The sequence below is a fragment of the Argopecten irradians genome, chromosome 13 (assembly GCF_041381155.1).
Source record: "Argopecten irradians isolate NY chromosome 13, Ai_NY, whole genome shotgun sequence".
NCBI classification, from domain to species: Eukaryota; Metazoa; Mollusca; class Bivalvia; order Pectinida; family Pectinidae; genus Argopecten; species Argopecten irradians.
The window spans coordinates 23,249,949-23,520,866 of NC_091146.1; the positions used below are offsets into that span (position 1 = coordinate 23,249,949).

General features: G+C 35.7%; 7 protein-coding genes, 1 long non-coding RNA gene and 1 other non-coding gene across 16 annotated transcripts; 4 read left to right on the forward strand and 5 right to left on the reverse strand.

The window, feature by feature from the left end:
- Positions 1-3,164: 3,164 nt before the first annotated feature.
- Positions 3,165-4,289, reverse strand: LOC138305715 (uncharacterized). The gene has a single exon (XM_069245995.1). The coding sequence runs from the start codon at positions 4,287-4,289 to the stop codon at positions 3,165-3,167; it is 1,125 nt and encodes a 374-aa protein (XP_069102096.1).
- Positions 4,290-10,978: 6,689 nt separating this feature from the next.
- Positions 10,979-15,079, reverse strand: LOC138305931 (uncharacterized). Its single transcript, XM_069246229.1, has 2 exons — positions 14,121-15,079; positions 10,979-13,673 (listed from the first exon to the last, which is right to left on the reverse strand). The coding sequence occupies exon 2, from the start codon at positions 13,376-13,378 to the stop codon at positions 12,380-12,382; it is 999 nt and encodes a 332-aa protein (XP_069102330.1). The 5' UTR covers positions 13,379-13,673; positions 14,121-15,079; the 3' UTR covers positions 10,979-12,379.
- A 5,964-nt stretch (positions 15,080-21,043) lies between these two features.
- Positions 21,044-91,643, reverse strand: LOC138306523 (colorectal mutant cancer protein-like). 3 transcript variants are annotated; one of them, XM_069246978.1, is made up of 18 exons: positions 91,214-91,643; positions 87,437-87,563; positions 86,126-86,252; positions 85,126-85,292; positions 43,080-43,193; positions 40,225-40,367; positions 38,419-38,528; positions 37,375-37,553; positions 33,312-33,581; positions 32,872-32,981; positions 31,597-31,717; positions 30,130-30,523; positions 29,147-29,324; positions 28,576-28,813; positions 26,953-27,114; positions 26,123-26,331; positions 25,393-25,495; positions 21,044-24,503 (listed from the first exon to the last, which is right to left on the reverse strand). In XM_069246978.1, the coding sequence occupies exons 1-18, from the start codon at positions 91,363-91,365 to the stop codon at positions 24,414-24,416; spliced, it is 2,994 nt and encodes a 997-aa protein (XP_069103079.1). In that variant the 5' UTR covers positions 91,366-91,643; the 3' UTR covers positions 21,044-24,413. The 3 variants fall into 3 exon arrangements, with proteins under 3 accessions (XP_069103079.1, XP_069103081.1, XP_069103080.1); XM_069246980.1 differs by lacking the exons at positions 85,126-85,292; positions 86,126-86,252; positions 87,437-87,563; positions 91,214-91,643 and adding an exon at positions 61,094-62,256; XM_069246979.1 differs by lacking the exons at positions 85,126-85,292; positions 86,126-86,252; positions 87,437-87,563; positions 91,214-91,643 and adding an exon at positions 46,560-48,470.
- A 3,092-nt stretch (positions 91,644-94,735) lies between these two features.
- LOC138306799 (U1 spliceosomal RNA) lies at positions 94,736-94,899 on the forward strand. The gene has a single exon (XR_011205917.1). It is a non-coding gene; the product is annotated as a U1 spliceosomal RNA (small nuclear RNA).
- A 2,597-nt stretch (positions 94,900-97,496) lies between these two features.
- Positions 97,497-107,377, reverse strand: LOC138305889 (LDLR chaperone boca-like). Its single transcript, XM_069246157.1, has 5 exons — positions 107,181-107,377; positions 102,275-102,431; positions 101,026-101,107; positions 100,439-100,580; positions 97,497-100,017 (listed from the first exon to the last, which is right to left on the reverse strand). Exons 1-5 carry the CDS (start codon positions 107,370-107,372, stop codon positions 99,919-99,921), a joined length of 672 nt encoding a protein of 223 aa, XP_069102258.1. The 5' UTR covers positions 107,373-107,377; the 3' UTR covers positions 97,497-99,918.
- A 219-nt stretch (positions 107,378-107,596) lies between these two features.
- On the forward strand, positions 107,597-139,698 carry LOC138306466 (ubiquitin carboxyl-terminal hydrolase 8-like). Its single transcript, XM_069246930.1, has 26 exons — positions 107,597-107,728; positions 109,552-109,703; positions 110,280-110,424; positions 112,508-112,593; positions 113,228-113,388; positions 113,694-113,877; positions 114,629-114,791; positions 115,977-116,118; positions 116,612-117,338; positions 117,551-117,659; positions 118,509-118,727; positions 119,128-119,299; positions 119,662-119,805; positions 123,846-123,884; positions 124,419-124,590; positions 125,818-125,884; positions 126,722-126,852; positions 127,341-127,449; positions 128,053-128,157; positions 129,123-129,245; positions 129,748-129,861; positions 131,460-131,602; positions 133,067-133,196; positions 135,446-135,476; positions 136,138-136,226; positions 137,190-139,698. Exons 2-26 carry the CDS (start codon positions 109,600-109,602, stop codon positions 137,259-137,261), a joined length of 3,681 nt encoding a protein of 1,226 aa, XP_069103031.1. The 5' UTR covers positions 107,597-107,728; positions 109,552-109,599; the 3' UTR covers positions 137,262-139,698.
- An 11-nt stretch (positions 139,699-139,709) lies between these two features.
- LOC138306467 (uncharacterized) lies at positions 139,710-142,410 on the forward strand. Its single transcript, XR_011205872.1, has 2 exons — positions 139,710-141,074; positions 141,417-142,410. It is a non-coding gene; the product is annotated as an uncharacterized lncRNA (long non-coding RNA).
- Positions 142,411-147,313: 4,903 nt separating this feature from the next.
- LOC138306629 (paired amphipathic helix protein Sin3a-like) lies at positions 147,314-171,326 on the forward strand. 5 transcript variants are annotated; one of them, XM_069247068.1, is made up of 28 exons: positions 147,314-147,445; positions 149,396-149,520; positions 150,071-150,222; positions 151,786-151,906; positions 152,442-152,489; positions 153,160-153,341; positions 155,214-155,406; positions 156,614-156,841; positions 157,702-157,788; positions 158,442-158,594; positions 159,399-159,545; positions 159,866-159,952; positions 160,231-160,349; positions 160,798-160,928; positions 161,183-161,280; positions 161,497-161,613; positions 161,978-162,135; positions 162,572-162,652; positions 162,909-163,092; positions 163,462-163,588; positions 164,330-164,443; positions 164,814-165,016; positions 165,418-165,601; positions 166,323-166,492; positions 166,945-167,127; positions 167,541-167,716; positions 168,147-168,375; positions 169,523-171,326. In XM_069247068.1, the coding sequence occupies exons 2-28, from the start codon at positions 149,494-149,496 to the stop codon at positions 169,769-169,771; spliced, it is 3,948 nt and encodes a 1,315-aa protein (XP_069103169.1). In that variant the 5' UTR covers positions 147,314-147,445; positions 149,396-149,493; the 3' UTR covers positions 169,772-171,326. The 5 variants fall into 5 exon arrangements, with proteins under 5 accessions (XP_069103169.1, XP_069103170.1, XP_069103171.1 ...); XM_069247069.1 differs by having other exon boundaries at positions 158,442-158,585; XM_069247070.1 differs by having other exon boundaries at positions 153,184-153,341.
- Positions 171,327-172,334: 1,008 nt separating this feature from the next.
- On the reverse strand, positions 172,335-229,241 carry LOC138306125 (mothers against decapentaplegic homolog 3-like). 2 transcript variants are annotated; one of them, XM_069246492.1, is made up of 10 exons: positions 228,862-229,241; positions 223,979-224,026; positions 211,679-211,872; positions 210,183-210,314; positions 188,392-188,451; positions 186,483-186,515; positions 184,659-184,871; positions 181,934-182,071; positions 180,799-180,943; positions 172,335-176,658 (listed from the first exon to the last, which is right to left on the reverse strand). In XM_069246492.1, exons 1-10 carry the CDS (start codon positions 229,065-229,067, stop codon positions 176,535-176,537), a joined length of 1,293 nt encoding a protein of 430 aa, XP_069102593.1. In that variant the 5' UTR covers positions 229,068-229,241; the 3' UTR covers positions 172,335-176,534. The 2 variants fall into 2 exon arrangements, with proteins under 2 accessions (XP_069102593.1, XP_069102595.1); XM_069246494.1 differs by lacking the exon at positions 223,979-224,026.
- Positions 229,242-270,918: the final 41,677 nt, after the last annotated feature.

Sequence of the window (270,918 nt, forward strand, 5' to 3'; positions counted from 1 at the left end):
AACTATACATTTTTATAGACTCGTAGGGGTTTAGAGTAAATATACTATAAACTATACATTTATAACTGTAAAAAAAAATATGTGACTGTACATGAACTCAAATGTATACGTACATATTGTAAATATGTTTACGGTATTTTAATTTATAAATTAAAAATATGTGACCAGACTTCCCACGTCAAATTTTCAGTTTCATCTCTTCTTTGGGCTATAACTAATAAATAAGCGAATAAATAATAGTGTTTGTTCTATTATCAATTTTGTGAACCAATACTTTACATTTGTATTAGAATTAAAAAACGATATCCATTTAATTTCATGATTCACTGTAAATTTTTACAGTAAAGTCATTTCGCGTTTTCAATTTACGTTTTGTTTTTAGATTTTTTGGTATTATTTATCTAAATTCAACGATTTCCACTACAAGTGTTGTTGACATCATTGTCTGACACTCTGGGTCTCTACTCGCGCACGAAATATCTATTGTTTGGTCAATATCTACGTTCAGAAACACGATGGATATCTTGGTGATAGACAGGTGCACAGGTGATTCATTTTAGTAAATATCAAGAAAAAGGTTTTACACAGCCAACACAATAACGACTAAATCATCTCAACAAGCAGTCAATAGCCAATGTCATATAATGAATTGTATCCTGGTAGAGTGTGCACGTATTAAAAAATTAATCAAACAATACTTATCCTGTGATTACAATAAAGGAATTAAGTAACAGAAACATGACATGTCAAGAAAATTGTGTAAAGAAAAGAGCATAACAGTACACGAATATATATAATTTTCATTTTACAAACAAAGTAACATACGAATGCGATATCAAATGTAATTATTGAAAATTTATTACATTTTTCGCAGTGAAATATCGGGTTGTATAGTGATAATATAAGTGATATTTTCATTGGCTTTTGACCAATCGGAATGCAGCACTAACAGTGAAAATATCATTGTGATTGTTATGTCTACGTTTGTGTAGAAATATGACGTTAAGCTCACAAAATTACGACGTAATAATCGCAAGGGCAAAATACTCTGTAAAATACAATGACGGAATAACCTATGGAACAAGTACTGACTTTCTTCTGTAAATGAAAGCGAGAAAACAAATGTAATAAATAGGATATTCCTTGTTTCTTGATGAATACCAGTTATATTTTATCGAAGAGTGAGGTGGAAACTTTGATATTTTTCACGAGTGCGAAAAATAGCTGGTATTAAAAAAAACAAGGAATATTCTATATATCATATCATCATCATGCATTCATGGTCACAATTACTTCAAAATGTAATTTATTAATAATCGATTACTTGGGGAAAATGCTGTAATCAAATATTAATCAATTACAGGGACCATTGACCTGTAATCGATTACAATCGATTTCTTTACAAAAAGTCATTGAAATTACATTCGATTACATATTATATTGATTTATTAGTTTTTATCTTCTATCACAATATTTTTTAATTTGTCTTTCCTACGATTTGATAACATTTCAAGACCAGTTATATTTTATATACAATAGTTTTATTGAAATTTGTCAAACTGTTAATTCTGTTTCAAGTTTACACCTGTCCCACATCATTCCTTTTCAAACTGGTGTGTCGTTGAAATTACCATGTGCATTCTTCGTATATGGTTAATTGATAACCTGCATGTTAAATATATAAAAAGTGAATTAAGTATATAATTTAAAGGATCATTTTAAAGAAAAAATGTGACTTATGCTACCGAACTAAACAAATAAATCTGACGGTACAAGTGAAAAGGACAGCTACGGGTATATCAAACTGTATATAAACTGACCTCTCATTTTTTTCCTAAAACACCAAGTACATCGGAAATCTGAGGAGATACTCCCTGAAACAACTAAATTAAACTAAGTCAATACCTGTCGGCTTTTATGAAAACAATGCTTTCCATTGTTTAGTACAATATGCTCTTATGCCCATGAGCACACTGGTGAAACTTAAAATTAGTTATCAAATGTACCTGTATAGACAATTCATTTGAATTCTTTGAGCCTTACAGTTCAGAAAACTAAAAATGAAAGATTATGTATAGACCACTACTAAACAATGTTAAATCTAATCTATCTTACAGCAGTTGAACTACAGCAGTTGAACTTTTCACTTTCTAAACTTAGTATACTGCCTTCCAAATTCAACTCCATTATTGATATAATGTAATTGAAAAGTATATGAAATGTAATTATAATACACAGTAAATTTTCATTGTAATCGATATACGATTACGATTACAAGTAGTCGAAAAAGCCTTCGATTACTGATAACAGTCGATTACTTGAGAAAATGTAATTAATTACAACCGAATACGATTACACGATTATGATTACCCCATGCTGCCTGGTTATATGCCGGGACACTTTTTAAATATTTGTAAAACACAATCGATAGTAAAGGTGGATTGAATTAACCAAAGTTCCCGACTTCCCTCTACCTGTTGTCACGGTAGCAATTCACTCTGTCAGTTCTGCTTTACTGCTGAATTGTACGAGTTGTACTTTAACACACAAAAAAATAATTAAATAGTACCATACCACACGATTATGAACAATGTACACTTTTCAAACATTAAATGTTAGTAGTTTGAAATTAAATTGTGATTGTGGCAAAGTATAGTTTAAACATGTGTCTCCATTGGAACCTGTTGTCACTGTAGAGGTTCACTCGATCAATTTTATGTGTTACTGATGTATTGTAAGAGTTTTACGTTGTCATTAACCAGTCCAAAAAACACTGACCATAAGACATTCTGTCTGTCGATACCTACAGTAATTATACTGTCTGTGTCTTTGTGTAGGATCCTCAGTACTTCGACCCTTCCACTCAGTAGGAGTATCCATCTGGTTGCTACTGTCTCCTATTATGATGTTCCCCTGACTGTCATACACTATACCACATGGGAAAAATTGTTGACGTGATTTTTGTGGTTTTTGTTTGTTTTTACTGGATATGTCACCGTTGTATAAAAACAGTTCCCGCAGGTCAGTATCAACCACAACAACACGACTGTTTCCATCACCGCCATCACTTACATCTATCACTGCGACATTGTTAGTGACAGGACACTCTGTGATCTTCCGTGGTGTATACACTAATGGTTTCCCCGTCCTTGTAGCCTTAGTAGTTAACAAAATCTGCCTTGTGTGGTATATTTCGATATGCGCCTGGACATACCCACAAGGACGTCGTCACTGGATGTAACACATATACATTGAGGTTCCTCCTTGGTTCTGAATCTCTGTATAAGTTTTCCTGATACCAGTTCTAGGATGATGTTGTCTATACCACAGGCCCACAGCCCGTGTGTTGTAGGTGATAAACTGATGTCTTTAATCGCAGCCATGTGTCTTTGCTGCTGTATCACTTTACTCTTCGTGTTAAAGAGAGTTAACAGATCTGAGTGATTACTGATCCAGGCCTGGTTATCAGTGGTAGGACATATAGACCAAATTTCACGTGGAGACCTCCACTCATCCACCATCCTGGCCTCTGTCTGTAGTGTGGTCCTGGTCACCGCTTTGTTACCTTTATCCCCTGTCTGATGCTGTGTACAGGACTGTAGGTGACCGTCTGATGAAGGATCCTTCTCAATTGATGTTTGACCTTGACCTGACGTTACGACTTTCCCTAAGGCTTGCTTCAGGTGGTTTTGGGGATTTGTGTTCGTAGTAACGGTGACTGTACCTAGGACAGGTTTCGATGGGAGGTGTAGTTGGGAATCTATAACACATTTTGTGTCGTGTATTTCTATATGAGATCCTTGTTGTAGAGCTGCCTTACATCTCTGTATTTGTTGTTTTAGCTGTTTGTCGTACATATCCAAGTCATGTTTGTATTTCTGTATGAGATTGGCATTGTCATCTTTCATTTTCTTGAAAAGAATTAGTGTTTCTGTTGTAAGTTTGTCAAGGTCATGTTTTAACTTCTCAGTTTGCATCCTTAACTGATGCGAAAGTTTCTCAAATGACCTGTCGTTGTCTTTCAGAAGAGTATCAGTAGATGCGATGTATTTCCCAATTGCAACAAGGTCATTTTGTTCTGTTCTGTCTATGAAGTTTTCAATGTCTTGTTTTTTCTGAGAGGTGATTTCACTAAGCTCACAAACTGTATGGGATCTGTGAACCGAAGAAAGGCATTTCATGCAAATTAGGTCTTTGCATTTTTCACAAAACATTTCAAGTTCTCTCCCCTTGTGATGAGCACACGTCGTTTGACCTTTCCCGCGGACTGGTATTGCGGCCGACGCCATTTTTACAGTTCTCAAGATGTTTGTTGTTATAAATATACTGTGTTATTCAAATCTGTAAAATTAGAAATATATCATGATGCCGCATTCGTAGATAATAGTTCCATTATAATATAAATATTAAAATACGATACATTTTCTTATGTTTGTGTTTCCTATGTAGCTAATCCTGACTTTGTATTAAAGAGAGAAAAAAAAACTGTTATCAACTGTATATTTATGAAACTCCATAAGAAAAGAATACCAGAAAAATATATTGGTATCGCTAATCCTACCTTTGCCTTATGTCGCATGACCATAGATGGAAATGCTACTTGAAAGGGATTGAACAGTGTTTTGGTTGTTGCGTTAAAGGTGGTATGAACGCGATTGCAAACAGACATATTCAATGAGGCGCGTTGAATGTAAACTCTCACCTTGGTATTTAAATCGAGGTTGCTCTCTTGAATCCAGATTTCCATTTCAGTGTTGGAAGGTGCACTGTTCTGTATTACTATGGTATTTACGTCCAGGCTTCTTTCATTCTTATGGTATCATAAAGTTCCAGAAACAACGACAAATTCAGCAGTTCCCTGATATCAGTCCAATGTCATGATAAAGGCACAGCGTTAACAACTTCCTGGTAAACAAATGCCTTTATACATGCGCACACAGGAATGTGAAGATCTGCCTACAGAGGTGTCATTTAATATACTTCCTGCTTAGGAGGTGGCTACCGATCGCGACAGACATTCAATTTTAAATCTTATGTATAAGGTTAATACGGCGAGTAGTACTAGTGCTATTCAAATACAGTTTGAGATCTCCTGGCCTGATAAGACTGTGTATTGGATGTTAACGTTTTCGTGCATACCAGTCGAGGTTATCGGGACAATGAACCGTAATATTTAAATGTCTACATGTCCTAGTTACCTCGGGTGTGGTGTCTGTTGGGTATGTGTATTGTGTCATGTGTACTGTACTTGGCCTCAGATCAATCTATACAACACAGGCTGTTATAATACATGCTAGTTTAATTGATAAAGGCCAGTATATACCTAGAACGAATATACATACCCGGCCTACTTTACCTTTCTAAAGACGACACAATTTCTTTCTAAAAGTCTTTTGAGCTACAATATTGTAGCTTAAACTGAAACGGCTTTTAATTTTTAAAAGATGCTCCACCGCTGACAAATGGTATTTTTTTCACTATCAAAAACAGGAGCAGACGATTTAGTATTTTTCTTTAGTTATAAAAGTTACTTGTGTTACATCATTACCGCCATTGAAAAGTTTGAGCTTCTAATTTTACTTCAAGTTAAAAATATGAAAAATAATTAATTGCATCCCGAAAAAATTCTGTGGCACTATATCTTATATGGAATGAAGTACTGATTGCGCATGCACCAAAGTCAAAATAAATTATCTGATGTTATTTTTGTGTTAATTAGGCATATTTATACACGATTTAACACCAATTATTGTTCAAATAATGAATATCAGTTATGCTCTGTCGGCGGTGGAGCATCTTTAAATGTGAATGTGAACGAGAATGATAATTTTGAAGTGTCCAAAAAGTGAATAGTTTACCGTAAATGTTACATTTATAACACCTTATGTAACTTATTGATAAATATTAAAAGTTAATTTCCAAAACGCGGGTCGTCTTCTGTTTCCGGCCGTCGTCCTCATTACCTACAGTAGGTTGACTATCACTACGCTACGTGGTATAATAGCGAAATGAACCTTCATTTAAGCATGTCACTATTTTTGAACTTCATCAGGGTGTGTGAAAGAAAATTGACAGCAAACTGTAGCGGAGCGGATTCTCACAAACGTTTGTAAACAATATTTATTTCATAACCCGATGAAGTTAAAAATAGTTACATCAATGCTTGTTATTAATTTGTAAGTTTTGATAACATAAAATGCGTTTGAACATACCATTTCATTGATGTTCCAATGGATTATTTTTTTCTAAATCAATACGCAACGTCGACTACTCTATTATGACGTCATGATTACGTCGGATTTTTTCTTCATAGTATATGAAGAAAAATAATCAGAAAGTCGGATTTAGTATAAAAACCAATACAAATTAATTACTGTTAAAACATATAACAATATACTAATATTTTGAACTTCTTTCTAGTTCACCTCATTAATTCCATTATTACATTATATTTTTCTCATTGGAACAGTCTGAAAACTTAGAAATCTTTTGATGAAAATAAGTGTAAATTTTTAAACTACCCCCTACATTTTGATACATGTACAATGTATATATACGGTATTTTCTCTTAATTTCATAAGTGTGTGTTATATCTCCAGAGTGGATAACTGAATCGGATATCTGTGGAGTGAAAAACTGGAGTGGATAACCGGAGTGAATACCTCTGGAGTGAATAACTTGAGTGCAATCTGAAGTGGTTACCTCTGAGTGGATAACTGAAGTGGATTCCTTTGGAGTGTGAAAACTGGTGAATACCTCTCGAGTTGGATAACTGAGTGGAATACCTCTGTACTGAATAACTGGAGGAATACCTCTGAGTTTGGATAACTGGAGTGGATACCTCTGGATTGGAATAACTGAGCAAATACCTCTCGAGTTAATGACTGGAGTGAATACCTCTCGAGTGAATAACTGGAGTGAATACCTCTGGAGTGGATAACTGAAGTGGATACCTCTGGAGTGGATAACTGAAGTAGAATTCCTTTGGAGTGAAAACTGGAATGAATATCTCTGGAGTGGATAACTGAAGAAGATTCCTTTGGAGTGAAAACTGGAATGAATATCACTGGAGTGGATAACTGAACTGGATACCACTGGAGAGAATAACTGGAGTGAATAGCTCTGGAGTAAATAATTGAAGTGGATACCTCTGGATTGGATGACTGGAGTGAATACCTCTCGAGTTAATAACTTGCGTGAATACCTCTGTACTGAATAACTGGAGGGAACACCTCTGGATTGGATAACTGGAGTGGATGCCTCTGGAGTGAATAACTGGAGCAAATACCTCTCGAGTTCATGACTGGAGTGAATACCTCTGGCTGGAGTGAATAACTGGAGTGAATACCTCTCGAGTTAATAACTGTAGTGAATACCTCTCGAGTTAATAACTGGAGTGAATACCTCTGGAGTGGATAACTGGTGTGAATACCTCTGGAGTGAATAACTGAAATGGAATACCTTTGGAGTGGAGCAAATATCTGAGTGAATAACTGGAGCAAATACCTCTCGAGTCAATAACTGGAGTGAATACCTCTGGAGTGAATAACTGAAGTGGATGCCTCTGGGAGTGAATAACTGGAGCAAATACCTCTCGAGTTCATGACTGGAGTGAATACCTCTGGCTGGAGTGGATTACTGGAGTGAATACCTCTCGAGTTAATAACTGGAGTGAATACCTCTCGAGTTAATAACTGGAGTGAATACCTCTGGAGTGGATAACTGGAGTGAATACCTCTGGAGTAAATAACTGGAATGGAAACATCGGGAGTGGAAACATCTTGAAAGGATATTTTTGTAGTGGATATCCCATGAGTGGAAACATCTTGAGTGGATACCTCTAGTGTATAATTTCTGGAGTGAAACATCTGGAGTGTATATCTCTGGAGATGAAAACTGAAGAAAATACCTCTGAAGTAGAGACATCTGGAGTGGAAAACTGGAGTGGATACCTCTGGAGTGGATACTTATGGAGTGGATATCTCTGAAGTAGATACATCTGGAGTGAATAACTGGAGTGGATACCTCTGGAGTGGATACTTATGGAGTGGATATCTCTGAAGTAGATACCTCAAGAGAGATACATCTGGGGTGGATTACTGGAGTGGAAACCTCAAGAAGTGGATACCTTTGGAATGGAAACCTCATGAGTGTATACCTCTGAACTATATTATAACTATAATTCTTGTTCTACCCCTATTCATTCCATAACATTCAATTTGATTGGTTTAGATATTTCTACATTAGAATTTAATTAGTCTAAATTTCTCAAGAAGTAGAGAAGATTTTTTTCTAAAAAAATCTTCTATTTTGGCTCTCATTGGATGCATTATAGTATTAATTTGAAAACTATTTCTAAAAAAGGTTACTTAAAGGTAAGAAAATGTACTAAAAGGATAAAGGATACTAAAGGGTACTAAAAGGTAAGACGGTACTAAAATGTACTAGAGTGTACTAGACGGTACCAAAATGTACAAAAGGATTTTTATACATATAGCTTAAGTTTGTTATCGCTATTTCTGAGGAAATACTGAAAGGACTTTCCTTAAAAATCTCCTATTTTGGCGTATTAGAAAACTGTTTCTAAAAAGGGTACTAAAAGGCTAAAGGTACTAGAGTGTACTCAAAGGTACTTAACGGTACAAAGGCATGTCTCTGAAATTGTTTTAGAGAGTCACCTTCTGTATAGTAACATCATGATTTGGTATCTGTTAATGTACTATTTACAAATTATATTATATATTTTATTCCGTGTTATATGAATATGCATGCACTTCCCTGCACAATTATGCGATCTCTTGATATCAATATTTTTTGAAAGGTTTATCAAGATATTAGACTGAATGTGGTTCCCATTCGTTGAAAATGATATCGTGATATCGCGCAAACTTTTAACTGCGTATACCATGCCTTCTTTAAGTCAATTAACAGAAACAAATGGCTTCTTACACATATTTGAATATTTTTACAATATACTTATTCTCTGTTTCTGTATCTTGACATTTTGATAACATCGTGATCGTCAGATACTGCCCTGTCCTGCAGGTAGTGTGTTTGAATGGTACCTGCTGTCCTCATTGCCTTATCCTATAAGGCGACTTAATTTGTGATCTTATTAAATTCATCCTAATTCACTTTCTTCTTTCGTTTTTATTGACATCTGTTCCCTTGTGTCCATGAGTTAACGCTCGTTTCTCTGAGAAAGTCTTTCGTTTCTGTCCTCGAGACACAAAGTAACATACCCCCTATATTTACAGTCAGTGGTAAATTGATAGTATAAACCCCGTTGATTTCAACCAAAGGCTACTCAACTTTATTTCTCGATAGATTGAGTATGTCACGCGCAATTTGGAGCCGCGCGGATGAATTTATGATGGTCCAAATCAGAAACTTTTGGTGTTTCCAGTACCGAACGTACGTTCGATGAACATGTACATGTATCAAAATAGGTTTGAACACATATACATGTACGTGTGTAAATACAAATGTAGAAAAGTTACATTGTTTATGTTACTACCGTACCTCTTTGAGCAATGCTTCCGTGCGTATGATAAATAAACAATGTTGTACAATGTACAGTTTTGCACATTCCGATGACGTCGCAATGTTTACATGTTGTGTGTCGGTGAGTCTGTGTTGTTCGCTACAACATGTAGCCTAGATCTACATCCTATTTGTATTTTTAACATCTTTGGTTGTACGCGAATGGATAAGATATGTCAGGACAACATCAGTCTTTGAGTTGCATCAGTTTAACCAAAACGACCTAGCACGACAATGCATTTTTGTTCATCTCGGGGGACAGACAAGTCCTGTACGTTATCTAGCCTACTGTGAATCGGCGAGAGTAGGCCTTACATACACAATGTACGTTTGGGTGTTTCGAAATATCAATGAAACGGAATCCTACAATTGTAGCTTTACAATACTTGTAATAGATATCTCTAATATTTATTGAAGTGTTTGAAACAACAATATAAATATAAGCTAACATTTTGAGAGCGGTAAACGTTTACAGTAGTGGACCTACCTGTGTTTTTACATGTTCCTCGAAACGACGTCCGATACATTTGAAAATCTCCAAAATCCGGAAATAATGACATGGAACTATGTAAACATCCGTGTATTCAAGAAATTTCAAACGTGAACTGATTAAGTAGAACTCAAGTGATCACAAAATTGAAGAAACTCTCTGTTTGTCACACCTCCTTGACACAGGCGGTTTGAATCGGACGCCGCGTCACAACTACGTTAAATATCCTGCCACGTTATGAATTGTGTAAGCGTGTGTGTAATCATACGAAGCAAAAGATTAAAACCAAACTGCTTTGCATCATGGTGTTTTTAACAACAGGTAAATAAAACGATTTATAGTTCCATACCGGGAAAACCCCAGATATGCTTCATCAGATGGAACTCATTTTATTTGTATGTTCATTGATAAATTGGCGGGAATTTCCGCCACTTCGAGTGGCTGTTCCAAATGCCTGTCGGAACCAAACTATATAATTCAATTTTAGTCTTATAAATGCCACAAACACTATTAAGGGTAAATTTTGAGCTATGAAAATAATAGTTAAGACAGTAAATATAAGGATTAAAGTATCTTTCTGGTGGTTCTATCGAAGGATAAAGTTGAGTAGGGTATCGATATTTGTTTCATAGACCGCTTCGCGGTCCATTCCAAATATCGATACCTTACTCAACTTTATCCCTCGATAGAACCACCAGAAAGAGACTTTTAATCCTTAAATAAAAGTGGTAGTTTCTACTCCAGCTTAACATTCAGCATAACGAGAGTGGGACGATTTCTATGTTCATTGTAAGTATGATGTGCCATGTGAGAGGTGCTTGTTTTGTCTCTGGCAGTGTGATTCAGTGAGATAGCACTATAAAAATTGAAAAACTTCCACGACCCATGTGGCACCGATAGTACAGTATGGCTACATAACTAGGTAAATAAAAACAACAATAATGGTGTTGGTTGATGCATTTATGTTCATATGACAGACATGTACTGTGTAATGTACAATAGAATGGAGCAAACGTTATTGGTGAGTCTGTCAAATATAAAATCTTCCATAAAATAATAAAACAAGTCTATGACTACACAGCATTATACAATACAAATAGGTTAGATATTCTTGAAGACGATAACATTTAATCATTTTGTGGTCGAATAAATAATAGTGTTTGTTCGATTATCAATTTTGTGAACCAATACTTGCAACATTTGTGTTAGAATAATAAAAACGTACCGATGCCATTCCATTAATGAATTATTGTAACTTTTTTTCGCTGACGTCATTTAGCGTTTTCATTTCAAGTTTTGATCTTTGCTATTTTGGCATTATTTATTTAAAGTCAATAATATCCACTACAGTTGTTGTTAACATCATTTTACAGACACTGCCACTCGGGGTCTCTACTCGCACGAAATATCTATTGTTTGGCTAGTATCTACGTCCAGGAACACGATCAACGTCTTGGTGATAGACAGGTTTCCTTTTGATTATTGTCCTTGTTGTCTGTAGTTATTGAGAAAAAGGTTTTACACAATCAACACGAAAAAGACTCAATCACTTCAGTAAAAAGTCTATATACAATGTCATATAATGTAGTGCGTTCTGGTGTCCTGAGTAAAGTTTATTGATAGAGTTACAATAAGTATGATTAAAAATTATATTGTTCTTCATCAAGGTTTTACCTCCCGTTATTTTCATAAACCTCACCATGTATATATGTTTTATATAACAGTTTGTTTTTACCGCCAATATCAGGAGAAGACTAAGATAGGCTATGTCTGATGTCTGATCCTATTGACACTTAACATCTTTTGTCAATAAAATATTTGGAAATTGAAATTAAGTAAAACAAATATCACTACATTACATACATATTCTTCACTTCACAAGCATACAAATACAGTTCGATATACCAAATGTGATTTTTGCAGATTATATTATATGCTGGGACACGTTTCAAATATTTATCGATGGTAAAAATGGATTGGATTGAACTAAATTATCGACTTCTCCACAGTGTAAACACGTGTACATTGATATATAATGTTACGGTAGAAATTAACTCCGTCAATTCTATATTGTAATGTTGTATTGCTTAATGTTTACATTTACACCAAAACACTAAATAAAAGAAACATAGCCGATAGTACCACAACACATGTTTACGAATAATATTCACTTTTCAAACATACAAATGTTAGTACATACATGTAGTTCGAAATCAAAATTTGAAAGTGATTTTAACGAAGTATAGCATATGCTGATTATATTATTAACCCCCCCCCCCCCCCCCAGTGTAAAACATGTGGGTTCATGGAAACTTGTTGTCACCATAGATAGTCACTCCGTCACTTCTACGTGTTATCGCTGTATTGTAGGAGTTTTACTTTATGAGGATATTTATTACCAAATTCTGACCATACTATATCATGTCTGTCGATACCTACTAACCATACACTCTCTGTGTATGTGTGTAGGATCCTCAGTACTTCACTCCTTCCACTCAGTAGGAGTAGCATCGGTGTGTTACGATCTGCTATGATAATGTTCCCCTGACTGTCATACACTATACTCCGGGGGTAAAATGGGTTATCTACTGTTCGTAGTGTTTGTTTATAACTACTTGGTATTTCACCTCTGTATACAAATAGTTCCTGGAAGTTAGTATCCATGGCAATAACACGTCTGTTTCCATCACCACCATGATCTTCACTTCTGTCATCTATCACTGCGACATTGTTAGTGACAGGACACTCTGTGATTTTCCGTGGTGTATACACTAATGGTTTCTCCGTCCTTGTAGCCTCAGTAGTTAGCACCACCTGACCTTGTAGGGTATATTTGGAGATGTGTCTGGACATACCTACAAGGACGTGGTCACTGGATGTAACACAGATACATTCAGGTACCTCCTTGGTTCTGAATCTCTGTATAAGTTGTCCTGATACCAGCTCTAGGATGTTGTTGTCTGAATCACAGGCCCACGGTCTGTGTGTTGTATGTGATAGACTGATGTCATTGATCCAAGTCTTGTGGTCAACCTCATGTTTCTCTTGACCCTTCCTGTCCAGGAGAGTTAATGTTTTATGAGAACATGTCCAGGCCCTATCATCAATTGTAGGACATAGAGAATTCATGAAACATGAAGACACCCACTCCTCCACCACTCTGGTCTCCGTCAGGAGTGTGGTCCTGGTCACCGCTTTGTCACCTATATCCCCTGTCTGATGCTGTGTACAGGACTGTATGTGACCGTCTGATGAGGGATCCTTCTCAATCGATGTTTGACCTTGACCTGACGTTACGACTTTCCCTATGGCTTGCTTCGGGTGATTTTGGGGATTTGTGTTCATAGTAACGGTGGCTAGTTTCCTTGGGAGTTTTTAATGTCTTGTTTTTTTCTGAGAAGGGATTTCACTGAGCTCACAAACTGTATGGGATTTGTGAACAGATGAAAGGCATTTCATGCAAATTAGGTCTTTGCATTTTTCACAAAACATTTCAAGTTGTCTCCCCTTGTGATGAGCACACGTCGTTTAACCTTTCCCGCGGACTGGTATTGCCGCCGACGCATTTTTTACAGTTCTCAGGCAATCTGATTGGTTCTCAGGATGAGTGTTGTTATGAATATACTGTGTTATTCAAAATCTGTAAAATCAGAAATATACCATGATGCCACATTCGTAAATACTAGATTCATTACAATATAATTATTAATATAAGACACATTTTCTTCTATTTGTGTTTCTTATGTAACTACTCCTGACTTTGTATTAGAGCACAGGGCCATGTATAGTTTCTATATAAAAAATAGCCAGAAATACCTATATAAAATAACACTATTTCTGGTTATTTTTTATATAGAAACTATACATGGCCCTGTGATTAGAGAGAGAAAAATACCAACTGTTATCAACAATTGTACAAGTGTATAGTTATTGAGACTCCATAAGAAAAGTATACCAGAAAAATCATATCGGTATCGCTAATCCTACCTTTGAACCATAGAGGGAAATGCTATTGTAAAGGGATTGAACAGTGTTTTGGTTGCGTCAAAGGCGGTATGAACGCAATTGAATACAGACATTATCTCACCTTGGTACTTAAATCGAGGTTGCTCTGATGAATACAGATTTCCATTTCAGTGTTGGAAGGTGGACTGTTCTGTATTACTATGGTATTTACGTCCAGGCTTCTTCATTGTCATGATAAAGGCACAGCGTTAACAACTTCCTGGTCGGTAACCAACGTAAACAAATGTCTCTATACATGCGCACACAGGAATGTGAAGATCTGCCTACAGAGGTGTCATTTAATATACTTCCTGCTTAGGAGCTGGCTACCGATCGCGACAGACATTTAATTTGAAATCTTATGTACAAGGTTAATACGGCGAGTAGTACTAGTGCTATTCAAATACAGTTTGAGAGCACGTGGCCTGATAAGACTGTGTATTGGATGTTAACGTTTTCGTGCATACCAGTCGAGGTTATCGGGACAATGAACCGTAATATTTAAATGTCTACATGTGTCATAGTCACCTCGGGTGTGGTGTCTGTTGGGTATGTGTATTGTGTCATGTGTACTGTACTTGGCCTCAGATCAATCTATACAACACAGGCTGTTATAATACATGCTAGTTTAATTGATAAAGGCCAGTATATACCTAGAACGAATAAACATACCCGACCTACTTTTACCTTTCTACAGACGACACAATTTCTGTCTAAAAGTCTTCGGATCTACAATATTGCAGCTAGTATATACATGTACCTTAAAAACTGATAATTTTCTGGTGTTCAAAAAGTGAATAGTTCACCGTAATTACAATTATCACACCTTCTTTCACGATTTCCCAATCACTGTGTGTGCATGTTGACACTCGAAGCGGAGCTTTCGACGCCATATTTGCTTCGCATACCAAATTACACCTTCGCATACCAAGACACGTTCGACCCCCTGTATTGATAGATATTAAATGTTAAATTCCAAAACGCGGGTCGTCTTCTGTTTCCGGCCGTCGTCCTCATTACCTTCATTAGGTTGACTATCACTACGCTACGTGGTATAATAGCGAACCTTCATTGTTAACCATATAGCGATATATAAATATTTTGAACTTCCTTCTAGTTCACCCCTTTACATTATATCAGAAACATATATACATAGAGATTGGCAACTCCGCCATTTTTAAGATCGGCAGATGTACCTCTGTATGTGCGTAGGGGTTTTTAGATAAACTATTAAACAGTTAAATACAACAAAATAGATTTGATATGTTATAAAAGTTCAGTAATTTTCAGATGGTTTGAGTACGATTTTGGATAGAAAAAATAATATTTTAACTTATATTTTAATAAAACAAAATGCACTTCCGGTTTTGAATGTCTGATTTTCGAAAAACCAGGTAAAATTGCTGATTTTCATGCTTTCAAAAATCATATTAAATAACATCAATCGGGAAAACTGGTCACATCAAACCATGATATAATGTTTAAACTTTGAGTTGATGCAAAAAAATCATGTTTAAAAGAATACACTTAAAAGAACTTAGCCAAGGGGAAATGCCTATAAACCGGAGGTCCCTCTGCCTGTCAACATAGACAATGAAGGAGTTTCCAATCTCTATGTATATATGTTTCTGATTACATGTATATTTTCTCGTTGGAACTGTCCAGAAGTTTACAAAACGTAATGATAAAAATAAGTGTAAAATTTAAAACTACCCCCACCTACATGGTATACTGTACATTGTGATAAATGTACAGTACAATGTAAATATATAATTTTATAAGTGTGCGTTATACCTGTAGTGGATTAAAGTGGATAACTCTGGATTGGGTACCTCTGGAGTGAATAACTGGAGAGGATAACTTTGGAGTGGAAACATCTGGAGTGGACTCTCCGGAGTGGATAATTCTGGATTGAAAACATATGGAATGGGTGTCTTTGGAGTGGATACCTCTAGAGTGGAAACATCTGGAGTGTATATCCCTGGAGTTGATAACTGGAGAAAATACCTCTAAAGTAGAGACATCTGGAGTGGATACTTATGGAGTGAATACATCTGAAGTTGATACATGTACATCTGGAATGGATACCTACGGCAAGGATACTTCTGGAGTTGATTTCTCTGGAGTAAATACCTCTGAAGTGGGTACCTCAGAAGTGGATACCTCTGGAGTGGAAACCTCAAGAGTGGATCCCTTTGAACTAGATATCTCTGGAGGAAAAATTGAAATGGGTTCTTTGGAGTGGACACCTCGTCAGAAATAACTTCTTTGAATGTCTCATTTGAGGTGAACGAAAAAGAAGATTGTATTTGTATTTCAAAATGTTCTTGTTATTGATTTGTTACCATGGCAATTTATTTTTGTGATTATCAAACAAACAGTGAAGATGTCGTGGATTAGAAATATCAGTTACTAACTCATCATCACAGTAGGACAAACACGTCATTGTATTTTGGAAATATGAATTTATTGTTTATGAATAAATATAAGCATATTCCCATGACAGGATACAATATTTTGGCAAAATGTATCAAAGATATTATACACAGGTAAACATTAACACAAAAACATGTAAACTTCTTCAATATTCAATGAAAACAATCATTAATGTTCTCATTAAGTACCATTCAACAATTAAACACACTATAATTTTGGCATAGATACACATAAATATGATGACACAATATGCATATGTAAGTTAATGATACACAATGATAGAATGATATACCATATTCGACCCAATAAGCGCTCTATCCCTTTGAGTACCCCTCAATCTTTAAGCATTTATTTCATTAACTTCGAATTAAATACAGACTGAAAATATTAAAACTGTTCATACTAAGCGCCCCCTCATTTGTTTCAATTTTTATTGGGTCAAATACGGTATGTGAAATAAGTAATATAAAATCATAATTATATAAAAAATAATTACAATGCATCACTTATCATTTTTTTAACTCAATCACCCATGAAATCTCATAATGAATTGTTCCAGCATTAGTTTGGGAATATTTCAAATGAGTCTTCAGGGGTGCATGAGTTATAATCATGAAAGTGTTTCAAGGCCAACAAAATTAATTTTTCTAGGCCAATGAAATTAATCATCAATTTTTTTAATCCTCTCTTCCAACTTCCCTACAAAAATAACTGGAGTGAGAACTCAGGATGCTTTTGCAGATTAATTGGAATTAACATTTGCCATGTGTTTCTTATACAATATCCACAATACAAAAATGTACCTTTCTGGATTTGTTTGCAAAATAGTACAACTATTTAAAAAAAAAAAAAAAAAAAAAAAAAAATCCCACAACAGCAAAAATCAATCATTAAGATTTCTGATTTTATTTTTCATAGGAAATTTTTTAAAAAGTTATTATCATTGAAAAAAAATTCTGCCTTCATTTTTCAATTTTATGGCATCTGTGAGTTATTATTTTCTGTGTGAATTCTGATTCCAGGCCATCATTTTCTGGTATCAAATCAGTATACAAGATTAACATGCATTAATTATAAAGTCAGCATATTTTGATTTGTTGTTATGATATTCATTTCATAACATTCCATTTGATTGGTTTAGATATTTCTACACTAGAATTTGATTGGTCTATATTCTTCTATTTTTAATTGCAGGTCTAGATTCTACAACAAAATGATTTGATTGGTCCTAGTTTTGGTTCAATTTCTGAAGTTTACAAGTCTTGAAGTACACATTGTGGTCATTCTACCATATATCTAATAATGAATGTTGATATTTCCGTTTTGATTAATTAATTCAGACTCTTAATTAATACTGGGATATTAAATTGAAGCTTTTGTGGCAATAAAATTGACATTCACAGGCCATAGCACCATTACTAATAAAGTATACATAATACATCATACTTCCCGATATTTCAATATATTTAACAAATCTGGAGAGTACAATTTCAGGAAAATAAGAATGAAGGGAACAAAACTGTGGACATATTTGTGTTGTGTAACCAAGATAATTGTTGCAATAATAGAAGCTACATCAAATTCTAATTTTGACACACTATTAGTCGCCAAAAATTCAAATTCATATCATTTCATGAATATTTTATCACATTTTGAAATAAAAAGTCAGAATTTGATGCCTTAATTATTTAACCCTTTCCCAATAAGTTTTAATACTATTTGTATGCAGATACTTTAACCTTCCTCTCACCACAGTAAAATACATACTACAAATGGTGTTGTCTGTAATGTAAATTGTTGAATTTCTTCCAAAAACTTAGTTCATTAATATATATTGAATGTATATTGTTGAATTTCTTCCAAAAACTTAGTTCATTAATATATATTGAATGTATATTGTTGAATTTCTTCCAAAAACTTTGTTCATTGATATATATCGAATTCATATTGTTGAATTTCTTCCAAAAACTTAGTTCATTGATTTATATTGTATATTATATTTATATTTCTGCCGTTAAAGTTTCAATCAAACTTTAGGTATACATCATGTCATCATCATGGCATGAAATAACACCGGAAATTCATGCATAAATCGTATAGGATTTACAGACTGAAGTATATATGCACCATTCTGAAACAGACTATAAACGTAAACATGATCTATAGTTAGTGTCAGAAAACAAAATAAAATACATAATTCAATGCATATTTGAGTATAGTAACAGAACACTTTTAAAATATGAAAGCAACTATAACAAGTTTGACACAAAATTTTATATAATTATGTACCCTGCATGGCAAGGTAATAATTCACTACTGACAACTTGAAAGATATTTTCTTTCAAATGTTAGCAAAATATGTCATGAAAGCTCAATAATATACACCCTTTAAGTATGATAATTAACATTTAACTTTGAGTGACTTTCCACCATTACATACTTACTGCTATTTTTCAAAGACACAAATTTTCTATACAGGTAGCATACTATACATCCTCAATACTCCAGTGGTTACTATCACTGTAATTATAACCACCCATGGTATATGTATGTCAAAGCAAAACTGAAGGATTTGTGAGTGATTACAGATGAAAAAGTAGATTGGTCCTATGTACCTGTGGTCGCCGGTGTAACTTTGACATTGAGTATTGCTGTCTCTATTCCGAATTTGCTATTACAGGTAGCATACTATACATCCTCAATACTCCAGTGGTTACTATCACTGTAATTATATCCACCCATGGTATATGTATGTCAAAGCAAAACTGAAGGATTTGTGAGTGATTATAGATGAACGAGTAGATTGGTCCTATGTACCCTGTGGTCGCCAGTGTGGCTTTGACATTGAGTATTGCTGTCTCTATAATCTTCAAAGGAAATCTCTGCAGGCCTGTGATTGGTCACCTTTTTCTCAGTTTTGCTACATTCCTTGGGTGGACAGTGATAATAACCCCTTTAAAATTGAGGATGTCCTGAACGCCAAATGGAACTTTTGCAATTCTATGTAAAGAATAGTTTATAGCGAGTCAAAAGAAAAAAAAAGACAATCAACAAGTCCAACCGAGAAACTCAGGCCAAAGACAAATTCTAAATCTAATAACGAAAGCAGATAAATGTAAACATCATTCAGTGACATAGATTCAGTAGAATAGAAAATATTGCACCTTCACAGTTCTAAACTGTTTACATCTATAGCATATATCAGAAATGTCTACAGTTTATTCAAAGATTATTCCTTAAATTAAAGTTGATTTCTTATTTTACCAGTTTGTGGGCAAACAAACATACTGGGTAGCACCAGTGTTTCATCAGATCAAAATTAGAATGGTCCATTTTTCATTTCAACAAATTTTATTGACATGCTGTTGCAGTCAAAAGGATTAAATAACATCAAAGCCTATATAAATTCTTTCCTTGTAGAATGGTCCATATGTAATCCATCTGATTAAAGTCATTTGTTTGTACTCTGTACATTACTAGAATATTCTGTATTTGCATATTACAAGAGTTATCTGCCCTTGCGGGTAGGTATTGATTGTGATGTCATGTGTTTCTGAGAAAATCACATGAATTGCGATCACAAAATAATGACGTAACGATCAATACCTACCTGCAAGGGAGCTAACTCTGTAATATGCAAAGACGGAATATAGCTATACTGCGCCCAAGGTCACAATCAGATTACAAACATTACAAACAGTTACTAAGTATTTGACATTGACCAATGAAAAAATAAAAAAAAAATTTTGGCACCGCCTCGGAAACAAAATAGACAGCAAGATTTAATAGAGAATTAGTAGCCAATTGTATCAATATTTACACATGAATTGATTTAGCTACAAAATGTAGCTACAACTTGTTTGTTTTATGTTTCAGGCAGTTGTAATGACAACATATAATAGCCATAGGAATTGTTCAGGGTTTCTAATGTATCTTGGAATCCAAGAGATGATGTCACATTCAGTCTTGCTCAACCAGACTCTTGTTGACGATGCATGCTATGCCAGACAGAGAATACAGTACCTAAGTATCTGGATGAACGAGACTGATGTCACACCAAAAATTTCATATGCAACCTGCTGATTGGCTAATGACAAAGGTCGTAACATCATGACCCCGATCATGCAGGTGTCATCAGATGTTCAGGTGTGGAAGGAATCAAGCCATGAACAGACGGTTTTAATCAGATTGCTCGACTAAGCTGGCAGCTAGAGGGAGTAGATTTCTAAATGACAAATACACAACAAAGTAGATAAAATTATCTAAAAAAATATAAATCTATAAGAACAAAGCTATCAAACTTATATTCACCCCTGAAAACATATTTAAACTCTTCCAATTCTGAGACAAGAAGAGTTGATTATCTGAGATAAGGGGTGAAGTTGTATGTATCTCTTAAACAAGTGCAACAATTCATATCAACAAGCAATAACCAACAAAACATAGTCTACAAAAATAATATTTGGGATTCTTGAAGCAATGCTTGGCGCCCACTTTATTAATACCCTCTCACATACATAAGTATCCACAAACATTCAAAGCATTGAAGAGTACAAGGTGAAACTACCAAGGAAACACATAGTAAACAAATTTTTGCAGCAACTTAAAATTTGCATTTTCATACTTGAAGACTTTTTAATAATTTAAAGAGATGTAGTTCTACTCTTCCTTTGGACTTAATATTTGGGGGCGAACATATTTTGCGATTTTTAATTGCTTGCTTAATAGAAAATTTTATTACATGGAAATAAGTTGGTGTTTTTAGGCATAAAAGATTTCCAGATTTCTTCACAGCAATCGTATATTAATATATTTGTCAATTATCCCTCGTTCCTAGTGATAACCGTGCATTTGTTCTCATATTTGCATAAATCAAATTCCTGATTAAAAATCTTTGAATGAAACAATAACTTGCATAGAGAGAATAAACACTGCATCAGACTTGTAATGATTGTGTGAGACTTTTAGTAACTATTTCACCCCTGAAGACACATTTAGGCTATTCCAAATCAAAGACTAGACCAGTCCATTATGTAATTTAAGGGGTGAGTGAGTTAAAGATGCTCCACCGCCGACAGAGCATAAATGATATTCATCATTAAAACAATAATTGGTGTTTAATCGTGTTTATATATGTCTAATTAACACAAAAAATAATATGAAATAATTTATTTCGCCTTTGGTGCATGCGCAATCAGTACTTCATTCCATATAGGATATAGTGACACGGAATTTTTTCGGGATGCAATTAATTATTTTTCATAATTTTAACTTGAAGGAAAATTAGAAGCTCAAACTTTTCAATGGTGGTAATGGTGTAAAGTAAGTAACTTTTTTTAACTGAAGAAAAATAATAAATTGTCTGCTCCTGTTTTTGATAGTGAAAAAATACCATTTGTCAGCGGTGGAGCATCTTTAACTACTATCCAGAGCATATCATCATCAGAAAACTTCACTTAAAATGTTGACGGAGATGCAAAATCACTTTAAATAGCCTATCCCATGTACATCAAACTCTAATTATCACGAAAACAAAATAGAAAACCTCTACAAACTGGTATTTAATACCTTACAAGTGAAAATATGGACTCTCTTTCAAATTAAATGCAACACTTTTGTTTCACATTAACCAGAATATTAGTTAACCTGGGAGGAAAGGATAGAAAGAGTTTGATCATGTTGTGAACATTTTGAGTTGTCTCCCCTTTAGGAGTAAATTTTATATGAAGTTTTAAAATACCTATTTCAATGAATAATGCCTAAATACAGAGTTGTCTACCCTTGATCAGCAGAGAAAAAAATATGTAATATAAGTAAATGTTTAGAATTTACATAGCTCCTTTTGTACTTAGGGTTCAGGGTTTGATCTGGGTTTTTTTTTCATCGATGGGGTCCTTCTCAGATAAACTTAGATTCCATCGATGTAATTGGAATGGAGATTCAGAAATTAAATGCTATTGGAACAGAGTAAAAATAAACAGTAATACTGTGCATTAATTGGTATTACGGAAGAATACAATTAAATGCTACACAGCCAGTTATTTTCACGATTAAACATTTTCCCGATTTTAACCTTAATGTTTTGATTAGGAACATTTCGCAATTTTGGTCACAATGGAATTGTAATTGACACATATTTCAATATTTCACATAACAAATTTTCGCAATTTAAGCAATATGTCCCAGGAAATCACAGAAATGTCATCCGCTTAAAAATAAACTGCAACACATTAATATATACCCTGTAACAAGGTGTGTTCAATGCGTTTGGGCGACACTGACAAAATTACTAAAGAAAAATATTTCAATATCTTGAGATCCTTGTAAAAATAAATTGACATTTTTAAGTAAAACTAAAAACTAAAAAAAAAATTGCATATATCATTAAGTATCAGTAAGCATACTGTTTGACATTGATATAATCTGAGGAAACTTTCAGCTAGCTGAATCTTCCCCCGGGAAACTTTCGGCAAGAGGGGGTGGGGAGAGAAAATTGGCTGTTACACCAGTAGATGTTATTTTTTTGCTTAAAATAGGATTAAGTTGTGGACTTGGATTCTGAATCAGTTATAGGTAGGGTAAGAAAATGTAGGAATCAAGTCCTTCAAGTTATTGCTACATAATAGTTATACCCTATCTGAGCATCCCGAGTCTTGTATACATAGAATTTTCTAGATACAAGTCACATTCATAGTTTTAAAAATTTAGATGAAAATTACAACATTTTTCATTCAAAAACTCATAAGAAGCTTTAAACCTAGTAGGATTTTCAGCTTTAAAGATTATATAATCTGAAAATTTCTCAAATACCTTGTTAACTCACATAGTTGCATTTATTTTCACAAAAAAATCTAAATCACTCACAAGTTCAAAATTCAATCATACCCATATAAAATCCTTTCCATAATCCTATCTAACACCCTTCCATTGAACACTTTCATATTTCCTACTTGGAAGCAGTGATGAACAATCAAATCAAATATTCACTATTTTGCACTCTTTTCATCATCTTCACTGAACACTGAAGTATTGTAAACAGCACAAGTCTGATACTCATAAATCACAGCCGTAATACACTTTGTTTTTACAACAATACACACATATATTTACCGATACTTTCGCCTGACCTATGCCAGAACCTTCAACTGAAAGCACTGGAGAATCGTCACAAACTACATAACTGTGTGATAAAACACAAAAGTCCTCCAGCATCATCAATTTTGAAAAGATGACTTTACAAGGCTTGGAGTTTTTCAACAGTATTCCGGTAGCTTTCTAGTTCCTGAACTACATACAAGAACTTTTTTATCAAGACAATATTTCTGCACTTAAAAAAACTTCTTAACTTCAAATTATTCATAGGAAAGCATTACAGAAATTGAGAAAAATTCTTTTAACCTTTTAACGTTTTTTAAACATTTGCTTCCATGGAGAATATTGAATTTAAGAAATTTCCTCAGGTTAAGAAACATATATGAATCTGGGGCCTGGCCCATAACAGCACCTAAGATATGTCCATATAAATCCACTTAACAATGGTAAGTCATTTATTGTTCATTTTGTCAGGCAGGACTTCAGCCTTCCTCTACTACGGTTAAACCAATCTCTCCTGAAGTTGTTAAAACGGTTCTAACTTTGTAATTTGCCTTCCATTGGTACGGCTAAACCAGTCTCTGCTGAAAGTTGTCTATAAACAGCATAGTGTAAAATTGCTACCTAGCTGCTTTCCATTTACACGGTTGGCACTGTTTCTCTTGAAAGTCTTTAAATGGTTCAACACATATGGCATTCCATTTACACAAGAAAAAATTATTTCACCATTTTCAGTCAAATTACAATGGCACATCAGAATTGGTAAGCTTTAATCCAAAAGTATCATCCATCGTGATTGGCTGACACCGTTTCAAAAGGTGTAATTTCATTAGTAGAGCAGTCGTTGCTATAACGATGTCTCATTAGGTGCTGGTCGGGACTGTGACATCACCACTTCTGGTTCCTGTAGGGCTAGTTTTTTACCGATCAGTTGAATCTGACAAAGGAAAGTCATGAGTTTAATGATGTACAGCACAAAGGCTATTAAACATTCATATAATTAAAACTGGAATAAAATTGTAAATCTATGATTACTAATTTTTAAGCTTCTCTTTCAAAACAAATGGGATTAATTCATACACCAAGTGATACTCGATAACGATCGTGCGGGACTAGTATCCCTAGTGGTGATGGAACGTAACTCTTTGTAATCTTCCTGCTGAAATGATGTCAGCACAGGATATCATCTTTTGATGTCATTCCATCACCAATAGGAAAAAAAAACCCTGCAAAAACGTCATCAGGTATCACATGGTACATGAGTAAGTCCCAATAGCAAAACCACCACCAGATATTTATGAAGAGCAAAGCTTGACTCTAGTAGTCTATGTTAATGTTGATTAAAATTCTCGGAATCCTAGTTTTATCACTGAAAGTTTTGTCCATACCCAAAATAACAAATATCTGTGCAGAAATCAATGTCAGTTGTTTAGAAAAACAGCAGTAGAACACATGCTTTTACACCTTCAGCAACACCGACTGATTGGTTCTATAAGCTGCCCTCTCTCTTTAAGAAACAAACTTACAAGCCAAAAACTAATCTATTTGTTTGATACAAAAGTTGTAACACTGTAATTAAGACATTACATGACTAGGTTAGCATTTGCTTCATGTTTGAATTTACCTCTAGACTATTTCATTCTTTCACCCCTCTAACTCAACAATGAACTGCCCCAGTCTTTGGTTTGGAAGAGTTCATTTGTAGGAACAGTGAGGAACTAATTGGTAATTATTTGTGAAAGAGGTAAATATTTTCAAGGTAGAAATAATAGAAAACTAACGATTCAAAGAAATGATGACGTTTAACAACATAAAACACCCAATACCTGTGTATCGTACCGCTCTGTTAACGCCTGCATCTGTAGTTCCATCCTCTTTAGTTTACTCTGGTATTTCTTCTTTGATTTGTCAAAGGCCGATATCAAGGCACTACACAGAACAAAATGGACAAAATTAAACTCCTAAGTAAAGTTATAATAAATATCATACTCTGTTGGTAAATCTACAGAATTCCTGATAGTACATCAAAAAATACCTCTAAACAAGAAGAAACATTACTGGATACTTATAACTTATTCACCCCCGATATTTCATAAAAGACTGGTCTAATCTTTGATTTAGAAAAGTCTAAATTTTTCTTCAGGGGAAATGGATTAATATGTATTTTGAATAAACTCAACTCAAACATGATGCCTATTTTATTGGTTAGTATGGTTATAGATTCTCCAGAGCCTAACTCGATTTACTCTCTTCTGCTTCCAGAATATAACATCCGTTCACTCTATTTATAGCCGTTGTATTTCTTGAAACTCCTCTGTCTACATGCTGGAAGATTTTCTGAAAAGATTTCTCTTCTTAGAAGAGCGCAAATCGAGTTGAGCTCGGTACTTCTATGCAACTCATACAAAAACTACTTTTAACAGTAATTTTCTTATTCAAAAGCAATTAGAGATAATGAATTTGCTCAATACTGAGGTAAACTTTGCACAAAAATCATATATTTCTTTACAATAATATTCAGACCAAGATATGACCTTGATTTGACCTTGAACTAACCTGTTTGCCCGTTTTAGGTCATTAACAAAGTCAGCTGACTGCTGATGTCGGATTTCAGAATTTCTTGATAATTTCTCAAGTGTGACAACCAATTCTTGAACACGAGCCTTTAACTTCTTTTCTCGCTTGGCTGCTTCGGATAGTTCCTTTGCTAAATCAGGATTACTGGACATATAATCCACCAAAGAAAATCCTGCATTTTCTTCATCCTGCAATTGTTTGAAGAAAGAATATTAAATCTTGATTGTCTTAGCTTGAGCCCTTACAATTTGGAAATACTCTAAAGCGATAATTTATGCTGATCAAAATTTTCACATTCTGGCTTTCGGGGTATGCATAACTAATTCACTACTCATAAATTCCATGAATCAAATTTTTACGATCATAGCAATGTCATGCAAATACCCTGCATATTTTTGTAGTTGTATTTCATATCTGCAAAGTTAACTAAGAATCATAAAATTCAATTTAACTGTAAACCTGGCGAATACTAGCCGCAATATACCACTTGGCTAGAGAGATCGGTTGAGTGTCAGACTGGTAATCTTGAGGTCCCAAATTCGACCCCTGGCAAAGGCAGTGATTAAATTTTTTATTAATCCTGCACCCTGTTACATTTCTAAAGTACATGTTACCCCATCATACCACTTGGCTAGAGATAACTTCTCTGTAGCTTGATCAGTTGAGCATCAAGACTAGTAATCCAGAGTCCCAAAGTTTGATCCCCAGGGAAGAGTTCTTAAATTCATATAAAATCCTGCACTCTGTAACACACATATCACTTAACATTATCCATTATTGCTACCATGGGTGTGTAATGGGTTGGTTACCTGAGGTTGTCTCCCTTCCCTCTCCTGTAGCTCACACTTTAGGTGTTCTATCTGTAACAGATGAGCTTGCTCCTCCGACTCTCGACTCGACAACTTCAGTTCTAGGGCACGCTTCTCCTTCTCCAATAAGTAATTACTTGATTTTAGTTCTGTCTTCTCTTCCTGAAATCAATAAAACAGTTCATAACTAGAACTGTCACCAGAGTTGACGACTAATGCCTCCGCTCCATTAATAGGAGACATTGCAGAACACTATATAGTTTACTCAACTGCCTTATATGTCAGGATTCTGGGTACCAAATTTTATCAAAATCTGTCAAGTAATTTAGGAAGAGATTGCTGGACAAAGGTTGTGTCTTTAGGAAGAGATTGCTGGACAAAGTTGTGTCTACAGACAGACAGACGGATGGATGGACTGCTGGACAGACAGGCGGATGGATGGACTGCCGGACAGACAGACAACCGGATTCCAGTATCCCCCCCTCCACTTTAATTTTATTGCTAGGGGTATAATTATACATGTAATTTTTGGATAATAGACAAAGATTATGATGGAAACTACATCGAAATGTACAAATGGGAACTCCAGAATAAATTTTTTACACAGCATGGAAGTTCAAAATTTTGTTTCCGTTTACATTAGCATTTACTTTCTGGTATAAAAATATACCTACCAACAAGGGCAAATAACTCTGTCATATGTCACATATACCTACCAACAAGGGCAAATAACTCTGTCATATGTCACATATACCTACCAACAAGGGCAAATAACTTTGTAATATGTTACATATACCTACCAGCATGGGCAAATAACTCTGTAATATGTCATATATACCTACCAACAAGGGCAAATAACTATGTTATATGTCACATATACCTACCAACAAGGGCAAATAACTCTGTAATATGTTACATATACCTACCAGCATGGGCAAATAACTCTGTAATATGTCATATATACCTACAAACAAGGGCAAATAACAATGTTATATGTCACATATACCTACCAACAAGGGCAAATAACTCTGTAATATGTTACATATACCTACCAGCATGGGCAAATAACTATGTTTATATGTCACATATACTTACCAACAAGGCAAATAACTCTGTCATATGTCACATATACCTACCAACAAGGGCAAATAACTCTGTTATATGTCACATATACCTACCAACAAGGGCAAATAACTATGTTATATGTCACATATACCTACCAACAAGGGCAAATAACTCTGTAATATGTCACATATACCTACCAACAAGGGCAAATAACTCTGTAATATGTCACATATACCTACCAACAAGGGCAAATAACTATGTTATATGTCACATATACCTACCAACAAGGGCAAATAACTCTGTAATATGTCACATATACCTACCAACAAGGGCAAATAACTCTGTAATATGTCACATATACCTACCAACAAGGGCAAATAACTCTGTCATATATCACATTTACCTACCAACAAGGGCAGGTAACTCTGTAATATGCAGGTACAGAATAAAATGTAAATAAAACGTCCGTAATATGCAGGTACAGAATAAAATGTAAATAAAACGTCCGTAATATGCAGGTACAGAATAAAATGTAAATAAAACGTGACCCAACATTACCTTCATCGCCATTAGCTCTTGCATTAAGACAGCATTTTCCAGATCAAGTCGCTGTGTCTCCACACTTCGTTGGTTTTCCTGGATTTGAGGCTCCAGGTGTATACTCTCAATCTCCATGATCGTAGATTTAACCGTAGCTCGACTATTTTTAAGGCACTGTATATACTCCCTGATTCTCTGTTCATCATTCTTATTAAAGTCTCCTTCCATAGCAGCACCAGCCTTAGAACTTGAGCCACTAAACAAAAATCAAAGTAGTGAAGGTACTCATGCAGAGATGGAAGATTCTGTAATAATGCGAGTGGATGAGTAGGTTTAGAAATTGTTATGTTACCAAAATTAGATAGTGTTCTAGAAGTATAAGGGAGAGAACTTACTAGTAAATAGGCTATGCCTGCTGCTCGATACTTTCAAATATTTTTTTTTAAATAGAATTTGTTGAAATTAAAATTGAAGTATGTCCTACATCTCTTGTAAAAAGGTCTTTGAATGAACAGCCAGAAATGATGTATCGGATAATAACTTCTGAGTGAATTGCAAGTCAGAAATGATGTCTCAGTAGATAGTATACCTGGAGCTGGCCATCTCCTCCCACGGATTGTTGGACGCCTGGGCTCCGCTATAGATCCCCATACTTCTATCCAGCTTCAGTAGTAGATGCTTAACCATGTTTTCCGCGGTTCGTCGACTTTGGGAAACTCGCTGGGCCATGGCTTCCATCTGAGCAGGATCTCTTTGTGTTCCTTCAGCTGATATATGGTAAGGTCAGAAAATGATTAGGTTGATTCTTTCAATAATTCAATGTCATTTCTGTCAAAGTGACTTTATTACTAATATTTGTTGCTATGGACAGTACTGAACTCTTTTGAGCTGAAGATTGAGCAGTTTGTTATTTCGTGGAAACAAATTCTACACAAAATGATGCATCCGCACTGATAATTGCACTGATAATTGCATAAAGAATGCATTCAAAATGTGTTGAAAAATGCAATTGACCACCGCTTTTGTAAATGTAGCATTTAACTATATTAATCGAATGGGGAGCCACAAGTCCAATCAGCCTAGTTCATTACAATTGGCACTAGTTCGGCTGTTAAATTATTAGTCATGGGCATCAGACTAGTGCTTGAAGTCGCAGACTGCTTCCATCCTAATATATTGTATTGTTGTTCAATTTTGAACTGATTCGCTTGGGTTTATTATCAAGAATTGGGAAACGTTATTCATACAACCAGCAACAATATGTAAAACCATGATTTTGATTAATTTTGCTAGTAAATTTTGCGAATTGGGTTAAATTCATGAATCTAGCAAAATTAAAGCCACGGAGAATATTAACAACTATACACTATGTAACTGTCAAACCTTGACATTATATCTTTGTTATTAATGATATTAATGCTCACAAATCCTAAAATATATTTGTTTTTATATTCCCTCTTGGACCTTAATCCACAAGCATTTATGTTGCTTCTAGATTCTTGTACAGTAAACTATGCATTATTTTTATATGACCTTGAACTTCATGACATGACCTTGACCTATTTTACTGACCTTGACCTGTCAATCCTGCAGCTTGACAGTTACACAGGACCACAGCTAACTCGCTCTCCACCAGACCAAGTAACACATCGTAAGCTTCCATTGTCTGATCCGAGTACCCAAGGGCTAACTGTAGCGCCGTGTGGTTGGACTCGTATTTACCCATCAGCACCGTTAAACGATCCGTCATTGATTTACTCTCCTCTAACGTAAGCAGCAACAAGTCGTTCTGCGACTTTAAATTGTCTATCTTACTTTGAAGTCTTTCGAATTCTAATTCGAATTCGTTTAGTTTATTGTCGGACATTTCATTTCCACACTTGTACAATGTCTGTAATATTTCCTGCATATTAGAACACTCCTGTAAACTTTGTACTAAATGTTCTGCAACCTTCGTGTTGGGTAACTGAAATAAATATGAAAGAAAATTTTAAAATATGGGTAATGAGCGTGAGTTTATTTTGTTTTACACCGTATTAAAGTGTCATTTCAGAATGTGCTAAGTTTAGTAGGAAAATGCTTAATGAGAGAAAAACAATTGATATGGGGCAAGGAGGTAAACCTAACAATGTAGACAAAATATATCGTTGAATTTTCAACACAGTCTGCTCCTTTATCAACAAACACAGTTACATGATATAGAACGAACAATACAAGAAGACAAAGGAGACATACACTTAATCAAACACTATCAACCCTCTGGTGAGCTGAGACTGAAAGTGGAATCTAGTGAGGTTAGGGCATGATGTTATAAAGAACACACAATAGAAATTGTTAAAATGGGAATTATTAATCAACTATATATTTCGTAACTAACTACACCCCCGCGCAGGTTATGATCTATCCCAGAGGTGGATGGCTAGTGTATGTCAGAACACTTTTACCACATAGCTCTGTCAGTAATAAAAAGCAATCAATGTTTTATGATTGATCACCAGAAAAACGTCAATAGCTGTCAACTCATCTATCACACAAATATATGGTTATACTTATATGTTTATATTGACATTTAGGATTTTATGAAATTTAAACTTTTTTTTTTTAAATATTTTTATAAGGTAAATAAATAATTTACAAATGACATTGAAATTGAAATAATCAGAAACTAGATTCAATAATCAAAGATTAATTTATAATCAATTAATTTAGAATATCACATATAATAATTTTGTCCCTAGTAAAAAGATTATACATATCATCTATTACATATATTAAAACAACCCTTTAAGTATTACTCTTAGAGTAAAAAACATCTAGAGTTGTGTCCCTTGCATAAGCGCTTAAATTTGTAGAGGTTTCATAAAACGAACCTATTGGCATCATTGTAATTAATATTTTCTTTGCAAATGATCTTCAGGATATTTACTAAGTGGTGCTATTTTGGATAAAGTATACAATAAAAAATACCCAGATGTTGGTATGATAAAGTAGTGATTATTTCACAGTGTTTTGAGTTAGTAGATTTCAGTAAAGTCTCACCCCTGCTGAGCTAATTTCTGCCCCTAGGATTTGCCGTTCACTAGCACAGGTTTTCAGCTTCTTCAGCTCCGCCACCTTGGCAACAGGGAATGACTCATTCGTGGAGGAAGCCGGTGTCGACCTGGAAACAAAAAATAAAACATACAAAAGAAACTTTCAAGCATCCTCTTTAAAGTTAGATCATTCAGTAAAGTCTTGATTAACTGTATAATTAAGGTTATTTATGGATGAAACCTGACGGACAGCTTATCCATTTAGGATTGTCTCCCCTATATAATATCTGACTGACAGCTTATCCATTTAGGATTGTCTCCCCTATATAATATCTGACTGACAGCTTATCCATTTAGGATTGTCTCCCCTATATAATATCTGACTGACAGCTTATCCATTTAGGATTGTCTCCCATGTATAACATCTGACTGACAGCTTATCCATTTAGAATTGTCTCCCCTGTATAACATTGTCTGACAGCTTATCCATTTAGGATTGTCTCCCCTGTATAACATCTGTCTGACAGCTTATCCATTTAGGATTGTCTCCCCTGTCTCCCCTCCAACTGCTATTAATGATTGTAAGGTTTGTTTTACACAAAAATGATATAAACAAACATCTATAAGCATGAAATAAATGTACTTGGAAACCTATAGAAAACATATACAATTTGGCAGAGTGATTCACTGCAGCAGTGCTCCAAAAGCATACATAGGGACCATTGTACCTGGTGGAAAGCATATTAGACTGGGTACGTATACACATTCTAACCGACCAGTGTAAATGTATCTGGCCTAATATACTTTCTGCCAGGTACAAAATGGCTACTATGTATGCCAGTGGAAAGTATAGCAGATCAGTTCCGTGTATTCTTTCTAACTGGCCAGAGAGTAAAGTAGCTCGGATATGTCACTTTGTTCTAACCAGTCAAAAAGCAGAGTTACCTGGGTATATATTTTGTTCTAAGCAACAGGAAAGCATAGTAGCTGGGATATGTATATTTGTATTAAGCGGCCGTAATGGATAGTAGCTTGGGTACGTATTGTCGTTCTAACCGACCAGAGATTAAAGTATCCAGGATACATAATTTTTTTCTAACCAGCCGAAAAGCACAGAGGCTTGGGTATGTATATTCATTCTAAGCGTCAGGAAAGCATAGTAGCCTGAGTATTTGTATTCGTTATAACCAGCTGGAAAGTATAGTAGCCTGGGTACGTTTATTCATTTTAACCAATGGGAAATTGAAAGCATAATAGCCCTGGAACTTATATTCCTTCTCACCTATCTCCACTGGGTGTAAGGTGTTGTGGTTTTGTCGGTGTGGCTGTCCGACTGTGCTGGGGACTGGAGGCGAGGTCATAAGGCTGCTGCCGCGACTGAATATCCTTCACCTAAAATTTATAATAGATAATCAGATTCTAAAAAAAATTTCATAGCTTAAATAAATCATGGTCATGTCCATAATAACATTCATATGTCAAGGTTGTGAACATTCAATCAAAATAGAGGCCAGGGTTGTGTTTGTAACCTTTACAATATAAAAATTCATATTAGCATTCTCTGGAATCTGTCCATTGCTGCCTTATACATATTAAGCTCCGCCTTCTTTATTTGCATATTCATTTACCATTCTCTTAAACCTTTCACTCTCATCTCTAATACTGTCAAGGTCAGCCTTATATTTATGAAGCTTCATCTCCATTATTTGCATATTTATTTACCTTCCTCTTAAACCTATCTCTTTCCTCTCTAATACTGTCAAGTGCTGCCTTATACATATTAAGCTCCGCCTCCTGCCTGCCAATCTGCTCCTGCATGGTACTAGTCTCCGCCCTCAGACTGTTTATTTCCTCCTGCAGGTAAGCAGGCTCTGGGAACTCGTTTGGAGGGGGCGGGGGTGGCGGATGAAAGGTTGCTGGGCGGGGATCTCGAGGGGGTGGAGCAGGTGGGGGCGTTGATTCAAAATCAAATGCCTCCATCTGTTTGCAAGCCTACAAAATTATAGAAACATGAGCACCAATACCAGTTAATTGAATGCAGTATATAATGAAACTTGCCTTAGTGACCACCTCTATATAAAGACCACTTTTTAATACAAGAGGCCCAGAGGGCCTGTATCGCTCACCTGGTTTTTTGTTAGTAATTATCACAAGACTCTGACAATTAGAAAAATAAGCAAAATTGACTCCCAAAGTTTTTAATTTTGAATCACAACCATACAATGATGCTATTGGATAACATACAAATATGCTATCCAATACATAGGTTTCAGAGACAAAGTAATTTATATGAAAGTAGTAGCCTAATTGACCTTTTTGACCTCGCATCTATTGCCGTCTAAGGCCCCGGGGGTCAGCCCTATCATTTGTACAATTTCAAATCCCAACCCTATAAGGATGCTACCATTGCATTATAAGTGCTCTTCCATTCTTAGTTGCAGAGAAGAAGTCTTTTATATGGAAATACACTAAAATTAACCCCTTTTGACCCCACCCTTCGAGGCCCCTGGAGGTCAGCCCCATCATTTGCAAAATTTTGAATCCAAATCCTATAAGGATGTAACCATTGCATTATGGGCGTAATCCCATGATAAGTTGCAGAGAAAAAGTCATTTATATGGAAATTGACCACTTTTGACCCCGCCCCTCAGGCCCCCGGGGGTCAGCCCCTATCATTTGCACAATTTGAGAATCCCCACCCTATAAGGATGCTACCATTGCATTATGGGTGCTATACCATGCTTAGTTGCAGAGAAGAAGTCGTTAATATGGAAATATCCAAATTGGCCCCTTTTGACCCCGCCCCTCAGGCCCCCCAGGGGGTCAGCCCCATGATTTGCACAATTTGGAATCCCAACCCTATAGAATGCTACCATTGCATTATGGGTGCTATACCACGCTTAGTTGCAGAGAAGAAGTTCATTTATATGGAAATAGCCAAATTGACCCTTTTGACCCCGCCCCTTCAAGCTCCCAGGGGGGGTCAGCCCTATTCATTTGCACAATTTTGAATCCCCACCTCTATAAGGATGCTACCATTGCATTATGGGTGCTATACCATGCTTAGTTTTAGAAAAGAAGTCGTTTATATGGAAATAGCCAAATTGGCCCCTTTTGAACCCGCCCCTCAGGCCCCCGGGAGGTCAGCCCCATTATTTGTACAATTTTGAATCCCCACCCTATAAGGATGGCTACCATTGCATTATGGGTGCTATCCCACGCATCTAGTGGTTTCAGAGAAGAAGTTGTTTATATGGAAATAGCCAAATTGACCCCTTTTGACCCTGCCCTCAGGCCCCCCCGGGGGTCAGCCCCATACATTTTGTACAATTTTGGAATCCCAACCCTATAACGATACTTACCATTGCATTATGAGTGCTATCTCTTGCTTTAGTTTCAGAGAAGAAGTCGCTTTTACTGAAAAATAGCCAAATGGACCATCCCTTTTGACCCCTGCCCCTCAGGACCCCAGGGGAGGTAAAGACCCATCATTTGCGGACAATGATTTTGAAATCCCACCATTATAAGATGTTGACTACCATTGCATTATGGGTGCTTAACTTCCCGGATGCTTTGGTTTTCAGAGAGAAGCAGTCGTTGTATATGGAAATAGCCAAAAATTGACCACCTTTTGACCCCTGCCATCAGGCCCCACTGGGGGCTGCACCATCATCTGTACCATTTTGGAATCCCCACCCTAGTATATGATTACAACCATTGAATGTATGTGTGGCCTATCTCTTGCGTAGTTCGCAGAGAAGAAGTCGACTTTTATGGAAAATAGCACAAATTGACCCCACATTTGACCCACGCCCCTCAGGCTCCCCGGGGGGTCAGCCCCATCATTTGTACAATTTTGAATCCCAACCATATAAGGATGCTACCATCTGCATTATGGGTGCTATCCCATGCTTGGTTTTTCAGAGAAGAAGTCGTTTATATGGAAATAGCCAAATTGACCCCACTTTTGGCCCCGCCCCACAGCCCCCGGGGGATCAGCCCCATCATTTGTACAATTTTCAGTTTGTAGTTGCCCATAAGGATGCTACCAGTCAATATTTTGTTGAAATCCGACCAGTGTTTATGGAGAAGAAGTCGATTGTTGCGGGTATCGCCCGTTGCGGTATCCCATAAGCTCACCTCGTGTTCCTTCGGACCAGGTGAGCTAAAAACCAGTTTTATTTAGGTCCAAAAGGATCAATTTAAACACTATTCAAGCTATTTAAGGGTATAAGAACCATATTTATTCTTTATGGGAGTATATGGTATATATTTCAGTTAATATTTGCTATAGAATGGGAGTATATGGTATATTTTAGTCATTATTTGCTTCCGACTCTGAATATAAAATCATGAAGTACTAGTGATCAGGTAGTGAGCCAGTGTTTGATATAGACAATTGATGTATTGGATGAACAAATGTTCAGTAAATACAGTCAAACCTGCCTTAGTGACCACCTCTGTATAAAGACCACCTGCTTAATTAGACCGCCTTCTTAAGTTTCTTAATGACAAATTGTATTTAGAAATCAAAATATTAATTCTTATCAAAGAACTTTAAAATTTTCAAAATATTTTCATAAAAAAATCTGAACATGAAATTTTTTTAAACTCAACAGATATGTCCAAAATATGCACCATCTACCCTGGTAATTAGAAACCTAAATAATTTATTCTTGTTAAAGAATTTTAATTTAAATTTCAAAATATTTTGATAAAATAAAATAATTGAAAAATCTGAAGATGGCATTGTTGATTTTCAATCAGGAATTCAGTAAAGAATGCGTAGTTCTGAATTTCTTCCGAGATCTGTTTCCCTCTGGGATTTCACTTCATGGTACGATTTACACAAACTATTGATTTCTGAGTGATGTTATCTTAGAAAGCAGACTACAGTACAGTGGAGAATCAGTTGTCTTGTAATGCAGTTATGGTGCATGCTCGACTGCAAATGGCAGACTTTCAATTTACGATGTCTAAAAAGGGATCCCATGCAACAGTTGTATATTCACTTTGAAAGAAATCAATTTCAAATACAAACGTAAAAAAATTTGTTTGGTTTGATAAGTTTACTTAAGGATGTGCCAGGTTTAGGTAGTGGAGGAAATCCGGAGAACCCGGAGAAAAATCATTGACCAGCAGGCAGTATCTGGAAACTGCCCCACATGGGATTTGAACTTGCAAAGGAGGGCTTGTGGTAATATGTTGTGACATCTTAATCACAAATGTAAAACAAGCAATCTCCTTAGTTATTTTAATGCATTTGAATGGGTTACATAAGATCTCCATTGGTTTGTTTAGCTTTGAGTCCTAGTAACCACCAGGGTCATGTAAGGACTTGCCAGGTTTGATGGTGAAGGAAAACCAGGGTACTGGAGCAAAACTACTGACCAGCAGTAAGTACCTGGAAATTACCCCACACGGAATTCCAGCTTGCCACCCATAGGTAGAGGGCTTGCGGTAATTATATTTCGGGACATCTTAACCATTTGGCAATCAAAGAGCGTCTCATTGAACAAACTTTATTTTTCTCCTGAAGATATATTTGGCATACATATTATTAAAAGTAAATACTAAGTTTTATGGAAAGGTTTAAAAAAGAGATGAATTTGTGGGCCAAAAAGGACAGGAATCATACATAATCCTTTATTTATTTATATTTACACTTTTTTTTCATTCATTTTTTTTTATTATAAAGCTCCTCTTTAAACAGATTTGCTTTGATTGAATCTGGGGTTTACCCATTTCTATTTATAGATTTAAAAATTTCTATTTATAGTACTACCTCCAGAGCTTTTTCTTCAATGCTATCATCCTCTCCAGTTTCATTGGCATCCTCTTCAAGATCCACAACCTCCTGGTCATCGACCACAACTGAAGCTATCCGCTTCCTTTCGTCTATCGCACTTTCTAATTCGTTGACAACTCGTGACAATTCTGAGTTCAGGTCATTTCCTACCTCAACTGAAAACAGATACACTTTTCAATAATTTAATCACATACTTTACACTCATATTTATTTGTTAGAAGTTCAAGAATATTTTTACATAGATTTTTACGACGAGCATAATGACATCATACACGAAAAATGTTTTAAAAGTGGTAGGCTACAGTCATTGGCCAAACTCAACTATGGGCATCATCTTATTTATACCAACGCGCCACATCTGATGCCTAATTAGTACTTCACAGAGTTATTAAAATTAAATCATACCTTTTGGATTTATGATGTCATATACCATTAACCTTTCACCTCTGGACCAGAATGGACAAATGATAGAATGATACCTTGCCTACCCTCTATCGCTTACAGTAAAACTTGTCTTAGTGACCACTTCTGCATAAAGACCACTTACCAGTTTAATGACATTTTAAGAGTCTGAAACAGCTAATTTCCACAAAACATGACCTGTATATAAAAAGGCTGTACATTTTGAAGTTCCAATTACTCTTCAACTCCTGACTCTTTCCAAATGTGATTTACTCTAGTTCTCTAATGACCTCTGACCCTATGACCTTTAACCTACCCATGCATGTAGCCTGTGATTCGCCGGCAATGTTATCCCGAGTACTGCTGCCTTATAAATGTGGGTGACCTCTGACCCTATGACCTATAACCTACCCATGCTAGCCTGTGATTCGCCGGCAATGTTATCACGAGTACTACTGCCGTATAAATGTGATTTATCCTAAGTGACCTCTGACCCTATGACCTTTAACCTACCCATGCTAGCCTGTGATTCGCCGGCAATGTTATCACGAGTACTACTGCCTTGTAAATGTGATTTATCCAAAGTGACCTCTGACCCTTTGACCAGAGTTAGCCTACCCATGCTAGCCTGTGATTCGCCGGCAATGTTATCCCGAGTACTGCCACCATTGTTACTCTTGGTGCTGTGGACGGCAGCGTCGGATTCCTCAACTTCTTCTTCCTCTTCTCTGGAAAATCAACAAGAAATAATACATTATCTAACACCACCACATCTTTGCATATTGCAGAGTTACCTCCCTTGCTTGTAGGTATCTTAATGTGACATCATTATTTTGCAAGCAAAAACTCATGCTGTTTACTCTGAAAAGTATGACATTACGCTCGCAAACATATGAGGTCACAATCAATACCTACCCCCAAGAGCAGATAACTCTGTAATATGCAAATACAGAATAAATGTCATCTATTACTCGACGTGAAACAACGATTTTGGTGTTTTTTTATCATCAAGATAAAAGTTCTTTGATGATCGAACCAAACTGATTTAAATTGTAAATTATTACTTTAAAAAAAAGTCTTGATTATGCAAGAAATTTATACAGTGAAACTTGCCTTAGCGACCACATCTGTATAAAAATCCCTTTCATAGGGCCCTATCGACCATTTATTTGACCTGTGTATAAAGACCACTCAGCTATAGAGACCAATTTCCACTTTTCCATTCCTTATTTTATTTTATTCTATTTACAACTCTTCCTTCTTTTGTTTTTTGAGGTTTTTTTTTATCATTTTATTTGGGGTTTTTTTTCCTATTTTTCTTGCATTTTTAAAATCATTTAAATATTTTCTGATGAGTTGAAACATTTTCTTAAAATGAAACACTTAAAATTATGAAATAACATCAAATCTTAAAACATCTTTTGTTATTCTAACTTAGATTTTATGAATTTTTCTTGAAGCTAACAAATCATTTGACAGAGAAAACATCATAAAGTGTGCATCTCATGCGTTCCGCCGACAATCAATTTTGTAAGACAACGATGCCCAGGTTTTATTTCCAACAGTTACACAGATCAATGTTGTGATTGGTCAGTTAGTGTTTTTATCGCCATAGGAACACAACCAAACTAGTAACAGTCTAATTATTGGTAAGATCAGAAAAAATCGAAATATGTGCAATCAAGTCTAATCTTTGGCAGCAGAAAAGCAGTGTGCAATAAACAGAACTGTCGAAGTCTGATAGCAAAGCTAGCTAGGGGTTTTATTGGCATAGACAAAGCTAGTTATAATAGTCTATCTCTACAAACAAGAGTCACATTGGGCCTGTACAGCCTAATGGTATTTATGTAGAGGAAACTAGTTACAATTATGTATCTCTACAAACAAGAGGCATACAGGGCCTGTACAGCCTAATGGTATTTATGTGGAGGAAACTAGTTACAATTATGTATCTCTACAAACAAGAGGCACACAGGGCCTGTACAGCCTAATGGTATTTATGTGGGGGAAACTAGTTATAATCATTTATCTCTACAAACAAGAGGCACACAGGGCCTGTACAGCCTAATGGTATTTATGTGGAGGAAACTAGTTACAATCATGTATCTCTACAAACAAGAGGCACACAGGGCCTGTACAGCCTAATGGTATTTATGTGGGGGAAACTAGTTACAATTATGTATCTCTACAAACAAGAGGCACAATGGGCCTGTACTGCCTAATGGTATTTATGTGGAGGAAACTAGTTACAGGTAATGTATCTCTACAAACAAGAGGCACAATGGGCCTGTACATTCTAAATGTGATAGTAATATCAGAAATATAGACGTGGAGAAAGCTATGTATCTCAGTTATCTATCTCTACAAATAAGAGGCACATTGGACCTGTACAGTCTTAAATCTAAACCCTTTTTAGTTACTCACTGGATAACGTTAATATGGTGACGTTCAATCTTTTTCCGGAGTTCTGCGATGACAGAGTGTAGTTCGGTGATTCTTTCCTCATATCGACCCGTCGTTTCCTCCAAGCGGTCTTGACAATTTTGCTGGAAACAAATGCGGTCAGCCTGCAAGGAAAATAATCAAGATTTTTATCATAAATGTACATCCTATTAACCCATTCCCCCCTGGCATTTTATAATGGACTGGTCTAGTCTTTGATTTAGGTGATCCTTGATGTGTCTTCAAGGGTGAATGAGTTAAAAGTCAGGGAAGTTTAACTCTTTCCATACTGTTGTTGACTTTAGTCGACAGGATTTTACCTTCTCTCTTCCCCGTTGTCAACTATAGTCGATAGGAGTTTACCTTCTCTCTTCCCCGTTGTCAACTATAGTCGACAGGATTTTACCTTCTCTCTTCCCTGTTGTCAACTATAGTCGATAGGAGTTTACCTTCTCTCTTCCCCGTTGTCAACTATAGTCGATAGGAGTTTACCTTCTCTCTTCCCCGTTGTCAACTATAGTCGATAGGAGTTTACCTTCTCTCTTCCCCGTTGTTGACTATAGTCGATAGGAGTTTACCTTCTCTCTTCCCCATTGTCAACTATAGTCGATAGGAGTTTACCTTCTCTCTTCCCCGTTGTCAACTATAGTCGATAGGAGTTTGCCTTCTCTCTTCCCCGTTGTCAACTATAGTCGATAGGAGTTTACCTTCTCTCTTCCCCGTTGTCAACTATAGTCGATAGGAGTTTACCTTCTCTCTTCCCCGTTGTCAACTATAGTCGATAGGAGTTTACCTTCTCTCTTCCCCGTTGTCAACTATAGTCGACAGGATTTTACCTTCTCTCTTCCCCGTTGTCAACTATAGTCGATAGGAGTTTACCTTCTCTCTTCCCCGTTGTCAACTATAGTCGATAGGAGTTTACCTTCTCTCTTCCCCGTTGTTGACTATAGTCGATAGGAGTTTACCTTCTCTCTTCCCCGTTGTCAACTATAGTCGATAGGAGTTTACCTTCTCTCTTCCCCGTTGTCAACTATAGTCGATAGGAGTTTACCTTCTCTCTTCCCCGTTGTCAACTATAGTCAACAGGAGTTTACCTTCTCTCTTCCCCGTTGTTGACTATAGTCGATAGGAGTTTACCTTCTCTCTTCCCCGTTGTCAACTATAGTCGACAGGATTTTACCTTCTCTCTTCCCCGTTGTCAACTATAGTCGATAGGAGTTTGCCTTCTCTCTTCCCCGTTGTCAACTATAGTCAACAGGAGTTTACCTTCTCTCTTCCCCGTTGTCAACTATAGTCGATAGGAGTTTACCTTCTCTCTTCCCCGTTGTCAACTATAGTCGATAGGAGTTTACCTTCTCTCTTCCCCGTTGTCAACTATAGTCAACAGGAGTTTACCTTCTCTCTTCCCCATTGTCAACTATAGTCGATAGGAGTTTACCTTCTCTCTTCCCCGTTGTCAACTATAGTCGACAGGATTTTACCTTCTCTCTTCCTTGTTGTCAACTATAGTCGATAGGAGTTTACCTTCTCTCTTCCCCATTGTCAACTATAGTCGATAGGAGTTTACCTTCTCTCTTCCCCGTTGTCAACTATAGTCGATAGGAGTTTACCTTCTCTCTTCCCCGTTGTCAACTATAGTCAATAGGAGTTTACCTTCTCTCTTCCCCATTGTCAACTATAGTCGATAGGAGTTTACCCTCTCTCTTCCCTGTTGTCAACTATAGTCGATAGGAGTTTACCCTGCCTCTTCCCCATTGTCGAATATATACTCAATATTGAAGTTTTATCTTCACAATAAATTTCCCATTATATCCAAATTTTCAATACAGTGATTTATGAAAAGTAATTTTAAGTTCAAAATAAACTTTTTGGATGCTAAATTAATATTTATTTTAATGATATATATTGCTTTAAAGGCAGAGGAACAAGATAAATCAAACAGAAGTCATCATCATCAACAAAATGGCGATTTATTGCACCTTCGTTCCAGGTTGCTATGGTAAAATTGTGATGTTGGCTTTAAATAATTCATAAGTTTATTTCTAAGTAAGCTGATATGAATAATAATTGATTGCATTAACCTTAATGTGTATAAATTAAATTTATTTGTACACAACAACTCGACATTTTGTTGGCATTTTCTCAAAAACTTCTGGAGGCGAGAATAATAACTACTCCCGGTATTAAGTCCGGAAAGAATATAAAGTATTGAAAGAGTTAAGCATGTGCCAGAGTTAGAGGTGGAGGAAAGTCGGAGTACCCGACCTACTGTCAGTAAATGACAATAGCTATGTCCCACGTGGGATACAAACTCAAAACCCAGAAGTGGAAGGCTAGCAGTAATATATGTGGCCCTAAATTTTCCATGACAGGGCCCAGTTTTCAAAAGGTGATTATAAGGCTATATAACAGTTTAACAAGAAATTTCCAAATCAAGATAAAATAATTTTTGGTAATCCAAATTTTATGGTTTTTTATAAGAATCTTAAGAAATGCATTCATTACTTACTTGCTGATTTTGGTGAAGATGAAATCACAAATTTTGCATTAATTGTGAAATGAAAATTTCACTAAGCATGTGATTAAGCTTATCATGCTTGGAACAAACTTGGCCCAGATGACAAAAAGAGTACAAGGAAATAATTTCATTGTAATGGGATCTGTTAACTATGACTGATATATTAACAATAGGAAACTACAAATATCTACCCTGACCAACTATACATTATCATTACTGCTTTTGTAGTCTGAAGAGAATTCATAAAATACCGCAACTTTTTATGAATTTTAAATTTATCCCATAGATAATCAGATGGAGTGTGAAATTTCAGACAAACCTGTGACTTGTTGAGTTGTTTTTCTAAACCGTCTCTTTCACTCGTAACGAACTGTAACCGGTTGTTCAACTCGATTAACTCCCCTTTCAATGACGTGATTGCTGCTAGATGAAGCTGTAAAGAAAAAATAAACATTCACAGTTTAACAAATTTAATACTTAATTTATACACAAATTCATTGAAAATTTGTGCAGCATCCTCTGATGTCAAGGTAACATTAGTGTTGTCATGGTGATGTGTTTCGATTTGTAACACATCAATATCAAACAGCCTTACAAAATGGAGGACTGACAGTGTTTCTCCTGTCTCTATAACTGTGGTCAAATATCTACCCCATTCCTTTTGGAAAATACCCCTTTGTTCCCAATTGCTGCATAAAATTCCAAATTACTGAATGATTGGCTCTTTTTTCTTTGTAAGAAGATTGCTTTTTATTCATTCTACCGGGTATGTACACATACACTCCTCTTCAGTACCCCTTAAATGTGAAGAATCACTGTCTTCTAAGTTGAATCAGGATTTTTTCTCAATGATTTGATATTTGTATATTATGTCATTACTATTTGTGTATTATATCATTACTATTTGTGTATTATATCATTACTATTTGTGTATTATATCATTACTATTTGTGTATTATATCATTACTATTTGTGTATTATATCATTACTATTTGTGTATTATATCATTACTATTTGTGTATTATATCATTACTATTTGTGTATTATATCATTACTATTTGTGTATTATATCATTACTATTTGTGTATTATATCATTACTATTTGTGTATTATATCATTACTATTTGTGTATTATATCTTTATAATTATGTGTATAAATGTTTTTTTCCGATTGCTAATACTTTCCATCATACACAGTAAGATGAAGTCAAATATCAAGCAACTGCTATGCTTAATGTAGAAAAGTTACGTATTTATGTGATTTCATGAAGGTGATGATGAAATATTTATGAATTAACCATCATCATACTATGAAAATATCAGGAAAAATCAGGAATTGTTCATGGCATATCTACAAACAATTCAATACAAATAGCTGACAAATAAATGTATACCGCTTCCAAATACTTTCACAGCCATACAATGATGAGGCCAAACAAAAATATGTATCTGTTTAGGGTTACATTGGCGAAAAAAACCAGGGTAGGTAAGTTGGGATGTTTTGTTTTGTTTTCTTTTTTTAAGTGTCTTTCACTCTAAAATAATGGCGGGAACTGGAGTCTGAGATCGAAATCCCGACTTTTAATTTTGTTTTTCTTAGAAAAGTGGGAAAAAAAAATTAGGGTGGGGGGTAAAATATTAGGGTTGGTCCCGTTTCCCTAAACAGACATATTAATTTTTTTGGCCTGATAAATAGTGTATAAATCTTCAGTTACCAAACAGTAACATTACTGAATAAATATATGAACTCTTTTTCATTCTTTTTAATCAAAACATCAACTCTTTTTCATTCTTTTTAATCAAAACATCAATTTCTTAAGATTAATCAAAACATCAATTTCTTAAGATTAATCAAAACATCAATTTCTTAAGATTAATCAAAACATCAATTTCTTAAGATTAATCAAAACATCAATTTCTTAAGATTAATCAAAACATCAATTTCTTAAGATTAATCAAAACATCAATTTCTTAAGATTAATCAAAACATCAATTTCTTAAGATTAATCAAAACATCAATTTCTTAAGATTAATCAAAACATCAATTTCTTAAGATTAATCAAAACATCAATGTCTTAAGATTAATCAAAACATCAATGTCTTAAGATGTTTTGAATTTTAAACAACACCTGCATCTGATGGGTTCCCTGGAATCTTCTCACATCGACTTTGATGATTGCATTATTAGTATATAAAGACTACAACCGATTCAAGCATTCCAGTGACCAAGGCCACTTTGCCAATTTGTTGCCATAGTGATCAACAAATGGAAACTATTTACAGGAAATTTGAAAATGCATATCATAAACAGGTTTGCCCAGCATCCCATTAGTTTGTTCCATTTTGTATCCTGTCAGTGTTTTATCTGATGGAACAGTTCCAACCGGCCCAGGGGAAAGGCATTCCAGCCAAGATTACAGACAACTTCTAAGAATCCCTAATTGTCTATAAATAAACCTAATAGAAACATGGCCAATTTATTTACTGAAATATTGTTAGTCAATCGTTAGAAGTCCTATCATTTGCAGGTAAGACTGGTCTGATCAAAAATAACTTCAAACAGAACAATGTAAGAATGCATGCACACCTACCATTTGCAGGTTAAACTGATCTGATCATTACACCTTCAAACGGACTACACTGTATTACATTGTGCACCTGCCATTGGTAGGCTAGGCTGACACGATCATAGATATTCAAATGTAGATATGACTAATGTGCTATTGGAGTGGTATTAAAATTAAAACTGTTGTTAGCAACCACCTTTACATAAAGACCACCTTTCTATAATGACCATCTTTCTATAAAGACTACCTTTCATAACCGACCACCTTTCTATAATGACCATCTTTCTATAAAGACTACCTTTCTATAACGACCACCTTTCTATAAAGGCGACCTTCTTTAGAAGGCCACTTTCTTTGGTCCACTTTCTTTGGGTTCTAAATGGTGTATTTCAATACTGATTAATCTGGCCACCGTATTCGCTGTAATTAGTGTCCTTCCCCTATATGCATCCGAGGTCCATCTACTGGTGAAGTTTAAGTTATATAAACACCTCCTCACATCATATGAAGTTTTACAAATGTGTGATGCTTATAACAATGATATGGCATCACATATTACATGAACTTATGAGTCTTAAACATGTGAACACAACATAATAATACGTATCAATTAAAGAAAGAAGGCATATGCATGTTTACAGTAAAATATTAATGTGCTGTGAATACGGAAAGGGTTAAAATAAAGCTGACTTATTTTAGATGTTTTTCGTCCACAACTTTTATATTTTTTACCTAACAAGCACCCCCTTTTCTGAAAATTTTTAGGGCGACATATACATTATAATACTGTCAACAATTGTTCCAAATAATGTTAAAATCAGACTGTATAATAGACAGCTAGAATCTGAAGGCTTCAATCATACAGATTTTACAGTAAATATCCTGTAATATGTTATATAATATATGGCTAGTACTACAACATCGTCATGTTTCCCAATTGTTTTTTTCATTCAATATTCCGTTTTCATAATTTTTTACTGATTATAGAAACATATTTTAATGTGCATTTATTGAATATTTTAACTTTGTCACTATAATCATATATCTGGTGTCAATCTTTAAAACTGCAAGGGAATATGGAAGATCAAATTTTTGGGCAGATTCTAATATATTGCCTAAAAGAGGTATGAAAAGTATGCTAAAATACAAGGTAACTTTAAATCCACATGATAGATCAACGTCACATGATATGTCACATGGTATGTCACATGATCAATCACAGAAACACTTACATATCTACCTTCGCTCTGGGAACACCCACATGTTGCTTTTATCAAACTGGGATCCGACCGTCCACGATTCATGTAATCAAATTCATTCATCCATGTCCTTCTACAAGTCATTATAGGTGGTCTCCCTTGAGTGGTCTTCTCCTGAACTTTTTTATTTAGCGATTCATTCAATGAACTGGATCGGCGGAAATCTTGACCATTGGTCAAATTTAATGGAGCTGACCATGATCGTCCACAACTACTTAATAGAGGAGGTCGCTTATCCATGATTATCTCCCCTCAGATGGATTATCTCTCCTGAATCAATAGATTATCTCCCTTGTTGAGTTATCTCCCCTTGTGTGAAATATATATCCATTACATTATGCAACACGACCAATAGCTAGGCCTACTCCTGACAGGATAGATTAGATGAGAATTTCAAGTACAAAATATGATCACAAACTCCTCCATAAAGAAATAATCACCATGTGCAGCAGTTGAATGTCTATTTTCTGTTTGTTCCATTAGAATTGATACATACAGTTATCATTCATAAGAAATTGCCATGAAAATGTATAAATAACACAATCTTCACTGCAACATTTGATGTCTTTTGTTTGACAATCGAGGCCTGAATATACTTCATATGTAACACAATGTTTACTGCAAACTTCAATAATGTTTTCCTGGTATCTAGTACAGATCTATGATTTCCTGGGTAGAACAGATATACACAGGAACATACAGTCAGCGGGATACTGAGTCACACCGTAGAGGTCTGAATCTCAAACATGTAAGTAACAGAGTTATAAAGATTTCAAATGTCATATCAAAACTGGTATCACACTGCTTCAGGGAAGACAAAGATGTCAGCAGTAACTCAAGGCTGTTTGGATGATGCATATGGATTCATAGTTTCTGAATATTAAACAAATCTCTGTCAAAATTCAGAATTTACATCAAGCATATCTCTGTGGATGTGTATGCTATGTGAAAATCTTCAAGTGTGCTAAAAAGACAACCGTTTAAATATTCATCGCAAGATAACAACAACTTGAAGTCATTATCAGAACTGAAATCTGTATTTCCTGTCTAATCGCGTAAGAAAGTCGAAGGTAAAAATTGTCACGAAAATAACAAATGAACTATTGAGATTGGCTATGTGAGCTTACCACGTAACAGTATTACATTAAATGATGAAAACCCAATGTAAATGTAAATTTCAACTCCTCGAAGACTTCTACAGGAATGAGATACACAAATTAACAGATGCAATAAGCACCGGTTTTAACCCTAGAAGAAGCATTCCTATACAACTTTCATCCCTATAGATTTCATTCTTGTTACATACAAAAATTTCACCGAATCCCTGGTGTGTCAAATCCTATATATATACACAGCATAACCACTGACTTGATAAAGCAAGAAAAACAGACGATTATTTGAGAGAATGTACAAGTTTCTTAATGAAATTGGAGAATAATCAGAGATGGAAATCTTGCCTAAAATTTTAAGAGTTTTGTTATTTAAATTTTTTACTTATAAATCAAGACTAATAACTGTTATTGAAATCCCACATAAAAAGTATAGCACAGCACTGAACATCAATGAGAAGGGCTTAGAATAGCAAAACTTTCACAGGAATAGTCTTATCTAAACATCAACTTCAACTATAATAATTTAAAGGAAATCAAACCTTTCAGCTTTACTAAATAATAAATATATTTAAGCTTCTAAGAATTTATAAAATAATATATATTTCATCTACTTTAGTCCTCTATCATACATCATATGATAAGAACTAGTATATTCCGTCTTTGCATATTACAGAGTTAGCTCCCTTGCGGGTAGGTATTGATTGTTCCGTCAGTATTTTGTGAGCGCAATTCACGTCGTTTTCTCCGAAAAGTATGACGTTACGCTCGCAAACACATGACACCACAATTGATACCTACCCGCAAGAGCAGATAACTCTGTACTATGCAAATACAGAATATATAAATAGCCAATTGTCTTATCCAATTGTTTCACATTATCTACCTTCTTGTGTATCAATAAAAAATATTTATGTTTATTGACATTCAATTATTTCGAAATGAAATATCTCATTTCAATTTAACGCATCAGTAAAGATGACGTTTTCCTTAAAAGAATTTTTCAGCGATATCAAAGAGCCGGTACATCTCTTAGAGTCTTTTAAAACTAAAACTATCATAATGTGAACTGCCATAATGCTTTAGTTTCAGTTAGACCTTCCTATCTCTCAGACACATATTACATTTTTTTATATTTAAAAGCTGAGCTGATTCATGTTTTTAACTCATTCACCCCTGAAGACACATTTAGACTCTTCTAAATCAAAGATTAGGCCGGGCCGGTCCACTATGAAATTTCAGGGGTTAAATCCTTTAATAATTTCTGGTGTCCTTTTTTTAATATTCTTAACAATGACATCATTCCTCACTTTTTCGCACTAAACAGATAATCCACATAGATGATGTATACAAAGACACAAGCGTTACAATTAAAGTAAACACATGTATAATCCAGTTGAAGCACTTCTATATAAGATCTGTGTAGAATCCCCTGAAATCTTCCACTATGACGAATATATCTCATAATTCCCTGAGCATTACACTGAAATCCTGACATCCACAAATCTGACATTTCTTCACATAATCTTTGAAGATAAAGATGTTTGTAAAAACAGAATTACTCCACATGAAAACCATTTCCATTGTAAATCCATAAGAGGCAAAATCTCAGTAATCTGAATAAAATTAGTAAATACCAAAAATAGCATTAGTACACTAACTGCACTGAAATCTAATAACTCCTGACTTTAAAACACAATGAATCCCATGATTCCACTTCACAAAAGATAGAAAATGGAATTAAAGCCGATGTCTGTTGTGTAGTGAAACTCCCAAGAAGGAACGGAATAATTAATAGTTACCTAGGCTCCATAGACAAAAACAATAGATTGTTCAATTAAACTTAGTTACCTATACGGTCTACAAATTTTTGAAAACAATTCCTTGTACAATTAAATTTAGTTACCTACGCTTTACAAATAAAAACAATTGCCTGTACAATTAAACTCACTTGACGATGAAGGAAGGAAGGAAGCGTAGTACTTGAGATCTGTAGATAAAATACTGCATGTTCATGTAGGTCCTATCAATACACATGGCAGTGGAAAGTGTACAGTAAGCATGGTAAAGAATGAAATTTATATGTAATATTTGCCTATTATAATCACAGTGAAACACTTAGATGACTACCTACAACCTGTGTATAAAGACCACCTGACCCCCAGTTTCATGAACACTCCTTAACTTTAAGGAATTTCTTAAGATAAAATTCCCCATAGGAAAGTATTACAGAAATTAAGGAAACAATCTTAAGTTAAGGAGCTTTCCTTAAAATCTGTAATGCTTTCCTATGGGGATTTAAAGTTATTAAGACCACTTATCTAGGGCCTCAAACAACCAATTTCAATATAATTCACTGTGTAGATCACTTGGCTATAAAGACCATTTTCCCTATGTCTCTAAGGTGCAGGACTCTATAGACAGGTTTATATCTGTATTTGTGAGAATTGCTGTAAAATCTCAATCAATGATACGTTAAGGACAACCTCCTTTATAATCATCAATTTTATATCTATATGTTAAGCTTTTGCTTCCCTGGAATATTAGCTATCATTGATATTAACAGGGACCTAGGTCCCTAGGGGCCAGATGTGACACTTAAAAACCCTGCAAGACTCCCACACCAGCTATCAGACAGATATCACTAGGGACCTAGGTCCCTAGGGACCAGATTGAACCCTAAAACCCTTCCAGACTCTTGCACTAGCTATCAGGTATATTACTAGGGACCTAAGTCCTTAGGGACCAGATTGAACCCTAAAACCCTTCCAGACTCCTGCACTAGCTATCAGGTATAAGGGACCTAGGTCCCAAGAGGCCACATTGAACCTTTAAAAGCCCTGCTGGCCTTACATCATCCAGACTAGTTTACAGTCATGTACCTGTATCATCTATAAAGGAAACTATTTCTATAAATTAATGCCACATTATACAAGCAGATGCTGTTCCATTTTAGTACAAATAGTGTGACCTTGTGGATGTCATAGAACTGACGTTAGTCTTTGAAGGTCAAAACTTTACACTTGAATTATTTTAAGACAGTAATACTGTGTGTATTCTGTACAGTTGTTAATGCAGATTACTCCAATTCAATCACATTGTTCAATATCTGCTTCAGCCTTGGATAATGTATTATCCAAATTACTTCCAAGAGGTTAATTCACACAATTTTCTCAATAAACAAAGGGATTATCACAACTTTGTGCGCTTTAAGCTTCTTAGTAGATCAAACTTTTAGATATCAATCCATACCATTTTGTAAAGAAAAGTATTACAATATTATTACTGGACAGATAAATACGTTATAGCACTATAAATTCATGGTTTTCTATATGGGACACTACTCTCAACCTGTTACATTTGGTACCATTTACTACTCCAAGTGGAAATAGGGGTGGGCTTCCTTGAAGAGAGAACAGTTCACAATCAGAAAAGTTTACAAATTTATCCAAAAGCCAAAGAGGCCCTGAATTCCTTGAGAAGTTTTCACCCAGAGCTGCCAATTCATAACTCTACTCCATTCAACCATGAAAACAGAGACATGGAGCTGTGATTGTTGTAACCTCCCTTCGGTGGCATGCATTCACCTGGCATTGTCATTTTATCCTGCAACTGTCTCACATACTGACGGATAACTACTCCAGATAAACTTATGCTTTATTCGTCAATACAAAATGCTTTGTTCCACATATGACAGATGTCATTCTTATGATATTGAAAATCACATTTGGCGAAGTGGTCTTTTTCTTAGCTCATGGCAAAGGTATCTCGGCTTTCCTAAGTCTCGCACCAAAATAAACCTTGTATTGTAAGATACTAACTGTGCATTCCCTATGTAGCTAACATTTAGCACAGATTTCTAACACTGATTACACTGCTTTTACATCTAGTCATGAAGTGGAACTGTGTATATTGAAGTCATTGAATGGAAAATATCTTCAAAATATCTAGATTTCAATGTAACCAAAGAGAAAGACAATAGATGTGTGTGAACAGGGATTATATTTAATTTCATATACAGCAATACTTCAATATATAACCAATTTCAAATTAAATGGGTCCCACTGTAATATGTAGATTTTCAGAAATCAAAATGGCGTGGGTGAAGTATAAATACAGCCGATTAGTCCCACGTACCAGAGATTGTGACGTCATATTTTGATGTGACATCACAATCAACAGAAAGTAGAACTAATCGAAGGTAAATCATACCTTACCTACACTGTTTTGGTATCTTGAAATAGACGTTTTGGAGTAAGTTAAAAGTGACCTTCCCCTTTACTAGATCCTTAACACTTTTATAATTATCTTGATTTAACATTCCTAGCAACACAACCTTTAGAATCCACAAAAATAATCAAACTCAAATGATCAACGACATAGATTGCATAATTTTGCGTCAATTTGTTGAAACCACAAAAAAAACAAATACCAAAAATCACCATTGCTGTTTATCAAAACACAATAAATTAGAAAGTGAACACAGCCTCAGACGATGATAATAGCTAATCAATACCGAAAATTGAATATATAGCTCTAATGGCCATTTGGTCGGAATATATCTATCAATTTGTCCAAACTCTGCCACATAAATGCCTAACGTAACATCCCTGAACACGATTCCTCCTCGTATGGCGTCTGTACGGCGCCGTTTGTCCCTGCCAAAATGCCACTAGAGTTTCACAATATATATAAGCATTAATTCATTGTCTAGTATGATGCTTGTGTTTATTCAATAGAGTTCCTGTCCAAACATCAATATGTCTGACAGTTTGATCTCCAGGGAAGGACGTCTCAAAACTAAATAATTGGGGTGTTTCTCAAAAGCAGATGTAATTGTACATCCAATAGTGCTTTGGCTTGTGAAGTAGCAATGATACACTTTAGCTCTATTAATTTGAGAAATCTCAAAATGAATTCAACAATCCAGCTGTGATCAGTGTTTAAAGTGTCTGATAATTTAACCACAAATATGTATAAGCTATAATATCTGTAAGTTCATTATGCATGTACGGTATAACTTGTCAAAACTAATTAACTGGGGGGATATCTCAAAAACAAATCAATAAAACTGGCCCTTGTTTAATCTGGATCCCTGTGTAATCGTATGGAATTTCTCTTCTGAAACTCTTTTTACTCTTTGAGCTAGCCAAACCAAACACTAAAACACTACCACACAAACCGGACACATCCTTAAATGACCACAGCTATCAAAAGATGTGAAACACTAGCACACAAACTGGACACGTCCTTAAATGATCACAGCTATCAAAAGATGTGAAACACTACCACACAAACCGGGCACATCCTTAAATGACCACAGCTATCAAAAGATGTGAAACACTACCACACAAACCTGACACATCCTTAAATGACCACAGCTATCAAAAGATGTGAAACACTACCACACAAACCGGACACATCCTTAAATGACCACAGCTATCAAAAGATGTGAAACACTACCACACAAACCTGGCACATCCTTAAATGACCATAGCTATCAAAAGATGAGAAATACTAGCACACAAACCGGACACATCCTTAAATGACCATAGCTATCAAAAGATGTGAAACACTACCACACAAACCGGACACATCCTTAAATGACCACAGCTATCAAAAGATGTGAAACACTACCACACAAACTGGGCACATCATTAAATGACCATAGCTATCAAAATATGTGAAACACTACCACACAAACCAGACACATCCTTAAATGACCATATATATATAGCTATCAAAAGATGTGAAACACTACCACTCAAACCGTACACATCCTTAAATGACCATAGCTATCAAAAGATGTGAAACACTACCACACAAACCGAAAACATCCTTAAATGACCATAGCTATCAAAAGATGTGAAACACTTAAACAACACAAACCGGACACATCCTTAAATGACCATAGCTATCAAAAGATGTGAAACACTACCACACAAACCGGACACATCCTTAAATGACCATAGCTATCAAAAGATGTGAAACACTACCACACAAACCGGACACATCCTTAAATGACCACAGCTATCAAAAGATGTGAAACACTACCACACAAACCGGACACATCCTTAAATGACCATAGCTATCAAAAGATGTGAAACACTACCACACAAACCGGGCACATCCTTAAATGACCATAGCTATCAAAAGATGTGAAACACTACCACACAAACCAGACACATCCTTAAATGACCATAGCTATCAAAAGATGGGACACTACCACACTAACCAGGGCATCCTTAAATGACCATAGCTATCAAAAGATGGGACACTACCACACTAACCAGGGCATCCTTAAATGACCATAGCTATCATAAGATGTGAAACACTACCACACAAACCAGACACATCCTTAAATGACCACAGCTATCAAAAGATGTGAAACACTACCACACTAACCAGGGCATCCTTAAATGACCACAGCTATCAAAAGATGTGAAACACTACCACACTAACCAGGGCATCCTTAAATGACCACAGCTATCAAAAGATGTGAAACACTACCACACAAACCAGACACATCCTTAAATGACCACAGCCATCAAAAGATGTGAAACACTAGCACACAAACCGGGCACATCCTTAAATGACCATAGCTATCAAAAGATGCGAAACACTACCACACAAACCAGACACATCCTTAAATGACCACAGCCATCAAAAGATGTGAAACACTAGCACACAAACTGGACACGTCCTTAAATGACCATAGCTATCTAAAGATGTGAAACACTACCACACAAACCGGGCACATCCTTAAATGACCATAGCGATCAAAAGATGTGAAACACTACCACAAAAACCGGGCACATCCTTAAATGACCACAGCTATCAGAGGTGTGAAACACTACCACACAAACCGGGCACATCCTTAAATGACCATAGCTATCAAAAGATGTGAAACACTAGCACACAAACCAGACACATCCTTAAATGACCACAGCTATCAAAATATGTGAAACACTACCACACAAACCAGACACATCCTTAAATGACCACAGCCATCAAAAGATGTGAAACACTACAACACAAACTGGACACATCCTTAAATGACCATAGCTATCAAAAGATGTGAAACACTACCACACAATCCTGACACATCCTTAAATGACCATAGCTATCAAAAGATGTGAAACACAAACAAAACCAAATCAATAAAACCATCATACTGAAGTTTTTCTGGCAGACAAGTCTTTTGTAGCAGTAAACCAGGACTGGCGAGATTCCAAATTTCTTCATGAATATTCAACAAGTGACAACAATAAAAGTATAATTCCTTAAATCTAAATGACGGCTATTGAATGGCCATTATAGAGAGGAACGCTAAATGACGGCTATTGAATGGCCATTATAGAGAGGAAAGCTAAATGACGGCTATTGAATGGCCATTATAGAGAGGAAAGCTAAATGACGGCTATTGAATGGCCATTATAGAGAGGAAAGCTAAATGACGGCTATTGAATGGCCATTATAGAGAGGAAAGCTAAATGACGGCTATTGAATGGTCATTATAGAGAGGAAAGCTAAATGGAGGTAAGGTGATGGTGGGGGCTCAGTATAATAGGCATTATTAATATACCTCTACTTTATTTACGCTATAAAAAAATTTCCGATTTCCCTCGAACTTGCCTATTTCCCTTGGCTCTACCTCGGGAAATAGACAAGTCTCGGGAAACCAGAAACTTGCTATATCCCTCAACCCAATACTTTAACTGTATACTATACAGACAGAAGGAGAGGGAAGGTAAGGATGGGGGTGGTTTAGTACAATAGGGCTGAGTCTGTCAATACTGTAAAGGGATTTCTCAGCCCTAGTGTAAAGATTATGATAGGTTCATTTAGCATTCTATTAATCCATGTCTATATAAAAACACTGAATTTATGAAAACTATATAGTTAACTGTTATCCAGAAGTTGAGTTCTATAACACAAGTAAGCATCCCCTTTGATTTATGTCCAGGTGTACTGTTATTATGGTGTCTACTGTACACATAATGATTTACGTCCTGGGCCGTTATTATGTTGTCTACTGTACACATAATGATTTATGTCCTGGGCTGTTATTATGTTGTCTACTGTACACATAATGATTTATGTCCTGGGCTGTTATTATGTTGTCTACTGTACACATAATGATTTACGTCCTGGGCTGTTATTATGGTGTCTACTGTACACATATTGATTTACGTCCTGGACTGTTATTATGTTGTCTACTGTACACATAATGATTTACGTCCTGGAATGTTATTATGTTGTCTACTGTACACATAATGATTTACGTCCTGGGCTGTTATTATGTTGTCTACTGTACACATATTGATTTATGTCCTGGGCTGTTATTATGTTAACTACTGTACACATAATGATTTATGTCCTGGGCCGTTATTATGTTGTCTACTGTACACATAATGATTTATGTCCTGGGCTGTTATTATGTTGTCTACTATACATATAATGATTTATGTCCTGGGCCGTTATTATGTTGTCTACTAAACACATAATGATTTATGTCCTGGGCCGTTATTATGTTGTCTACTGTACACATAATGATTTATGTCCTGGACTGTTATTATGTTGTCTACTGTACACATAATGATTTACGTCATGGGCTGTTATTATGTTGTCTACTGTACACATAATGATTTATGTCCTGGGCTGTTATTATGTTGTCTATTGTACACATAATGATTTATGTCCTGGGCTGTTATTATGTTGTCTACTGTACACATAATGATTTACGTCCTGGACTGTTATTATGTTGTCTACTGTACACATAATGATTTATGTCCTGGACTGTAATTATGTTGTCTACTGTACACATAATGATTTACGTCCTGGACTGTTATTATGTTGTCTACTGTACACATAATGATTTACGTCCTGGGCTGTTATTATGTTGTCTTCTGTACACATAATGATTTACATCCTGGGCTGTTATTATGTTGTCTACTGTACACATAATGATTTACGTCCTGGAATGTTATTATGTTGTCTACTGTACACATAATGATTTATGTCCTGGGCTGTTATTATGTTGTCTACTGTACACATAATCATTTACGTCATGGGCTGTTATTATGTTGTCTACTGTACACATAATGATTTATGTCCTGGGCCGTTATTATGTTGTCTACTGTACACATAATGATTTATGTCCTGGACTGTTATTATGTTGTCTACTGTACACATAATGATTTATGTCCTGGGCTGTTATTATGTTGTCTACTGTACACATAATGATTTATGTCCTGGGCTGTTATTATGTTGTCTACTGTACACATAATGATTTATGTCCTGGGCCATTATTATGTTGTCTACTGTACACATAATGATTTATGTCCTGGGCTGTTATTATGTTGTCTACTGTACACATAATGATTTACGTCCTGGGCTGTTATTATGTTGTCTACTGTACACATAATGATTTACGTCCTGGGCCGTTATTATGTTGTCTACTGTACACATAATGATTTACGTCCTGGGCTGTTATTATGTTGTCTACTGTACACATAATGATTTACGTCCTGGGCTGTTATTATGTTGTCTACTGTACACATAATGATTTACATCCTGGGTCGTTATTATGTTGTCTACTGTACACATAATGATTTATGTCCTGGGCTGTTATTATGTTGTCTACTGTACACATAATGATTTATGTCCTGGGCTGTTATTATGTTGTCTACTGTACACATAATGATTTATGTCCTGGGCTGTTATTATGTTGTCTACTGTACACATAATGATTTATGTCCTGGGCTGTTATTATGTTGTCTACTGTACACATAATGATTTACGTCCTGGGCTGTTATTATGTTGTCTACTGTACACATAATGATTTATGTCCTGGGCTGTTATTATGTTGTCTACTGTACATATAATGATTTATGTCCTGGGCTGTTATTATGTTGTCTACTGTACACATAATGATTTATGTCCTGGGCTGTTATTATGTTGTCTACTGTACACATAATGATTTACATCCTGGGCTGTTATTATGTTGTCTACTGTACACATAATGATTTACATCCTGGGCTGTTATTATGTTGTCTACTGTACACATAATGATTTACATCCTGGGCTGTTATTATGTTGTCTACTGTACACATAATGATTTATGTCCTGGGCTGTTATTATGTTGTCTACTGTACACATAATGATTTATGTCCTGGGCTGTTATTATGTTGTCTACTGTACACATAATGATTTATGTCCTGGGCTGTTATTATGTTGTCTACTGTACACATAATGATTTACATCCTGGGTCGTTATTATGTTGTCTACTGTACACATAATGATTTATGTCCTGGGCTGTTATTATGTTGTCTACTGTACACATAATGATTTACGTCCTGGACTGTTATTATGTTGTCTACTGTACACATAATGATTTACATCCTGGGCTGTTATTATGTTGTCTACTGTACACATAATGATTTATGTCCTGGGCTGTTATTATGTTGTCTACTGTACACATAATGATTTACATCCTGGACTGTTATTATGTTGTCTACTGTACACATAATGATTTACATCCTGGGTCGTTATTATGTTGTCTACTGTACACATAATGATTTATGTCCTGGGCTGTTATTATGTTGTCTACTGTACACATAATGATTTACGTCCTGGACTGTTATTATGTTGTCTACTGTACACATAATGATTTACATCCTGGGCTGTTATTATGTTGTCTACTGTACACATAATGATTTATGTCCTGGGCTGTTATTATGTTGTCTACTGTACACATAATGATTTATGTCCTGGACTGTTATTATGTTGTCTACTGTACACTTAATGATTTATGTCCAGGACTGTTATTATGTTGTCTACTGTACACATAATGATTTATGTCCTGGGCTGTTATTATGTTGTCTACTGTACACATAATGATTTATGTCCTGGGCTGTTATTATGTTGTCTACTGTACACATAATGATTTACGTCCTGGACTGTTATTATGTTGTCTACTGTACACATAATGATTTACGTCCTGGGCTGTTATTATGTTGTCTACTGTACATATAAATTTTTATGTCCTGGGCTGTTATTATGTTGTCTACTGTACATATAATGATTTATGTCCTGGGCTGTTATTATGTTGTCTACTGTACATATAATGATTTATGTCCTGGGCTGTTATTATGTTGTCTACTGTACATATAATGATTTATATCCTGGGCTGTTATTATGTTGTCTACTGTACATATAATGATTTATGTCCTGGGCTGTTATTATGTTGTCTACTGTACATATAATGATTTATGTCCTGGGCTGTTATTATGTTGTCTACTGTACACATAATGATTTATGTCCAGGGCTGTTATTATGTTGTCTACTGTACACATAATGATTTACGTCCTGGGCTGTTATTATGTTGTCTACTGTACACATAATGATTTACGTCCGGGGCCATTATTATGTTGTCTACTGTACACATAATGATTTATGTCCTGGGCTGTTATTATGTTGTCTACTGTACACATAATGATTTATATCCTGGGCTGTTATTATGTTGTCTACTGTACACATAATGATTTATGTCCTGGGCTGTTATTATGTTGTCTACTGTACATATAATGATTTATGTCCTGGGCTGTTATTATGTTGTCTACTGTACACATAATGATTTATGTCCTGGGCTGTTATTATGTTGTCTACTGTACATATAATGATTTATGTCCTGGGCTGTTATTATGTTGTCTACTGTACACATAATGATTTATGTCCTGGGCTGTTATTATGTTGTCTACTGTACACATAATGATTTATGTCCAGGGCTGTTATTATGTTGTCTACTGTACACATAATGATTTATGTCCTGGGCTGTTATTATGTTGTCTACTGTACACATAATGATTTATGTCCTGGGCTGTTATTATGTTGTCTACTGTACACATAATGATTTATGTCCAGGGCTGTTATTATGTTGTCTACTGTACACATAATGATTTACGTCCTGGACTGTTATTATGTTGTCTACTGTACACATAATGATTTATGTCCTGGGCTGTTATTATGTTGTCTACTGTACACATAATGATTTACGTCCTGGGCTGTTATTATGTTGTCTACTGTACACATAATGATTTATGTCCTGGGCTGTTATTATGTTGTCTACTGTACACATAATGATTTATGTCCTGGGCTGTTATTATGTTGTCTACTGTACAAAAAACGTTTTACGTCCTGGGCTGTTATTATGTTGTCTACTATACACATAATGATTTACGTCCTGGGCTGTTATTATGTTGTCTACTGTACACATAATGATTTATGTCCTGGGCTGTTATTATGTTGTCTACTGTACACATAATGATTTATGTCCTGGGCTGTTATTATGTTGTCTACTGTACACATAATGATTTACATCCTGGGCTGTTATTATGTTGTCTACTGTGCACATAATGATTTATGTCCTGGACTGTTATTATGTTGTCTACTGTACACATAATGATTGATGTCCTGGGCTGTTATTATGTTGTCTACGGTACACATAATGATTTATGTCCTGGGCTGTTATTATGTTGTCTACTGTACACATAATGATTTATGTCCTGGGCTGTTATTATGTTGTCTACTGTACACATAATGATTTATGTCCTGGGCTGTTATTATGTTGTCTACTGTACACATAATGATTTATGTCCTGGGCTGTTATTTTGTTGTCTACTGTACACATAATGATTTATGTTGTGGGCAAATTTATCTATCCACCCACGATACTTGTCCTGAACAAACAAATGGACAATCTCCACCAATCAATAAAGTCGCCATGCTACATGAATTCATTATAAAGTGTTCGGCCACTAAAATATACAGTATGGCATCTCATCAGATTTTAGTAGGCACAAAATATGTTTGATTTTGCTTTTCTGGCTAAAAGACACTGGCTACTGCATCCAATGTTGTTGTTAAGAATTTCTCAGCTGAATCGTATTACCAGATTATCTCCCCCTGGTTTGAAATTCTGTATCGCAAAGAACCAAAACCCACACAGAGAGCAGAGCAGACAAAAAAGAAAAAAAACTTCAATATATTGGGACTTCTGTGGAAAAACTTATGGTTGTCACAGACTTTAACAGAGTTACAACAAATAGTGAGATTTTTTACTGTAGTTTGCAAAATACTTTTACTTTGAGTTGCATGATAATGATCTAATATAAGAGGTTCACCTGTATCTTTTCTTTTAAGATCTCAAATGTTAATGAAGGCATATTCAATCTGTTCTTGGTATATTGCCTCCTGAATAATTATGGAGGGGATCAGTTTTAGCCTGGTACTATACAGGCCATTGTTCACCATATACCTAGATAAAACACTGATCTCAAATGCATGGATATGATTTAAAAGAGTTCAATCAAAGGGAGACAAATAAGTTTTATTTACCTCTGGATCCCGTGTATCCATTCCAAATTCCTCCACTAAATCATGTCCATTCTGGTACACAAGGTCAGGTGACATTTCCATTCGTGAAGGGAGGGTTGGGGAGTGCACCACACAAGCAGACCCCGTAGGGCTAAATTGTGGACTGAAGGACATGGTAAATAATGAACACTCCCTTTCTGGTAAATAATGAACACTCCCTTTCTGGTAAATAATGTTGAACACTTCCTTTGAGGTGATTAACAATGAGCACTCCTTTGTGAGAATCAATAATTAACAGCCATTTTCTGATAAATATAATGAACACTTCATTTCCGTCATAAACAATGAACACTCCCTTTGTGGTAACTACTTCCTGTGTACTTTTTTTTCTGAATCACCCTTTTTTAAGGTTCCAGTATCAGACTGTTGCAGTCTTCTGAGAAAATTTGATTATTTAGATTCCACTCTGAATCTCGTAACATCAATAATGCGACATAATGTTGCAAGACATTCAATATCCATAATTCCGTCGGATCCGACATCCCAGAATTCCAAGGTCAAGGAGGGTCTCTATGGTAATCGTTAATCACTATATACATGTTGAATGGTAATGATTACATCCTTAGACATTTGTTCACTGCCTCATATTATATGTACAACAATGAAAGTTAGAAAATCTGACAATTTCCTTAATCCCAGAACTGTACACTATACAAATCCCCTAAGCAACACACTCTTAAATTTGAAACATGCATACTAATTCCTCAGTGCACATTAATAATTCTTGTACATATCAAAATTCCATGTTTTCCTCCTAGAGGTAATAAATTCCACTCGACTTGCAGATGTTAGAGTACATTCCATAGGCTATGATGTTGAAAGGTTTGAGATATCTGTACGTCTGTCCCACATCAGTTCCTAATTCCTTCCCTAACGCAACCAACTAGAATTATATAACTTTGGACTCTAACTTTCCGTTTACATAATTAAGTTCGCAGGATATTTCAATTAAAATCTTAAATGTCTACATTTTAATCCTGATAAAATGCCTTTGATCAAAGGTAATACTTATACATATGATTAAGATATACCATTACACTGAGCGTTTAAGAAGTCAAGGATCTTTTTCTGTTAGAAAATAATCTGAATTCATATAATTTTTTGTAAGGCTTTTTTTTCTTCTATTGTTTAGTTTTCAAAAAGTGGATTTCATAATATTGTAGTGAAGCTTTTGAACATATAAGGACATTTTTTGGATGAAAAAATGAAAATATTCAATCTACACTTTTTCAATATGTAATTATGTAAAGCAAATTCATATAGAAGAAATTTTCTACTGAAACATCTCAAATTCCCATCCTTAGCTTAACATTATATTTTGTGGATGAAGAAAATGAAAATACTCAAATTACCTACTTTTCTCAATAGATAAAACACACTAAAGAGAAGTTAATCCGTCTAGAAGAAATTTTTCAACTAAAACTCCCTCAGTTTAACACCATTAAGCTGTTGTGAATCATGCAGAAGCAGGCAGGCTGTTTACAGATAACAATATCAACAGGATTAGCTCTACTGTACTATAGTTAACTATTCCATATGTAATATCTGTACAGCTCTATACTTCACCATACCCAGAAAACTAATACAAAGTCTGCATGATGATTGCATTCAATATTTCTTGCCTGTTTTAGATTTCATTAATTTTCCATATTTTTTTATTAAGTTCTAGAACACAGGATTACACTGGGAAGATCTCAACCTTTTCACATTCCTTTACAAAGGATTTCTTGAAAACAAACACATTTCCTTCATTTTTTTTTCAAAATTCTAGAACATGATTTAATTTATATAGGAGATCTTTAAAACATTCATTTCCTTCAGTTTTGTTTTTAAAGTTCTACAAGATGATTCATTTCTTATAAGAATTTTTCAAAACATACATAACTCCAAGTAATCCAGCTTCTTGTTAAAAAACTTGTACAGACTTCAGCTTCTGTAGAATGAAAAGGTTTAACACTTATTCCACGGTATAAGGAAATCTCCCCAAACACACCCCACATGGACCAGCACTGGATGTGTTCACACTCCCCTACCAACCCTAGTACACAGTATCTCCCACATCAGATCCAACCGGACAGCATGTGATATGCTTCCCTGGGATAAAAAGTTTTTAAAAGTCTGCCAGCAGGGTTACTATGGCACTGAGTAGGATTACGATGTAGACTTTGATCCTGTTTCCTGGAGAAATATTTTCACACTTTCCTGACACTTTCCCTATATTACTGTGAGATGGGTAGCTATATATCCATAATATAGAGAGTTTAACACTTTCCTGATACTTTCCCTATATTTCTGTGGGACTGATAGCTATATATCCATGGCATAGGGAATAGAGCACTACTTTAGACTTCCATGGTGGGATGGAGGGCTGATCATTATCCTGTACCATAGATATCCACGGTATGAAGACTTTAGACTCAGCCTTCTGGAGAGAGTTTCCAGCACTGAATGGGGAAACTTGTTGGTCCCAGGAATCAATTCCCCTCCCACTTCTACAACTCTCTCCTCAGCCCAGCACTATATATAAAGTCAGTTCCACTGATGGAGTGTGGTCGGTTGTATAGTGTGAACACTGTAACACTCCTATCCACTTAGCACAGCCGCCACTTTACTTGTACCATTCCATATGTGTAGGCTTGCCTATCTTTATGTGGCCAATTTAGTTGTTTCAAGTTATGTGGCCAATTTAGTTCTACCATTCCATATGTGTAGGGCTTGCCTATCTTTATGTGACCAATTTAGTTCTTCCATTCCATATGTGTAGGTTTGCCTATCTTTATGTGGCCAATTTAGTTCTACCATTCCATATGTGTAGGCTACTTTTGCCTAGTTCTTTCTGTGGCCAATTTAGTTGTTTTTCAAGTTATGTGGCCAAAGTTCTTTACTGTAGTTGCCTCATTTACCATTCCATATGTGTAGGGCTTGCCTATCTTTATGTGACCAATTTAGTTCTTCCATTCCATATGTGTAGGGCTTGCCTATCTTTATGTGACCAATTTAGTTTCTACCATATCAATATGTTTAGGCTTGCCTATCTTTATGTGGCCAATTTAGTTCTACCATTCCATATGTGTTAAGGCAATGCATAAATGCACTTTATGTGAGTGGACATAAATGTGGGTAATCTAGTTGTTTAAGATTCTGTTACCATACTATTTGAAATTCTACATGGGGCCAATCTAAATATACCATTTCATATGTAAAGGCATGTCTATGTTATGTGGCCAATTCGGAGGTTTTAAATTATTACCATACTATATGGCTATTTTTATGAGGTTAATTTGGTTGTACCATTCCATATGTAAAGGTTTGCTTGTCTTAATGTGGCCAATTTTGTTGTTTCAAATCATAACTGTTATTTTTTCTGCACTTCAAAATCACACAAAAGGTCATTTCAAATCAACAGGTATTACCATTCAGTGTATATCTAGTTTGCTTGCATTTGTAGAACCATATTAGTTGTATCAGTTGTGATAAATTTTGCTCTTCAGTGCTGTATCGGACAGGATACGCATAACATTAGGTTATAGATTAACAAACAGCTTCGGGATGATCAGGTGATCAATGTGGCCCGATATTCTGGAAGCAGCAGTTTTTCACACAGGTGATACAACACCTGACCACTCAGACACAATTTTCAGAGAAAAATGTCGCTTGCAGAAACTTGGGTCATTAGATCAGTAAATAACCTTAATTATCTCCCTTGAGGGATCTAATTGTCTCCCTTTGTTGTTAAATTACCTCCCTTGGGGGTTTGTAGCCCTGTATCTACATAATGGCCATAGATAGCAGATGAAAACACAATAGTTATCTAAATCAGATGATTCAATTGTAATTTCTGTTAAGCCTATGATCGCTTTCTCACTGAAATTTACGAATGTTTCCTTTTAGAAATGATTTAAAATTCATTAAGCAACAACTCCCCTGCAATGAAGATTTTTCCTAAAAACTAGCTTTGCCGTCACTTCAGGACAAATTGAAACACAAACTGTGTGTGAATCTGCTAGCTGATAATGTCAGCTAATGGAAGGAGAGGTCAAGTTCTCTCTGTAATAAACATTAAATCTAACACATCACATGTCAATAACAGGCATGGGACCAAAAGGGGGAACATATCAAAATCAATAATACAAAGGGGACCATAACGGGATGATCTCAAAACTTTTCTCAGAAAGGAGGTTTAGTAGGCATGGAACCAAAAGGGGGAACATGTCAAAATCAATAATACAAAGGGGACCATACAGGGATGATCTCAAAACTTTTCTCTGAAAGGAGGTTTAGTAGGCATGGGACCAAATAGGGGAATGTGTCAAAAATCAATAATACAAATGGTGATCTCAAATCTTTTCTCAGAAAGGAGGTTTAGTAGGCATGGTACCAAATTGTGGAAGGTGTCAAAAATCAATAATACAAATGGGACCATACAGGGATGATCTCAAAAATTTTCTTAGAAAGGAGGTCCAGTAAACAGAAGACCAAATAGAGGAACATGTCAAAATCAATAATACAAATGGGACCACACAGGGATGATCTCAAAACTTTTCTTAAAAAGGTCTACTACCAAAACTAAAGGGGGTCCAGTAAAGATGGAGCCAAATACGGGAATGTGTCAAAATCGATAATACAAATGGGAACACAGGGATGATCTCAAAACTTTTCTGAGAAAGGAGGTCTAGTAGGCATGGGACCAAATAAGAGAATTTGTCAAAATCTATTATACAAATAGGTCCATACAGGGATGATCTCAAAACTTTTCTTAGAAAGAATGTCCATTACACACATGACTAAATAAGGATACTATAGTAAACCATATTACACAAAGTTAATCAGGCAATAGTAACTGATGTCAAACTGTCATTACATTGTTAAATGTCTCATCATTTACTAATATATGTTTCCTTTTTTCTTTTGGCGGTTTTGTTATTTAGGACATAAAACTTTAATCATATTAATGGTTAAAAACTTATGCATGGTATCAAGTATATTTTATAGACTTCGATCACATCGTTCCTTTTATCGCTCTATATTCTATAGGTGGGAAAGTACAAACTTTTGTAAGGTCTTGAAATGGTATTATGGTAAATTTTCTAATAGAGTGAAAACTCTTTGTTAGTGGCTCTACGTTGGAACGTTTTCGAGAGCGAATTTGATCTTTTTTTATGCAGTTGGAGATCCAATCCTGAGGTTTGCAGATATTCTTAAGTTTGGTGCTAATTAGGCTTTTTGTACAAGGGTTTGTAAGAAACATAGTTATATATGATATTAGAACAAATGTCCTGCATATATTAGACCCAGTATGCGATTTCCCTTTATTTAACTGCTTGAACTTGGGTCGTTGACATGTCCTCAACTTTGAATGATGTTTAGCCAGTTGACAGAGGTTAGTTCTTCGCGTATAGCGTCGTAATGCCCTTTGTGATAATTCCTCCTCTCCTGTTTAGTATGATTATCACTATGTGATACACTCAGTTTAAAAGACAATAAAATATGGTCACTCCTTCCGATACTTGGAAGATAGTTAACATCGTTGACAATCTGTTCATCGTTGCTAAAAAACTAGATCCAGTATAGATGGATTTTGACCTTCCCTATATCTGGTAGGCTTATGGATATGTTGGTATAAAAAAGTGTCTCGAACACCACTCCAAGAAACGAGTAGATATATGGTTTTCTGACGTACATGTTGTCCAGTCAGTCCAATTTATTTCAGGAAAGTTTGAAATCTCCAGTGATCAGAATGTGTTTTGCGTTTCTAGTTGACATTTCTCTCATTAAGTTTGTTAGGTAGCTGAAATTCTCAGCTGTGCTGTTGGGGCTACGGTAGATATTCACAATAAGTAGCTTGTCACCATTACTCAACTTGAGTTCAACAGCTAGGTACTCTTCAAAGGTTGTTGTAAATTTTACTTGCTGGAGACAGTCATTTGTTCCGAGATATAAATGGCTACTCCACGTCCTGCAGCTGTTGTTGGTGAAGCATTCTAAAAATCCAGGTATTTTATTAAAAACTGTTATTGTCCAGAGGTAATATCTTAGTTTTTTTGGTGGATTTCCCCCCCCCCCCAGTTTTGAGTAGGATTATACCTGGGTAAATGATTTTTCTACAAGTTCTGAAGTTCATCCATCTTGCTAGTAGATTAAAATGTCACATTTGAATAAAATATGAGTAGGTCGTTACAAAGAATCACTATGTAACAGTGGTAAAAACTATTCTCCTATTTCTGCTATGCTAGGTTTGCCCTGATTGTAGCGAACAATTTGGCATTGTTTTGGAGCATTCCCAAGGATTAGTTCTGATCAGGGTCGGATGTCATGACAGGTGTCAAGATTATAATAGATGAGAGAGACTCGGAATATAGATTGTTATCCTGAAGATGGTGATTTATCCCGATAGGACTGAAAATCGGGAGACTGTGCCTTGTTGAGGACAAGTCTGTTGTGCTTTCTGTGTCCAATTCTAAGTGGGTGTGATGAAGCACCTTTGGTATTGTTTGACTAGTGTTAGGAAGTGGAGTCTTCTTAGTCTTTTTTTCTTTGAATTCCTCTCGTTGTTGCCTAGTTTGGTCTCGTTTAATAGCAGCTTTTTTAAGGTGTGATGGACAGTTCTTAGAGATGTTCATAACGTTTTCTAGTATCTTTTTCCTCTGTTGCTTGTTCCCTAGAATTACTTTCAGTGGTCTGGTTTTAGTTTCATCATATTTACCGAGTCGAAAGTGTGTAATTAACTCTAAATCTGCTATACCTATTTTCGAAGTCAGAAGTCGGATGTCATCTTCATCTTCTTTTTTTCTTCATACATTGAGAAACAAAATATGCCCCAATGAGAGAATAACAAAGTTAAACTTACACAGTATAACAATCAGATCACATTGAGAAAATAATAAAATTGTGTAAAACAAAATACATTGAGAACAAAATATGCCCCAACGACATTGATTCGTGAAACAGTAATAACCTTCAGTGGAGATCATTACAAACATTGCCTGCTATCAGGCCAATGTACATAGTGAATCCAGCCCATCACTCAGCCTCGAGCCGTCGACTTCCCATTGGGCGGGCGAAACTGTGCAATTGATAAGGGCACTCTTTGGATCAACATCAGGCTAATATGCATAAAGGCACTCAGTTTGTATGAGAGTGCTGTGTAAAGAGCAAGACCTCCCTTTGGTCGGGAGAGACTGTTGAATCGATAAATTGTCTTCCATGATAAAACATCAATGCTAATGCAATCTCTTCCAACAGCTTGCCAACATTTAGAAAGGGAAGACCTGTTGCTTTGAAGTTAAATATCTATTCCTGTTATAAAAGATTGCTTCAATTTAGAAGGGTGAACCTATTCCATCAAAGACTCATGTCAAGTTTTCAATTATTAATTAACAGAGAATATAATTAAGTTTATCCCTTTCTATTAGATGAATAAACAAGATTATTTTTTTTTGTTAATTCTTTAATAGAAATTTAATCTATTATCCGGCACCTGAAACATGATCCTGTGATTTTCTTAGCTACAGTGAAACTTGCCTTAGTGACCACCCCTGTATAAAGACCACCTGCTTATTAAGACTACTTTCTAATGACCATTTCAAACTCAAATTGACATGTGTACAAAGACCACCTGGCTATAACGATCATTTTTCCTCTGTCCCTTAAGTGGTTTTCATGTATAGACAGGTTTAAATGTAAGCATAAACTAAAATAAGGTATGATCTGCTTTTTTTATTCTAGAATCAGATATATCATTGTTAATAAACTTTTAAAGCCTTGTTTTTTGCTAATTTCCAGAGACTAATCTTCACAGATACACTTATATTCAAAATACTTCACAGTGATTGGATGAAGCAAAATAATTAACCAATCATTTGATTGGTTCCACCAGGAGTGAAGACAACATCTTGACCAATCAAACTTAATGATAAAACACATACACACTGCGGCAGTTTTTTTGGTTTTTTTTTTTAAGTGAGAGCTTTCTGTCAAGACTATTTAAATTATGCTCATATACCAAAGATACTGTATTCATCGTAATTACACGGCACATCAACATAGATAACTCATTGATATTTACAATACTACAATATTTATTATCGCAATTTGTTGATATTTACGGTACTACAATATTTATTAACATAACTTGTTGCGGTACTACAATATTTATTAACATAACTTGTTGATATTTACCGTACCCAGTAAGAGGAATCAGTACCATTGAGTCACCAAGCTTCCCCCATTATATCTTATCTCGTATCCTGTTCTTACATTACCATTTAGTACTATCAGACTCCAGAGATAAAACTTCATCAAGAAAGTCTTCACTGGTTTTTAGGAAAGTTGAACCTAGAATAAAACTTAATTAGCTTGTTGGGGGAATCCCTGGGATGATCTATTTTTAGAGCTTGTGTGTCAAAGAGGCATAAATAGATTTGAAGAAGCTATTGTAATTGGACAGGTACATTATTTGTAAGCTATTTCCTGAAGGTAAAAAAATTTGCCAAGAAACTTTTCACTGATTTTAAGAAAATTTAACATATACAGCCTTTTCCGAAGTCTGAAGACTTACGAGTTTTATTAGATTTATGTCCTATTAACAGCCTGCAATGTCATGTAAGGATGTGCCAGGCTTGTTGGAGGAGGAAACCCGGAGTTCCTAAAGGAAAACCACCAGCCAGTGGTCAGTACCTGGCAATTGCCCCACATGGGATTCAAACTCGCTATCCAGAGGAGAAGGGCTTGTGGTAATATGTCGAGACATTTTAACCACTTGGCCAACGCGGCCTCCATAAGACTTACAACGAGGCCAACAACCTGTGAAGCACGAAGTAGGAGACTGTTTTGTCCTAAGAACCAATAGCCTTACCCCTCTAGTGATCAAATCAGACTTCATGCAGTTGCCAGGATCTAATTGCAGGTTGGTGGTTTTTCTCTAGGGATTCTGGCTTTCCTCTACCTAACGAAGTTGGGACATCCTCATATACCTGTTATGATGTTATTCATGCCTGAATGTTAGGACTCTCTTTCATTACATGTAATTATATTGAATTTTACTTTATCCAATATTGTGACACAACTCCATTTTTTTTTTTTATTTACAAAGGCCAACACATCTTTAGATTATCAAAAAAATATATTATAATAGTACTAGGGTAGGATTGTGATATCAGTTTTGTCAGATAATTTCTGTGATGTTAACCTTTGTGATCTTAACTGAACATTTGAAGGTCATTCATTTGAACAAATTAAAGAACCATTTTACCCCAGGATACTACTACAAGTGTTTTAAATCCTTTGGTAACTCAGATAAGTCTGCAGAGATCAATCTAGCTCTGATTTATTACCGTTTATGGGTAAATTTCCCCTCAAGGAATGAATTCCCCTCAGGCCTAAAATTCCCCTGAAGATTAAAAAAATTCCCCATTTGAAGCTAAGAAAAAGACCGCTTTTGTAACACAATATCCCTTGTGACTTATTTTTCATTAATTTTTTTAGACATTTGTTTACAAATTTCTTCATTTATCATGTGGCGGGATTGGACTGGGTCGATCATCGGTGACCAGGTAGCTCAGTCGGTAGAGCACTCGGCTAGTATTTGGAGGGTCTCGGGTTCGAATCCTGGCCTGGCCGCTACATTTTCTCCTCTCCTGTTACAATCATATAGCTATTGCATATTTTATGATAAACTCAAATTTTTCATTTTTGAGCTTAAGATCTTGCTATACTAAATCTAAAAATAAAATTAGTACTTTTTTTCGTCAAAATGAATATAATTTGGAACAAAGTAAGAAGATTCAAATTCCCCTATATTTCGCCAAACTTTTCCCCTGTTTTGAAAAAGGGTATTTTCCCCAAAAACCTAGATTGATCTCTGGTCTGGCACATTACTTAACCAATTATACATAAACACATTTTTCTAATTGTAAGGAAAAAAACATTTCACAGATCCGTACCAACAATTAATTGCTTCCAGTCAATCACTGTTAATGTCACGATATCAAAGCACTGAGGTCATCCAGACCGTTCAGATTTCAAAACATGCAGGTGACCCAGACAGTACATTTTTTGCTTCGGTAATTTAACCCCGATCAATTAAGTCTAACATCTGCTCCCGGATTGCTGATGTCTGTATGTATATACTCTCTAGACTTGTACAAGTTTTACATTGCTAAGTCACTTGTAGATAAAGCTAATGGTACATAACTACATGCAGTTGGAAAAGTTTCAAGTTTTATAGACTCCAACATCATTTAACATATGATAAGACAAAAACATTTGTTGAATATCAATTTTTAGTTGTTTGTGTGGTTGTTTTGTATCTGAGTAAAAGAAATTCCACTGACTTATCTACAGTATTAAACATAAAATCTTGGTAGGTTCTTCTTCTCACAGAGACAACCAAAGATTCTAGATTCTATTTCTTTCATTTACTTTATTCTCCAATTTCTTCTTTGTTTCCATTCAACCAAAATATACAGTATTTGATATGACAGTGAAGAGAAAGAAGCTTTTAAACTGATACTACAAAAATGTATGGATTTTTTTAAAAAGTTTCTTTCATTATTTTGATTTGTAATAGAATTAATGTGATGGATGAAGATGAAAATGTTGAGTTATACATTTCACCTCCTCCCCTTTTAGACCACATCCTCTCCTCATTTGACCAGCCCTCGCACACCATCCAACCCCTACCCTATTTCACCCCTTACACATTTTCTATCTTCTTTCCTTTTGACCATCTCCACACATTTCTACCCTCTCTAATTTTCATCCTTCCAAACTTTTTTTTCACGTTTTGACCCCCTTCAAACCTTTTTCATCCCCTCCACATGTGACTCCTTAAGGAGCTTCTCCACACATTCCTACCCCACCCCTCATTTTGACCCTTTCTGATTAACATGTTTTATCCCCCCCTTTTTACCCCTCCTCTCATTTGACTGAATCACAACTTTTTTCTTCCGTCCTCTCTTAACCAATCCATAGTATATTCTAACCCCCATCCCCATCCACACACCAAATTTCTATTTCCGCTTTAACTCCCTCCACACAGTTCCCCACTCCCCATTTTCATTTCATCGCCCCACCCCCACCCCACTCCCATAGACACATTTAACACTACTCCCCTTTACTCCATCCATACATATCACCCCCTCATCCATTTTACCTCCCCTCAATTTCCACCCCCACACCCCCTATAGACACAATTTTCAACCTACCCCCCACACCACAGACATACATTTCACCCTCTCCCCCATTTACCCCCACTACACACATTTCATCCCCTTCTCCCTTTTTACCTCCACCCACCCCCACGAAGCCCACAGACACACACTTTTCACCCTACTCCCCCTTTAACTCTCTCCACACATATCTAACCTCCACCCCACAGACACACATTTCACCCTCTCCCCCATTTACCCCCCCCCAACCCCACCCAACAGATATACACATTTCACCCTACTCCCCTTTAACTCCCTCCACACCTATCTACCCCCCCCCCCCCACTCCACAGACACACATTTCATCCCACCCAACAGACACACATTTCATCCCACCCAACAGACACACATTTCACCTCCTTCCCATTAATCAGTACATGTTAGGGACATGATTATGTTGCCCATACAACCAAGACAGACCTAGTTTTCTGTGCACTTCAGACAGGACCCCAATAAATTCTTGTCAAACAAAAATAAATCACGATATTGATATTTGTTCCCGATTCTGTTGCTATGGAAACACAGTCATTGAATCCCGTACTTCAGTCATTGAATGATATCAAGTTTCCCTCTTATGAGTAGGCAAGCATCCTAAACTGTATAATTGATGTTTTTGTCAAGTTTTTGTTGCCATGGAAACAAGAGTCCTTGAGTAGTTCTCCTTATCATAAATTTAATTGCTTTGCCCACTATGCAGAATAAGCCTTATGAATCAGTTAATACGTGATCTCTATGAAATAAAAACGTAATTCTAATTTTGTTAGTTAAAGATGCTCCACCGCAGACAAATTGTACATTTTCTCAATAAAAAACAGGAGCAGACGATTTAGTATTTTTCTTCAGTTACAAAAGTTACTTACTTAACACCATTACCACCATTGAAAAGTTGAAGCTTCTAGATTTAATTATTAAAGATAAAATTATTAAAAATTATTAATTGTGTCCCGAAAAAATTCTGTGGCACTATATCTTATATAGAATTAAGTGCTGATTATGCATTACCAAAAGCAAAACAAATTATTTCATTATAGTTTTTGTGTTAATTAGATATATATATATACATCATTAAACACCAATAATTGTTCAAAAGATGGCTATCATTTGGGTTCTGTCTGTGGTGAAGCATCTTTAATACTTGATAGTTTTTTGCATAAAGTATCCTGATACAGCTTATAATGGGGTCTTTGTATAATTAAAATGTATATATATACAATTGTTGGTTTTCATTTTTTATATATGCTGTTAACAATGATATATCTAAATTTTGTAATTTTCGTTAAAATCCAGCCGGGAAATCATCATTATTCACCATGTTTAAAATGCTGCTGTGACAGATCAAGGGAGGGGGGTTAATGATGAATTTTAGATATCATTCGAACTGTGATATTGCAGCTATTTATAGGCACAGTTCAATTGTGAAACTCGGGTTTATTATGATGCTATGTACATCATGACAATAGAGAAAAGTGAGACTCACAGCACAAGTTTCACTGAAATCCCTTCAGTTGTTTAGGAGAAGTAGCCATTTAATCACTTTGTAATAAAGGGCCATAACTCTGTAAAAGATGAAGGTATCTTGTTCATATATATATATATTACACACATATTAACTGTATAAGGATTATATTGAGACCAAGTACATTGTACTTTCATTGAAATCCTTCCAGTACTTAATGAGGAGTAGTTTGTGAATGGTTTTCAGATGACAGACTAACAACCTGAATGCAGTATACAGTTCCTTCCCTTAACTTCGTTGTTGGGGGTAAGGGGTAAAAAAATACTTTTAAATGATTCAAACTGAAGATTCTGATTCAATGCAAATTTAATAAATCAAACCAGCCCAAGCCACCCCTTCTAATATACAGAAGCATACTCTAACTCCAGACTATGATCATTACATTAAATTTAGTTTTGTTGATGTCATTTCCGTATTCTCTGTACCAATCAAGTCTAACATCTTCACTGAAACTCTAAATGTATTTTAAAGTACAATGATCATTACGGACCTTTTAAAGTTCTGTCACTATGGTAACCGGTGTGTCATTCAATCTGCCTATTCTGACTTCCGACATTAACAGTTGCTAATTCCCGAGTCGAAATCGTGAAACACCTTCTGTACTTATACACATAGCGACATGAATCTCAGTTCTTAAAACTTTTCCCTTCTCCTATTTTCCCACTTCAAAAAAAAAAAAAAAATACTTTTCACTTGAAATGTTATATGTTCTAGTAAATATTTCATATTCCTGCTTACTTAACAATCAAATCTAGAAATGTTTTGGTTTTACTTTTATCAGTTTAACATCCTTTTAACAGCCTGGATCTTAAAGGATGTTCGAGGTTTTTTGGTGGAGGAAAGAAAAGTACCCGGAGAAAAACGACCGTCCAGTGGCCAGTACCTGGCAGCTGCCTCACATAGGTGGAGAGCTTGTGGTAATATGTCTGGACATCTTAACTACTCGGTCATTGGTAAGCCAAAAAATACATCAACTAAATCACCCCTGAAATTTAATAATGGACTGGTCTAGTCTTTGATTTAGAAGAATCTAAATGTGTCTATAAGTTACTATAAGAGTGAATATAGATATTTCTATAACGTAAATTAACATAATTTTGTAGCTTCAGATTAAGATTACAGTATAGCAAATATTTGTCACACTGAAAAAAAATCTTTTTAATAAATATAATATTAAAATATAATACCATAGTCAACTGCCATAGCTTTTATGCAATTCTTAATGCTTTTTATCTGTTCTGAAAATATGGATTTTTGAAAATGGATATGAGTAAATATGGATGACATAGTCCTTAAACACATTAATGTAAACAGATTTTCTTTCAAACTAAACTTGTGTAAATCATAACGAGAATTATTTATCATACCATCGCATCTTAATTAGTAATTATGTTCAAAACACTGGAAGCTGAAATCTCTAGTCAGATGATTAATTCTTGCAATGGCAGTAAAATTAGGGAGATATAATTACCCATTTTATGATCAATTTAATTTTGTAGTTGACAACTGACTTGTTACTGGTCCTAGATTAAGGCTCTGAAATGTGTTTTTCTAATCAGTCACAGACACATTAGATTCCCATAAAGATTACTTGTAATAAGCTCATGATGGTTAATTAGTCAATGTCTGCAAATTAGTGATGGCCTTGTAAAAATCTGTTCTAAATGATAACAGCCTTGGTCTGTTGCAATGTCTGTGTATGGAAATCACCCCATACGATAGTAATACATTCAAACTTGGTAATATGTGTATTTGATGTTAAAAATGAAGTCATGTCTGATAGATTACCCATGTCTGGTAATAAGCCCATGCCTGGTCATAAGTGCATGTCTGGTAATAAGCCCATGTCTGATAATAAGCCCATGTCTGGTAATAAGTCCATGTCTTGTAATAAGTCCATGTCTGGTTAATGTCTGGTAATAAGTTTATATCTGACTATATTAGCTAATATCATGGATTTTGTGCACAGGTCATAATATTTTTTTACTTTGAATTTTTCCTTTTTTAAATTTCATTTATTTGTTTGCTTGGATTTTTTTTTTTTTTTTTTTTTGCCTTTTAAACCAAAGAGCCAATCAGCTACACGACAATTACTTGATATTTTACAGTCATGTCAACATATCACGGTAAATTATCTCTAAAACTTAATTAAACACTCGTAAAATTAAAATCAGTGACATTAATGCGACCATAACAACAACAGCACTCCGGAAAACATGGCTTAATTTCCTTCCTTAACACGAAGATAATCAGACAAGACAACTCGCCCAAAACTCCCATATAATTCTAGTCAAGTCTGTTAAATCAATTAATTTACTAAATTAAAATACCAAGTGATACAGAAAATATTCAGAAATCTAATTAGGAGAGAAATTGAAGTGACACCCAGACTAACACATGCTCGGAAATAAAGACATTTTCTTTTTAATAAGCTTCATTATAAACACGGTGACATCAAATATTTGGTTGTGTTCTACACCATATTCACGCATCCACCCATGAAAAGTCATAATGAACTGTTCTATCCTTTAAATCAGAGCAGTTCAAATGTGTCTTCAGGGGAGAATGAGCGTGTTTAAATGCCACACTAGCCAATAGATCACTGTAAAGATACATATTTAAGCCACAATTATATTTAAGAGGTCTTCATACCATAGCGCTTTCAGCGACAGATGTCTTTCAGTTAAAGATTATTGTGTTAATTGTATTTTCTGCATGTTTTTAACTACAGCTATGTACAGTAAAACCTGCCTTTAAGTGACCACCTCTGTACAAAGACCACCTGCTTATACAGACCCCTTTCTCAGGGTACCAAATTTTATCACCATTTGATCTGTGCATAAAGACCACCTTGATATAAAAACCATTTTTCTTTGACCCTTTTTGGACCCTTGGTTGGTCTTTATAAGATAGCTTGGACAGTATTACAATTTCACAAAATCATTACTTTAACAAAGAATTTGGGAAATTCTAAAAAATATAACCAGTTATTCCTCATTAATATTGAGAGAAATGTTCTATATGAGATTTCAAACGACATCAATCACTAAGGATATTTATTGCACCAGTATAACTGCAGACATCATAACAAGAGGACATTTATTTTATTTTCAATCCTGTTTTTATTGTCATACATTGTTGACATGGTGCTTGGACACATTTTGGTCAACTTAGTGATGTTCTATTCTTGTTCATACCAAAAATCAATACAGAATAAAGAACAGTGAATGCAATATATAAAAATCCAAACTTTTTATAAAGGAGAGAAGGAGAAATAGGAAAATACAGAAGAAAAAAGAGTGGAGAGACATTGTCCATCTTGTTTAATATAAGTTCTAGGCAATGAAAATCAAGGTCATACGACTGACTAGCCAAGTAAATCACAAAGAAAAGAAACAGTTGATTCCAGTATACAGTGAAGGCATCCCCTGTCAATATCACATTTAGATGTTCAAACAAATTCATTGATTTCTGTCGGAACTCTCCGGTCCCTGTAGTACAAAGTGAGCAACTTTACGACAATCAGACTGAAACTCTTCCGACTGATTCAACCAAATTTCCCCCACCCTAAACAGAGTCACCGTGCCTAATGAATGACTAATACAACAAATGGTCTTCAGATCCAGCCTCGCAACGCCTGCCCTTAAATGTCATAAATTGAACCAGCGATCAATGCATTGAAGCACTTCCATCCATAATTTGGCGTAGTTTGGGTAACGACAAATATTCCTTATCATCCCAAGTAGAATGTTTGCCCAATTGATTTCAGCAATTAAGTTTTTTTGCCCTGTCTTTCCAGTTTTCAAAAAAAATCAATTTACTTCATTTTTTTCTAATAGTTGTACATAAAACTAAGCAATTATTGCGGCAACTTAATTTCACATGTTCATGCTTTAACGACTTTTCAATACCAATTAATTTTGCGATTTACAGCTTATATAAGCTCTAGTGCATTTCATAGCTGGAGGTTTCCACAACAATTTCCTTTTTTGAATTCTAATTATCCGCCAAATAATTTTTTTTTTAATTTTTTAATAATTCTAATATGAATTTCTGATTACATCAGCATGTTGTAACTTCATCTTTCTCAATGTAAATCATTTGTAAATGTATGCATATTGATTATTTTTCCATGTTTAATCATTTTAGACCTGTACTTATATGTATATTGGTCTAAAATGCTACAGTAAAGGCTATGTACCATGATAACATACTTATTGTCAGTAAATCACCGATGTGGATTCATAAACTCCATAAATCACCAATGTGGATTCTTAACTCCATAAATCACCAATGTGGATTTTTTACTCCATAAATCACCAATGTGGATTTTTAACTCCATAAATCACCAATGTGGATTCTTTACTCCATAAATATCAATGTGGATTTTTAACTCCATAAATCACCAATGTGGATTTTTAACTGAATAAATACCAATGTGGATTCTTAACTCCATAAATCACCAATGTGGATTTTTAACTCCATAAATCACCAATGTGGATTTTTAACTCCATAAATATCAATGTGGATTTTTAACTCCATAAATCACCAATGTGGATTTTTTAACTCCATAAATCACCAATGTGGATTTTTTAACTGAATAAATATCAATGTGGATTTTTAACTCCGTACATACCAATGTGGATTTTTAACTCCATAAATCACCAATGTGGATTTTTAACTCCATAAATCATCAATGTGGATTTTTAACTGAATAAATATCAATGTGGATTTTTAACTCCGTACATACCAATGTGGATTTTTAACTCCATAAATCACCAATGTGGATTCTTAACTCCATAAATCACCAATGTGGATTTTTAACTCCATAAATCACCAATGTGGATTTTTAACTCCATAAATCACCAATGTGGATTTTTAACTCCATAAAATACCAATGTGGATTTTTAACTCCATAAATCACCAATGTGGATTTTTAACTCCAAATGTAATTGGTAGAATAGCAGACACCTTAACCACTTGACCATATTAGGGCATATAGATATAAGATACACATAAATGCAACAAAAAGTGTTGTCATTATATATACTATATAAATGTCTACCCGTATAATTAACATAACACATTAATAGTCAAGTAATTACAGGTATCTCTAATTGTTAAACTATTTTTCTTTATTTTAATTTGGCATGTGCTATCATTATTTCATACATGGTCTTTAGTTATAAGCCACACATGAACCATATACACAAATGTCTTTCATTAACAGATAATTCATTTACGTCAATAGAAATAGTTAGGCATTGCATTTACAGTCAAATATGTCTATAAAGACCACTCAAAGGCCCATAATAAAATGGTCTCTATATCCCAAGCCGTCTCTATACTGAGGTCCTGATAGTGTTGATATTGACCATTCGCCACCCTGAAAATTAGGTCTTATTAAGCAGGTGGTCTTATTAAGCAGGTGGTCTTTTTACAGAGGTAGCTGCAAAGACAGGGTTGACTGTATCTCTGTTTTCTTATTTTTATTGAAATTTGACATGGGTAATTAAACTCAGAGGCCCATAGAATATATTGACAACATGAGTATTAAACCTGAACTTTAGAGTAGAGGATTTTTTTAACAAACTACAGTGCAGGTAGAGTTATTTCCCTTAGTGAACTGTCAAAATTCTATGAATTCAATTATTCCTCAGGAAAAGGTAATTATCCACAGTTTTCAGTGATAAAAGTCGTATTTGTCCCAACTATACTTCAAGCTATAACAATAGATGACATCACAGCCATGTTTAGGTAATTAAGACATAAAATTTCCTTATTTGTAGCAGAAAATGTCAACAAGTCACAACAAATATTACATCTTACCTACATAACTTCAGAGTAAAGGTATTTTTTAAAAACACTTTTGATAACAAACTGTCAGTGTAGGTACCCGTAACGAGTATTTGACCATTCACAGATACGTGTGTAGGATAGGAATTAGCTCCCATATTCCACCTATAAGACTATTCTCTAACTGGTTATCTGCATTTTCTTTTTTAAATATTTATGCAAACAGAGATTTAAATATAATTGGGATAAGTAACTAGGGCTGTTCTCGCGATATCACGTACCCACCTATTGTTATCGTAAACGGATGAACGGTTGCTGCGAGACCAAGCCGTGTGTCTGCGCACTAATAGCTGCAGGCGAGTTATCATAGTGTTAGCCCATGAAGCTGTGTACGGCATATTTGACTATATACAAACCAATAAACATCGAAAAGTATCTCATAGCTTTTCTACTGTTGCATCAGAGACGCTCTTCTCATGCAGGTATATATATTTCTGTGTTGTTGTTTTTTTATGAAAAATTGTAAAATTAAAACCTAGGCATTGAAAATAATGATCAAAATGTTGGTAAATTTTGGTGATTTATGACATATTATAAAAGCTTTTCTTGATTTGTTAGAATGAAAAATACGACAAATATAAATTTAATGAGTTAAACCCTGGAAATTCAATCGGCTTTAGTAAAAAAAAATCTTGGTAAAGCAACATATTTAAATAAATTATATTCAAATCTCTGGTAAAGGGGGAATATTTACATTTCTCTTAGAATTGACTTTTATTTCAATATGGTTCTATGCATTATAAATAAAGCTGTTTGAGAAAATAAAGATAAGAAAAATATTATCTAATTTAGTATAATATAAATTACAAACTTACTGTATAGCTTTCGAGACTCAAAACACAGGTAAATGGACCCCGTTGGTTAAGTGAGGAGATGACCTGGGGCGGTGGCCAGGTGTTCTGTCCGACGGTTCACCTGATGACAGTACAGTACTTGAAAACCGTTTAACGTTCCCAGCCTAACGCAAACGCAACGCAAAAAAATCGTCCGTTAGCTAACACTAACGATTGCTACGCTAACGATTAGGATTAACGATAAACGATTAACGCAATACCGGCTAACCGATTAACGATTAATGCAAAACGCAAAACGATCGGCTGTGATAAACCGGAAAATACCATTGTTATAATCAACGGACACGGCTTGACGGTAAATAAATTACGGATTTTGACGTTCTGAAATACAAACGAAAGTACAAGAAAAACTGGGAGTTATGTTCGGGATTTAAGTTTCTGTATATCATATTAACATTTGCCTATGAAAACTATATTGACACGATGAAGTCAAAAGGACGACAGTACTCAATGCAAAGCTTTCCACTTTACATGTACAAAATGTACGTTTTACTAAATGAATTACTATGGGCAACTGTGTGTATGGAGAAAGAATTGATTTTTATTTAAAAGTGTCATTTTACCCGATATTTTAGAAGAAAATAACAAATTATTATAATCATCTCTTTACTGCATAATAACCCAATGAGAAGTCAAACCTCGATCTGTACTCGACACGCGAAAGGTTTCCCCTTCAAAAACCCCCCCCCAACGTACTGGTTACGTTTTACAAATTACGTTGTACAGCCGTATATGTATTAAGAGAGAATTGTCGTATTCTATGTGTCATATTTGTACGTCATTTTAAGAATAATAACAAATGGTTACAACATCACTGCTAGTGATGAATATTAGCCGTCATCATTACTGGTACTTTAATTGTATCTTGGTATTGACAGGACGAATAAAACATTTTCACACAAACACATTTAAAATGCAGTAAATCAAATTTCCATCTTTATGTTTGATTTCTATTATCGATGTTTCATAACTCAACAATTGTAATGATTAACATCTTATAGTGTTTCCCGCATCAATCACAAGTTTCAGGGTTTTTGTGGATTGTCGAAAGGCTCTTCCGCTTACCATGGAAACTTGTATTCTCGGAATATTTGTTTCATAACGGATTACACGCTGTATATTACTAGGGTGTGCATTCATAAAAGCCCATTGCTTACAATTGACTAGGCATCGATTTTAGGGTCGTACATGTACATTTACAAATGCACGTACATACGCCACAGCAACTGTAATAAAGATTGAACATTTGAATTCGTGTTTCACCATTTGCAGTTCTCTCATTTTATAGTTCATGCATATAAGATATAAAGAATGAAAATATTTCACTTCCAGTTATTTATATTCAAATTAATTCAATTATGCATAATCATTAATAACAACGACCATGAAGATAGTGATGCACATGCATACATGTATGTACATGAAGATTATATACTGTAAAATTGCTTTGCGACAATTTTCTACATATATTTGTAACTGGTGTAAGAAATATAGTTATTTAATCACATTTCACATCAAGCAACTCTTCAATTTACAGTTTAAACAAATTAATTATTCATACAATGTATAAGTGTAAGTTAATTCTTTCCAAAGTAATCTATACTATAGGAAAGCATATTGCACACATCAAAACTTTGAAATACGACAGTACATATATGGACGTGAAAATGTACTGTCACAGTGTACGGGGCACAGGTAAGTTGGGTATAAAGTTAATCTCTCTCCCAAGAAGGTGTTAATTACAGGTGAACTCCGCCCATGGCAAGCTTACAGGGGGTCGACACAAGGTAACACCAGTCGTGACCTATATACCCCTTAACATGAAAAATACCCATGTGACGCTTCACGCTGGGGAATTGAAGAGATTATTCCAGTTACAAATAACTTTGGGTGCCCGGGAACGATTCAGTTTTTATTGATAAGAGGCTGATTTGACACGCTTACTAGTATGGGTGAGAAGGCATACAATGTTAATCGTACCCTGAACAGTTCGAATTATCTACAAGGATTTCTACATTGTAGTATTGTTGGTATTGCAAAACAATATACATACCAGTTTATTATTCATTTTTTCATATAATAAAAGAGTACAAATAAAACAATTGTGTTTAAAAGTTTGATACATGTAAAATGGTCAAATCTCACCTATTCCTCGTGTTCAAGTACTCGACATCTAATAGAATAATTAATTAAATTTCAGCGAAGTTATTGCGTTCATCGCTACAATGCTAATATTAAACATCACAAGAATCAATATTTATGCTGCGTGTCTGTAATGAACAATGTTTAATTTTTTTATTATCTTGTGTTAGCTATTTTCTTGTGTAATCTATCAGTCGTCGTGGATACACGAAGCGGTAAACGTAATATCTTAGTAGATAAAAATGAACATTATATCCGGATCGTCAAAGCATATCACCGGCATTTGGTTTTATTTTTAGTGGTTAACGTTAGCGGAAGTCGGTCCTGCTAACAATTAACGCAAACGATTTCTAACGCAAACGATTGTAAACGCAACTAACGATTAACGATTGCTAACGCAAACGATAATGATTAACGATAAACAATTGCTAACGCTAACGATTGCTAACGGAAATAACGCAAACGCAAACGAAACGCAAATTTGGGAACGTTAAACGGTTCAGGTACTGTATGACACCTGTGCTTATAGCAGTTGCAAATCACTTTCCGTTAATTAGATATCAAATTATGCTATCTATCACAGCTCGATCGGCACTGTATCTCTTCGCCATGATATATTTAGAGATTTAAATCTCTGATATATTGGGTACCTTCGATAATTTGTTAACACTTGTACTTGAGCTTTAAAAGTTTCCATATGTACAAACTCAATCAATAGAAAATTAATATTTGAAAACTAAATGGAAATCAGTCAATTACTGAAATCAGAGTACGTGGTTTAAATTGTGCTATCTTTCACGACCCTATCTGAACAGTATCGTCGCCAATATAAAATTTAGGGTAACTTCGATGATTTGTGTACAGTTTTACCACCAAAAATTCAAAAGGTTCAATATGTTCAAATAAGATCAATTTAATATATTAACATTTAAAATTAACCCAAGCAACAAATATTTGAAAAGTAAATGGAAATCGGTCAATTATTGAAATCAGAGTATGTGGTTTTTATTATATTAATATTTCACGGGGCGATCGATTGTACCGATCGAGGAAGTAATCATGCCGGGATGAGGACATTCACAGTTAACATTACGTTTATTTAGTGTAACACCTCTACAATTATGAAAATGTGATGGATTATTCAAATAAATTACATTTTCAATAAAGAGCAAACTTCATCTCCTGAATTATAGCCTAGATCGCTTCATCGGACGAAGCGTAGTTTCAATATAGCGTCATTAGACTGTACTCGACTGTAACTTAGACACTCGTTGCACTCTGGGATAGCTTCCACTGCGGGCGTTAAGTAGGGCTATGAGCTACCTTCTTATCCCTAGTATTTAAAAATCTCTGATGCAAATAAGCAGCATCCAGTGTAATTTTGTATTGTGTGCTTACAGAAATGTTACATTTATTAATATTCTCTTTATTCCAAATCAAAGAAGTATATAATGCATGCATTATATAAGGTTGACAGAGTTATTTCCCTTAGTTAACTGCCATTATTTCATGTTAAGACACAACAAATATAATATTTATCCTTAAGATAAATGTTTTTGAAATACTGATAATCACATGCAATTCGAACTCGTAAAAATAAATCGCCGCCAAAAAAATAACAGGTACAATTTAGCAATTCATATGTTAATTTTTTTGAAAGAACCGCCACAGTCAACAGCATGTTTCACACTTTCGGAACATATCAGAAAACCGAGTTGCATCACGTGACCGACATCAACAATACCAAAATAGATTGGAACCTTCCCGGTTGTATCAAAAGACCAACATCGCAATACCGGTACAGATCGGAATAAATCGAAACAGTTTGGAGAAAGATGCTTTTTTATGTACATGTATGTAACATAAACACATTCCTGTTGAGTTCCCCGACATGAAATCAAATCTGAGCCCCTTGTGTGAACACCAATCACTCTACTTCCTGAGTCTCACAAGCAAGCTGTATCACCTGACAGACAAGATCTTACACATCAATCACTTTTAAAACAGTATTGTTTTACACAAGATTCTAACTCTCAACCTAAGGCTCTATTTACAACTTCTGAGAACCACATTTTAGAAGAAATGGGAAAGCATCCATTTTCATCCCATACTCTGTTCAGGCCCACACCTAGGAACAGTCGTATTCTAAACCAATGATTCCTACATTCATGGAATTCTGAAAGGACCTAAATTTTCTGGGAATCAATCAGTTTAACACTGTGGACCCAGTATTTTGGCATTATATACATGTGTATAAAGGACCCATTACAAAACCTGTAAACTGATACACCCCTGCCAATACATTCCAAACGGTAAATCGTCAATTTTTACACCCGCAGTTCGTCACTTATCACTAAAACCTTCAGTCTAAGATTGCTTCATGATCTTGGACCCAGGACTCTAACATAAAGGGCTTACCCTGTTGGCGAGGTCCAGCATGCCGTTGGTACCACTGTCCCCTTGGGCCTGCTGTGTGATACTGGGGTCGTGAGTCTCCATCAGGGCCTGGAGGGACGGTGGCTCCGGACTCATGTCTCTGGCTCCACTGTCGTAGTCAACGCTGTCCGGCTTCCCCGAATGAGCCCCTAGTAATGAAAGCATAAATAAAAGTAATTAAAGCATAAAAATAAAACTGTACTCTGGGTATTCATACTAGATCTGTCGTCCAGATCCCCTTCACCCTTCCCCTCCCCCCCCCCCTTAAAAAATCTTCCCATCTTTTGTAACAAAGGCACATCATAACTCTGAAGAAAAGGTAGGCTTTGATATCAATTATGCACATATATAATTTAAAAGAATTATAGCCACCAAGTTTCATTGAAATCCTTCCAGGAGTTTAAGAAAAGAAGTTGTTAAATCATTTTGTAACAAAGGGACTAAAATCTGAAACAGATTGAGGTATCTAGACTATCTAGTATATGCATATCTACAATGTATAAGGATTATTGCAACCACGTATTCTAGTTAAGAAGAAGTTGGTCAAATTTGGTGTCTCCAGTAAAATTTCATTAACTTGAACTGATAATAACTGAAAGAAGATTATTAATTTGAATTCTTTTGCTGGTCTCTAATAAACTCTCTGTCTCTCATAGTCAAGTCACAAAAACAGGTGATGAAAAATTTCAAATATCTATATTATGAAGAAATTGAAGCCTAAATCAATATATAATCAATACTAAAACACACACCAACACATGTCTTTTTACATTTTAACCAATCTTTTTTTACAAACTTTTACAAAATACCGTATCATTGAAAAATTTGTAATCCTCGGGGCATTTATTAGAAAAAATATGGTATATAATTAAGTTTAAAACTTATCTAAATACTCTAATAACTTGAAGAGTTACAATTGCTCTGATGACTTGAGTTAACGAGGTGATACATGTATTTATTTGTAGAAAAGCTGAAAGCTTACCAAAGCTGTCGCTGCTCATTGTCGGCCATGATGTGATGTTGGCCTGAGGCTGCTTGACCAGTCCACTGTGGTCAGACTCTATCCCAGTATCGTCCATGTACTGACCAGGGTCCGAGTCCGCCAGAATCTATTTCAAAGCAACAGCAGTTTCTTTTTTATTATTTGACTATCTAACTTCATCTAGCTTGCGATATACAGTTGTTGACTGGGGTTGAGGGCAACTGATGATTTTTAGACACGAAGACGAACTGTTGCCCAACGCCTAGGGCAACAGTTTGTGTGAGGTTCCAACAAATCATTTGTTGCCCGAAAACACAGTCGATAACTGTTTTGTTATACCCCATTGTGACGTCACTCCGGTCCAACAGCACATTTTAACAGTCAATTTTAACAGTTCTTAATTAATAAGCACATTTTAACAGTCAATTTTAACAGTTCTTAATTAATAAATTTGGACCGATCGACGGAACAGTTCATTTATTGGCATTTTTGTCAATAGAGTTTATATAGAAACTATTTTATAGGGGTATAACAATTACTACTGTTTATGAAAAGTTTACTTAAAATTCCCCTGTAAAATTAATATGTTCCTCTTTGGAAGTAAAAAAAATTCTCTTGTAAATCAACTTTATGACTAGTTAATTCAAGAACAAAAAAGAGAAACAATGGCAAGAAAGACATGAAGAAAATAGACTGTCATCAAGTGGAAATAAAGAAAAACCCTTAATAGTTATCTTTTAATCATGTAGTGGAATGTGCATTAGCCCTCTCTATGTAAACTTCATATATATGGGTTATAATGTGATTAATGCTGATTATCAAAATTTTGAGAACCCACAATGTGTATATATTACCTTTGTACAGGAACTTGTCAAAATTGAAAATTCAGTGTAATGGAATCACCTTAAAAAATCTAACAAGCATATCGTATTCACCATAATCAGCGCCCAGGATGCTTAAAAAATTGGAACAAAAAGTGGGATGATGTGGACGTAAAATCTCAGCCGTCTTTTAACTCCTTCTGCACACATTGATTGGTTACAATAAACATGCATGCATTTTAACATTTGAGACATGTTCTTTTTAGGTCATGTTTCACATGTAAAAGACTCTCCAGTTCTTGTGATATGAGATATCATACAATGCTGATGTCAGAGGCATCACATGTTGTAAAACATCATTAAATCCATGGGATGGGGGTGTTTATACAACTTCAACCCCTTTTTCTACTAAAGGTGAATGGTGCTTATAGGGGAAGTGGTGATAATTACGGTGAATATGGTACTGCTGTTATAACTATAATATTCTTACCTGTGATCGAGACTGTATGAAGTCCTGAAAGGAGATTCGGCTACCGGTGACGAGGCCAATCTGAGCCATAATCTCTGCTGAGGAATCTTCCATGTTGAGTTGTCGACACATGTACTCAAAGTCATGTCTGTAACAAATGCACCATTTAAAGCTTAACAATCATTGTTTACCAACAAAAATGGAAAGAACGCATCAAGGGAATGTAAATTCGTAATTTTTTCCGAATTTTAACTTAACTTTTTATCACCTTTGATTTTCCGGTATGTAATATAAGGAAAAATTTATAAGGATTTTGGTGTATTCGACGGTAAAGGTAACCCTATTATGGCCTAAGGCTATTCTTACAAGCATTATAACCATGGTTATTTCATTTAACAATATGTGATAATATTTACAATTGGCACTGTTTCTGTATCGATAAACTAAGTTGGGGCAGATCTGTTTATTTCCCAATAACTTGAGTGCAGAACGTGACCTGATTCGGTGTGTATGGATACAATTTGTACATGTAAACATTGGTGGACTTCTTTTAACATTCCACAAAATTATATGTCAATGTTTACAAATAACGCATGCACTAAACAATCAGAGACAAACAATAAAACAAATCTAATTTATTAAATGTGTTATTGCTATTAGACCCGAATAAAATAAATGAAATATAGGCACTATTTCTTGTAATGTCATGGAGAAAGGGGCGGGATTAAGCTGCAGTCAACTGTGTGCTTTTTCTGAATGACTGTTATGCACGGATAAACATGATGACAGTACAAATATAATTTTGACGACAAATAACACATGGTAAATGATTGTATCTGTCATTCTGGTTGATTTTATTGTTCTAAGAAAATATTGTAAATATAGAGGTTACATAACGGGTGGTTTTTTAATATTGAATTTATTCCACACAGAGCGTCTTCTGGAATATTCGGCCCCCTTACAGAAATATTGTTTTCTCAGAATTTTCCTATCCCAATTCAGGAAACCGTGTGAACGCGGAATACGGATACATTAAAGTGCATTTGTTTACAAAGAAACTGAAGGTCAAGGCCACCTTTGCTGTTGGCGATTTCCAACTTTTATAATGTGATGCTGTCTGCCGATTTCGGCCCCCTTCTGGAGTTTTCCGCCATCAAGTCTGAAGTTTTCAGCCATCTTCAATATTTGGAAATATTTCAATTCCTAGTGAAATATACATCTCATCAAATAATTTAGACACGCTAACGAAAATATTTTTTCATTTGTAACTAACGTTTTTTTAATATTTTCTGTCTCCTTTTAGACTGATCGGATGTTATAATATACAAAGTCAATTTCATCGGTAATTGGCGCCAATTAATTAATCATTATAAGAGTGTGTATGGTTTTATGAACGTAATACAAATATAAATTGATCAATGTTTAAAAGTTACCATGCTGATTTTTTTTTGATTTTTTTTTATGAAATATATAATTAACTGCAGCTTCCGAATATTCGCCATTAAATTTTTAAAAATGTGGCTAGAAAACAAACATTAATTCAAACTCTGAAGAAATTGTTAAATAATCAAAATATATTGAATCCATATATAAAATATCCCATGACCGGAAAAGAAATCAGACTAACAAAGCTAACACTGTCAATCAATATCATAAGCAATTAAACATAAACACCGATCTCGATCCGCTATAGATAAAATTTAATTTGATTTTATTCCTACATTTGCATATCAGTTGTTATATACATTTATGTAATGATATTTTGCTGGTCATTGTGGTATTCTTCCGTATAAAGCTAGTGACACTGATTTTTAAAAATACCCCTTTTAGGGATCCCAACAGGTGTTATAGGTCACGTCAGGTTATTGGAAATTCCCCAAACTTTCGGAACTCTATCGGAAGTAAATAAAAGTCGGTGATGTCACTGATTTAGGGTTTTACTATCAAAAATACAGGAAACACCTATCAGGAGGCCAAAAACTCCAGACAATTAACAAAATTGTCGGTAAAATTCAGCCCCCATCATCCCATTCGCAGCTGGAGTGTTGCCACCTGGAACCATTTTCATCTAGAGGCCGTCCATCGAGTGTTGTCTAAAAACATCGATCTTTTTGCAATTTTCATTGATACTATAAATATATCACTTTGTTGACAACTTCATCAAATATTGCATATTGCATAAATATTGCTGAATCTGACCAGGTAAAACATTATTTCGTTTTTGTGTGTCGTAAATAAGAGTTTAAATTCAACACCATTGGTCTGAAACAGCGTGCCCCCTGACTTTCTCTCATCAGGGGTTAAGTGTACCCCTCCTCAGAAAATTTGAGGGGTACAAGCATAAATCTTGGGGTACAAGCAAAATTTTAACAAATATTTAAGCATTTCATCAAGCTTTGATCATAAGACAATGACACATTTAAGTATATTCAATTATCGACTCCTTGGGTGACATAAGGGCAATTTTACTTTCATTTCTAATTCCAATTCATCGGATATCGTGCTGCAAAAAATGACATTGAAAGGCTCAAAGCTGTAGATTTTAAAGAACTTAAATAGTGTTCTGTAGATTTTAAAGAACTTAAATAGTGTTAACTGTTTCCAATCAAATCATCATAAACACTGGGGTTGGAACTTTTTTACTCGTTTCTTACATTGATCTACGTTTTCAGACGTTGTTTCATTCAGGGATTTTCTTTTGGTGATAGAAGAAATCAATAATCGTACGCTTTTTAGACGGCTCCATGTTTACAACATCGGACAAGTAAACACCACTGGTGTTACGCCTTACGATCTTTAGTGTGTGATAGCGCCCATAATCAAATAGCGAAACATTATTCAGGTTATGAAATAACCTAGCTCGATGGGTCGTCATGATCAGCCAATCAAAATGCAGGGAAATCGCCAGTAGCAACCAGCTTACAGAAAGATCAGGACGATATTGTCTCTTCATTTCTTCCGACAGTTTTAATATATAAATTATATATAACAACTGTTTTCAGTTTTTACACCCATTTTATTAGCTTTTACTCCCATTTTATCGTACGTGCAGTGTACCCTCTGCTTCCAATTTGTGTACGTGCATATTACTTTCGATGCGTGAATCACGTACACCTGTACGTAATGGGGCACGCTGCTGAAAAAATAATAACATTAGATCTAGATATGTCGGTAAACCTTAACATTTATTATTGACGCCCAATTATTGGGTCAAAAATGTTATTTTTATATTTGGGGCCGAAAATAGCAGACGGGCGAAAATACCCGAAGATGCTCTAGTTAATTTTTTAAAGTTACAAAAAACACAAGCTATTGTTAATCAACAGCTACGGTGTTTCAATGTCCTGAGAGTTAAATAAGATCGCCGATTGTGGTAGAAATAAGGATTAACCTCTTACTTTGCTTAATTTTTGAGATAATAAACCCAATGGAGCAGTCGGTAAATTGTGCGTTTACGGAATTTACCTCATCTGGTTTCTGCTGGCTTGTCACAGCTACACACACAGAGGCACAGTATTGTTTATTTCAAGGTATATTTGGTAACAACATAATCAGATCAGCCTTTTTATATATATGGGGAAGATCAAATGTGTAACCTCGAAGGATATGCTGTTTTGTGATCAAACAAGTTTCAGAAATCACAACAAAAGTTCGAAGTGCCAGAACACCGCTCCAGAAATCTAAATTTCTATAAATAAGTAAAAGTAAAATGCATCTGCTTATTCAGTTGACATAAAAATAAAAATACAGCAAAGTCATAAAAGCGATATGCTACAAAAAACAACACCCGATCCTCACCTATCCAACAAGCCATCTCCATCAGCATCACAACTGTCGAACAACCTTCGCAGTCTTTCTTCCTCTGCCGTGCTACCAGAATCACTGTCGGAACTGTTATCCCGCTTGAGACGGGCGGTCAATGTGTCCACATCATCTGGTGACGATTCCATGACCGGACGTTTACCATTCTGTGCTGTTACGGCGAGTTTTCTAAGTTTGAAAGCTCCAACTTCGAGATGAACATCTCTAACCGGAAATGGGGGTAATTGATGACTTCCGACAGGTACACAATAATTTTCGAAACCAGAAAACTAAGAACCCGGACATACATGTAAACTGTCCTATCTCGAGTTACCAAAAAATAAATTAGCATCAATTTAAATAAAAAAATATTCAAGCGTAAAAAGGTCGATGGGTTAAATAAAATAGATCAACACTAGGTCACATTGTTAGCAAATGCCATTTGTACCAAGGGCTGATATAAATGGAATCTTTTTGATAATCCGATGTAATCAAACACGTCCTTTCAAATAATGCAAATTTGTACTTTAATTTTTAACATCGTTACATTAGTCATTAGGCCACATATTTACTTGTTTGTTTTGTTTTTGTTTGTTTGTTTTTTTTTTTTTTTTTTTTTTTTTTTTTTTTTTTTTTCTGAAACCAGAGACAGAGATAAATACCAAATATATAGTAGGCCTATAAGATGCAGGTAGAAAAAAAAAGAAAAAAAGAAAACAAACAAGAAAAGAAATCAAATTCACAATCTATATGGTGCCGCTTTTTTGACGTGCTCGCTACTCAAGGGGTTCCAATCACACATACGATCTCCACACATATCGTAAGTGATATAGCTCACTGACCCCTGGATTATCGAGGATGCCTTTTTGATAGGCCTACTGCTTTCTGCAAATACACATACAGCATTTTTTTTAAATTGTCTTTCACTGTTGCATATGTTTTTATAACTCAAATCCAAGTATTTATAAGTAAGCCTCACTTATAAATCCTTGCTCCGACCATAAAAAGTGTAAATATTAGAGATCCATATATGGTAAGTCCATACACAGAAAACCCTGCTATAACGTACCTCTATATAAAGGACACCTGTCTACAAACTCGTCAAACTCATTTGGCTCAATTTACTAATATTTGACCTCTGTATAAAGGACATCTGTCTAAATGTTTTGGAGACTGACGTTTGGTATACACGTAGACAGGTTTCGCTGTATTTTGGAAAATCCATACCATTTTTTTTCTAACCATTCATATTTTATTTCATCTTATATTATATGTTTCTTTGTAAGGTGCAGTAACCACCAATAACTAAGTAAAACATTTCTTCAAGTGGTTATGATAATTATGACAGATAGATATCTAATGTTAACGTTATATTTAAAAACCAGACGTCTGTCTGTCATAATGTCTAAGGTTAGTCTGGCGTCAGGGCCAGAGTATCTCGGGCTTATAATATCAGAGATTTAGATATTACATTATCTATGTCTCTGGCTGTAAAGTTTACCAAAAATATTAATATATGAAACACACACTTTTAAAACAACATTTCATCGAACGTTTACATTCAATGATTGCATATATTACGTCAGGAAAAACATTCACTCAGTCGGAGTTATGTCCCCTTACTAACCAGTCCAAGGATATAATTGATTTGTCAAGTTGTTATAATAAGGATTAATTATTTTTAGTATGACTTTTATTACGTATCAAAATTATCCTGACCTCCTATATTTAACTAGGCCCAACAACATCGCATGTCATAACTGACAAAAACTTAAATTGATATATTTTTCGTCAGTAGGGTCCTTGAATTAATTAAGCTTTAAAAGTCATTCAAAGTCAAGCCAGACAAACATGTACTGTATGATGCTTAAAAGACATATTTATTCAATGTAAAAGTTATTGTGTTTATAAGTGCTATGATGTATGTTTACAAAACATATCCGTAGAAGTCACGGTACACATTAGTAGTAACACTGCCATGAAAATATTATATAAACTTGCATGAGTTTATGGTCTGACCATATGCACTCATTTTATTGTACTGTAATCGTTAGTCCGCTAAACCTGCCTATATTACTAGGATTTTTTTGTTAAATCGTTATATATATGTGTGTATATATTAGGCAAAAAAAAAAACATTTTTTTAAAAGATGCTCAACTGCTGACAAATGGTATTTTTTCACTATAAAAAACAGAAGCAGACGATTTAGAATTTTTCTTAAGTTTCAAAAGTTACTTACTTTACACCATTACCACCATTGAACAGTTTGAGCTTCTAATTTTACTTCAAGTTAAAAATATGAAAAATAATTAATTGCATCCCGAAAAAATTCCGCAGCACTGTTTCCTATATGGAATGAAGTACTGATTGCGCATTCACCAAAGGCAAAATAAATGATTTAATATTATTTTCTGTGTTAATTAGACATATTAAACACCAATTATTGTTCAAATGATGAATATCATTCACGCTCTGTCGGCGGTGGAGCATCTTTAAAAGCCTAATAATATAGGCAGGTTTAGCGGACTATGTAAACGTAAATATAACAGTCAGTACTGTCAGATTTTATTGTGAGCTCTTATTTGTCTCTTTAACACTAAAATCTAAATAAATTCAAAACGACTTTGTTTGTTGGAACTTTTGGTGGTGAATAACCGATATGGAAATCTCTTTATTTGTCAGTTTAATATTACGGCAGATATATATGTAACCTACCTTTAAATTAAAAAAAATCTTTCATTTAGAGCATGTTCTCCATTCAAAAGCATTGGATTAGAGAAGTTAAGAAAAAAAACTTAGTTTGCGGATACATGTACATTTGTACCTTTATAACACATAATGTAGGCATTATATCAGAGACATTGACAATTCAATTACTATCTAAATCTCTGGCATTGTTGAGCATAGCCCGTCGCCGAGATACTCTGGCCCTGATACCAAACTTATATATTATGACAGATAGATGCCTACTGGAGTAACGTTAACGTTATAAAAACCAGACGTCTGTCTCACGGTCATAATGTCTAAGTCTGGTGTCAGGGCCAGAGTATCTCGGGCTTATAATATCAGAGATTTAGATATTACATTATCTATGTCTCTGGCTGTAAAGTTTACCAAAAATATTAATGTATGAAACACACACTTTTTAAAACAACATTTCGTCGAACGTTTACATTCAATGATTGCATATATTACGTCAGGAAAAACATTCACTCAGCCGGAGTTATGTCCCCTTACTAACCAGTCAAACGATATATAAATTGATTTGTCTCCCTTGTTAGATTCTTAAATTGATGTAATAAAAATGCAAATTATGCAATACATACAGTTTTTTTATATATGATTTTGTTTTATAAATATTTATAATGTATAAATCAATGTGATTCTAACAAAAATTGATAAAAATGTATTCATAATATGTAAAATTTGACTAAATATTCTACATAATGTTAATATCTATTACCAAATGCAGCAAAAGTTTCCAATATTTTATATAGAAATTTGACATAACTGTAATCATACTTACCTGGTACAGGGGATACCGTGATCAGCAAGGCGGTTCCCCCAGGTCGAGGCCCTTCCATTGCACTCCGGTCGGGCTGAACCCTGCGATAATCCCAAATGCGGATTACTCGGGTACGCTATTTTTTAGTGTGGGGGTCTGCGTTCGCGCTAACCCCTGACCATAAACAATTGAATAATAGATTTCCCTTCCCCTTGAATTATAAGTTGCATTATGAACGAGGAGTTTCTCTTTTTTAAAGCAGGTGATTTTCTCATATCCTAAATATTAGTATTTTTTTTTGAAATGTAGGCCTATGTATAGTTTTAAACAGATCAATAATTAAAAATGCTCCACCGCCCACAGAGCATAAACAACACTCATCATTTGAACTAGAACTGATGTATAATCGTGTTATTTTCCAGTACAGGATTGAGGTCCTCTACACTGGACTCATAATCATACAATAAATACATACATGATACAGTATATAATGTACATGTAGCATTGCAGGTAATAATCTATAAAGTTTCGTTAGTTAAGTTTTTAAGAAATGTTTGATTTCCATGTTGATAATTTCAAGGTGCTCATATTTGTATTGTTAACACAGTTCATAGTGATAACTTTGCTCTATAATTATAGAGTAGGTCTTGTTTTCCCATAATTTGTCTAAATTATTTTTAAAACAGTTTATATTAGGTGATGATATAACAGATTCTGGAAGAGAGTTCCAAATTATGACAGTTCGCACAGTAAAACAGTTTTTCCTCAATGTTGATGTTGAATGTAGGGGGTAGAGTTTTTTTTTAAATTTCCTCTAGCACTATATATGTTTGGGGGCCACATCTGACCATAAGTGTATACAGTTACAGCAGTCTTTATCATATACTCCAGAAATCATTTTGAACACCTCAATCATGTCCCCACGCATACGCCGGTATGATAGACAGGGCAATTTCAGTTTTTTCAGCCTTTCCTCGTATGTCAATTTCTGTAGTCTGGGCAGGCGTCTGGTGGCCCGTCGTTGAACACTTTCTATCAGGTCGATTTCCTTGTTTATTATATGTGTTTAACAAGGACGTCCTTGGTGTTTAATTACCACAAAAATGCACATAACAATTTACTTTGCTTTTGGTGCATGTACAATCAGTACTTCATTCCAAATAGGGCATAGTGCCATGGAATTCGGTCGGGACGCAATTAATTATTATAAATATTTTTATCTTGAATTAAAATGAGAAGTTCATACTTGGTAAATGAAGAAAAATGCTAATTCGTCTGCTCCTGTTTTTGATAGAGAACAATTTTAACTATGAAGTTGATAGGTATTCATTACTTATAACTCCTTCAGGGTTGCCACCTCTCACGTCCATGGAACTCGGTTGTAGCTGTATATATAAGGCTCATTGGCAAAAAAATGGGTCGGTAGGTAGCGATTTTTTATTTTTTTTTATATATATTTATATTTTTTTTTTTGTCAAGTTCAGAATGCAAAAGCGACTGTTTAATAAACATAGCTCCTAATGTTATCAATAAAATGATTAAACATTTAAATTACTAGGCTATCAATATTGGAGATTTTAAGGTATTGATTGGCCTGTCAAACAGTATCCTTTTAGGTACTGTAATTTGCCGTAGGTTTTCATCCGGATGTCTAATTGTTAGTTGTTTGAATTGTAATGTTTAAATATGCTTATGTAGATTTCATTCAAAACCTCGATATAAAAACACTCTTTTCAAGAAAGCAATCGAATATACAATTACACATGTATATTTCTCTTCATGTGATTTCCTTAGTTATTGGTGATGATTTATAAATGATCCACATGGTAATATAAATGCACTGTGTGTCACATGGTATACTATATCATAACACTCTCAGTGTTTGCTTCAAAAAGTAACATTTCCATGTACCCAGCTACTGTATTCGGCATGATTAGCGCCCCTCCCCTCTTCTAGAGGAGCAGTTAAAGTGTAATGATGTAATAAGGAAGTAATGAAGGACCTCCCAACATCCACTTCCTCAATGCTGCAGGGGTTACTATCTCTGACATAATATCCACCCTTGTACTACTTTTAGTAAAACTGAAGGCAACAGAAAACACAGGTAATTTGGTCCTTTGATGGACATCAAAAGAATCAAATTACCTGTGTTTGACTGCACAGCTTTGATGTTGGGCTTCGCTAGATCTCTCTGTAATCTTCAAAGGGAGTCTCGCTGCAGGCCTGTGATTGGTCTTTTTCTCTCCAGACTCCTGTATTACCTCCAGAGAGGTACGTTACTGAAGCTGGTCATCGACCAAAAATCATTCAATTAGCATACATGTAGTTATATCTAGAAATAAAGGCTCCTCAACGTCCAAGAAGTGTTCTTTTTCCTTAGGCCAAAAAAATAATGTTTGTTTAGGGTTACATTGGCAAAAAAATTAGGGTAGGTGGGTTGGGAGGATTTTTTTTTCTTCTGGTTTTTTTTTTAGTGTTTTTCACTCTAAAATAATAGCAAGCCAGAGTCTGAGATCAAAATCCTGACTTTTTAATATTTTTTCGTAGAAATGTGGAAAAAAATAGGGTAGGGGGTAAAAAGTTAGGGTCGGTCGGGTAACCCTAAACAGACATTTTTTTTTTGGCCTTATAGTGGTCAGGATATTGATGCCATGGACATGTTTCGATTGCTAGGCGGACATCATCAGGATTATTGTCACAGGACTATTGTTACAGTTGTAGTCTTTGGCCTCTGTGGCAGTAATCATTAATATTTCACATAAAAAAGTCATCCATGGTATTTCCAATTTTATTTCATATAAAAAGAGATTCTGCTTACATAACTTGTAAAAAATATTATTTACAATTACAATATTTTCTACATGCGCATAACTGTGTGACAAAAAGAAAAATATTTCATTTATACAGTAGATTATAAGTATCCCCTCAATTTTTTAACTTATACACCCCTGGAAATTACGAATGAACTATTCCAGTATCTGAATCTGTGTCTTCAGGGGTGAATAAGGTTATGAACCCTGGTACTTATTGGGCCAAATAGATAAAATAAGTCTATGAACCCTGGTACTTATTGGGCCAAATAGATAAAATAAGTCTATGAACCCTGGTACAAATAGATAAAATAAGAGAAATTTCACCAATATGGAAGACACATGATTTATATAAAATGATAATTAAATGGTTACAGTTATGTTCCAAGACCCTGAATAATTTTGTGTGACTGCATGTAAATGTACAGGTATTACACAGAAATAACTAACATGTTTTAAAATAATGAACCCCGAAAATGCAAATACTACCCTAACATATACTATTCAACTATATTCAAACCTGTATATAAAGACCATCTAAAGTACCAAGATAAAATGGTCTTTAAACCAAGTGGTGATTATACATAGGACAAATTATGTTGAAATTGGCCATTTTGGACCCAGAGTAAGTGATCTTATTAAGCAGGTGGTCTTTGTACAGAGGTGGTATCTAGTAATATAGGTTTTACTGTATATAATATAACCTTTGCAAGATGAAAAAAGTCCTGTTAATTCACCTCTAAAGACATATTTTAATATAATTCAAAGTCTGGGACAATTTATTATGAATTTACAGGGAAGGATGTTTAAAGATCTGTATAAAAAGGCCAACTGAAAAGGAAGAAATCAAAAAGCTTTTTTTTTTTTAGAAAAAGTAATCTTCATACACAAGAGAAATTATGTTGAAATTGGCCACTGAAAAGTCTTCTTAAGGAGATGGTCTTTATGAATAGGTGGTCACTAAGGCAGATTTGCCAAATATTTTTTGGTATAGTATCATGTACAATTCTTTACAACAAAGTACAAAACTCTCTTAATGAATTCCACACTTTTCAATTATGATCAAATATTTCACAAAAAAAACATTGTTCTTTCTCTTCTCACATTAACATGAATTCATTTTCGTACGAAACACATCACAGCAATTTCTTTCTTTCTTATTTTTTAATGGCATACAAGTTATAACATCTCATATATCTGTTGTTCAACAAGGTACCGTACCCACTATCTACCTCAAAGACATACCACATACAAATAAATCTATCAAACAAACAAACATAACTTTTAAACACGCTGCACCAAATAGTTGTTTGTAAAATTAATATGGCATGCTTTAATCCTAAAACAATAGTATTCACTTCTTCTCATAAATGCTCTCATTCTTCCAATCTGATTGAAATACAAATCCTTATAACCACTCTGTTCAATAGAGGATCTGACAATATCCCATAAGGGGTCATGTTCGGATGACCTTTATACCAAGTGTAATTCAGATCAAATGCATTTTCTACACGTTGCTACCCCAGAACATTTTAAAGGGGAATCCAAGTCCACCTCAAGCGATAATATTTACAAGTATAAGTGTGTTCCAAGTCCAAAATCAATAGGAAATAAGTGCATTTTAAGTGGGTCTGTTTTAAAACATCAATTGAAAACGCCATTTCGTTCCTTTTTTCATATTCATTAAGCTATGTTGTGCTTTTTGGACGAGATGTTTACATACACAAAAATGGCAGCCTTTTCAAACTATTTTGTCATCTAAAAATCACATTCAAGATTCTGATGGTAGCAATTTGATTGGCCATTTCCAAAGGTCACCTGAACATGACCTCTAATGAGATGTTGTCTGATCCTCTATCAAACATAGAAATAAGGATCTGTATTTTAATCAGATTGTCATTCTTCCCTCTCTATTTTAAAGGTTAGCTAGAATTTTTACAAGACAAGAGGTGCAGATGGCCTGTATCGCCCACTTGATTAATCTTGTTGTAACCCCTCCCCCCCCCTACACCCCCCTTCGTTGTGTGAGTGATATCCATTCCTCTATTTCAGAGAAAAAATAATTTATATGAATGATGCCTTTTGACAACGCCCTTCGTGACCCATCTTTAGTTACCCACATAATCAGTATACACAACATTGTGTAGTCTGATACCATGAGTAACTTGATATGATCTGTGTCATTTTCGACAACAAAGTCTCTTAAGAAATTCCGACCAATCAGAATGAACAAACAATTTGTAAAATTTTGAATTTGACCAGACAGATGGACACTGAACATCATGGTGTTGCAAAAAAAAAAGGTTCAATGCGAAGAATGTGGTGTGCATGCACTATTAATCTCATTACACAAACAAAGTTACACACATCATATCACAACTAGACCTCATAACTCTGTCTTCTTATGTATTTTATTGTCCTTGGTTAGCTTGGATTTTTTGTTTACAGGCTCAGATTTTTTGGCAGTTCTGTTGTCTTCAGGATTCTGTAATGAAAGAAAAGAAATATTTAAATTGATATGGTATATAAAACAAATTTCACTTTAATGTACTAACTGAAATTGTAAGTTGTCAGCTATACATGTATAATATACATGCTCACTGAAACCAATCTAATCTTACTTGACTTTTACAACATTAGATTATCAATATATTACGGTTGTATGCCTCTCCACTAGATCAATCAATGGTAAATTTAACACATGCAGACATATAACAACAAGTCCTCCACTTCTGGGTCGCCAATTCAAATCCCAAGTGGAACAGTTGCCAGTTACTGACCGCTGGTCGATGATTTTTCTACGGGTACTCCGGTTTTGCTCCACCATCAAGCCTGGTACATCCTCAAATGACCATGACTGTTAATAGGACATGAAAGTAAATAAACTAAAGGCTCAATTCACACACCTGCGTGGCAGCTCCGTTGTAAGTTTTGCCCTCAATGGTCACTTCTTTACACCGTTCCTGTTTGACCAGGAAGTCCTTGACCTCCCATGCTTGTGATCCGTCAGTCAACATGAATATAACACGATCCTCACTCACCACAAACCTGTACAAAATAATATTCACATTGACTCATTCACCCCTGAAAATTCAAAATGAACTATTCCATCATTTGAAATGAAAGAGCTCAAATGTATCTTTAGGGGTGAATGAGTTTTAAAAAATTATGTTGTAAAAATAAACAATTTTAAGTAGAAATGTTAAGAAATTCAGTCAAATTTGACCCGTATCAGCGACAACAATCAGCCGCTGTTGGTCAGTTTAGGCAAGATAATAAACTAACTGTCATCTTATCTTTATTGTCTAAGGCGACTCAAAAATTTGTTCAATTGTTTCTCAACAATAATAAGAAGTCAAAGTCCAGAAAAGAAAATATTAAAAAACTAATATGTTTTGTTTAATTATTATTAGCATTGTTATTTATTGATTATTTTTTATATTTTCCTCGTAAGTATTTATGCAAATTAGTATGACCATGAACAGTAACCTACCTTTGTGTGTCGTAATTAGCATTAAATAAACTAGTGTGCCAGAGCTGTGAGATCTGTTCTGTCTCCCTCTGAGTTGGTGATCCTGAAAAAAAAAGATATTACCGGTAACATAAGGCCACTATTTTTCCAAAAAGTTTCTTGAAAATGTGATAAGGATTGATGTCATAATTTTTTAACTTCATTGGGGTATGAAAGAAATTTTGTTTGTAAACTGTGTGAATCTGCAAGGGATTATCACAAAAATTTGCAAACGGAATTCATTTCATAACCCGATGAAGTTAAAACATAGTTACATAAATGCTTATAATTAATTTTGCAGACTACTTGATAACAGGAAATATGTTTAAACGAACGATTCCATTGATTTTCCAAGGGTGATTTTTTCTAAATCAATACTTTATGTTGACGTCTCTTTTGTGACGCCATGATAACGTCGAGCTTTCGCGCCAGTCTCAGATTTTTTTTCATGGTAGTATGAAGAAAAAGAATCTGCCAATCAGAAAGTGGGATTTAGTATGAAAACAAATCAAAATTAATTATTACCTAATAACATCTTTTTTTGGAAAATTGATATTGATGGCCTAAGGCGAGGTTACAACACCACACAAATGCAAGATTCTCTGCCTAATCTGAGTTAACAGTGAAGGTTCAATGTGTTATAAGATACATGGAATTACATTATTGCATGTTTGAAGGGCTATCTTCAGTGTTAAAGGGCTTATCCCAGGCCTGTTATTTTTTATGTAATTTTTGTATGACAAAATGCCAAGGAGTAATTGAAAGAGAAATCATTCATACAGTATTTCTTAAGATAGTGAACATTTCAAATTGGCATTTTTTATCTGTACATATATATTTACCAAGTTTTGTCACACACTGCATTTTTATCTGACATTCTGTAGAACTGGTCTGTGCTATTTCACATTCACCCCTGAAGACACATTTAGACTCTTCTAATTCAAAGACAAGACCAGTCCATTATGAAATTTCAGGGGTGAATAAATTAACAGGATCAAACCTCATGCAGTAAGACAAAACACTTATACACACATCACTAAAGGATTCAAGCTGCAAACCCTAAGCATTTCACTAATACTACACAATTTTCTATTTTATATAAAATTGACCGTTTCATTTACATAAAATTTTAATCCATCCCCTAACAACTTCATGAAATCATTCTATAAAAACTGAGATAAAACAATATAATGATATTTTCAGGTTCTTGTCATAATGTCTGATCTTTTACCTGAGATTGTTGCAAACATCATAAGGGTTTTGCCCTTTTTCGACAATTTCAGCATGGCCTCTGGGTTAGAAGGGTCCATCTGTGACAAATCAACCTTTGGGGGTTCTCTCTTCCATTCTGGTAGCTCATCCTCCTCTAACTCATCTTCATCGTTATCCTGTGTAAAAATCATCTCATTAAACATCTGTTCACAAAAGAGATGAAAGCCTAACAGATGGAAATCAGTAAGTGCTTGTTTCTTAAAGGGGTAATTCAGTCTAAGAGTGCATTGAAATTTGCATTTAGTTCAGAAACAAATTACAAGTTCTAATGAAAGTAGAGTAGTTTGCAGCAATGCCCATGTCACAGTGTGTAAAATGTTCAAACTCTCTCACTTTCCGCCATCACACATTGTGGTTCGACATCTTGTATGCTGAACCCTGGCCTGCACACCAGTGAAGTAATGCAACTTTTGTCTGGACATATTTACGTCATCCTTTCACTAACAGGTTTATGATATTGTTCAAAGCATCCGGAATACTTATAAAGCAGAGGACATTGAATCAATATTTTCATATCCAAAAACAACATGGTAAAGAATAATTTACTGTCGATTAGTCCCAACTTTCGATGATAATGATGTCACAAAATTTATGTCAAAAGATGATGTCACAATCACTAGAAGGTTAGACAAATCAACAGTAACGTGTATTTTACACGCATCATTTTGGGATCTCGAAACCACTGTATTGAAATAGTACATTGGAGTGCAACAAACTTATACCATAGCTAAAGGATCTACCATACATTGAACGGTTGAAGAGGCGAAAGTACAAGTTTTTAAACATTACTAAAATCAATTCGTTCAAGAAATTTTGAATCTCTGTCTGAAGCAGATCATTTTAATGAAGAGAAATTGATTAAATCTCAGAATCTGAAAAACGATGCTCAAAATCTTCAATGGTAACATAGTTAGTTAGAGTGAATAATAATGAAAAATAGTTAAAGGATTTGTGCAGCCAACATTTTTTTTTGATACATCAGGATATTGCTTTGGATGAATGAAAAATCAAGTCCCGCCCAACGAATCGCCTAGCTTTTAGCGCTATCGATTGATTTTGGTCGTGATTTACGGGTAGTGTCGACTACGGTTCAGAGATAATGAGCTAGGTGGTCACGTGGTCTTGTGATGTCACAGTAGTCCGTGGCTACACAAGGTAAGCCTAGTACTATACATGTATACAGCATATATACGTATACGTTAGATCTACAATATGAGTTTTTCGAGTAAATGGCTATTCTAGCTTTATGATGTAGATATTTTCAGTTTCAAAACATTCCATTTACACTATTTCAAACATATCTAACTTTAGATTAGATAATCAGTCCACTTTGATAACGATATCAAAATGATTTCAGATCAGTCTGGACTGAGATTTAGATAGAATATTAATATTATGTAAATTTCTGTGTAATAAAAAACAGTATAATGTAACACTATCTTTTTATGAGTAAAATCACAAAAATAAGCATGAATATATCTATAATGCGTGTTTTTATTTCAAACTTCTGCTATAACGATGCAAACACGGCACCATAAAACTATTCTCAGACAGATTTTTTACTCAAGTATATGATTTAACATTGACTTGAGTAAAAAATCTGTCTGAGAAAGTTTTATGGTGCCGAGCCCCGATCTTATACCGAAAATAATATGTATATCTATATTGTTGCCTTTGAAACTTTATCCATAACGTTTACTAAAAAGCAGACATACAACAATGATATTTCTGATATATGATTTTAGATACAGTATAAGTGTAGATTTAAAAAAAATCATTATTTAAAAATTATACTAATCCTTAAAATAGCCTATTCATTGTCGATCCTTTTGTATATCATACCGAGATTTTAATAGTGTGATATATGAACATACTTAGTGATATTTAAATAAGTATATTTAGTGTGGTAATGCTGTAACCCTTCTTGTATGACTATACATGTAGATTCGAAACGGTGAAAATACATGCTTAGAATTCTTGCTTATACCTTAGAATTTACGGAAGATTGCTATATGCCACGATTACGTTATTACAGTACTTGACTGGAATAACTTTTTAAGGTTAAACCTTTAGTTGAAATAGTTCTCAGAACCATTTTTGTTTCTGAATAAGTCAACTTCCATTATTATTTTATCTGTGTAAGACATATATATATGCGTGTGTGTGTGTGTGTGTGTAATATATATTCCTAGGTATGATCAGGGATATTTTATTTCCATTTGCTTTTACATCTTCATTTTAAAAATGGAGGTGACAATAAAATACCTAGAGCATTGATGTACGGGGTTTCCATAATTCAAATCACAATCCAATTAACGGATGTCCTAGCCTGATTGACAGTAAGACAATACCAAATACCCGATATAGTCAACCGAATAGCAAATTGCCCATGGCCAGGTAATTACAGATGAGTTCGATGAATGGCGTTGCGTACAGGTAAACAACATCCTGGTCCTGGTATTACATAACCATCAAACCAAAGACATGGCTAATTATATATCTATATCGGTGTATCTATTCGTATATCGATTAAAAATTGAACGCGACCGTACTGTCTTAAAAAAATAGTTTGTTTTGCTTAATATTTCAATATTTTGATCTTTTATAATATCAAAAATAAATTCTTTCTACCACATGTTGAAACGTATTACGGTATTGTAATAAATGTATCTCAATTTATTCGGTTAGAAACACACAACACAATGTTTGTAATGATCAATCATCAGTGTGTACGTACGTCAAGCATCATATCCTCGATGCTTTAATCAAGGATTTCTTTACTTGTTACGTAAAATTTCATTTTACAGTCACAAACTTTGCAATTCACAATGTAGGTACGTCAATCCTCAAAAAAAATCCGAAACTTTTATTTCTGTGCGGATTTTCTTTCATAATTACACGAAGATACCTGCTATTAGAGCATAAATTAGAGTATTTGAAACATCGAATTTCACTCTTTTAGTTATTTACATTCGAGCCAAAGTTATTGTACGATTAACTTCACTCAAAAGTCATCATAAAAAATCGTTGATCGGCTTTTCCTGTGACCGTCGATATAAGTGATAGCACATCAGTTATAGTACAGCTATAAGCCACGGACTATTGTGACGTCACACGCTTTAGAGCTAGAAAATATGCATAATCGGGTGGTCAGAAAATTTGACCCCGATATCGACGGCTTACGGGTTATTCCGGTCGCGCGCGGTACGGAGAGGTTTCTACACGTGCTAATAAAGCCATTTCCAGCATAAACTGAAATTATCATTTTTGACTGCACAAATCCTTTAAGTGGTACAGGCAAATTTGTGACACAATATGTGCTTCCAGAACTTCATTACGAGATGAAAAATGTGGATGTTGCAATAAAAAAACCATAACTTTGTTTCACAATACATATATTTGGATATATTTTGACTTTTGTGACATTTTCTGGATCTCCACATGACCCCTCATTAATGAAATTGTTAGAGTTATCTTCTCCTGACTGCTAAGTTGTATGATACTAATGTAATAGGAGAGGAGAAAAAATGTAGTAGTCAGACCGGGAATCGAACCAAGGACCTCCAAACACTAGCTAAATGCTTTGTAACAGGAGAGGAGAAAATTTAGCGGCAAGCCAGGATTTGAACCCAGGACCCTCCAAACACTAGCTGAGTGCTCTACTGACTGAGCTACCTGGTCACTGATGATCGACCCTGTCAAATCCCGCAACATTCCTCCCTCCTTTCTCGAAGTCTTCGCTCTCAAAGACATACGATACCCTTTCAAATACCACCACGGTGGGTTATTTAGTTGGGCGCCAATTTTGTAACAGGAGAGGAGAAAATGTAGTGGCCAGACCGGGATTCGAACCTGGGACCCTCCGAACACTAGCTGAGTGTTCTACCAACTGAGCTACCTGGTCACCAATGTTCGACCCAGTCCAATCCCGCTACACCTCTACTGACTGAGCTAATTATCTGGTCACCAATGTTCGACCCAGCCAAATTCTGTTACACTCCTCCCTCCTTTTTGAAAGTCTCTACCATTAAAGACATACGAGACCCTTATACTACCACTGGGTATTTCTCTTTGGCGCCAAGTTTGTAACTGTTACCGATAGTGCTACACCAATGACCAACCCTATCTAATCCCGCTACACCAGGGCTCGAATTTCAGGCTGTTTTACTTGCTTTTTGCAAGTAGATATACCAGAATAGCAAGTGAAAAAATATGCACTTGCTTAATCTAGCAAGTGGTTTTTATCAGAGACAACTGTAAAAATGGCATAATGATTGAAAAATTGTTGTATTGGAAAATATGGGGACCCAGTTCTTACTAAAATGTTGTAGATATACATTATGTACCTTTTCACCTCACAACATATATGTAACAAAACTGTAATTTAAATATGGATATTTTACTGTAAGTAAAAATGTATTTTAGCAAGTACAAATTTAAGGCACTTGCCATTTTTAGCAAGTGACAAAAATTGTAAAATTCGAGCCCTGTACACTAACAAAATGTTCGTAAGTGGTAGGAAAGTCACATGATTAATATAAGCCGTGAATAATTTGTATTATTTTATTTTCTCTTAAGAAATCCTTTATAATCCTTAATATGTATAATATAAGGCAACACTGCATCCTAATCCACTTTCAGTTTCGATAAGTCATCTCGTCCCCATTAGTAAACTTTATAAAATCTAAAACATTGAATTAACAAACAAAGCGACAACACACTGATCTATCAAAGATATTAATTCGGGTATACTCAAGGAGATCACATGTTAAAATATGGTTTTTGTTTCACAACTGTAGTTGCCACACTAACTCTCTCGTTAGTGAAATCTTGGGCGAAACGTCGTGAACTCGTTAAGTACATACTTCCCACTGGTCAAATAGGCGTTCCATGTCTGCCTCGGAGTAATCTTGTATCTTCTTCTTTTTCCATTTTTCTCCTGCAACATTGTCTTCTTTCTTATCCTTTTCATCTTTCTTGGCTAGTACAACACAGTTAACGATTAAAAACAGAATAAGAACATAGAGAGAAAGATTCATCTGCTTGCGACACGCCATCTTCCGGTAGGTTGATACAAAAATATAATCTGAAATAAAACGAAACTAATTAATTTGAAAGATATTTTTTATATTCTTTTATTATCAGTTATTGATAAAAGATCCTTTATATATTAAACACGTTAAAATGATATTATGATTGCTAAAAATATAACATGTTCTTGTAAACTGGAAATATTTATCTTTCATTCCGAAATATATTTTGCAATATATATCTTCTGACTGAAACGAACAGGAAGTAGGTCTAGAACTTGTAAACAGAGGTTTTTATTCAACACTTGACAGAACTTAACAGTTTTCAATCGCTATTGACGTCCATGGCATTGAAATGAAAATGCCGCGATGATCTTAATTAGGTTTGTTTAAAAAGAAATAGTTGTTTTGGAATTTATTGCCCAATACATGATTCTGTTAAATGTTGATAATCAGAGGACATGTCCACTCTGACAGTAACTGATCAACAGTGAGTAACTGACTGATGTAGTAATGTAATCACCTAATCTTTGTGGTCCAACTCTGACTCTATTCCTGTTTTATATATCTGTACTTTGGTATGATATAGGTCTATATTATTAAGTTTTATCTGTTTATTAACTTACATGTACATATCAATACCTCAAAATATTCACAAACTATTTCATAATGCAGTACATGATCAGCTCTTTTGACTCGTTATTATGTTTGTTATATGGTGGTAGATGTAACATTCTTATTAAAATTAAATCTTCCATGTCGCTTCCTGTAGACCATGCATCCACTTCTATAGGTGGACATGCTGTGGGGAAGATATATCGAAAAATTAATTTCGGGAATATAACGTTCAGTCAGTTTAGTCATGTGACTTTCATCACCATGTAACTTAATTTAGGGCACATTTGAAACAAAATGACAGCACGTGTAATGATTGTACGCAGGTAGAAAATCACATATTGTGTCCAAAACTTTACATAAATTATCAAAACATATTATATTAAATAAATATAATATCAGTATGCATGAAAAATGAATTTAGACACTTCACTAGGAAATGACATGTAAGTTATTGCATTTAATGGAGCTGTCACCTAACAGTTGGAAATCAACGGTATCTGACGTCTCACTCACAAATATTTCATAACTTTCCTGGGTACCTTTTTCAAAAAACAATGACAAATAAACACAAAACATAACAATTTATCTTAGTTCCATTATTGGGCAAGTATTACCGTCAATGACGTTTACTTGGACATTGATATTCTCTGCCTATAAGTGTCACTGTAATGACGGTAAAATGTGCCCAAAAGTTTTCCAATGTTTTCTATCTCCTTCCCAGAAGAGTTCATTGTATCCCAGAAAAGGTGTATTAGATTGATTTATGTGCAGGATTTATTCATGAATGTTGATGTATTCAATTCCAAGTTAATCGTATTGTTTTGTTTCATTTACAGTAATTTCCTACAAACAGTTATGTGTTTGAAACGTAGTAATTTTCATGTCTCAGACTGACAAAAATTTGAAGAACTAGTAAATATATTTGTCTGTTATCCTGCATGTGGACTATTTATGTAGTTGTGGCTATTATTTCTGCACTTAATATATAACACTGAAGAAATCACTAGAAATTAGTCGTGGCTTATTTTCTGATCAATGCACAGGAGTTTTATTAGAAAATATATTCTGCTGAAATTATAGTTTCTACACTGCTATAAACAGCTATGTGGGTGATAGATGTACATGATGTACAGTATATGCACTTCCCACTATAAGCGCCCTTCCCATTTTCTGGAGAAGGAATTAAGGTTGTACAAATACCCCCAACCCATGGATTTAATGATGTTTTACAACATGTGATCCCTCTTACATCAGCATTGTATCACATATTACATGAATTTGTGAATCACAAGATTCACAACATAATAATGCTTCTTAAAGTTTAAAAGGCAGACATGTTTATTGTAACAGATTACTGTAAAGAGTAAAAATATGGCTGACTGTTTTTGTCCACAACTTACATTTTGGTTCACTAATTAGCGCCCCCTTTGTTACAAGTTTTTAAGCACTATTGGTGGTAATTATGACAAATGCGGTATATGTATTAAATTCTACGTATGTTGTATATTGGTATCCTTATTATAATACAGCTCTGAGTGCAAAGACAAGAGATTGACAATTAATATATATCTTTTCTCTTGCTTTTCAGGTAAAGCTAAGAATTCTATATAAATCTGTGGACCACTAACAAAGCAAGATGCCTGGTCGGACACTGAAGGATACCTATATGGCCAAGTCCATGTCTGACCTCAACAAGTTGGTGGACATTTCAAAACAGAAGCTTGGAAGCAATCCAAAATTGTGAGTGGGTAAAATAAAATGGAAATCCAGATTTGTGCTGGCTGTTCCATAAATGGGATGGAGTCATATTCAGACGAGATGGGGTTTCATTATATAGCCTAATTAAAATGGACTTTCAAAAAAATGGGATCCTTTTTATATTCTATGCTTAAAAAACAGGGACGAGATAGCACAAACACTGGAAAAACTTCACATTGGTACTTATTTAATATGTAATATAAATGTGAAGCACTCATTTCTCAATGTGTTTCCACTTGTTTACCCCTTTGTCCCGGGGGATGGGCAGGTGTAATCCAGTTGTGTGTGAGCGATTGTGTATCCATATGTGTTTGCCTTGTAATTTTGTGCCTTGGAAGAAGTGAAGAATATAACAGCTGTTCAGCTAGTCGAGGAAAGCAAGAAAGAAAAGCAAACAGTTAAGACCAATTGCATTAAAACTTAATAGAATAAATAAAGAAAAAAAAAACAGTTATGGCAATAGCATTAACAGATTTCCATCACTTCATGTAGAGTTAAAATAGGCATCTAAAGGCAAAAAGATGTCCACGAGTAATAACAATATTTTATGTTTTTTAGGCTGATAAAGACATCGGAGACGATGTTGAAGGGTGCGGAGGAGAGCGATATGTTGGGAGATGAGGAGCGAGCCTACGTCCTCTTCATGAGGTTCTTCAACATCATCACAGCTGTAAAGAAAATGCCAGAGTACCGCAAACAGAAGGTTTGGTCTTAAGACTCTCAGGTTATAGGATATGTAGCCTTAAATTCATTCACCCCTGAAAATTTATAATGGAATGTTCTAGTCTTTGTATTAGAAGGGTTTAAGTGTGTTTTTAGGGGTGATTGTTCTAGTCTTTGTATTAGAAGGGTTCAAGTGTGTTTTTAGGGGTGATTGTTCTAGTCTTTGTATTAGAAGGGTTCAAGTGTGTTTTTAGGGGTGATTGTTCTAGTCTTTGTATTAGAAGGGTTCAAGTGTGTTTTTAGGGGTGATTGTTCTAGTCTTTGTATTAGAAGGGTTCAAGTGTGTTTTTAGGGGTGATCATTCTAGTCTTTGTATTAGAAGGGTTCAAGTGTGTTTTTAGGGGTGATTGTTCTAGTCTTTGTATTAGAAGGGTTCAAGTGTGTTTTTAGGGGTGATTGTTCTAGTCTTTGTATTAGAAGGGTTCAAGTGTGTTTTTAGGGGTGATTGTTCTAGTCTTTGTATTAGAAGGGTTCAAGTGTGTTTTTAGGGGTGATCGTTCTAGTCTTTGTATTAGAAGGGTTCAAGTGTGTTTTTAGGGGTTATTGTTCTAGTCTTTGTATTAGAAGGGTTCAAGTGTGTTTTTAGGGGTGATCGTTCTAGTCTTTGTATTAGAAGGGTTCAAGTGTGTTTTTAGGGGTGATCGTTCTAGTCTTTGTATTAGAAGGGTTCAAGTGTGTTTTTAGGGGTGATCGTTCTAGTCTTTGTATTAGAAGGGTTCAAGTGTGTTTTTAGGGGTGATCGTTCTAGTCTTTTGTATTAGAAGGGTTCAAGTGTGTTTTTAGGGGTGATTGTTCTAGTCTTTGTATTAGAAGGGTTCAAGTGTGTTTTTAGGGGTGATCGTTCTAGTCTTTGTATTAGAAGGGTTCAAGTGTGTTTTTAGGGGTGATCGTTCTAGTCTTTGTATTAGAAGGGTTCAAGTGTGTTTTTAGGGGTGATCGTTCTAGTCTTTGTATTAGAAGGGTTCAAGCGTGTTTTTAGGGATGATCGTTCTAGTCTTTGTATTAGAAGGGTTCAAGTGTGTTTTTAGGGGTGATCGTTCTAGTCTTTGTATTAGAAGGGTTCAAGTGTGTTTTTTAGGGGTGATCGTTCTAGTCTTTGTATTAGAAGGGTTCAAGTGTGTTTTTAGGGGTGATCGTTCTAGTCTTTGTATTAGAAGGGTTCAAGTGTGTTTTTAGGGGTGATCGTTCTAGTCTTTGTATTAGAAGGGTTCAAGTGTGTTTTTAGGGGTGATCGTTCTAGTCTTTGTATTAGAAGGGTTCAAGTGTGTTTTTAGGGGTGACCGTTCTAGTCTTTGTATTAGAAGAGTTCAAGTGTGTTTTTAGGGGGGAATGAGTTGATTGGATCAGTCTTTCTTAGGTAAGATTAGACAAGGAGTAGTTCTCCTTAAGTCAATTTTGTCAGCTATACTACATACTTTAGAAGTAAAAGTAAACTAGTGCAACCCTGTTCAATACTAGCCGCAATATATCGCTTGGCTAGAGAGAACTTCTCTTTAGCTCTATCAGTTGAACGTCTGACTAGTAATCCAGAGGTCCCAAGTTCGATCCCTGGCAGAGGCAGGTATTAAATTTATTGTAAATCCTGCACCCTGTTACACTAGTATATATATTATTATCCTGGTTTGTACCTGGACTGTCATCTAAACTGTAATTAGGTAAGGAAAATTTCCTAACCGTGTTGAAATCTATATATTCTCCTTAAAGATTTATAACCCCGTTATCTGTGCATTCAATTTACTTTCTTTAATTTACTGATACATCTCATATTTCATCATGTCTGATTAGACAAAATACATGGCTCAAATGATGGATATCTAAGGTCATTTGTTAGTTATCAGGGTATTTGATGTAAAGAGATCATATCAGGAAATAAAATGTTAGGGGGTCAGTTGATCGATTTTCTGGAGCTGGATATCAGGAGGTCAGGATTCAGATAATTAAATATCAGGTATTAGATATTACAGGTCTGAGAGATATCAGAAAATAAGGGTCTAGAAACCAAGTACATGTATCTCAGAAGTTTTTAAATATGGAACAATTCATTAATTTTGTTTGGTTTTCAGGATTTTTATGATAAGTTGATTGGTCAGAAGAATGTTCTGAAATGTTTGGACAAAGCAGAGGCACTTTCTCAAAGTCTCAAAAACAGGTATATTTACATTCAATTTTCTCTTTTTTGTTTGTTTACATAATATCACAGTAATTCCATTTATACAAGATTCTGGTGTCATTTTACAAATGTTCTAGCAAACTGAGTTGAAGTACTCTTTTTTTCTTGCAGAAATGGTAAATTTCAATAGATATTGATGAAGGAAAATTAAAAAAAAACATTATCAATGTTACATGTACGACTACTTACGACTTTGATATTTATTAATATAACAGGTACAGCTATTATGACTTTTACATTACAATTTGTCTATATAACATGTACGATTATTTATGACATTGACATTTTCTGGTATATACTGTATATTACCAGTATGAGCTTGACATTTATCTAAATTTGACCTTGAAATTATAATGTCTCTATATTACATGTAGATTATAATTACTTATGACCTTGACATTATTGGGTATACATGTATATATTACAGGTACGACTACTTAATATGACCTTGACATTTATCTATATTTGATCTTGACATTATCTATATTACAGGTATGGTTACTAATGAACTTGACATTATTCAGTATGTATATATTACAGGTACAACTACTTAATATGTCCTTGACATTTATCCATATTTGACCTTGACATTTATTTACCTCGTATATTACAGGTACGACTACTCTGAGGCTCAGGAAATCGCCAAAAAACTTGCTTCATTAGAGGACTCTTCACCTGAAGAGAAGAAGTTCGATGAAATTTCAGATTTAGAGACCGACAAAAAATCTGATAGTGGAGAAAAATCCAAATCTCAGTCTAAAGAATCCACCCCAGGTAAAATCTGTATATACCAGTAATGAATAAACTTGAGATGAGAAAATACAAACAATTTCAAGTTTGGACACAGGGTCATATTTATAGCTGAAATATGTTGACTGTCACACTTTTAGGTGTGTTGTTTATTATCAATGGTTGTTGATTTATTAAATGCAAGCAGAGGAAGAAAAAAGTTGTAAATATCCCCCCAAATGTATCTTATTGTTAATTAATTACTGACAAATTCATTAGTTTTATCACATATTTCACAAGAAAATAATGAATGATCTTATGTAGTAAAACTTATTATTACTCTGTCTTAGAACCTGTAGCAGCGCCGCCACCCCAACCTGAAGGGCAGATAACTCCTGTCCAGTTATTTTCCTTGCTGAATGAGAATAACGAACAGATGGCGATCATGGATGTCCGACCAGCGGCTGAGTATGAAGAGTCTCACATTCGTCATCGCACATGTATCAGTGTTCCTTCGGAGATTGTCACCCCAGGGTAAGATAGTAAGGTTCAGGTGCTAGTTATCATGGCGACAAACTAAGTAACCAAGGTATATGATGTGCCTATGTGTAGAGAAGCATGAAGTTATGATATGCATGCCCTGTCGACCATGCACAATATTTCAGAAGTCAGAATAGGGCAACTAGACCATTTGTTATTTTCCACCTGTGAAATCATTTCAATGTCAAACTATACCAATAAAATGACGATATGGTAAAAAGATGTAATTTAATTTCATGTATTACTCTCATGTCTATTGGTTAGTAGTTTAAGGTTGTTTTTTCATAGACCGAAAGAATTTTACGTTGAGTATTATGACGTCATACACGAAGAACATTTTCGCGAAAAAATTTAAAATGGCACAGCCATAGGCCAAACTAAACTAATGGCTAAAATATCAATGTGCTTGAAATCAATTTGTTTTATTGTAAAACTAATTAAAGATACGCATACTAATGCCTAATTAATCGCTTACTAAGTTATTCAAATTAAATTGTAAAGATTATTCTCAATATCTTTTGGGTTTATGAAGTCATTCTTTCCTTTTTTGTCTATGACTTCATAAACCCAAAAAATATTGAGAATAATCCTTAAATATCCATACTCTCAGTTCCTTTTATAGAAGATCTGACAATATCCCGTCTGGGGTTGCCTTCTGGTGATATTTTCTATTGGCCAATCAAATTGCTGCTTCTGAATTTCTAATACCAATGGGGACATACAAGTTTGAAAATATATTTTCCAGAACAACAGTGACGGTGATCGAGAAGCGCCTACCTGAAGACTCAAAGTCGCTATGGCAACAGCGCGGCCATTTGGACCACATTGTGTTGGTTGATTGGTCATCCACACTGGACAAGGTCAATATAGGAACGACCTTGAGGACGCTGAAGGATGCTCTGTTTAAGGTCAGCAAGAAAAATGTTATTAACAGAGTTTTCTCAAATTTAAAGTGAATAGTTGGACAAAGGAAGGCTGAAGTCCTTAAAATGTTTTTGGGATTTTTACCGATTTTTTATGTAGACCCCTTAAATGTCAAAAAATGGTATAGGGGCAATCTAGTGGGTCCATAATTACCGTATTTTCCGGAGTTGAAATTGCGACTTTTTTCCCTGCAAATCTTGAGTGCGACTTATATAGATCCCTGTAGATATGAACAATGGTTGTACCACTATCCTCAATTATAAATGTTGATATTTTTGCGGTACGACTTGACAGTGGTAATTCATAGTGAGCCTGTTGTATTAGATGTGTGATATGAACAATGCTTGTACCACTATCCCCAGCTAATAATATTAGTTATTATATGACTGGTGTTTTTGCTGTATTTTGATTGGCCGATACGTTTCTCAGAAGTATTCATCAACTGCGACATCAACCCCGAAATCGATAGCAAAAAGCACGCGAGGTTACTGGACTCAGTCCAGATACCTCTGGCAAGTCCAGTAACCTGTGTGAAAAATAGATCGAGGGAAACTCCCTTTAGATGTGACGTCATAATCACTTTTGACGTCAAGTCGTACCCAAAAATATAATGTTACGGGAGGTTTCTTATTCAAAGACGTCAGATTAATCTATTGTGACGTCATTATAAATAGTCGGCAACATATTTTTTGCAGAAGGCAGCAAGTTTTGTAAAAGGAACATTTGCAAATATCATCCTGTTTTTTGTAGTTAAGTCTTTTTGAAGAACCGGGTTAATATCCTATAAATGACATATAATAAAACAGTTATCGACCTATTTTTAGGTGGATACGGTGAGTTATCAACCCTCGAAAATGATATAACCCTCGGCTTACGGCCTCGGAATATATCACTTACTCGGGTTGATAACTCACCGTATCCACCTGAAAATAGGTCAATAATTGTATATTACACAGTTTGTAAATGACCTAATACAGAAAAAATATTGGGTCTATTAAAAGAAAGTTAAATCGAGTTACCTGGGATTAGGCGAAGACATGCATAAAACTTGTTTCTTTTACATCCAATATTCCTTATTAGTTCACTATCAAACTGCTGTTATGTAATGAATTTATCCATCAATGGTCCTTTGAAATGAGTAAATAAATAATAACCAAAATCTTTTACAGTACGACTCGACAGTGATAATTCGTAGTGAGCCTGTTGTATTAGAAGGGGGGTATGAACAATGGTTGTACCACTATCCTCAACTGTCTACAAACCCTCATATCAAACACTCGACAATGCCAGCGATATCATCCGCGCCCTCATGTAAGTATGTCTTCACACAAATGTTCATTCAACCATGCCAGTTACTCAAGTTTTAATTAGTGAGGTTCAACGATAGTCTTGTGCCTTAAGACCGTATTCGCTGTAATTAGCACCCAGGGCATGTACCAAAATGTAAGTTGTGGACTAAAAAACTTTTAGTATCTTAACTCCTTCCATATATATATATACTCATGGCACATTAGTCTGTCACAATCAATATGCATGTACCTTCTATCCTTAGAGATGTTTTATTACATTGTGATTCACATGTGAAAGACATGAAAATTCATGGAATACGTGGGATACATGGGATATGATAAGCATCATACAGTTGGATCCTATGGGGTTTATATAACTGCAACTCTTTCTCCAGAAGGAGGGGAAGGGAGGGGGGCTTATAAGGGTAGGGGCGCTAATTACAGCGAATACAATATTTAAAAAAATTCTAGATGGAAGTTCAAATTTCAACAATATTTCTGATTTTACATTGTAGTGGATTTCGACTATCCAGATGATATCAATGTTGAAGACATTCTGAACCCAAAAAAACCACCTACACCAGAAAATTCAACTGACCTATCAGATTCTTTGTTACAATTCTCGCAAGGAATGACTGACCAATCAAGGGCAATGATACAAATGACTCAAGTTAATGGTGATGTTGGTAGGATGATGCCAAGAATTGATAGGACTACAAAACCAAAGCCAGGAACCAATCAGAAAACTCCACAGAACCAGCCAATCACAACATCTGTTACATCCAGGGATAGTTCAGATTTGTATCCTTCAGTTTCTAGTTTGACCTCTCCTTCAAGGTCATTAAATGGAGGCGAAAAGTCAAATACAGCCACTGAAACTAAGACACTAAGTACAGGCAACAGTGTTAACCTAGAAAATCAATCCAGTACAGCTTTGTCAATATATTCAGAGGAATTGGAAAAGGAGAAAGCAGAGTTGGAACGCATTCGACAGCAAAAAGCTGAAGAGCTGGCAAGCTTTCAAAAGGAAAAGGACAGAATCGCCAAAGAAAGAGAAAGCAGAATTGAAAGATTAAAATCAGAGGAGAATCAGCTCTCAAAAATGGAACAAATGAAAGCAACTCAAGCAAAGGATTTAGCAGAACTGCTGAGAAAGAAAAAGAAACTTGAAGAAGACATCAAAAGGGAGACAACTGCTGGACTTCAGGAGGAGGAGCGAAAGTTTCAAGAAGAGGAAGCAAGGTATTGTGTTTGGAGTTTCTCATTTATTTACTGTGAACTTGTTGCATTTAAGAAAGAAACTTTTTTCAATTTTGACATTTGTTTTCAATATATTTAAATGATTTATATGTCTCTTTTTAAAATGAGTTTCATTACTTACTGCAAAAATATGTCAGCCAACGTTTCATTTTGAACCACTGCTGAATATAAGATATATATCTACCTGTACACAGGAAGGTGGAATTGGTTCGTATGAGGCAGGAAGAGGAGAAAAAGCAACAAAGGATGGAAGAAGTGATGAGATTACGACAGGAGAGAAAGAAGAAGGAAGCAGAGGGACAGGTGAGAATGAACATTGTTTTGTAAGATTTTGATTTTAACAACAAGGGGATACAATTTTTATAAAGATTTATAGTTTACAGTGAGAAATTTAGGTAGCTGAGGGAGGAAAGCCATATATAATTAATATTTGGATATATGAAGACATATTGGGTTTAGCTCTGCAAAGCTCTGGCATCTATTTTTCTATATAGACCATAGATGCCATAGGAAGATAGTTTAATGCTTATATTTACATTATCAACTCATTTTGGGGTCTCTGCATTAACATTGTTTAAGCTAGACCTGGAAAACCGTTTATCAACGACGATTTAATCCACAAGATGGAACAGCCATTTTGACAGTGATCAGTTGACGTCACCACGTCAACATTAGTGAAGTCATAGTGGTCACGTTTTTGGTGTTAGTTATACCGCCATATACTTCACTTTGCCTTGGTTAGTTTATATAGTAGTGACGAGTAAATGTAAATATATAACAGAGGAAAGCCAGATATGACTTAAGATATATGAAGACATATTGGGTTTAGGAACAAAGCATATATTTACAGCAGAGGGGTTTGAGTAGGGAATAAGGAAGGATTTGGTGCAGAGTGGGTAGGAGATAGGGAAGGAGAGGTTAGGTACTGAGGGGTGGGAGATAGGGGAGTATGTTGTGCTGGGAGGGTAGGGGATAGAGGAGGGTTTGTGTCGGGGAAGGTAGGGGATAGGGAAGCGTTTGTGAGTGGAATGACAGGGAGGGGGATTGGGAGGAGGGGAGGAATTTGATGTTTGGGTGGGGCGAGTAGGATGGTGTATAAATTGGCCTCCAGGACTACAGTTCAAAGTATTTATTATTTTCTTGTGATGTCAGGATGCTATAAATAGCGCACAACAGCAAGCTAAACAGATAGAAGAAGAAAACCAACAGAAACTTCGCGAGGCCTCAGAGAGGGCTGAGAAACTACGACAGGAGAATGACAGGAAGAAATTAGCGGAACAAAAGGATAAAGAAGCAAGAGAAAGGGCAATAGAGGAGGCTAAACAACGTGACCAAGAACGACGAGACCGTGAAGCAAAGTCCAAAATAGAGGTGAGTTATTTCCCCTTACAGATCCAGCCCTTATATATCTTTGACCTTTATTGGCTAGCTCTTGCATTGTTTAGGGAAGAACATTTAACCTTTAATTTCTCTTGTATCTTTAGAATACTTTTAATTGGCTCAGGTCCCGATTTCTCAAAACAAAATCAAAATCTTTAAAATATCGGTAGATTATATTAGAAATAAGTTTTGTCTTACTATAAGTTATTGGGTTTTTTTCAAGAAATTGGAGCCTGAAAATTTAAATTAATTCCCTCTGTCATACATGTTTCAGTATAAATGATTGAATGGTGTACATAATGCAATTATTTATACTTAAACTGAACTACTCATATTGAAGGTTGACTTGAAGCAAGCAATAAGTAATAAGAGTTTGTCAATTTTCTTATAGGCTCAAAGAAGACAACAGGAAGAGCAGCAAAGACAGAAGGAAGAAAGGGAAAAACAAGAGAGAGTCAGACAGGAGAAGGAGAGAGAAGAGAAGGAAAGAAGAACTCAGGATGATAAATCACGAGCAGACTTGGCCCTCCGACTAGCTCAGGACAAAATGAGGCGTCTCAATGGTAATGGGGAGAGTCTTGTCTTTTGGCTGTTTCAGTGAGAATTTCAAACTTCAGAAAAATGTTTTGTATTTAAACTTTTTCAAGAAGCAATTGTATTCCTTCTCCTTAGATTTTGAGGACAAAAAGATTAAATTGATTACTTATTCTTATACAGCTTTAATGAAACTGAAAATAAAAAGGATCTTTTTTCATTTCAAAGTTTTAACCGAAAAGGCAAAATATGATATGAAATGGAAACTTGCTTATGTTTAATGTTAAAACCTCATCTTAGGCCATCGATATAATTCTATGATGCTATTATTGTTTTAAAGAAACTTTTTGGAAAAATAGTGTGCCTTTAAAGTGAACTTTGTTTACCTTAGATAAACCACAGGTCCGTACGATTCCGTCTCCGAATCTTCCCGATGGCTGGGAAAAACAGCGTGATAACAAGACAGGCCGCTACTTCTACGTGGATCATAAGAATAGTCATACACAGTGGGAACCTCCTGTGATGTACCAGCCAGGTAAGTCATTTACATACACAGTGGGAACCTCCTGTGATGTACCAGCCAGGTAAGTCATTTACATACACAGTGGGAACCTCCTGTGATGTACCAGCCAGGTAAGACATTTACATACACAGTGGGAACCTCCTGTGATGTACCAGTCAGGTAAGACATTAACATACACAGTGGGAACCTCCTGTGATATACCAGCCAGGTAAGTCATTTACATACACAGTGGGAACCTCCTGTGATGTACCAGCCAGGTAAGACATTTACATACACAGTGGGAACCTCCTGTGATGTACCAGCCAGGTAAGACATTTACATACACAGTGGGAACCTCCTGTGATGTACCAGCCAGGTAAGACATTTACATACACAGTGGGAACCTCCTGTGATGTACCAGCCAGGTAATTCATTTACATACACAGTGGGAACCTCCTGTGATGTACCAGCCAGGTAAGTCATTTACATACACAGTGGGAACCTCCTGTGATGTACCAGTCAGGTAAGACATTTACATACACAGTTGGAACCTCCTGTGATGTACCAGCCAGGTAAGTCATTTACATACACAGTGGGAACCTCCTGTGATGTACCAGCCAGGTAAGTCATTTACATACACAGTGGGAACCTCCTGTGATGTACTAGCCAGGTAAGTCATTTACATACACAGTGGGAACCTCTTGTGATGTACCAGTCAGGTAAGACATTTACATACACAGTGGGAACCTCCTGTGATGTACCAGCCAGGTAAGACATTTACATACACAGTGGGAACCTCCTGTAATGTACCAGCCAGGTAAGTCATCTACATACACAGTGGGAACCTCCTGTGATGTACCAGTCAGGTAAGACATTTACATACACAGTGGGAACCTCCTGTGATGTACCAGCCAGGTAAGTCATTTACATACACAGTGGGAACCTCCTGTGATGTACTAGCCAGGTAAGTCATTTACATACACAGTGGGAACCTCCTGTGATGTACTAGCCAGGTAAGTCATTTACATACACAGTGGGAACCTCCTGTGATGTACCAGTCAGGTAAGACATTTACATACACAGTGGGAACCTCCTGTGATGTACCAGCCAGGTAAGTCATTTACATACACAGTGGGAACCTCCTGTGATGTACTAGCCAGGTAAGTCATTTACATACACAGTGGGAACCTCCTGTGATGTACCAGCCAGGTAAGACATTTACATACACAATGGGAACCTCCTGTGATGTACTAGCCAGGTAAGTCATTTACATACACAGTGGGAACCTCCTGTGATGTACCAGCCAGGTAAGTCATTTACATACACAGTGGGAACCTCCTGTGATGTACCAGCCAGGTAAGACATTTACATACTCAGTGGGAACCTCCTGTGATGTACTAGCCAGGTAAGTCATTTACATACACAGTGGGAACCTCCTGTGATGTACCAGCCAGGTAAGTCATTTACATACACAGTGGGAACCTCCTGTGATGTACCAGCCAGGTAAGACATTTACATACTCAGTGGGAACCTCCTGTGATGTACCAGCCAGGTAAGACATTTACATACACAGTGGGAACCTCCAGTGATGTACCAGCCAGGTAAGACATTTACATACTCAGTGGGAACCTCCTGTGATGTACCAGCCAGGTAAGTCATTTACATACACAGTGGGAACCTCCTGTGATGTACCAGCCAGGTAAGACATTTACATACTCAGTGGGAACCTCCTGTGATGTACCAGTCAGGTAAGACATTTACATACACAGTGGGAACCTCCTGTAATGTACCAGCCAGGTAAGTCATTTACATACACAGTGGGAACCTCTTGTGATGTACCAGTCAGGTAAGACATTTACATACACAGTGGGAACCTCCTGTGATGTACCAGCCAGGTAAGACATTTACATACACAGTGGGAACCTCCTGTGATGTACCAGCCAGGTAAGACATTTACATACACAGTGGGAACCTCCTGTGATGTACCAGCCAGGTAAGTTATTTACATACACAGTGGGAACCTCCTGTGATGTACCAGCCAGGTAAGTTATTTACATACACAGTGGGAACCTCCTGTGATGTACCAGCCAGGTAAGTTATTTACGTACACAGTGGGAACCTCCTGTGATGTACCAGCCAGGTAAGTTATTTACGTACACAGTGGGAACCTCCTGTGATGTACCAGCCAGGTAAGTCATTTACATACACAGTGGGAACCTCCTGTGATGTACCAGTCAGGTAAATCATTTACATACACAGTGGGAACCTCCTGTGATGTACCAGCCAGGTAAGTCATTTACATACACAGTGGGAACCTCCTGTGATGTACCAGCCAGGTAAGACATTTACATACACAGTGGGAACCTCCTGTGATGTACCAGTCAGGTAAGTCATTTACATACATAGTGGGAACCTCCTGTGATGTACCAGCCAGGTAAGACATTTACATACACAGTGGGAACCTCCTGTGATGTACCAGCCAGGTAAGTCATTTACATACACAGTGGGAACCTCCTGTGATGTACCAGCCAGGTAAGACATTTACATACACAGTGGGAACCTCCTGTGATGTACCAGTCAGGTAAGACATTTACATACACAGTGGGAACCTCCTGTGATGTACCAGCCAGGTAAGACATTTACATACACAGTGGGAACCTCCTGTGATGTACCAGCCAGGTAAGTCATTTACATACACAGTGGCAACCTCCTGTGATGTACCAGTCTGGTAAGACATTTACATACACAGTGGGAACCTCCTGTGATGTACCAGCCAGGTAAGTTATTTACATACACAGTGGCAACCTCCTGTGATGTACCAGCCAGGTAAGTCATTTACATACACAGTGGGAACCTCCTGTGATGTACCAGCCAGGTAAGTCATTTACATACACAGTGGGAACCTCCTGTGATGTACCAGCCAGGTAAGTTATTTACGTACACAGTGGGAACCTCCTGTGATGTACCAGCCAGGTAAGTCATTTACATACACAGTGGGAACCTCCTGTGATGTACCAGCCAGGTAAGTCATTTACATACACAGTGGGAACCTCCTGTGATGTACCAGTCAGGTAAGTCATTTACATACAAAGTTGGAACCTCCTGTGATGTACCAGCCAGGTAAGTCATTTACATACACAGTGGGAACCTCCTGTGATGTACCAGCCAGGTAAGTCATTTACATACACAGTGGCAACCTCATGTGATGTACCAGCCAGGTAAGTCATTTACATACACAGTGGGAACCTCCTGTGATGTACCAGCCAGGTAAGACATTTACATACACAGTGGGAACCTCCTGTGATGTACCAGCCAGGTAAGACATTTACATACACAGTGGGAACCTCCTGTGATGTACCAGCCAGGCAAGTCATTTACATACACAGTGGGAACCTCCTGTGATGTACCAGCCAGGTAAGACATTTACATACATAGTGGGAACCTTCTGTGATGTACCAGCCAGGTAAGTCATTTACATACACAGTGGGAACCTCCTGTGATGTACCAGCCAGGTAAGTCATTTACATACACAATGGGGTACCAGCCAGGTAAGTCATTTACATACAGTTCACACAGTGATTTAGGGGACATGATTTTCCTGCAGGACTCATCAAAATTTTGAGAACCCTCTATATGTCTATTTACTGGGCTCATATAGATTGAAAATTAATGTTCTGGACTTGTCTTAAAAAATCTGGTAAAACACGGTTATAACAAATCTGTTGGAACAATGACCTCGTTATTACATGTATTATACTTAGTTTTAAACACATTCCAGACACATTAATAGGAACCTTGACAAGGAATGAAAGTTATTATGCTATAAACATACGTTGGCTGTAAATCACGGTTTTGTTATCTGTACCCCAGAACATTGAGATTTTATATTTAATACACTGGTAATTGTAGGGAAGTCAGTTTGAATCTCCCTGTGCAATAAACCTTAAACTTTTTTTTTCGCTTGTAATTTACTTATGCAAATTTTCTCAATCTAAATTCCATGTGTGATTGAAATGATCAAATAAGATTGATTAATTTTGACAAATGTGTTTGACAAAGAATTTTTTTTACAGAAACACGCAAAGATTCTGGCATTCAAGACCCTCTTAGAAGTAAGTACAGATTCTGATGTGTTTGTCACCTGTTAATGATTGATTCATGAAGACGTACCAATCTGATTTAAATGCTGATCTTAATTCTCACTTCGTGTTGTAGAAGATCTAACAACATCCCAGTAGGGGTCACGTTCTGGTGACCTTTATACTCCCTGTACTTCAGATCAAATGCATTTTCTCCACCTTACTACATCAACTGAAAACAGCATTTCATCTCAGCTTATACTGTAGCTCTGCTGTGCTCTTTCATCCAGATGTGTACATATAAAAAAAATTGATTCTTTGGTACACCTCATGTCCCCGTCAACAAATGTGGAAGAAGCAATTTGATTGGTCAATTCTAAAGGCCACCAGAAGGTGACCATTAACAGAATGTTGTCAGATTCTTATGAAATTGTGTAAAAATAAAAAGAATCTGTATTTTAATCAGATTGCTGAAGAAGCTAAACCAATGTAATCATTAATAAGAAAGAGACAGCTTTGTAGGTGGAATTCATTTTCATTCATGTCATAAATAAATTGTTTTCTCAGCTCCTCAGAGGGAGGTGTACAAAACAAAACTAAAGGATGAATCAGAACAGGGCAGATCTGGAGGTCTGAAGCGATCCTTCTCCTCACCCGACATCTCAAAACTGATTGAGGATGAGGGGCCACATAAACCTAGTCTGCCATCTGTTGACAGAACCAAGAAACCATCACAAAGGTAGGGGCACATAACTCTAGATATAAACAGGAATATCCTTTAGACTGGATTACCTGCCTTAGTACCAATTCTCTCTCCGCTAGGCTGTGCTCATAAATACTAAGACAGGTCAGGACCGCCATTTTGGTCAAGATCCTGATCAAAAGGATTCTGATTGGTCAATTCAATCAACAAATCGTTGGGTTCATTTGGACCGGGGATTCCATTCTGTTTACAATGGCAACGAGGTGGAAATGAAATTTCGATATTTTTTAGGAAGCATTCAGCATGGAAGAGGTATTTGAAATAGTTTAAAAATATAACAATTGAAATTCGACGACTAGATATCTACTCACGTACAAAATCTGAAGTTCCATACTATACGCTGACATCATGGTGAGTGTACCGAAAAACCCTCCAGCATCTGCTTTAAGAGACAATTTCTCATTTCAACAGCCATTATACAACTAATGGTATGTAAAGTTGTTTTCCGTCAATAAATAATTAATACTGTTTACAAGTTATCATTGTAAAGTAGACTAGAGGTCAGCAATTCAAAAAATAGATATCCCCTGAATGTTATAAATATTAGCCAATCAAATTTCCAAGATCGATAGCCCTTACCTGTCGTTGTATTTTCGGAGCGAAGCCTAGCTAGTGGAGAGTAGAAAAACTACGACAGGCAATCCAGTCTAGAATATCCTTCAACTGCAATCTGTAACCAAATCAAAAGTAGGGTCAGACAACTCTAGTTATAGACACGGATATCCAAAAATAGGGGCACATAACTTTAGTTATAGACATAGATATCCTTCAACTGCCATTTGTAACCATATCAAAAGTAGGGGTAGATAACTCTAGACAGGAATATTTTTACCTACCATCTGTAATGAAAGGTAGGGGACTTTTGTTAATACTGTTAAGATATCTGTTGTAAGACCCAATCACACTACAACATGGAAATTTGGTGTAACAGACCTGAAAATTATTATCTCTAGACAGAACTAAGAAGTCAGCCAATTTGTAAGGCACATCATTCTTGTAATAAGCTTACTTATCATACCTTTGTGTAAGAAATAGGTACTTATATACAATTGATTGAATCTTCACCACAATCTGTCAGAACAAGGCCATGTAATGTCATTTGTAGAGGCACATCATCCTTGCAATGGGCTAACTTAGCATACCTTTGTTTGATTTTAAGTCACATACATTCAATTGAAAATTTTACCAAACTTGCTTTTCTAGGGTTGAACCCCGACCACAGCCTGCCAGCACAAGGCCACGTAACCTCAACCCTACCTATGGCAATGTGGTAAGTATCTCTGTTTTCGATGATTGAGCAAGATTTACAGGTGGAGATTGAGTGATCTGTGACATTATTAACTCATTCACCCCTGAAGACACATTTAGGCTCATCTAAATCAAAGATTAGACCAGTCCATTATCAAATTTCAGAGGTGAATCAGTTAAACTTTTCTCTTACATTCTTTACTTTTCAATAAGCTTTATTTCTCAAGGTTTACACAAAGTTATTTACTTAAGATTTTTTCCATAACTTCTATAATGCTTTCCTACTGAGAAATAAGTTCTGAAGTTTCCTTACATTAAGGAATGCTGATCAAACTGGGGCCAGGTATATCGACAAGACAGAAAACGTACCTTTTAGGCACTTTTGATCAGCAATTACTGTAGAGTTGGTTTTATTTGCAGGGGATTTAATTTGTTATTTTAATCAAATAAAATTCCGCAAACTTAGAAATCTGCGAATAAAATGGAAAGAATGATATTGAAATTGACAAATGCACACAGATTTCCCCACAAATAATTATCAAATTGAAAACTGCAAAATTTTCTCGACATGAAATTAAACAATTATACATCATCTGTAAAGCATCATCTCATGTTAAAATACTGTTATTTTACCCCAAATGTACACTAATTTCTCCCTGCTGATAACTACGTGTAGCAAAAAGGAAATCGCAAAATTAATAAGCTATACACTAAAACCATCTTCTCTTTTCAAGTTTATCAAAAGGTTTAAAATACTTTTACACCCCTATTATAATCCTAATGAACTGTTCCATGTTTAAAGTCAGAATAGTTCAAAGTGTCTCTAGGGTTAATGAGGTTAAATATGTGTTTATTATAGGGCTCGGCGATGACCGGACTGAGGAACCTTGGTAACACGTGCTACATGAACTCCATCATACAGTGTCTCAATAACTGTGCTCCACTGGTCCAGTATTTCCTTACTGACCGGTACCTCTACGATATCAATAGGTTTGTATGTCTGACCAATTCTTAGTGACCGATTAATACTGACCGATTCTTAGTGAGCGACTATTACTGACCAATTCTTAGTGACCGATTATTACTGATTAGTGACCGATTATTACTGACCAATTCTTAGTGACCGATATTACTGCCGATTCTTAGTGACCGATTATTACTGACCGATTCTTAGTGACCGACTATTACTGCCAATTCTTAGTAACCATTTCTTAGTGACCATTTATTACTGACCGATTATTACTGACCAATTCTTAGTGACCAATTATTACTGACCAATACTTAGTGACCAATTATTATTGACTGATTCTGTATTTTAATCAGATTGCATACACTGGTCAAAATATGTTAAAATTTACCATTTAGGATTCCAATTAAGTTGACCTTCTAAACAGGTGGTAGGTTTTACTGTATTCAAACGACTAGTCGACTGACAACTGATTAGACGACGATAAGTGATGATATGATGTTGATTTCAGGGACAGTGGGCCAAACAGTTCTGGTTATCAGGTGGTAGACGAGTTTGTGGTGATTGTGAAGGCTCTGTGGAGTGGACAGTACAGGAATATCACACCTCGTGACTTCAAGGTAGGATCCTCACTAAAGTTGTGGATATTTTATGATCAATTGAGAAAGAATCTCTCATATTTTAAGAACAAACCTGAACATGTCCTGAGTCATGCTAATAATACCTTCTAAAGTTTTGAACATTTTATTATTCATTCAATGCTTTCATTTAGAAATAATGTTTTATTAGCAAACTTCATCCTGCTCTTAGTCTGGCTAATAATACTTACTGAGAGAAATAAGCACCAAGATTTGTTTAGTTTATTCTGTATACTTTGTACTTTTTTCTGACTATCATATGGCCGGTTATTTTCGCGGGGTTCATACTTTCTGGATGTTGTGGGATATTGAAATGATCGTGAAAATTTAATCCATAAATATTAAGAAATGTTTGATTCATATATACTCTGAAAGTCAGATAGTGAAAATTTAAAATCGCTAAAATTCTATTTTCTCATCTTAAAATACTGGTTGCAAAAATTTGGTATCTTTGACTCATTGTCTTACAGTACATCGTGGGGAAGTATGAAAATTGATTGACTTAATTTAACTTCAAATAGCAAAAATTTTGATCCATATTAATAAAAGTATTTACTACAAAGATCTTTGACCTTTGCCTTACAGTACATCGTGGGGAAGTACCAGCCCATGTTTGCTGGCTATGACCAGCAGGATTCACAGGAGTTCCTCACATTTGTCATGGACGGTCTTAATGAAGGGCTTAACAAGGTAAGGTGTACTTGTAATAATTTTTACGTGATAAAATATTTTCAACACATTCAGGAATAAATAAATTCGCAAATAAGGGCTTTAACTGAAAATTGTTAATTCATACAAAACTTTCATTACTGTTTACAAAACATTTGAATTTGCTTCTGCAAAATTATACAAAAGTTTGTATGATAGAGCGCTTACTGAAAATCATAAAGACTATGTCATACTTATACCTTTCATATGTTTATAACTACTCATGGGTGATCGGGTGGTGTAGTGGTTAAGCCACTTGCCTTTCACCTAGCCAGCTGGGGTTCGATCCCCGGCACTGATGTGAAATGGTTTGGGGTCGCCTGCCTGATCACGTGGGTTTTCTCCGGACACTCCGGTTCCCTCTCACACTAAGATCCGTCGCACTCTTACATCGGGGCCATCGAGAATTATTTGCCTAAGTTGTATAGCCTGTTTCATAATCAATGTAAAATAGATAAAGTTCATATTCATGAAACATTTGAATTTGCTTTCGTGAAATTATGTGAAAATTTGTATAGCGTGGAACTATGTGGTACTATAAACCAACTTATTTTTCGCGGAGACTTAATTTAGCATTTTGTGCCCATCAATATTTCCACAGCAATTACTGTACTGTATTCTAGTTCACACTCTTACATTGTGATTAATTTATGAATCCTGGTGAACTTGACCCTTCCTAAGACTCCATTAACCTCTTCACCTTTAACCTCGAAAATGTCACCAACATCTTCTTATTAATGAGCTCATTATGATACTACCCTCTATTTCTATACTGACTTCTGTTAATTATGACATTGACCTCTTCTTCACCTTTGACCTTTTGTTTGTTGTGACATTGACCTTGTCTTCACCTCTGACCTCTATTGAATAAAACATTGTGCTTTTCATCTTCTCCAGACTATTGAAACTTATCATCAGAGTGCTATAACCTTTGAACTCTGTTATAGGTCAAAGTTCAACCAAAGCTGCCGGACTCAGACACAGATAAACTATCAGATATTCAAGCTGCAGACATCGCCTGGCGCCGCCATTGTTTATTAAATCAGTCAATTATAGTGGACTTGTTCCAGGTAAACTCTTAAAAAATTGTTCCAGGTAACTCTCAAAAAAGGTTTCAGGTTAACTCTCAAAAAAGGTTCCAGGTAACTCTCAAAAAAATGTTCCAGGTAACTCTCAAAAAATGTTCCAGGTAAACTATCAAAAATTGTTCTACATAAACTCTTAAAAAAATGTTCCAGGTAAACTCATAAAAAAATTTCAAGTTTAATTTTAAAATAAAGAGTACTCTGATCTGTTACAGTCAGATTATGGAATTTATAGGGGTATTTTCAACTTTAATGAAATTCAATCTTCTGTTTACCTGGGGAAATATAAAATCTGATCTTGATTCATGAAACTAACAGGTAGTTTAAATAGAATTTTATGATCTGTTGATTACAATATTTGTATTTACAGAGAATGTTATGGTCTGATGATAACAATATTTGTATTTACAGGGAATACTATGGTTTGCTGATTACAATATTTGTACTTGTATGGAATGTTACGGTCTGATGATATTTTTATTTTCAGGGAATGCTAAGATCCACATTGACGTGCCTTACCTGTCGACACAGGTCAGTTACCTTTGAAGTGTTTATGTACCTGTCACTGCCGATTCCTTCAGGATCACGCTGTAGTTTACAGGTAAGATGGCTGACATCTCAGAAATATCTATATGCAGCAAAACATGTTTATAATGAACACGCTTACAGCGAATTCATGTTACAAGGTAATTCCCATGTCCCGTCAAGGTCACCATGATATATCTGCATTACCATGCCTATAACAAAGTGATGTGGTTGGTTCCAAGAGGTTTGTTATAACCTGGTTAATAATTCATCTAAACTTAAGTGCATGAAAGACATTGTTTTGCAATGTGATTAAAAAGACAGATTCTTATTCTCATTTCTTTTCATGGAGGATATGACAACATCCCATTAGGGGTCACATTCCGATGACCTTTATGCTCCCTGTTATCATGTAGCTAAAATTCATTTTCAATTTGGAGTAAAATGGCTACATACACAAAAATGATTCTGAAATACATGCAAACTATTTCATCCCCTGAAATTTACCTTGAACATTTTGGAGCCAAAAATTTCATTGGCCAATCTAAAAGATCGCCAGAACGTGACCCTTGATGATTTTAGGTTCTCTTGGGTTAGAATAATCCAATGATATTAGATCTCGATATTGAGAAACTTCTGATGTGCAATATCGAGATCTAATGCCCGAACCCTATACAAGTCTTCGCAAGTTACGCCCTCGAATTAGAGCGGAACTTTGACGCTTAATTACCAAGTGAAAAACTTACCAGAATGTCAAAAAACATGTATAGCGTGAATCAGTAGTTATCCATGAACACATCCTGGTATAAAAATAGGTATGACATAACATTAATCCACGGAATAATCACATATTTAAGAGCTGACTCAAAGCATCGCTGTATAATCTAGGTTAATTCCTATTCAAATTTTCGTCACTTCCGGTTTATCAAATTATAGTACGGTGTATCAAATGGAAAGATAATATTAATAGTGATAACCAATGTTGTTTATATGCACGGAAACAAGTTTTTTTTATTAACTCTGATTGATTCTGGAAATATTTAAATAAATTAATGCATTTTAGTCGAAATACTGCAAAATATTTTATAGATAATGATACTTTTACTTTCCGTCACATTCCGTAATTTGTAACAACCGAGTAAAAATGGCGACCGGGTTGACTTACAAATAGTGGTGGGGGTAAAGAAATGTCTAAATTCGGTATAACAGTGCAATAGTGACATTTTGAATTTTGGATTTAACATGATTTGGGATAATTCTTTCAGGATATAAAAGGTTAGTGTAAACACAACTTGAAATTTTGAATTTATATCGAGCCCATTTCTGCGCCGTGTGAATCCTGCCTCGATTGTTAGAGGTTAGACACGACGTAATGATCAAAAGTGTCTCGTCATGCTATACCTCTAACATTGTTGGAGTAGGGTTAGAATACTAAAATCTTATAGAATTTTTCCTCACAAGACATTCTATTCATATTTGCTTTTAAACCATTGTTATATGTCCAAAGTACAAGAATCAGATGTAATAAATTCATATTCGTTTTCAATGAATGTTTTAAAAATAAGAAAGGTCCAAATTTATGAATTTCATTTAACAATTTTTGTGAAAATATATTATGTGAAGATATCTAAATACCATCCATGAAAATGCCAATGTTTATTTTGTTTATATTAGGACTGCCTACAAGAGTTCGTAAAAGCTGAGAAAATGACCGGAAGTTCTCGATGGAAGTGTCCGAATTGTCGTATGGAGAGAGATACAGAAAAGAAAATAGACATCTGGAAACTGCCACCTCTTCTTATCATAGCTCTCAACAGGTAGGACCAGAATTCTGTTACTCCATACCTTCACTACTAGATATTTTTAAACATTTTCTTCACAATAGAAAGTATGGGTTATGCAATAATTGTTACACGACTAGTGAATATTTCAATTCTGTATTTGCATATTACAGAGTTATCTGCCCTTGCGGGTAGGTATTGCTTGTGACGTCATTTGTTTTCGAGTGTAACGTCATACTTTTTCGGAGAAAACGGCGTGAATTGTGCTCACAAAATAATGATGTGACAATCGATACCTACCCGTAAGGGAGCTAACTCTGTAATATGCAAAGCTGGAATAACTAGTACAATATTTTCACAATCAACGTCATCAAAGGACTAATGTACAGATTAAGTAAATGAAAATGTATATAAAACAACTTCAAGATACATACTACAGAGTGATGATTGGACCATCCTCGATATTCAAGTGGTTCTGATCACTTACGATCTCTACACCCCAGGACAATCTCATAGTATAACTGAAAGCAGCTCAGGAGAAAACAACTGAACCAATCGCAGGCCTGCAAAAATTTCCTTTGGAGACTACAGAGAGAGCAATGCCCAACTTAAAAGCAACAAAGTCCATTATAATGTACCGTTATATAGCTCTTTGATGTGCATGAAATAATAAAATTACCTGTTCTGGACTGTTGCCTTCAGTTTTACTATGAGAATGTCCAGGGGTGTAGAGATTGTAAGTGATTGGAACCCCTGGGGTATAGAGGATGGTATTGGACTTGATATCCACCATTGAATGTTGTATAGTACCTTTTATTTCAGGGGAAATAAATTTCATTATTTTGCAAACTTAAATTCCCACAGATAAGATAGAGAGAATGACTAAAATAACCTGTATTCTGTGTTTGCATATTGCAGAGTTATCTGCCCTTTGTGGTTGGTATTGATTGTGATGTCATGTGTTCTCAAGCGTAACATCATACAGTTCAGAGAAAAAGACTTGAAATAAGCACACAAAATAATACTGTCACAGTCGATACCTACTCACAAGGGAGGTACCTCTGTAATATGCAAAGATACAATAGCATCCTATTGTTTGAAATTGGACAATGCACAAACTTTTCTCAAAGTGAATTTATAACGAAGAGAAGATGGTAAAATTTTCTCCATACAGCAATTATACAGTAAATACAGCATGACGATAGACAACATGTGCCTATGTTAATATTGTGTGTACCGTGTTATTGTTTCACTACACCTTATAAGTTATAATGAGTTACTGCCCTTGGTGGAACTCTCTAGTTTCGTCTGCTGGAATACAATATGGTGAACATGTCGTCATTCTGGTTACCAGGTATATTTTTTCATGTTCCTCCACTAACTGAATACATCTGGTGATATTTTTAGTGTCAACATTAATCTACATTGTGAATATCAGGCATTGTTTACAACAACTTCTGTCATTGTCTGTATTGTTTACCATGCATTTCCATCTCTTAGGTTTGTATGGGAGGGGATGTGGCGGCAGAAAGTCAACTCCTACGTGGATTTTCCCGTAAACGACCTGAGTCTGGATAAGTTTGTACGGGGACCTCAGAACAACCACCACTACCAGCTGTATGGTGTGTCGGTAAGTAAAGTTACTGTGCCTAATACTAGGTAGTCCAGGGGTGGGTATAACGTCAGTGATAGTAACCCCTGGAGTATCAAGTTTGTACAAGGACCTGTGAATAATCACCACTACCAGCTGTATGGTGTGTCGGTAAGTACAGTTACAGTGCTTAATACTAGGTAGTCCAGGGGTGGGTATAATGTCAGTGATAGTAACCCCTGGAGTATCGAGTTTGTACAAGGACCTGTGAATAATCACCACTACCAGCTGTATGGTGTGTCGGTAATTACAGTTACAGTGCTTAATACTAGGTAGTCCAGGGGTGGGTATAATGTCAGTGATAGCAACCCCTGGAGTATCGAGTTTGTACAGGGACCTGTGAACAATTACCATTACCAGCTGTATGGTGTGTCGGTAAGTAAAGTTACTGTGCCTAATACTAGGTAGGCCAGGGATGGGTATAATGTCAGTGATAGTAACCCCTGGAGTATCGAGTTTGTACAGGGACCTATGAATAATCAACACTACCAGCTGTATGGTGTGTCGGTAAGTACAGTTACAGTGCTTGATATAAACCTGTATTCATCATTTATACTGCAGTGGTTACTATCACTGACATTTATCCACCCCTGAACTATCTCATTTTAAAACTGGGGCAAAAAACACTGACCAATAACCCATTTCCTTTGAAGATTACAGAGAGAGAGCAACATTTAACTTCAAAGAACAAAATTTCCTATGTCTCCTGTTGCCACCAGTTTTACTCTGAAAAAGTCCATCAGTGATATTAACCCCTTGAGTATCAAAGATGATCTGTATCAAAATGTATAGTTACTTCAAAGGTAGGTTTCGCCCAATGAAATATAAAGACTACGAAATTGAAATTTATCCTGTACATAGATGTGATCTTCAGATCATTTTTAATGCATACAGCGAACAGAATGGGAGGTCAGTTGCCTAGCTTGACCAGGAAAATACTCCTCTAAAAATAGAGCGAAGTCAAGCTTTACATAGAACATGACGTATTTTTTTCCAAAACGAGGCCGCATCAACAAATGGAAGCGTGCAACGAAAAGTCAGATAGCAGTGACAGTGCTGCCAAGGCATGTTCAGTAATAAAATACAACATTAAATCAAAGTGCGATGGACTGTTTATACATATCATATCATCTAAAACACTTCATGTTACTTACATACGCTCGCTAGTTTAGTACATCAAACATATATCAAGTTAGTCTGCCGCTGTATGTGCGCTGACATATGTGTTGAAAATTTAACTCACCACATGGTCGCGAGTCCAAACAGAATCCGGGCAAGTTCCGCTTGAGATGTGGCTTCTGTTTCTTCTATTGCTACATGCCATTTCTGAATTTCATTCCCTAGAGATATCATAGGGTGCTACCAATTCCATTCTAATTTCCTCCTCTTTGTTGCCGATTTAGATACATTTTTTTTCTCACACGCTTTCGTCCAGCCATTTTGTTTACTTTTAGTGCGTAACAATGGGCATGCGCGAAACCTCGACAACACAATCTATCGCAGCTTTATTTGCATACTATTCAGTCTGGCTGACAATCGTAATAAATCAAGGATTTCCTTCAATTTTGTATTCAAGACACATTTATCCAATCTCATACGCTTACAGAAATTAAATTGAAGTATTTTTAATATGTTTTTTCACCTTTTCTTCCGTTTATCGGATTTTACAAAAAAATATTTATTTGGTTGGGCGAAACCTACCTTTAAACATACTTATTTTAGCGCAAAATTGGTCTTGTATAGATAAGCACAATCATATTTTGGATCTGCTTTCCTGATAGATAAGGTTACTGCCAAAATATGTACATTTGCAGTATGGTATTGAATGTTGTTGTGTTTGGCCAGGTGAGCTTACGTCATGTCCATCGTCCGTTTACTTTTCATAAAGTTCTCTTCTAAGTTATCAACGGCTTTAATGGATTCTGACCAAATTTGGTCTAAAGCTTCCTTTGGTAAAAGGGAACCAAATTTGTATTTAAACTGGGTCTAGCCCACTAGCGAGCTCAGAAGCAGAGCCCAATAGGGGAGTAAATCCTTTAAAATCCATCTTCTATAGGAATGAATGGATTAAGTTCAAATCAAATCGCCTCGCTGACCTAGTTTTTAGCCTGAGCTATACAGACCCAATGGACCTCTTCTTGTCAAGTTAAATAGATAACATAAATTCTGTGTTAGTATTTAATTGTGGTTGGAAAATGTTAAAATAACTCTAATTTTGTTGTTTTCAGAATCATTATGGAACTATGGATGGAGGTCACTGTAAGTTTTAAGGATAAGTAATATCCAAGAGTTATCTCCCTTATCATATTCATTTACGTTCTAAAGTGTACTACCGGGTATATAATACATCGAAAGTTGTTTCCTCTTTGAATCAAATACTGTACCATATTTGTTATTGTACATCTGCATATGATAGAGTTATCTGTTCTTGTGGGTAGGTATTGATGGTGACATTATATGCTTTGGAGCGTAACGATGTTTTCGAGCGTAACGTCATACTTTTCAGAGAAACAACGTAATTTGTGCTCACAAAGTAATCACGTCACAATTGATACCTGTCCGCAAGGGAGATTCCTAAGATGCAAAGACAGAATAGTTATACAGTCCCTCTCCCTTTTTGTATAGATGTTGAAAAGACAAAATAAATTATTTACGAGTTTTCCTATACCCTTTTTTCACTTTTATTTTCATAGATATCATCACATATATTTTAATTATATTATTATGGGAAAATGTTGAAGATGTCAAAGTGCTGAAGTTGTCATTCTTTTGCCTGTTCTAATCATATACTGATTTAATAATGATCATGGAACATCTCTTTGTCTATAAGTTGTGATGAGAATGTGCTGTACTTATACTTCAGAATAATCATACTCTGAATGTTTTCGTGATGGACTGTAGACTACTATTTCTATTACAGATACTGCTTACTGTAAGAATGCTGTGTCTAAAAGGTGGAACAAGTTTGACGACCATGAAGTGTTTGATATGTCTAGTTCTGATGTAAAGGTAAAGCAGATACTTTATCCAGATTTTTTTTTAATTCAATATGTACAAAAGTCAAGTGACATTAATAAGTAAAATAAGCTTTTTAAATACTTTTATAATAAAAAGATTATATAAATAAGTTTTCAGCTCATTTGAGAAGGCATTCTAGGATGAACGTGTATTTAAGAGTTTTAAATTATCATTATCTGAGAAATAAACATCATTTTCTTGTATAACACTATCAGCCTTATCTCAAGGAGGTGAACTCTGCTTAACAAAAAGATTGAAGTTTATTCTGTTGGTCACAACAGTTAAATAAATAAATTCAAGATTTAAAAAGTTTTAAGAATCTGGATTACACAATCTACCTATCTCAAGCAATAAGACTAATTCATATACTTTTTTTGTGCGGGACTATTGTTTCTATTGGTGATTAAATGACGTCAGAAGATGATATCTCACACTAACGGAAAGACTACAAATAGTAATGTTCCATCACCACTGGAGATACTAGTCTTGCACAAACGTTATCTGGTATTACATGGTACATGAATTATTCCTGTTTTAAAAAAATGCAAATTTGCTTTCTGTTGAATACTGCTGAATTTGCAATCTAATTAAAATCAGACTTGTAATTCAGCTCCAATCCAATACAGGACCTAACAATTCTCCGTTTGGGGTCATCTCAGCATGACCCCTGGCTTAGAATCAGAACATCTCCGGACATACTATATGTAGTCGTTTATACTTCCGAGAGAATCAACCACACTGAAGATTTTGTAGGCAACATGCTGATTGTCTAATCGTAGGGGTCATACTGAGATGACCCTGAACGGGGCATTGTTGGATCTTGTATTGGAGTGTATCGTTAGAGTATCTTAGTGGAGCAAATTACAAGTCTAATTTTAATTAGATTGGCTGATTTGAAACACTTTTGAATATATATATTCTCAATTTTAGATTGAAACTTTTTTTCTGTTTCAGACCTCTGCTGGTTTTGTGTTATTTTACACCACAGTAAACTTCACAGCACCTACCTATCGTCAACCATTTTGACAAGAGTAGATGATGTCATCAGTTTAAAGTGAAAACTGCACATTTATTTTGAAACAACAAAAAGTGAATGAACTGAACTGTAGCCCATTTGAAAGTCAAAACTATAGATTTGAAACATCAAAACATTAAATGAATTCTTTCATTTGAGCAAAAAAAACAAGAAAAAATATCCATTTTTTATCGACCATGTATAATTAAACATTTGGTTACCATCATGTTAGTATGATATACTTGTTGGTTGTATTGTCCTCATAGTAGAGAAATAGAACCTCGTTCAGCCCTGAAGACACATTTGAACTGTTCTAAAACTATAACTGGAACAGTTCATTATAAATGTTCAGGGGTAAATGACTTTATTAACTGTGTGTAATGACCACCCTTGGTAATATTAACTGTGGTAATACCTTAATTTGGGGGTATACTAATTGAAAAAAATAAATAAAAAAAATGATCAACTGATGGAACTTTGAGAACATGGGTGAATTATGTGAGAATTATGTACATCTGTATTACATATATATATTGGGTATGTGCATTAATAATATGTTGTACAAGTAACAGAAATTATGAGAGAAGAATTTACAGAAAGAGGGCAACAAAGTGAGAGACAGAGAGAGAAAAGTGTTACAGAGAGGTAGAAATTAATAGAGAGAAGAAGAAAGGTAAAAATAGAGAGAAAAGAGCTACATAGAGATAGAGAGAAAGGGAAAGCAAAGGAATGAAGAAGATTTCTGTCATCTATATTTATACTATAATGATATTCTTTTCGTGATCTCTCCTATATATCTGATAATGTTGTCCTGTGTGATTTGATGATTAATTAACATTGTGCTATTCTTTATTGGTTTATATATGATGTATTTCTTGTGTAATATCTTCCTTAATATTCCAGGGGCTATTATCTCTATCCTCATATCCACCCCTGTGATTAATTAACATTGTGCTATTCTTTATTGGTTTATATATGATGTATTTCTTGTGTAATATCTTCCTTAATATTCCAGGGGTTATTATCTCTATCCTCATATCCATCCCTGTGATTAATTAACATTGTGCTATTCTTTATTGGTTTATATATGATGCATTTCTTGTGTAATATCTTCCTTAATATTCCAGGGGTTATTATCTCTATCCTCATATCCATCCCTGAACTTTGTCAGGCTCTATATGCAATACAGATGAGACAGATAACTTAGAATAGTCCTTTGATGTACATCAAAAGAATCAATAGTGGTACAATGCAGGGCTTTGAAGTTGGGTGTTGTATCTTCAAAAGAAAACTACATGCCTGGGATTGGTCGTTATTTTTTTTCTAAAATGTCTTCACTTTTACTTTACTTTGACATAGTCCAAGGGTAGATATAATGAGAGTGATAGTAACCCCTGAAATATTGAGGATGGTCCAGGGGTGGATTTTAAACAAAAATGATAGTAACCCCTGATTGAGTCATGTGGGGAATGTAAAAAGTACAAACTGAAGTAAATTACCTGGTACAGTTTCTTTGTTACCTGTTTGACTAATTGCTGGACAATTACTAAGAAGTTAATCAAGGGATATAACTCATCATTATATGTTCTGTTTTTGTATTACCAATATTTCCTGATCACTCATATTGCTCTATGTTGACGGGTTTGGTTAAGTTGCATATTTGTAATACATTGTATAACTAAAATATTTTATTATTTAAATTGTTTTTGATTGTAAATAATTTGTGATATAATCATGTTGACAGGTTGTTGATAGCATAAGTTGTTTGTTTTTAAATCGTAGTTGATTTTAATCAATCATATTTATATCATAATTTATGTATTAATTTCAATGTATGATGTTTCAATTCATTGTATACATATGCTCATTATTTTAACTGTGTATCATAAAATTATTTCCCTTTGTTAGGTATGATTGTGAGATCATTATTTGTTGGCAAAACTTATGCTGTTTCCTGTGAAACTGACATTCTGCTCACAAACACAAGACGTCTTAATCCTACACCCACAAGTGCAAATAACTCTTATATTATCTATTTGTCTGTTTTCTCTTTGTTTTTCCTCTTATCCATGTGTCTATCTATCCATTTGCCTGTCTTTCTGGTTTTCCATCTGTTATCACTCTATGTGTCTGTTTTCTCGTTGTTTTCCCTCTCATGCATGTGTTTATCTATCCATTTGTCTGTCTTTCTGGTCGTCCATCTGTTTGTCTCTGTTATCTCTTTGTTTTTCCTCTCATCTATGTGTTCATCTATCCCTTTGTCCGTCTTTCTGGTCGTCCATCTGTTGTCACTCTTTCTGTTCCGATAGTTTTCCCTAAAGGTGGACTAAACTTATCATTCTAGTCAGATACCAAGATATTTCTATATTTCTAAATATCTTTTTTTTTATCTATCCATTAATAATAAAAAGACTAGCTATGAAAGATTGAGTGAAAGTGATGTTTTTGTTTTGTAACTTCAGAATTGAATTTCTGTACATACCCCTGGAAATCTTAACCAGATCTATTTTGAATCATTATAGTAACACCTATACATTGAATTACTTTGGCCTCTCGGTAGAAGTTTTAAAAAAGGTGTTTTACCCATTTACCGTATAGGATAGTCATGCCAAAATTTAAACTTAAAATGATAAATTTCATTTCAAGGAAAAAAATTTTTCAATACAACTGTAAGAATATCGATGATTCATATTGTTTATCTGATAAAATTTCTGTGACCAGCACAATATCCTGTGAAACCACAAAAAAAAATCTGTAAGGATACTGATGGCTATACTGTAAAGGCTGTCCCAGCAAAACATATATGGCACCCAGGGAAGGCACTTTAAAAAATAGTATGTGCCATGGTGGGTTCAAAATAAAATCACTTCTGTGCCAGGGTGGCGTTTCAATAAATCCCTTCTGTGGGTGGGTCTATCTGAAGCATTTGTAACCTTTTGAAATAAAATGCAAATTTTATGTTTTATAATGTTGCTCAGTCATCCTGACTACAAAAATACAAAAATAAATATTGAAAAAAATGTTAATTTCTGACAATATTTAATGTGTTGTTCATCTTCAATACAAAACAATTATTATATTTTCTTAGTATTTTGATATAATAATGATAGACTATTTATCTAAAACATATTATATTCATTCAAACTTGACAATGGTACAAGGAAACAATAGATTAGTTTTGGCAAAATAACAGATCTTTATTTAAATTCACTGGTATTAAGTCGAGGAAAAAGTTGCAATTCACAAGCTTAAGTGTGAATGTTCAGATGTCTACTTTTGCATTATGCTTGCGAAACACTTCAGTATGTTTAGAAGATTTTACGCTGGTTCTACAAGGATTGTACCCTTATACAAATTTAGTAGTAGATGCAGCATAACAAACAAAAGTTCACTGCACCATATACAGTGCAATTTTGTCCTAGGACTCTTTGGTGATGCTAGAAATCAAAATGTGTAAATCCAAATACTACAAATCGGAGTGAAATAAAAAATTTAATCGCTTCTATGCCATGGTCTTGTTCACAAAAAAATAGATATGTGTGTGGGTCAACAAAATTGAAAATCACTTCTATCGGTGGGTCTCCCAATTTCAAAGTGCCTTCCCCCCCTACCATATATGTTTTACTGGAACAGCCCTAGTGAGGTCATCTAGCTCTGGCAATTTTTTTTTCTAAAAGCTTTACATAAAATGTTAGACTAATTTATACTGTTTTTGGTTGTAATTACTTATATCTCTTGATCTCCACGCTTCTCCTTAAATCATCCACCCCTGAAAACACATTTAGGCTCATCTAAATCAAAGACTAGACCAGTCCATCATTAAAGTGAATAGTCGGGCAAAGAAAACCAGTCTAAATGCGTTCATTGGCCTTCCAAAAGTTCTCACATATTAATACGACGGTCAAGTTCTGCTTAGTTTCCCAGTTCTGACCATTAAAGTAAAGAAAAGTTGAAAGCATTGAAAGCGAGGCTGCGTGGAAATGTAACCACGGACATAGTGAGCCGGGAGGACGTTTTAGAATTTCCATACTTTAAATTAATTTCTTCGTACGCAGACAGATTTTGACGAGAGATTTTATTTTTCCATTTCATAAGAAATTATACTGGATACATTCACACCATTTTTACCGACTTTAGCTATCCTTGCCCGACAGTCCATCGTTAAGATTCAGGGGTGAATCAATTAAACTACAATATATTCTCTGTTCCCACCGGATTTGGTCAGATTTTGACGTAACAGAGCAGATTGATATGTACTTTGTATCATGATGTACACATCTTAACACTTTATACATATGTATGTAATCAGATTTTGTAAATTGTGATCATTTTTTGGATTTTGACTTTTTTTCAGGTATTGTGTATAAAAGTGATAATTGCAACAATTTTGTTGGTGTTGTAAATATATCCAGAACATAGGGACTTGGCACATTCTACAACTTACAGTCATTTACTTGTATAAATATGTGACTGTAGTGTTCTGGATTGGCTCCAAGTCCCTGTGATTGAGGAAATAAAGCAATATGTTAAATGGAAGCACCATATTGGACCCAATACAAATACTCCTGGGCCCAGTTTCATGAACATTCCTTAAAGGTTTTAAGGAATTCCTTAACTTAAAATTCTCTATAGGAAAGCATTACATATTTTAAGGAAGGCTCCTTAACTTAAGATTTTTCCTTAACTTTTGTAATGCTTTCCTATGGAGAATTTTAAGTAAAGGAATTCCTTAAAATTAAGGAATGTTCATGAAACTGGGTCCTGTCACTGTCAGCCCTCACAAATCAGTTTTGTGTCCTGTTAAAGCATACCTCTGTAATTCATGATGTGATAAACTGATGTTTGAGAAATTACATCATTTATGAAATTTGGGGAATTTGCAAACTGAATGAAATTAAATCCCTGTGAATATTGAGTACTCTACAGTAAATATATGAGCTGCATATGACTTTAAATTTTCTGAGTATTTTATTGAGTTCAATATGGTACCATTATTTTGTGAAATATTGTTTAATATATTTTATCAAATTAACGCATCGTCTTGTGGCCCAGAGATTGTTTTGTAAATGTTGAAGATATTTTGAGATGTAAATAATGATTTGCTTCTAGCATTATGCTGTGCTATTCAGATAAAAATAAAATCCACCATAACATGTAGAACTTTGTTGTTTTCATCTAATATTGTTGTATTGCCATACATCTATAGTGCTTTTATCCTTGTTTACCAGTTTATTCCGTCTAGTACATTACAGAGTTACCTCCCTTGCGGATAGGTATCGATTATTACGTCATTATTTTGTGAGTGCATCGCAATTCACGTCGTTTTCTCCAAAAAAAAAGTATGATGTTACACTCACAAACACATGATGTCAGAGTCAATACCTACCTGAAAGGGCAGATAACTCTGTAATATGCAAATACAGAATTCATAGGTTTGTGAACTACGGTTTCATTAGTTTAACATTCTTCAAAGATGCTCCACCGCCGGCAGAGCATAAACGATACACATCATTTAAACAATAATTGATGTTTTATCATGTATATATGTCTTATTAACACAAAAAAAATAATATAAAATAATTTTTTGGAGCATGCATAATCAGTACTTCATTCCATACAGGACATAGTGTAGTACCATGGAAATTTTTCCAGGATGCAATAAATTATTTTTAGTATTTTAATAAATATTTAAGTCAAATAAGAACTCAAATTTTCAATGGTGGTAATGGCATAGACTGGCCACTAGACCCTAAGTTATTGATATTACTTTCTTAGCAGAGTTCTTTACTAGATTATCTTCACCTAGTTTTAAAAACTTAGAATCAGACATGTAGTAGAGACAAAAATAAATCAGCCAAATTAAAGTGATTTGTTTTTCACTGGTGGTAGTAATGGTGTAAAGTAAGCAACTTTTGTAACTGAAGAATAATACTAATTCATTTGCTCCTGTTTTTGATAGAGAAAAATTACCATTTGTCAGCGATGGAGCATCTTTAACATCCAACAGTTAGTCATTTTAGGATGGGCTAGCAGTAAGTCTGCCCTGCATTGGATTCAAACTCACAACACATAGGTGCAGGCCTCCAGGTTTGTGGTAATATGTCGAGACATTTTATCCACTCTGCCAAGTCCTCACAGGTAGCTGGCATCCAGTAGAGTATGTTTACAACTTCGAAAATCAGATTTGACTCTTCGAAGCAAATCATATGCTTCGACTCTTCAAATTTCTGAGAAATGGTGATTTAACTGAAACTGCTAAAAGTCAAGGTCAACTGATTTCTAATTTTCAAAAAATGACATTACAGATTTTTAATTAAAAAAGTTAATTAGAAATTAATGTAATTGAGACTCTATCTCAGATGACCTATAAATGCCAGCATAAACTATGACTGGAAAACATGACATCCATGTGAATTTTGATAACAAAATGTAAAAAGGGTTTGAACATGGGACCCTCAGAAAGCAGGAAGCTCTACCATTGAGTTACCAACAGTCAATACTACAGATCAACCCAAACCAGAACCATTTTTTCTCCGACATGACAAGAAAAACATGAAATTTAGTAAAGTAATTATTCACCATGGAGATGTTGTGGATTCTTCAGCCTTTCCAACTTCGAAATAATTAACTGGTTATGAGTTGTGGAGTTATGCATACTCGCCATCTTTCAATTATGCACTGTTGCTTAATTTTCCCTATATATTTGTAACAGTAACAGAAAAATGCACAGCCAGACTTAGCCCAAGATATTCTGGCTGTGACACCAGACTTAGACATTATGACAGATAGATGTCTGGTGTAGGGCCAGAGCGCAGTGTGATATCAAAAGGTGTCTCCAATTAAAACTGACCTCCGAGAAGCCCCACTTACCGTGGTCTTTTCAACAAATGAATAATTTATCTACACAAATATAACAATCCGTCGAGATTAGAGGCAATTTGCATGTTATGAGAAAATGGCGACGATGACGAGGAAGATTTGAAGTTGCGTAAAGGAAACTACTGTATTGACATTATATAAAGTGCTTGCATGATAAAATGGATTGCTATTGGTAGATAAATTAAGTTAAGTTAAGTGACGCTTCTCGGTGGTAATGTTGTGCAAACAGAAGACCTGGCCGATACCAAAGGGTGTTCAACAGTTGGCGAGTTCCACCTTTTGATATAGCACTGCGCTCTTGCCCTACACCAGACATCTATCTGTCATTATTTTAATTCTGGTGTCAGGGCCAGAGTATCTCAGGCTAAGCCAGACTGGGATCCAGCTCTGTTACCCTCCAAACACTAGCCGGACTGGGATCAGGCCCTGGTACCCTCCAAACACTAGCCAGACTGGGATCCGGCCCTGGTACCCTCCAAACACTAGCCGACTGGGATCCGCCCTGGTACTCCAAACACTAGCCAGACTGGGATCCGGCCCAGGTACCCTCCAAACACTAGCCAGACTGGATCCGGCCCAGGTACCCTTCAAACACTAGCCAGACCGGCCCTGGTACCCTCCAAACACCTAGCCAGACTGGGATCCGGCCCTGGTACCCTCCAATTACTAGCCAGACTAGGATCCAGCCCTGGTACCCTTCAAACACTAGCCAGACTGGGATCTGGCCCTGGTACCCTCCAAACACTAGCCAGACTGGGATCCTGCCCTGGTACCCTCCAAACACTAGCCAGACTGGGATCCAGCCCTGGTACCCTCCAAACACTAGCCAGACTGGGATCCGGCCCAGGTACCCTCCAAACACTAGCCAAACTTGGATCCGGCCCAGGTACCCTCCAAACACTAGCCAGACTGGGATCCGGCCCTGGTACCCTCCAATTACTAGCCAGACTAGGATCCAGCCCTGGTACCCTCCAAACACTAGCCAGACTGGGATCCTGCCCTGGTACCCTCCAATTACTAGCCAGACTAGGATCCAGCCCTGGTACCCTCCAAACACTAGCCAGACTGGGATCTGGCCCTGGTACCCTCCAAACACTAGCCAAACTGGGATCCTGCCCTGGTACCCTCCAAACACTAGCCAGACTGGGATCCTGCCCTGGTACCCTCCAAACACTAGCCAGACTGGGATCCAGCCCTGGTACCCTCCAAACACTAGCCAGACTGGAATCTGGCCATGGTACCCTCCAAACACTAGCCGGAGTGCTCAGAGATACCTGGTCACTGGCCATCAACCTGAGTCATTATTTTACCTATCTTTTTTTTATTATTTTTCATTTAATTTAATTACCTGATTTTATTTATTTATTGATGGATTTAAACCGAGTTTAGTATAAAGAAACAATTTGTCTACCACCCAGCCCAGCTCATATTTGGAAATTTGTTGAAGCTTGATTAATTATCAAAATATCTGTTCTATATTTTTTTATATTATTTATGGTATTTTTCTTTATTCTGTAGTACTTGTCTATACATCATTATTTAGTGTTTTTCTATAGCGTATCTATCTGTTGACATTTGGTTACAATTAGATGGGGGACACACTGGGCTCTTAATCTGTAAAGTAATGAAATTATCTACGGCCATGTCACTAATCGTCTGCCGGTTTTCTTTCGTTTTATTGCCTCCCCCAAATGGCTTACATCAGTCTGGAATATCTGCCAGTGTTAACATATTCTATATTGCACACTGTCAACATTTACTTGTGGCCAAGTGTTATGTTCTAGTGTTTAAAAAAGTTATTGTCAATTTTGGTAACCAGAGTCCACCGCTCCTGCAAAGGTGAGGGGATCTCCTGCAGGGCTCCTGCATGTTTGGTATTAAAGGGCACAAAAATGAAGCTCGATGAGTTCAGGTATTAGCTGGTTTGAATGAAAGAGTTCAGGTGTTTGCAGGTTTGAATGACAGAATTCAGGTGTTTGCAGGTTTGGATTATTGTTTACCGTAAGTGCATGTTTCTATGCTAGGGAGAGCCGGGTGGTTATCCTGTGAACTGCAACTGTATACTGTAAATGCTATTGTTGCTGAAAACAAGTGAAACTTTATGACGGCATTGAATTGTGCTTTACTCGACGACCAACTCTACTTTATTAAAACTCGGGTGTTGTGGCGGATGCCTGACGCTACCTTAGAAGGCATCTACCAAGGGCTGCGTGCTGGGAATACGTATACACATAACCCTACAGTTTTTCACTACAAATAATTTTTGTGAATCATTAAAAATTTTGGTTTAAAAAAACAAGGACGTAAAAGTCACACTGTGTTTTGGTTAAGTACGGCACAGGAGCTTTTGTGTTTGTGCACTGACCGTCAGGTTGGGCGACGACTGATTTTCCTTTGATATCTGCCGGCGCAGCCTTTGATGTAGCTTGCGGGTGCAAGGGTTACCGTCTTACTTTATGAAGCGTGCTGTCATTTTATGAGCTGTCGTATTTTTTTAACAAAAATTTAAGACATTTCTTCTAAATCTTCCGTCCTTATAGCAAGTACTAAACGTTGTGAAATTTAATTAACTTTAAATTGTTGTTTTGTTTAACTCACTAATACAAGCATTTGTTGAGAAAAACGGTTTTTATTCCCGGTTCATAGACGTCTCGCGCGGTGTTTATTAGTGTAAAGAGACAATGATGCATACTTCTCACTTATAAATCCTTGATAAAAGTAATCTGCCTGATTTTTTTTTTTTTTATTCTTTTTTTTTTTAGATAAAATATCATAATTCAATAAAAATAAAAATAGAAAAATAGACAACTCTAAATGATTTCTTACTCGAAACAGTAGATATACCACGAGTAGTATATTAACATAATCGACCAAGGCTAGGCAAGTTTCTGTTATGTTTACTGTAGCCTATTTGACGTCACACCCTGAGCAAGATAAGCCGATTTGTCAAGATATTCTACTCAGCGAAATTGGGAAAAATACCGATGAAATTTCGCTTGTTGGTGTATTTTAGATATAAAAATCAAATCGCGTCAGAAAACACCGATAATTTATGCGAAAAACATACATTTTAAGGCTTACAACTAACACCTATTTGGACAAAGCGCAAGTGCTGACCTCTTGGTTGACCCGGAAGCATAGCGTGTTTACATGTTTTCCCGCAGCGGTTTTGAAATGTAACGCGCGTTTTCATTGGTCAATAGAATGACGTACGGGAGTTCCAGAATATTGTGTTGGTGTTTGCTGAATGGAGTTCCGAACAGAGAATCCCAATCTAAATCTATGAAAATCAAGATCATCTGTTTGCTCTTTGCAGGTAAGTGTTGATTTTGGTGATATTTTATCAGTATTTTTCATGATGAACCTATAATTTATATAGAAGAAAGTCCAAATACCATATTATTTGTTTTCAAGTGGAGGGAAAATCCCGATACCAATCTATCAACCTTGGCCCGAAGTTGTCCTATTTTAGCAGTAATATTTTTCTCTGTACAAGTGAAACTGTAATATCACATTCTTCCTCTTTGCGTACACGAAATCAAATGATGTTCTGGTCAATCTATGCAAGGTTTCTATGAAAATTCATGCGATAGATTCTGTGAAAATTGATAAAAACTATCGAACATTTTTGGGTTGAAATAATGGACTCGTCCACTCAGCTGTCTGCTTGCGGTTTACGGTAGCTAGATATTTCTAGTCGTTCTGCATTGATTTATTCATATTTTTTTCCATTTTTGTTGGCGACACAATCTTGAAATGCAATGGTAGAAATTGCCTTTGATCTAGGTTCGTCTATGCCATGGTAATGCCTCTAAAGACGAATTGAAATGCACTGTTTTACACCTTGCAGTGTTTTGACCCTCATGTCGAGTTGGTTCGAAGAAAAATCGCTCTGGTGCTTAATTTACTCGTTCGAACTTCATAAAATTTATGCAATAGTACGTATAATATATCGGGGCAACATAATATACCAATTATTCTATGTTTAGATGGCATCCAAGTTTCAAAATACTCGAATTTCTGTATTAGCGGGAAGGTAGACATTTTTGTGTATCAAGCTTAAGACGATTCCATTTTGAAAAGTTGTGTAGGTGAAACAGGTTCTCTATGAAGAGCTTGTTTACGGTAAACTGTGAGTCATGTCATAGCATTACAGCTATTGGACGTTTGAAATATTTTTGCTACTTGATACGAGTTTTAAAAGGAGAAGGACCATGATTATGTGGGGAATAATTTCTGCTAGTTGTCACTGATATAATGATTGTTATTGTAACAATGTTTTGCCATAATTTACAGCAATCTGAAAGAGTAATCAATTTATGTAGTCAAGTGATGCTGTACTAACTATTTTGAAGACTGTATCAAGAGATAAGTTTTAACCTTTGTTTGCACATTCATGATGGTGACATGAACGTATGTAAACTACAGTACTATTGAAAGAATCGGTTAATTCTGAACAGAACTTGCACAGAAGTATTTACTATGAGGATTTCAAGATAGATACAAACATGAGTAATGAACAATTTACCGTTGAGTAGTCCCACCTTCCGATGATTGTTACATCACTAATATCGTGAATTATGGATGTCACAATTGATGGGGGGAAAAGGGGGGCGGTGGCCACTCAACAGTTAATCATACTATAATGATGTCATTTTGATCTGGAAACCCTTAAATGAAGCATTTTCTAATTTTGTTGCCACATTTAGGAGGTGCCCACCCATGCAGATAGAAATGAAAATTGACGTCATCATTTGCAAAGTTGATGTGTTGAACAAATTAAGGAATTTGGTCATAACATATTTGTTGCAAACGTCATCACAGATGAAATTAGTGTGCAGATGTCCTTTTCATCTGTTATGTTATCAGGGAAATATTATCATTATGACTTGATGCTTGAAATGTTCAATATCTATACATGTAGTATAGTATTACTCGCATAGTGATTACATGACAACAAGGAAAATTTTGTCTCATGAATAATTATTGACGAATAAAATCCAAATTTGAGAAAATAAGAATTGCTTGATAATAAATAGATTAGTTAAAAGGTGTTGTTTAAAGTGACTGCAGCTTCTTATCTTTTTGACTTCGAGCAAATATATTAGTCAGGTGCAATGGTGCGTTGTTTAGTAAAGTAACCACTTGATGTCATAAACATCTCTTATTTCCTCCTCTAATTGGATAAGTGATACCTGTAATATACACAATGATTAGTTATTAGTTTGCAGTTTTAAAATTGGCAATGGTGATGATGTCTTTTCAGGAAGTGGATCCCAGAATACTGAGTAAGAGCTTACCATCTCACAATAAGCCACCTGTTTTTGGTGGTAAACACAATATAGCTGACCGTTCAGAGTGGCCATGATGCAGCGCCGCTTGGACGAGCAGGTAATTATAAGTGTCTTAAAAGATATAATAATGTGTACTGAATATTGGTTCTGCATGGAAACAAAATTGATCAATTTTTCCCTATCTTCAATCTCAAGCATGAATATACTGCAGCCTCCCAAAACATTGACATTCAGACATTGCAACTCATTGCACGCATGGGAGGGCAGCTACGACACTGCATGTTAATGTAATAAACCAAACAATTTCATGCATCAATTTCAAGTTTCTTGTCAGATGAAATTTCGCCAATGAAAATGGCAGGGGAGGCAAAATAATGAACAGTGCTTTCTTATATCATATAATATTAAGGATTTAAGAAGTGTATAAAGGATGTCCTCTTCAATATCCAGACAAAGTGACAGATAGTTCTATTCTATTCACCATTATTAAATATTGAAATATGGCTGTCCTTTTTTAGAGTTTTTTCGTCCACAACTTTCCTAATAAGCATCCTCTTTTGTTACAATTTTATAAGCTCTCTGGTAATTAGATTTTGATAATAAAATTCCTATAATGTATTTAAATTGATATGGTTTTGTTTTGACAGCCTCGCCGAGTGAATCCTAGTGAACCCCAGTACCCACGAGTGTTGGCCCCGTCCGCCCAGAGATTTGGCGATGTGGGCGGGAATGGTCCAGCTGGTACGACTGGAACAGACAACATGCCGACAACACTACAGTACCCAATGGGCAACTTCCCGTGAGTATACCTCATCATTCTCGGCTAGAGATATTTGAATATGTGTGTAGTATAATGTGACTGTGAGCACTGTTTGTAAATCTTTTGTTTTGACGAAGAGGAGAGCATCTAGTAGATTGCAGAGGTTTCAATATTATTTTGCCAGTTTAACCTAGCTGTGGTACTGTCTGATTTAAGCTTAATTACATTAGATAGCATACAGATAATATAAAAGATAATGAAACCCCCGAGACTAAATTTGGTCTTCTATATTTGATTATTTGGCCAAAATTTCCAAGAATGTTGATCAATTGACTGAAAATTGTGTGAAGGCTGGACTTATTCCAGAGTTCGCACAGGCTTGAAAAGGCCTGGAATTTTGAGTGTCTGCCTTGAAAGGCCTTGAAATTGATATATGGCCTTGAAATGCCTTGAAAAATGGTCGTATAGCCTTGAAAACATAATTATAGGCCTTGAATTTACTTAATCTATCACAGACACCTTCTAATTTTGGTGATTAATTGCAGAAAAATCGTTAAAAAAATCTTAACCCTTACATGTACCAAGCTTATCACGGCATATTGACAAGAAAATTAAAATGACGTTGTGGAGTCTCTAGAATGTACCACCTGTTATCGATAATATGATACTCGGAACACATCTGGTTTTATCACTATTTAATTAGAGAAGAATCAGGGTCTTCTGTGGGTTTGTTATTTATGAGGGGTTAACTGAGCTGGATCAGTTAGCATCACTTGCCGGCTACAAGAACATGGCGGGGAGTCTGGCAGGTGAGGACAATAATGATGACTGCATTTTGATATATTAAATTCTGACAGTGAATTGGATTAGTTTAATGGTTTTCTTTAGATATTGTTCAAGGAAATTTATAGGTTAAAGATCGACAGTTTGAGATGGTAAAATCATAGTTAAATATCGGTATTTTGAGACGGTACAATCTTCAAAAGATTGGGACCTTCTTACAGATGTTAAGATAGGCTGAGGAGGGATGGTTATGAGTTAGATATAGCGATGTATGGGAAAGTAGAGGAATTGAAGCATCTGTAATGTCAATCTTGTTCTAGCAAATTAAAGTTATAACGAAAGACTAAGAGTATGGCTTTCTAGTTTTTATTTGACAATGATGTGATGGTTAGATTGAAATTTCTCAGGTAATTTGTTTACTTTAAAATGTCTGAAAATTCATTAGATATCATCAATATAAAGGATTAATGTGAAAAGAATGAAAGAAACATTTTTATTTCCTTGTCAATATGAAATTCTTATGCTTATAATATGGCTATAAATGCCTTGAATTTTATCATCAAAAGCCTTGAAAAGCCTTGAATTTCATATCTTGATTTCTGTATGAACCTTGTAGTCAATAGGTGGGGGAAAAAAAGACATTGAAAAAAAAAATGTGAAATGAAAAAAAAAAAATGTGAAAAGGTTGACATTTAATTGCAAATATTTGTCAATGAACTTTGGTTGAAATTGATAAGGAAACAACAAGACTGTTGAAACAATATGATAAATAAGAACACAGGAATCAAATTAAATAAAGGTAATGTTTGTCTGTTTTAGTGTGAACCAGAATGCACTGCCGCATTCCTCCCCGATGCACCACGCTGCTCACCACAGTGTTCAGCCACCAGCACCGCAAGCGGCTCACCCTGCAGCACAGGTCCATCAGGCTCCGTCACAGGTAAAATTGCAGGATTTGTCAGAAAGCTCCTTAGTGCTGGACTTCATTGAGGCCAGACACCAAATTTTATTTCCTCTCCAAAAAAATGGCAATTATAAAAAAAAATTAATATAAGATTCTTCCTATTTTGGTGAAGATATAGATGGTATATAACTATATATGATTTTAATGAAATTTCACAGGTAAGTTTATGCAAGAGATGCTACAGTTAAAATTTTCTTCTTTTTTTTTCCATGTTGATGCACTTTGGTCCAAGTGTTTTACAATAATTACTAAATGATGCTTTGGTTATTGGCAATCATTTTCATAATCCTTGTATGCAAAGCTTTTAAAAAAAATCTAGACAGTTGTCAGATCTAACACTGCAAATATAACAAACTTCTGTATGATAATGACAAACTTTGGAATAGTCAGTTTACAATACTTTACATGTTTCCAAGTTTTCCCCAATTCAGGATGGAAAGGCCTAAAATGTGATGGAAAATGTTTTTATTTTGAATTTATATCCTGATTTTGAATGGCTTTTCCCCCGTAGGCTGACAGACATCATGCCACCATTGCATCTGATATGAAACTTGACCTGGTAAGTGTTGTCTGTACTTTGTTACTGTTGTTGGATCTCATCACTTTTTCTGTGGAATCCAACACCAGCGACTTATTCTATCTATCACTCTCTCCTGTTAAATTCTGTTTTCCAGAGTTCAGAAAATTTTCTTTCTGGCTGACGTTGGGGAAAACTTTTTAAATGACAAAGCTTCCTAGGAAAACACAACATCCACCTCAGATCTGTAGAGATTTAACAAAGTATCAGATAGATGAATTAAAATTTAACTTTTAAATTCTAGATAGAATATCAATATCAAGATTTTAAGAACAAGAAAAATCTGGTACCTCATCATGACTCACCAAAGTTTATGTCCTCAAGTCTAGGTTTTCATGAATTTTCATGGCTTTATTTTCTAAGAAAAAAACCCCCATAAGAATGGCATTGTATAATGATTAATTCCATAATCAAACTTAAACAAATGCCTTGTCTTATCTTATGTTATTGAAATAATAAGACTAATGGGGCAAGACATTTTCTTTATCCACAAAGAACTCTGTATTAGTTCAAAGTGACATTAGCAGTCCATTGACCATCAAAGCTTTTATAGAAATGAGCAAAAAATTCTTTCTTTTTTTAAGAATATCTCAAATTGCCAAATGAAAATGCTGGCAAAGTACTGACTTTACATAAAACCCTTTCTATTAAGATTTCTGATGTTGGTTGTCATCAGGCGGCTGTGAGTCAGGGGCAGCAGCAACAGCAGCAGTTTCAGCGTCTCAAAGTAGAGGATGCTTTGTCTTACCTAGATCAGGTCAAACTCCAGTTCGGTAACCAGCCCCAGGTCTACAACGATTTCCTGGACATCATGAAGGAGTTCAAGTCGCAAACGTAAGCCCTGTGGATGTTGGTTGTTGTCATAACTAACATGCTTGATGCCAATTTTGGAAAGTGGAAGTGAGATGCAAAGCATCTCTGTTAGATGGCTTTTCTCAAAATATTCAAATATTTCAACTTCTGTGTTTTATGCATGTTCCTTCGGATAAGACAGTGAACAATTGGTTTCTGCCTGTACATGATTGGGCAATCTGTATATTGGTAAGGTCAGTAGTACAGGCAAAGAGAAAAGTATGTCTTACCGGATAAGTTGTACCGTATCTTGTACAACTCCCATACTCCGGGCCTATACATTTTATGCAAACTAGATCAAATTGACATCATTATCCCGATAACTGAGGCTGTGGATAGAACGCAAGGTGTTAGAATACAATGTATGTCTTTTGGAATGGATGGAAAATGCACTGTTCTATATCAATTGGAAATTGGACCAAACTTTGTTAGCTTACCAGTCAAAAAGATATACAGCCAACTTCTATTTGAGTTTTAGATTGGTATTTTATTTACTGTAAAGTAACTTAATTTCATATCGACTTAATTCCACAGTTTCATGCCTACTGTATTTGACACAATAAATGCCCAAGATGTTTGGAAAACTAAAAAAAAAATAAAGATGAAAAGGTGCTTTAAATGAAACAAAATTATTGCAAACCTATTTAGTTTTGATAGTTTTTGTCTTTATTTATGCTCGGGCAATTGAAATTGAAGCCTGAAGAGTGGGAGAGACGCTTTTTAGGTCAAATAAGGAAATTGCTTTTCACCGCGATTTGATTTTGCAACTTAGTGTCGTTAAAAGATGATTTCATATCAGCTGATCTTAAAATTCTGTAAAGGTTTCGGTATAGCCAGTGCTTGGAGTTTCCAAATTTGACTGTCCTCGAAATCATATTTGGCATTGAAATGAATTTTTTCTCAAGATAATATAAAACCAAAAGTCACGCCTGTACATGACTGGCCTATCTGTATATTGGTAAGGTCAGTAGTACAGGCAAAGAGAAAAGTGTGTCCTACCGGATAAGTTGTACCGTATCTCGTACAACTCTCATACTCAGGGCCTATACACTAGAAAAAAACTCTGTGATGTCATTAAATCTATATGAAGTCCATAAATTGTATCCAAATATGATATTTACAGTCCCATGTTATTCTACAGAACTTACTTCAATGTTGAAATGTGAGCAGTGTCCGTCTCTTTAATCTTTAATTAATGCACTAGTCTCCTATAAACTTCTATTGAATAAGTCAATCATTTGGGTTAAACAAATTCTTTAGTGTACAGTGTACCACTCAAATAAGGAAACTGCTTTACAGCGATTTGATTTTGCAACTTAATGTCATTAAAAGATGATTTCATATCAGCTGATCTTAAAATTCTGTAAAGGTTTCGGTATAGCCAGTACTTGGAGTTTTCAAATTTGACTGTCCTCGAAATCATATTTGGCATTGAAATGAACTTTTTCTCAAGATAATATAAAAACAAAAGTCACGCCTGTACATGACTGGGCTATCTGTATATTGGTAAGGTCAGTAGTACAGGCAAAGAGAAAAGTGTGTCCTACCGGATAAGTTGTACCGTATCTCGTACAACTCTCATACTCAGGGCCTATACACTAAAAAAAATCTCTGTGATGTCATTAAATCCATATGAAGTCCATAAATTGTATCCAAATATGATATTTACAGTCCCATGTTATTCTACAGAACTTACTTCAATGTTGAAATGTGAGCAGTGTCCGTCTCTTTAATCTTTAATTAATGCACTAGTCTTATATAAACTTCTATTAAATTAGTCAATCATTTGGGGGGGGGGAATCTTTAGTGTACAGTGTACCACTCAATACTAATCTTTTCAATCCAATATTTCAGGATTGACACTCCAGGTGTCATCAACCGTGTATCTAACCTGTTCAAGGGCCATCCCGACCTTATTGTGGGCTTTAACACATTCCTTCCCCCGGGCTACAAGATTGAAGTTCAGGCTAACGAGATCAGCGTCCACCAGCCTGGCCAAGCCACAGTGCTTATCCCGACTTCGGCTCCGATCATGCCACAGATCCCAGTCAGTAGAACAACAAATTAGTGTTTTAGAGAATTGATTAGACGAATGTAGATTGAAATTTTTTTTTTTTTAATTTGAAGGAAAAAACTACACTCGTCTAATCCAATAACCATCTAACACCAAACCCTATTATATATATTCCAAGCGAAGTAATTTACATTTTCCATTTTAAGCAATAAGTGTTATATCGAAGTTATTTTCTTTACTTGTTTTGTTTCCATAAGGGCTGTTCCAGCAAAACATATATGGCACCCAGGGAAGGCACTTTAAAAAATAGTATGTGCCATGGTGGGTTCAAAATAAAATCAATTCTGTGCCAGGGTGACGTTTCAATAAAATCACTTCTGTGGGTGGGTCGATCTGAAGCATTTGTAACCTCTTGAAATAAAATGCAAAATTTGTGTTTTATAATGTTTCTGTCAGTCATCCTGACTACAAAAATAATTTATTTAAAACATATTATATTCAATCAAACTTGGCAATGGTACAGAGAAACAGTTTTGGTAAAATACATTTGTCATCAATAGATCTTTATTTAGATTCACTGGTATTAAGTCGAGGAAAAAGTGGCATTTCACAAGCTAAGTGTGAATGTCCAGATGTCTACGTATACTCTTGCATTACCCTTGTGCAACACTTCGGTATCTTTAACAGATTTTCCACTAGTTCTAGGAAGATTGTACCTTTGTACAAATTTAGTTATAGATGCAGCAGATCAAACAATAGTTCACTGCACCATAAACAGCGCAATTTTGTCCAAGGACTCTTCAGTGATGCTAGAAATTAAAATATGTAAATAAAAAAAGATGTTGGAACAAAACAAAAAAATTAAATCGCTTCTATGCCATAGTCTCGTTCACAAAAAAGGAGATATGTGGAGGGGTCAACAAAATTGAAAATCACTTCTATCTGTGGGTCTCCCAATTTCAAAGTGCCTTCCGCCCCCTACCATATATGTTTTTCTGGAACAGCCTTAACTACGTTTACAGCTGGGGAAAAAACATTCTTTGACAATGAATAATTTGTTCTGAAGTGATTTATGTTTGAAAGTTTGAAACAAACTATTTTTCATTGTTTCTTTCTGATTCTTCCAGTAATTTATTAATAAGCAAAAATAAAAATATTTTAATAAAAAAAAAATCAAGATATTAATACTGAGATTTTCTCTATGGAAAAAAACTAACAGTAGGTATATGATTGATTACAGAAGCCACCTCCTCCAGCCCACATGCCAAGTACACCAACACACAGCTCCTCATCCTCCTCACATCACTCCTATCATCAGTCTCCTCATCGAAGTCAGGACCCTCCCACTGCCCCTCCTCCACCCGCCCAGATCAGTCAGCCCCCACCCCAACCTCCACCACAGCAGCAGCAACAGGCAGGGCAGCCGGTCGAGTTCAACCACGCCATCAACTATGTCAACAAGATTAAGGTAAGTCTGCCCTTTGTATATGCCACATAATCAACTATCACTCGATGATTTCAGGGGATTGTACATTTTGAATTTGCAGAAAAGAGTTTGTTTACATCTTTCTTGAAACATATTTTAGAGAGTTTGTTTATTTTGGAAAATATTTATATAAAGTTTGGAAAGTACTGTACAGCAAAATTTCTCTTGAGAAAAGGGGCCTTTATTTGGCCCCAAATGTACCTAAAAAGTCACGGTATAGAAGAGTAAATATATTTTATTAATATACACGTCATACAAAAATGTGATTGCCAGAACTAGTTTTCCTTTCAAAGCATCCATAGATTACAAATATTGTGGAAAAATTTTTTAATCCTAACAAACTTACTACATTGCTATACAACTACATCAATAAGATTGAAATAGGCTGCCCCTTCATATAAGCTACATTATCAACTATTCAAAGCATCTTGACTCTGTGTGTAGAAGTGTAAATACCTCAACGAGGTCTATCTGATGAACTGAAATCAAACTTATTCTTAAAAATGTAGTTCATCCTCAGGGAGTTGTGTCCCCTTAACTAGTCAGTCTTCATACAAATCTTGACTGGTGTAAAATCATTGTTTGCAATTTTGAAAATTTGAAATCTTAATGTTATACATAAGGTAAATAAATTATGGTAAACTTGTTGTATCACTATTTTCAGAATTTTTGAAAAAAATTTCATTGAAGCACGATACAGAAATAAGTAGGGTAGACCTGGTGTATGTCACATATAAAATATAGATGGAATAAATCCACTTTGCAATCATTTGAGTAGAATTTTTGAGCAAGAGAATATTTAAAAGTGAGTTTTATGAATTCATTCTAATTTCAATTTTCAGAATCGATTCCAAGGACAGCCAGAGATTTACAAAGCTTTCCTGGAGATATTACACACTTACCAAAAGGAACAAAGAAATCTTAAAGAGGTGTGTTTTGTCTTCTGTTGTAAATTTCCATCAATTTATTAATAGAAAGAAATCCTAGCTGATTCAGAATAAGCAAACTGTTAAGTTTAACAAAGAGGCAAATAATGTTGATTTTGTAGCCAACTAGTTTGCTGTTATCAGTATGTGACAGGGTGTGTTGTGCTTGATATATGTCTGTGGTGGCATGCTGCATAGAGATAGCTAATAAACAGGGCAAAAGTTTCACTAAAACAAAAACAAAGCAAACACTGTAGTCTCCCAAAATATGCATGCACTTCACACACTTCATACACAGAAGGCTGTCCTTAAAGGACCCTACAGTTTAAATTTACGTCCTATTAACAGGACAATCGCCCGTGTATCAATAGGGCAATATTCTAGTTAGCCATACAACTGTTGCCAGTCCCAACCTTCTGCTTATGAGTGTATTTTCTTATAAGGATTATGTCGCCTGGGATCAAACATTTGAAATGGTTACAGATGGATTGATACTGGAAATGAGTCCAAACTTATGAATTTGCTGTAGATGTAATTTATTTAGTACAGATAGTTGGTTACAATGTAATAAAAAGTCCACTAAAAGAGTCTGCTAAAAAGCTCTCTTGGGGCATTACAAGAAATTGTGATCAAGAAGATTTCTTTAAATTTTTAAGGGACTAGTACCTACTGGATACAAGCCTCTGACTGAAGCAGAAGTATATTCACAAGTTGCCAAGCTTTTCCAAAACCAAGAGGATTTACTGGCGGAATTTGGCCAGTTCCTGCCAGACGCTAACGGCTCGTCTTACCCTGGCTATGTAAGTTATGTAGGTGTCGTTCTTTCATCATTCATACCTAATTTTGCTGAAAACTAACACTGGTGTATCGGGGTTGTGTAGTTTCTGGATTCTATCTATTAATCATTCCATCAAAGAACTACATGCCTGAACTCTGTTGTCACTCTGATTTCATTACTTAATCCTTCTTCAATGAATGTACTTTTAAGCTGGTCGTCCTTATCATTAAGTTAATCAATTCTACTCCTCAATCATTTCCATCAATAGATCAAATCAATAGATAAGTGTTGTTTAGGTTGTGTTTGTCTGAAGAGTGGTTTTTTTTTCTCAGGACTTCATTTCTTCAAAGAAAAATGTTGTCACAACTGTATAGTTGTTTAAATTGAAGTTGTCTCTCTGGGGTTCATTCTTGAAAATGAAAAATGTTGTCACAACTGTATAGTTGTTTAAATTGAAGTTGCCTCTCTGGGGTTCATTCTTGAAAGAATAAAATGTTGTCAGTGCTGTAAACTTATCAAAAGGTCATCCTATCTGCTTTCATTTCTCAATTATTCCATCAATATATAATTGTATGCTTTTTCCGCACTATATTGTTCCTCAGGATTTCATTTCGTAATTATTTCATCAATAGATAGTGTTGTTAAGGTGGCACTCTGGTTTCATTTCATAACAATTCTACAGAAATAGAAGAAAATTATTGTGTATTGTTACCAAGCTTTATCCTTGTCTATTTGGATTTCAATTCTTTACCACAACATAAAAAACTTTTATCCTTGATCATTTGTTAGTTATCACTGATAACTGTGTTGTTACATGGTAACATTTGACTTACAGCTGAACATGCTACAAGGTGACTCAGCCCTGGGTGTAAGGAATGACCACTCCTCTACAGTGAAGAAGCCAGGCATGGGGAACAAAAACCAGAATAAGTCGAACAGTTCTCACCGCCGACCATCAAGTGGTCAGCAACCACCTGCTAAGGTCAGTGTTAGGGGATTAAAGTAGAAAACTTCACTGTATCATGATCATGTATTGTTTCAGTGTATTGCCAATACCTATTGTATAATCGTAGCTTTTCAAATACCCAGTCCGTAATACACTACAGCACTGTGTAACAAAGAGACTAAGAAATTTGCTTTGTTATAAGCATAGTTCATTATACACATATTGTAAACATCTTTAAGAACCATGACGGGGGACGAAGTTCACTTCGTTATAATCATGAATTTGTTGTTGTAAACACGTTTTACTGTATGTTTAGAAGCCCACATTCATACATTGTTATATTTCTCTGTTTACAGAAGGCCAAGACAGGTACACTGAAGGATATATCTCTAGCAGAGGCCGGCAGATATGGAACTCTTAATGAATTTGCTTTCTTTGACAAGGTATGTTAGATTTTAAAAAAAAAAATGTTTTAATATGTGAAGGGATGGGGAAGAAGAAAGGCAAAGAGAGGAAAGAATTTAACAATTTGTGAAATAAAATACCAGTTGCTCTGTTGAGCGGAAATATTGTCCAATTTGTGAGTAAAAATGAGAAAACAATTCAAACTTGCCATTATAAGTTGATTTACACACCCCAAAAGTATTATTAAATTTTAAATGCTAGATATTTGCTAGTGTTATCAGATGTAAATAAAATTACCATGAATTGTTTGTTCCAGGTTCGCAGAGCCTTGCGGCACCAGGAGGTGTACGAAAATTTCCTGCGGTGTTTAGTGCTCTTTAATCAGGAAGTGATTTCTCGCTCCGAACTTGTTCAACTAGTGCAAACTTTCTTAATGTAAGTTTCTTACTCGCAGTAAGCTGACAGGCTTTTAATGTCAATTTTTCATTCTCCATGAATTAATAGTAATATAGTGTGTTCTTAATTAATCTCTTAAACCATATTACATGGATATGGAGGGTTTATTGGTGAAACTATGAAATGAACTGAAAATATTCATCATACAAGTTAGTAATTGCTGAATTGAGTGATATCCTACAGCAATGTCTGTGTGGTAATATTGTCTGTGAATTTGCTGTTTTGGATCATTTAGGGCTAAGCTTTAAGATTAAAAAAATTCACTTGTTTATTATGCTTAGGATTTGGTGCAAAAACTTCTGAGAATAATCCTTAATAAAACCATATTTTAGGTTTGGCTCCAATAGTGTTAGTCATGACTGAAAAATAAATGAAATTAAAAGTAAACATATGCTATGTAAATACAAATTTTATTGCTCTCTGACAGAAAATTTCCCGAGCTTTATAAATGGTTCAAGGATTTCCTTGGTTACAAGGAATCTGGAGGTACAATAGAGGCTGTTCCCTCAGGGGCCACAGCAGAGAAGAGAATATCTGGGGACCTTGCAATGGAAATAGGTATATTAATCAAAATATTTGGATAGTAAAAAAGCTGAAAGTGCAGTGTAATTTTGATAGAAAGGTTGTAGAGATTTTCTTGGCAAAATTGCCCAAAATGTATTTATATTGGCTTGATCAGTCATCTTTGGTAAAATAATGTGTAATTTACTTGAACTTTAGGGTTAGACTTAGCACATGCTGTGTGTAGTATTTATGTGATATTTGAATGATATGATTCTAAATGTTTAATGTAATGTCTTAACATTTTGTAGACTATGCCACATGTAAGCGATATGGTGCGAGCTACCGAGCCCTACCAAAGTCCTATCTCCAACCCAAGTGTACAGGTCGCACGGCTCTGTGTCGTGAGGTAAGTTGAACATCAAATTTTAGAACAAAATACATCTTTGAATATTGGAATGATGAATACGACAATCGCAATTGTTACTATAATAGCAACATCTATACAGAACTTGTAATCAGATCTCTCTTGTCTTGTTCTGCATGGCTAACTTGTACTTTATTTTTTACATGGTGAGAGATAAAATCAAACAATAAAATAGAATAAAACATTTTATCTTTGTAGGTATTAAATGACACATGGGTTTCCTTTCCGTCGTGGTCTGAGGACTCAACTTTTGTGACGTCGCGGAAAACCCAGTACGAGGAGCACATCTACAGATGTGAGGATGAGAGATTTGAGGTAAGGCAATTATTTAAACAGTAGTTATACCAAATTTTATCAAAAGAACTCGGAACATAAGTATACAAGTATTGATGAATTTGCTGCTAAAACAGCTTGAATTAGTGGAATGCTTTTTCATTGATTTTGGATTTATCCTAAATTGTTTAAATCAACTATGCTTCACCTTAAAATGATTAAACATGTCATCATCCCTGAATTGTTTAGTATATTAAAACAAACTAAAGTTGTAAATTTGAATACTAAAGGCTGCATCTATTGGAGAGAGAGAAATAAAGTAATAAAAGTTTGGTTTAACTTCTATAAAACCTATAGCTTGAGTTTTCCAAAAATAAAATTAAGATAAAATTGTTTGTCATTTCAGTTGGATATTGTAGTGGAGTCCAATCTCAATACGATACGGATCCTCGAGGCGGTCCAGAAGAAAATGTCTCGAATGTCGTCAGAGGAGGCAGCTAAATTCCGTCTGGACAACTCGTTAGGAGGGTCATCAGAGGTTCTCCATCGTAAATCTATACAACGGTAAGACTGCTGTAAATTAAACTTCCTTTAACAACTTCTAAATTTCGCGATTTTCATTTCCAAAACAAGTTCATAAAAGGTTAAAATTTTCGGATTGAAAAATTTGATGGAAATTCCTATAAATGTAAATAAAACTATTTTTTTGGATAAAGTTAGTAATATGCACAGATAAACTTTGGTGAATTTCTTGGATCGCAAAATTTATAAAATGAAATCTCGCTTGAAGAAAAGTTGGTTTAGAGGATTCAATATCTATTAGGTACATCAACATGACAATGTGTGGTATTATTAGAAAAACGCTAAAATATATATGTTTATAGTGTTGAACGATACCACATAAAGTTGATAGAGATGAAAATTGTGAAACGTTGTGTTGGACAAGAGATGAAAATGGTGTCAAGATGAGTTTGTAATTATGAAACGTTGTGTTCGACAGGATATATGGTGACAAGGCTCCAGATATTATAGATGGTCTCAAGAAAAACCCTGTTGTTGCCGTTCCCCTAGTTTTACGGCGGTAAGTATGAGTTGAACCTCGTCACTAAGTAAAGTATAAAGATATTCTAATGATAAAGTGCTGTACTATTAGACAATAATGTATTGCTGAAAATCTCCAGTGTTTGGTTATTGCCTTTACACTTTAAATACACAAAATACATTCCTATGTTAATCATTTTATCTGCAAACTTGTTAAATTCAAGGAATTGGCTAGTTGTGTTTGCTGATTTTACAAATGACATTTTGATAAATTATGATTACTTTTATTGCAACAGGTTAAAAGCCAAAGAAGAAGAATGGCGGGAAGCGCAGCGAAATTTTAACAAAGTGTGGCGAGAACAGAACGAAAAATATTACCTTAAATCTCTTGATCATCAAGGCATTAATTTTAAACAAAATGACATCAAGTCCATCAGGTCGAAGGCCCTACTTAATGAAATAGAGACCATCTATGACGAGGTAAGTGGTCTTTATATCTTGATTATTGAAAAAATTGATTTGAAAACTTAATAAAATGTTTGAAGTTTTGTGAAATAATGATTATTGAATGCTTGGTCATACAGTGGAAACTGATCTCTAGTTTTTATGCTCAGTGATCAAATACAAAGATAGCAGTTTTATAAATTATTTGGGGATATTGACTTACTGATAGGTGTCCTGTAGCAATCACCTGTATGTATATATTATATGGCTCCACTGATTACTTAATGCTTTCTGTGTAAATATTTCCTGTCTCCTGTGTCATTTTCTGTATCCCCCTCCTGTCTCCCTACTCTGCCTAGTGATTAAGTCATTTGCTGTAATCCCTCCTCTGTCTCTGTGTTACAGCGTCAGGAACAGTTCCAAGAGAACGGTCCAGAACAAGGTACTCCTCATCTGTCCTTCAGTTACAAGGACAAGTCAACCGTAGAGGACGCAGCATCCCTCATCATTCATCACATGAAACGTCAGACAGGTATGCTGCTACACATAAAAACCAATGTCAGGGATACAAAGCTATTTACATAGAACTTTCTACTTCCTTACTGCAATTGAAAATTGGCATTTCTAATCTCTTGAGATTGTATGCCATATAGTTAGTTATTTTTGTGGGTCAGAAGTTTTGTGACTTGTCCAACTCTGAAACACGAAACAATTTAATTGTAGCTGTTTTAATTTTTGGCGATCTAGCTTTAAGTGCATATATATATGTTTCAACCATCAATTATTTCTTAATATTTATGCTGATCAAATTTTCGCAATCATTCCAATGTCCAACAATATCCTGAAAATATCTCCACGGAAATATGCGTTAATGCAGTTTGTAGATTTATCACAAATTTTCCCTCCATTAAATTTCATTATGTCACAATAAAATGTAAAACGCTTATGCATATTTAGTTATAAGTCAAATGACCAGGTTTTCATTACCGCTTTCTTCTTCCATGCATGACACTTCGCCCTCGAGAAAATAACTCTCCATTGAGACAATTCTAGATGTATCCCTCCACAGAGGGCCATAATTGTATAGTGTTTGTAGGATTTCCCTTCTGAATTATGGAAGATATCACTCCCAATCTCCCTATTGAATGTTTATTTTGGTGATATCTGATAAAGTTTGGGTTTTGGTGATATCTGATGAAGTTTGGGTTTTGGTAATATCTGATGTAGTTTGGGTTTTGGTGATATCTGATAAAGTTTGGGTTTTCCATTTCAGCAATACACAAAGACGACAAACAGAAAATAAAAGTCTTACTAAAACACTTCATCCCCGATTTGTTCTTCACGCCGCGCGCTGAACTCAGTGACGACGAGATGGATAAAGATGATGGTGAGCATGATCTCCATGTATTGTTCTACATTGTGTGGGCTAATGATGAAATTGCTTGAATTTTATAACTTGCGGCACACATGGACATTTCATTTCATTTGGTATTACATTGTAAACATAAATTTTAATCGTGTTTTGATCAAATGGCAAATTAAATCAAACTTCTGTGATATCAGAAAAAAAGTTGACTTGAACTAGAATGAGATTGAATGTTTTGATGGCCAAAAACTTCTATAATATCAGGAAAACACTTCACTTTCAAAAAATTCTGGTAAAGGAGAATGTGCCTATTGAAAAAAGGTACTACATTACTTGACACCTTGACAACAAAGTGAGAATTCAATCTTAATTAATTCTGCCACACTTGTAGACATGGATGTAGACGATGCAGAGAAAGAAGCTGTGAAGGAAGAAAAGGTGCCCTCCCCAACCCCTGTAGCCCCTTCAGCGCCCTCAGAACCCTCGGTAGAGCCGTCAGCGGTCAAGGACGAGGAGGTAAAGATGGAAGAGGAAGCACCAGGATCACCAGTCCTCAACGGCGCTCTCAGCGACAGTGATCACGATTTAGAGGATGTAAGTTAACTGAGATTTTGTTTATTCGAGATTCATTATCTAAATAAACATGTGCTTTGGTAATTTTCATTCCTTGTTTTAATTGAGGTAGCTATTGACTGTAATTCCACTTTTTTTCTTGATAAAATGGAGTTAAGGTTATTTGTTTTCACTGATAACCATGTAAGTCTAGGATCAAGACTGTTATTTATCCTAAAAAGTCATCATGTTGTGTTTAAAACTTACTTAAATCTTGCTATGGTCACAAATTTGTTATCAACAAACTATTGAGAATTGGATGAATTATAATTTCAAGACACTAAAATTTAATTTTGTTTTGGGTTTTGTTTACAGTCCAAGTCACAAAAATTTTGATTGGTTAATTTTTTTTTTTTACTGAAATTAATGATTTTCCGTTGTAGGATGATGTATACTCATTGTACTTTATCAACAACAACTGGTACCTGTTTTTTCGGCTGCATGAAATTCTGTGTGAACGCCTCTACAAGATTTACAGTTTATCAATGAAAATCGCAGCCGAAGAGGCCATGTGTCGACAGGAGAGGAAAGAGTCCACAGCGATCGCCCTTCGTCTGAAGGCTCCAAGTAAGTAGATGATGACCGGCTAAACTATCTCTTGGTGGTTACACAGTTACATCAAGATTTGAGAAAATTAAAGCCTTTTCCTTAGACTAACAAGAGCTGTTGGAGAACAGCAAAGCTCGCCTATTAAGCTTAAACAATTAACGAAACAGAAACTTGCTCAAAAACTTTAACGTGAAATGGGACGCCGACGCCGGGGTGACAACATTAGCTCCCCCTATTCTTCGAATAGGCGAGCTAATAAGGTAGATACAAAAGAATGCCATGTTCAGTAAGGCAGAATTTATTCCCTTGCTTGTAAAACGGAGCCTGGGACATATTTCTTAAGTCCAAAATACTTAAGTTGGGAGCCTTCTAAGCTTGCTTCGATTTAATTGTTTTGAAAGTAAATCATTTGCATATACATAATTATTCTTTTATCATGTGTAATTATTTAATATCTGCATATGAAATTGAAATATGGCCATTTTTCAATTGGGAATGGGTCCCTTTAATTGCTCTGAAATGCACAACAGAATAGGTTCTGGTAAAGGGATGAAATTACAAGGAATTTGCAATAAGATTTGCTTAAAGTTTATCTCCCTTAATAAGCCCAAAACAAACAATTTTCCTGATAATTTTGATAACTTTGTTTGGACAGGCATCTATTGTATTGCTTGTACAAGCGGTGTGGAGGTCAAAACAATACCCAAATTTATATTAAGATTGATTTATTTGTTATAAGGTGAAGTAGAGCCAGAAGAATACTACCCATACTTTCTGGAGATGATCAAAAGTCTTCTTGACGGAAACATGGAGCCTAACCAATACGAGGACCAACTCCGTGAGATGTACGGCATCCACGCCTATATAGCATTTACCATGGATAAACTTGTCCAGAACTTAGTCCGACAGGTTAGTCTTCCGTAGATTGTATTTATGTACTGACAAATGACCTTTCTAGGGAAAAACAAAAAAGCAAACAAATCTTTTAAAATACAAAATTATGAAATTGGTGCTTCAAAAAGTGCTGTCATTAAACTGGTCGTTAATGCAGGTTTTTCCTACTTTTGATATCAAATTATATAAACATTAATTTGCATTATGTTGAACCTCTGGTGAGTTATGAAAAGTTATGAATTGATTGTATTTAGTTAAGTTTTCACTTGGGTGTCTATTCTGAAAGTGGCTTACTCTGTCTAAGGAAACCAAATCAGTTATGTTATCACAAGTGTAAATAGGAAACATCATTATCGACAAGTGTAATCCAGTTATGACCAATAGCTAAACAATTATCCAGACTGTAACCTCGGTTTAACCTCTAACCTTTGACCATCTGACTTACAATGTTGACCTTTTACCTATAGATGCAACACATAGTGACGGACGATGTGTGCTGTAAGGTGACAGATATGTTTGAGGAGGAGAAGAAGAACAAGGCGACAGGTGGCCGTGTGGCGACTGTACATCAACGTGCTAACCAGGAGGCTGCCTACCAGAAAAGAGCAGACCATATTCTGGCTGATGAAAACTGTTTCAAACTCATGATTGTAAGAAATGTTTGCTTATATTCAATTTATTTTTGAAAAATTTCTACTTCATGGTGCAGGCATGATCACAAGTAAAAACCACCCAAAAGCTGGATCTTTGTCCTCCGATAGTCAATTATTCAGTGGTTTTTGTATATGATCATTTCAGGGGTCTTGTACCTTTTAATTTGGGAAAATACTTTTTTTAAATGCATATATACTTAGCAGAGGGTTTTCTTTATTTGGGAAAATATCGCTAAATTTCTGCAGGGGAAGGGGCCAATTATGGCCCTAAAAGCACATTAAAAAGAATTTTGAAAAATATTGCAGGGAGGGGAATCACAGAGTATGTTTTAGTTGTAAATAAAGAATTTAAAATAAAAAGAGAAGAGGAAGACAAAAGCCTCATAAAAATTGTTATTGATCTATTACAGTACAAGAAGGACTGTCGCCTTACCCTGGAGCTCCTAGATACAGAACACGAACAGTCAGATGATCCTGTAGAAGTAGAACGATGGTCCGAGTACGTGGAAAAATACGTCGCTAATGACGATACTGTATCTGAGGACCTCAAGGAGGAGTTACAGAGAAAAGCTGTCTTCTTACCAAGGTTAGTACTGTCAAATGTCACACAGAACACTTACAGGGTGTTACAGGTTAGGTGTTATAAAATTAAGTTTAGTTTAGAAAATTCAGGTGAAATTGTTTTGCTGTAAGATTCAGGTATTCAAACAAAAAGAAGTACACTATGTATGCCCATTCAAAACATAGTACTGTACTTATGACAAAATTGATTTTGAACAGTGCTATGATCAACATTCGTAGTAATTGCTATACTTACCATATACAGGAAATGCAATTGATTCAATGATATTTGATTGGAAAATGTCTGGTACAAAATGGGCTAAAATATGGTTCATAATGAAAATATGTACATATTCAGCGACTTGAAAAGTTCACAAGTAAGTTAAAAAAACCCTTTATTGTAGAAATTGTACGGAAGTGGCGTTTGTCTGAATAAATTTTAAACTTTATTGTAGAAATGTACGGAAATGGCGATTACATCAGCGTAACCAGAAACAGAAGAATGATGCAGAGCTGGAGGAAACGTCTAATCCCGGTGAATCTCCTAAACAGGAAACCAATGATGATATGGACATACTTGACAACACAGAGTGTAAATTTAATGTCAATTCCTTCAAAATAGTGTACGTCGTCAACAGCGAATACTACCTCTACAAACGCACTGCGCTGAAGAAGGCTAAAGAGGTGAGGTTTCGGTTTATAGTAGTGATATTTTGTGACTCTCACTCACAAACAACATATTTAATGCTCCTGCCATGAAATTTGGAACATGTATTTCCAGTATATTGTACATCCGTACCTCAATGTCTTTTGTTGCCATTTATTGTCTTACAGACTTTTGTAATTTGCCTTCACCACTACATACTTACATTTACTTGTCACTTCTACTATATAAACTAACCAAGGCAAAGTGAAGTATATGACGGTATAACTAACACCAAAAACGTGACCATTATGACTTCACTAATGTTGACGTGGTGACGTCAACTGATCACCGTCAAAATGACTGTTTCATCTTGTGGGTTAAATCGTCGTTGATAAACAGTTTTCCTGGTCGAACTTAGATAAATTAATGTTAATGCAGATTGCAGAAACCCTGAAATGAGTAGATAATGTAAATAAAAGCATCAAACTATCTTCCTATGGCATCTATGGTCTATATAGATGCCAGATCTTTGCAGACAATCATTTCATAATGCGCTAGCGCGCATATGAAGATTGTCTGCAAAGCTCTGTCATCTATATAGACCATAGAAGCCATAGGAAGATAGTTTAATGCTTAATTAAAGTATACAACTAATCGTGGACAGACTCCTAGCCCCAACTATCTACTCCTGTATAAAGGTTACCTGTCTACAAATGACCTTTTAATATGTCCCATTATAGACAGGTTTTATGTTTTAACCGTTATTGTCCTCTATAGGGAATCATATAGCTTAATGCCCTTAAGATAAAATTTTAAGAACATTTTGGTATCATTTTGGTAGTTAGCAAAATGTTGATGATTATCATAATTATACCCCTGCAACAAAGTTAGGTGGGGAATCAGGTTGTCCATATGTCTGTCGACACAACTTTGTCTGGCTAACTCCTCCTAAACTACTTGACAGATGTTGATAAAATTTCTTACACAGAACCCTGACAAGAAAGGAAGGAGAGAAAACTATATATGGTTTTGCAATGTCCCCAATTATTGAAGTTATTACTAAATTTGTGCAGTGGGTTTATTAGTCGTCCACTGTGGCAACAGTTATTGTTTCAGATATACAAAGAATGATCAAACCTGTGGATTATTGATATTGAAGCTAATAACTACTTATTTCTTTTACAGTCTCATAAGCGAGTGTCACTAAAGCTGCATGACAAATTCTCGAGCTGGGTTGACAAATGGCGGGCACAGAATGTTACCGTGGATATGGAGAAGGAGTGTGATGATTGGATGATGGGAAGGGGTGATGATATGAGAGCCAATGAGACAGTTTGTAACAAAGTTTGTGTAGAAGACACTGCTCCGTACTATGAGTACAACCAATATCGCGTGACGTATCAAGAAAAACCACCTGATCGAGAGGAAGGGTAGTTTTCCTGTGTTGATCAATCATCAAACATTATTTATTTCCCATTTCATTCTCAACATCATCATTATCCTGTGTTTGAGATCGCCCTGTTTCCGAGACCTCTTCAGGGTTGTAGTGGAGTGTGTAATATTGGTGCCGTCTTTTCGGGAGGAGGACGACTGAAGTCAGCCACCCCCGACCTACAATAGACAAACACACCAAGAGACTGTCCCTATGGTGGGAGGGACCGGTGACGACTTGTGCTATATTTTGTTTCATGTGATATTCTTGTTTTGTACTTTCCAACATGTGTTGAAGAAAGATACAAGTGATAGAAAGCTCTTGCAAGAATCAAGAATCAATTCTGCTGTTTTTGATCGTGACAAGCTAGAATATCTCCAGTATTCTAGGTCTACAAGATTATTGTTACTATGATTTTGCTACAGAATCATGATAAAAGTTTTTGTCTTTATTTCTTTTCACTTGGTTAATGTGCATGTATCAATTATCTAACGATGGTGTATCGATGTAGAAGGGGATCAACTGCCTTCTGGTGCAGAATATACATGAAATAATGCAGAAATGTGAAGAAGGCATCTGAAATTTACATCCGTCATTCTGTCCATTTATTGAACAGAATCATTTGAAAATGCAATAAATGTTAATCACCATGATTCATGCGTTTAACCAAAGTGACGGGACCCGTTATCTAGTCTGTTAGGTTGTCTCCCCTTCTCAGGAACACAGACAGTATGGGGCCCTGTTAGATCTGTATTACACACGCCTGTTCTGTGTAGAGACTATTTTTATACTTTGTCCTTGTTGAAGATTTACAAGTTTATCAAGATGACAATTTCGTTTTTGTGTCGTTGAAATGGGAAATATTTGCAAGCATTCAAATCAACTGCAATTCCATTTCTGCATAATTGTCATAAAATGCCAATTTTATGCATAAATTGAACAAATTTTGTTCTGAAATTTTTAAATAATTTATATTAAAAAAAAGTGAATTGAATTGCAGTAAAATAATGTTCTCCCAAATCTTTCCCGATCTTTGTTGACAGATTATATATTGTCTCATTTACTTATCTTAATCTTTATACAGTCGTAAAGAGAAATGGAGTCATTTGTATTTCAATTTATTTGTTTATATATCTTTTTGTAGAAAAAATTAAATGAATGAAATGAGACATACCTCACCCAACAAAAGTTTGAAGCAAAATACATGTAGGAAAGTGAATTGAATGTTTACTGATTCAGCCCTGAAAATTCATAATGAACTGTTCCTGCCTTTGAATCAGGAGAGTTCCAATGTTTCTTCAGGGGTCAATTAGTTGATCAATCCGAGAAAAGCTATATGGCTCCATTTGTCTTGGTTTTTAAGCGGTTCTCTGTAAAGCGGATAACCATTGAGTACTAGTGTATGTGTGAGAGCGAGTGCGACCGAGGACACAATTGTACAAACATGTAGATGTGTATATAGTATATGTACAAACAAGTTACGGTAACATGACAAGAAGTGCTGTAATGTACACACGACTTGTAAACTTAATAAATAAACCTGTGGGTCAAACAGTACCTTATTGTCCGTGTTCTGTATTGGTATATATATACGGTGGTCATGAGAGGAAGATAACTCTTATGAACAGGTGGAGTTTTTGTTTGTAATTAACTTTCCAGATAGAAGATAGTTAATCTAATCTCATAAATGGTAGTGTCGAGAATTGGTATGAGCACTTTATAACCATGCTTAAAAAAAAGAGTATCATAATCGCTCAGAAAAATTAGTAATGAAGAAGATCATATCGCTCAGAAAAAATTAGCAATCAATTAGCAATCAATCACTCAGAAAGATTATTAGTTAATCATATAATCGCTCAGAAAAATTAGCAATCAATCACTCGAGAAAGATTAGTTATCATAATCATAAATCACTCAGAAGAAAATGAGAAAAATTTGCAATAATGAAGTTGTGGATAAAATTCTATATAATATAAACCACTTATTTTCACGTGCTTCTTTATTTCGCGTAATATGAATGACTACAAAAATTGTAATGTACATACATGATACAGCTGTACCAAGTCGTGACGAGTAAAAGTGAAAATAAATTGGTTTACAGTAATGTGATCAAGGCATATTCCGTATTTGCATATTACAGAATTATCTGCCCATGTAGGTAGTAATTGTTTGTGAGCTTAACGTATTTTTCGGAGATTATGTGATTTGCACTCGCAAAATGATGTAACAATTGATTCCTAAACACAAGGGAGCTTACTCTGTAATATCCAAAGATGTAATACAGGACTGAAGACCTAAAGAAATCTTTAAATGGAAGTGTGACAGACAAATTGGAAAACTTTACAATAAGAATCCAAGATGGCAAGCCTCATGTCGTTATTAGCTAGTGAAAGAAGTTCGAGATGAATTTTACATTGCTGCTTTTTGCTTTCCATGCACCCACGGATGGCCAAGAAGCCGGAAATTTGTAAAAGAAAAGACTGTTTAAATGTTCTATCAATTAAAAGGTTGTGACCTACTGGTGGTAATGGTGCTGAAATACTAAAAAAACAATCAAACACAAAGTATATGCATGATGATTTTATTTCTAGCAACTGGCAATGATAAATTTACAGTTAACATGCACGAGGAATATATCCAAATTATTACTGTCCTTCCTCAACCCCAAATCATTTAGAGTTACTGCCCCTGAATCATTAAAGGCATTCTGCTTTCGATGAACTACATTTATATATATATATATATACCTGCATGGAAGGCAAAACAATATATAGTGAGCATAAAATACTGGGATGTCCTCTAGTAATGCTGTATTTGTACAACGCTAGATAATTACAAAGTTTCATATTAACAGAAAATCTGAAGGGGAATTTTTTATATATTTGTCAAACTACAGCATGTCATCCGACACATTTATTTTGTATTATAAAAACTTTTATTTGGCTAAAATAATAGAACTATTTCTCAGAAATTGACTTGTAGTTCACTACATCATATACATACACATTTGAGATCAACATAGGAGTATCTTCCTTTGATATTTATCCAGCATTATCTCCCTTTAATATATCTAGGATTATCTCCCTTTAATATATCTAGGATTATCTCCCTTTTATATTTTCTGGTATTCTCTAAGCCTACAAGTGCTACACTAATGTGACAAAAATACTGATGAAGATGATGCACCGGGAACATTATCAACAAATGCTTGGATTCCAATAAACAAGAAATTAAGTCAGTCTTCCCCCAAATGAGTCTGTTGTTCACGTAAAATTACCCATTTTAAGAAGACTTTCTAGATATTTCTCGTTAACAGAACCAATATACAACAACAACCTGAATTTGGGCCAAGTTGCTCTGCAAGAGCCAACACAACCAGGTAAAGTTTTAAGGCCAAATAAAATAATGTACGTTTCCAGTAACTCCCTTTCAAACAGAAGGGTCGGTAGGAAGTCCTTTCATCCTCTTGTTTTCAAACAATAAAACCTGGAATCATGATTCCTAGAGTATAAAGACAAAATCAGTATGTGAGCATTCTAATTTTGTGGCAAAAAAACTGCTTTATTTTTCTTGATAATTTACAGATTTATAGGTTTTGGCTAGGCATGGAATACAGAGTCAGTAGGGTTACCGGAAACATAAATATTTTTAATATGGCCCAAATCTAATTAAGTCATGACCAAACGAAAGTATCTATTGTCATGTGTCACATTCTTACCAGACACAGGTAAGTCATATTTTCTGTATCGAGTCCTCAAAATTCTCTATACTCTACTGGTATAGCAAAATAGGTGAATTTAACAAACTGGTATAGCAAAATAGGTGAATTTAACAAACATTATTCACCACGATTTTCACCAGATATGAGTCATTAAACTTCAGAACAGTTGTTGCCTCACCATGATTATTCATACTTATCATTTAAATGGAAAACAAAAGAGATAAATTTAACAAATATCGTGACATCTATGTATTTTTGACCAGCAACAGAAGGAGGCATGATACATACATTGGGTTGTGAAACGCGTTGATTAGCAATAATTTGAGATAATACTATTTAACCCAAATCACCCCTGAAAACATTTTAAACTGGTAAACGTCAATGGTTAGAAGAGTTTATTGTGCAATTACAGGGGAGAATGGGTTATTTCATAATTGACCTTTAAGCTTGTTTTTACTTGCTTGTTTTTCTCACAATGATTACTGATGAGGGTAAAACATGGACCTTTGATAAACAACGATCATAGATGATATATAAATGACTAACAAGTCACAAATATTGTATCGCAAATGCCTTCAATAGATTATCTCCCCTTACCTCACATTTTCACTGCCTACTAACAAAAAAATCATCTTTTTATTACTATCTGTGCATTCCATTTGCAGATTCGTATCAGTGGTACTGAAGTGATAAGACATCGCCTAATGGAACACTTTTGGATAAGCTTCAAATATAAAAGCCAAGTACTCTCTATGTGAACAATATCATAGTCATAAAAGCCTAAATAGTTTTGACATACATTGAAATAAATGATCTGTGTAATTTCATCGGATATAGATACTGTACTCTCTGTCTTGTTTTCGACAAAGAAATCATTTCGCCGACAAATGAAAAAGTCCTTGGATCCAATTGGTTCGCTTCTGAAAACATACCACTTGTACCAGTACAGTTCGGCTGGTACCATTCAAGATACAGCAGATTTGTACAAATCTGCAAATGGATCGCATGGTATATCTATGCAAACGAAAATTATCATTTTTTTGTTATTTTCGCAGCTCTAAAACCTCTTCGCAAGTACATGTGATTCAACAATTTTATATTTTGTATATCAAGTTGTCACGATAATAGCAATCTTCTGCCAAAGCTCGAAAATATCTTCCCACAAAAATAACCGTCTATACAGTACATCATTTTCTCCAAAATTTACGCTCACAAACTGATGTCATTACCTACCTGCTCAAGCAGGTAGCTCAGTAACATGCAAATACAGAATTGAAATGTAGATGATGCTTCATATTTTTTAACATTATCTTTTTTTAAAGATGCTACACCGTTGACAAATGGTAATTATTATCATTTAAAAACAGGAGCAGACCAATTAGTCTTTTACTTTACCCTATTGCCATCATTGAAAGGTTGGAGGTTTTCATTTTACTTCAGAATAAAAATATCCAAAATCATTTATTGCATTCCGAGAAAAAGCAATGGCACTACATCATAAATGGAACGAGGTACTGATTGCTCAGGCAACAAAATCAAATGTATTATATGTATTTTTGTGTTAATTCAGACAAAATTTAACAACAATTATTGTCCTATTGATATATTTTGTTTATGCTCTGTCGGCGGTGGAACATCTTTACTAAATATATGAAATTTTATATTCACATTATACATATATTTGTTTTGTCCAGTAAAAGGAAATATTTGACGTCAGTGATTAAGGTTCAAGCAAGATCATTTAAGAGTGCTATTGGCCATATGTTGCCATTAATATACAACGTGGAATAATATCACATTTTAAACTGATGCATGTATCAGAAACCTATAATATATGTACTGTATGGTCTAGAGAAACGATCACCAGGCCGTATGTCGCCACACCTTGTGCTAGCACAAACATGTGTACCTATTCAATGTTTGAGAAAATGCAAAGTCACATGCATTCTGATTGACAGCTGGCGAAACTGTCAAAATGTATCAAGGGTTCCGAACATGAAATTAGGCTTAAAATGAAGCATGTTGAGACTATTTTCAGGTTTTAATGAACAAAAGTTGAAATGTCATACAGAGACCTAAACAGAGCCAAGGAATCGTGAAAATAGAGGAAAAAAAGAAATTCAAGAGCAAGAATTCCAGCAGCATCTTAAATAACAATAAGATTTTCAAGTAAACTTGAAAACTGAAGATTCGTTCTTAAGATATGTACAACATATCGTCTTTTTCTTCATAACATAACAACCCTACTCATTTACTTCATAACAATCACTTCCCCGTAACAATGACCAAACAATTCTATCATTCACATCATTTTCCTTCCCTTAATCAATTACAAAGCATCTCATTGAATAATTCTCCCCCTAAAAATATAAATCCATGCATCACACAATATATTATTTGTTCCTTCAAAGTAACTAGCGTTAAATAACACTTTTCCTCCATACCGATTGGCCAATTGTTCCTTACGTTTAGCATCATTCTTTCCTCCAAATCAAAGAGTTCCAGTATACTTCTATCCTTCCTCCACAATTGAAGAGTTCCATTTTTTATCATGGTACTTCAACACTGAAGAGAATCCATTCTATCACAGAGCGAGCATTTCTTTCCTTTTCACAAAGAAGAGTTCCAAGCACATTTGTTTCTATGGTAACTGTTTTGAAGACTGCACTGTTACATGCATATTGTCATAAAAGTTAATACGTTGTAGATAAGCTTTTTTTTCTCAACACTTTTCATACCTCCATTTGAAGAAGAGTTCCAAATTTATGATCCACATTGCTTTTTTCTATACTTTTCCTCAACAGGGATATTTTTGCACCAACATTGACCTTTCACTTACACACTACGAACAAATCCGACAGTAACTTTTCCTACCATCAACTTGTTTCTCATACAAGCACCATTCATACAACCGCGACAGATTAATGACTTTGTCATGTTTATAGAGATATTTTTGTAAAACATTTACAAATATAAGTATCCAGTTTGATATTTCACTTTTCAGTTCATCATATGACTATTGATGTTGACCTTTCACCTTTGACCTAAGACATACTGGAGCACGGTAGCCCAGGCGACCCCATTTGTGTGAGAACACGATCCAGCCATTGCAGTGGTCCATTCAGATGAATCTCGATCCAACACGGAGTGCTTGTCACCGTCTGTCGTCTGTAATTAAAACAGAAACTGTTACATCGACTAAAAATCATATCAAAACTGATAAATTTGCTCTGCACACCAGCCCTCTACGTACACACACCAGGGCCCGAGATCATGTATCAATCTTAAGCCTTTAGAGGGAATACACACCTGTACACGACGCCCCAGCCCTGTACATGTTATACACACCTGTACTCGGCGCCCCAGCCCTGTACATGTTATACACACCTGTACTCTGCATCCCAGCCCTGTACATGTTATACACACCTGTACTCTGCGCCCCAGCCCTGTACATGTTATACACATCTGTACTCGGCGCCCCAGCCCTGTACATGTTATACACACCTGTACTCGGCATCCCAGCCCTGTACATGTTATACACACCTGTACTCGGCGCCCCAGGCCTGTACATGTTATACACACCTGTACACGACGCCCAGCCCTGTACATGTTATACACAACTATACTCGGCGCCCCAGGCCTGTACATGTTATACACACCTGTACACGACGCCCCAGCCCTGTACATGTTATACACACCTGTACACACCTGTACTCGGCATCCCAGCCCTGTACATGTTATACACACCTGTACTCGGCATCCCAGCCCTGTACATGTTATACACACCTGTACTCGGCATCCCAGCCCTGTACATGTTATACACACCTGTACTCGACGCCCCAGCCCTGTACATGTTATACACACCTGTACTCGGCATCCCAGGCCTGTACATGTTATACACACCTGTACTCGGCGCCCCAGCCCTGTACATGTTATACACACCTGTACTCGGCGCCCCAGCCCTGTACATGTTTATACACACCTGTACTCTTCGCCCCAGCCCTGTACATGTTATACACACCTGTACTCGGCGCCCCAGCCCTGTACATGTTATACACACCTGTACACGACGCCCCAGCCCTGTACATGTTATACACACCTGTACACGACGCCCCAGCCCTGTACATGTTATACACACCTGTACTCGGCGCCCCAGTCCTGTACATGTTATACACACCTGTACACGACACCCAAGCCCTGTACATGTTATACACACCTGTACTAGGCGCCCCAGCCCTGTACATGTTATACACACCTGTACTCGGCGCCCTAGCCCTGTACATGTTATACACACCTGTACACGACGCCCCAGCCCTGTACATGTTATACACACCTGTACACGACGCCCCAGCCCTGTACATGTTATACACACCTGTACACGACGCCCCAGCCCTGTACATGTTATACAAACCTGTACACGACGCCCCAGCCCTGTACATGTTATACACACCTGTACTTGGCATCCCAGGCCTGTACATGTTATACACACCTGTACACGACGCCCCAGGCCTGTACATGTTATACACACCTGTACTCGGCATCCCAGCCCTGTACATGTTATACACACCTGTACACGACGCCCCAGCCCTGTACATGATATACACATCTGTACTCTGCGCCCCAGCCCTGTACATGTTATTACACACCTGTACTCTGCATCCCAGGCCTGTACATGTTATACACACCTGTACTCTGCGCCCCAGCCCTGTACATGTTATACACACCTGTACTCGGCATCCCAGCCCTGTACATGTTATACACACCTGTACTCGGCGCCCCAGCCCTGTACATGTTATACACACCTGTACTCGGCATCCCAGCCCTGTACATGTTATACACACCTGTACTCTGCGCCCCAGGCCTGTACATGTTATACACACCTGTACTCTGCGCCCCAGCCCTGTACATGTTATACACACCTGTACTCTGCATCCCAGCCCTGTACATGTTATACACACCTGTACTCTGCGCCCCAGCCCTGTACATGTTATACACACCTGTACTCTGCGCCCCAGCCCTGTACATGTTATACACACCTGTACTCGGCGCCCCAGCCCTGTACATGTTATACACACCTGTACTCGGCGCCCCAGCCCTGTACATGTTATACACACCTGTACTCGGCATCCCAGCCCTGTACATGTTATACACACCTGTACTCTGGCGCCCCAGCCCTGTACATGTTATACACACCTGTACTCTGCGCCCCAGCCCTGTACATGTTATACACACCTGTACTCTGCGCCCCAGCCCTGTACATGTTATACACACCTGTACTCGGCGCCCCCAGCCCTGTACATGTTATACACACCTGTACTCTGTGCCCCAGCCCTGTACATGTTATACACACCTGTACTCGGCGCCCCAGCCCTGTACATGTTATACACACCTTTACTCTGCGCCCCAGCCCTGTACATGTTATACACACCTTTACTCTGCCCACCGAGGCGCCCCAGCCCTGTACATGTTATACACACCTGTACTCTGGCCCCAGCCCTGTACATGTTATACACACCTGTACTTGGCATCCCAGGCCTGTACATGTTATACACACCTGTACTTGTCCAGGCCTGTACATGTTATACACACCTGTACTTGGCATCCCAGGCCTGTACATGTTATACACACCTGTACACGACGCCCCAGCCCTGTACATGTTATACACAGCTGTACTCGGCATCCGAGCCCTGTACATGTTATAAACACACCTGTACTTGGCACCCCAGCCCTGTACATGTTATACACACCTGTACTCGGCATCCCAGGCCTGTACATGTTATACACACCTGTACTCGGCGCCCCAGCCCTGTACATGTTATACACACCTGTACTCTGCGCCCCAGCCCTGTACATGTTATACACACCTGTACTCTTCGCCCCAGCCCTGTACATGTTATACACACCTGTACTTGGCGCCCCAGCCCTGTACATGTTATACACACCTGTACTCGGCGCCCCAGCCCTGTACATGTTATACACACCTGTACTTGGCGCCCCAGCCCTGTACATGTTATACACACCTGTACTCTGTGCCCCAGCCCTGTACATGTTATACACACCTGTACTCGGCGCCCCAGCCCTGTACATGTTATTACACACCTGTACTTGGCATCCCAGGCCTGTACATGTTATACACACCTGTACTCTGCGCCCCAGCCCTGTACATGTTATACACACCTGTACTCTGTGCCCCAACCCTGTACATGTTATACACACCTGTACTCTGCGCCCCAGCCCTGTACATGTTATACACAACTGTACACGACGCCCCAGCCCTGTACATGTTATACACACCTGTACTCGGCGCCCCAGCCCTGTACATGTTTATACACACCTGTACTCTGCATCCCAGCCCTGTACATGTTATACACACCTGTACTCTGCGCCCCAGCCCTGTACATGTTATACACACCTGTACTCGGCGCCCCAGCCCTGTACATGTTATACACACCTGTACTCTGCGCCCCAGGCCTGTACATGTTATACACACCTGTACTCGGCGCCCCAGCCCTGTACATGTTATACACACCTGTACTCGGCATCCCAGCCCTGTACATGTTATACACACCTGTACTTGGCATCCCAGCCCTGTACATGTTATACACACCTGTACTTGGCATCCCAGCCCTGTACATGTTATACACACCTGTACACGACGCCCCAGCTCTGTACATGTTATACACATCTGTACTCGGCATCCCAGCCCTGTACATGTTATACACACCTGTACTCGGCATCCCAGCCCTGTACATGTTATACACACCTGTACTCTGCGCCCCAGCCCTGTACATGTTATACACACCTGTACTCGGCATCCCAGCCCTGTACATGTTATACACACCTGTACTCGCACCCCAGCCTTGTACATGTTATACACACCTGTACTCGGCACCCCAGCCCTGTACATGTTATACACACCTGTACTTGGCATCCCAGCCCTGTACATGTTATACACACCTGTACACGACGCCCCAGCCCTGTACATGTTATACACACCTGTACTCGGCATCCCAGCCCTGTACATGTTATACACACCTGTACTCGGCATCCCAGCCCTGTACATGTTATACACACCTGTACTCGGCGCCCCAGCCCTGTACATGTTATACACACCTGTACTCGGCATCCCAGCCCTGTACATGTTATACACACCTGTACTCTGCGCCCCAGCCCTGTACATGTTATACACACCTGTACTCGGCATCCCAGCCCTGTACATGTTATACACACCTGTACTCGGCGCCCCAGCCATGTACTTGTTAGACACACTTGTACTGGGCGCCCTATCCCTTTACACATTATACACACCTGTACTCGGCGCCCCAGCCCTTTACAAAGCTCATCCTTATCGTACACATACGAGTGAGTTGATAGACTGACTCGAATCCTTGGTTCACTGACTGGGCCAGCAATGCAGCAAACTCCTGATTGTTAAAAATTTTCAGGTTGCAACCTGGAAAAATACCATCAAAACAAATATGTAGAAATTGAACCCAATAAATGCCCCAATCCCTATATAAGCACCCTTCTAACTATTTTAGGCTTCAATTTCACTCACTTCGAATCAAATGCAGACTTAAAATAATAAAACTATTGGTTTCCTTACTTATAGTTTTTGCAAATTGATGTATGACTTACTTTGTAGAATATCTTTTTATGAAAGGCTAGTCCAAATTTGTTGTCATGAGGCACCCCCTTATTTGCTTAAATAATTTATGAGCTCTGGGTGCTTACTGTGTCTAATATGGTAAGCAGTTTAAGAAAACACAATTTATACCATTTTTAAATATCCCTATTCTAACAGCAAAACATAAAACATATGTTAATATCTGTCTAAAATCATACATTAAAAACTGGCAGTGCATTTTCTTTTATAAATAAGCTAGTTAAAACATTAGTTTCCCTCCAAAATGTTGTGCCCACCCCATCTGATAGTTACTAAGCTTACAAAACATATCAAAGTTATCATCCAATTAGGAATTGGGATTGTATCCACAAACCCCTTGGCACATACGATCTGCTGATTGTAAAAATTGGCAAAATTGCCAATTAAATCTCTCTTATACATGTTTCTGATAACATATCATCTACCAGAATGCCTGTTGAAAATCATAGTGAAGGTTCAAATTTTGTAATGATGGCTCCAAACCTCAACCTTCTACGAGGGATTTTTTTTTTCAATTTTGAGATAAACCCCAATATGAGTCCACATTTTCATTTGATTTTGAGACAATCCCTATCATGAACCCACATTTTTGTTTGATTTTAAGACAATGCCTAACATGAGGCCATTTGGTTGATTTTGAGACAATCCCTAATATGCGGCCACATTTTTGTTTGATTTTGAGAGCACCCACACCTTTTAGTCAATTTTGAGACCATCCCCAATATGAAGCCAAGTTTTTGTTTGATTTTGAGGCTATTCCTTGTTTATGCCACTGACCTGGTGGTATTTTGCAGACAGTCGCTGGATGCCACCCATATCTCTGGTTACAGTTAGGACTCTGTACGAACACAGCGCTCTCGCTTAAGCATTCTGCAAACACTTCACCCCCAATGTAGTACAAACGTACGCCTTTACCTGTAAGTACACATCTCATAAATATCGCAAGACACATGTGTAATAACACTGTTCTGTAATAATGATGTCATAATTAAAATATGATGTCATATGATTGTCTCGTTAGACGGAAACATCAAAGGCGAGTCTCTTATAAAGAAACTCAATTGGAAGTTTTATCTATAAAGAATAGTTATCTGATAAATGGAATCTTACACTTGTGGAATATAGTATGACATTTACTTAAAAACTAATTACAGAATTTGATAGACAACTTGCCTAAGACCTTGTGGTATGTTAAATTATTGAACTTGCTATATAACATAGCCACACATGTAAGGTTCTCTGTATATGAAAAAGAATTAAATCATGTGTTCTAGAGCAGTGAATTTTATTTGCCTTACACGTCGAAGGCAGTCAATCACATTCTAAATTCTGTGTCTTACTTGTGGAAGGGGTCTTATTTACAGAAGGGGTCTTATTTATGGGAGGGTTAATATTTATGGGAGGGGTAAAAGTCTTATTTGTGGGAGGGGTCTTATTTGTGGGAGGGATCTATTTTGTGGGAGGGGTCTAATTTGTAGGAGGGGTCTTATTTGTGGGAGGGGTCTTATTTGGAGGGGTCTTATTTGTTGGAGGAGTCTTACTTGTGGGAGGGGTCTTATTTGTGGGAGGGGTCTTACTTGTGGGAGGGGTCTTATTTGTGGGAGGGGTCTATTTTGTGGGAGGGGTCTTATTTATGGGAGGGGTCTATTTTGTGGGAGGGGTCTTATTTATGGGAGGGGTAATATTTATGGGAGGGGTAATATTTATGGGAGGGGTCTTATTTGTGAGAGGGGTCTTATTTGAGGCAGGGGTCTTATTTATGGGAGGGGTCTATTTTGTGGGAGGGGTCTTATTTATGGGAGGGGTAATATTTATGGGAGGAGTCTTACTTGTGGGAGGGGTCTCATTTGTGGGAGGGGTCTTATTTGTGGGAGGGGTCTTATTTGTGGGAGGGGTCTTATTTATGGGAGGGGTCTTATTTGTGGGAGGGGTCTTATTTATGGGAGGGGTCTTATTTATGGGAGGGGTAATATTTATGGGAGGGGTCTTATTTGTGGGAGGGGTCTTATTTATGGGAGGGGTCTTATTTATGGGAGGGGTAATATTTATGGGAGGGGTCTTATTTGTGGGAGGAGTCTTATTTATGGGAGGGGTCTTATTTGTGGGAGGGGTCTTATTTGTGGGAGGGGTCTTATTTGGGAGTGGGAGGGGTCTTATTTGTGGGAGGGGGAGGGGTCTTATTTGTGAGAGGGGTCTAATTTGTGGGAGGGGTCTTATTTATGGGAGGGGTCTTATTTGTGGGAGGGGTCTTATTTGCAGTGAAATAAGGTATATCACTTTAATATCATCCACCTACAAAGGGGAATACTAAAATCGTGATCAGCTGACCTCTATAGATTGTTAGTATTCAGGATCGTATTTCTGTTTTATATATAATACTATTATTTTGGATATATTGCACTGCGGTTTAATCACTCACAAGGAAATCAAAATGGAGGTTTCGAAGAACGTTATTAGTTCTTTATTTTGCGAGTTCATTTTATGTACACACACATTTCTACACAGTAAGGGATTTAACGAATGGCAATTTAGATTCCATTTGTGTTCTGAATTACATTGATAGTATATCCTAAACATATAATACTGTTTTGTGGTTTAATCACAACCAATGACAATTTTAGGGAAATTGCCGAATCTCTGAGTTGGTTTTACTCTTTTATTTGTCTTTTATATTAGGAACATTTTATTGATCTTGTTTTATGTCAAGGCTTGGTTTTGGTTGCTGAGTAACTTACCAAAATAATGCCAGTTAATTTTGACTTCCTGTGTAACGAACCAATATGGCACTGGGCCTCAAAATCAAAAATTTTTGTTTACATTATCTGTGACTGCCTAAGTCTAAACTTACGACTGCTATATGATCATGGGCCTATGACATTTCGTCTTGCTAAGTAACTTACCAATATGGCACTGGGTCCCAAGAGCATGAAACAGTCTTAGACTTAAGTTTTTTGCTTAGCCAATCAAAAAGAGCACTTTTTTTGTTGTTTTTTTGTTGTTGTAAATTTTCACTATCAAAAGCAGGAGCAGACAATTTAGTATTTTTCTTCAGTTACAATAATTACTAACTTTACACCATTACCACCATTAAAAAGCTTGAGCTTCTAATTTTATTTCAAGTTAAAAATATGAAAAATATTTAATTGCATCCCGAAAAAATTCTGTGGCACTATATCCTATATGGAATGAATTACTGATTGCGCATGCACCAAAGGCAAAATAACAAAAATATATTATTTTCTTTGTTAATGAGACATACATATACACGATTGAACACCAATTATTGTTTAAATAATTAATAACATTTATGCTCTATCGGCGGTGGAGCATCTTTAACATAACCTGTAACTAGCCAAGTCTAAACCTAACACTGTTTAATGATCTTGGGTGTGGGCCATTTCAACTTGCTCAGTAACTTACCAATATGGTGCATGGTCATTTGGACTTGTTGAGTAACTTACCAATATGGCGCCTGGTCATTTCGACTTGTTGAGTAACTTACCAATATGGCGCCTGGTCATTTCGACTTGCTGAGTACGGTTGATGTTGGACAGGAGGCCGAGGCAGAATCTCTCTGAATTTGAAGGATCAGTAAAACCGTCGACAGTGAGAGAGGGCTGTGAAGCGTGGAACGTTTCGCCAACGCGATTGTTCAACTCATAATATGCGATAGAACACCAGAACGCAGGCTCCTTATAGGTCACCGGTTGGGCATCTAAAGGGTCAAAGTTCAAAGGTTATCTAATGTTTAAAGTTTCTAAATTAATTCAACAGTAAAATCTGGTAATCAAAATGAGTTTCACATCGAGGCATCTGTTTTTCGAGCATGGAATATTCCATCATGATAAAGCTGGCATAAATATTTCAACCAGGATTTCACAGCCAACCATACAGCTAAACCTAATTCACCTAATACAGTCAAACTTTGTTCACTTCGTAACACATCACCTTATCCCAGCATTTCTATAAATACATACAGTAAAACCCCTATAACTCGAACAGCTGGGGACCAGATCAATAATTCGAGGAATACAGGGTATTCAACTCATCCGAGGTTGGTCATGATCGATCGTTGACAGTCAAAATGTCTGGTCTCCCTATGACAAACAATGCATTGCAATGACATTTTAATTACCGTAATTTCAGCATTTTGGATTTTTTATGAAAGTGTTTTTTGATAGCAATATCAAGTTGAAAAAAATATGTATTACATAAAATGAGGGTTTGAAAATACTGACGACAAAGTAAATCAAATGTAAACGATCGTCAAACGTGGTACAAAATACCATATTTGTTAAAACAGACAATGTGTACAATTTCGATGATTTAATTATCAAAAATCATTTAACACATTTACAAAATAAATACGCACTATAAATTTATTAACCAGCATAGTTACGAACAAACAACGATACCTATGTCTACCTTGTAAAAGCGTTAGGTTACACGTGTTCATGGAGCAAGGAAAGTTACGAAATTACAATATGCGGGAAAAGATACGGAAGGCACTGATAAAAAAGAACATGGGTCAATGTGATTTGTACTTTAGCACTATCAAATTTTGGTATCGTTTATATCTTTTGGGGAAAAAAAACAACACAGAAAGTAAAAAAAATATTGAACTTATACAGGAAGTCGAACGTCAGCGATTTCTTTCGACTCTTTTGTCATTTCACAATGCGTACTTTCTATTAACACGAATCAACATCTTCCGTATTTTCGCATTTAAGCGAAGATTATTACGAGAGAGACATCGATTATTCAATGCCTTTTTATGAAATATTCAAATAAAGTTTGCATCAAACAATGACTGGCGATCGTGTAGGTAGGTAATACTGACACCTTAATCCCTTAATTACCGAAAGGCTTGATACGATACCTGTATAAACACAGGTCGTGAGCTATTATCCGTGACGGTCGGTGCAGTCAGGTGTGACACAGGTAAAAAATTATCAAGGGCCGAACACCTGTTCGACGAATGCATGGGTAGATACTATGTATTTGATGAAACGGGGATATATTTCTGTTCGAGGAATAAGGGGTATTCGACGAATAGCTGTTCGAGCTATCAGGGGTTTTGTTACATAGATTATATAGGGACACGGCCGGGACCGTACGGCCAATTCGACCAATAGGGGGTATTCGAGAAATCCGGGTTCGAGTTAGAGGGTTTTTACTGTATTATACAAGTTCTTATATTTAACAAAGATACCATTATCCTTCGGAGTGAAGCAAAATTTGATTTTAGCAGAGACTTTAAAATATAGGAGTTCCTGCAAAGTCTGCTTTTAACACAATTACCCATGACTGAATCAAAGTCACTTACCTAGTGGAGGACTTGGGGAAACATCAACTCCATCTGAAACATCAACAACAAATCAAAACATCAACAACAGATCATATACCTAAACATCAACTCCATCTGATACATCAACAACAAATCATATACTTAAACATCAACTCCATCTGAAACATCAACAACAAATCATATACCTAAACATCAACTCCATCTGAAACATCAACAACAAATCATATACCTAAACATCAACTCCATCTGAAACATCAACAACAAATCATATACTTAAACATCAACTCCATCTGAAACATCAACAACAAATCATATACCTAAACATCAACTCCATCTGATACATCAGCAAAAAATCATATACCTAAACATCAACTCCATCTGAAACATCAACAACAAATCATATACTTAAACATCAACTCCATCTGATACATCAACAACAAATCAAAACATCAACAACAGATCATATACCTAAACATCAACTCCATCTGATACATCAACAACAAATCATATACTTAAACATCAACTCCATCTGAAACATCAACAACAAATCAAAACATCAACAACAAATCATATACCTAACATCAACTCCATCTTATCCATCATCAACAACAAATCATACTAAACATCAACTCCATCTGAACTAACAACAAATCATATACCTAAACATCAACTCCATCTGAAACATCAACAACAAATCATATACTTAAACATCAACTCCATCTGAAACATCAACAACAAATCATATACCTAAACATCAACTCCATCTGAAACATCAACAACAAATCATATACTTAAACATCAACTCCATCTGAAACATCAACAACAAATCATATACTTAAACATCAACTCCATCTGATACATAAACAACAAATCATATACTTAAAACATCAACTCCATCTGAAACATCAACAACAAATCATATACTTAAACATCAACTCCATCTGAAACATCAACAACAAATCATATACCTAAACATCAACTCCATCTGATACATAAACAACAAATCGTTAACATTAACATCAACTCCATCTGATACATCAGCAAAAAATCATATACCTAAACATCAACTCCATCTGATACATCAATGATAACGGTTTCACTGTAACATCAACGCTGTTTTTTTATCTTTAACACAAGTAATCAAAATAATAATGCGATTTAACAATTTAAAAAAAAAAAAAAATATATCATCCGTGTCTTTATATTATAATTTTTATTACAAACCTACCATTTTTAGCTTTGCTGAAAAGCTGTTTTCTTCAAAGCTATGCTTTTCTTCCCATGTATTGAATATCTTATACTGGGCTCACGCTACCCATTCGCATTTTCATTATTAATAAATTGATCTGGCTAATTGCTAAAATAAATGTATTCTAATTCGCAAAAAATGCTTAAGTTTTTCTTCACACACCCGATATCCAATCACCCGGACACGAGCTTCAAACATCGTTTTTATCAGTCGCATTACTTTCATAGCAAGTTTAAATCAGTTACTATATACCATATATATTTTAATGTTGAAGGGATGAAAAGTTACAACACTGAGTATGGTTTAATGAATGATCGGGATCTTTTGTTTGTGTGTACTTTTCAATTGATGCATAAAATAATTATTTGATGCTTCTTAGTAATATAATGTTTTTCATTATGAAATGCTGTGAATGCACAATTTGCTTAATGAAATTCTTATTTGCTAAAGCTTTTGCTAAGTAAACGGAAAGTTTGGGTTTTTTTTTTGCTTTTTTTTTTTTTTTTTTAAATTTGTCAATATTTTTTTTCTTTTTATCATTTACATTTTATTGATTTTCATCAAAACATGCTTAAGTGCATACTGCCTCATTAAAGATATGATGTAGATGACAAGACAATCTTAAGTAAACAGAAAGTTAGTGTGAGCTAAGTTATATATATAATGTGACATACTTACCCATACCCTGGTTATCTGTAGTGTCTCCATCTTCACTGATGTAACCGGGGGGTGGGGTGTCTGGAAGTTAAAAAAAAAAAAAAGTTATCTCCCTTTGATAGCAAAACTCAAGCCATTCACTTCATTTTCTGTTACATGAAATGTACATTTTCATTTCCCTAGGATATAGATGTCATTAGATACAAAACAAATCTCAGATTTACCTCCCTTGGATTTATAAAAAGAATCTTTATAACTAAAAGTTTGTCAATAGTGAAACAAGATATATACAACTTATGCAAATGACTTTCCGAAGCCCAAATATAAGCATGTGAAGATATCAAACCCTTGACATTTTCAAGTCCCTGCCATGGAACAAGCCCTGGCCGACAAAGAAAAAAGAAACAGATTAACCACTACACCACCTGATCATCTCCGTTACATTGGTGTCCTTCACATATACATGGTAACAAGACAATTCTTCTCAATATCAGGCAAATGATGTAACCAGATATACAAAACTTATTTCAAATTTACCTCCCTTGGACATACATGTGTCAAAAGTTTCTAATACATTTATTTACCTCCCTTCAATATACGGATATTTCCATTTGCATAGTATTTTAGATAGATTTTCCTTACGAACATATGGAGATGTCATCAAGTAATCTAAGAATTATCTCCCTTACATATTTAAGTAAATTATTCTTGGAATTTCTATCCTTAAAGCATGCGTTGGTGTTAACAAGGATTTTCAAAATTACCTCCCTTTGATATTAAAGCGAGAACATTTAAAATGTTTTTTGCATCAACCTCCATTTGATGTTTAGATGAGGTACCAGTAAAGATATTTTTTTATATACGTCCCTTTGATATTTAAGTGTTACCAGAAAAATTATTCTTCCATCTACCTCTCTTTGACATTTAAGTGTGGCCAGAAAAAATTCTTCCAATTATCTCCCTTTAATATTCTTACATTTACCTCCCTTTGATACTTAGGTAATCTACTATTAATTAAAGTCGTCACAGAGGTTTCACAGATATGTCGCAGGTGTCATAAAGGATTTTACAGAGTTACAATTCTGTGTTACAGGTGTGGCCAGTAACAAGATATTAGGAGATTCACCTTCTTTAATTACATATTTAGTTTTACTTTTTATAGTGCTATATCACTGAAGCATGCCACCGAAGACACCAAGCAACACAACACATCCGGTCACATTATACTGACAAAACGTGCGAACCAGTCGTTCATTACAATGGTTTTTAACTACAAACATGGTATGGCCTAATCAATGCTAAAACTTATTATTTCAGGATTAATTGGATAAATTCATTGCATCAGTGTCCCAGACTTTACAGATGGCTTTACAAAGGACAGTAATATTTTTTATTTTATGATATAATAACATAATTTTCTAGGCCAATGAAACTGCACGTTACAATAAGCTGAATTATATGCAAAGACATCAGAGAGAAAATTTCAAAGTTTCAGACAGAACTAAGAAAACTGGAAGCTGAAGTGTAAAGTTCAGGGACAAATCCTCGGAGAAGCTTTAGAAATTGATCTGGGGTATTTACATAATGGAGCAATCTACTTAACACCATAGAGAGATAAGTAGTTATCCTCCTGTAATTAATGATGTGTCCATACTTAACGAGGTGTCTAAATGTCTCCGTTGTCAAGGTTACAATGATGCAGGCAGGCAGATAAGGAATGATAGATTTAAGGATAACATGAAATGGTGGAGTGATGGAAGGACAAAATGTAAAGGATGAATATGCAAAAGGCAAGAAGGACTACTGACAGATGAAGAAAGAGATTTATCTGGAAGAAAAATGAGATTATTTTTATAACAATACATTGTCAGGAGTAAGCTGTATATATCTGGAAAGATCTACGTGGAAAAGTCAATCCAAAGACCGGAGGGACATAGAGATGGGAGGATAAATAGAGATATAAAAAGATCAGACAAATAAGGATAGACTGAAGGACACAATGAAAGATTAATATCGAAGGGCTATGGGATGAATACAGAGTAAGAAAAGTGATAATGAATCAGTCAGATGATGGAGAGAATAGAGAAAAGAGAACAAGGGAAAAATAAAATATAATTTAATTATTAGACTAGAAAGAAACTTAAACCCGAAGGAAGAATGGTAGGGGAGACAAGAGGGAATTAATTGTGATATAAAGTATTGTTATAGAACAATTCCATGTCAAAAGGTTTGAAAGGGAAAGTAAGATGAGAAGAAGAACAAAAGTATGGAAGATAATGTAAATCTTATAACCAAATATTTGAAATCCACATAATTTTTTTTATATTATGGCAATTTTCTGTAATCAGTAATGTTATTTTAATATAAAGGCAGTTTTCTATAATTAGTGATAATGTTTCGAAATTATGGCAGTTTTCTGTAATTACTAATATTGTTTTGATATAATAGTAGTTTTCTATAATTAGTAATAATATTTTATATTATGGCAGTTTTCTATAATTAGTAATAATGTTTTATATTATGGCAGTTTTCTGTAATCAGTAATAATATTTTGATATAATAGTAGTTTTTTATAATTAGTGATAATGTTTGGATACTATGGATACTAGGGCAGTTTTCAGTAATTAGTAATAATGTTTTTTATATTATGGCAGTTTTCAGTAATTAGTAAAAGCAAGAAGACCCAAGCTTTAGAAATGAAAAAAAATATTCTGTTTACCAAAACTAATGGTAGAAATAGTAAAAGTGAAAGCCTAATAAACAAAAGGATAAATGACTTGTAAGATAGAAAAAGCATATGGAGATGGTAAGAAATAATCTCAATTTGAAGCAACATAATTCCTGGGATAGAGGCTCGCACTGTAACAGTTTAAACAGATAGAAATAAAACGAAATTATTCAACAATTCCAAGGAGAATTCTCAATGGTAATCAAAGTGGAATAAGATGGACTAGGATAAGAAGTGGTTTACAATATCAAGGAAAGAAAGGCAGCAAATGGGGATAAAGAATGGTAAAATATGAATTCACGAGGGACAGTACCCTTAGTGGGGGGGATAAAGAATGGTAAAATATTAATTCACGAGGAACAGTACCTAAGGGGGGATACAGAATGGTAAAAATATGAAATTCAGGGGACAGTGCCCTATAGGGGGATAAAGACTTGGTAAAATATGAAATTCAGAGGGACAAGTGCCCATAGTGGGGGATACAGAATGGTAAAATAAGAATTCAGAGGTGACAGTACCCTTAGTGGGGGATACTGAATGTGTTAAAATATGAATTTTCAGGGAGGAACAGTACCCTAAGGGGGGATACAGAATATTAAAATATGAATTCAGAGGGCAACAGTCAACCGTAAGGGGGGACTACAATTAGTGGTAATGTTTTCGAATTCATGAGGGACAGTAACCCTTAGTGGGGGATACAGAATGGTAAAATATGAATTCATAGGGACAGTACCCCTTATAATTATGGGGGATACAGAATGGTAAAATATGAACTCAGAGGGACAGTTCCTCTAGGGGGGATACAGAATATGGGTAAAATATGAATTCAGAGGGGACAGTACCCTTAGTCTGGGATTACAGAATGGTAAAATATGAATTCAGAAGGGACAGTACCCTTAGTGGGGGTATACAGAATGGTAAAATATGAATTCAGAGGGACAGTACCCTTAGTGGGGGGATACAGAATGGTAAAATATTATGGCAGTAATTCAGTAATTAAGTGGGGGATACAGTTTGGTAAAATATTGAATTCAGTAGGGACAAGTAATTAGTGAGGGGATACAGAATGGTAAAATATGAATTCAGAGGGACAGTTACCCTTATTGGGGGATACAGAAATGGTAAATATGAAAGAATCAGTAGGACATGTAACCCTTAGGAGGGGATACAGAATGGTAAAATATGAATTCAGTAGGGACATTACCGTAGGGGGGATACAGAATGGTAAAATATGAATTCAGAGGGACAGTACCCTTAGGAGGGGATACAGAATGGTAAAATATGAATTCAGATTAGTACCCTTAGGGGGGATAACAGAATGGTAATAATGCTATGAAATCAGAGGGACAGTACCCTTAGAGGCGGATACAGAATGGTAAAATATGAATTCAGAGGACAGTACCCTTTGGGGGATACAGAATGGTAAAATATGAATTCAGGAGGGACAGTACCTGTAAAGGGGGGATATTGTGGTAAAATAATGAGTAAAAGTATGAATTCAGTAGGAATAAAAAAACTCACCCCCCTGAAGGGGGGATCACAGAATTGGTAAAATATGAATTCAGAGGGACAGTACCGTAAGGTGGATACAGAATGGTAAAATATGAATCAGAGGGACAGTACCCCCTTAAAAAAAAAAAGGGGGATACAGAAATGGTAAAATATGAATTCAGAGGAACAGTACCCTATTGGGGGATACAGAATGGTAAAATATGAATTCAGGAGGACAGTACCCCTTAGTGGGGATACAGAATGGATAAAATATGAATGAAAATGAACTCCAGAGGGACAGTACCCTTAGTGGGGGATACCCTTAAGTGCGGGATACAGAATGGTAAAATATGAATTCAGAGGGACAGTACCCTTAGTGGGGGATACAGAATGGTAAAATATGAATTCAGAGGGACAGTACCCTTAAGTGGGGGATACAGAATGGTAAAATATGAATTCAGAGGGACAGTACCCTAAGGGGGGATACAGAATGGTAAAATATGACATTTCAGAGGGACAGTACCTAAGTGGGGATAAGAATGGTAAAATAATGAATTCAGAGGGACAGTACCCTTAGTGAGGGGATACAGAATGGTAAAATATGAATTCAGAGGACAGTACCCTTAGTGGGGGATACAGAATGGTAAAATATGAATTCAGAGGGACAGTACCCTTAGGGGGGATACAGAATGGTAAAATATGAATTCAGAGGGACAGTACCCTAAGTGGGGGATACAGAATGGTAAAATATGAATTCAGAGGGACAGTACCCTTAGTGGGGGATACAGAATGGTAAAATATGAATTCAGAGGGACAGTACCCTTGGTGTGGGGATACAGAATGGTAAATATGAATTCAGAGGGACAGTACCCTTAGTGGGGGATACAGAATGGTAAAATATGAATTCAGAGGGACAGTACCCTTAGTGGGGGATACAGAATGGTAAAATATGAATTTCAGAGGGACAGTACCCTAAGGGGGGATACAGAATGGTAAAATATGAATTCAGAGGGACAGTACCCTAAGTGGGGGATACAGAATGGTAAAATATGAATTCAGAGGGGACAGTACCCTTAAGTGGGGGATACAGAATGGTAAAAATATGAATTCAGAGGGACAGTACCCTTAGTGGGGGATACAGAATGGTAAAATATGAATTCAGAGGGACAGTACCCTAAGGGGGATACAGAATGGTAAAATATGAATTCAGAGGGACAGTACCCTTAGTGGGGGATACAGAATGGTAAAATATGAATTCAGAGGGACAGTACCCTAAGGGGGGATACAGAATGGTAAAATATGAATTCAGAGGGACAGTACCCTTAGTGGGGGGATACAGAATGGTAAAATATGAATTCAGAACCCTAAGGGGGATTCAGAGGGTAAAATATGAATTCCCTTAGGGGGGATACAGAATGGTAAAATATGAATTCAGAGGGACAGTACCCTTAGTGGGGGATACAGAATGGTAAAATATGAATTCAGAGGGACAGTACCCTAAGGGGGGATACAGAATGGTAAAATATGAATTCAGAGGGACAGTACCCTTAAGGGGGGATACAGAATGGTAAAATATGAATTCAGAGGGACAGTACCCTAAGGGGGGATACAGAATGGTAAAATATGAATTCAGAGGGACAGTACCCTAAGGGGGGATACAGTACCCTCAGAGGGACAGTGGGGATACAGAATGGTAAAATATGAATTCAGAGGGACAGTACCCTAAGGGGGGATACAGAATGGTAAAATATGAATTCAGAGGGACAGTACCCTAAGGGGGGATACAGAATGGTAAAATATGAATTCAGAGGGACAGTACCTTAGGGGGGATACAGAATGGTAAAATATGAATTCAGAGGGACAGTACCCTAAGGGGGGATACAGAATGGTAAAATATGAATTCAGAGGGACAGTACCCTTAGTGGGGGATACAGAATGGTAAAATATGAATTCAGAGGGACAGTACCCTTAGTGGGGGATACAGAATGGTAAAATATGAATTCAGAGGGACAGTACCCTTAGTGGGGGATACAGAATGGTAAAATATGAATTCAGAGGGACAGTACCCTTAAGTGGGGGATACAGAATGGTAAAATATGAATTCAGAGGGACAGTTACCCTTAGTGGGGGATACAGAATGGTAAAATATGAATTCAGAGGGACAGTACCCTTAGTGGGGGATACAGAATGGTAAAATATGAATTCAGAGGGACAGTACCCTTAGTGGGGGATACAGAATGGTAAAATATGAATTCAGAGGGACAGTACCGTAAGGGGGGATACAGAATGGTAAAATATGAATTCAGAGGGACAGTACCCTAAGTGGGGGATACAGAATGGTAAAATATGAATTCAGAGGGACAGTACCCTAAGGGGGGATACAGAATGGTAAAATATGAATTCAGAGGGACAGTACCCTTAGTGGGGGATACAGAATGGTAAAATATGAATTCAGAGGGACAGTACCCTAAGGGGGGATACAGAATGGTAAAATATGAATTCAGAGGGACAGTACCCTTAGTGGGGGATACAGAATGGTAAAATATGAATTAGAGGGACAGTACCCTAAGGGGGGATACAGAATGGTAAAATATGAATTCAGAGGGACAGTACCCTAAGGGGGGATACAGAATGGTAAAATATGAATTCAGAGGGACAGTACCCTAAGGGGGGATACAGAATGGTAAAATATGAATTCAGAGGGACAGTGCCCTTAGGTAAAATATGAATTCAGAGGGACAGTACCCTTAGTGGGGGATACAGAATGGTAAAATATGAATTCAGAGGGACAGTACCCTTAGTGGGGGATACAGAATGGTAAAATATGAATTCAGAGGGACAGTACCCTTAGTGGGGGATACAGAATGGTAAAATATGAATTCAGAGGGACAGTACCCTAAGGGGGGATACAGAATGGTAAAATATGAATTCAGAGGGACAGTAAAGGGGGGATACAGAATGGTAAAATATGAATTCAGAGGGACAGTACCCTTAGTGGGGGATACAGAATGGTAAAATATGAATTCAGAGGGACAGTACCGTAAGGGGGGATACAGAATGGTAAAATATGAATTCAGAGGGACAGTACCCTTAGTGGGGGATACAGAATGGTAAAATATGAATTCAGAGGGACAGTACCCTTAGTGGGGGATACAGAATGGTAAAATATGAATTCAGAGGGACAGTACCCTTAGTGGGGGATACAGAATGGTAAAATATGAATTCAGAGGGACAGTACCCTAAGGGGGGATACAGAATGGTAAAATATGAATTCAGAGGGACAGTACCCTAAGGGGGGATACAGAATGGTAAAATATGAATTCAGAGGGACGTATACAGAATGGTAAAATATGAATTCAGAGGGACAGTACCCTAAGGGGGGATACAGAATGGTAAAATATGAATTCAGAGGGACAGTACCCTAAGGGGGGGATACAGAATGGTAAAATATGAATTCAGAGGGACAGTACCCTAAGTGGGGGATACAGAATGGTAAAATATGAATTCAGAGGGACAGTACCCTTAGTGGGGGATACAGAATGGTAAAATATGAATTCAGAGGGACAGTACCCTTAGTGGGGGATACAGAATGGTAAAATATGAATTCAGAGGGACAGTACCCTAAGGGGGGATACAGAATGGTAAAATATGAATTCAGAGGGACAGTACCCTTAGTGGGGGATACAGAATGGTAAAATATGAATTCAGAGGGACAGTACCCTTAGGGGGGATACAGAATGGTAAAATATGAATTCAGAGGGACAGTACCCTTAAGGGGGGATACAGAATGGTAAAATATGAATTCAGAGGGACAGTACCTAAGGGGGATACAGTAAAATGAAAGTACCCTAGGGGGGATACAGAATGGTAAAATATGAATTCAGAGGGACAGTACCCTTGGTGGGGGATACAGAATGGTAAAATATGAATTCAGAGGGACAGTACCGTAAGGGGGGATACAGAATGGTAAAATATGAATTCAGAGGGACAGTACCCTTAGTGGGGGGATACAGAATGGTAAAAAATATGAATTCAGAGGGGACAGTACCCTAAGGGGGGGATACAGAATGGTAAAATATGAATTCAGAGGGACAGTACCCTAAGGGGGGATACAGAATGGTAAAATACAAGTCAGAGGGACAGTGCCCTTAGGGGGGATCAGACAGTGCCCTTAGGGGGGGGATCAGACAGTGCCCTTAGGGGGGGGATCAGACAGTACCCTTAGGGGGGGATAAAGAATGTAAAATACAAAGTCAGAGGGACAATACTCTTAAATATATTATAGTGATATCATGGCTTGAGCTTAAGCAGATTTCAGATTTCATATATATATATTATGTAAGCTTCATCAGAGATATTATTCCTGGCTGTCGTATATACAGAACCTACCAGGCTTAGATAGAACCACCATTCTAACTGTATCAGAATTTCACAATAAATCCAAAAGAATCCAAAATAGCACTCGCCGCACTTGACCAGAAACAATTTCAAAGTTCCACAGTGCCACGATGTCAAAACACCTAAGCAATATTTCCGGCCACTTCCCCTAAGTTAACATAAGGTAGATCAACGCCAAAAAATTCAAATCACTAGCAGGTTCATTAGCATAAAAACTGCCAAAATTCTGAGAAGCCGCGGCCCTGAGACTTAAGGACAATCCCGGGCGGCAGACTCTTCGTACACTGGACAAAAACACTGACCCCGGGAGTAGCGACAGGCCCCGTTCACATTGCTAACCCTCGGCGAATTCTTGGGCGACAGGAAAGGCAGGTACCAGACGTTGGGCTCGTCGTTAGGAAACATGTTCCCATGCTGGTATGTACCAAACCTACAAAAAACTGTGGTAGTGACGGTGGTGAAGGCGGGGTAAGTTGTCCACCCCTGTCAGGCCTCCGAGACTCTGATTTCTCCCCACACTAACCATCCCCAGACACAGCCATTGATTTTTTTAAGTCCAGGTTTGGTAAGCATGATCCAACGGACTTTTTGTGTAATGTAGGTATACCTACACTATACAGCTGTGTAGTGGCTCTCTGTGTGTATGTGTGTGTCGAGGCCGTATGTCGCTACATTATCTTCTTCTGTCTTCTCTGTTTTCCTTTTGCTACACTATCTTCTTCACTGTTTCTCCTCAAGCTACACTTTCTTCTGTCTTGTATGTTTTTTCTCCAATTCATTTAGCTTTTTGTCTTTTAAGTTTCTCCTCCTGCTACATTATCTTCTTCTGTCTTCTTTGTTTTTCCTCTTGCTACACTATCTTATTCTGCCTTCTGTGTTTCTCCTCTTGCTACATTATTTTCTTCTGTCTTCCATTTTTCCTCTTGCTAAACAATCTTCTTCTGCCTCCTGTGTTTCTCCTCTTGCTACATTATTTTCTTCTGTCTTCATTTTTCCTCTTGCTAAACAATCTTCTTCTGCCTCCTGTGTTTCTCCTCTTGCTACATTATTTTCTTCTGTCTTCTGTGTTGCTCCTTTTGCTTCATTATCTTCTTCTGTCTTCTGTGTTTTTCCTCTTGCTGAATTATTTTCTTCTGTCTTCCGTTTTTTATCTTGCTACACTTTCTTCTTCTGTTTCTCCTGTTGCTAATTATATTCCTCTGCCTTTTGTGTTTCTCCTCTTTCTACAGTATCTTCTTCTGTTTTCTCCTCTTGCTACACAATCTTCTTCTGTCTATTTTGTTTTTCCTCTTGCTACATTAACTTTTTCTGTCTTTCCCTTTCTGCCTATCATTTTGTTTTTCCCTTACTAAACTTTTTTTGTCTGTAGGTTTTTACCTCCTTTTATGAAATCTTCTTTTGTGTTTTGTGTATATTTACTCAGAACATCGCCCTCTTCTGTTGTTTTGTATTTCTCATTTGATAAACTAATCTCATCTGTCTTTGGTAATTCTTCCCTTATAACTATTCTCAAATTTTGGTTTCTCTCCTAACAACACTTTTCTGGTCTGTGTGTTTTTCTTTTCAGCACACTATTCTCTTCTGTCTTCTTGTATTTATCCCCTTGGATCTGGAACCTCAAACCCTCACTTCTTCCTCGAGACAAACCCTTATCCTTCACATTTTCCATGTGAAAAACTCATCTTTTATTATAAAAGATTGTAAGATTGGAAACATATCTATCTAACAATGACCCCGTATAGGGTGTCCTATCAATTATAACGCTTTCAAAATGTTATTTTCATGACTTGTATAATTACCGTTTTGACGTGTATGAGCAATGAAAGAAAAATCTTTTCGATTATGAAAACACAGATTTTTTTTTATCATGAAAACATGCAGATTTTTTTCGAATATGAAAACATGCAATCTAAAGTTTTGGTGTATACACATTAAAGCAAATCTATTTTGATTCTGAAGCTTTGACGTCATGATGACATTTGCCACAACTAGATAGTTCCACGTCAACAGTACTTAGATCACTCTTATAATGGTGCCCTAATGCTCCAGTTTAGCTGTCAGCAAATAATTTCTATCGTTAAGATCAACGAAGTTGTTCTGATATCAGAGATAAACGTCATTTTACAAAATATAATAATTTTTATGAAAATTATGCCAATGGTATCTTAGATATTTTGTACAGACGTTTTTATTGCAAGTATGAAAATTTCTAAATGTAGTATTACAGTATCTCTATATCATGACCCAGAAGTAGAGAAACTGTTCAACACCTTCAGTCACTAGGGCACATCATCCCCGAATGTCTTTACGTTACTTATTTATGTCATTGTAAAATGTCTTTAGGTCTATAGCTTCTCCTCAGATATTGGTTATAGAAATTCCTACACTGTGGGAGAGGGCTGATGACTGCTTTATGTAGGTTTGGAACCTATAAATCTAAGGTGTATAGGAAAGTCGTAGTTCCTGGAGAAAATCCACCAACCTTTAAAGATCCTAATCAGGTGGAGCGGTGGTGATATTATTACCATATATCTTTTATCACATAACTGGCCCGTCCAGCCTTGTCCTACGGCCATGTCATAAATTTCACACGACACATGTATAGATTTGACATCATAATATCTGTATGACATCGCATGATTGTTTCAGTAGATGGAAATGTCAAATCCAATCTGGATTTCTACTGCTTTATATAAATACGAAATTCACAGTTTTGCTTATATTTTCATTAATAAAAGTTATGTAATAAATAAAATCTTACAAACGTGACTATGTGATTTGAAATTGATCAAACTCATTAATAATTTGATATGCCACTCGCCTAGAGACTGTGACATATCAAATTATTGAACACGTTTGATAAATTCCCTATCACATAACCCCTTATGTAAAAATCCTCTTTATGTACTGATCTGACAGTTTCGCCTATTTGATTTGCTGATCACACTTTTGTATTTGGGTAGGCGTACTGTACAGCATCTGAGGGGTAGGGGCTACATTATGTAGAAATATCTTCCCTCCCTATTTTATTTGCTGATCACACTTTTGTATTTGGGTAGGCATATTGTACAGTGTCCAAGGGGTAGGGGCTACATTATGTAGAAATATCTTCCCTCCCTATTTTATTTGTTGATCACACTTTCGTATTTTGGTAGGCATATTGTACAGTGTCCGAGGGGTAGGGGCTACATTATGTAGAAATATCTTCCCTCCCTATTTTATTTGCTGATCACACTTTTGTATTTGGGTAGGCATATTGTACAGTGTCCAAGGGGTAGGGGCTACATTATGTAGAAATATCTTCCCTCCCTATTTTATTTGCTGATCACACTTTTGTATTTGGGTAGGCGTATTGTTCAGTGTCCGAGGGGTAGGGACTACATTATGTAGAAATATCTTCCCTCCCTATTTTATTTAATGATCACACTTTCGTATTTAGGTAGGCGTATTGTACAGCATCTGAGGGGTAGGGACTACATTATGTAGAAATATCTTCCCTCCCTATTTTATTTAATGATCACACTTTCGTATTTAGGTAGGCGTATTGTACAGCATCTGAGGGGTAGGGATTACATTATGTAGAAATATCTTAACTCCTTATTTTATTTGCTGATCACAGTTTTGTATTTGGGTAGGCATATTGTACAGTGTCCAAGGGGTAGGGGCTACATTATGTAGAAATATCTTCCCTCCCTATTTTATTTGCTGATCACAGTTTTTGTATTTGGGTAGGCATATTGTACAGTGTCCAAGGGGTAGGGGCTACATTATGTAGAAATATCTTCCCTCCCTATTTTATTTGCTGATCACACTTTTGTATTTGGGTAGGCATATTGTACAGTGTCCGAGGGGTAGGGGCTACATTATGTAGAAATATCTTCCCTCCCTATTTTATTTGCTGATCACACTTTTGTATTTGGGTAGGCGTATTGTTCAGTGTCCGAGGGGTAGGGGCTACATTATGTAGAAATATCTTCCCTCCCTATTTTATTTACTGATCACACTTTCATATTTAGGTAGGCGTATTGTACAGTGTCCGTGGGGTAGGGGCTACATTATGTAGAAATATCTTCCCTCCCTATTTTATTTGTTGATCACACTTTTGTATTTGGGTAGGCATATTGTACAGTGTCCGAGGGGTAGGGGCTACATTATGTAGAAATATCTTCCCTCCCTATTTTATTTGTTGATCACACTTTTGTATTTGGGTAGGCATATTGTACAGTGTCCGAGGGGTTGGGGCTACATTATGTAGAAATATCTTCCCTCCCTATTTTATTTGCTGATCACACTTTTGTATTTGGGTAGGCGTATTGTACAGTGTCCGAGGGGTAGGGGCTACATTATGTAGAAATATCTTCCCTCCCTATTCTATTTACTGATCACACTTTCGTATTTAGGTAGGCGTATTGTACAGTGTAATCTTCAGTAATCTTACAGCATCACAAATTTTAACAGACGCATGTGTCATCCTAACCAAATCTATATATATACAAAATCATAAAACTACAATATCTATAAACGCCTCATTCTGTCTGCAATGCAGAAAAAACTGTCATACTGTCTATATAGCTGTGGTTATCGGAGTAAGCTTCTGTCTGTTGGCTGATTAATTCCATTTTAGTCCTTACTCGGATGACCATTTCATCTTCCACATAGACGTAGGAATGATTTCTTGACCTTTGACCCCAATTCCAATTCTGTGAATGACCTCTTGACCTCAGTGCCAGACAGATTTATCGGTAGCATCTGAGGACAAATTTAGTACCAACCTGATTTACCTATTAGTTGAGATGGACAAGTCCATTCTTTTGTTTCAGGCTAGTCCACTTTGTGTGAATGTAGGCAGTCAGTCTAGAAGAGGAGACAAATTGACCTACATCTAGCCAAGAATAGATTGTGTTTATGGGTTGAGAGGGAGAATATATTTGTTATTTTCTTTTCATTTGATCAATGATTCAAGGAAATTCAATTTGAATCAAAAATATCCAAAACCAAAATATTTACCTTCATCATACACATAATATACAATTCATGAAAAATAACACTCAATATATTAATTAAATAATAAACTTATTAAATGAAATTAAAGCAATTGAGTAAAGAAAAGATAAAAATTAAGAAACACAGACATTATCACTGTGATATTAATGAATCATTGATCTCTAATAGTTTATTTCAGATTGGGGTTAAAGGTTATGACAAATATTTTTTTCAAGGGTCAAATGTCATGACATAATTTTGAGGGGGCCAACCACATTGGCCAACACTACAAGTATATATGTGGCAGGAAATCAAATTGGTAACGAATTCATAATTATTTTTATCATCTATTTTTTATTCTAATTAGGGTTACTGATAGACATAGGCCATGTAATTCTACTGTTGGTGGGTTTTCTCCGGGTACTCCGGCTTTCCTCCACCAAAATACCTGGCACATCCTTACATGACCATTACTGTTATTAGCATATCATACAAATTTTTTAGATTTTCTCACTTCAGAATTCCAGATCAAAAACTGTGTAACCATTATATAGATATATCTACAATATTCTATAGGAAGTGATAACCACAAAGCACTGACACAAATAAAACTCTAAATCATCTGTTTTCATATTCGCAGCAATATCTAACATCACATCTCGGCCGTCGAGAGTGATTTGCATTATAAATTGTATTTATAAATTGTTTCAAAATTGATGTAGAAATAAATAAAGATTATGTATTTATCTAACATTTATTCTGAATTTTAGCTAAACATTCAAATATCTTATGAGAAAAAAATGGCAACACTTTAAAATTGCAATGGATAGTTCCTTTCTGAAAATCTTGTTTGTATTGATATTTTTCATTGGTTTAGACCAGACAGAATCAATTTGGTTTTTCATTACTTAAACTTGCTGATATAGAAAAAGAGTTAACACTTCCTATAAATATGTATATTTCTGCCAGGCTTTTTTGTCTTGTTTCAGTATCGAGTTGGCCAACTTTCACAGTCTAACTTATCAGTGAACCAAATGGTAGGTTATAGATGAAAAAAATTCACACATATTTTCAAACTTTTTGTACTCATGGTACATTAAAGATGCTCCACCGCCGACAGAGCATAAATGGCATTCATCATTAGAACAATAATTGGTGTTTAATCTTGTATATATATGTCTAATTAACACAAAAAATAATATAAGATAATTTATTTTGCCTTTGATGCTTAAGCAATCAGTACTTCATTTCATACAGGATATAGTGCCACGGATTTTTTTCGGGATGCAATTAATTATTTTTTATATTTTCAACTTGAAGTAAAATTAGAAGCTCAAACTTTTCAATGGTGGTAATTATGTAAAGTAAGTAACTTTTGTCACTGAAGAAAAATATGAAATCGTCTGCTCCTGTTTTTGATAGTGAAAAAATACCAATTGTGAGCGGTGGAGCATCTTTAATCTGTTACAGTAAACATATTTATGTCTTTTATTCATCGAGACACTTTATCATGTCTTGATTCACATGTAAAAGACTCACAAGTTTGTAATATGGGATACAAGGCTGATGTCAATGGCATCACATGTTGTAAAACAATTCCATGAGATGGGGGTATTTATACAACTTCAACTCTTCTCCAGAAAATGAGAGGGCACATATAGGACACTTTTAGGGGAAGGGGCTCCAATTACGGCGGATACTGTACATGTTTCTATGTACAACCCTTATAGGTCTTGTTACTATGTAACAAGAGTTCTATGTGTAACCCTTATAAGTCTGGTTGCTATGTGACAAGAGTTCTTTGTGCAACCCTTATGAGTGTAACCCTTATAAGTCTGGTTGCTATGTGACAAGAGTTCTATGTGTAACCCTTATAAGTCTGGTTGCTATGTGACAAGAGTTCTATGTGTAACCCTTATAAGTCTGGTTGCTATGTGACAAGAGTTCTATGTGTAACCCTTATAAGTCTGGTTGCTATGTGACAAGAGTTCTATGTGTAACCCTTATAAGTCTAGTTGCTATGTGACAAGAGTTCTATGTGTAACCCTTATAAGTCTGGTTGCTATGTGACAAGAGTTCTATGTGTAACCCTTATGAGTCTGGTTGCTATGTGACAAGAGTTCTATGTGTAACCCTTATAAGTCTGGTTGCTATGTGACAAGAGTTCTATGTGTAACCCTTATAAGTCTGGTTGCTATGTAACAAGAGTTCTATGTGTAACCTTATGAGTCTGGTTGCTATGTAACTGAGTTCTATGTGTAACCCTTATGAGTCTGGTTGCTATGTAACATGAGTTCTATGTGTAACCCTTATAAGTCTAGTTGCTATGTGACAAGAGTTCTTTGTGCAACCCTTATGAGTCTGGTTGCTATGTAACATGAGTTCTATGTGTAACCCTTATAAGTCTGGTTGCTATGTGACAAGAGTTCTATGTGTAACCCTTATAAGTCTGGTTGCTATGTGACACTGAGTTCTATGTGTAACCCTTATAAGTCTGGTTGCTATGTAACAAGAGTTCTATGTGTAACCCTTATAAGTCTGGTTGCTATGTGACAAGAGTTCTATGTGTAACCCTTATGAGTCTGGTTGCTATGTAACATGAGTTCTATGTGTAACCCTTATAAGTCTAGTTGCTATGTGACAAGAGTTCTATGTGCAACCCTTATGAGTCTGGTTGCTATGTAACTGAGTTCTATGTGTAGCCCTTATGAGTCTGGTTGCTATGTAACATGAGTTCTATGTGTAACCCTTATAAGTCTAGTTGCTATGTGACAAGAGTTCTATGTGTAACCCTTATGAGTCTGGTTGCTATGTAACATGAGTTCTATGTGTAACCCTTATAAGTCTGGTTGCTATGTAACTGAGTTCTATGTGTAGCCCTTATAAGTCTGGTTGCTATGTGACAAGAGTTCTATGTGTAACCCTTATAAGTCTGGTTGCTATGTGACAAGAGTTCTATGTGTAACCCTTATAAGTCTGGTTGCTATGTAACTGAGTTCTATGTGTAACCCTTATAAGTCTGGTTGCTATGTAACATGAGTTCTATGTGTAACCCTTATAAGTCTGGTTGCTATGTAACAAGAGTTCTATGTGTAACCCTTATAAGTCTGGTTGCTATGTAACTGAGTTCTATGTGTAGCCCTTATGAGTCTGGTTGCTATGTGACAAGAGTTCTATGTGTAACCCTTATAAGTCTGGTTGCTATGTAACTGAGTTCTATGTGTAACCCTTATAAGTCTGGTTGCTATGTAACATGAGTTCTATGTGTAACCCTTATAAGTCTGGTTGCTATGTGACAAGAGTTCTATGTGTAACCCTTATAAGTCTGGTTGCTATGTAACTGAGTTCTATGTGTAGCCCTTATAAGTCTGGTTGCTATGTGACAAGAGTTCTATGTGTAACCCTTATAAGTCTGGTTGCTATGTGACAAGAGTTCTATGTGTAACCCTTATAAGTCTGGTTGCTATGTGACAAGAGTTCTATGTGTAACCCTTATAAGTCTGGTTGCTATGTAACTGAGTTCTATGTGTATGCTGTAAACCTTATAAGTCTGGTTGCTATGTGACAAGAGTTCTATGTGTAACCCTTATAAGTCTGGTTGCTATGTGACAAGAGTTCTATGTGTAACCCTTATAAGTCTGGTTGCTATGTGACAAGAGTTCTATGTGTAACCCTTATAAGTCTGGTTGCTATGTGACAAGAGTTCTATGTGTAACCCTTATAAGTCTGGTTGCTATGTGACAAGAGTTCTATGTGTAACCCTTATAAGTCTGGTTGCTATGTGACAGAGTTCTATGTGTAACCCTTATAAGTCTGGTTGCTATGTAACAAGAGTTCTATGTGTAACCCTTATAAGTCTGGTTGCTATGTGACAAGAGTTCTATGTGTAACCCTTATAAGTCTGGTTGCTATGTAACATGAGTTCTATGTGTAACCCTTATAAGTCTGGTTGCTTTGTGCATGAGTTCTTTGTGACATGAGTTCTATGTGTAACCCTTATAAGTCTGGTTGCTTTGTGACATGAGTTCTATGTGCAACCCTTATAAGTCTAGATGCTATGTGACAAGAGTTAGTCTGGTTGCTATGTAACAAGAGTTCTATGTGTAACCCTTATAAGTCTAGTTGCTATGTGACAAGAGTTCTTTGTGCAACCCTTATGAGTCTGGTTGCTATGTAACATGAGTTCTATGTGTAACCCTTATAAGTCTAGTTGCTATGTGACAAGAGTTCTTTGTGCAACCCTTATGAGTCTGGTTGCTATGTAACATGAGTTCTATGTGCAACCCTTATAAGTCTGGTTGCTATGTGACAAGAGTTCTATGTGTAACCCTTATAAGTCTGGTTGCTATGTGACAAGAGTTCTATGTGTAACCCTTATAAGTCTGGCTGCTAGGTGACAAGAGTTCTATGTGTAACCCTTATAAGTCTGGCTTCTAGGTGACAAGAGCTCTATGTGCAACCCTAATACGTCTGGTGACAAGGATCCAATGTGGAGCCCTAATAGCTGTACCCTTATGAATGATACTGTATCAAAACCTTTCAAATGACAGGTACTGAGCTTTCATGCGACAGGCACTGAGCTTTCATGTGACAGGTACTGTAATGAAACCTTTCACATGACATACACTGGGCCACCAGAGACGACAGACACACAGCTTTCCAGCTGTATAATAAGTCACATGATAGATACTAGGCTCCAACCTTTCACCCAGAGACGACAGACACCACAGCCTTCCAGTTGTATAATAAGTCTTACCACTAGTACTGCTACAGACGTGGACACACAGAGGCATGTTGATGGGCTCCCTGGCCAGGTGTGGACAATGTATGGCCATCATCCTCACCCCCAGTCAATCACACAACCACAAGGCATTCTGTCCTTAGAGTACAACCCTCAAATAGTCTTGGCAGCAAGGTCTTAGGTAAATACCGACAGAGGAGAGAAAATGTCCCTAACAAATCTATAGGTGGCAATCTCTTGGGCTTAAGCTCTCTAGAATGTTTTTGAGTGGGGAATCCTTTGGCTATAGTTATTTACTGAGTAAGTGATGAATAGCTATTGCTACTTTCAGTTTACACTTGTCTATGCTAGGGCAAGAGCGTTAGTTAAAACTGACACTGAGCATGTCAAAGATTGAAGAGTTCAGTACACTGATGTCAAGGCCAGTATACGCTGCTCTCAAAGGCCAGTATACGCTGCTCTCAAAGGCCAGTATACACTGCTCTCAAAGGCCAGTATACGCTGCTGTCCAGAATAGTAGGAAGAGTCCAATACTAAAGTTCAGAAGCTTTCATACGCAATCCTCTTTACAGCTCAGTATGTAATCAGTATATACGCTGAAGTTCTCCAAGACAGACCTGTGGAATACGCTAAATTTATACTGCACCAGAACGGATTCAGAACAAGCTGATGTCAAAGGTGTTCAACTCTTGTTTATATTCAGTCTTATTTTCCAGTATACTGCTGTACACATGCAGCAAAGTTTCAGTATATGCTGCATTCCACTTCCAGTGCTTTTCCTTGGAAATTCAGTACAGTTTCAGTGTATGCTGATGTATATAGTCACTAGTTTCAGTACATACTGATGTTGTCAAATCTGATCCAATACACTTTGTATCTGACATTCAGTATAGTTTCAGTATATACTCTATTCCACTTAATGATGTCCGTATATGCTGCTCCCCTTATGAACAAAATTTCCGTATATGCTGATGTCCACTTCAACAAAGTTTCAGTATGTCCTTAATCAGTATATACTGCTATCCACACTCAGAAATAATTCAGTATACATAGAGTTATACTAGTCAGTACAGTTTCAGTATAATGAAGTATATGATCAGTATAACAGTACAGGTAGCAGTATGATGACAGGTGTCTACCAATATTTCCCCCTTCTGCCTCCAGGCTGGCCCAGACGCCCTCAAGGGGTACAAACTGGTGAATGTTAGGGGGACTTCACCGGTCCCTAGAGGGGCCAGGCAATCTCCTTGGGGGGTCCTAAAGCGTGACTAACGGCCACTAAAAGTCACGGTCACCTCGACCACCACACACATGGATCCTCCCGACAGTCTACACACTGCCTTGCATAACAACACAAAAATCTATATTCTATGTAGAGCCAGACACACACACACAGTCCACACACACATACACATCTACCACAGTCTACCTTCAGTCTCAGTATCATACACTGTCCAAATCACCTACCAACACCTACCAAACACAATGCTACAAGTCTGTGAACTTTGGAGGAGGAGAAGTAGGATGGTTATCAGGGATTTGTATATAGGAAATCAGTGTAGAGCTAGTGAAGCTGTATATACATTGTTAGAGATATGTCTGGCATTGCATGTGTAGCAGCGTTCAGCTAATATATATCTACCTTGATTCTCTATTGCCAGAAAAAAAATCTATATTCCTTGTCTAAGTCTATTATGTCACCTCATTCTAGATGCCAGATTTTTCTCCAAATACATATTCATTAATATCTATAACAGTCATGTAATAGATAGTTCATACTTATCTATCTGCTAGATAAAGCTGATGAATATTCATATAAGATTTACATTCAACTTGTTTTAACTGGTACAGGGCCCCCCCTCTACCTAACTTAATTTTCACAGGACTAAGTTAGGATCATGAAGCATTCCTAATGAATATTCAAAAACACAAACTTATTTAAATATTCATAAGCACACACTCATGAATATTCAACTATAGTAAATTAGAATAGTTAATTATCTATCTAGATAAAGATACATTGAGATCTTGTTTATCAGCCTTTAGAGTCACGATTATCCATTTACATATTCAATATCATGATATATATCAATCAATTAGAATTTTTTCCAACACTCCTCTTTTTTACGTAAATATGTGATTATAACTGGCTATTTTCGTAGGTTAAAATTTTCACAGTTTGAACTAAAAACAGAACAAGAGGCCCAAAGTGCCTGTATCGCTCATCTGGTTTGTAATGCCAAGTAATATTTTCTGAAGGAATTTAAAGATTAAACTCTAATTTCCGTATTGGGCCCCACTCTTTCTGCTCCAGGGGGTCAGAGCCAAAATTTATACAAACTCTGTTCCCCCTCCTCCAAGGATATTCCTGACCAATATCGTTACAATCCATGCTGAACTCTATGACTAGTTGCGATTTAAAGGATTTAACTCTGTTTCCACTATTGGGACTGCTCCTCTCGCCCCCGGGGTCAGAGCCAAAATTTATACGTTTCTGGCCAAATTTGGTTACAATCCATGCAAAACTCTAGAACTAGTAGCAATTTAAAGGATTTACCTCTATTTCCCCTATTGGGCCCCGCCCCTCCTGCCCCTGGGGGGTTCAGAGCCAAAATTTATACAAGCTCTGTTCCCCTTCCCCCAATGATGCTCCTAGCCAGATTTGGTTACAATCCATGCTGAACTCTAGGACTAGTAGTGTTTTAAAGGAAATGTTGATGGACAGACAGACGACAGATGGACGATGGATGCTGTGCCAAGACATAAGCTCACCAGCCCTTTGAGCCAGGTGAGCTAAAAATTAAATTAAAGCAAATATTTGCCAGCAGACATGCAGTGGTACACTAACTACATATATGACAATTTGATGTACTCTGCTAGCGAGCGTATGTCAGTAACACGAAGTGTTGTAGATTATATGAGTATAATTAATCCATCTCATTTCGAGTTGTTTTTTTAACTAAATATTACTGTGCCAGGACTGTCACTGCTATCTGACATTTTGTAGCATGCTTCCATTTGTTGATGTGGCCTTTTTTGAAAAAAAATATGTCATTGTTCTATGGAAAGCTTGACTTCGCTATATTTTTAGAGGAGTATTTTCTTTGTCAAGCTATGCAACTGACCACCTGTATTGTTCACCGTTTGTTTTCAAAATGATCTGAAGATTATACCTATGTACAGGATAAATTTTAATTTTGTGGTCTATGTATTACATTTGGCAAAACCTAACTATAATATTTCACTGAAAGCTGAAGCAGCTGAAATCAAAGGGAGACAACTAAGTGACACATTCATTCGAAGATAATGCTGAATACCCTATGGTGTTATGTAGTTAAAGGGAGATAATTTCTTGATATATATTCAAGTAAACCTAAATATTTCATGGCTATTTCATGGCATGACACATACAATCCAAGGGAGATAATACAATTAAAGTTTTGATGACAAAATGTAAAGGGAGATAATTACCTGGTATGTTGAACATTTCATTGCTGCCCGTTGGGAAGTCTGTGTTGCCAGGTACTGTCATGGCATAGTCCTCAAGTTGTGGCAGCTTGTCAGGAACCTCTGTGTGGCGAGGGACCAATACAGGGGGCAACACTGGTAAAATAAAGGGAGAAAATCATTAATCAATCCACACTAGAGCAGTACTGGTAATGTAAAGGGAGACAATCATTAGCATATCCACACTAGGGCAGCACTGGTAATGTAAAGGGAGACAATCATTAGCATATCACTAGGGGGCAGCACTGGTAATGTAAAGGGAGACAATCATTAACATATCCACACTAGGCAGCTAGCACTGGTAATGTAAAGGGAGACTGGTAATGTAAAGGGAGACAATAATTAACATATCACTAGGGGGCAGCACTAGTAATATAAAAGGAGACAATCGTTAACATATCCACACTTGGGCAGCACTGGTAATGTAAAGGGAGACAATCATTAATTAATCCACACTAAAGCAGCACTGGTAATGTAAAGGGAGACAATCATAAACATATCCACACTAGGGCAGTAGCACTGGTAATGTAAAGGGAGACAATCATTAGCATATCCACACTACGCAGGGTAATGTAAAGGGAGACAATCATTAACATATCCACACTAGGCAATACTGGTAATGTAAAAACATACATTAACATACCAGGCAGCTAGCACTGGTAATGTAAAGGGAGACAATCATTAGCATATCACTAGGGGGCAGCACTAGTAATATAAAGGGAGACAATCATTAACATATCCACCAGAGGGCAGCACTGGTAATGTAAAGGGAGACAATCATGTAACATATCACTAGAGGGCAGCACTAGTAATATAAAGGGAGACAATCATTAACATATCCACACTAGGGCAGCTAGCACTGGTAATGTAAAGGGAGACAATTATTAGCATATCACTAGGGAGCAGCACTAGTAATATAAAGGGAGATAATCATGTAACACATCACCAGAGGGTAGCACTAGTAATTTAAAGGGGGGAATCATGTAACATATCACTAGAGGGCAGCACTAGTAAAATAAAGGGAGGCAATCATGTAACTTATCAATAGGGGGCAGCACTAGATATATAAAGGGAGACAATCATTAACAACTCACTAGGGGGCAGCACTGGTAATGCAAAGGGAGACAATCATGTAACATATCACAAGTAGTCAGGACTAGTAATATAATGGGAGACAATCATTAACACATCACTAGGGAGCAAAACTGGTAAATTAAAGGGAGACAATCATGTGACCTAACACTAATATGACTCTTAACGGTAACATTTTACTTGCTATTAACATTGATATGATCCTTGTAACTTGTTTTTCATACTACTTTTGACTTGATTTTATGTCAAAATTCACCTTAACATTAACATTTGTCTTCTGACATGTATATGATCCCTGAACTTGACATTAAGATGACCTTTGAACTTGTCAATCATCTGACCCTTGACCTATAGGAGTGAGACATTACCTGGCGCCTCCACCCTCACATAATGGTAGGGATTGACACAGACTTCATCCCTCCTGAGATAAAAGGCATACTCGCACTGCTCAATGGCCTTGAGCTCTTGGTGGTTCTGAAGGTCTGGCCATCGCCATAGGCGACAGTATATAACATGGGGTAATCCTTTCCGATGTGACACCTGTAGCCGACCATCCAGTGACCTGGAAATTACATAAAATACAATCAAATCTAAAATCTAGAAAAACAAACTTCATGCGTATGTCACACAGGTCTTATAAGACAAGTTTTTATATACAGGTGACCTCTCTATACAGGTATGTATTCATATGGTCATTATAGACAACTTTTTTATATACAGGTGACCTCTATATACAGGTATGTACACAGATGGCCTTTATAGACAGGTTTTTACATATAGGTGACATCTATATACAGGTATGTACACAGATGGCCTTTATAGACAGGTTTTTACATATAGGTGACCTCCATATACAGGTATGTATACAGAAGGTCATTAGACAGGTGTTTGCTACAATTGACTTCTACTGACGATACGGTTTGGACAGGTTGTGTTTATTTTACAGGTAGTCTGTAAGAGCAGGTTTGTATCCTGATTGTCTTCATGGACAGCTTTTCATAAACAGATGACCTCTGACCTCTGTGAATAGGGTTTTATGTTTAGTTAGTTTCAAATGCTGATGGCTTTTGGATATTAATAGAATCAGACTAAGTCAAAATAACTAAGCTGTATTCCCAAGGTTTTCGAACTGTTGTAGACTGTTTTCCTTACAGTTTTTTTTTCGAGGTCACAATGTTCAAACATATAACCATTGGTTCTTCACCTACAGGCTCAGGGTTCAAAGCAGTTGCTAGGTAACAACTGTAGGTTGGTGGTTATTCTCCATGTACTCCAGTTTTTCTCCTCTCCTTCCTTGTAAACATGGCATAGTGTTATATAATTAAATGACCCTAGCTGTTCATCATGCACATTTTGAACAGATCTAGACTTAAGGTACGAAAGACCTTCGTAAAAAGGGTGTATATTTCAATGAACTTTATATAAAAATGATTTTTATATAAATTGGCAGTGTTGTTCAACTTTTTTCAGATTCAATTTGGCTCTTCTAAATCAAAGGGAAATGAGTAGATTAATATAAATTGGTGACCATTACTTACAGTCCTTCAAGTTTGTATAAAACTCCTCTTTTCTGAACCTTTACCAAATGACCTTACTGTTTTTGTTCATTGTTGTAAGTACATATTCTGTTTTTTTATAGGGGAAACAATTTAGCCGTCGTATACAAAGTAGATTCAATATTGGTCTAGATGTTCCTGAGCGAGGTAGACTTGAGAATTGATCCACGCATTACATAAACCCTATCTTACAACATACGATGGACAATCGATATTTACCAGACTATAACACAGCTTCACCTGTTGCTGGTCTGACCACAGTATCCCTACACTCACACAGCACATGAAACAGGCCAATGGGGTTGTCAAGTCATCTTTGGAGAGGGGCCGCTTGTGGTCGAGTGACTAACATACCACCACTAGTCCAAATGATGTAATCTATATCAAGGCCATAGTGGCCAAAGTTTAAAGTATGTCTGACATCCTTAATCTTGTTACCTGCCCTTCACATCTGGCCTTCTGCCTCTTAGTGGTTAAGGCGTCTGACATTCTACCTTTAGCCCTCCCCTTCTGGGCACATAGCTATGGCACCTGACATCTACCACTAATGACCCTCCACCTCTAGGCCACAGTAACCAAGGTGGTAAACATTCTATCACTAATGACCTCCACCTCTAGGTCACAGTAACTAAAGTGTTTGACATTCTACCACTAATGACCCTCCACTCTAGGCCACAGTAACTAAGGTGTCTGACATTCTACCACTGGTCCTCCACTCTAGGCCACAGTAACTAAGGTGTCTGACATTCTACCACTGGTCCTCCACTCTAGGCCACAGTAACTAAGGTGTCTGACATTCTACCACTGGTCCTCCACTCTAGGCCACAGTAACTAAGGTGTCTGACATTCTACCACTGGTCCTCCACTCTAGGCCACAGTAACTAAGGTGTCTGACATTCTACCACTGGTCCTCCACTCTAGGCCACAGTAACTAAGGTGGCTGACATTCTACCACTAATGACCTCAATCTCTGGGCAAAGTAGTTAAGGTATCTGATATTCTACCACTAACCCTCCACATCTGGGTCACAGTAGTTAAAATGTCTGACATTCTACCACTAACCCTCCAACTCTGGGTCACAGTGGCGGAGTGGTTAAGGTGTCTAACATTCTACCAGTAGCACTCCACCTTTAGGTCACATTGACTAAGTTATTAAGGTGTCTGACATTCTAACACTAACCCTCCACATCTGTGTCACAGTGGCGAAGTTGCTGAGATGTCTGACATTCTAACACTAGCCCTAACACCTTTAGGTCACATTGGCTAAGTTGTTAAGGTGTCTGACATTCTACCACTAACCCTCCAACTTTGTGTCACAGTGGCTAAATTGTTAAGGTGTCTGACATTCTAACACTAGCCCTCCACCTCTGTGTCACAGTGGCTAAGTTATTAAGGTGTCTGACATTCTAACACTAGCCCTCCACCTCTGTGTCACAGTGGCTAAGTTGTTAAGGTGTCTGACATTCTAACACTAGCCCTCCACCTCTGTGTCACAGTGGCTAAGTTGTTAAGGTGTCTGACATTCTAACACTAGCCCTCCACCTCTGTGTCACAGTGGCTAAGTTGTTAAGGTGTCTGACATTCTAAGACTAACCCTCCACCTCTGTGTCACAGTGGCCACAGTAACTAAGGTGTCTGACATTCTACCACTGGTCCTCCACTCTAGGCCACAGTAACTAAGGTGGCTGACATTCTACCACTAATGACCTCAATCTCTGGGCAAAGTAGTTAAGGTATCTGATATTCTACCACTAACCCTCCACATCTGGGTCACAGTAGTTAAAATGTCTGACATTCTACCACTAACCCTCCAACTCTGGGTCACAGTGGCGGAGTGGTTAAGGTGTCTAACATTCTACCAGTAGCACTCCACCTTTAGGTCACATTGACTAAGTTATTAAGGTGTCTGACATTCTAACACTAACCCTCCACATCTGTGTCACAGTGGCGAAGTTGCTGAGATGTCTGACATTCTAACACTAGCCCTCCACCTTTGTGTCACAGTGGCTAAGTTGTTAAGGTGTCTGACATTCTACCACTAACCCTCCAACTTTGTGTCAGAGTGGCTAAGTTGTTAAGGTGTCTGACATTCTAACACTAGCCCTCCACCTCTGTGTCACAGTGGCTAAGTTGTTAAGGTGTCTGACATTCTAACACTAGCCCTCCACCTCTGTGTCACAGTGGCTAAGTTGTTAAGGTGTCTGACATTCTAACACTAGCCCTCCACCTCTGTGTCACAGTGGCTAAGTTGTTAAGGTGTCTGACATTCTAACACTAGCCCTCCACCTCTGTGTCACAGTGGCTAAGTTGTTAAGGTGTCTGACATTCTAACACTAGCCCTCCACCTCTGTGTCACAGTGGCTAAGTTGTTCAGGTGTCTGACATTCTAAGACTAACCCTCCACCTCTGGGTCACAAGCTGTAATATTCTAGCCCAAAAGACTTCTAGACCCATAACGGATTAACTGCTAGTGGAGCAAAGTCAATATATAGGAAAAACGTTATTTACACATTCATGTATTTTAATTTACTATCTAAGACTTCCAGTCCACAACGAAATATTCATCATATCTATTTTTATTTCATTATAATCAACTTATATTTTTATTTGCTGGTTATTAAAATTCAGTATTGCTGACGTTTTGATATTAACAGTCTTATATATATAATATGATAAAAAATTGGAGATTTCCATTGTTTTTTTACCATTTTGGACTTGTTACCTACTTAAATTCCATCCTTTTTTTACATCATGAATGTTTGTTTTTAAATCCCACCTTAGTGTTTTTATTTCAGAATAATGTTCAATTCATTCTAAATTCAACATCTTTCTTATATCCATATGCCTTTAATTCACCATTTTATGTTTTTATTCCATCCCAATGCCTTGTTTCTATGTTGTGACAGTTGTTTTTGTATTTATTTTTTAGTCCCCCCATGGGGGGCCCCTGACAAGGCATCTGACCCAGACAGTATGACCTAGCTGTGTTGCCCTACTTAAGGTCATCTGTCTAGCTGCTGTATGTATAGAGGTACCCTATAGTTCCCCCTCCACACCACAACAAAGACAGACCAGGCATGGCCACACACACACACATATATATCATTATGTAGGCAAAAACATCAGTAGCCGATTACATGATTGGTTCAATAGGGTTTGGATGCCATGGTTACGGTGACCAATTGATTCGCAATTGGGAAATGGAAGGAACTCTTTCCCACTGGAGACTGGGTTATATATAGATATATTGTACATATATGTATGTATTTATTGAGTGTATATGGTATTTAAATAGACTTTCTGGGGAATGAATCACCATTGGGTCTCTAATGCATTAGCATAGGGATATTGTGATCGCATCATTATAGATGCAACAAGGTCAGTCGCATAAGTAGAAAAACATTTCTATACAAGTTATATAAAAAACATTGTTACTGTTCACAAAATCAGGAAAAATATTTACATCCATGTGATTCATGACATGTTTTACAACAAAAACAGGTTTCTTTTCCTTTCATTACCTAGTAATACAGTCCATGAAATTACTTAACTATTCATTATGTACCTTTTGAGATTTTGACTGAAACCAGGAAATGGTCACAGCTTGTTTACACTTTTGCTTTCCATCTCAAATTAAGTGCATTTGAAATTACAGTTAAAATGAAACAAAACATATAGATTTTCCCCTAAAACTATGAAAAATATCACTATTATGTAAATACTACACAATACACACCCATGATATCACATGTTACCACAAAAACAAAAAACAAAATGTTGTTTTGGTCTAATTAGTTAAACATTCCATCAAAAGTCACAGAAATTTAAGGACATGTCAGTTATAGATAGTGGAATAAAGTCGGAGTACCCAGTGAAAAACCACTTTGACCAGTACCTGACATTTGCCCCACATGGGATTTAAAGTTGCTACCCAGAGATCGAGGTGGATGGTTTGTGGTGAAATGTCCAGGCATTTGAATACTACTTAGCCACTACAACCTCGATTTTGTCTTTATTTATCTTACATCCATATTAGCAATGACTTTATTACTAATATACATTAATACTGTGGAACATAAATGGAACTTTCTAGTTATCATTTTATTAAGTTAATAAACAAACTGATCTAGTGTCTTTACAAGGGCATGTCTCTTTTAATTGGTCAATTTTATTTTAACAGCCAATCAGCTATAACCAGTAGCAGTGGTATATGATTAATATGCATACACATAAAATAACTCAAAACGAAAGTGGTTTTTTTTAAAACTGACATTTCAAGAAATGATGAAACTTTGACCAACTTACGACATGGATCCTATCCACAGTCATTTAAAAATATAGAAATGTGAAGTGATATGCAAAATGTACAAGCATTCTGAAAATATGTTACATCATTCTTTGTTTTAAAATTCAAAACAAAGATATTGTCACACAAAGAAATAGTGATTAATGTTAATCACAACATGAGAACTACATTGAAGAATTACATGAAAACAGTCGACTTTTCAATGGATACTTATGTATATAAGTGCATAAACCTTGTATTTTCAATCGTGTCACAATGACTCATCCTTTTTATCAAATTTTCACTCAATGCTTAGCTTTTTGACTATGTTTTGTCTTTTTCAAATGTCAATATCATAAAATATGCATAGATATTTGACAGTAAAAACGTACAGTTAGAATCAGTATATGTATATTGAAATATTATTATATTTGAAAAAAAAACACTTAGAAAACACCCTGAACAAAGTTGGCAATAAAGAGGCACAATTTTACACAAGACAATGAATTTACAATAAGACCAACATTCTCAATTAGTTATGTCACCAGTGGACAAAACAGACATGAAAGGGAGATAATTCTAAAAATTTTATTACAGGCAACAGAACTGACATGAAAGGGAGATAATTCTAAATTATATCAACACAGTAGACAGAGCTGACATTAAAGGGAGATAATTCTAAATCATATCGACATAGGAGAAAGAACTGCATGACATTAAAGGGAGATAATTCTAAATCATATATTAAGGGACACAATATTATATTTTAGTTACACTGGGCACAGAACTGACAAAATCAATATTAAACATTTTATTTAACGTCAGTTATGAAACTAAAATTTCAGTTTTTTGCAAAGATTTTTTTGGGGGGAGAAATTCAAATCTTTCAGTCCTTTAAAGTAATTTGCATATATAATTTGATTTCTACAAGGAATCACAGTTTAAAATATATAACCAAGCATGAGTTTCAGTTCTTAAAAAGAAATTAATGATCGCTTTCAAAGGAATTTCAGTCCAACACAAAGAATTCTGTTTCTTTTCAATCCTTTGATACCACTTTCAGATCTTGAAACATTCAAGTTATTTATAGGAGATTTCATTTTTTTACAGCACCATTTTTCTTTTGTAAGATATTCAGATCTTTCTCGAGGGAGACATTCAGTTCTTTACATATTGTACCTACATCCCTCTTCAAGGGTATATTCTGAGAGAAGCTATCCACTGACCTGCTACAATATAACATTAAAGCAAGAATCGTTTAAGATTTTGCTTTTTTAATCTAGACATGTTTGTTGAATGTATGATACTTGGGGAATGATCGAGCTCGGTGATTTATTCTTCAATTTCATATAAGTATACAAAAATCAATAACTACAACCCCGAAGCTGTGTATAAAAACAGTTATTAATACACACAGACCAGACATCAAAAAAATATATGGCTGGTGCTCTGACACCAAAAAAAAAGTGATTTCAGATATTTTTACTTTCATTCTAAGGAATGTCTTATACATATATATAACCTTATAAGCAAATACAGTCAACCAACTACCATTTGTGGCTATCAAATTTTATGATTTCCATTTCATTTATGAAGATTAAAATTCGTGGATTGAAAAAATTGTAAGGAAATTTTTATCAATAAATATAATGTAGATATGAATTTGCTGAGATATTCTTTCGCGAATTTACTGCGATCATGAATTCGCAAAAGTAAATTGTACATGTTTGCATTTACTGTAGAGTGTTGCTGCTAGCATGAACCATGAAAATATACAAAAGTAAAGATATTGTATATTCATATTGAAAAAAAATTAGTTTGAGTCATGCGAAAGTTTTGATCCAAGTGCTATGCACATGGGGTCAATATATTGCAATAAGTATTGCAATACATCAACACAATATCGCAATTCATCTGAATATGCTTTTACCGTATCGTAGCAGCCCTACCAAACATTACTAACATTTGGAGAATTACAATACTTGTTATGCATAGGTTTATAAAATCAAAGAAGAGCCCCAAATGTATTTTTGCAATAATGCCAAAATTCTATTTACATCTACAATACTTATTCCGAAATTGCATATTACAGAGTTGTCTGCACTTGCGGGTAGGTATTGATTGTGACATCATGTGTTTGCCAGCGTAACATCATACTTTTCGGAGAAAACAACATGAATTGCGCTCACAAAACAATGACGTAACAATCAATACCTACCCGCAAGGGAGCTAACTCTGTAATTTGCAAAGACGGAATAGTGCAGTGAAATGAGTACCCGCAGTCAAACCAACAAACCAAATTATGGTCTGCAATTTCATTTCACATTTTTATACACTGATATTAGTAATTACAAATAGAAATGCATATTTGTCAGAATTTGATCTATGGGAAGGGGACCTTTACTGGAAAAAGAGCACTTCTTGCATTCAATAATGCTGTACTCATTTTTGCATATAGAAATAAGTTTTTGTCAGCAAACTTGTCTAGCTCCCTTACCAACTATTCTGGGCCCAGTTTCATGAACATTCTGTAAATATGCTACGCCGCTGAGTCGCTGATGAATCAAAAACAGGAGCAGATGAATAAGTATTTTTTCTTCAGTTACAAAAGTTTCTTTATCAAAAACAGAAGCAGATGAATTAGTATTTTTCTTCACTTACAAAAGTTACTAATTTTACACCATTACCACCATTGAAAAGTTTGAGCTTCTTTTTTCACTTTAAGATAAGAATATTGAAACTATTCAATTGTGTCCCCAAAAAAGTCCATAGCACTATGCCCATATGGAATGGAATACTGATTGCACATGCATCCAATGCAAAACAAATTATTTTACATGTATTTTTGAGTTAATTAGACATATATATATACACTATTCCAATGATGATCGTTGTTAATGTTCTATCGGTGGTGGAGCATCTTATAAGTAATTCCATAACTAACATTATATTATATCCATAGTAAGTATTAAATGTAGAGTTTTCATTCACTGGGTGGCCTTTATAGACTGGTTCATTCATTGAATTTGGGTGGTCTTTATGGACAGGTTTCAGTCTTTGGGTGGTCTTTATGGACAGGTTTCAGCCTTTGGGTAGTCTATATGAAAAGGTTTGATTGTAATTAAAGCAATTTTCCAGAGCAATGATTACAATTTCAATAGGATTGTGAACTAACATTTGTTCAAGTACATTATACCTACACAAGTGAGCTTATAATGATTTTTTGTAAATAAATATGTATCAAATATAGATGGGTTTTTTCTCTCAAGAAATATGCGTTTCACAAGATTTTTGCAATAAATTTGCATTTCACGAGCAGCCAGACCAATTATGTCAGAATTCTGTCAATGTGACATTCAAGTTCCACCAATGACTATCTACAGCCATTTGTACACCATATATCTATATAATAAACTTGGTATAAATGAAAATGAAGTTTTTAACACACACAAAATTGTTTTACCCTGAAAGTAAAAATATTTCATTGAAATCATATTAATTTACATCTATCATAAACTTTACACTAATGAAAAGTATTTATTTCATAAAATATCCACAACATACAAGTTACCTCCTAAAAGTAAAAAAATGTTTCATCAAAATGATAACCATTTATATATAAATCTATAATAAATGTTGTACTTATGAAAAATAACTTTTATGTAGAAAATCCACAATAAAAAAGTTACCCACTAGAAGTAAAACATAATTCATTGAAAAGATAACCATTTATATATAGCTCTATGACCAATGTTGCAGTAATGAAAAATATTTTTTTTATAGAAAATCCACACTATACTTTTTCCTAAAAACATTTCATTACGATGCTCTCAGATGTTCCGGGAATGGCATTTAATGACACGTCGGCCCTACACACATATACCTACTAAAGCCAGAAATCAATAGCCATCAGCTAGCCCCAACACGGACTTCACTTTTTTTCCAATAGCCACAACCATGGTGTGATCATAGATTTTTTTTTACGTACAAAAAAACGAGCTCTATTGAGGAAGCATGTCTTAGGCCTCTATCTGCTTCACCAATAATGTCAGCAATGGCCGCTCGCATGCTCACAGACTCGAGGACACGTCTGGTGTTACCACGGAAACAAGATACTGAGTATACCTACTTTCCTTTTTCTAAAGATATATTTTTATTTTGAGTCAAAGATATGGTGTTTGTGGGTGATGGGTGAGGTTTAGGGGTGGGGATAGGAGACCGGGGGGTAGGGCTGTCTGATACCGGGATGTATACTTATTTATATGTGACGTAATAGGCGTCTACACACACACATATATATAGGTATTGTAACTCGGCGGCACTCCAGCCTCATACCAACAGACCAGTTCAGCTAACTTCTCCACGAGGACAGACCCCCACAACACCGACACGGATACGCCTCCCAACAGGTATGCATAGCGATACTGCAAGCTTTCTTAAATCAGTGTTGTATGGCTTGAGAGAAATTTGCGAAATCTGAATACATACATGACGTAATGTACCAACTAACATATTCACACACCCGCCATTTTTGACCGAATGGACGTTCACCTCCAAAATCAATGTTTTTCCAAGCCGCCAAAAGAACTACCATTTACAGTTAGTACTGAACAAACTACTTCAAACTCTCCGACAAAGTCAATATTATTTCTTTCCTTATTTGTATTATCACATTAAAGTTTCTTTTGAAATTTTTTTATTATCAGAGTTTGCTTTAGTTACCAATATTTTTTGAAGTATTTTGTAAAAGAAATTCAGCTAAAATGAAAGGAACTTGTGGTCAAATTTCCTTTTTTTTGGGGTGAGGGAAAATAGAAATCTTACTAAATTTGAATAACCTTTACTAGAATTGATAACTGAACTGATTTTATAAGAGGCTTGGTTATTGTGAAAGGAAAATTTGGCTTATATCGTAGATCAGAATTTTTGTCTGAGAAATATGTTTGAATTAATGGTATAATGTTTTGCTGGTCGAGATATTTCACGCATTCATTTTATGAATCATTATTAGACAGAGATTTTGATTTGATTAAACCGCCTGTTTAGTTTGATTATAATTATTTTAACATCCTTTTAACAGCCATTTAAGGACATGTTAGGTTTAAGCCAGAGTACCTGATAAAAAACCACCGACCAATAGTTTGTACCTGGTAACTGCCCCACATAGGATTTACCTGAATAATAGACTTGAACTGAAAGGCAGATTACTTGAGATAATATGTCAGGACATCTTCACCACTCGGCCACCACAGCCTACTTTCACATCATCCATACCATACCATAGAGTTTCAATCAAGTTTTAAAAAATGCTCCACCATTGATAAATGGTATTTTTTCACCATCAAAAATAGAAGCAAACGATTCAGTATTTTTCTTCAGTTACAAAAAATAATTATTTGCATCCCGAAAAAAATCTGTGGCAATATATCCTACTGTACCGATGCACCAAAGACAAAATAAATCATTGTTATCTTATTTTTTGTGTTAATTAGACATATAAATACATGATTAAACACTAATTAGTGTTCAAATGATGAATATCATTTATGCTCTGTCAGCGGTAGAGCATCTTTAAGTAAAACGGGGAAATGTGCAATATGTAAATTAAATTTTATCCATTTAATATATATTTTCAACAAAGATAAAAAAAATAATGCAACTTTATTGGTAATCATATATAAATATGATGTTGCTAAACTCATTCACCCCTGAAAATTCATTATGGACTATTCCGGTCTAAGAATTAGAAGAGTTTAAATGTGTCTTCAGGGGTGGATGGGTTCATTCCTGGAAAGTGAAAATGAGAAACAGCACATACACAGTCATAGTATAAATTCACAATATATCATAATAACTGCAGGATAGTATTTTCTAGTTTCTTATAAAGACGAAATTTTCATATCTTGTATTTTCTATATTTTCATTAATACAATATGTCAATGTATCAGCAGCAATGTATTACAACCGGTATATCAGGTAATCAGAATGATGTGTTAACAGCTCCGTCAAAAAAGTTTTTACCTTAAGCAAATGAAGACTTGCACAAATTTTACTGAACATGTGAAAAATACAACAACTAAAATGCATGCATAACACACAACCAAAATAGCACAACTGGAACCAATACCAAACACATCCATTTCAAGTTACTTTGGTCAAATATTACAACATTTAATTTATCATCATATTTCTCTTCATAACTATAATTATAATTCTGCCATCATAGTTATAATCACAAAGGTAAGTTTCTCTCCAAGTATCGAATATCTCTTTTACAAATAAGTTTTATAGCTAAATCTATCTAAAAAAATCTGTAAATTCTGGTCAGAAAAAATCTTGTTTTATTAGATATTCTGTCTTTGCATATTACAAAATTACCTCCCTTTCATGTAAGTTTAGATTGAATTTGTGATGTCATTTTCTCTGTGAGTAATAATCATGTTGTTTTCTTTACAAAATGCGGCGTTAGACCCAAGAGAAATACATAACATTCAGTACCTATATCAAAGGGCAGATAACTCTTTAATACAGAATATAATCCCTTAATCAATAATTATCTTATTTATTTAATGGCAAATAATAAACCTACAGTAGCTTTTACTTATCATAGTAAACCATTATAGAAACCAAAAAGGCAGATAACTCTCTTTGATACAGAACATCATCCCCTTCAATGATTTTCTCGTTTTTGCTTCTTTAATTAACACTAGATATCTCTTATTACATAAATCATTTTATATCTTTTTATTCTTTTAATATCTTTAAAGCACAATAGCAATTTGGACACCCCACCAACAAGTGTTAAAATAGAAAAATGAAAAACTCACTTTTCCATTGCTCTGGCAACCGTTTGAAGGGGAGATCGCGGACCAGAACTGAAATGGATGTGCAACAGAAAAATCGTCATAAACTTAGAAAACTTGTAATTCCTCAAACTAAATAAATTTGACTCCAAAATTTACAGAAATTGTCATAAACTTAGAAAACTTGTAATTCCTCAACTAAATATATTTGGCTCCAATATTTTAATTTCTTTACAAAATTGTCATAAACTTAGTAAACTTATTTATATTTTAATTATAAACAGCTTCAAAATATATCACCAAGAAATAATTATCCTCCTTAAACTCAGCAAAGATATAAATCTTAAAAGTAAAACTTCAAATTAAAATTCTATAAAATAAATTTCATAATCTAGATAGTGGTTATAAAATTTTGATACTGAATTAATAAAACAACTACTGAATCAATAATCTCCCTTAGCCTTTAATCCTATACATGGCTCAAGCTTAGCATCCGAAATTAGAAGTTGTCAATAAATAAAGGGCACCAAAATCACATCCTGTCTTTCCAAACATATTTACCATACTCAATTCAATAAGGCCCCCTCGACCCAATGATTTCAATATCAGGCTGTAACAATCTGATTAAAATACAGATCCTTATAACCACTCCGTTATATATAAAGGATCTGACAATATCCCATAGGGGGTCACGTCCAGATGACCTTTATACCACGTGGTCTTCATATAGGATACATTTTCTACACCTGTCACATCCATTGAAAACGATATTTCGTCCCAGTATACATAAACAATGAGCTTTATTGTGCTCTTTGGGCGAGATGACTACGTAAACCAAAATAATTCTGACAGTTTTTTCAAACTATTTCGTCCCTGAAATTCACTGTCAAAATTTTGCAAGTAGCAATTTGATTGGCCATTTCCAAAGGTCATCTGGACATGACCCCTTATGGGATTTTCTCAGATCCTCTTATCAAACGTAGTGATAATAAGGATCTGTATTTTAATCAGATTGAGGCTGTAACCGGTACATTTTGTAACCCTATAAAGGGCAATAACTCTGTAAACTAATTACTTGTATTATTGGTTACAAGTAACCTAAAGATTTATGATTTACCTGTCAAATTAAGGAAAACAATATTTTCCCAAAAGCATGTAACATTTAACTAACAAACTTGAACACTTATATTATTAGTCAGAAAAAAAGACTATCAACCATTTTAAATCATCATTTAAATGACCTCACCTGATTATCAACCCTGAAACAGTAAGACTAATAATGGTTTCCACATCAATTTACAGAAGTATGCATATACAGCATAGATAAAACCTGTCAAACCAGACCCCTGTCTTATCTGGATTACTGTATGATCCAGTGTCCCAATGGAATCCAGTTAGCACAGGTTATACTGTAAATTATTATTGATCAAAATTAGATGTGTAACATCAGAATAAATAATGCATAGAAATATTTCTGAAAAAATAAACCCTAAGTAAACTTTTTTCCTTGACAATTTTTCAACTCAATTCTATATACATCAGTTGTTAGCACAGAAACATACTACAGTCAAAGGGAGATAATCCACTGTATAAAAAATCTAATTTCCAGTAAAGACAATACTTCGATCTACAAACCAGGAAAATTAACTCTTATAGTATAAAATCTTTGTCATTGATTTTCATGTATTTCTTTATTATTGATTTATTTATAAACCTGCAAGATTAATTACATAATTAATCTAAAACTTAATTATATGGATGAAAATTCAGGAATTTCCCTTTATTCTATACCTGTAGATAGATGGACTTATCCACAGGGATCTCCCTCTCGGTTTTAATTTCGGAAGTCCCAGGGACTCCTAGGTTTCAAGTTTGCGAGTCCCTTGTAAAAGCATTGGAGTCTTTTCGTTAAATTTCATTGTAGAACTTTATATGCTGTACAGAAAATATATCTTGTACTGTAATAACAGTATATATATATATACTTTTGAAAAAATAGACAATTATTGATTCTACTTTATCTTATTGACCTGTAATTTTTATTTTAAATTCATTCCACATCAAATCCCAAGGACTCCCATCATTTTATTTTAAGAGTCCCTAAGTTTTTTGTGGGTCAGAGACGTACAAAACCTGCGTCCGAGAAATCCCTGCATCCGACAATATGCATCACCATTGTACATATAGTTTGTTTAAATGTTCTGCATGTGTTCATCGTCAATGTTTTTGTGTGACAGTCCTCAAAATAGGTTTTTATTTGTTCTTTTTTTGTCTTGATAAAGGGGCAGATCACCTCAAAAATTTGACAATGTTTTGTCCACTTCACTGTAGGAATTACTTCTATGCCCCATAGTAGATAATTAAATTAATTATATATTGCATTGCACATGATTGTACACATAATACTATTTATGATTAAGGGTGACTGTTAGTATGCTATAACATACCAAACCTCTACTTGGCTACTTGATTTTAGTGTAAACTACAAAAAAAATATCCAACTATCTGACTCTATAGCTTGGTGTACTCATATATTGTTGTATTCAGCTTTCAATGAAATGGAAACATAACAATTATTTTCTAATGTATAAAATACAATTATGAAAATATATTTCACAGTTTTAGTAAGGTCCTTTAGGAAACTTCTTCGCCTCAAAGGATTATTGGGTTTTTTTTTTAGTTTTGTTTATGTATTACATTTCAAATCACAAAGTGAGAGTTCATAATTGATAAGACTTGAATGAAATATATATGTGTGTGTGTTTGTGGTATGACAGAGACCCCCTGTGAGGGGACAATGTTAATACAGGGCATCCATTAGCCCCCTAAGAGTATGTTTTTGACTCCCAAAACTCATATTTGACTCTTGAGTTTAAAGCACATGTCTATTTGCAATTGTCATATATTTTGACTCTTCAGGTTTCTGAGAAATTTTGATTTGACTCCTGAATCTACTGAAAGTCAAATGTACAACTGGATGCCCTGTCAATATGAAGACTGACCCCTGGAAGGCAATAACCTGGACAGCTTTCAAATGTATTTTGTCTGTAAATTAAAATATGTGTTTGTTGAAAAAAAAACAAGTAAAACATTTCATATCAGCTTCAGTTTTGAGTTATTTCACTGAGTCTTCATGGGTATATGAGTTAACATTAACTTCTGGGTCACAAACCATTTCATTAAAGATGCTCCACCGCCCACAGAGCATAAATGTGATTAACTATTTAAGCAATAATTGGTGTTCAATCATGTATATGTATGTATATCTAATTAACACAGAAAATAATATATTTTTTGTTATTTTGCCTTTGGTGCATGCACAATCAGTTATTCATTCCATATAGAATATAGTGCCACGGAATTTTTTCGGGATGCAATTAATTATTTTTCATATTTCTAACTTGAAATAAAATTAGAAGCTCAAGTTTTTCAATGGTGGTAATGGTGTAAAGTAAGTAATTTTTGTAACTGAAGAAAAATACTAAATCGTCTGCTCCTGCTTTTGATAGTGAAAAAATACCATTTGTCGGCGGTGGAGCATCTTTAAGATTAAGGGGAGATAATTCTGTTTGTAGGGAGATATTTGAATCCAATAGGCACAGCATTTTTAGAATGCGACTATTTCATGTACCACGTGATATAACCAATAACGTTTGTGCAGAACTAACATATCTTAATTAAGTGGTGATGGAACATAACTACTTGTAATCTTCGCACTGAAATGATGTTAGTGCAGGATATCATCTTCTGACCTCATTCCATCACCAATAGAAACAATGTATAGTCCCGCACCAACGTTATTGGGTATCACATGGTACGTGAATTAATCCCATTATAAATGTATATCAAAAACTTCCCTAATCATAATTAAGTTCACAATCGTCTTCGAAGTCATAGATCTGCTAACATAATTTGCTAGTCAGAATGAAGATCAAAACATTTAATGGTGTAAATTAGCTATATCACATCAATTTCAATAGTTCTCAGTTTTCATGTCAGCAAATTATCAGTTCAATACATAATGCATAGGTTACCATACCAATAGGCACCCCACTTTATTTCACTTAACTTCATATTAGCACATTATCTTTCAGGAGAGGCAATTTCCGGGGGTAACTTTTCTATACCATCTGTATGCTATCAAGTATACTGTGTAATTTAGCCCAAATCAGGTGGTACCATTCAACCGGTATAAAGTACCAAGTACCGCCCGATATTGAAACCCCTGCTTTTTCCAAAGAGACTTTGCAAAATCTTATCAAGGTACCTGTGCATTCAAAATAACTTTACATTATTTTTTTTTATTTTTTTTTTGATAAATGCTCAGAATATAAAAATCGCTAGGCTTCTTCATAGCCAATACCTTGCTGAAATCACATGCCGTGGAAAAACAATCTATGACAATGCAACTTTTGTGTATGATGTGGAACACATTATTTCGGTAAAATATCTTCTCAAATTAATTTGTCATCATGAATCTTGAACGTCTTCATCTTTTTTAAAATAAGTGGAGGTAACTCAGGTAAAGCAATTGTATCAATCTGTATACGTTTTATAGACCTACACATCACGGAACGAGAGTGAGCTTTCACAATCAAGATGAAATGCATAGCATTGTCAACTTCGCTTTAAAGCTTCAAAAAAGAGATCGTTAGGGTCATGGGGACGCTTGTAAGGGACGCAAAATCATACCACATAGCTCCGACATCACTACCTGCAAATCTTTAATCTTAAATTACCGTCTGTGTTTACCTGTTTATCACTGATCTTAACAAGTAAACACGATATAACAGCGTTACCCCTTAGGCGCCTCTCAAATAACTCACTCTAGTTTTGTTTGGTAGCCGCCATATTGAGAACCGATTCTCTTTCAATTCTCTCGAAAACGTATCAGAATAAAAGCTTACCTTGGTATGGTTATACATTTAGTATTCAGTTCCTGAGTTGTTATGGCTTTCTCCAACTCATCCAGTCCGCCTGTCTTCTTTAACTTTTTCACGAGACTTTTAACGGCCTTTTCACTCCATTTATCCTCGCGTTCGGAGCTGTCCCCCTTTTTAAAACCGAGGAGTCGTTTGATGATTGGGGGTGTAAACGGTGACATTGACGTCATCCTGGAAAAGAACTTGTCCCACGGTTTCCCGGGGTCTCAGTTAACCTCCCGACCTGTTCTGATCCGTGAGAATGACACTCTACCAAGATAAACAAACAACGAACTCCATCTAGGTTCGTATAGCTGAAGCTCCACGGTCAATCAAGGCGACCCCTAGCGGCAAACAATTACGCTCGTTCTTACTGTAATTTCCTATAAATAAACTCACCGGATTGCGAGTTTGAGTGTTACCAGTCTCAAATGTTGATTTAACGGTTATTGGGTCATATTGAAGCACAAAGAAATTGTTATATCACCGAGTACTGTATATTACCATAATGTATCAAAAAGCATCACTGAAATACAATGTATCGGTACCGGTTATGACGGACCGTTTCCGGATTTGGACATAGTTACTTTTTAGCTAATCAAAATGTCAATATTGTGATATAAAACTACCTAATTACCTTTTATATTATCAATATGAAACATTATTCTTATTATTTGAAAAATTATAAGAAAAGTTTTAAATAATTCATTTAATGATATATTATCATTAGCTAGATAATTGGACAGGTGCCCGTTTATGATTTAATTACTTGAACAGGTGTTCAGTGTAAACTAATATTTTTCCTGATTTTTTTTCTCTATCACGATTCAACCAGTCCACAGCTCGCTGAGATGAAAATCCTTCCAACCTACATCGTACATGTATGAACGTACATGTAGCTATAAATGTATGTTATTCTTTGTATAACTGTTATATAATTAAAGAAATTTTGTAGCCGAAAAAAAGTTCGTTTGCAAGATTGTATTTTACTTTGTAAGTGTATTTTTAATTATATCGAATTTTTATATAGACCCCTAAAATTTCTTTTTTCTTCAGCTAGAAAAAGGTATATGGACAAATTAGTGGATCCAAAACTAAACTGCAACTTAATTAAATTATATTCGGACCTACTAGTTTAACGTGTTCCATATAGATTTAGATAGTCTGGCGCGGATCGAAGGGATGGATCCCAAAGGAGGAAAGGAAAAAAGGAACAGAGTAAAAAGAAAAAGAGAGAACAAAGAAAAGAAGGAAGAAAGGAAAAGAAGCTAGAAAGGAAAAGAAAAAGGAATTCGATAAAGAGTAAGCATTAGGCATGCAGAAACCTCTACTTTCTATCTTTGCCGTTTGAAGTTGTCGTTTTAAAATATAAAGGTGCAACGGGAATCATTATGTTTTATTTTTTCATTGTTATTATCCCCGTCTCCTAAAAGTCAAATACCTAATCCTTAAACAACTGTAAAATACATAGCCCTTGCTTATACATGTACATTGTATTAGATAATTTGGAATCTGGAAATACCCCGATATCCTTAGAAATTATCAAATCTTAACGCCGTACATGTAAACGGATACAATTTTCCACACTAAAACAATTTGTTTTTGAACTTTTGTATTCAATAACAAACGCATACCGTTTTGTAATATATATTTTTCTCTCGTAATTTTGATTTGGCATATTATGTATTTATCTATATAAACATATTTATAAAATGATATTGTAATCTTCAGTTTGGAGGAAATACAGACTATTATTAATATTATTATTGTATCACAGTGTTAAAATGATTAGGAGATACAATTTCCACGTAGTTGGGTCTCCGGTGTGAAAAAAACTACAGCTCTACCGTCTGAGCCAAAGAAGCACGTTGAACAGTTCCACTGAGTGTTTCAATTTTTTTTTTTTTATTTCATCCAAATGCATAACAAGCATATAGGGAACAGTACAATTATTATCATTATAATATGACATACAATGTATACAAGTATAAGATGGCGGAGGACAATATTTCAGTATTTCAATATACTAATAAGCTAGTGACGGAGACCATTATAATACTATATGTTTTGACAATTTCTTAATTTCATTGTTTAGGTAATTCGCTGACTGACTTCATGTCATGCCCTTCGTTCTTTATTTTGTTAATGATTTATTACAGGTTTTCAGTTTTTCCCGGCTATGAATGCCCAAATATGTGCGTACATTGTACTTTCAAAGCGCCAGTTACAAGTGAAAGTAATTTAGGTGTCCGGCATCACTACTGACGTCGGATATGCTTCTAGGAGACTTTACTGTTATTTGACAAAAAAATAAAGTGGAAAATCGAACCAAAAGGAAAACCAAATGCGACAGAAAATGTATGCAAAAAAAAAAATGTTTATCAAAAATAGTCATTATTACTTTATTAAAAGACGATCTCAAGGCAATAAGATACGTTTTTCTGTACAAGTTTTTGAGAGCTTCTAGGGGTCTGGGTGACCCCATGGCCAGTCCGGTTCCCTTCCTTTTTTGTTTAAAAAGCATATCTTAATGATAATGTTATAAAATAGGACAAGCGATGTTTAAAGGTAATGTACATTGCAAATGGTCATGATCTTATTAGAAAACAGAATTATAGTAATGATTCCTGGCAGCGTCTGGCCATAGACAGACCACAAGTCTTGTTTTCTTTCTTTGTCCAATACACTCATTATGAAGATTGTGTGAGGGAAATAGAGGATCTTACACGAGTGACTATGTGGTATGAAGTTTATCAAACGAGTTCAATAATTTGATATGCCACAGTCCTTTAGGCCAATGGTATAACAGATTATTTAACGAGTTTGATAAAGATAACACATAGCCACGAGTGTATGGTTTTACTTTTTTATTTTATTTTATTTTTATACATTTTTTTTATTTATCACATAACTTTAATTAATAGAAATATAAAAACCTTTTAAATTCGTCTCTAATCTGACAGATAATGCATACAAATCAAAACTTGATTCCATAAACATTTTATTGATCCTAAATAAAAAAAAAAATGAAATAGCAGCACGCAGACCCCCACCATTTTCTTTGCTTCATGCCTCTACATATAACTTAAATTGAAAATATGACATAATACGTCAAAAAATAATAAACTTACATGTTTACATGACTTCAGTTGATTTCTGAAAATTCACTGTAAATGGTACATGTAGTAACCAAAATAACTTTATTTAAAAATATGACATTAGACATGATAATCATAAAGAAACATCCTTAAACGACTTAAAATATTTTCTGGAAAATGTGTTCATGAAATTCTCAGAATGCAGGATTTTGCACCATTTATTCGAGATCTTCTGGGGGCCGCCTAGGACCTGACCCCTCGCCTGGTTGGCTTGGTCTCACGTCCCTCTAACATCAAAACCCGAATCCGCCCCTGATACGTCTGTGGTCATATTATAATAGTCTCAAAGTAACCTCCAAGCTGTTGGACATTTACTTTTGAATTAGCGAAAGTTTATAGTGTCTTCGGAACTTATTTCGTGAAGGCTTAGTACATATAGTTGGTGCGTGTTATTCCCCTTGATACAATGCAAATGCCAGCGGTAGCCAATGTCGCATTTTAAGAAAAAAAGTCCTTTTTTCATTGGTGATAAAATCATGGCTTTGGTGATATTTTTTCGTGACAAAAAACAAAACAAAATCAAAGCAAACAAAAATCGCCCATTCAAAAATATCACCTGTTGTTATTTTTTATAGTTTCAGAAATTCAAATCTTGTCGTTTATAAGATAAATGTGTAACTGATTAATTGTCGCATGACAATGGTTTTATTATTTTAATCTAATTTCGAACTGAAGACTGAAACATTATCCTAATTAATAGCGAAGTAAAGAATACAAGAGGTAAACTTCATAATCTACGTACATATACACATACTACAAAAAATATTAATCAAGATGAAGATATTTACGGCAAAAAGGAGATGTGTTCTGAAGGAATGAGCGTCCTCTACATCAGCAATGGTAAATCTAGCTAAAGTACAAGTCATGTCACATCTATAAATAGGACAACAGTCCTACAGATCTAGCTCAAATACGAGTCAGGTCACATCTATAAATAGGACAACAGTCCTACAGATCTAGCTCAAATACGAGTCAGGTCACATCTATAAATAGGACAACAGTCCTACAGATCTAGGTCAAATACGAGTCAGTTCACATCTATAAATAAGACAACAGTCGTACAGACCTAGGTCAAATACGGGTCGCGTAACATTTATGAATAGATAACGACACTCGTTATACAGATCTAGGTAAAATCCGGGTCAGGTCACATCTATAAATAGGTCAACAACACCCGTCAAACAGATCTAAGTTAAATGTGGGTCAGATCACATTTATAAATAGACAACGACAACCGTTACACAGATCTAGATTAAATCTGGGACAGGTCACATTTATAATAAGGAAAAAGACACCTGTCATACAGATCTAGGTCAAATTCAGGTCAGGTCACATCTATAAATAGGACAACGACACCCGTTATACAGATCTAGGTCAAATCCGGGTCAGGTCACATTCATAAATAGACAACGACATCCATTATACAGATTGAGGTCAAATCCGGGTCAGGTCATATTTGTAAATAGACAATGACAGCCGTTATACAGATCTAGATTAAATCTGGGACAGGTCACATTAATAACAAGGACAACGACACCTGTAATACAGATCTAGGTCAAATCCAGGTCAGGTCATATCTATAAATAGGAGAGGGACACCCATCATACAGAACTAGGTCAAATCTGGGTCAGGTCACATCTATAAATAGGACAACGACACCCGTTATACAGATCTAGGTTAAATCTGGGTCAGGTCACATTTATAAATAGGGCACAACGACACCCGTCATACAGATCTAGGTCAAATCTGGGTCAGGTCACATTTATAAATAGAACACAACGACACCCGTCATACAGATCTAGGTCAAATCCGGGTCAGACCACATTTTTAAATAGGGCACAACGACACACGTCATACAGATCTAGGTCAAATCTGGGTCAGACCACATTTATAAATAGGGCACAACGACACCCGTCATACAGATCTAGGTCAAATCTGGGTCAGGTCACATTTATAAACAGCCAACGACACGCGTCATACAGATCTAGGTCAAATCTGGGTCAGACCACATTTTTTAAATAGGGCACAACGACACACGTCATACAGATCTAGGTCAAATCTGGGTCAGACCACATTTTTAAATAGGGCACAACGACACACGTCATACAGATCTAGGTCAAATCTGGGTCAGACCACATTTTTAAATAGGGCACAACGACAACCGTCATACAGATCGAGGTCTAACCGGGCCAGATCACTACTGGGCGACGGCACGTACCCATATAGAACGAGTGTACATGTACGTGTAACACTAGACATCTCGGGCAAATAAATCTAGGTTCTTTTTAAGTTTCTAGATATCTTATGCATATGTGCATTGATATATCGTTTTTGCCAAAAAACGATAATTATATAAAAATACATGTAATACTTAATATATAATAATTCAATTTTGCTTGTTACGAGCATTTCCATTGGCTTAAAAATTTACTTTATCAGCACATAAAGGAAAAGAATGGCGTCGCCGTTTGTAACGTTGCTTCTGATTGGCTGAGATGACGGCGTAATGATTTCATAAACAAAAGAGTCCCAAAATGAATTTTGAATATTGAAGAGATTATCATTAGTGAATTGATTTATATGGATTAATTTGAATAGATTTTTTTATGTTATGGAGATATAACACAAAAATATGAGTGTACTCTCATCATAACCCGGAAGCGGTTTATTTATATAGTACATTCAAATTTTTTGTGTTATATCGCCATAACATAAGAAATCTATTCAAGTAAATCCTTACTGTACTGAAATACCCATGAATAAACATAAAATATTGACATGATTGAAACAGTTCAACGAAGGCAACTAAGCAAATACCTGCAGACAGACCGAAAAAGTGTGAAATTCAGAGGCGAAATATTTGAGATGTTCAAACTAACGAGCATCCTCGATACTCCAGGGGTTCCAATCACTTACGATATCTACACATATGGACTATCCCATAGTAAAATTGGAGGCAGCTCAGTGGAAAACATTTGACCAATCACAGGCCAGCAAATATTTCCTTTGAAGACTTCAGAGAGAGCGACGCCCAACTTCAAAGCCACACAGTCGACCACAGTGTTCCGTTTAGCTGCACTGTTGTAGACTTTAAGACAGAAAATGGTGTCGTCTTTAGAGCTACAATTGGTGCCTATTACTGTTATGGAGCAAAGTAATGATCATGCAAACTTTTATAAAATATTTATTTGCATTTTATCGTACTTGTTTGATATCGCTTACCTACTAGGCAATAAACTGAAATAGGTTAAAGTTAAAGTTAGAGTTTATTTGTGTTGTAAAATAAGTTTTATACTATCTAGTTGATAGTTTTAGTTTATATATGTGCAGTATGTGTAGTGTATATTTACATACATAGGACAGTTAGGGACCAGGTGGCCACGTGCACGCGTGCCCATCTGGGGTCGTTAGCTAGGGCACCGCATTCCGTTTTCCATATAAGGAGTTGTTTACGACTAGGACTGTGTATTAGGGTCCAGTTTGATGGACAGGTTGCGTAAGGTGTTCGTATTAATAGTAACAGAGAGCTGAATTTAGGTAGTGTTCACTTCGGCCAGCCAATTAGAGTTAGGTTGGAAGGGGGGATGGAAGTAGGTAGAAATACGTAATCGTAGTAAGATTCAACGTGAGAATGAAGATGGAAGGAGTGAGGTTTTAGCCAATTAGAGGATAGTATGAAAGTGGTATAAACATGAAATTTTGGGACATACTCCACGCATCTCGGGATCAGTCATTCGGATTACTTTACTACACTTAGTGTGTTTGTGACTATGGGATTTATACTTGGGATGTACTGTACGGATATTTCCTACATGTATCAGTGATGTGATATATACGGATTACTCTATCAGTGTTCCAGTGTGTGTGTTTCTAATGGATTTATTGTGAACTAAATTACGTGGATGTTTATGTGAATAAATGATGTGAATTTTAAAGTGACGTTTTCTAGTTTTCCCTGCCGTAGTCACCTTCCAACACGGCCTTACGATATACAATATCGACTCGTCATAGCCTAAGTCCTATCATATTTTGGAAATCCATGTATATGCATTTTATATCTAAGGCTTTGTCCAGGGCTTCTGTCAATTCTTCTAAAACATCCAGGAGTTGCAAGACTGTCGACCGTCCTGACATAAAACCATACTGTTTGTTTGTGAAATGTGAATGCGCTGACATGTCTTTGGTAATATGCGATCGAATGATTTTCCATAGTTTTATATAATATTGATGTGAGGCTTATTGATCAACAATTCCCTGCAATTGAGACACTTCCTTTCTTGTGTATAGCACTGATGTTTGCCGTTCGTGTTGGCTATGTCTTTTAAAGTCAGTGGCTATAATACAGTACGCACAAAAGTTTGTTATATATCATTAGTAATTTAACATAATTTTAACTGTCATTTCTCACGTCATTTTGAATTCAATCGTAACAAGATTTAATGCACTGACAACGAACTATTTTTGCATCCTTCATATATTATCCAAAATATTTTTCCGTGGCGAGAAATGTATCGAGAAATCGATCTAAATTCTAGCCATTTGATTTTGATGACGCCATTTGACTACAGTCAAAGAAGGGAATGGCGACGTCATCAAACTTTGTTTGGATTAAACACCCTTAAATCGGACGCATTGCAATGAAAAAAAAAAACAACAAAAAAACATATACATTATTTCATAATAAGCGATGGAGAACTAGGTTTCAAATTGTCAACTTTGAAGTTTTTACGTTTGCAGTGGTACAGATAATTCTTGGAGGGGTGGGTATTTGTAATAACACTTTTGAAGGTGAGGGTTAAAACTCTGACTTCCGCGCGAACCAAAAACTTAAGAGAGAAATTAAGATAAAAAGTTTGAAGGGTAAAGTATAAAGAAATCAATGATAAACTAGCAATTGTGCAAATATCTATCTGAAAGAAGAGCACACATGATGCAGACTCTTTAAGAATGACTGCAATTCATTTACTTAATTCTACTGATTCAATTTATGGATGTTAGCTTTCAGGCTGAATAGGTTGAGTGATACAAATACTTGTAGGGGTAATTTGGACTCGTTCATACAATTTTTAAGGATAATTGACAGATTTTCAATGGGTGTTTTACTCATGTACTCATCTGTTATAAAACATAACTCTGGGTCTTTTTGTAAAGTTGACAATTTATTCCTGGTTCATGATCGTATAGTGTTCATATTCTTTCTCTCACTGTCACTAGTATATCCAATCTCTCTTGCTATATTCGTTTCATTCTCCGGACTCTCCCTGATGTTCTCTCGGTCCTGTCTCTCTCTGGTCTCTGTCCGGTCTCTCTCTCCTCTCTGTCCGGTCTCTCTCTCGTCTCTGTCCGGTCTCTCTCTCCTAACCCCCGCACCTCTATTTATCCCCAAACTTCCTACGATTCTGAGAAGACTCCAGAACCCTTTTACCTTATTTGGGCCCATGTCCAGTATAGTCTAGGCTCTTTACGTAGGTAACGGTATCAAATTAACAATATATGTGTACTTTTAATTAGCTTCGGACATGTATTGAACCCCATTACTCATAATGACCTCTCGCTATGTGTACTACATCTGTAATGTCTACACCTCCCCTGATGATATATATACTAGTTATAACTTCCCTCTGTATAATTATCTATCAATATATGTTATTACATATTTAAGACCTTTTTGTAACACACCTCCCATACTTAAGGAATATTTGTAGTTATGTTAAATCGACAAATATTCCCAGACAATTACTTACAAAAAGTTTAATCATTACTCCAATTACTAATATTCAATTAACACCCAGCTTTTTGGTTCGTTAAATATAGAGTTCCGGAACAACACCCTCTCACCTCTCTTACCACTTCATTCAAATTATAAGCTAATCACTTAGAAATCAAACAATACGCATAACGCCTAGAATTATAATTAAGGCGCATAATGCTTATTAATTGCATTGGTTTGCACAGTTCATAACTTCCACGTCTATAAAATAAATATTTGGTTAGCACAGTTTATAACTTTCACGTCTATAAAATAAATATTTGGTTAGCACAATCCATAACTTCATAATCCCATGTCTTTAAGTAGTATAATCCACAGGCGGTAGTAATCCTCGTATGTTAATTAATTTATTTATAAGGTCCACGCATAGTATCACATAGTTCACGTAATTAATAATACAGGATTCACGATGAAGCGGAACGACTTCTATTGTATATAGTCAATAATCCACTGAAGAAATTCACACCATAGCGTCAATAAATATAAGGTTCACACGTCCATAAATATAAGGATCACACGAAGACATTTTCATCAATATTGTCACAAAGTTGTAATCAATTAATAATTATTACTCATTGTTTGTATTGTATATAGTTAATAATCCACTGAAGAAATTCACACCACTGCGTCAATAATATAAGGTTCACACGAAGAGTTTTAATCAATATTGACATAAACTTATGTCAAATAATAAATAGTAATCACTGCTTGAAAGTAGTGATCATCCTTGTATAACAATTGTTGCCACGCAATGTTCGCACTGTATTGCACGTTATGGTTACAACGTAATATGTAAAGTTAAATAACACAAAATATCCACAATTACTAAGAACATCATTGTTTACATTGTGGATCGAGTTGGATCCGATATTGGGTTTAATAACCCGCTCATGGGGGATCCTGACACATTTTCTGTGGACGTAGCATTATCATTAATGCTAGCCCCACTATCTGTAGGGACCCGATTACTGGGCGTCCGAGTTGGTGCATTCAAGCGTTGGAGCAATTCCAGGGATCGTTGGAATCGGACAGGTTGAAAGGTCGGAGGGTCTCTGGTAGGTACTCTAAATCGTAGCATGTCTACATGTTGTCGAGGAGAAGCCGGCGGTGGTGCCGCAAAGCGTAGATGGGCTCTCCTGGCAGCATCCCAAACTGGCGTGGTTGAAGGTCGTCGAGCAGGAGGTAAACTGTTAAGCATAGTCAATTCCCTTCGGAGAAGTGTAGGTGAAGGCGTAGTTGATGTGTATGTGGTGAACACTGGGACGGAAGTCAAGGGTCGGACAAGTGCAACTGGCCGAGATTTTGTACAATTTTGTAATTTTGCACGGTAATACCATGCGATAGCCGAACATATAATTGAGATAATTGTTATAACTACTGTGGTGAGCACAACTTTCCAAGTAGGCCAGCGATGTCCTAACTGTTGTTTAATTCTACGTCTACCCCTTAATTCACTGATGAGTTGGTTCATTGGAATGTGGTCTATTTCCCGTAATCTTTTAGGTACCTCCAATGGACTAAATTCGGGTAGTTGCTTATGGAAAGGATCCCACAATTTCCCCGTTATGGTTTCATTAATCTCTTTTAGAACTTAAATGACTAAGTATTACTATAATATTTTATTCTCACACCCCACAAAAACAATTAATAAATACAATAATATACATTATGTCAAAGCTCGAAACCTACTAATTTATCTAACACTCTTAACAGGCCTGCCTTATATTCTTGTTGACTGTGGTATCTATTCTGTCGCTTTCTAACATCTCGTCGTTTTTTAGATTTTTTGTGTTTCATATTTACCAAGCCAATAGTCATTTGTTGATCACTACTTGTATAGCTTTTGTTCGTGTGATCGTCATTGTCACTGTCGGTAGCTACGTCCGCCTCAAATCCCTGATCCATCTCAACATCTATGTCATGTCCTATATCTTTTTCAGAGTCAGATTCTTCTGAATCTGAACTCCTCGTTACATTTTTTAATAATTTTTGATTGCGCTGTCGCTCTTTGAGTCGTTTGGCTAATTCCATTAAGGGAATATCATCTTCATAAGCAGATGTGGTACGTTCTTTACGAGTTCTATTATACAATCGACCTACTAATTGATCATTATCCTCATTATGTTCACTGTTACTACTATCAGATTCAGATGGATTTACTACATATCTCTGCGTTCTTAACGATCGAGCTCTAGTGTTGTTTTGATTTTGACCTTGAGGTATGTCCCATTCATCTATTTTAGCTAGTCGTAGATGTTCAGCATGAGCTTTAGTTACTGCACCAGTAAGTTGGTTTCGAATTTTAAATGAAACAGGAGACGTTTGACCAATAATTCTAAAATAGGGTTTCCATTTACTTTCTAATTTATTTTTGCGAAGGTGATTCCGATAATAGACTGGATCTCCAACTTCAAATTCTACAGGCTTACTGCGTTTTTCTGCATATTTTTCCTGTTTCTTTTTAGCTTTTTTCATATTTTTATGAACCGTTAAAAAGGCTTTATGCTGTTCTTCCATAGCTATCTTATGAGTTTCTTCACCCATATATTTCCGACGTGGTTGCAATAGGTTATCAAGCGGTAACACTACATCACGGTTATACAATAAGAAGAATGGCGAAAATTTAGATGATTCACTAATATTACATCTAATAGCAGCTAATGTCTGATTTAAATAAACATCCCAGGCAGATGTGTCATTATTTATTTTCTTTGCCAATACATCATGCATAGTTCGATGAAATCTTTCAACCCTAGCATTACTTTGGGGGTGATAGAAAGAGGTTGTTATATGTTTAATATTTAAGTGTTCACAAGTTTCTCTTACCATTCGATTGACAAATTCTGTACCATTATCAGTTACAATAGATGATGGAGTACCAAACCTTGGAATGATGTCATCTATTAACACATGTACTATATTTTGTGCACTTTTATCGGGTAATGGTATAGCCTCAGGCCAACCGCTGTACCAATCAACAATAGTGAGAAGATATTTATTTCCCGATAGAGATTTTGGATATGGGCCAAAAATATCCATACTGATTTTCTCAAACGCGTAATTTGGTATATCTGTTTCTTGAATAGGTGCTCTACGCTTTTGTAAACTCTGTTGTTGACATGTAACACAGGTTGAGACGTAATCATATAATTCTTTATATAATTTTGGCCAAAAGTATTTCTGACGAATAGCGGCATAAGTTTTATCAATACCCATGTGCCCATTACCATCATGATATTGTTTTATAACCTCACTTCTTAGCTGTAACGGAACATACAGACGTGGCTTAACGTCTTCGTCAGCATTTTGCAGATAATAAAGAACATCGTCTATTAACATAAACCTAGTTTGATCCCTAGTACTGGCTTTATTGTTATTAATTTGGTCAATCAATTTAGAGAGTTCAACATCTAATGATTGTTCTACCTTCATATCCATATTAGGTAAGTTTGGTAATTCCTTTTCACTATGTTCCTGATCACTTTCACTATCCCTTCTTGGTTGTAAGTCAAATTTATTGGAATTGAAAACAGCAATTTCATAAGTTTTACCTGAAATATCTGGAAGGACATCTTCATCACCTGTTTGGTCTCCTGTATTAGGGTGAACTTTATCTGGTGTTCTTGACAATAAGTCTGCACAAGTATTTTCAGTTCCTGGTATATATTCAATTTTACAACGATAGCCTGAAATATTTAATGCCCATAATTGAATTTTACGATTTTGCATTGGAGCTTCTAGTAGATATTTTAAAGGTTTATGGTCGGTTTTGATTACAAAATCTGCCTGATGTAAGTAATGATCTAGTTTTTGTAATGCATAGTGAATTGCATACGCTTCTTTTTCAATAGTTGACCAGCGACATTGTGTTTCACTTAGTTTATGCGACAAAAAGTATATTGGACGCTCATTTTTAACATTTGGAATAGAATCTTCCGTATTGTCCGATCTTTGTGTTAAACATGCTCCTATACACTTATCACTAGCGTCAGTATATAATACGTATGGTTTATTTACGTCTGGATACGCAAGTTGTGGTATGGCAGTTAAACTTTCTTTGAGATACTCAAATGCTTTTTGACATGACGGAGTCCATTTAAATTTTGCCCTTTTTCTTGTTAATGCTATGATAGGTTCAGCAATTTCTGAGAAATTTGGTACAAATCGTCTATAATAACTGACACAACCGATAAATCCTCTAACTTCTCTTACATTAGTGGGTTCACCCATGGATCTAATGGCCTTTACCTTGTCCATTTCTGGTTTAATTCCATTCCTATTAATTACAAAACCCAAATACTTTGTTTCCTCTTTAACAAAATTACATTTCTTCCTTTTTAATTTCAAATTATGTTGTCTCAATCTATCAAAAACTGTTTGAACATCTTTAACGTGGTCTTCAATGGTTTTTGAAAATATTAAAATATCATCTAAATAAGCTATAGCCATGTGATCTAACCCTTCTAGTACTATTGACATTAATTCACTAAAAACTGCTGGAGCTGAAGTTAACCCAAAAGGCATTACAAGAAATTCGAAGAGTCCTCTATGATGACAAACAAAGGCTGTTTTAGGTCTATCTTTTTCGTCTACCAATACTTGCCAATACCCACTTTTAAGGTCTAAAACACGTAAAATATTTTGCTTGGTCTAACCTAGCTAAAATATCATCAATTACAGGTAACGCAAATGAAAATGGTTTAGTGATTTTGTTTAATTGCCTGAAATCAACACAAAACCTTTTTGTTCCATCTTTCTTATCAACTATTACTACAGGAAAAGAAAATGGTGATTGTGATCTTTTGATGATTTTAGCATCCAACATTTCATCAATGGCCTTATCGACTATTTCACGTTTGTTTAACGGAGTTCTATACGGTTTCATTTTTATTGGCGGACTATTACCAATATCAATTCTCATTTTTACCGTGTCAGTATGAGTTAAATCTTTATCATGTTCTACAAACAAATCTTCATTTTTCTTTACAAGTTCCTGTATTAGTTTATCATGCATTGACGGATTTTCAGTATTCGTTTCATCTTTTGTCTCTACACTTTTATCTCCTAAGCGACATGATGTTTGATTTATTTCTTTTTCATTTACTGATTCAATTTTTGCGATAATACAACCCTTCTTAAGATGGTATGTTTTATTAGTACTGTTAACTAATAGTAACGGTAGATTACCATGTTTTGATATCTTTGCTATTGAGTGACTTACCATTAGGCCTGGTTCTGACCCTATAAAACCTGAAACCACAGGTTTGGTTTGAACTATCCCTACATTATTTCTCATATGGGACTTAACTTTAGTTACACATAAAACAGACGTTTGAGGCTTTACTTTTATACCTTGTTGTAAACGTAATAATGAACTAATATGTATATCCTCCTCTAATGGAACATAGGTACTCCCTATTCTCAATTTCTTGAGGTCAAAATAAAGTCTCACGCCGTGTTCTGTCAGAAAGTCACGACCTAAAAGCAAATTCCTATTCATTTCATTTACAATATGGAAGCATTGTTTCACAGTCACGTCACCTAGCTTAAATGTCAATATAGCACGACCTAATGTGTCCATAGTATTACCATTTACTGCCTGTAACTTAATACTACTTTTTAAAAGTTTCGTTTTTGGCTGCAATAAGTCAAATACTCGTTTATGCATAAGTGATACTTGAGCTCCTGAATCTACAAGTGATCTAAATTTTTGTTTACCAAAAGTTAACAATACTGAACTTGGTGAGCCTGCTAAGGGTATTTCATAAATCATTGTTTTATTGCCCTGCCTACCGGTTTCATTGTAAGGAGAGCGTCTTAGTTTAACCTTTTTCTAGGGTTCCTATTCCTTAATTTCGGGCACAGCCTCTGAGGGTGACCTGTTTGGTTGCACTCCCAGCATACCAATTCCCTATTTCGTATCCTATTCTGACCTATTTCCATAGGTTCAGGCCCATGCGTAGGGACTGGAGGACCAGAACGCTGCGGCATTCTTAGTGCGAATCTTTTCCGCAGATTTTGTTCTGTCATTGCGCAGGTTACTGCGCCCTGAAAGGTTTGTGGGTTGTCCCTCATGACCTTTAATCTTAATTGGTCATTTACTAACCCATCTGTAAAGAAACCTATCATCTGCCTTTCAATGGCAGGATTCCCTTGTTGCATCCCTACGTATGCATCTTCTGCCAGAGTAAGGAGTCTCTCAGCATACACTTGAACACTTTCATGTTCTTTTTGACGTGTTTTTCTTAACACGACAAAAGCATGCTGAGGGTCGCTTACATCTGAGAAACGTCCCCTTAATTCTTGTTTTAATTCCGCCCACGTACCACCGGGTGCTTCAGCTAAAAATCTTTTTATATACTCATTTACTGCCCCCCTGCTTGTTTGGTACGCAATTAATTTAGTCCTATCGGGCCCTATTTGTGTCAATGTGGCTACCTTATCTATAGCACTGAGCCATTCTCTACATTTTTTTGTATCCCCATCATAAGGAGGTATAGAACCAACAACCCCTTGGACATTGATTGCTGACGTTAACCCGGTAAGTTGTTGTCCTAAGTTGCCAAATAGAAGCCCTACATTTTCGGCCATGTTACATTCTTGTCACTCACCTTTTATGCCCATTTCTTGCGCTCCATGTCCAAGTTCGTCATCCTGGTCTTCAAAGGCACCAGAAAAGACCCCATGTTATAAAACATAACTCTGGGTCTTTTTGTAAAGTTGACAATTTATTCCTGGTTCATGATCGTATAGTGTTCATATTCTTTCTCTCACTGTCACTAGTATATCCAATCTCTCTTGCTATATTCGTTTCATTCTCCGGACTTTCCCTGATGTTCTCTCGGTCCTGTCTCTCTCTGGTCTCTGTCCGGTCTCTCTCTCGTCTCTGTCCGGTCTCTCTCTCGTCTCTGTCCGGTCTCTCTCTCCTAACCCCCGCACCTCTATTTATCCCCAAACTTCCTACGATTCTGAGAAGACTCCAGAACCCTTTTACCTTATTTGGGCCCATGTCCAGTATAGTCTAGGCTCTTTACGTAGGTAACGGTATCAAATTAACAATATATGTGTACTTTTAATTAGCTTCGGACATGTATTGAACCCCATTACTCATAATGACCTCTCGCTATGTGTACTACATCTGTAATGTCTACACCTCCCCTGATGATATATATACTAGTTATAACTTCCCTCTGTATAATTATCTATCAATATATGTTATTACATATTTAAGACCTTTTTGTAACAAATATACTAAGTCTCTTGCCGTTTGCATTTGATTTCTAGAGAGGAAAACATGTAAAATTACTAAGAATATATATTATGAATACTCATTGTATTATGGTTGCATATGTCAGCGTAAGGTATATCATAATTATGTTTCAGAGACAACGACGTAATGTTCACAAAGTAATGACTCACAACAGATACCTACCCGCAAGGGAGATAACTTTGTGTTATAACATAGCAAGCTGGACGGATTCGGAAAGATTTCTTCGCATTGCAACTGGTCAAGATATGGAACAATCTCACAAAAGATGCAAGCTGATTAAAATACAAAACCTTTATTACCACTATGTTGGACAAGAGGATCTGACAACATCCCGTGAGCGGTCAAATTGCAGCAGCCAGAATCTTGACTGGGGGACGAAATAGTTTGAAAAAGCTGTCGGAATTATTTTCGTGTATGTAGTCATCTCGCCCACAGAGCACAACAAAGCTAAATCCATAAGTATACTGTGACGAAATAGCAATTTTATGGTGGCATATTTCTGCCATCGAGTTGCCGACTTACGACTTAATGATGTCGATATAATTAAGGCATTATGTCGACATCATATAGGAAGATGTCGACATAAACAGAAGAATATGTCGACTTACCACATGTACCTGTGACATCCAATGCAATCACACGGCTGATCTGCGCAGCATACTGTTGTTGCAACTTTCTCGCTACCTTGTTAAACATCAATGTTGATTTGAACAGAAAACTCCTAATGAACCCTCGAAAAAAAAAGAGTTCATCGGGTACATCCTCGATAATCCATGTGTTACAATCATGACGGGGTATGGTACAACTGAGTTACCGGTTCGTGGGGATACTTGATTATTTTCACTATTTGACATCAAAAGTTTAGCCTTTTCTTCGGCTGATGGAGCGTGCAGGTTTACTTTAGCTTTTCGTCTTTTATTTGGTATTTTCTTAAATGTTGGTTGTTTAACAAAATATTTGGTTGTTTGCAACTTTAAATTCAGGTTTCAATTTATTTGTTGGTTTTAATGATTATTTTTTGCTTCATTAGTTTTTATGATGATTTCCAGTGATAAAACCATGGATTCTAGATCTTGAGGCCGTGTGGTTGCCTCTCTACCTTGATTGTATATGGTATCTATAGGCAATGTTAAACGTTTGAATAGTTTATCTGTGTGCTTATTATCCTGGTCATCTATTTTTTCAACTTGTGTTTGCACCAACTCATTTGCAGGGTTGTCTGAAGTGTGTATTGGTTGAATGTTCTTATGAAAATGTTTGTACGCATACGCATAAAGAATTGGAATCTGGGCAAGAACATGTGAACACGTGACTGCAAATGGGATATTTCTACATTTTAACGATGTATTCGTCTGAGGTTTCAGTCCCGCTGAAGTCTCGTTTCAACATAGATCAAAGAAGTTTTGAGATTTTCAAATACAATTTATCAGTATCTGTAGCAAGTTGCCAGATGCAAATTTTGTCAAAAAATTACATTTCTATTTTTAGGGGAATTTTTTATACGGGGATTTTAAGAAATGGCCCATTTGGTGGCCATTTTGAAATTGTGTCTTTTTTTCGCTTCAAGTAGAGCCACAGTTTTACCATTTTTTACTGAAATTGCTTTTACTTTCACTGCGCCAGCATTTTATCTGTATTGAGCTAATTTTTGTTGCAAATTGTTACTAGGTTCGTAGTAATTAAAATATTGAGCATTAATATGTGTATTGATACACTTTTGTGACTTTATTTTTACATTTTATGGTAATTTGGGCACTTTTATTTTTTACTCTAAAATACTGAAAAATAACAAAAATTCAAATGGAGCAAAAAAGTAAGCACACAGACCCCCAAATTTTCTTCCTGATTTAGAAAGAACAGCCGTTTTCCTATTGATATGCAAAATAATAACAAAAGTTTGATACCAGAACTTTTTCTATAAACGGTTAAATTTGGCAAAAATGGCTGAAAATGGTGCATTTTGTAGCTCAAATTTAAGGGGTAGGGGTAGCATATGTTGATATTCTGAGAAAAAATATTAGTCTAATTGATAAAATCTGGTATATTTTTAAAAAAGACTAACAGAAAATGAATTCTACAAACATTCATACATATCAAACACCTCATTAGGAAATTATGGCTTTAATCTCTATCTTATATGGTCAAAACGGCAAAATTCCCATAAAATCCAATATTTTGTCAACTAGGTATCATTGAGTGAGAAAAGCTCAAAAACGAGCACACAGACATATGTTTTTTATTCCATTTTCTTCTATGGTATGAACTCCTTTTTCAAAAAATCAATATGAGAAAAAAAGTTTAATACAAGAAAATTTTGACTTCTCAGAGGTGTACATCCTTAAACGAGAGGCCCAGAGGGCCTGTATCGCTCACCTGGTTGGTAATGCCTAGAAGTGTTCTGAATACAGGTTCATTGTTTCTTTTCTGAAGGACTTCGAATATATACCTCTAATTCCCCTATTGGGCCCCACTCTTTCTGCTCCAGGGGGTCAAAGCCAAAATTTATACGAATTCTGTTAACCCCAAGGATGTTTCTGGGCCATATTTGGTTAAAATCCAAGCAGAACTATATGACTATTAGCGATTTATAGGATTTACCACTATTTCCCATATTGAGCCCTGTCCCTCCTGCCCCCGAGTGTCAGAGCCAAAATTTATACAAACTCTATTCCCATTCCCCCAAGAATGTTTGTGGTCAAATTTGATTTCAATACATGCAGAACTCTAGGACAAATAGCGATTTATAGGATTAACCTCTATTTCCCCAATTGGGCCCGCCTCTCCTGCCCCCGGGGGGTTAGAGCCAAAATTTTTACAAGTTCTGTTCCCCTTCCCCCAAGGATGTTTGTGGCCAAATTTGGTTACAATCCATGCAGAACTCTAGGACAAGTAGTGATTTATAGAATTTACCTCTATTTCCCCTATTGGGCACCGCCCCTCCTGCCCCCGGGGGGTCAGAGCCAAAATTTATACAAGTTCTGTTCTCCTTCCCCCAAGAATGTTTGTGGCCGAATTTGGTTACAATCCATGCAGAACTATATGACTAGTAGCGATTTAAAGGAAATGTTGACGGACGGACGACGGACGCCGCGCTATGACATAAGCTCACCGGCCCTTCGGGCCAGGTGAGCTAAAAACAAGACTGAAGTTGACATGACGAGGTAACTTTAGTTACTGTGTATGGCGGTACATTGACATTTGATGACCTAACTGTACATTTATTCTCATTAACTTGAACAACAAATAATCTGGAATCTCTAGTCCTGAAGCATGCTTTTCTGATATATGTGTTGAATGAATATGTTGAGGTTTGTCAAAACTTGAATATTTGAATCTGTATATGTAGTAATGTTTTTGCATATCCAGTAGGACAGAGATCAATTTGTCAACTCTTTTGTTTTGTTTTCTATCAAAATAAATAGTTTTCAGTTTATTGTGAAAACTTTCCAGAAACATGTTAGTATTTAATTCAGATCGCAGGTCTGGTTGGCGTAAATGAAGAGCCCATTTTTCATGTCCAGATAGATAGTTTTTTTGGAAATAAGATAAAAATTCTGGTTCTAAATTTGAATATCTTGCTATGAACTGTTGCAAAAAAATGTTATATTCAGCTTCAGTCCGTCCTTGAGTTTAAAATTGAATGAAGAAAATAATATATCTCTACTCTATGTTCTTAATTTATGACAGATGCATGTGATTTCCGACGCCATGACAGATTAACATGCCAAACACAAAGATAGTGATGCAAGTTATTACCAAATACTGGACATTAACACTTTACAGCATTGAGAAAAATTTGCAAAGTTGATGTATCTTCACGGTATGAAATACAAAAAGCCACTGGATACCCTTTATGGTGATCATCCACAACCAATAAGGTGATTAGTTTAAAGTTATATATGTTTGTTTTGTGTGTTGAGTCCATACACAGCAATCTACTACCAAATTTTTCATACATATCAATTTGTTCCTTTGTCATGAAAACCAACATAAAGCCATCTTTTGTTAAAGCTGTTAAGGTAGGTTCAAATTTACCAGCTTGTTTAAAGCAAATAACTGGATTGGTGTTTTTGTTCGATTCTAACTCGTTAACCCAAATAGGGATTGGATTGCGCTTTTATGTTAACCATGCTTGTATGGAGCAATTCCTCTAAGAATATATTCTATGGGGCGCGTTACACTCACATGACTTTTTTTATTTATATTTCATGCAATCAAATCGTCATTTGAATGTGACGTAATTATTCAATAAAAGTCGGTCAAAAGTGGGAGGAGCTTACTCAATTGAACAGCGAATGATGACTCTTCACATAAGGTAGAATTACTCATCCGCGACGACAAAAAGTTCAATATTTTATTGTAAAATAAACATGACAAACAAAGTCAATTTCAGAGATAATTTGATTTAATCAGATCAGAACTTTAAATATATATTGAATTTTGCTAAAAGTTAATATATAGCGTAATAACAGAAAGAATTTGTACACGGCCACATGTGTGAACTCGGTGACCGTTATTGTGCAGCGAGGCGAAGCTGACGCACGCTTACACACTGGAGTTTGCCGAAGTTGTCAAAACACCGATTTTCAAGTAGCTCAATGTGTTTGAGATGTCGTCTGACTTGACGATATTACATCCTTGGGAGCCATGTGATTATATAATCTACGATCATATCGCCATCGATAGATGAAACAAATTCACTTGTGTTCGATGGGTACAATGTATTTGTGGTGACGCGTAACTGTCAACACGTGGATTATTAGCGGTGCATGTTTTATAATACACATGATTAAATTTACAAAGAACAAAGACAAGAGGATATGTTTATAACTGGCCTCTATCAGAGGGTCTCACGCCCGTTCACCTCAAAGACTCGATCGTAGGACGAACATAAGCACAGAGGTAATGTTTACATTTGACACTCATCATTTTTAACAAAAATGAAAGCACGTCGCCGCGGTCGGGATATTTTCCGTTTCTTTATACAATTGTAAATTTAAAAATTGTTTGAATCATATATAAATATAAAACATGTATATATTGTTTACATTTTTCCAAAATCCTATGAAAAACAACAATATATACGTAAATAATGTTGCGTCAAAATGTAAAAAAAGCCATATATTTCTTTTAAAAAAAGTAGTCCTTTTACGTTGCACAGAACATTTTCATACGCAAGTTCAAAGTTCAATGTTACCATGCAGTTATGGTAAACAAAATCGGCTAGTATTAGCGTATAGTGACCAAACCTAGCAAGTGTAAATATAGGCAAATGGAAGTTGCATCATTAGGATGTCGTTTATATTCGCATTCATCAAGTTTAGTTTTCATAACCATGATATTTTTTCTATTTACTAATTGATAATACTTAATATCCTTGGAAGCACGATCATCTAAATTACCGATGTCACATTGAATGTCATCCAAAATTTTATCAACTGGAATACCCAGACAATTTTCTAGAAATTTCATTCCTGACATTTTCAGGCATAGGTTAATATTTGGTTTGATCAAAATCTACAGAATGGCCTATGAGTTGAGATGTATGTCAACTTTACATTACCTGTAGCCTTATTTTCAAGAAAGTACATCCTTGATGGGTAGAGAATATAAAGTTTACATGCTCATTTCTTATTAGTTCCGCGTTTATTATTTCCTTTAACATTATATCTATTTTTCCATTTCTGTTACAAACGAATAGATATGCATTTGACGATTTCCGTTGTTTTCTGCACGTTCTTTTCTGAAAAACACATTGTCTTTGCATTCTTGTTTGCATTTCCAACATTTAAAGTCTTCAAAAGTTTCAAAGTGTAATTTTGTTGTTTTCAGATTTGTAGAATGAGCAGATGTTAAATGGGACATGAGATGTTTTACAGTGTGAAAATGTTCCGTACAGGAAGGAACCATGCAAATTTTACTGAATTTTAGATTGGCTTTAGAATGGATCTTTTATCTGAATGGAATTGTTCAATGTGCTGTTTTAAAGTTGCTGTGGAACTTAAAACTGAATGGCAGTCTTTGCAAGTTGTTTGCTTAGAGTCAGATTGTTTTGATTCATGGAGCGATGAACAAAAGCTGGAAAATTCGGTTTCTTTCCACTCAAAATTTGCAGAATGCTCATTAGCCAAGAGATTATCTGTTTCTACTTCATTATTCTGATTTGTGTCATCATTTCTTTCAACTACTGCATCATAATAACCACCGCCAACATTTGTAAAAACTAGACGTAAATTCAAGTTCTTTGATGGCTGATTTGCATTACCGGTATGCTGAATTGAAAACCCCTTGGATCTGCTGTTGTGCCACCATAAATAACAGCTATATTGACGCCTAGTGTTAAAGCTAACACAACAACACTCTCCTGACCAGCGTACACTCCATTCATCGATAGACGGTTGATTTCATTAAGCATATTCTGGCGTAGAACGAATATACGTACCCGGCCTACTATACTTTCGGCCGGGTACGAATTGGTCCCTATGTGTCGTAGTGGAGCACTGCCTCCGAAAATCACTCGGGCATAGTTTTCTATACTTTTTTGTAGGTTTCCAATCGTTTTTATACGTATACATGCATTTACATATCATTTTGTCCAAAACAAACATAACTACCATTCTTAATATCTACCGTACCGCTCACAAGAAATCAAATTCACAATTTGTGGACTTATAAATTCCCTTCAGAAAGACCTTCATATATATTATGTAAAAAAAAATAATGCCTCGATGAAAACTTTATATTTATGTGCCTAGTAGGTAAGCGATATCAAACAAGTACGATGAAAATGCAAACAAACGTTTTATAATGGTTTGCATAATCATTTCTTTGCTCCATTAGCAGTAATGGGCGCCAATTGTAGCTCTAAAGACGACACTGTTTTCTGTCAAATAGTCTTTTGAGCTACAATATTGCAGCTAATGCTGGCGAGGGTCAGATGTTGCATCATCCGGATGAATAAAAAACCTTGAAACATATCTAAATTATCAATCATGAACTGTGTAGCAATTGAACGAAGCTCTGCATGAGAGTCTTCAATCTCTTCATCCTTCCACAAAACAACAAACAATTTCCATCACCCAACACCCGTCTCCTCACTCATCCAAAATCACTCAGGTAATCATCCTGGTTCCTGATCTCAACCGGTCGATCGTTTGAAGTTGTAGACGCAGTCACCTAGGAAAAGAAAATTATCATTGTTGCATTAATACCAATTTTCTTGCCAAAAATACACACAATAATTATTTTTCTTAAATCAAGTCATTATTGCAGAGCAGTTTTGAGTTTATGTAGCACTTTGGTATTTAATTGACCTGTCCCATGCATACTTGTTTTTAAAATTTCATCATGACATATATCTTGTGCACTTCTTTGATGCTTACATTAATTATTAAATCCTTTTTACCATTTATATATTCCATACATGTATTTGCTAATAAATTATTTTGCTATATATATGTAGATATGGTTCATTCTCAGAAAAGTTCCAAATTGCTGTCTTCTCTATATATGTACCATCCTTTTGAAAATGACTGAATAGCAAAACGTTTATGTTTGAGGCTTAAACTGACTATGGAGCAAAGAAACTTTTAATACACTTTGTAACGAAGTTTGTGTTGCTAATTACAAAGTTGCAAAGTTGATGTATCTTCACGGCCTGAAATACAAAAAGCCACTGGATACCCTTTATGGTAATCATCCACAACCAATAAGGTGATTAGTTTAAAGTTATATATGTTTGTTTTGTGTGTTGAGTCCATACACAGCAATCTACTACCAAATTTTTCATATATATCAATTTGTTCCTTTGTCATGAAAACCAACATAAAGTCATCTTTTGTTAAAGCTGTTAAGGTGGGTTCAAATTTACCAGCTTGTTTAAAGCAAATAACTGGATTGGTGTGTTTTTGTTCGATTCTAACTCGTTAACCCAAATAGGGATTGGATTGCGCTTTTATGTTAACCATGCTTGTATGGAGCAATTCCTCTAAGAATATATTCTATGGGGCGCGTTACACTCACATGACTTTTTTTATTTATATTTCATGCAATCAAATCGTCATTTGAATGTGACGTAATTATTCAATAAAAGTCGGTCAAAAGTGGGAGGAGCTTACTCCATTGAACAGCGAATGATGACTCTTCACATAAGGTAGAATTACTCATCCGCGACGACAAAAAGTTCAATATTTTATTGTAAAATAAACATGACAAACAAAGTCAATTTCAGAGATAATTTGATTTCATCAGACCAAGGACTTTAAATATATATTCAATTTTTGCTAAAAGTTAATATATAGCGTAATAACATAAAGAATTTGTACACGGCCACATATGTGAACTCGGTGACCGTTATTGTGCAGCGAGGCGAAGCTGACGCACGCTTACACACTGGAGTTTGCCGAAGTTGTCAAAACACCGATTTTCAAGTAGCTCAATGTGTTTGAGATGTCGTCTGACTTGACGATATTACATCCTTGGGAGCCATGTGATTATATAATCTACGATCATATCGCCATCGATAGATGAAACAAATTCACTTGTGTTCGATGGGTACAATGTATTTGTGGTGACGCGTAACTGTCAACACGTGGATTATTAGCGGTGCATGTTTTATAATACACATGATTAAATTTACAAAGAACAAAGACAAGAGGATATGTTTATAACTGGCCTCTATCAGAGGGTCTCACGCCCGTTCACCTCAAAGACTCGATCGTAGGACGAACATAAGCACAGAGGTAATGTTTACATTTGACACTCATCATTTTTAACAAAAATGAAAGCACGTCGCCGCGGTCGGGATATTTTTCCGTTTCTTTATACAATTGTAAATTTAAAAATTGTTTGAATCATATATAAATATAAAACATGTATATATTGTTTACATTTTTCCAAAATCCTATGAAAAACAACAATATATACGTAAATAATGTTGCGTCAAAATGTAAAAAAAGCCATATATTTCTTTTAAAAAAAGTAGTCCTTTTACGTTGCACAGAACATTTTCATACGCAAGTTCAAAGTTCAATGTTACCATGCAGTTATGGTAAACAAAATCGGCTAGTATTAGCGTATAGTGACCAAGCCTAGCAAGTGTAAATATAAAATAATGACGTTGCATCATTAGGATGTCGTTTATATTCGCATTCATCAAGTTTAGTTTTCATAACCATGATATTTTTTCTATTTACTAATTGATAATACTTTATATCCTTGGAAGCACGATCATCTAAATTACCGATGTCACATTGAATGTCATCCAAAATTTTATCAACTGGAATACCCACAGACAATTTTCTAGAAATTTCATTCCTGACATTTTCAGGCATAGGTTAATATTTGGTTTGATCAAAATCTACAGAATGGCTATGAGTTGAGATGTATGTCACCTTTACATTACCTGTAGCCTTATTTTCAAGAAAGTACATCCTTGATGGGTAGAGAATATAAAGTTTACATGCTCATTTCTTATTAGTTCCGCGTTTATTATTTCCTTTACCATTATATCTATTTTTCCATTTCTGTTACAAACGAATAGATATGCATTTGACGATCTCCGTTGTTTTCTGCACGTTCTTTTCTGAAAAACACATTGTCTTTGCATTCTTGTTTGCATTTCCAACATTTAAAGTCTTCAAAAGTTTCAAAGTGTAATTTTGTTGTTTTCAGATTTGTAGAATGAGCAGATGTTAAATGGGACATGGAGATGTTTTACAGTGTGAAAATGTTCCGTACAGGAAGGAACCATGCAAATTTTACTGAATTTTAGATTGGCTTTAGAATGGATCTTTTATCTGAATGGAATTGTTCAATGTGCTGTTTTAAAGTTGCTGTGGAACTTAAAACTGAATGGCAGTCTTTGCAAGTTGTTTGCTTAGAGTCAGATTGTTTTGATTCATGGAGCGATGAACAAAAGCTGGAAAATTCGGTTTCTTTCCACTCAAAATTTGCAGAATGCTCATTAGCCAAGAGATTATCTGTTTCTACTTCATTATTCTGATTTGTGTCATCATTTCTTTCAACTACTGCATCATAATAACCACCGCCAACATTTGTAAAAACTAGACGTAAATTCAAGTTCTTTGATGGCTGATTTGCATTACCGGTATGCTGAATTGAAAACCCCTTGGATCTGCTGTTGTGCCACCATAAATAACAGCTATATTGACGCCTAGTGTTAAAGCTAACACAACAACACTCTCCTGACCAGCGTACACTCCATTCATCGATAGACGGTTGATTTCATTAAGCATATTCTGGCGTAGAACGAATATACGTACCCGGCCTACTATACTTTCGGCCGGGTACGAATTGGTCCCTATGTGTCGTAGTGGAGCACTGCCTCCGAAAATCACTCGGGCATAGTTTTCTATACTTTTTTGTAGGTTTCCAATCGTTTTATACGTATACATGCATTTACATATCATTTTGTCCAAAACAAACACAACTACCATTCTTAATATCTACCGTACCGCTCACAAGACGTCAAATTCACAATTTGTGGACTTGTATAAATTCCCTTCAGAAAGACCTTCATATATATTATGTAAAAAAAATAATGCCTCGATGAAAACTTTATATTTTATGTGCCTAGTAGGTAAGCGATATCAAACAAGTACGATGAAAATGCAAACAAACGTTTTATAATGGTTTGCATAATCATTTCTTTGCTCCATTAGCAGTAATGGGCGCCAATTGTAGCTCTAAAGACGACACTGTTTTCTGTCAAATAGTCTTTTGAGCTACAATATTGCAGCTAATGCTGGCGAGGGTCAGATGTTGCATCATCCGGATGAATAAAAAACCTTGAAACATATCTAAATTATCAATCATGAACTGTGTAGCAATTGAACGAAGCTCTGCATGAGAGTCTTCAATCTCTTCATCCTTCCATAAAACAACAAACAATTTCCATCACCCAACACCCGTCTCCTCACTCATCCAAAATCACTCAGGTAATCATCCTGGTTCCTGATCTCACCGGTCGATCGTTTGAAGTTGTAGACGCAGTCACCTAGGAAAAGAAAATTATCATTGTTGCATTAATACCAATTTTCTTGCCAAAAATACACACAATAATTATTTTTCTTAAATCAAGTCATTATTGCAGAGCAGTTTTTGAGTTTATGTAGCACTTTGGTATTTAATTGACCTGTCCCATGTATACTTGTTTTAAAATTTCATCATGACATATATCTTGTGCACTTCTTTGATGCTTACATTAATTATTAAATCCTTTTTACCATTTATATATTCCATACATGTATTTGGTATGTAATTATTTTTGCTATATATATGTAGATATGGTTCATTCTCAGAAAAGTTCCAAATTGCTGTCTTCTCTATATATGTACCATCCTTTTGAAAATGACTGAATAGCAAAACGTTTATGTTTGAGGCTTAAACTGACTATGGAGCAAAGAAACTTTTAATACACTTTGTAACGAAGTTTGTGTTGCTAATTACAAAGTTGCAAAGTTGATGTATCTTCACGGCCTGAAATACAAAAAGCCACTGGATACCCTTTATGGTAATCATCCACAACCAATAAGGTGATTAGTTTAAAGTTATATATGTTTGTTTTGTGTGTTGAGTCCATACACAGCAATCTACTACCAAATTTTTCATATATATCAATTTGTTCCTTTGTCATGAAAACCAACATAAAGTCATCTTTTGTTAAAGCTGTTAAGGTGGGTTCAAATTTACCAGCTTGTTTAAAGCAAATAACTGGATTGGTGTTTTTGTTCGATTCTAACTCGTTAACCCAAATAGGGATTGGATTGCGCTTTTATGTTAACCATGCTTGTATGGAGCAATTCCTCTAAGAATATATTCTATGGGGCGCGTTACACTCACATGACTTTTTTTATTTATATTTCATGCAATCAAATCGTCATTTGAATGTGACGTAATTATTCAATAAAAGTCGGTCAAAAGTGGGAGGAGCTTACTCCATTGAACAGCGAATGATGACTCTTCACATAAGGTAGAATTACTCATCCGCGACGACAAAAAGTTCAATATTTTATTGTAAAATAAACATGACAAACAAAGTCAATTTCAGAGATAATTTGATTTAATCAGATCAGAACTTTAAATATATATTCAATTTTGCTAAAAGTTAATATATAGCGTAATAACATAAAGAATTTGTACACGGCCACATATGTGAACTCGGTGACCGTTATTGTGCAGCGAGGCGAAGCTGACGCACGCTTAAACACTGGAGTTTGCCGAAGTTGTCAAAACACCGATTTTCAAGTAGCTCAATGTGTTTGAGATGTCGTCTGACTTGACGATATTACATCCTTGGGAGCCATGTGATTATATAATCTACGATCATATCGCCATCGATAGATGAAACAAATTCACTTGTGTTCGATGGGTACAATGTATTTGTGGTGACGCGTAACTGTCAACACGTGGATTATTAGCGGTGCATGTTTTATAATACACATGATTAAATTTACAAAGAACAAAGACAAGAGGATATGTTTATAACTGGCCTCTATCAGAGGGTCTCACGCCCGTTCACCTCAAAGACTCGATCGTAGGACGAACATAAGCACAGAGGTAATGTTTACATTTGACACTCATCATTTTTAACAAAAATGAAAGCACGTCGCCCCGGACGGGATATTTTTCCGTTTCTTTATACAATTGTTAATTTAAAAATTGTTTGAATCATATATAAATATAAAACATGTATATATTGTTTACATTTTTCCAAAATCCTATGAAAAAACAACAATATATACGTAAATAATGTTGCGTCAAAATGTAAAAAAAGCCATATATTTCTTTTAAAAAAAGTAGTCCTTTTACGTTGCACAGAACATTTTCATACGCAAGTTCAAAGTTCAATGTTACCATGCAGTTATGGTAAACAAAATCGGCTAGTATTAGCGTATAGTGACCAAACCTAGCAAGTGTAAATATAGGCAAATGGAAGTTGCATCATTAGGATGTCGTTTATATTCGCATTCATCAAGTTTAGTTTTCATAACCATGATATTTTTTCTATTTACTAATTGATAATACTTAATATCCTTGGAAGCACGATCATCTAAATTACCGATGTCACATTGAATGTCATCCAAAATTTTATCAACTGGAATACCCAGACAATTTTCTAGAAATTTCATTCCTGACATTTTCAGGCATAGGTTAATATTTGGTTTGATCAAAATCTACAGAATGGCTATGAGTTGAGATGTATGTCACCTTTACATTACCTGTAGCCTTATTTTCAAGAAAGTACATCCTTGATGGGTAGAGAATATAAAGTTTACATGCTCATTTCTTATTAGTTCCGCGTTTATTATTTCCTTTAACATTATATCTATTTTTCCATTTCTGTTACAAACGAATAGATATGCATTTGACGATTTCCGTTGTTTTCTGCACGTTCTTTTCTGAAAAACACATTGTCTTTGCATTCTTGTTTGCATTTCCAACATTTAAAGTCTTCAAAAGTTTCAAAGTGTAATTTTGTTGTTTTCAGATTTGTAGAATGAGCAGATGTTAAATGGGACATGAGATGTTTTACAGTGTGAAAATGTTCCGTACAGGAAGGAACCATGCAAATTTTACTGAATTTTAGATTGGCTTTAGAATGGATCTTTTATCTGAATGGAATTGTTCAATGTGCTGTTTTAAAGTTGCTGTGGAACTTAAAACTGAATGGCAGTCTTTGCAAGTTGTTTGCTTAGAGTCAGATTGTTTTGATTCATGGAGCGATGAACAAAAGCTGGAAAATTCGGTTTCTTTCCACTCAAAATTTGCAGAATGCTCATTAGCCAAGAGATTATCTGTTTCTACTTCATTATTCTGATTTGTGTCATCATTTCTTTCAACTACTGCATCATAATAACCACCGCCAACATTTGTAAAAACTAGACGTAAATTCAAGTTCTTTGATGGCTGATTTGCATTACCGGTATGCTGAATTGAAAACCCCTTGGATCTGCTGTTGTGCCACCATAAATAACAGCTATATTGACGCCTAGTGTTAAAGCTAACACAACAACACTCTCCTGACCAGCGTACACTCCATTCATCGATAGACGGTTGATTTCATTAAGCATATTCTGGCGATCTAGAACGAATATACGTACCCGGCCTACTATACTTTTCGGCCGGGTACGAATTGGTCCCTATGTGTCGTAGTGGAGCGCTGCCTCCGAAAATCACTCGGGCATAGTTTTCTATACTTTTTTGTAGGTTTCCAATCGTTTTATACGTATACATGCATTTACATATCATTTTGTCCAAAACAAACACAACTACCATTCTTAATATCTACCGTACCGCTCACAAGACGTCAAATTCACAATTTGTGGACTTGTATAAATTCCCTTCAGAAAGACCTTCATATATATTATGTAAAAAAAATAATGCCTCGATGAAAACTTTATATTTTATGTGCCTAGTAGGTAAGCGATATCAAACAAGTACGATGAAAATGCAAACAAACGTTTTATAATGGTTTGCATAATCATTTCTTTGCTCCATTAGCAGTAATGGGCGCCAATTGTAGCTCTAAAGACGACACTGTTTTCTGTCAAATAGTCTTTTGAGCTACAATATTGCAGCTAATGCTGGCGAGGGTCAGATGTTGCATCATCCGGATGAATAAAAAACCTTGAAACATATCTAAATTATCAATCATGAACTGTGTAGCAATTGAACGAAGCTCTGCATGAGAGTCTTCAATCTCTTCATCCTTCCACAAAACAACAAACAATTTCCATCACCCAACACCCGTCTCCTCACTCATCCAAAATCACTCAGGTAATCATCCTGGTTCCTGATCTCAACCGGTCGATCGTTTGAAGTTGTAGACGCAGTCACCTAGGAAAAGAAAATTATCATTGTTGCATTAATACCAATTTTCTTGCCAAAAATACACACAATAATTATTTTTCTTAAATCAAGTCATTATTGCAGAGCAGTTTTGTGTTTATGTAGCACTTTGGTATTTAATTGACCCGTCCCATGTATACTTGTTTTAAAATTTCATCATGACATATATCTTGTGCACTTCTTTGATGCTTACATTAATTATTAAATCCTTTTTACCATTTATATATTCCATACATGTATTTGCTAATAAATTATTTTGCTATATATATGTAGATATGGTTCATTCTCAGAAAAGTTCCAAATTGCTGTCTTCTCTATATATGTACCATCCTTTTGAAAATGACTGAATAGCAAAACGTTTATGTTTGAGGCTTAAACTGACTATGGAGCAAAGAAACTTTTAATACACTTTGTAACGAAGTTTGTGTTGCTAATTACAAAGTTGCAAAGTTGATGTATCTTCACGGCCTGAAATACAAAAAGCCACTGGATACCCTTTATGGTAATCATCCACAACCAATAAGGTGATTAGTTTAAAGTTATATATGTTTGTTTTGTGTGTTGAGTCCATACACAGCAATCTACTACCAAATTTTTCATACATATCAATTTGTTCCTTTGTCATGAAAACCAACATAAAGCCATCTTTTGTTAAAGCTGTTAAGGTGGGTTCAAATTTACCAGCTTGTTTAAAGCAAATAACTGGATTGGTGTTTTTGTTCGATTCTAACTCGTTAACCCAAATAGGGATTGGATTGCGCTTTTATGTTAACCATGCTTGTATGGAGCAATTCCTCTAAGAATATATTCTATGGGGCGCGTTACACTCACACGACTTTTTATTTATATTTTATGCAATAAAATCGTCACTTGAAAGTGACGTAATTATTCAATAAAAGTCGGTCAAAAGTGGGAGGAGCTTACTCCATTGAACAGCGAATGATGACTCTTCACATAAGGTAGAATTACTCATCCGCGACGACAAAAAGTTCAATATTTTATTGTAAAATAAACATGACAAACAAAGTCAATTTCAGAGATAATTTGATTTAATCAGATCAGAACTTTAAATATATATTCAATTTTGCTAAAAGTTAATATATAGCGTAATAACATAAAGAATTTGTACACGGCCACATATGTGAACTCGGTGACCGTTATTGTGCAGCGAGGCGAAGCTGACGCACGCTTAAACACTGGAGTTTTGCCGAAGTTGTCAAAACACACCGATTTTCAAGTAGCTCAATGTGTTTGAGATGTCGTCTGACTTGACGATATTACATCCTTGGGAGCCATGTGATTATATAATCTACGATCATATCGCCATCGGATAGATGAAACAAATTCACTTGTGTTCGATGGGTACAATGTATTTGTGGTGACGCGTAACTGTCAACACGTGGATTATTAGCGGTGCATGTTTTATAATACACATGATTAAATTTACAAAGAACAAAGACAAGAGGATATGTTTATAACTGGCCTCTATCAGAGGGTCTCACGCCCGTTCACCTCAAAGACTCGATCGTAGGACGAACATAAGCACAGAGGTAATGTTTACATTTGACACTCATCATTTTTAACAAAAATGAAAGCACGTCGCCGCGGTCGGGATATTTTTTCCGTTTCTTTATACAATTGTAAATTTAAAAATTGTTTGAATCATATATAAATATAAAACATGTATATATTGTTTACATTTTTCCAAAATCCTATGAAAAACAACAATATATACGTAAATAATGTTGCGTCAAAATGTAAAAAAATCCATATATTTTCTTTTAAAAAAAGTAGTCCTTTTACGTTGCACAGAACATTTTCATACGCAAGTTCAAAGTTCAATGTTACCATGCAGTTATGGTAAACAAAATCGGCTAGTATTAGCGTATAGTGACCAAACCTAGCAAGTGTAAATATAGGCAAATGGAAGTTGCATCATTAGGATGTCGTTTATATTCGCATTCATCAAGTTTAGTTTTCATAACCATGATATTTTTTCTATTTACTAATTGATAATACTTAATATCCTTGGAAGCACGATCATCTAAATTACCGATGTCACATTGAATGTCATCCAAAATTTTATCAACTGGAATACCCAGACAATTTTCTAGAAATTTCATTCCTGACATTTTCAGGCATAGGTTAATATTTGGTTTGATCAAAATCTACAGAATGGCTATGAGTTGAGATGTATGTCACCTTTTCATTACCTGTAGCCTTATTTTCAAGAAAGTACATCCTTGATGGGTAGAGAATATAAAGTTTACATGCTCATTTCTTATTAGTTCCGCGTTTATTATTTCCTTTAACATTATATCTATTTTTCCATTTCTGTTACAAACGAATAGATATGCATTTGACGATTTCCGTTGTTTTCTGCACGTTCTTTTCTGAAAAACACATTGTCTTTGCATTCTTGTTTGCATTTCCAACATTTAAAGTCTTCAAAAGTTTCAAAGTGTAATTTTGTTGTTTTCAGATTTGTAGAATGAGCAGATGTTAAATGGGACATGAGATGTTTTACAGTGTGAAAATGTTCCGTACAGGAAGGAACCATGCAAATTTTACTGAATTTTAGATTGGCTTTAGAATGGATCTTTTATCTGAATGGAATTGTTCAATGTGCTGTTTTTAAAGTTGCTGTGGAACTTAAAACTGAATGGCAGTCTTTGCAAGTTGTTTGCTTAGAGTCAGATTGTTTTGATTCATGGAGCGATGAACAAAAGCTGGAAAATTCGGTTTCTTTCCACTCAAAATTTGCAGAATGCTCATTAGCCAAGAGATTATCTGTTTCTACTTCATTATTCTGATTTGTGTCATCATTTCTTTCAACTACTGCATCATAATAACCACCGCCAACATTTGTAAAAACTAGACGTAAATTCAAGTTCTTTGATGGCTGATTTGCATTACCGGTATGCTGAATTGAAAACCCCTTGGATCTGCTGTTGTGCCACCATAAATAACAGCTATATTGACGCCTAGTTTTAAAGCTAACACAACAACACTCTCCTGACCAGCGTACACTCCATTCATCGATAGACGGTTGATTTCATTAAGCATATTCTGGCGTAGAACGAATATACGTACCCGGCCTACTATACTTTCGGCCGGGTACGAATTGGTCCCTATGTGTCGTAGTGGAGCACTGCCTCCGAAAATCACTCGGGCATAGTTTTCTATACTTTTTTGTAGGTTTCCAATCGTTTTTATACGTATACATGCATTTACATATCATTTTGTCCAAAAACAAACACAACTACCATTCTTAATATCTACCGTACCGCTCACAAGACGTCAAATTCACAATTTGTGGACTTGTATAAATTCCCTTCAGAAAGACCTTCATATATATTATGTAAAAAAAATAATGCCTCGATGAAAACTTTATATTTTATGTGCCTAGTAGGTAAGCGATATCAAACAAGTACGATGAAAATGCAAACAAACGTTTTTATAATGGTTTGCATAATCATTTCTTTGCTCCATTAGCAGTAATGGGCGCCAATTGTAGCTCTAAAGACGACACTGTTTTCTGTCAAATAGTCTTTTGAGCTACAATATTGCAGCTAATGCTGGCGAGGGTCAGATGTTGCATCATCCGGATGAATAAAAAACCTTGAAACATATCTAAATTATCAATCATGAACTGTGTAGCAATTGAACGAAGCTCTGCATGAGAGTCTTCAATCTCTTCATCCTTCCACAAAACAACAAACAATTTCCATCACCCAACACCCGTCTCCTCACTCATCCAAAATCACTCAGGTAATCATCCTGGTTCCTGATCTCACCGGTCGATCGTTTGAAGTTGTAGACGCAGTCACCTAGGAAAAGAAAATTATCATTGTTGCATTAATACCAATTTTCTTGCCAAAAATACACACAATAACTATTTTTCTTAAATCAAGTCATTATTGCAGAGCAGTTTTGAGTTTATGTAGCACTTTGGTATTTAATTGACCTGTCCCATGTATACTTGTTTTAAAATTTCATCATGACATATATCTTGTGCACTTCTTTGATGCTTACATTAATTATTAAATCCTTTTTACCATTTATATATTCCATACATGTATTTGGTATGTAATTATTTTTGCTATATATATGTAGATATGGTTCATTCTCAGAAAAGTTCCAAATTGCTGCTGTCTTCTCTATATATGTACCATCCTTTTGAAAATGACTGAATAGCAAAACGTTTATGTTTGAGGCTTAAACTGACTATGGAGCAAAGAAACTTTTAATACACTTTGTAACGAAGTTTGTGTTGCTAATTACAAAGTTGCAAAGTTGATGTATCTTCACGGCCTGAAATACAAAAAGCCACTGGATACCCTTTATGGTAATCATCCACAACCAATAAGGTGATTAGTTTAAAGTTATATATGTTTGTTTTGTGTGTTGAGTCCATACACAGCAATCTACTACCAAATTTTTCATATATATATCAATTTGTTCCTTTGTCATGAAAACCAACATAAAGTCATCTTTTGTTAAAGCTGTTAAGGTGGGTTCAAATTTACCAGCTTGTTTAAAGCAAATAACTGGATTGGTGTTTTTGTTCGATTCTAACTCGTTAACCCAAATAGGGATTGGATTGCGCTTTTATGTTAACCATGCTTGTATGGAGCAATTCCTCTAAGAATATATTCTATGGGGCGCGTTACACTCACATGACTTTTTTTATTTATATTTCATGCAATCAAATCGTCATTTGAATGTGACGTAATTATTCAATAAAAGTCGGTCAAAAGTGGGAGGAGCTTACTCCATTGAACAGCGAATGATGACTCTTCACATAAGGTAGAATTACTCATCCGCGACGACAAAAAGTTCAATATTTTATTGTAAAATAAACATGACAAACAAAGTCAATTTCAGAGATAATTTGATTTAATCAGATCAGAACTTTAAATATATATTCAATTTTGCTAAAAGTTAATATATAGCGTAATAACATAAAGAATTTGTACACGGCCACATATGTGAACTCGGTGACCGTTATTGTGCAGCGAGGCGAAGCTGACGCACGCTTAAACACTGGAGTTTGCCGAAGTTGTCAAAACACCGATTTTCAAGTAGCTCAATGTGTTTGAGATGTCGTCTGACTTGACGATATTACATCCTTGGGAGCCATGTGATTATATAATCTACGATCATATCGCCATCGATAGATGAAACAAATTCACTTGTGTTCGATGGGTACAATGTATTTGTGGTGACGCGTAACTGTCAACACGTGGATTATTAGCGGTGCATGTTTTATAATACACATGATTAAATTTACAAAGAACAAAGACAAGAGGATATGTTTATAACTGGCCTCTATCAGAGGGTCTCACGCCCGTTCACCTCAAAGACTCGATCGTAGGACGAACATAAGCACAGAGGTAATGTTTACATTTGACACTCATCATTTTTAACAAAAATGAAAGCACGTCGCCGCGGTCGGGATATTTTTCCGTTTCTTTATACAATTGTAAATTTAAAAATTGTTTGAATCATATATAAATATAAAACATGTATATATTGTTTACATTTTTCCAAAATCCTATGAAAAACAACAATATATACGTAAATAATGTTGCGTCAAAATGTAAAAAAAAAGCCATATATTTCTTTTAAAAAAAGTAGTCCTTTTACGTTGCACAGAACATTTTCATACGCAAGTTCAAAGTTCAATGTTACCATGCAGTTATGGTAAACAAAATCGGCTAGTATTAGCGTATAGTGACCAAACCTAGCAAGTGTAAATATAGGCAAATGGAAGTTGCATCATTAGGATGTCGTTTATATTCGCATTCATCAAGTTTAGTTTTCATAACCATGATATTTTTTCTATTTACTAATTGATAATACTTAATATCCTTGGAAGCACGATCATCTAAATTACCGATGTCACATTGAATGTCATCCAAAATTTTATCAACTGGAATACCCAGACAATTTTCTAGAAATTTCATTCCTGACATTTTCAGGCATAGGTTAATATTTGGTTTGATCAAAATCTACAGAATGGCTATGAGTTGAGATGTATGTCACCTTTACATTACCTGTAGCCTTATTTTCAAGAAAGTACATCCTTGATGGGTAGAGAATATAAAGTTTACATGCTCATTTCTTATTAGTTCCGCGTTTATTATTTCCTTTAACATTATATCTATTTTTCCATTTCTGTTACAAACGAATAGATATGCATTTGACGATTTCCGTTGTTTTCTGCACGTTCTTTTCTGAAAAACACATTGTCTTTGCATTCTTGTTTGCATTTCCAACATTTAAAGTCTTCAAAAGTTTCAAAGTGTAATTTTGTTGTTTTCAGATTTGTAGAATGAGCAGATGTTAAATGGGACATGAGATGTTTTTACAGTGTGAAAATGTTCCGTACAGGAAGGAACCATGCAAATTTTACTGAATTTTAGATTGGCTTTAGAATGGATCTTTTATCTGAATGGAATTGTTCAATGTGCTGTTTTAAAGTTGCTGTGGAACTTAAAACTGAAAATGGCAGTCTTTGCAAGTTGTTTGCTTAGAGTCAGATTGTTTTGATTCATGGAGCGATGAACAAAAGCTGGAAAATTCGGTTTCTTTCCACTCAAAATTTGCAGAATGCTCATTAGCCAAGAGATTATCTGTTTCTACTTCATTATTCTGATTTGTGTCATCATTTCTTTCAACTACTGCATCATAATAACCACCGCCAACATTTGTAAAAACTAGACGTAAATTCAAGTTCTTTGATGGCTGATTTGCATTACCGGTATGCTGAATTGAAAACCCCTTGGATCTGCTGTTTGTGCCACCATAAATAACAGCTATATTGACGCCTAGTGTTAAAGCTAACACAACAACACTCTCCTGACCAGCGTACACTCCATTCATCGATAGACGGTTGATTTCATTAAGCATATTCTGGCGTAGAACGAATATACGTACCCGGCCTACTATACTTTCGGCCGGGTACGAATTGGTCCCTATGTGTCGTAGTGGAGCACTGCCTCCGAAAATCACTCGGGCATAGTTTTTCTATACTTTTTTGTAGGTTTCAATCGTTTTATACGTATACATGCATTTACATATCATTTTGTCCAAAACAAACACAACTACCATTCTTAATATCTACCGTACCGCTCACAAGACGTCAAATTCACAATTTGTGGACTTGTATAAATTCCCTTCAGAAAGACCTTCATATATATTATGTAAAAAAAATAATGCCTCGATGAAAACTTTATATTTTATGTGCCTAGTAGGTAAGCGATATCAAACAAGTACGATGAAAATGCAAACAAACGTTTTTATAATGGTTTGCATAATCATTTCTTTGCTCCATTAGCAGTAATGGGCGCCAATTGTAGCTCTAAAGACGACACTGTTTTCTGTCAAATAGTCTTTTGAGCTAAAATATTGCAGCTAATGCTGGCGAGGGTCAGATGTTGCATCATCCGGATGAATAAAAAACCTTGAAACATATCTAAATTATCAATCATGAACTGTGTAGCAATTGAACGAAGCTCTGCATGAGAGTCTTCAATCTCTTCATCCTTCCACAAAACAACAAACAATTTCCATCACCCAACACCCGTCTCCTCACTCATCCAAAATCACTCAGGTAATCATCCTGGTTCCTGATCTCACCGGTCGATCGTTTGAAGTTGTAGACGCAGTCACCTAGGAAAAGAAAATTATCATTGTTGCATTAATACCAATTTTCTTGCCAAAAATACACACAATAATTATTTTTCTTAAATCAAGTCATTATTGCAGAGCAGTTTTGAGTTTATGTAGCACTTTGGTATTTAATTGACCTGTCCCATGCATACTTGTTTTAAAATTTCATCATGACATATATCTTGTGCACTTCTTTGATGCTTACATTAATTGTGTTAAATCCTTTTTACCATTTATATAATTCCATACATGTATTTGGTATGTAATTATTTTTGCTATATATATGTAGATATGGTTCATTCTCAGAAAAGTTCCAAATTGCTGTCTTCTCTATATATGTACCATCCTTTTGAAAATTGACTGAATAGCAAAACGTTTATGTTTGAGGCTTAAACTGACTATGGAGCAAAAAACTTTTAATACACTTTGTAACGAAGTTTGTGTTGCTAATTACAAAGTTGCAAAGTTGATGTATCTTCACGGCCTTAAACTGAAATACAAAAAGCCACTGGATACCCCTTTATGGTTAATCATCCACAACCAATAAGGTGAATTAGTTTTTAAAGTTATAGATATGTTTGTTTTTGTGTGTTGAGTCCATACACAGCAATCTACTACCAAATTTTTCATATATATCAATTTGTTCCTTTGTTCATGAAAACCAACATAAAGTCATCTTTTGTTAAAGCTGTTAAGGTGGGTTCAAATTTACCAGCTTGTTTTAAAGCAAATAACCCACTGGATTGATTGGTGTTAACCTATGCTTGTATGGGAGCGAATTTCCTCTAAGAAATACTATTTGTTGACGATTCTAACTCGTCATTTGGTAATGTGACGTATTATGTCAATAAAAAGTCGGTCAAAAGTGGGGAGGAGCTTACTCAATTGAACAGCGAATGATGACTCTTCACATAAGGTAGAATTACTCATCCGCGACGACAAAAAGTTCAATATTTTATTGTAAAATAAACATGACAAACAAAGTCAATTTCAGAGATAATTTGATTTAATCAGATCAGAACTTTAAATATATATTCAATTTTGCTAAAAGTTAATATATAGCGTAATAACATAAAGAATTTGTACACGGCCACATGTGTGAACTCGGTGACCGTTATTGTGCAGCGAGGCGAAGCTGACGCACGCTTACACACTGGAGTTTGCCGAAGTTGTCAAAACACCGATTTTCAAGTAGCTCAATGTGTTTGAGATGTCGTCTGACTTGACGATATTACATCCTTGGGAGCCATGTGATTATATAATCTACGATCATATCGCCATCGATAGATGAAACAAATTCACTTGTGTTCGATGGGTACAATGTATTTGTGGTGACGCGTAACTGTCAACACGTGGATTATTAGCGGTGCATGTTTTATAATACACATGATTAAATTCTCAAAGAACAAAGACAAGAGGATATGTTTATAACTGACCTCTATCAGAGGGTCTCACGCCCGTCCACCTCAAAGACTCGATCGTAGGACGAACATAAGCACAGAGGTAATGTTTACATTTGACACTCATCATTTTTAACAAAAATGAAAGCACGTCGCCGCGGTCGGGATATTTTCCGTTTCTTTATACAATTGTAAATTTAAAAATTGTTTGAATCATATATAAATATAAAACATGTATATATTGTTTACATTTTTCCAAAATCCTATGAAAAACAACAATATATACGTAAATAATGTTGCGTCAAAATGTAAAAAAAGCCATATATTTCTTTTAAAAAAAAGTAGTCCTTTTACGTTGCACAGAACATTTTCATACGCAAGTTCAAAGTTCAATGTTACCATGCAGTTATGGTAAACAAAATCGGCTAGTATTAGCGTATAGTGACCAAGCCTAGCAAGTGTAAATATATATACAATGGGATACAATCGCATCATCATAGGATGTCGTTTATATTCGCATTCATCAAGTTTAGTTTTCATAACCATGATATTTTTTCTATTTACTAATTGATAATACTTAATATCCTTGGAAGCACGATCATCTAAATTACCGATGTCACATTGAATGTCATCCAAAATTTTATCAACTGGAATACCCAGACAATTTTCTAGAAATTTCATTCCTGACATTTTCAGGCATAGGTTAATATTTGGTTTGATCAAAATCTACAGAATGGCTATGAGTTGAGATGTATGTCACCTTTACATTACCTGTAGCCTTATTTTCAAGAAAGTACATCCTTGATGGGTAGAGAATATAAAGTTTACATGCTCATTTCTTATTAGTTCCGCGTTTATTATTTCCTTTACCATTATATCTATTTTTCCATTTCTGTTACAAACGAATAGATATGCATTTGACGATCTCCGTTGTTTTCTGCACGTTCTTTTCTGAAAAACACATTGTCTTTGCATTCTTGTTTGCATTTCCAACATTTAAAGTCTTCAAAAGTTTCAAAGTGTAATTTTGTTGTTTTCAGATTTGTAGAATGAGCAGATGTTAAATGGGACATGAGATGTTTTACAGTGTGAAAATGTTCCGTACAGGAAGGAACCATGCAAATTTTACTGAATTTTAGATTGGCTTTAGAATGGATCTTTTATCTGAATGGAATTGTTCAATGTGCTGTTTTAAAGTTGCTGTGGAACTTAAAACTGAATGGCAGTCTTTGCAAGTTGTTTGCTTAGAGTCAGATTGTTTTGATTCATGGAGCGATGAACAAAAGCTGGAAAATTCGGTTTCTTTCCACTCAAAATTTGCAGAATGCTCATTAGCCAAGAGATTATCTGTTTCTACTTCATTATTCTGATTTGTGTCATCATTTCTTTCAACTACTGCATCATAATAACCACCGCCAACATTTGTAAAAACTAGACGTAAATTCAAGTTCTTTGATGGCTGATTTGCATTACCGGTATGCTGAATTGAAAACCCCTTGGATCTGCTGTTGTGCCACCATAAATAACAGCTATATTGACGCCTAGTGTTAAAGCTAACACAACAACACTCTCCTGACCAGCGTACACTCCATTCATCGATAGACGGTTGATTTCATTAAGCATATTCTGGCGTAGAACGAATATACGTACCCGGCCTACTATACTTTCGGCCGGGTACGAATTGGTCCCTATGTGTCGTAGTGGAGCACTGCCTCCGAAAATCACTCGGGCATAGTTTTCTATACTTTTTTGTAGGTTTCCAATCGTTTTATACGTATACATGCATTTACATATCATTTTGTCCAAAACAAACACAACTACCATTCTTAATATCTACCGTACCGCTCACAAGACGTCAAATTCACAATTTGTGGACTTGTCGTATAAATTCCCTTC

Bases quoted from the DNA above. Each gene is read 5' to 3' on its own strand.
- LOC138305715 (XM_069245995.1), bottom strand. From the start codon at position 4,289: ATGGCGTCGGCCGCAATACCAGTCCGCGGGAAAGGTCAAACGACGTGT.
- LOC138305931 (XM_069246229.1), bottom strand. From the start codon at position 13,378: ATGAACACAAATCCCCAAAATCACCCGAAGCAAGCCATAGGGAAAGTC.
- LOC138306523 (XM_069246978.1), bottom strand. From the start codon at position 91,365: ATGGAATCGTCACCAGATGATGTGGACACATTGACCGCCCGTCTCAAG. The intron at 40,368-43,079 runs GTTTGTCTGAAA...TTTTCCTTGCAG, and splicing joins AACAACTCAACAAGTCACAG to GCTGACCGCATTTGTTTCCA. The intron at 37,554-38,418 runs GTAGGCTAACTC...ATCTGTTTTCAG, and splicing joins CGAATCACAGGCTAGCATGG to TTGAGGTAGGAAATGACCTG.
- LOC138305889 (XM_069246157.1), bottom strand. From the start codon at position 107,372: ATGGCGTGTCGCAAGCAGATGAATCTTTCTCTCTATGTTCTTATTCTG. The intron at 101,108-102,274 runs GTAAAAGATCAG...TTTTTTTTTCAG, and splicing joins GATGTTTGCAACAATCTCAG to GATCACCAACTCAGAGGGAG. The intron at 100,581-101,025 runs GTAGGTTACTGT...TATTTTGTACAG, and splicing joins GCTAATTACGACACACAAAG to GTTTGTGGTGAGTGAGGATC.
- LOC138306466 (XM_069246930.1), top strand. From the start codon at position 109,600: ATGCCTGGTCGGACACTGAAGGATACCTATATGGCCAAGTCCATGTCT. The intron at 112,594-113,227 runs GTATATTTACAT...CGTATATTACAG, and splicing joins TCTCAAAGTCTCAAAAACAG to GTACGACTACTCTGAGGCTC. The intron at 129,246-129,747 runs GTAAACTCTTAA...TTTTATTTTCAG, and splicing joins TTATAGTGGACTTGTTCCAG to GGAATGCTAAGATCCACATT.
- LOC138306629 (XM_069247068.1), top strand. From the start codon at position 149,494: ATGATGCAGCGCCGCTTGGACGAGCAG. The intron at 158,595-159,398 runs GTAGGTGTCGTT...TTTGACTTACAG, and splicing joins ACCCTGGCTATGTAAGTTAT to CTGAACATGCTACAAGGTGA. The intron at 162,653-162,908 runs GTAAGTATGAGT...TTATTGCAACAG, and splicing joins GTTCCCCTAGTTTTACGGCG to GTTAAAAGCCAAAGAAGAAG.
- LOC138306125 (XM_069246492.1), bottom strand. From the start codon at position 229,067: ATGACGTCAATGTCACCGTTTACACCCCCAATCATCAAACGACTCCTC. The intron at 182,072-184,658 runs GTAAGTTACTCA...GTGTACTTACAG, and splicing joins AATGACCAGGCGCCATATTG to GTAAAGGCGTACGTTTGTAC. The intron at 180,944-181,933 runs GTCAGTGGCATA...GTATTTTTCCAG, and splicing joins TGTCTGCAAAATACCACCAG to GTTGCAACCTGAAAATTTTT.